At 46.2% G+C, this 288,358-nt stretch overlaps 8 protein-coding genes and 11 pseudogenes across 9 annotated transcripts; 18 read left to right on the top strand and 1 right to left on the bottom strand.

Moving 5' to 3' along the window:
• Positions 1-17,741: 17,741 nt before the first annotated feature.
• On the top strand, positions 17,742-18,152 carry LOC137376890 (chorion class high-cysteine HCA protein 12-like). The gene has a single exon (XM_068045848.1). The coding sequence runs from the start codon at positions 17,742-17,744 to the stop codon at positions 18,150-18,152; it is 411 nt and encodes a 136-aa protein (XP_067901949.1).
• Positions 18,153-60,684: 42,532 nt separating this feature from the next.
• LOC137376944 (CD82 antigen-like) lies at positions 60,685-259,860 on the bottom strand. 2 transcript variants are annotated; one of them, XM_068045912.1, is made up of 9 exons: positions 259,293-259,860; positions 218,750-218,826; positions 186,039-186,111; positions 114,273-114,397; positions 111,620-111,694; positions 109,949-110,056; positions 102,693-102,848; positions 85,696-85,779; positions 60,685-63,699 (listed from the first exon to the last, which is right to left on the bottom strand). In XM_068045912.1, the coding sequence occupies exons 2-9, from the start codon at positions 218,810-218,812 to the stop codon at positions 63,622-63,624; spliced, it is 762 nt and encodes a 253-aa protein (XP_067902013.1). In that variant the 5' UTR covers positions 218,813-218,826; positions 259,293-259,860; the 3' UTR covers positions 60,685-63,621. The 2 variants fall into 2 exon arrangements, with proteins under 2 accessions (XP_067902013.1, XP_067902014.1); XM_068045913.1 differs by lacking the exon at positions 259,293-259,860 and adding an exon at positions 229,028-229,123.
• Positions 114,967-117,297, top strand: LOC137377232 (dynein heavy chain-like; annotated as a pseudogene).
• Positions 117,727-118,833, top strand: LOC137377267 (dynein heavy chain-like; annotated as a pseudogene).
• Positions 119,935-121,326, top strand: LOC137377266 (dynein heavy chain-like; the record flags this gene model as incomplete). The annotated part of the gene is made up of 1 exon (XM_068046806.1): positions 119,935-121,326. A coding segment is annotated over one exon (1,392 nt), but the record flags the coding sequence as incomplete, so codon positions are not given.
• LOC137377265 (dynein heavy chain-like) lies at positions 121,519-122,049 on the top strand (the record flags this gene model as incomplete). The annotated part of the gene is made up of 1 exon (XM_068046805.1): positions 121,519-122,049. A coding segment is annotated over one exon (531 nt), but the record flags the coding sequence as incomplete, so codon positions are not given.
• LOC137377263 (dynein heavy chain-like) lies at positions 122,506-123,753 on the top strand (annotated as a pseudogene).
• On the top strand, positions 124,066-125,289 carry LOC137377264 (dynein heavy chain-like; annotated as a pseudogene).
• LOC137377261 (dynein heavy chain-like) lies at positions 126,391-127,545 on the top strand (the record flags this gene model as incomplete). Its single annotated transcript, XM_068046802.1, has 1 exon — positions 126,391-127,545. A coding segment is annotated over one exon (1,155 nt), but the record flags the coding sequence as incomplete, so codon positions are not given.
• On the top strand, positions 128,647-129,585 carry LOC137377262 (dynein heavy chain-like; the record flags this gene model as incomplete). The annotated part of the gene is made up of 1 exon (XM_068046803.1): positions 128,647-129,585. A coding segment is annotated over one exon (939 nt), but the record flags the coding sequence as incomplete, so codon positions are not given.
• Positions 130,303-139,761, top strand: LOC137377231 (dynein heavy chain-like; annotated as a pseudogene).
• LOC137377260 (dynein heavy chain-like) lies at positions 141,103-142,377 on the top strand (the record flags this gene model as incomplete). Its single annotated transcript, XM_068046801.1, has 1 exon — positions 141,103-142,377. A coding segment is annotated over one exon (1,275 nt), but the record flags the coding sequence as incomplete, so codon positions are not given.
• LOC137377259 (uncharacterized) lies at positions 143,719-144,681 on the top strand (annotated as a pseudogene).
• Positions 147,223-148,377, top strand: LOC137377258 (dynein heavy chain-like; annotated as a pseudogene).
• Positions 149,025-151,184, top strand: LOC137377230 (dynein heavy chain-like; annotated as a pseudogene).
• Positions 155,217-157,688, top strand: LOC137377229 (dynein heavy chain-like; the record flags this gene model as incomplete). The annotated part of the gene is made up of 2 exons (XM_068046776.1): positions 155,217-155,975; positions 156,462-157,688. Coding segments are annotated over 2 exons (1,986 nt in total), but the record flags the coding sequence as incomplete, so codon positions are not given.
• LOC137377257 (uncharacterized) lies at positions 158,841-159,896 on the top strand (annotated as a pseudogene).
• On the top strand, positions 161,054-174,002 carry LOC137377228 (dynein heavy chain-like; annotated as a pseudogene).
• LOC137377256 (dynein heavy chain-like) lies at positions 176,294-177,231 on the top strand (annotated as a pseudogene).
• Positions 259,861-288,358: the final 28,498 nt, after the last annotated feature.

Genomic DNA, 288,358 nt, shown 5'->3' with positions numbered 1-288,358 from the left:
AATCTTTCTTTCTCACTGGGATAAATCTTTGCTGAAAGTTATTAAAGATCTCCTTAAAAGCCTACCACTGCATCTCTACTGTTTTCCCAGCTAGCTCTGCCTTAATACCCTTGTACTTACCTTTATTTAGGTTTAAAACACTGGTCTTAGACCCACACTTCTCCCGTTCAAACTGAACATGAAATTCTATTATGTTGCGATCGCTATCGCCTAGAGGCTCCTTTACCATGAGGTTATTGATTAATCCTGTCTCATTGCACGTAACTAGGTCTAGAATAGCCTGCTTCCTAGTTGGCTCCAGAACGTGCTGCTCTCAGAAATTTTCCTGAATACACTCCATGAACCATTTTCCAGGCTACCTAGAAATCTGATTTGTCCAATCTACATGTAGATTAAATTCACCCATGACTATTGTGGTACCTTTCCTACACGCCCCATTTAATTTTTCTTGTATACTCTGTCCTACAGTGTAGCAACTGTTAAGGGGCCTATAAACTATTCCCACAAGTCCCCCTTACCTTTCCTATTTCTTAACTCCACCTAAACTAATTCTACATCTTGCTGTTCTGAGCTAAGTTCATCTCTCGCTACTGTACTAATGACATCCTTAATTAACAAAGCTACCCCACCACCTTTTCCTAGCTTCCTGTCTTTTCAAAATGTCGAATACCCTTCAATATTCAGGTCCCAGCCTTGGTCACTTTGCAATTATGTCTCTGTAAAGGCTATCAGGTCATACATATTTATTTCCATCTGTGATAACAATTCATTTTGTTGCGAATGCTGCACGCATTCAGATTCAGAGATTTTAACTCTGACTTTTTACCATTTCTGCAATCTTTGGCCTTATCTGCTGGTACAGTCTTACATTTGTACGCTCTGTCCCTTCCTGCCACACTCTGGTTATCATTACCCAAATCACTTCCCTGCTCTAATACCTTGTTGATTCCCTTTGATTTAGCACGCCTCCTCTTACATGACCCCTCCCCCCACTCTTTAGTTTAAAGCCCTCTCTACCGCCGTAGTTATATGACTTTCCGGAACACTTGTCCCAGCACAGTTCAGGTGAAGCCTGTCCCAATGGTACAACTCCCACTTCCCCAGTACTGGTGCCTGTGCCCTTGAATTGAAACCCATTTCTACCACACCAATCTTTGAGCCACACATTCATCTCTCTAATTTTATTTACCCGACACCAGTTTGCTCATGGCTCAGGTCTTAATCCAGAGATTATTACCTTTGAGATTCTGCTTTTTAATTTAGACCCCAGCTGCTCATACTCCTTATACAGAACCTCTTTTCTAGTCCTATCTATGTCATTAGTACCCACATAGACCACGGCAACTGGATCCTCCCCTTTTTTTTATTCGTTTATGGGGATGTGGGCATCGTTGGCCAGGCCAGCATTTATTGCCCATCCCTAATTGCCCTTGAGAAGGTGGTGGTGAGATACCTTCTTGAACCGCTGCAGTCCATGTGGAGTAGGTACACTCACAGTGCTGTTAGGAAGGGAGTTCCAGGATTTTGACCCAGCGACAGTGAAGGAACGGCGATATAGTTCCCAGTCAGGATGGTGTGTGGCTTGGAGGGGAACTTGCAGGTGGTGTTCCCATGCACCTGCTTCCCTTGTGTTTCTAGGTGGTAGAGGTTGGAGGTTTGGAAGATGCTGTCTAAGGAGCTTTGGTGCATTGCTGCAGTCTATCTTGTAGATGGTACACACTGCTGCCACTGTGCGTCGGTGGTTGAGGGAGTGAATGTTTATAGATGGGGTGCCAATCAAGCGGGCTGCTTTGTCCTGGATGGTGTCGAGCTTCTTGAGTGTTGTTGGAGCTGCACCCATCCAGGCAAGTGGAGAGTATTCCATCACACTCCTGACTAGTGCCTTGTAGATGGTGGACAGGCTTTGGGGAGTCAGAAGTGAGTTACTTGCCGCAGGATTCCTAGCCTCTGACCTGTTCTTGTAGCCATGGTATTTATATGGATACTCCAGTTCAGTTTCCGGTCAATGGTAACCCCCAAGATTTTGATAGTCAGGAATTTAGCAATCAGAATGCCATTGAATGTCAAGGGGAGATGGTTGGATTCTCTCTTGTTGGAGATGGTCATTGCCTGGCACTTGTGTGGCGCGAATGTTACTTGCCATTTATCAGCCCAAGCCTGGATATTGTCCAGGTCTTGCTGCAAGTTCCTCTCCAGCCCTAAGCAGATATCCTTAACCCTGGCACCAGGCAGGCAAAACAGCCTTCTGGACTCTCGTTCTTGGCTGCAGAGAACTGTGTCTATCCTCCTGACTACACTATTTCTTACTACCACTACATTCCTGTTTACTCCCCTGCTTGAATGGCTTCCTGTACTATAGTGCCATTGCTAGTTTGCTCATCCACCCTGCAGCCCTGCTGTCATCCATACAAGCTGAAAGAACCTCAAACCTGTTGGACAATTGCAAGGGTTGAGGCTCCTCCACTTCTGCCTTCTCGATTCCCTTACCTGCCTCACTCGCAGTCACACCCCCTCTGTCCTTGACCACTGACCAAATCAGAAACTACATACTCAAACTAACAATCAGCAAAGACTGAACACACAAACAAAACATCTTCCGCAATCAAGTCCATGTCCATTACTCCTCTGTAAGCATCAAAACTCTCTAGCTAGGCAAGTTTCAAGAAATGACAAAAATGTACAAAATAATGAATTAGAAAAAATGTATTGTGGACTATTTACATGTGTAACATTGTTGATTTGACCACCTGTGCCACTTCACGTGCTCATAATTCCTTATGTTTACGCTTCCTCCCACGACATCTTGGTGCTACCCCAACATCAACAACAGAGGTGGAGGCAGTCTGCTCATTGCACTGCCCCGTTGCTGTGGATGACCATGGTGGGGGTCTTCTGGAGGTATGGGGCCTTGACGGCTCCATCCTACTAGGGGTCTAGGGGTCTCCTGCACTGGTATAGGGGCATCTCTCTTGGCCTCGCCTGATGGAGTTAAGGGGGGGTGGCCACTCACCCTGGAAGTGTCCTGAGGAAGGTCCCAGGGCAGCTGGCATGCCCTCCTCCTGCATCTGGGTCTACGATGGCACCTGCCTGTTTCCCTGAGGGAAAGGGATACCCGGAGGGTGGTTCAGGTGCCTCGTCTTCTCTCACTTAGCCACTGCTGCACAGAGCCTATGGTTACAGCGATGGAATGCAGGTCAGAGCGCATATGGATTAAGTGCTTGACCTGGCCTTCCAAGGCAGTTGCCACTCTCTCCATGGAGAAAGTCATATGCTTACATGTGTGGGACATGGCAGTCATGGCTTGCATGGACTCCTCCATCGCCCGCACAAAGCTGTGCATCTCCGATATATGTTCCCCAAATGTTCGCTGCATGTCCAGCAGGTGTCTTGTGGCCTTGACCAGAGGGCCATCATGAACGAGGGGCTCAGCAGAGGCCTGGTGCCCAGCAGACCTCCGAATGTCAGGGGGCCTGGCTGTAACATTCTTCCTCAGCTGCTGGGACGTGTCTGTGCCATGCCCTCAAGATTGTGACCTTGATTTTACGTGCAACCCCACCCCCCATGAACCATGTGCATGTGACTATGCTGGCGGAGGCTGCAGAAGAGGCAGGTGACGGTGTACTCTCTGGGGCATTGGTATCATTGTCCCCAGAGGCGGAGTCAATAGGTTTCTGGCTTGTCATCATTCTGGTCGTGTGATTGTGGGCACCGGCAGTGGAGAACAAACAGAAGAACATTCAGCATCACCACAGCATGAGCAACATTGCAGCAACAGTAAGTTTGGCTCTTCATCCTTACCCCTGGATGATCCAGCCTCACCATCCACAATGGCTCTTCCTCCCTCCTCTCCTGCTATCTGGACTGCCTCCTTCTCTGCTGGGGTCAGGAGTCTATGATCTGAAACACCACCCCCTGTCTTGTTGTGGTCCCGCAGATTGTGGGTCTGTTTGTCCTGCACGAGAAAGTGTGGAGTTAATGACATGTCCAATACACCTAAAACCCCCTTGTCTGCATGCACCCCATCACACAAACTGGCCTGTCAGTCGCACGCTATATCCAAGCACAACCAAACTCCAGACTTCCACATTCACTGGCACCAAGGCTGATCATGCATTTACCCACCTGGCATGGATGCCCATTAACAGAAATAACATTTTGAGGACCCCACGAGATACCATTGTTAAGATTTGGCCGCATCACTTACCCTCACCAATTTGAGCAGGTCATTGACCCATTTCTTGCAGTGCACCCAGGTTCTTTGTTGAACCCCATGGTTCAAGACCTCCTTTGCCAGCTCCAGGCAACCTTGGTCAGGCGGAAGTGCCTTCTGATGCCATCGTCAGGAAAGAGGACCTCCCGACTTTCCCTGACGGCCTGGAGGAACACTAGCAGGGAGGGATCCCTGAACTGTGGGGCTAGTCTCTGCCTACTAGTTGGCATGTTGGTATTGGTGATGAAAAAACCCAGACAAATACAAAAGTGGGTGGTGACGGTGTAGGATAGGTGTAAAGATGGATGAGGGTGGGTAAAATAATATAATAATTTCAGGGGAGAAAACGTAGAGTACTCTGCATAAAGAAAAAATGGCCACGATGATGAGCCTCCATTATTCTACTTAAAGATTATTTATAGCCCTGCTGTTCATGATGCTCCACTGAATGATGGCCGGACACTCCAATGAAAAGCATCCCCACTGCATGATCATATGTATCTCCCATGCCTGTTAGCAGAACTTTGATTTTCAATTATAATCTTGTGGGAACCGGCAAAAAGGGAGGGAGAGAAAATGCCGCCCTCTTCAATTCTGCCATTGGAAAAGGTGCGTCATGGATAAAATCCCACCCAGTATCTCCCAAACAGACTGCGGAACGTCGTTAGATCCTGAGAGGTCTTTTCCAAATGTTACGACCAGTATCCATTTTTAGTGTGAAGTTTGGAGAAAAATTTAGCATTCGCAAACTTTGGGGTTTAGTTCCTCAAGAGTGGAAATCTTATGTGGGCCTCATTTCAGTGCCACACTCAGACACCTTGGGTCTAAACAAACTCATACAGAGCCATATTTTTTGATGACGCATGTGATGGAGCTACACCAATTGGTGTGGTGCTGGACTTTATGGATTATTCCATCCCTTTCCAGCTGATCCAGCTCTACTTTCAGCTTATTCTGGATATGGATGCTACACTTACATGGAGGATTGATGGAAGGATTAGTGTCTGCACGTACATGTGTGGAAGTGAGCAGAAAGGCATGGCACTATGCTTAATGGGAAGTATAGCCAAGTTAGGAATAGTAGCTTTGCTGAGCTTTGATTTTAAGTGGCAGAAACCACAATGAAATAGTTAAAAGTAAAGGCAGAGCGTGTGAGACTGTAAAGACTAGCCGACACTGGTAATTGCAAAGACATCTGTTCTTTATGGCCTGATTGTGTGACTCCCTGTGGTTTGGAACAAATGGACTCCTGTGAATCAAATGATGTCCATCCCTGTGTGAGTGATAAGGAGTGCTAGGCCCCTCTTATCTTCGTGAGCTGCCACTACTTGTAGCTGCAGACTGCACGAAACACTCAGGAATGTAAACCTAATAGAGATAGCAGGATGCGCCGCAATTACTTGTCACAAGGTAGAAACATAACTCATGATCCATGTAAGGAGTGAGACCAGAATGGTTATTGATGATTCCTATGCTCTTGCTAATTAGCTTGCTTGTCCGCTTTGTTTTATCTTGCTGGTACAAAACAATATTTTATTAGTAACAAGTATGTATGGAGAATGGAGTGTCTTGTTAACCTCAGTAACAGATGTACTGCATGTCACCAAGTGGGTGAAGTCGAATTGTACCGCACTGATTGGTTAAACAAGGAGGTGTAGCATGAATCTTAATGTATAAACAGTAGCACCTGTATCACAACCTTCACTTACTCTAGTGGACCAGACAGACTCTGGGTGGAGTCAGTGTTGTTGTATTGGAGTAAGTCAGCCGGCTAAATGCGCAAATAAAGTAATTGATTTTACCTACACATCTGACTCGGTATATTTACTGAACCAGACTGAAGGAAAAAAGAACTCAGATTTACACATGCAATACGGCTTCACTTTTGAAACTTCCAATCCAGTCGAACCTATCGGGTATAACAATGTTAGGTCAACTACAAAGGTGATAGGATTGTCCTTGTCGTCTGTTGTCTTCGCCATTGTCATGTTGATGCTATGAATGGTAACTAAGGTCAGGTCTCTGCACACTGGTAGGCCTGCAATCGCTGGACCTGTGGTGTCCACAATATAGAATATCTGGGATGACCATGCTGAGCTGTAGCAACATTCAAGTGTGATGGATCCTAAGGACAGAATCTCTGAGCTGTTGTAGGCTGTGAGCTTGGCAGTGGTTGGTTGAGCTATCATTTTCCACTTCTGTGGGTACATACTTTTCAGTATGTGAAGTGGAAGAATGTCAGCACTTGCACTTGTATCAATTTTTGAAGACAGCATAAGTTTCCCAGTCTTCTGTGGGCATAAAATATGAATAGCAGAAAAGGCTTCGGATGATACAACTGTGTCAACATGTTCTGTGATGTGGACTGTATGGGATGCTTGTTCTCTGTATGTGTTAATGCTCTGGTTATCCTCATCATCCAATTTTGCAGTCTGGCTGGTCATTTCGTGGAATTGCTGTTTGTGATATTTGGTACACTCCTTTTTCCTGGAATTCTGTACCTGTATTCCATCTGACTGTGGCTTGTTCTGGTGTCAAGCTACCTGGTCTGGCTTTGGCTTCCTGCATTGGCACTTCCAGTGCCCTTTGGGGCCAGGTGCATTGCATATATTGTGGAAAGCTGGACAATTTCTGAGTGCATGTACGAGACCATACCGCCTGCATGGCTAACCAGGATTTTTGTTTGAATTGGCTACTGTGCCAGTGGTGGATGTAATGCACAGAGCCTGTAGACTCTGTCTACCCATAAGGATTGCTTCATTCTTGTGTCTGCTTTTGAACAATGCTTCCAAGTTGTTACCTTTGAGTTGGTCCCAAAGATCCTTTTGAAATGCCTTGAGAGGGATAGAAGCTATCACAAGCTCAATAATTCTGTCAGCCAGATCTGCCTCTGAAAAATTACAATCTTGTCCCTTATCTCTGCACCTGCTCACAAACTGATCTATCGTGTCCTTGGGTTGCTGTCTGAAAGACATAAATTCGAGATGGGGTATGCAGAAATTGAGCTTAACTCTTAGCTGGTCTTCCAGTTAGACCAAATTTTTCTTAGGTCTTTGAATTTGTCCTGTGACAGTCTGATGTGTTCAGTCTATGGAGACCTTCGTTTCCGATGGCTATTTTTACTTTGATGGCTTGTCTGTTTGGTTCAGAGACAGTGGCGCAGTGGTTAGCACCGCAGCCTCACAGTTCCAGCGACCCGGGTTCAATTCTGGGTACTGCCTGTGTGCAGTTTGCAAGTTCTCCCTGTGTCTGCGTGGGTTTTCGCCGGGTACTCTGGTTTCCTCCCACCACCAAAAGACTTGCAGGTTGATAGGTGAATTGGCCATTATAAATGGCCCCTAGTATAGGTAGGGGAATATAGGATTAGTATAAATGGGTGGCTGATGGTCAGCACAGACTCGGTGGGCCGAAGAGCCTGTTTCAGTGCTGTATCTCTAAATAAATAAAATAAAACATAGTTCCATCCATTACTTGAACAAATTAAATTCAGTAAAGAAGTCTGCCATCTTCCAATTCAGGGATGGGAATTTTGTAGTCATCCAGTCAGTGTTCACAGGATTTTTATTTATATCTGAGGCAGGAACAGGGGAAGGGGTTACATACTGTGACTCCACCAGCTAACAGTACCTTGGATGGCCAGACCCTGTTGTTGGACCTAGGACTAATTGGAGCTATTGCTGCCATCCCACGCTTTTTGCTCGGCCCTGCCCACAAAGCTGCATTTTGGTGCCAACATTTTGAATGGTGATGAAGTTCTTTTTCAGCCTTCTTAAAGCTGTCAGAGGCGTGCATTCAATGGACGTTTTTTCCTCTGGCCCCGTTCCCCACGCCACCCCCCCACCGCCCTCCCCCGGGTACTCCCGATCCAGTGCCCCAATGCCCAGTGTCGCACCTCATGGGGTCAGTTCTCTAAAATCTTTCCCTGTGCAAGCTATAGCAGCAATTAGACTCAGACTAATGCTCCCCAGATTTGTGGTTGTTTTGCTGGGACCCAACACCTGCCTGTTGAAGCAAGCAAGGTTTGGTGTTGGTGTGGTGAACTGACCATGGGGCTCTGCTGAGTAATGGATACCTACACTGTTGCAGAATCACTCACATAGAGACTTACACGCTGCTGTAAGTAGTGCAGATGTACTTGTTAGGTCTTCAAACATCCACACACTGGAATTCTGTTGCATGTGGAGGTGTTCAGCGTTGTGGGTTCGGCAAAATCTTCAATTCAAATCTTCAAACACAACTAGCTGCCACCATATTGTGTCTTCTACTTTACTTTTCAGATCACTAGAGGACAATGGTGGGATCTGATGAAATGTTTTATTACCTGCTCCTCCTTCCTCCACCCCCTCCCCCCCACTCCCCCTTCCTCCACCCCCTCCCCCACTTGTGCCCCCCTCCAAGCTCACCCCCCTTGCACCCCCTCCCCCCACCCTCTCACACCCCCTTCCCAGCTCCCCCCTCGCACCATCTTCCTCTCGCACTCCCTTCCCCTGCACCTCCTCCCCTACCCCCCTGCAGCCCCCTCTCCAGCTCCCATCTCACACCCCTTCCCTCTACCCCTTCCCACCGCACCCCTCCTCCTTGCACCCCCTCCCCTCCCGCACCCCCTTCCCCCCACCTCCTCCCACCGGCATCCACCTATCCCTGAGCAGGGGCCCTAACAACCCCACTGCCTTGTGGGCGTCTCGGGAGAGACCAAGGCTAAGGAATTAAACCCTAACAGAAAATCCGGAGCGGAACCCCTAACCTTTGGCATGTTTCTGGCAGTTCCTGCAGCCATACCAATGCCAAACATTGTGTTCTGCACTCCTTTGGACCCCACCAGGAAGGCCGAGAGGGGGGTTTTGACGCTTGGGCAACTCACAACCTCCATACATCCGCCCAGGCATGCGCCATGGATAGGTCACTCCATAGTCGCCTCACAGCGACCGAAACAACATGGAAGGCAGCAGTTACGGGTTACAAGTCCAGCTCAATTGGCGTAGAGATTGGGCGCAACGGGTTGCCTTTGTCAGTGGGAAAGGTCATTGCATCTCACTGGACAGCTACCGCCCGCCTCAAACAGGGCAGCCCCCGATCAGTAAGGTTCTGTCCCGACACAGTCCACCTGCTTCAATGGGTGCTTGGAGCTCAGTGTCATTGCCCGAGAAGTGGACTGCAACACCGTACCAAACAGCATGACAAAAAAAGGAAAGAAGGTACCAGTACCAGCCCTTTGTTTTGCAAGCTGGAATGTCAGAACTATGTGTCCTGGCCTGTCGGAAGACCTTACACAAATCAACGATTCTCAGAAGACCGCCATCATTAACAACGAGCTCAGTAGGCTCAATGTGGACATTGCAGCACTTCAGGAGACACGCCTCTCTGCGAGCGGATCTCGAAGAGAGCAAGATGACACCTTCTTCTGGCAGGGTAGGGATCCTGAAGAACCAAGGCAGCATAGAGTGGGCTTCGCCATCAGAAACTCTTTGCTCAGCATGATAGAGCCACCCTCAAATGGCTCAGAATGCATACTGTCCATCCGACTGCTCACTGCCTCTGGTCCAGTACACCTACTCAGCATCTATGCTCCAACACTCTGCTCCCCACCTGAAGCTAAAGATCAGTTCTACGAGGAACTCCATAATATCATTAGTAGCATCCCCAATACCGAACATCTGTTCCTGCTGGGGGACTTTAATGCCAGGGTTGGAGTCGACCATGACTCATGGCCCTCCTGCTTTGGGCTATGGCATTGGAAGGATGAATGAGAATGGACAGAGACTGCTTGAGTTGTGTACTTAGCATAACCTCTGCATCACCAACTCATTCTTTCATACTAAACCCTGTCAACAGGTTTCTTGGAGGCACCCAAGATCATGTCGTTGGCACCAGCTGGACCTCATCATCACAAGGCGAGCCTCTTTAAACAGTGTTCAAATCACACGCAGCTTCCACAGTGCGGACTGCGACACCGACTACTCCCTGGTATGCAGCAAGATTAGACTCAAACCAAAGAAGCTACATCACTCCAAGCAGAAGGGCTGCCCGCGCATCAACACTAACAGAATTTCTTATCCACAGCTGTTACATAAGTTTCTAAATTCACTTGAAAAAGCCCTTCAAAACACTCCTACAGGGGATGCAGAGACCAAGTGGGCCCACATCAGAGACGCCATCTATGACTCAGCAATGACCACCTATGGCAAACGTGAGAAGCAGAATGCAGACAGATTTCAATCTCACTTTGAAGAGCTGGAACCTGCCATAGCCGCTAAGCGCATTGCACTGCTGAACTACAAGAAAGCCCCCAGCGAGTTAACATCCATAGCACTTAAAGCAGCCAGAAACACTGCACAAAGAACAGCCAGGCATTGCGCAAATGATGACTAGCAACACCTATGCAGTCATATTTAGCTGGCCTCTGACACTGGAAACACCAAAGGAATGTATGATGGCATTAAGAGAGCTTTTGGGCCAATCATCAAGAAGATTGCCCCTGTCAAATCTAAATCAGGGGACACAATCACTGACCAACGCAAGCAAATGGACCGCTGGGTGGAACACTACCGAGAACTGTACTCCTGGAAAAATGTTGTCACTGAGACCGCCCTCAATGCAGCCCAGTCTCTGCCAGACATGGTTGAGCTGGACGTACAGCAAACAAAATCGAAACTCAGTCATGCCATTGATTCTCTAGCCAGTGAAAAAGCCCATGGGAAGGACAGCATTACCCTTGAAATAGTCAAGAGTGCCAGGCCTGCTATACTTTCAGCACTCTACGAACTGATTTGCCTGTGCTGGGATGAGGGAGCAGTACCACAGGACATGCGCAATGCCAATATCATCACCCTCTATAAGAACAAGGGTGACTGCGGTGACAGCAACAACTACGGTGGAATCTCCCTGCTCAGCATAGTGGGGAAAGTCTTCGCACGAGTCGCTTTAAACAGGCTCCAGAAGCTGGCTGAGCGTGTCTACACTGAGGCACAGTGCGGCTTTCGAGCAGAGAGATCCACCATTGAAATGCTGTTAGAACATTACAGTGCAGTACAGGCCCTTCGGCCCTCGATGTTGCGCCGAAATTCTCCCTTCGTCAGCTGCAGGAGAAATGCCATGAACAACAGATGCCCCTTTACGTTGCTTTCATTGATCTCACCAAAGCCTTTGACCTCGTCAGCAGACGTGTCTCTTCAGACTACTAGAAAAGATCGGATGTCCACCAAAGCTACTAAGTATCATCACCTCATTCCATAACAATATGAAAGGCACAATTCAGCATAGCGGCGCCTCATCAGACCCCTTTCCTATCCTGAGTGGTGTGAAACAGGGCTGTGTTCTCGCACCTGCACTGTTTGGGAACTTCTTCTCCCTGCTGCTCTCACATGCGCTCAAGTCTTCAGAAGAAGGAATTTTCCTCCACACAAGATCAGGGGGCAGGTTGTTCAACCTTGCCCATCTAAGAGTGAAGACCAAAGTACGGAAAGTCCTCATCAGGGAACTCCTCTTTGCTGACGATGCTGCATTCACATCTCACACTGAAGAGTGTCTGCAGAGACTCATCGACAGGATTGCGGCTACCTGCAACGAATTTGGCCTAACCATCAGCCTCAAGAAAACGAACATCATCAGACAGGATGTCAGAAATGCTCCATCCATCAATATTGCCAACCACGCTCTGGAAGTGGTTCAAGAGTTCACCTACCTAGGCTCAACTATCACCTATCACCTGTCTCTCGATGCAGAAATCAACAAGATCATGGGAAAAGCTTCCACTGCTATGTCCAGACTGGCCAAGAGAGTGTGGGAAAATGGCGCACTGACACGGAACACAAAAGTCCGAGTGTATCAAGCCTGTGTCCTCAGTACCTTGCTCGATGGCAGCGAGGCCTGGACAACGTATGTCAGCCAAGAGTGACGTCTCAATTCATTCCATCTTCGCTGCCTCCGGAGAATCCTTGGCATCAGGTGGCTGGACCATAGCTCCAACACAGAAGTCCTCGAGGCGGCCAACATCCCCAGCATATACACCCTACTGAGCCAGCAGCGCTTGAGATGGCTTGGCCATGTGAGCTGCATGGAAGATGGCAGGACCCCCAAGGACACATTGTACAGCAAGCTCATCACTGGTATCAAACCCACCGGCCGTCCATGTCTCCGTTTAAAGACGTCTGCACACGCAACATGAAGTCCTGTGACATTGATCACAAGTCGTGGGAGTTAGTTGCCAGTGATCGCCAGAGCTGGCGGGCAGCCATAAAGACGGGGCTAAAGTGTGGCGAGTCGAAGAGACTTAGCAGTTGGCAGGAAAAAAGACAGAAGCGCAAGCGGAGAGCCAACTGTGTAACAGCCCCGACAAACAATTTTATCTGAAGCGCCTGTGGAAGAGTCTGTCACTCCAGAATTGGCCTTTATAGCCACTCCAGGTGCTGCTGCACAAACCACTGACCACCTCCAGGCGCTTACCTATTGTCTCTCGAGATAAAGAGGCCAAAGAAGAAGAAGAGACTTTACACAAACATACCAACCACTCAATTAAGTGGGTTCTTTTATTTGAAGAGGTGAAAATATATACAATAATAACTGGGGGTTAAATTAAAACGTTTGTTCTCTAGGACTGTTCCTATCTTCTGTGTGATCATCACATATACATCACATTCAGTCTGGCGATGTGGATCCATTGCACAGTGCGGAGTCGTCGACCTGTGTGGAGTCATCGACCTGTGTGGAGCCATCGACCTGTGTGTAGTCATTGAACAGTGTGGAGTCATTGAACAGTGTGGAGCCATTGAACTGTGTGGAGCCACTGAACTGTGTGGAGTCATTGAACTGTGTGGAGTCATTGAACAGGGTGGAGCCACTGAACTGTGTGGAGTCATTGAACTGTGTGGAGTCATTGAACAGGGTGGAGCCACTGAACAGTGTGGAGCCATTGAACAGTGTGGAGCCATTGAACTGTGTGGAGCCACTGAACTGTGTGAAGCCATTGAACTGTGTGGATTCACTGAACTGTGTGGAGCCATTGAACAGTGTGGAGTTATTGACCTCTGTGACGTCATTGAACTGTGTGGAGTCATTGAACCGTGTGGAGCCATTGAACAGTGTGGAGCCATTGAACTGTGTGGAGTCATTGAACAGGGTGGAGCCACTGAACTGTGTGGAGCCATTGAACTGTGTGGAGTCATTGAACAGGGTGGAGCCACTGAACTGTGTGGAGCCATTGAACTGTGTGGAGCCACTGAACTGTGTGGAGTCATTGAACTGTGTGGATTCACTAAACTGTGTGGAGCCATTGAACAGGGTGGAGCCACTGAACTGTGTGGAGCCATTGAACTGTGTGGAGTAATTGAACAGGGTGGAGCCACTGAACTGTGTGGAGCCATTGAACTGTGTGGAGCCACTGAACTGTGTGGAGTCATTGAACTGTGTGGATTCACTGAACTGTGTGGAGCCATTGAACAGTGTGGAGTTATTGACCTCTGTGACGTCATTGAACTGTGTGGAGTCATTGAACCGTGTGGAGCCATTGAACAGTGTGGAGCCATTGAACTGTGTGGAGTCATTGAACAGTGTGGAGTCATTGAACCGTGTGGAGCCATTGAACAGTGTGGAGCCATTGAACTGTGTGGAGTCATTGAACAGGGTGGAGCCACTGAACTGTGTGGAGCCATTGAACTGTGTGGAGCCACTGAACAGTGTGGAGTCATTGAACAGGGTGGAGCCACTGAACTGTGTGGAGCCATTGAACTGTGTGGAGCCACTGAACAGTGTGGAGCCATTGAACTGTGTGGAGTCATTGAACAGGGTGGAGCCACTGAACTGTGTGGAGCCACTGAACTGTGTGGAGCCATTGAACTGTGTGGAGCCATTGAACAGTGTGGAGCCATTGAACTGTGTGGGGTCATTGAACAGGGTGGAGCCACTGAACTGTGTGGAGTCATTGAACTGTGTGGAGTCATTGAACCGTGTGGAGCCATTGAACAGTGTGGAGCCACTGAACTGTGTGGAGTCATTGAACTGTGTGGAGTCATCGACCTGTGTGGAGCCATTGAACGGTGTGGAGCCATTGAACAGGGTGGAGCCACTGAACAGGGTGGAGCCACTGAACTGTGTGGAGTCATTGAACAGGGTGGAGCCACTGAACTGTGTGGAGCCACTGAACTGTGTGGAGCCATTGATCTGTGTGGAGCCATTGATCTGTGTGGATTCATCGACCTGAGTGGAGTCATCGACCGTGTGGAGTCATCGACCTGTGTGGATTCATCGACCTGTGTCGAGCCATTGAAATGTGTGGAGTCATTGACCTGTGTGGAGTTATCGACCTGTATGGAGCCCTTGAATTGCGTGGAGCCCTTGAACTGAGTGGAGTCCTTGAATTCTGTGGAGCCCTTGAACTGTGTGGAGTCACCGACCTGTGTGGATTCATCAACCTGTGTGGAGTCATCGACCTGTGTGGAGCTATTGATCTGTGTGGAGTCATTGAACAGGGTGGAGCCACTGAACTGTGTGGAGCCATCGACTTGTGTGGAGTCATTGAACAGGGTGGAGCCACTGAACTGTGTGGAGCCACTGAACTGTGTGGAACCATTGATCTGTGTGGAGCCATTGAACGGTGTGGAGTTATTGACCTCTGTGGAGCCACTGAGCTGTGTGGACCCATTGATCTGTGTGGAGCCATTGAACGGTGTGGAGTTATTGACCTCTGTGGAGTCATTGAACTGTGTGGAGCCACCGAACTGTGTGGAGTCATCGACCTGTTTGGAGTCATCGACCTGTGTGGAGCCTAACAGACAGTGTCCCAGAAACTGCCATCACCATCCCCGGGTACGTCCTGTCCCACCGGCAAGACAGACCCAGCAGAGGTGGTGGCACAGTGGTATGCAGTAGGGAGGGAGTTGCCCTGGGAGTCCTCAACATCGACTCCGGACCTCATGAAGTCTCATGGCATCAGGTTAAATATGGGCAAGGTAACCTCCTACTGATTACCATCTACCGCCCTCCCTCAGCTGATGACTCAGTACTCCTCCATGTTGAACACCACTTGGAGGAAGCACTGAGGGTGGCAAGGGCACAAAATGTACTCTGGGTGGGGGACTTCAATGTCCATCACCATGAGTAGCTCGGTAGCACCACTACTGACCGAGCTGGCCGAGTCCTAAAGGACAGTGCTGCTAGACTGGGTCTGCGGCAGGTGGTGGGGGAACCAACACGAGGGAAGAACATACTCGACCTCGTCCTCACCAATCTGCCTGCCGCAGATGCTTCTGTCCATGACAGTATTGGTAGGAGTGACCACCGCACAGTCCTTGTGGAGACGAAGTCCTGCCTTCACATTGAGGATACCGTCCATCGTGTTGTGTGGCACTATCACCGTGCTGAATTGGATAGATTTCGAACGGATCTTGCAATGCAAAACTGGGCATCCATGAGGCACTGTGGGCCATCAGCAGCAGCAGAATTGTACTCAACCACAATCTGTAACCTCATGGCCCGGCATATCCCCCACTCTACCATTACCATCAAGCCAGGAGACCAACCCTGGTTCAATGAAGAGTGCAGGAGGGCATGCCAGGAGCAGCACCAGGCATACCTCAAAATGAGGTGTCAACCTGGTGAAGCTACAACCCAGGACTACTTGCATGCCAAACTGCGTAAGCAGCATGCGATAGACAGAGCTAAGCGATCCCATAACCAACGGATCAGATCTAAGCTCTGCAGTCCTGCCACATCCAGCCGTGAATGGTGGTGGACAATTAAACAACTAACTGGAGGAGGTGGCTCCACCAATATCCCCATCCTCAATGATGGGGGAGCCCAGCACATCAGTGCGAAAGATAAGGCTGAAGCATTTGCAACAATCTTCAGCCAGAAGTGCCGAGTTAATGATCCATCTCGGTCTCCTCCTGAAGTCCCCAGCATCACAGATGCCAAACTTCAGCCAATTCGATTCACTCCATGTGATATCAAGAAACGACTGAAGGCACTGGATACTGCAAAAGCTATGGGCCCTGACAATATTCCGGCAATAGTACTGAAGACCTGTGCTCCAGAACTTGCCGCGCCCCTAGCCAAGCTGTTCCAGTACAGCTACAACACTGGCATCTACCCTGCAATGTGGAAAATTGCCCAGGTATGTCCTGTACACAAAAAGCAAGACAAATCCAACCCGGCCAACTACCGCCCCATTAGCCTACTCTCAGTCATCAGCAAAGTGATGGAAGGTGTCATCAACAGTGCCATCAAGCGGCACTTGCTTAGCAACAACCTGCTCAGTGATGCTCAGTTTGGGTTCCGCCAGGGCCACTCAGCTCCTGACCTCATTTCAGCCTTGGTTCAAACATGGACAAAAGAGCTGAACTCAAGAGGTGAGGTGAGAGCGACTGCCCTTGACATCAAGGCAGCATTTGACCGAGTATGGCATCAAGGAGCCCTAGCAAAACTGAGGTCAATGGGAATCAGGGGGAAAACTCTCTGCTGGTTGGAGTCATACCTAGCGCAAAGGAAGATGGTTGTGGTTGTTGGAGGTCAATCATCTGAGCTCCAGGGCATCACTGCAGGAGTACCTCAGGGTAGTGTCCTAGGCCCAACCATCTTCAGCTGCTTCATCAATGACCTTCCTTCAATCATAAGGTCAGAAGTCGGGATGTTCACTGATGATTGCACAATGTTCAGTACCATTCGCAACTCCTCAGATTCTGAAGCAGTCCTTGTAGAAATGCAGCAAGACCTGGACAATATCCAGGCTTGGGCTGACAAGTGGCAAGTAACATTCGTGCCACACAAGTGCCAGGCAATGACCATCTCCAACAAAAGAGAATCTAACCATCTCCCCTTGACATTCAACGGCATTACCATCGCTGAATCCCCCACTATCAACATCCTAGGGGCTACCATTGACCGAAAACTGAACTGGAGTAGCCATATAAATACCGTGGCTACAAGAGCAGGTCAGAGGCTAGGAATCCTGAGGCGAGTAACTCACCTCCTGACTCCCCAAAGCCTGTCCACAATCTACAAGGCACAAGTCAGGAATGTAATGGAATACTCTCCACTTGCCTGGATGGGTGCAGCTCCAAAAACACTCAAGAAGCTCGACACCATCCAGGACAAAACGGCCCGCTTGATTGGCACCCCATCTACAAACATTCATTCCCTCCACCACCGACGCACAGTGGTAGCAGTGTGTACCATCTACAAGATGCACTACAGCAATGCACCAAGGCTCCTTCGACAGCACCTTCCAAACCCGCGACCTCTACCAACTAGAAGGACAAGGGCAGCAAATACATGGGAACATCACCACCTGCAAGTTCCCCTCCAAGTCACACACCACCCTGACTTGCAACTGTATCGCCGTTCCTTCACTGTCGCTGGGTCAAAATCCTGGAACTCCCTTCCTAACAGCACTGTGGGTGTACCTACCCCACAAGGACTGCAGCGGTTCAAGAAGGCAGCTCACCACCACCTTCTCAAGGGCAATTAGGGATGGGCAATAAATGCTGGCCTGGCCAGCAACGCCCACATCCCGTGAATGAATTTTTAAAAAGCCATTGAAATGTGTGGAGCCCTTGAACTGTGTGGAGTCATCGACCTGTATGGAGCCCTTGAATTGTGTGGAGCCCTTGAACTGTGTGGAGCCCTTGAATTGTATGGAGCCCTTGAACTGTGTGGAGTCATCAACCTGTGTGGATTCATCGACCTGTGTGGAGCCATTGAAATGTGTGGAGTCATTGACCTATGTGGAGCCATTGAAATGTGTGGAGCCCTTGAACTGCGTGGAGTCATCGACCTGTATGGAGTCCTTGAATTGTGTAGAGCCCTTGAACTGTGTGGAGCCCTTGAATTGTGTGGAGCCCTTGAACTGTGTGGAGTCATTGAACTGTGTGGAGTTGTTGAACTGTGTGGAGGCATTGAACTGTGTGGAGTCATTGAACTGTGTGGAGTCACTGTGTTCTGCCGACATTAGGTGTCACTGGATGCAGGGCCATAGGATGATAACTTAAGGAGATAGTAGCAGTGTAGCAGAATTGTGGACCTTTATTGGATTGTTGGATGAGGTACCAAAAGTCATCTGAAACATGTTTGTATTAACACATCCAAAGCCTCCCTAGCGTCTATCTCATTGTGCCTTTGCTACGGTCCATGGGGTCTTCTATGATGCATTGGCTGGTCAGCAGCCTCCTCCACATCCTTGTTGTCAAGGAGGCATCGCACTCAACAATATCTTCATTCATGTTTGGCATGGACAAAGCAACAACCACACATGCTATGATCCCTTACAACCATCCCTTGCGGCAAACCAGGGAGCTCCTGTATTTCCAGAGAGCCCCATGTGATGGAAGGAGATGTCAGCAGAAAACAGTGACGCCACAGAGTCCGATGACTCCACACAGTTCAATGACTCCACATAGTTCAATGACTCCACACAGTTCAATGACTCCACACAGTTCGATGACTCCACACAGTTCAATGACTCCACACAGTTCGATGACTCCACACAGTTCGATGACTCCACACAGTTCAATGACTCCACACAGTTCAATGACTCCACATAGTTCAATGGCTCCACATCACCAGACAGGATGTGATGTATATGCGATGATCTGACAGAAGTTAGGAACAGTCCTAGAGACCAATCGTGTTAATTTAACTCCCAGTTATAATTGTATATATGCGATGCCCTCAGGAGAAGGCTAAGATGGATTATCCGCTTGGCACTTCTGGTTGAATATGACTGTATAACTTTAAGTAATTAACATCAGTCGAGAAAAAGTACTCGAGCAGCTACTGGGACTAAAAGCCAACAAAACCCCTGGACCAAATGGCCTAAACCCTAAGGTTCAAAAAGAGGTGGCTGCAGAGGTAGTGGATGCATTAATTGTGATCTTCCAAAATTCCTGAGATTCCAGCATGATCTTAGTGAATTGGAAGGAAGCAAATATAACACCACTATGCATAAAACGTGGGGGAGAGAAAATAGGGAACTACAGGCCAGTTAGCCTGATATCAGTCATCAGGAAAATGTCAGAATCTATTATTAAGGAGGTGTTAACAAGGCACTTAGAAAATCATAATATGATTAGGCAGAGTCAATATGATTTTTATGAAAGAGAGATCATGTCTGATAAATTTATTAGAGCCTTTTGAGGATGTAACTAGCAGAGTAAATAAAGGGAAACCAGTGGATATAATATATATATTTGGATTTGAAAAAGGCATTCAACAAGGTGCCACAGAGGAAGAATGTGAAGGTCCTTGAGAGGGTACAGAGGAGATTTACCAGAATGGTTCCAGGGATGAGGGAATTTAGCTGCAAGGTTAGTTTGGAGAATTTATTTTGAGATACAGCACTTCATGAAAAAGGCCCTTCGGCCCACCAAGCCTATGCCGACCAACAACCACACATTTATACTACTCCTACATTAACCCCATATTCCCTACCACATCCACACCTTTCTCCTACCACCTACCTACACTAGGGGCAATTTACAATGGCCAATTTATCTATCAACCTGCAAGTCTTTGGCTGTGGGAGGAAACCAGAGCACCTGGTGGAAACCCTCACAGTCACAGGGAGAACTTACAAACTCCGCACAGGCAGTACCTAGAACTGAACCTGGGTCGCTGGAGCTTTGAGGCTGTGGTGCTAACCACAGTGCCACTGTGACGCTGGGTTTGTTCTCCTTGAGGCAAAGGAGGTTAAGGGGAGATCTGGTTGAGGTGTACCAGATTATGGCAGGTTTTGATAAGGTAGACAAAGATAAGTATTCCCATTAGCTGATTGTACAAGGACAAGGGGACACAGATTTAAGGTTTTTGGCAAGTGATGCAGGAGGGAATGGGACTAACTGGATTGCTCTACAGAGAAATGGCATGGACTCGATAAGCCAAATGGCCTCATTCCGTGCCATAATGACTCTACAATTCTATGGTTGCAAATGCTTCAGCCTTGTCTTTTGCACTGACGTGCTGGGATCCCCCATCAATATTTGTGGAGCCGCCTCCACCAGTTACTTGTTTAATTGCCCACCATCATTCATGACTGGATGTGGCAAACTGTAGAGCTTTGATCTGATCCATTGATTGTGGATCGTTTAGCTCCATTTATAGCATGCTGCTTCCACTGTTTGGCATGCATGTAGTCTACGTTGTAGATATGCCAGGCCATGAGATTACAGATTCTGGTTGAATACAATTCTGCTGCTGCTGATGGCCCACAGTACCTCATTGATACCCAATTTTGAGCTGCGAGATCTGTTCTGAATCTATCCCAGATAGTGTAGTATAAGGATGTAAAGTGTTAATGCTGAAGCCAATGAGAGCAACCCCTCCCACTGTAACAGTGATAATGCCATAGTCACATGAGGCTAAGCTGAAGGGAAGAGAGAGCAGCACGAAGGATGTAAACTTAGGAGGCTTGATGAGAGTGTATATAGTATTATGTAAATAATAAACAGTTCTTAGTTGATCTTATCCTGAGTCTGGGACTTTCTACAGAACATCCCTTTTATGCTACTAAATACATCAACAACACACAATATTCAGCATGGTGGTAGTACCACACAACATGATGGAGGATGTCCCCAGTGTGAAGACAGTGCTTTGTCTCTACAAGATGGTCACTCCTACCAGTACCGTGATGGACAAATGCAGCTGCAACAGATAAATTGGTGAGGACGAGGTAGTCATTTCCCTCTAGTTGTTACAGTCAGTGGTGATTCTACTGAGTCACTTTTGGTGATGTACATTGAAGACCCCTACCCACAGTACATTCCGTCCCCGAACCTGCTCCATTTCCCTTCAGAGGACATTCTTAGATGGCCTCATGGCCACCTCTGGAAACATGGCCTCCTTCCTCCTGTTGCGCTCCATGACAAGGCCTCCAGAACCGCATCCATGAACCTGAGAGTCCTCTCTCTGCCCTGGTGTTCCATTGGCTTTGTTTCCAATTGCAATATTGGCAGATAGCAGCAGCTTCCTTTCAGTAAGTGCAGTTTACCTTTAAGAGGGACAGGCTGCCTTTAAGAGCTGCAGGCTAAATGAATCACATAACTAGTCGCATGCTCTTAGGCCCCTTGTTGAGCGTTCAGCTGGTCAGCAATACTGGTCGCACTTGGCTGCACACTACAATCAGGTAACTAAAGAGGTAGCATGAATGGGACTGTGTGTGGACTGATCGAATTGCAGCCCCATGCCTGAAAATGGATGGTGATGAATTTTTAGCCTGATGTGTTTTAATTTGCATTAAAAAAACATATTTATATTCCACATCGGTTTTGTCCACATTGACCAATGATTGATCAATAGAACTATTCCAAATTTTCTCTGCCATTTTATTAAAGTTAGCCCTTTTGAAATCTGGAGTTAATTATAGATTTTCAGTACCTTTAATTCTACCAGCCAATTAAAGTCTTATAATATTGTGGTTACTGTTTACCAGGTGTTCTGCTGCATAGAGGTCTGATACCACTCACTGCTGATCATTGAATCGAGTATATGATTTACCCCAGTTTACACTTTGCCATACAGGAAACAATTTCAACAAATCTTGCTGTTGCACTTTCCGCCACATCAGATGGTATTCCATCATAGGTTTGTCATCAAACAGGGCTTGCATGTTTCAGAGGCTCTGGAAACATTGTAATATTTGTACACAGCACAATCCAACAAACAGTAATGACCAGATAATACATTTTTTGTTGTGTTGTTTGAGGAATAAATGTTGCCCAGGACACCAGGTAACCCCCCCAACTCCCCCCCCCCCCACCCATCCCTGCTGCCCCACCCCACCCTTTTTTAGATATAGTAAGGTTAATCTTTATGATCCACCTGAGAGGGCAGTCAGGACCTCAGTTGAACATCTCAACTGGCAAACATCTATTAACAGTTCGGTACTCCCTCAGCAGTGCCAAAATAAATTATGTGTTCAAGTCTTTAGAACTGGGCTTGAATCCACAAGATTTTGACTTGTGGCAAGAGTGAACCACTGAGCCAATGTTGCCACCTATTCTAAGGTACTTTTTGGGGTAGCCATTCATCAGAAAGGATCAAATGAATGACAATTAATTATAACATTAAAAAACTCATTTTTTGTTGTTATGCATCGGCGCAACATCGAGGGCCGAAGGGCCTGTACTGCGCTGTAATATTCTAATTCTAAAAAAAAAATATTGTATTATTTCTTTTTGTAACATAAAGCTAACACTATTGCATTTTGTTCTGCTTAATTTTTAAAGATGTATGTGGAAGCCTATTAACCACGAATGATAGAAGTTTCGCCTCTCCAAATTACCCGGCTTTGTATCCTAATAATGCTCACTGCAAGTGGCTGATTAGGTCACCTTCAGCGCTGAAGGTATGACATATACTGAATCTCTAAATGCTAGTCAATTTCTCATGGTATTGCAATATGCTCCTTACCTTTTCATCTCCCAAAGCAAGAGCAGAGTACATCCTCATTTTTTTGAAAATTCATTCTCAGGATATAGGCTATGCTAGCAAGGCCAGCACTTACTGCCCATCTCTAGTTGCCCCTGAGGAAGTGGTGGTGAACTGTTGCAGTCCACATTGCGAAAGTACTACTATTGGGTAGGAAGTTCTAGTATTTTGACCCAGTGGTGATGAAGAAATGGCGATCTATGTCCAAGTTGAGATGGTATGTGATTTGGAGGGGAACTTAGGGGGGATGGTTTTCCCATGTATCAGGTGGCAGAGGTTCAACAATTTCAGAGCATGACTACCTTTTTCATTTTATTTTATTTAATTTATTCCATTTTTTACCATGGGCCTGTCTCAAACTTGTTTTTCAGGTTTTTACTTTTGGACAGAGCTGTTCATTATTCTGCCATTAACACTCTCTATGGATTAATGCTTTGTCTTTTCATACAACAACTAGCACTCCCTTTGCCTTTGTTCCACGATAACTTTGTCGTTAAATCTTTCCTGCCCTCTGCCCTATCACACACCTTCCCTTTTGTTCCTCTTCTACCCTCCCCCTTTTCACTTGCTCAAAGCCTATTATATTGCTAACCTTTGCCAGTTCTGATGAAAGGTCACAGACCTGAAATGTTAACTCTGTTTCTCTCTCCACAGATGCTTCCAGACCTGCTGAGTATTTCCAGCACTTTCTGTTTTATTTCAGATTTCCAGCATCCATAGTATTTTACTTTTATTTAGGTAGTGGAGGTTGCAGGATTGGGAGGTGCTGTTGAAAAAGCCTTGGCAAATTGCTGCAGTACATCCTGTAGATAGGACACACTGTAGCTACAGCACACGAGTGGTAGAGGGAGTGAATGTTTAAGGTGATGGATGGGGTACCAATCAAGCTAGTTGCTTTGTTTTGGATGGTGTTGAGCTTCTTGAGGGTTATCGCAGCTGCATCTAGTGAAGCAGAGAATATTCTATTATACTCCTAATTTGTGCTTTGTAGGCGGTGGAGAGGCTTTGGGGAGACAGGGAGTAAGCCACTTGCTGCAGAATACCCAGCCTCTGACCTGCTCTAGTAGCCATAGCAGTTATGTGGCTGGTCCAATTAAGTTTCTGTTCGATGACAACTCCTAGGATGTTGATCATAGAAAGTTTATGGCACAGAAAGAGGCCACTTGGCCCATCATCTAATCCCACCTTCCAGCATTTGGTCCATAGCCCGGCAGGTTATGGCACTTGAGGTGCATATCCAGATACCTTTTAAATGAGTTGAGTGTTTCTGCCTCTACTACCTTTTCAGGCAGTGAGTTCCAGACCCCCACCATCCTCTGGGTGAAAATGTTTTTCTCAGCTCCCCTCTAATCTTTTCTACCAATCACTTTAAATCTATGCCCCCTAGTCACTGACCACTCTGCTAAGGTTCTTCACATGCACTCTATACAGACCCTCACTATTTTGTACATTTCAATCAGATCTCCCCTCAGCCTTCTCTATTCCAAGGAGAACACCCCCAGCCTATCCAATCTTTCCTCATAGCTGCATTTTTCCAGTCCCGGCAACATACTCAAAAGTTTCCTCTGTCACCTCTCTAGTGCAATTATATCCTTAATGATGGTGGGGGATTTGACAAAGGTAATGCCATGGAATGGAGGTGATAGTCTCTCATTTTTGGAGATGGTCATTGCCTAGCACATATATATGGAACAAATGTTATTTTCCATTTATCAGTCCAAACCGGGATGTTGTCTAGGTCTTATTGCATGCAGGCATTGATTGGTCCATTATCTGAGAAATTGTGAATGGAGTTGAACTCTGTGCAATGTTCAGTGAACAGGCCCACTTCTGACCTAATGATGAAGGGAAGGTCAATGAAGAAGATAGTTGGGCCTAGGATACTGCTTGAGGAACCCCTGCAGTGAAGTCGTGGGGCTGAGATGATTGACATTGAACAATCAAAATCATCTTTGTCAGGCAAACCCCCACCTACCAAGACTGAGGCACCCATTATTTTGCCACATGAACATAAAACTTAAAATTGCAAGCCCCTGACTGGAAAGACATTTTTGTAACTAGCAGTGCTAGAACAAAAGGGACCCAGTAGGTGCTTCCCCAATATACAGAAGAAGTGGTCAAACCAGTTTTAGTCACATGACTAGCTGGCTGGAGATTTTTTGAATTTGAACTTTCAACAAAAGATTTTGTTTCGACAAAGCCGTGTGCTCATGGAGTAAAGATCACTCCTGGAACTGAAGCAAGGAGACCTCTCTCCTGCCCGCTTCCATTTCCTTCCCACAGAACGGAATCTTGTGAAAACAAGTGAAACTCAAAGAGAGAAAAGTTTCCTACGTGAACAAGGTTTTAAGAAGACTACTGGGCCCCAACGAAAAGCAAGACTACTTACAAAAGGACTACAGTGAGCTCGAAGTACCGTAACAGGATATTGCCTCAAACTGATCCACAGTATCTTTTCTTCTCTTTTCTGTCCCTATTTGCATGTGTGTATCGCGTGTGCATGCTAGTGGGCACATTGTATATCCATAGGCGTGAACCATATTAGAGTTTAAGTTTTAAGTTTTAATAAAATTTCATCTTTTTCTTTAAACCTGAGAAGCTTCTGTGAATTGGTTTCTTTATCTTATAATTGGAAAACTGTGAACAAGGATTCACAAAAAAAGCTCAAAACACAATGTGTTTAAAATTAAATTCTGTTACCATAAGACCAGGTGAAGATAGTAACAGACCCCTAGACACCTTTCACACCTGGTCGTAACATCTTCCTTTGTGCTACATATGAATCCAGCCACTGGTGAGTTTACACTCCATGCGCTTCCCTCTCAAAACTATATTTAACACCCTCAGCTCAAAAAAACCACCCTTGACCCTTCCATCCTTACAAACTATCACCCCACCTCCAACTGTCTCTTTTTCTAAGGAAGCACTTGAACTTGATTCCTTCTAAAAGTGTACCCATATTTCATGCAACACCATTCTTGAATCTCTCAATTAGATTTCACCCCTACCACAGCCCTGAATTGGCCCCAAAGACATGCATGACATTGTCTGTGCCTGTGACCATGGTGCACTATCCTTCCTCATCCTTCGTGACATCTCTGCAGTGTTTGACATGGTTCTTCACACCATCCTTCTGCAATACCTCTCCTCCATTGTCTAGCTCAGTGGGACTGCCCTAATTTGGTTTCAATCTTGCTTATTTGATCATAGCCAAAACATTTCCAGCAATAGCATCTCTTCTGCCCTTATACAGTTATAGCTGGGGTACCTTAAGGATCTATTGTTGGCCCTCTCTCCTTCTTCATTTACATGATGTCCATTAGTGACATGATCCAAAGACAGGGGTTCAGCTTTCACATATATGCTGATGATGCCCAGCTCTACCTCACCACTTCCACCCTTTGTAAACTTCAGCTCATTCAAAACTCTGCTACTCATATCCTATCCTTTTCGTTCATCAATTATCATCCCTTTGTTTCAATTCCTTTATGGCTTTGCCCCTCTCGATATTTTCCAATCTGAAAACCCATCCATGAACCTCTGTTCCTCTGACTCTGGCCTCTTTGTCATCCCTCCTCTCTTTTCTCCACCGTTGGTGACTGTGCCTTCAGTTATCCAAGCTCTACACTCTGGAATTCCTTCCCTAACTTCTCAGTTCCTCCAATTCCTTCTCCTCTTTAAGCCCCTCTTAAAATCCATCTCTTTGACTAAGATTTTGTTCACCACTTCTAATATCAATTTTTTTTCAGTTTGTCATGCAGGCCCCTACCTGCCAAGAATGCCAATATTAATTTCACCACATGGACATTAAATTTCAAATTGTTGCTGGAAAGAAGAGAAGGCCTGTTATGAGGACTGCCAGACCATGGTTGGTAAAAAAAATACATTTGCATATTAACAGATGGTGTTTGAAAGGACAAAGGGGCTATTCCTGGTCCAATTTAACCCACAATGGACCTTTTATCACCAGGTATTGTGTGTAGAGGAGACATTCCAGGATCTGCCAGGACAAGACAATCTACAAAGCCAGAAGTGGTTATGCCAGCTGGTCACATGACTAACTGGCTGTTGCAGGTTTTTTTTGAACTTGTCACACAGTTTGAACTGAGAGCCTGCAGTTTGCTCCTGGACTGAAGAAGACCTCTTGCCTGTCTGTCTGCTCCCATCTCTTTCTCACGGAACTCCAAAACCCACTGAAGACATATGAACTCCAAGAGAGAAAAGTCTCCTACAGTGAACAAGCTTACGAAGAATACTGGGCTCCAATGAAAAGCAAGGACTCTACAGCAAACTCAAAGCATAGTAACAAAAAACCTTTTTCAGAGATTGCCTCAATCGTTTCCATTTTATTTTTCTTCTGCTCTTTCTGACCCTATCTGCATGTGTGTATCGCGTATGCATGCTAGCATGGGCATATCATGTATCCCTAGGCGTTAACCGAATTAGAGTTTAAGTTTAATAAATTTCAACTTTTCTTTTTTAAACCTAAGGAAGCCTGTTTGTGCTGGTTTCTTTGCCTTGTAATTGGAAAGCAGTGAACAAGGATTCACCAAAGGGGAGCTAAAAACACGGTGTGTTTAAAATAAAACCCTGTTACAGCAAGACCAAGTGAAGGCTGAAAGGGAACCCTAGACCTCTTTCTCACCTGGTCGTAACAAGTTGGTATATATTTTTGCCTGTGAAGTTGACTGGGATATTTTTCTACACTAAAGGCAGTATATAAATGCACGTCCTTATTACTGATCTGGATGTCAAATAACATCACAATGACCTCTGACCAGCATTCCTGTGTTTCTACTGCTCACAGATCAAGGGCCGACTATGCTGAAATATGGGTGCAGAGTTATTTAACGCTGTTTTAAAAACACTTTACTGTGGATTGGAGAACATAAGGAATAGCGAATCCAGGCCCAAAGTATGCTGACATTTATCAAATCTTCCTTTGCATTAGGAGAGCATTATGAGCAAAGGTGGGGTGGCTGAGATGGGGGAGTTGAGGTGGGTGGGAGGGGTTTGGGGAGATGAAGTGGGAAGGCTGATACAAGGAAAGCTGTGTGTATGTGTACAATGCAAGTTAATATTTCTTTTTATTCTTTGCCCTTGAGATGGTTCAATATTAAAGTGAGGGTTTCCCCTTATGGCTTTTCCCATCAGTTGTAGCTCTTAAATATCCAGCAATTTGTGATAAGAAATCTTGTCTCTCTTTGGATTTGTATCATTGCCGATGATTCACATCTACTGTTCATCTGTTTGTGAGTCTTCAGACGGGAGCACAGTCCAATTCAAGCAAGGTATTGCCAGTTGCAATGGGGGCATCATTGGTCGTCATTCATGATGCAAGGGCTACTTCTGCATGCTCCTTCCTGCAATGGTGCTTTTCTGTGACAATCTGAAGATGTAGTTCTAAAATTTATTTACTTCAGTGTGTAGAGTTTGGCACCAAATGCTTCAGTTATGTGCAGACTGTTCCCAGCTGTTTAAGTCAATCTGGCATGAAATGATACCTCGCTTGCATGAATCCTTGTATCTTAGCTTTGGCTGTCCAATGGGTCTACCGGCATCACCAAGCTGTCCATACATTGCATCTTTTGGTAGGTGGCCATCATCCAGTCTAACAACGTGGTCTAGCCATCGTAGTTGACATCACTTGAGCATTGCCATGATACTTTCTGAATTAGAAAGCTACAGTACTTCTGTGTTAGGGACTCTATTCTGCCAGTAGATCCTAAGGATCTTTCTCAAGCTACGCATATGAAATGATTCAATCTGCATTCCTGCTTCAGATATGTAGTCCAAGTTTCGGTGCCATACAGCAGCCTACTTAATCCGTAGGCATGATAGATTCTTAGTTGCGTGGCAATTGTGAGATTAGGCTTTTTCCAGGCTCTTGCCTAAAGCTTTCCAAATGCTGCAGCAGTACTACCAATACAAGCTGGTATTTCCTCATCAAGCTTCATTTCACTTGAGACCATTGAGCCCAGGTAGCAGGATTTGTCTACTTTGATCAATTCAGTGTTTAGTTGTAATGCTGCTTTGGAGTGACCACCTTGAGTCATTGTCACTGTCTTTTGTAGAATGGTCATGACCTCAAACTCCTCTGCAGCAGTTGAGAAGGCACTTAGAATTGACTGCAGGCCTTCAGCTGAATGTGCTGCAAAAGCTGCATCATGAGCAAATAGAAGTTCACACATCAGAATATGTCTCACTTTGGTCTTTGCTCTCAATCTGGACAGGTTGAACAGTCTTCCATCTGATCTTGTGCATAGTAATACTCCTTTAAAATCTTATTTTATCTTATTTTATAATCTTTATATTATTTAGGATAAGAAATGAATTACATATTTGCAGACAGAGCTTTGAAATCTTCTTACATTCGATCTTCCTTCATCACTCTGCTTCATTCAAACACTGTAGGAAACTGGCCAATATTGTTCGGTTCTGGGAAAATGAGACACTGAGCTCCCCCATACCTGTGTAAAGTGTCACTCCATGCTAGTTGTTAATTCACGGGGTCTGATGCTCTTGCTCCCTATGAAGATGGAGTGCAGCAGATGGCAGATAGAACCAGAAAACCACACACCATCTGGTGCAAACACAATTGCAGATACCAGCAGCAGAGGGCATTTAGATTGTATTTGAGAAGGAACCACTGGATGGAGCTAGGATTTTCACAATGCAACATTGCAACATTCCATCAAGCTGGACTATACATCAGTTCACTCAACTGGCCTCCACAAGGAAAGAGTCCCAGTAAATAGGCAGGCACTGATAGACACTGCAATCTCAGATGCGGGCTCTCTCATTCCTCTGCAGCTAGAGATCCACACAGACAGTCATATTCATCAATAAATCAGGTAATTTGTGGGTTGGTACTCTGCCGGTCTGGCATACTGAGCTGGTCTGGTGTACTGAGCTGGTCTGGTCGGGTGTACTGAGCTGGTCTGGTCTGGTGTACTGAGCTGGTCTGGTGTACTGAGCTGGTCTGGTCTTGTGTACTGAGCTGGTCTGGTCTTGTGTACTGAGCTGGTCTGGTCTGGTGTACTGAGCTGGTCTGGTCTGGTGTACTGAGCTGGTCTGGTCTTGTGTACTGAGCTGGTCTCGTCTGGTCTACTGAGCTGATCTGGTCTTGTGTACTGAGCTGGTCTGGTCTTGCGCACTGAGCTGGTCTGGTCTGGTGTACTGAGCTGGTCTGGTGTACTGAGCTAGTCTGGTCTGGTCTACTGAGCTGATCTGGTCTTGTGTACTGAGCTGGTCTGGTCTGGTGTACTGAGCTGGTCTGGTCTGGTGTACTGAGCTGGTCTGGTGTACTGAGCTGGTCTGGTCGGGTGTACTGAGCTGGTCTGGTCTGGTGTACTGAGCTGGTCTGGTCTTGTGTACTGAGCTGGTCTGGTCTGGTCTACTGAGCTGATCTGGTCTTGTGTACTGAGCTGGTCTGGTCTGGTGTACTGAGCTGGTCTGGTCTTGTGTACTGAGCTGGTCTTGTCTGGTCTACTGAGCTGATCTGGTCTTGTGTACTGAGCTGGTCTGGTCTTGCGCACTGAGCTGGTCTGGTCTGGTGTACTGAGCTGGTCTGGTGTACTGAGCTAGTCTGGTCTGGTCTACTGAGCTGATCTGGTCTTGTGTACTGAGCTGGTCTGGTCTGGTGTACTGAGCTGGTCTGGTCTGGTGTACTGAGCTGGTCTGGTGTACTGGGCTGGTCTGGTCTGGTGTACTGAGCTGGTCTGGTCTTGTGTACTGAGCTGGTCTGGTCTGGTCTACTGAGCTGATCTGGTCTGGTGTACTGAGCTGGTCTGGTCTGGTGTACTGAGCTGGTCTGGTGTACTGAGCTGGTCTGGTCTTGTGTACTGAGTTGGTCTGGTCTGGTCTACTGAGCTGATCTGGTCTTGTGTACTGAGCTGGTCTGGTCTGGTGTACTGAGCTGGTCTGGTCTGGTGTACTGAGCTGGTCTGGTCTGGTGTACTGAGCTGGTCTGGTCTGGTCTACTGAGCTGGTCTGGTCTGGTGTACTGAGCTGGTCTGGTCTGGTGTACTGAGCTGGTCTGGTGTACTGAGCTAGTCTGGTCTGGTGTACTGAGCTGGGTATATTATGCTGGTCTGATGTATTAAGCTGGTCTGATGCACTGAGCTGTTCTGGTGTACTCTGCTGGTCTGGTGACTTGGAAGGGAACTTGAGTCTGTGATGTCACTTTTGCAAATTTTCTTAGAGTTTATTTTCTGCACTCTCTCGAAATTCAGGTGCTGCTTTGCCACCCTGCTGTTTAAATTCTTGGATCTGCTCCTACGGTTCTCCACAATCTCCAAAGACTGAATAAGTGATTATCTGCACCCATGTTATGCAACCATATGCAATCTTTGCCAATAAGAAAATATAGCCCAGTGACCTAAATTTCAGCATCAGAGAAATCTAAAGCAGTTGAGATAATGTTTGGATTAGACACTTTCCACTGAAGAGATATCTCAGTTCTACTAAAAATGTTGCCATTATTTCATATATTGTACAAATTTTTTTTTGTGATGTTACAGCCATTCTGAATTATAGTTGCCAAGAAAAAAAAAATTTGACTATTCAATCTTTTTTTTTAACAGATTGTCTTGGAATTTGATTTCTTTCATATTCGACCATTTATAGGCTGCTTTCGTGATCATCTATCAATTTATGAGGGTTCCGATACTAGTTCAACAGTTATAAGAAGGCGAAGTTGTGGCAAACTAGCTCCAGCAATTATCTCATCTCAATATAAAATACTACTTGCACTTTATACTGACAACAGAAAACAAGCAAAGGGATTCAGTGCTAAGTATCGATTTGGTAAGTATTTTGTTCCAATTATTTTTATTGTGCGTTCTAAATTATATGTAGGAACTTTAAAACGCATACATCTTTCAGTTGCTTAATTTCTCTGTACTTCTTTTACTTTCTAGTTCATTGTGCACAAATGTTGACCACGTCATGGAGAAACAAAAGTGGTAACATTAACTATGAAGCTGCTGACTCCCATTATGAGCAGTCAGATTGTATTTGGCTTATCCAAGCACATGGCAGACATAAGGTATGTATTTACAATACTGAAGAAAGCAATGCATTCTTAAAGAAAATCTCATATTCAGATTGTTCATCTCTTGTCATCTATGTCCTATAGAATTTATCATGATCTATAATTCATTACCTAAAAGGGTGGTGGGAGCAGGTTCAATAATAACTTTCAAAAAGCAATTGGATAAATACTTGAAGGGGAGAAATTTGCAGTGCTATTGGGAAAGCACAGGTGAATGGAACTAACTTAATAGCTCTTTCAAAGAGCCATCACAGGCACAATAGAGCAAATGGCCTCCTTCTGTGCTACATCATTCTATAATTTTATGATATCCCTGTCGGAGTTTCTCAGGGCAGCGTCCTATTCCTAACTATCTTTAATTGTTTCATCAATTACCTTGTCTCTGAGTCAGAAGTAGGGTTGTTCACTGATGATTGCAGTGTTCATGATGATTGCAGCACCAAGTTCCATTTTTAAGATAATGAGGCAGTCCATCCCTACATACAGCAAGACCTGGCTTGAACTGATAAGTGGCAAGTAACATTTGTGCCACACAAGTGCCAGGCAACGACCATCTCCAACAAAAGAGAATTTAACCATCTCTCCTTGACATTCTGTGGTATTACCAACACCGAGTTCTCCACCATCAACATCCTGTGTCTTCTCTTGGTGCACCTTTGCTGATGGCTGTGAAGGCCAATCCTTGAGAGGCAGGTTCTGCCACGAGTGCCACAAGTGAAGCTGCCAAGTGACGCTGAGTGTTGTTGTGTTCGATGTTGGCGCCTGTTGCCAAGCTACTGTAGCAACCTTTTGTCGTGGTAGTGCACACAAGTCCACAGGATGTGTCGCCATTTCCCTCTTTCATCAGCTAGTGACTCCCAGGTTAGGGCCTTCATGTCACACTTGCAAGCATCCTTGAAGTGGAGCTTTGGGTGCCCCACTGGCCCCGGCTACCTCACCATACAGAAGATCCTTGGATATGTGACTGTCTCCATCCTGTGGACGTGTCCGATCCACCAAAGTCGATTCCGTGGAGCTATTACACCATTTTATAGGCCATCAGACAGTGGGAAGGAGATAGAGAAACAGATGTGGAGGCAAGTTACTGAGAGGTGCATGAACTGGAAGGAGGCATTGCTAAATCTAGTCCTGGAGAATGAAGTGGGTCAAATGGAGAATGTGACAGTGGGGGAGCATCTCAGGCAAAGTGATCATAGTACTATTAGGTTTAGATTAGTTCTTCAGAAGAATGAGGAGCAATCTAGAATAAAAATGCTTAACTGGAGAAGGGCTAATTTCAGTGAATTGAGGGATCTGGCATGAGTAAATTGGACTCAAAGACTGGCAGGCAGAAATGTAATGTAGCAATGTGGTGACGTTTAAAGAGGAGATGGTCAGGTACAGTCTAGGTACATTTCTAGATACAAAGGGAGGGCAACCAAAGCTAGAGCTACTGCATGAGAAAGGAGTGAGAGAGTGTGATGAAGCAGGAAAAGGTGTAGGGCAGATGTTAGCTTGATAATACAAGGCTGAATATAAAAAGTACAGAGGAGAACAAGAATAGATTGGTGGTTTACATAAAAAGATGATAAGTTTGGAACTCTCTTCCACAAATTTATGCTCGGCCAATTGTTATTTTTAAATCTGATATTGCTAGGTATTAAGGAGTATGGGGGAATGCTGAGTATATCGAGTTAGATCACAGATCAGTTATGATCTCATTGAATGGTGAAACAGGCTGAAGGGGCTAATGGCCTACTCCTGTTCCTATATTAACAGTAAAAGGATTGTCAGATGAATAGTGGGGACAATTAGAGATCAAAATCGAAATTTATTGGTTGAGGCAGAAAGCATGGATGATGTACTAAATGAATATTTTGCATTGCTGATAAACAAGGAAGAGGACTCTCCCAAGGCTATGGGATACTGAATGGGATAAAAATAGATAAAAAGATAACACTAGAAAGGCTGGCAGTACTTAAAGTGGATAGGTCACCTGGTCCGAATGGGATGTAGCCAAAGTTACTGAGGGTTGTAAGGGTGGGACTTGCAGAGATGCTGGCCACAATCTTCCAATCCTGCTTAGATACAGGGGTGATGTCAGAGGACTGGAAGATGCAAAATGAGAAAGAAAAGAAAGACTTCCATTTATATAACACCTTTCATAACCACCAGATCTCATAAAATGCTTGAGAGCCAATGAAGTACTTTTGAAGTGTAGTCGCTGTTGTGATGTAGGAAATACAGCAGCCAATTTGTGCACAGCAAACTCCCACAAACAGCAAAGTGATAATGACCAGATAGTCTGGATTTTTATGATGTTGATTGAGGGATAAACATTGGCCAGGACAACTAACCTGCTCTTCTTCAAAACAGTACCATGGGATCTTTTACATCCATCTGAGAAAACAGACAGGGCTTCACTTTAACATCTCATCCAAAAGATGGCACCTTGAGCAGTGCAGTCCTCCCTCAACATTGCACTGAAGTGTTGCCGTTGATTTTTACACTCAAGTCATGGAATGGGATTTGAAAATGGAACCTTTTCATTTAGAGAAAATGCACCCTATTAACTGAGCCAAAGCTGACATCTGACTTTTATGCCCTTCTTCGAAAAAAGGAGAAAAGGATAAACCAGGAAATTACGGGCTCATCAGATGGAGAAGCATTTAGAAACGATAATCTAGGAGAATGGATTAATAAAGGATAGTCATCACAGATTTGTTAAGAGCAAATCATATTTGACTAACTTAATTGAGTTTTTTGCTGAGGTTACAGAGGGGGTAGATGAGGGCAATGCAGTTGGTGTTATGTATATGGACATTAAAAAGGTGTTTGATAAAGTACCACATAATACGCTCGTTAGCAAAATTGAATACAAAATTGGCAAAGGGATAGAAAACAATTGTCATGAATGGTTGTTTTTTGGTCTGGAGAGAGGTATACAGGAGTATTCCGCAGTGTTTAGTACTAGGAACTACTGCTGTTTTTGATATGCATTAATGAGTTGGACTTGGGGGTACAGGGCACAATTTCAAAGTGACACAAAACGTGAAAGTGAAGTAAACAAGGAGGAAGATAGTATTATACTTCAAAAAGACACTTCAAAAGACTGGTGGAATGGGTGGACAATGGCAGATAAAATTCAACACAGAAAAGTGTGAGGTGATGCATTTTGGTGGATGCATGAAGGGAGACAGTACAAGCTAATAGGTATAATTTTAAAGGGGGTTGCAAGAACATAGAGATCTGGGGATGTTTGTGCACCAATCTTTGAAGATGGGAGGACCGGTTAACAAAGCAGTTAATAAAGCATACAGGATCCTGGACTTTACAAATAGTGGCATCGAATACAAAAGCCGGGAAGTTATGCTAAGTGTTATGAGTGCTTCTATTTTTTAAAGTATGATTTTAAGGACTCACATTTAAATTGTGGAAAAGGATTCATCTGGAAGCCTGAAGAAATGCTGAACTTTGATATTTTTCACTGGGATCATTGAAATGATACTAAGATGTTGTTTAAAAACAACTTTTGCTGGACATCATGTGCTTTAAGCTCAATAAACAACAGAAACCTTGATGACCTGGGGAAGATGTTTACAGAGAAGCCACATATCAAGGTTTATGGAGGTCAAGAGGTTGACTTTCTGTTTTGGAGTTTGGATTGTTTTCAGTTCAGTTGGGGTGTGAACTGTTTTGAAGACAGTTGGTCTTGCCTGCCAAGGAAAAGAAACCCCCAACTCACTTTTGCCTGCACCTCTCTCAGAGACCCTGAGAGGTCCAGTGTGTCAAACCCATCTCTTTCCTCTGTCGCTGAGAAGCCCTGCGTATCGAATGTGTGGGACGAAAACCCGTAATGCTGCATTTCGAGAATTAGCAAGTATTTAGCCAAACTATTTTTTTAGTCTTTGCAATAGACCTCTGCAGGAAGAATTTCTGTTTCTTTTCAGTGTGTATGTCAAACTATGGGCTGAATTTTATAAGCACGCCTGTGGGAGGGGAGAGGAGGTGATTTTTTCTGTGAAGGAGGGGGTGAGCGGGGTCAAGTTCCTCAGATTGGTTGGGAGGGCTGATGGGAAGGGGTCAAGGACAAAGGGTCTGAACTTTGTTGGGGGGGGGGTGGGAAGGTCATTTAGTGATGGTAGGTATTCTGGGGTGGTGGGGGGTAAAGGGCTGAAATGAAGTTTAATGCAATTGGTGGAGTAGGAGAGGGCATGGGAAGACATTTCAGTTCATGTTTTAAATTATACAATAACTGGCCCTTTAAAAATTAAACGTCTCATTTGGGGCTCAAAGCCCTTTAAAATTGGTGGTAGACACTGTTTACAGCGTCATTCAGCCTGCCCCCTCCACATCATTGGGGATGGTCGGGTGGGGGACGGCGACTGCCCCGGATATGGAAATGAGCCGCCGCGTTTGGAATCATGCCGATTCCTCGATGTGTGCGGGCCACAAATTTTTGCCCACCGCCAAAGTAGGCGGTGGGCTTTTAAAATGCAGCTCAAGAAGTTGGGGTTTTTTGCCTTACAGCACAGAAGGCTAAGAGAAGATTTGATAGAGGGGTTTAAAATCTTGAAGGGTTTACATAGAGTAAATAAGGAGAAACTGTTTCCAATGGCTGAAGGGTCAATGACCAGAGGGCACAGATTTAAGGTGATTGAAGAATCAGAGGTGACAATTGGAAAATTCTTTTTATTCAATGAGTAGTTAGGATTTGGAATGTACTGCCTGATAAGGTGGTGGAAACAGATTCAACAAATTCAAAAGGGAACTGGATAAATATTTTAAGGAGAAAAATTGCAGGGATATGGGAAAAGGGCAGGGGTGTGGAATAACTGGATTGCTCTTTGAAACAGCTGGCGTAGAGTTGATGGACCAAATGGCCTCCTTCTGTGCTGTTATATTCTTGGCTCTATGATTTAATGTGTGGCTCACCTCCTGCTTCCCTAAAGCCTCTCTCACATCTCCAAGGCACACATCAGGAGAGTGATGGAATACATTTCATATGCATGGATGGGCTGCAAGACCACTCAAGGAGCTTGACACCTTCCAGTTCCCTTTATTGGCACCTCATCTACCATTGGCTTACTGTGGCTGCAGCTTGTACTGACCAAAGAATGCATGGCAGAAACTTGCTAAGGCTTCTTAGGCAGAATGTCCAAAACCTGCGACCTCCACCATCTAAAAGGACAAGGGCAGCAGGTACATGGGAACACCAGCATCCCCAAGTTACTGAACAGTCTGACTTGGATATATATTGACCACCAATCCTTCATCGTCACTGGCTCAAAATCCTAGAACACCCTGCATCACAGTATTGTGGAACCACCATCACCATACAGACTGCAGTGATTCAAGAAGACCCACTACTGCCTTCTCAAGGGCAAATTGTGATGGCCAATAAATGTTGGTCTTGACAGTGACACCCCCATCTTAAGAATTAAAAAATAAATAAAAGCATGAGCTTCAATGGAAATAAAATTCGGGAGAGGTAACACGGGCTGACGATTCACAATTATCCATTTTACACTATTGTACAAAGTCAAAATTTACCCCACAGAGAGAAGTGTCAGTAAAATGATTGTTGAATAATCATTTCAGCCAATCAATGGAAAGAATTATTAGAAAAAATTAAAGATAGTGCAGAAGCAAAGGATATGCCAATAACTAGGCTAGTCGGAGGAAAAGGTAAGAATGTGGGAAAAACAGAAAACGAGACTGGAAGATCAGATTTAAAATTAAAACAGATTTAAAATGGAAACAGAAGATCCTGGGAATATGCACCAGGTCAAAAGAAGGTTGGTGAGGCAAAACTAGGCAGGTGGCGAGGCAGAACAGAATCTGGTTTTACTGAATGTGGCTGATGCGGGTGCTAAGTGTGGTCTAACCACGATTCCATATAAGTTGAGCATAAGTTGTCTGCTTTTGAATTCTATCCTCTGGAAATGAACCGCAGTGCTTCGTTTGCACTTTTAATGTTTTTTTTTTAACCTGCATTGCTACTTTCAGTGATTTGTGATCCCTTTGCTCCTCTATCCTATTTAACCTCATATTTTTCAAGGTGTAGGGTGGGCTATGCTGGAACAGATAGAACACATAGACAGTGTGCCTAATGTCATGATGGCAAAACATCTTAAAAAGAGGTCAACCTTACATTAATTTCCCAGCAAGCAAGTTTTTGATGTTTTGGTTCCCATTGTAGAAATTTATTCCAAATTTATACAATTTGCAATCCTGAATCTCAGCATGAAGTGTCAATAAAATGCATCTAGTGCTGGCAGTGTTATAAGGATTTGCTATTTCCTATGTCCTACTTTGTTTTCGCCTAAATTTTTTAAAGTTTTACTCATATGAGGAAATTCTAGTAATAAAGATTTATAGACCATTTCACACTTCTTCTATAAAAGCGAACATCCTTTAGTTTGTAGATATCCACCCTTTGGGTCAAGACCTTAGGTAAAGTCATTATTAAACAGCGATTGGCAAAAGTGAGTAGAAAAAGAAAGACTTGCATTTATATCGTGCCTTTCACAATAACCAGACATCCCAAAGCAAAAAGTACTTTTGAAGTGTAGTCACTGTTGTAATGTAGGAAATGCAGCAGCCAATTTGCACACAACAAGCTCCCACAAACAGCAATGGGATAATGACCAGGTAATGTTTTTTGTGATGTTGATTGAGGGATAAATATTGGCCAGGACACCGGGGAGAACTCCCCTGCTGTTGTCAAAATAATGCCACAGGATCTTTTATATCCACCTGTGAGGGAAACAAGGCCTCATTTTCACACCTCATACACAAGACAGCATTTCGTCAGGACTGTATTAGAGTACCAGCCTTGACTTTTGCACTTAGGTCCTGGAGTGAGACTTGAGCCTACAATCATTTGATGGAGAGGCAAAATTGCTACCCGCTGAGCCACAGCTGACAGCACTATGTAACTTCTTGGCAAATTAGGAACTAGGAGCTAGCAGTCATTATACTGATGCAATTTCTGAAAATGTGTAAAAATATTTAAAATGTTGCGATTGTTGCTGTTCTTTAACAGATACACATGAGTATTACTACATTCAACTTGCAAGAATCTAAAGAATGTGGAAACGCTTATTTGCTTATTCGTGATGTCTCTAAAGGACCTCCAGTTGTAAAAGAAAAACTTTGTACAACAAAAAAATCATTTGTGGTAGATGGAAATGCACTTATGCTTGAGTTCTATCATCCTGGGGCGGAGAAACGTCCTGGCTTTACAGCTCAGTATAGAGCTGTTGCAACAGGTAAAAAGAATCACATAGAAGCCCATTCTTTCTAGGGCTCGGTATCTTGAGCATCAAGAAAAGGTGGAAAACACTGAAAAATAGTACTTATTATTACTTGATTTAATTGGTCTTTACTTGAATGAGCAAATACACATTTATGAAAAGCAAAATACTGTGGATGCTGGAAATCTGAAATAAAAACAGAAAATGCTGGAAATATTCAGCAGGTCAGGCAGCATCTGTGGAGAGAAAAACAAAGTTAATGTTTCAGGTCAATGACATTTTGTTAGAAGTTCTGATGAAAGGTCATGGACAGAATTATTATCTTGGTATCTGTCGAGTTCTAAGTACAGCTGACAACATCTTCTGAAAATACCATCTTTAAAGTACTTGGTAATCTTCAAAAAGAGATATGAGATTTTTTATCATCAATTTTTTAGACTGAATAGCTACTACTTTTTTCAGATATCAGCTCCATCTCCTTATTTTCAACCTATTTATTCACTCTGATCCAATGGCCTTCCCATATACCTTAATTTAAACCCTCCAGCTCAGCGAAATTTGGGCGGGCCATTAAAATAACCTGTGGGTCTCACCTGCTGATCCAGCAACTTCTGACTTTAAGCTGCTCTTCTGGGCAGACAAATGGAACACCCAGTGGCGCCTCTGCTTTAAATATGCAAATTGGTCTTCAATTAAACCATCAGGATTGACAGGTACTTTAACTGTGGGACTGAGCAGGGAAGCAGTTGTGGCTTTTCCACCAGGTCCACCTAATCGGGGTAAGTGGGGGCCAAAAGAGGCCCAAAAAAGTAAGTCTTTTTGTTTTTTGACATTCTTTGTGGAAAATCTCTTATACCTACTCCTTCTGGCCCCATAAGGATAGTTTAGGGTCACCCTGCTCCTGCGATTGACTTAGCTGAGTGTCGAGGACTGTACCTCCTCTTGTCCAATTGGAAAGTTTCAGACAGGAAACTGGTTGGGGGCATGCAGGTGAGCTCCAGGAGTTTAAAAAAAACGTTTTCAGGTCTCTTATTGCCTTGGTCAGGATGATTTGGCAGCGTTTCAGCCCTCGGCCTACCGATTCCCACTTTAAGTTAAAAACAGGGTTATATCACCCTTTCAATGAAAAATCGCAGCATGATTTTTCTTTCTACTCCAAACTTGCATATTTGTAACTTGTATCCCCTTGTATTGAACTTCACCATGGTATACAATTTGCTTGAGTCAATTTGATCAAATCCCTATAAAATCTTCAAAACATTAAATAGATCACCTTAAAAATCTCTTTTTTTTCAAATGAGAACATGCCAACTTCATTCTCTTTTACTCATAACTCAAATTCTTGGCAGCTGTAATTGTCTTTATTGCTCACTTCTGTACCTTTTCAAGACCAATGATGTATTTCCTATATTAAAGTGACCAAAACTGTACAAAGCACTTCATAGAAAGAAAAGAAATGTTTGTATTTATATAGCATCTTTCACAACCCCAGGATGTCTCAAGGTGCTTTACCAGCTAATGAAGTACTTTTGAAGTGCAGTTAATGTTGTCATATAGAAAACACAACAGCTAACTTGTGCACAGCAAGGCACCACAAATAGCAATGCCGTAATGAGCAGATAATCAGTTGAGCTATCGATATTGACCAGGAGGCCAGGGAGAACTCCCATGCTATTCTTCAAAACAGTGCCATGGGATCTTTTGTATCCACCTGAGAAGGCAAAGAGTGCCTCCTTTTAACATCTCATCTAAAAGGCAGAGCCTAACAACAGCACATCACTCTTATTACTGCATTAGAATGTTAGTCTACATTTTGTGCTCAAGTTTCTGGAGTAGGACTTGAATCCATGAGCTTGTGATTCAGAGGCTAGAGTGCTGCCACTGACCCAAGGCTGACATGGAAACTTCACATGGCGCTCAATGAAAAACCTAGACAGAAACAATACATTCCTTTTAATTTATTCTCCATCCTCCTGTAAATGTAATCCAGTGCATTATTTGCCTTTATTACTGCAATTAAGCACTGTTACATAGTTTTTTTTCCACTATTGGGCTGATTTTCCTGGTTCTAGCATTGCAGGAATGCCTGTACCTGAGGTTCAGTACACAGGAAATGTGGACAAAGGTCCATAAACTTACTATGCATTTTTAATAAAATCATAGCACTGTACTGCTAGCAGATGTTGCTGTGTATATGTAAAAATTTTCTATTATGTTTTCGATGTCACAACAACCACAACTCTTATCTGTTGCAACACCAGTCTCACATTGTGCAAGCTGCCCACATAAAAAAGGTGCTGTGAAAAATGTTCCAAAGAGCATTTTGTGCATGATTTGAAAAGTGAAGTAATTGGAAATACTGATATCTAAGTTCTCACCATATTTATTTGGTTTTGGTTTCAAATATATACTGTGATAGTGTGTTCTGGATGTTCTGACTGTTCTATGGCGGCTCCTTTTGGAATCCTCCTATATGTTCATTATCTGGATCAGGATAAGTCCTCCATAAACATGAGCTCATCCAAAACACTACTTCCTGTGTTCTAACTTCCACCAAGTCCCATTCACCCATCACCCCTGTACTCGCTGACCTTCATTGGCTCCTGGTTAAGCAATGGTTTAATTTTAAAATTTGTATCCTTTCCAAATCCCACATTGGACTCGCCCATTCTAGCTTCTTAATCTGCTCCATTCCTACAACCCTCTGGAATCTCTGCACTCCTCCAATTTTGACCTCCGAAGCATCCCTGATTTTAATCACTCCATCACTGGTGGCCGTGCCTTCAGCTGCTATGGGCCTAAGCTCTGACGCTCCCTCTCTAAAACTCTCTGCCTCTCCACTTCTCTTCCTTTTAAAACCGACATTTTTGACCAAGCCTTTAGTCATCTTTCCTAATATCTCCTTATGTGCCTCGGCATCAAATTTTGTTTGGTAAAACTCAGTGAAGTGCCTTTGGAGGTCTTACTGTATTAAAGGCATAATATAAATATATGATTCACTAATGTCCTTTAGGGAAGGAAATCTGCTGTCCATACCTGGTCTGGCCTACATATGACTCCAGGACCACAGCAATGTGGTCGACTCTTAAATGCCCTCTGAAATGGCCTAGCAAGCCACTCAGTTGTATCAAACTACTACAAAGTCAATAAGGAATGAAACCAGATGGACTACCCGGCATCGACCTAGGCACTAGAAACAACGACGCCAAAGGCAAACCCAGCTCTGTCGACCTTGCTAAGTCCTCCTTATTAACATCTGGGAGCTTGTGCCAAAGTTGGGAGAGCTGTCCCACAGACTAGTCAAGCAGCAGCCTGACATAGTCATACTCACGGAATCATACCTTACAGATAATGTTCCAGACACCGCCATCACCATCCCCGGGTATGTCCTGTCCCACCGGCGGGACAGGTGGTGGCACAGTGGTATACAGTCAGGAGGCAGTTGCCCTGGGAGTCCTCAACATCGTCTCCAGACCCCATGCAGTCTCGTGGCATCAAGTCAAACATGGGAAAGGAAACCTCCTGCTGATTATCACCTACAGCCCCCCCTCAGCTGATGAGTTAGTACTCCTCCATGTTGAACACCATTTGGAGGAAGCACTGAGGGTGACAAAGGCACAAAATGTACTCTGGGTGGGGGACTTTAATGACCATCACCAAGAGTGTCTTGGTAGCACCATTACTGACCGAGCTGACCGAGTCCTAAAGGACATAGCTGCTAGACTGGGTCTGGGCAGGTGGTGAGGCAAGAGGCAAAAACATACTTGACCTCGTCCTCACCAATCTGCCTGCTGCAGATGCATCTGTCCACGACAGTATTGGTAGGAGTGACCACCGCACAGTCCTTATGGAGACGAAGTCCCACCTTCACATTAAGGATACGCTCCGTCGTGTTGTGTGGCACTACCACCGTGCTAAATGGGGTAGCTTTCGAACAGATCTAGCAATGCAAAACTGGGCATCCATGAGGCGCTGTGGGCCATCAGCAGCAGCAGAATTGTACTCAACCACAATCTGTAACCTCATGGCCCGGCATATCCCCCACTCTACCATTACCATCAAGCCAGGAGACCAACCCTGGTTCAATGAAGAGTGCAGGAGGGCATGCCAGGAGCAGCACCAGGCATACCTCAAAATGAGGTGTCAACCTGGTGAAGCTACAACCCAGGACTACTTGCATGCCAAACTGCATAAGCAGCATGCGATAGACAGAGCTAAACGATCCCATAACCAACGGATCTGATCTAAGCTCTGCAGTACTGCCACATCCAGCCGTGAATGGTGGTGGACAATTAAACAACTAACTGGAGGAGGTGGCTCCACAAATATCCCCATCCTCAATGATGGGGGAGCCCAGCACATCAGTGCAAAAGATAAGGCTGAAGCTTTTTCAATAATCTTTCGCCAGAAGTGCCAAGTGGATGATTCATCTCAGTCTCCTCCTGAGGTCTCCAGCATCACAAATGCCAGTCTTCAGTCAATTTGATTCACTCCATGTGGTATCAGAAAAAGACTGAAGGCACTGGATACTGTAAAGGCTATGATCCCTGACAATATTCCAGCAATAGTACTGAAGACCTGTGCTCCAGAACTTGCCGCACCCTTAGCCAAGCTGTTCCAGTACTGCGACAACATTGGCATCTACCTGGCAATGTGGAAAATTGCCCAGGTATGTCCTGTACACACACAAAAAGCAGGACAAATCCAACCCAGCCAATTACCACCTCATCAGTCTACTCTCCATCAACAGTAAAGTGATGGAAGGCATCATCGACAGTGCTATCAAGCGGCACTTGCTTAGCAATAACCTACTCAGTGACGCTCAGTTTGGGTTCTGCCAGGGCCACTCAGCTCCATACTTCATTACAGCCTTGGTTGAAACATGGACAAAAGGCTACCACAAAACACTACCAGAAGGACGTGGAGGCTTTGGAGAGGGTACAGAAAAAGTTTACCAGGATGTTGCCTGATCTGGAGGGCATTAGCTATGAGGAGAAGTTGGATAAACTCGGATTGTTTTCACTGGAATGACGGAGGTGGAGGGGCGACATTTTAGAGGTTTACAAAGTTATGAGCGGCATGGACAGAGTGAGTGCCTGGAACTTGCTGCTGGGGGAGGTGGTGGAAGCAGGTATGATAGCGACGTTTAAGAGGCATCTTGACAAATACATGAATAGGATGGGAATAGAGGGATACGGTCCCCGGAAGTGCAGAAGGTTTTAGTTTAGGCAGGCATAAAGATCGGCGCAGGCTTGGAGGGCCAAATGGCCTGTTCCTGTGCTGTCCTGTTCTTTGTTCTTTTTCTTTGTTCAAGAGGTGAGGTGAGAGTGACTGCACTTAACATCAAGGCAGCATTGACCAAGTATGGCATCAAGGAGCCCTAAAAAACTGGAGTCAATGGGAATCAGGGGGAAAACTCTCTGCCAGTTGGAGTCGTACCTAGCGCAAAAGAAGATGGTTGTGGTTGTTGGAAGTCAATCATCTGAGCTCCAAGACATCACTGCAGGAGTTCGTCAGGGTAGTGTCCTAGGCCCAACCATCTTTAGCTGGTTCATCAATGACCTTCCTTTAATCATAAGGCCAGAAGTGGGAATGTTCGCTGATGATTGCACAATGTTCATTTGTGACTCCTTAGATACTGGAGCAGTCTGTGCAGAAATGCAGCAAGACCTGGACAATATCCAGGCTTGGGCTGATAAGTGGCAAGTAACATTTGCGCCACACAATTGCCAGGCAATGACTATCTCAAACAAGAGAGAATCTAACCATCTCCCCTTGACATTCAATGGCATTATGATTGCTGTTCCCCCACTATCAACATTGACCAGAAACTGAACTGGAGTAGCCAAATAAATACCGTGGCTAAAAGAGCAGTTCAGAGGCTAGGAATCCTGTGGCGAGTAACTCACCTCCTGACTCCCAAAGCCTGTCCACCATCTACAAGGCACAAATTCGGAGTGTGATGGAATACTCTCCACTTGCCTGGATGGGTGCAGCTCCAACAATACTCAAGAAGCTCGACACCATCCAGGACAAAGCAGCCCACTTGATTGGCACCCCATCCACAAACATTCGCTGACGCACAGTGGCAGCAGTGTGTACCATCTAAAAGATGCACTCTAGCAACGCAGCAAGGCTCCTTAGACAGCATCGTCCAAACCCTGAAACCTCTACCACCTAGAAGGTCAAGGGCAGCAGATGCATGGGAACACCACCACCTGTAAGTTCCCCTCCAAGTCACATACCATCCTGACTTGGAGTAATATCGCCGTTCCTTCGATGTTGCTGGGTCAAAATCCTGGAACTCCCTTCCTAACAGCACTGTGGGTGTACCTACCTCACATGGACTGCAGCGGTTCAAGAAGGCAGCTCACCACCACCTTCTCAAGGACAATTAGGGATGGGCAATAAATGCTGGCCTGGCCAGCGACACCCACATCCCATGAATGAATAAAATAAAATTCAAATTATTGTTATTGAGTCCTTGCAGGATGCCTCAGCTGCCAAACAGCACCACAGCAGAACAGCTACAACCAGGGGATACCCAACTGTGAGGGTTTACTGTCACAGAGTATTTTTTTGAACCTTAGTGTGCATCAGTGCTTGCGGAGGCTACAGTTCAGTAGAGAAGCGGTCAACCAGCTACCTTGGCTTCCAAAAGGCAACCTCCAACCTCCTTCAAGTCAGCACTTTACTCTTCGTGCCAGTGTTGATCACAGTCGCATTTAAAAAAAAACATTAGAAATTTTCAAGAGGACACAGTCTGTATCAATCAGCAGTTTAGAAATGCATTCTTTGCAGGTGCCAACCAGTTTCTAGTTTTGTTTATGGATGCCAGGGAGCATCAAGTTAATGCCTGTCTATAGTTTTGCAGGATTTCATCAGGTTTGTTGAGTCCTGGATGAGACCCATGTGGTGCTTTGAGTTCCTTCAGAAAGGATTACCGCACACCTCAATAAAAAAAAGTACATTCCGTAACCACGCAAATTGTGTGCAACCATCGGCAGAAAATTGTGCAGATAAATACCCAGGTTTCCCTGCAGCTTGTGTGACATTTTTTATTCAGACAATCTATAATCTTCTTACCGTTGGTTGAAGAAATGAAAGGATGAAAAGGCTGGCAGTTGCTGATGACAATGCTGAGATCTCATTCCAATTTAGCTGAGCAGTGGTTTAACCAGAATTATTATATAGAATACCACTGGGTTGCTGCAGCAGAGGTTCATGCTCTTGGACCAGGCTAAGGGTGTATAATCCAGGGAAAGTTTTCCTGTTTGATTTCTACAAGACACCAGATGTACTGGTTTCTGACTGCAGCTCTTCAACTGCTATGGCAGTAGTCTTGCCATGCTCCCATCTAGCGAAGAGGGCCATAATGGCTAGTGTGGAAATGGAATGATCTGCAGAAACACCACCAACATTCACTGATTGTACCCACCTTCCTCTTCTACTAACCTCTGCCACATCACTAAGGCTGTCAGCCTCCAAGGCAGGAGTGGTCACTAGCTCCATCCTGGTTTGAGTATCCTCTGTGAGTTGATCCATTGAGAAGACTACAGTACAGTCGAAGGCCTGTACTGCCAGAGTCTCAGCATCAATAACCTAAAACTACTAACTAGTGAAGGGCTTCACAACAGATGGTCGTGGAGCTGCCCCTGCTCCAAAGATGCCTGCATGTTTTCATCATCTGTGCAGCAGTATTCCACATTGCTTGCCTTTTCAGGGAAGCACTTAGGCACATCACCCAGGCGTCTAGCAGTCTGTTGTGCTTTAAAAATACTCATTGTTTGAAAGCAGGATCTTGGAGGTCTTGCAGCTGCCAGAGGAGGTGCTCTATCCATCCAATGAGTTGTCTCCTCTAATACCTCCTGCTGTAACTCACGATCATTGCTGTCCTGGACTTGATGAATTGGGAGGGAAAGGAATCAAAGAAAATCTCATTTGAGGCAAGTTCACCATCCTCTGCCATGTCTGTCAAGTTCCTTCCTGCAATTTGATAGCTCTTTCTTCACACTAGGAGATTTCCTGGATTGTATCAGGCCCTCCTCGAGTTCTGCTAGCTTGCTTTCTATTAAATTGAATCTCTTAAAGAAACATTGAGACTTTTATTACTGTCTGCCTTCAACATTAGCTGAGGCTCCTCTCTATATATTAAGATATTATTGTCAAGTTGCAAATGTTGCTGCTTATGGTTCTTTCATGAATTAGATCCATCCAGATACCTTTGTGGAATCAATAAATGGAGATTATTGACTTGGGAAGATATGGATGGGAGACTTTGTCGACTTATTACATTATCTAACTTTAGGGAGTGTATTGTGATAATGTAATGCACTAGGTTGTTACCAAGGGGCTCACATACAGCTTTATATGGTGAGATCAATAAATTTCTTTCTGTATTGTATGTATGCCCTGTGGACACTGCTGCTGTTTATGGTTTCAGCTGCCTCCTGCTCTGCTCTTTGTGACACAGGCTTGAGTGCACTTTATTTTCAAGTCAAATCAACAAGGCATTCTTCCTTTGCTCCACTTCCTACAGATGTTGTTCAATGAATTCATCAACAAAGTAGGGGACCCTTATGCTACCAGCCCTCCTGTTTGACAGTGAGTCAGGATAAAGCAATGATAAGGGCTGGATTTTCCCGGCACCTCCCCCGAGGCAAGAACTGAGGCAGGGGTGCTTGGAGTATTGCGACGTGTTGGGGGGGGGGGGGGGTGGGGGGGAGTGGGAGGTGGGGCGGAGGGCCCTTCACCTCCGTGTCACCCAGCAATCATCCTGGGGGTGAAATAGGCCGACGATGGTCTTCCTGCCAGAGGCAAAAATGCAGAGGCGAGGTTTACCCACCTTTTCAGCCCGGCGTCGGGAGCCCCACCTCCTACACAAAATCCAGCACCAATTCCTTCTCCTTGATCTGCTGGCAGAATAAACTAAACAATAGCACTCTCTGATCTCTTGCTACAAGCTCCAGGCTGCCAACATTAGTCTTGGCTCAGTTAACTTTGCTTCCTCCACAGATTCTTCAAAACACCCATGGATCTCTAGTTCTTTTAAGGAGTCAGATACCTTTAAGACCTGCAATGGTGCTCCAATTTACTCATGATTTTGCTCAATCAGAAGCCTCAGCATATATCCAATGCTCATCTGGTGTTGAAACTTCATCCAGGTCTTTGTCACTTCAAGACTAGACTATTCTAATGTTCGAGTTGGCCTCCTATTCTTCAACCATTGTAAATTTCAGCTGGTCAAAACCTTTGCTGCCAATATCCTATCCCACACCAAATCCTGCTCACTCCTGTCTTTGCCAATCTAAGTTGGCTTCTGGTTCCCCAATGCCTCAAATTTAAAATTCCCATTCTCCTCTTTAAATTTCCTTGCGAACTTGCCCCTCACTACCTCTAATGTCATCTAGCCCTACAACCTTCCATTGACCAAACTTTCTATTTCTTTGACTTCTGCAACTTAATCCGTTCCCCCCAACACCCCCACTTCACCCCAACATGGCTGTACTTTCAGCCACTTAGGCCCAACACTCTGGAATTCTCTCCCTAATCCCTCCACTTTTAAACTCGTCTTCTAAGACCCTTCTTAAAACTCACCTGCTTAACCAAGCTTCCCAACATCCCTTCTAATGGGCTGAATCAAAACTCTCAAAAATGGATGGGTTCGAGTCATTTCAGAAGTTAGAATGGAAAATATCTGGAACAGGAACTGAACCCACCCACTTCCAGTTTTAATGCAGGAGGGACAAGGGCCGGGCGACCAATCCACTTACTGAAAGTGGGTTGGTCATTTAAATGTTATAATGAGGATGCATGCCTTCACTTTAACAATCGTTCTATTGTAACCTGAGCCTTTGGAAACTTGGAAGCTTAAAGGAGCTGAGAAGGGCTGAATCCGTGAAGTAAATGCCTTTTCAGCACTGCTTATGGGCTTGGAGGAGCAGGAGTGTTCCTTCCAGGCCCCACAAGCTAGCCAGTAAACACCCTCACCCCTCTGTGATCTAGACAGCACCCTTATGATTTGAACCCACCTCCCCCCCCCACCACAATCCAAACCCTCCCCCACAATTGGTTCCCCAATCCTGTGATCGGGACCTGGCACAATCTCTTTTACTCCCGAGTATACCTACCTGCTTTCGTGAGCTTCCCGTTCAAAAGGCCTTCAGCCTGTTAATCAGGCTGCCTGTGGGTGGGAACCCTACAGAAAAGAAATCAAAACACGTCTGCACTTAAATTATTCAGGACATTCAAGAAACCCCTTATTTCTGACCTCACAACAAGGATACGGAGTTTGTGACAGAAGCCAAAGACAATGGCTTTGGTCTTCCTAATGTTTAACTTTTAAAAATTGTGGCTCATCCAAAGGGAAAGATATAGACAAAGGGGCCTAAGGATAAATCCTCTCTACCTCTCTCTCTCTCCTCCTTTAAGATGTTCCTTAAAACCTACCTGTTTGACCAAGCTCATGGTCACCTGTCCTAACAGCCACATCCACCCTCCCACTCCACACAGAACTGACCTCCAGGCTAAAATCCAGGCCAATATCACCTTCTTTGGTTTATGCCACTGAGAAACACTTTGGTATGCTTTTCTACATTAGGAGTGCTATGTAAGTGTAATTTGTTAATGTTTATTGCAAAATGTAGTGATGAAAAAAGTCTAGTTGCAAAATATGTAAAATGGGAAGACAAATTAAAACATCTGAGAAGGCAAATGGTTTTGGCGTTGACATGGAGAGGGGTTGAATACAGAGTTAGGGAGGTTGTGATCATTCTGCAGCTGTGTACTGTTTGCAGTTTTGGGTTCCTTGCTATAGGAAAGCATATAATTACCCTGGAGAAGGAGCATGCAGATTTACCAGAAGGCGGCCCAGGAATGAGGCCAATGAGTTACAAAGAAAGATTATAGCAACTCGGGGGATTTGATGGATTCTTTGAAAATTCTATACAGATTAGATAAGGTTATCTTGGATAGATTATTTTCATCTGTTGATATATTGTAAATTGAGACTTAGGACTAGATTTTCTGTTTGCCACCCAGACATTGCTGATCGCTTACCTGTTTTGAAATCTATGAAAATCAAAATTCAGCAGTTTGTACTTCATCTGCAAGGTCAGTTTTATACCTGGGTGGCAGGTTGAAACTCTACCCCTTAATTTCCAGATATGCACTTGATTGCACCAGATTAACAGAAACGTTTTCATGCAAAGCTTTATCAGAATTGGAAAAATACAAAATTGAATATGGGTGGGAGTGGGTTATTGTTCTCGGGCAGGAGTGCAAAATGGATGATATTAAATCAGCAGCCATTGGAAGAGAAAACAGAGCAGAATGTAGAACAGTCTTCTGATTTGCTGTCACATATTTTGTGCTTACTGCCAAGGCCAATTTCACCCTCAGCATTTAAAAGGGTACTTGATAATTTTTTGAAGCATATTAAAGGTTCTACGGAGAAAGTAAGAAAATAGGATGTTTTAAACAATCCTGAGAGCAGCTGAAATTCAGAGGGCTTAATGGCTTCCCCCTAAAATTTTCAATCTTAAGACAATTCAGTTTCAGTGAATCTTTCACAGTAATTCTCAAGTTTTGCTTTCCATTTTTACAGATGAAGGCTCTATTCAACGGAGCCAATACAGTACATTTATATTGGCATTGTGCATATTATTGATGTCTTCACGGACGATGTAATTTCTGCAGAAAAACCAGAGCTGCTTTTCTTTCACCATTGTAAATTTCTCTACTTCTAGAATCCAAAAGGTATTCAGCAAATTTGTTGTACAATAATCAGCTGATGTTATAAAGATACCTTGTGCAAATATGTTGAGTTTTAATTTGTTTAGTGGATTGTTATTATTTATAATTTTTGTTTATATCTGGACCTTAAAAGCAGCAGCCTGTGGCCAAAAAAATGGAATAGACTTATGAACGTCTTTAAAGAAAGAATGAAAATGCTTTCCAAAATAACAGCTAAAGTCTTTTGATATGCCAGAGAAAATCTGTTTCATTTATATCTGTGCCAGCTGTACTGTTCTACTGCATTGATGTTGCAGACAGATTTCCTGACTGTACTGCTCCATCAGGGATTCGGGCTGGAATAGATGATTGGGAATCCTGCTGGGACTTGTAAGCTTTGGCTCCAGAATGATCTATGCAATATTGGGCTTGCCGTCTCCTTAGCCCTAGTTGTTTTATAATGTCAGTTTTGATACCTTATTATATGTATTTTATTTTTTATGACTCCCAAGGAAGTGTGAGGTCAGATTACAATAAAAATCCAATAAAAAGTTTACTTGGAGATGCAGCCTGCTCTATTTCACCCACAACAGCCATATGTCCATTTATTCTTTTACAAATAGGCATTTTACAGTGTATTAATAAACATGTTATTGTAAATGTTGCTATGTCTTGCACTTGAGTGTTTTAAAAACACTTGCCAGATGTCATAAGAACACAATAATATTAAGAACAGGTCAAAAATGCCATTCTTTTTTGACTAATCTTAACACCATGGGACTACTATTTGGTTTGGGTACACACTGGGTGAACAATGGGTGGAACAACCACCTGCCCAATGGCACCAATAGGACACTGGAACCATTTTGATGAGCGGGCCTCATCCTACCTAACTGAGTTCAGCTTGGCAACAATCAGCAATAATGGGCATGACAGCAAATGAGAAGGGAGGGGGGCTCCCCCACAGAACCAAACCAGAAATATTCCTATAAAGGAGGAGAGGAAGCAATGACTACCCATCAAGAGACAGCATAGCCATCTCCCCAAAACATTGAATGGCAATTCTAAGTTTACCCTCTGTGCCCTTGTTCAGCCACGTCAACATCCTGAGGCTGACCATTGACCAGAAACTCAATTATACCAGGCTTGAAGACTGATTTCTATTGATACTTGAGCCTCTTGGATTGGGTGTGTGCTAGTTGTAACGAACCAAAAACAGACCTAGACCAAAATCGGGTAGTGGGATATGAACAGAAGCTCAGTATTACCAGGCACTAGTTGGTCAATAACTTCATTACCCATTCAGAAAGTAGGTTCTCTAATATTTAAATCCACCGAAACCAACAGAACACTTGCACGTCAAAAGAATTTTGATGAGAAACAATTGGAATAAAAGGATTACATAATCAATATATAAAAATGTTTTGTTATTTTCCTGTGATGGTTTTGAAGATTTCCCCTTCCTTGTACTGGATTTAAATAATTAACAATGATTGATTAGCAGCTGATGGTTTTACCCTCTGTGCCGGCAGTATATAATAAAAACAAAATCAAAAACCGCACCTGGTGCTGTGACATTTTGAAGTTCCCCAAAGCTGACTTTTTGGCATTTATAGTGAAAAACAGAGTTCAGTCTGCAGTCTTTTGGCAAACAGGAGCAAAGTATTTATTTTGAAAATAGAAGCCAGGACAACCGTTTGTTGGAGAGGTGGGAGCTAAATAAAGAACTTGTTTGAGAAACTGGGACCAAGCTAAGCATTTGAATGGAAAACAGGAACCAAGCCAAGAAACTGGGACCAAGCTAAATGTTTGTATGGAAAATTAGAGCCGAGCCATGGACTGTTTGAGAAAATGGGACCAACTTAAATGTGGATCCAAGCTAAGCATATGCATGAGAAACAGAAGGCAAACCAAGGGCTTGTTTGGGAAATGGAAGCCAAACAAAGTTCTTTTAGTGCCATTTATGACAGTAGATGGGAGTTCATAGACTCACAGAATCAGAGCATGGTTACAGCACAGAAGGAGCCATTTGGCTCATCGAGTCCGTGCTGGCTCTCTGCAAGAGCTAGTCCCACTTGCCTGCCCTTTCCCTATAACCCTGTCAATTTTTCTGTTCAGGTATTTATCCAATTCCGTTTTGAAAGCCATAACTGAATCTTCCTCCACCACACTCTCAGGCAGTGCAGTCCAAATCCTAACCACTCGTTGCGGAAAAAGATTTTCCTCATGTTGCCTTTGGTTCTTTTGCCAGTGAATTTAAACTGATGTCCTCTGGTTCTTGACTCCTCTGCCAATGGGAACAGTTTCTCACTATCTATTCTGTCTGGAGCCCTCATGATTTTGAACACTTCTATCAAATCTCCTCTCATCATTCCCTACTCTAAGGAGAACAGCCCCAGCTTCTCCAATCTATCCATGTAACTGAAGTCCCTCATCCCTGGAACCATTCTAGTAAATCTTTTCTGCAGCCTCTCTAAAACCTTCACATCCTTCCTGAAGTGTAAAGTACTCTAAGTGAGGTCAAACCAATGTCTTGTAAAGGATCACCTTAACTTCCTTGTTTTTGTACTCCACGGGGGGAATTTTATGTTCTCCCCACTCCCGCCCCCGGTGGGTTTAGAGGCAGGGAGAGCATAAAAACAGATGGGATGGTGGTGAGCGGGGGTGGATTGGTGGGGTGGGGTTCTCACTACCATCCCGCCTCTGCCAAAATTTAGTCCAGGCCTTCCCGCCACCAATTGAGGCCCTTAACCAGGAAATTAAACACCAATTAAGGGCCTCTTCCCAACACAGGCGCAATTCGTCGTGCAGTGGGCGGCCCTGTTGCCGCCCAGGAAGCAGGGCACGATAGACCATGTCGGCTGCTTCCTGGCTCCAGGTGGGGGGGGTGGGTAGTGAGTCCCTCATTAAAAGGCACTTACTGCCTGAACGAGGGACCTGGCATTAGGAAGGGGGGGGGCCCACTAAGGGCCACCGTCCTGTTCTTGCTGCCAAGTCCCCATGATCCCCACTCCACGAGACCCTTTTGGCCCTGACCTACCTGAGGCCAGGGTCCCTTTTTAGCCACTTTCTCAACCTGTCCTGTCACCTTCAACAATTTGTGCACACATACCCCCAGGTCTCTCTGTTCCTGCATCCCCTGTAGAATTGTATCCCTTAGTTTATATTGCCACTTGGTGTTCTTCCTAACAAAATGTATCACTCCACGCTTCTCTGCAGTAAACCTCACCTGCCACGTGCCTGTCCATTCTACCAGCCACTATCATCATCACAGTTCACAGTGCTTCTAAGTTTTGTGTCATCTGCAAATTTTGAAATTGTGCCCTGTACACCCAGTCTAAGTCATTAATATATATCAAGAAAAGCAGTGGTCCTAGTACTGACCTCTGGGGAACCCTATACCTTCCTCCAGTCTAAAAAGCAACCGTTCACCACTACTCTGTTTCCTGTCACTCAGCCAACTTTGTATTCTTGCTTCCACTGTCCCTTTATTCCATGGGCTTCAACTTTATTAACAAGTCTATTATGCGGCACTTTATCAAACACCTTTTGGAAGTCCACATACACCACATCAACTGCATTATCTTCATCAACCCTCCCTGTTACCTCATCAAAAAACTCACTCAAGTTAGTTAAACACAATTTTTCTTTAAGAAATCCACGCTGGATTTCTTTAATTAGTCCACACTTGTCCAAGTGACTGTAATTTTCTCCCGAATTATCGTTTCTAAAAGCTTTTGCACTGCCGAGGTTAAACGGATTGGCCTGTAATTGGTGAGTTTCTCCTTACACCCCTTTTTGAACAAGTGTGTAACATTTGCAATTCTCCAGCCCTCTGGTATTACCCTGAATCTAAGGGAGATTGAAAGATTATGGCCAGTACCTCCAGTCTTGTTGCCTTATCAACTTTAAGTACAACCAGCTATCTATTAGCTTCTCTTTGTCAATTTTTAGCCTATCCAGTGACTCAAGTATCTCTCTCTTTCACTATGACTTTGGCAGAATCTTCTTTCTCCCAGTTCATTTAGTACCTCAGTTATGCTCTGTGCCTCCATGAATCCATTTTTGGTCGCTAATTGGCCCCACCCCTCCTCTCAGTACCTTTTTACTGTTTAAAAGGCCTTGGAAGACTTTTGGATTCCCTGATGACTGCTTCAGTTGTTGTTGTGTACATCCACTTAACTTCAATCCATCTTGAAAAGTAATCAACTATAATTAGATAAAATCATCCCCAAGGAAGAATAAATCCATCACTAACCATTCCCACGGTCTAGTAAGGAATTGGGTCGAAAGTAGCAGTTCTCTTTGATCTTGTCTGTGTACCTGACAGTTTTGTTGAATTTGCTTCTTCCTAAGTTCTCTGTCCGTGTAGCACTCCTGTAGGAACTTGCTGCATTTCTCTTTCTCGTTCTTATGAGTCTTTGAGTAGCACGGCAACTGTGCTGTGTTGTGGGTGTTCTCTCTGCATTGTGCGAGCTCTCTGGCGGAATCCAGACCCTCTGCAGTGCTCAGATCAGGTTGGGGGGCTCTCCCTCTATCCTAGCTCCTTGATTCTTCTTGTTTAACTTCTTCAACTTTCTTTATAAGATGAAGGTCAATACAAGCTCTTCTACTTAAGAGTGAGAACTCCTGATTGCTGAGGACATACAGTGTTTCTAATATCTGCTTTCCCTTATATTGAAGTGTGCCTTGTAACTTCCCCTTTACTTTAAGTATAACTCCTCCAGGGCCATATAACTGAGTTTCTGTTGGTTGCAGAACGTGCGTGGATAGCCACGGCTCTTTATCTGACAGGACCGTTACACTTGCTCCTGTGTCGAGTTTGAAGTTAGTGATATGTCCGTTGACATCTACGTTTGCTGACCAAAATGCTGTTTCACATCATTGATTTCTCCCAGAAAATATTTTGATTAGTCCGCTGCAAGAGGTTGCGTAACTTCATTTACCTCTTTATTCTCAACTACATTTCCTTTCGAGGTTGAGGTAGTTAAGATTTTATTTCAGCACATCCTACTGAAATGCCGCATTTTTCTGCAATAAAAGCATTCTGGTCTATTGGCAGGATACTGTTCACGCCTGTGGGAAGTCTTTGCACCACATCCCTGGCAGCATTTAAAGGCATCTTTCGCTCTCTCCTGCACCCCACCCCCACCGCCTTCCTGGTGCCTCTTGTTTAGCCCTCTGGTGAAGGAACTGAACTGTGATAGGAGGTTTCCTGTACCAAGGTCTTTTCTCACCTCGTGGGATTGGTCTGTTATTCCTGCATAAATTGAAGTAGGAATCGCAAGTGTTTAAGACTTCTCCGAATTTGGCTGATGTTTCATCAATACATTGTCTTGCTATTATATCATCAGCTACATCACCAGTTAAATATAATAATGTATTCACTTGCACTGTTTCCAACTTGCTGTCTAATTTCAATGCAATTCTGTATCTGAGGAACCTTTTCCTCCATAGTACCCAGTTTCGAGTCTGGTTGGATCCCTCATGACTTTTGAAACTCTCTGGCACTCCCAAATTTTGATCCATTTTTAAATTTTTATAGACTTTTTAGAGTGTTCCCTTTAAGAAACTCTTTTTTCAGGCTGGCTTGCTTTGATGGAGTGTAGCAGTGTTACAGGTGCTTGACAGGGTTCCCTATTTGTTTTTTTTATAGACTTCTAGTAGGGATTTCCCTGTTCTTTCAGCAGTTCACTGAAATATTTACATAGCTGCCTACTGGACTTGACAGAGTTGTTCGATAGACAGTTCCAGTTGCTTTATTTAGCTAGAGTTTATTTTTTTCAAGCTTGACTGCTTTAATGATTTTTTTCTCTTCAAATTAGCTATGTTAATGGAGACTGTTCTGTGTTCAGGGGTTTCCTGCACTTTTTTTCACTATTGGACTTTTTTTTCAGTTCGCGCACTTTTCAGAGTTTCCCCGCTTTTAGCTCTCGCGTTCAGCCTGAGTGAGGGATTGAGTTTTCCCCAGTTTTTTTTCCTTCGCTCTCACCAGTAGCCTTTAGAAAATTAACTTTTTAAGTTCTTCAAAGGCTGTTTTATAACCAGGATTTCTCAATCGTCGGCACAATGACTCGCTTGCTTTTCAGCCATGCTTCCATTCTTTGAAGCTTTTCTCCACCTTCTGAGTTATGTAGTTTGTTTTTTTTCTCTTCAGTTACTTGTTTTAAATTTTCTTCTCTTCTGGCTGAAGGATGATTGTTGCTTCAAATTTTCTTTTCTGGGTATAGGACTTCGATCCCAGTGCCGTCCACCATGTTATTTATCCTGCCACCATATAGAGTCTAGACAGAGAGGTTTTTAACTGTATTGTTTGAACATTTATCTTTATTGTATAGTAACTATATACACTCCACACGTGCCTGTGTGTCTCCTTCAAAAGTCATGCTGTAACTGTTCTCGAATCTCTCCCACATGATTTCTTACCTCATCATGGTGGGTGGTAATCTTTACATTCTTTTAAGATTATCCTTTTGATACCCTTATACTACAGAGCTTAAGCACCAGCATGAATTTTTTTTGGGCTGTTTCTGTGCTGTAAATATTATCTAAAAGGTCAAAAGCCCAGGACAAGCTGCATTGTCAAACAACCGATACACTGGTCTTAGCTGTTTGCTACTATGTCCGGAATCGGCTTGAGGGCAGGAGTGGATGATCCATCTCAGCCTTCTCCTGAGGTTCCCACCTTCACAGATGCTAGTCCTCAGTCAATTCAATTCACTCCACGTGATAGCAAAAAACAGCTGAGCATATGGGATACATACAACAAAGGTTACGGGCCTTGACAACATCCCAGCTGTAATACTGAAGACTTGTGCTCCTGAACTAGCTACATCCCTAGCCAAGCTGTTTCTAGGCCCAACCTCTTCAGCTGCTTCATCAATGACCTTCCCTCCAAAATAAGGTCAGATTTGAGGATATTCACTGATGATTGTATAGTGTTCAGTTCCATTTGCAACTCCTCAGATAATGAAGCAGTCCATGCCTCCATGCAGTAAGATCAAGATAGCATTCAGGCTTGGGCTGCAAAAAGGCAAGAAACATTTACACCACACAAGTGCCAGACAATGACCATTTCAAACAAGAGCGTCTAACCATCTCCCCTGGACATTCGACGGCATCACTGTCACTGAATTCCCCCATTATCAACATCCCGAGGTTAACATTAACCAGAAACTTAACTGGACGAACCACATGAATACTGTGGCTACAAGAGCAGGTCAGAGGCTGGGAATTCTGCCACGAGTAATTCACCTCCTGACTCCCCAATGCCTGGCCACCACCTAAAAGGCATAAGGCAGAAATGTAATGGAATACTCTCCACTTGTCTGGATGAGTGCAGCTACAAAAACACTCAAGAAGCTCAACACCATCCAGGACAAATTTTGATTGCTTCTCCAGGAAATACTTCAGGTTGGCAGAACTCAAAAGCACATCATTTCCTCCCCTCCCCCACCTTAAACAATCACTCCCTCCACCACCAGCGCACAGTGGCAGCAGCGTATACCATCTAAAAGATGCACTGCAGCAATCCCACTAAGACTTCTTCAGTAGCACCTTCAAAACCCACAGCCGCTACCACCTAGAAGAACAAGGGCAGCAGGCACATGGGAACACACCACCTTCAAGTTCCTCTGCAGGTCACACACTATCCTAACTTGGAACTAGATCACTGTTCTTTCACTGTCACTGGGTTATAATCCTGGAACTTGCTCCCTAACAGCATAGTGGGTGTACCTACACTATATGGACTATAGTGGGTCAAGGAGTTGGCTCACCTTCTCAAGGGCAATTATGGGTGGGCAATAAATGCCGGCCTTACCAGTGATGCTCACATCCCATTATCAATTTTTTAAAAAAGGGGAGGAAATGATGTGCTTTTGAGTTCTACCAACCTGAAGTATTTCCTGGTGGAATTTCACTGAGCTTGTGTGGTACACAGGTTACTGAAATGGGATGAGCCAGTGTGTGAAGATATTAGTTGAACCCATTCTCCAGTTATTCATTGCCATTTCAATCTTTTCCTCAGTTTAAGATTTCAAACAACCATAGGCTGTATCTTTTTAAAACTCAGAATCAAATAGCATTTTTGGAAATGTCAGAAGTTAGAATCTGAGATTTGTCATCTATTTTAAAAGTAAGTCACTCATTAAAAACTTGTAACTGTCCTACGAATCCAACTTCTTTAGAGAGCTGGACAACAGCATAAGCAGAGCAATGCTTCCCAAATGGAAACCTTTTACAGCTCTTTTTCTGAAAAATTTTTCTGACTCTAATCCTTCTAAATAGCAATTTGATTTTCCCAGCAAGGATCAATAATTCTTCCAAGAGAGTTGGTTTTACTTTTCTTCTAAAGCAAACCCCCACCAAACCAGTGATGTCAATGTCAACCTTTCAACCTTAACCCTGGCTCCATGATTGAAAGCACTTTGGTTCTAAGACAGACATAAACATAAGACTCAAAGAGAGAATCACAGGCTGGCAATTTGAAAGTGCCAGCACTGAAGGGAACAGGACTTTAAAGGAGCCATGGTCAGCTGGAAAATCTCTTCCAAGGCAGCTTGACGATTTGTAAACACAGAGCGCATTATGACAATGGGATGAAACACGAGCTTGCCCCAGACAATTCCAAAAATACACTACAGACATTGTGACATTTCCACATTTGTGTTAGTCAGTACATTAGCAGCATTCCTTCACCCAGAGCTTCTTAGTTTATTATGAAAGGGCAATAAATAGCAGAGCCTCATTATTAAGAAGAGTTGTCAAAATAGTTGTAATTGCACAGCCTTTGGAGGCTGCATAAGTCATGACAAAGATCATCCAATGCTTAGAAAATTAAATGTATCCATGGGCTGTAAAATTGTTAACTGTCTAATGGTTTGATTTTATATGGAATTGCAAGTCAGAGCCATGGAGACCCTTATCGTTAAGTCCATCAGTCTGTGTGTCCTCTCAGGCTCTTCTACTGTCACCTAGCTTTTTAATTCACTACCTTTTCTTCCCTTGGTGGGATGAGCTGACCTGCAATTCAAAAAGCCTGCAAAAGGCACATGAACTAGGTTTCCACAAATGTGTGGAATGCAACAGCAGCAAGTGGACAGAAGGACTACAGTGTCATTACAAATATATCGCCCAACTGACTACACCTTCCCAGAAATTAAAAGACCAGAAAAGACCAGAAGGATATATGGGCATTTCATGGTGGTCACGCTGAACACATGAGCATTTCTCCAGGGTGGTCTTACAACTCTCTCTGCAGCATTTCTCATGTGACACTGGGCTCTGACAGGATGTTACAGCATCTTCATACATCAAACGTTTGACACTTTGTTTTAGCTGTAAACATGAGCTCACACATATCTACATTTATGTAAATTGATGAAAAGACTAGAGAGGTGAGCAGAACCAAAAAGTCACTCTAACTCTCTCCCTCTGCCTCTCTTAGTTCCTTCTTCACTTCCTCTCTGAACTTTTTATATTCAGTCTTGTTCTCAACCTGACATTAACCTGACATCTGCCATATGCCCCCTTTTTCCGCTTCGTTTTACTCTATCTTATCCAGGGAGCTCTGGTTTTGGTTGCCCTACCTTTCCTCTTCATGGAAATCTACCTCAACAAGACCCAAACCATTTCCTCTTTAAAGGCAGCCCATTGTTCCGTTACAGTTTTGTCTCCAATTTACCCGGGTATGGATCCATTCTCACCCCACTGAAATTGGCCCACCTCCAAGTAGGTATTTTTACTTGAGATTGCTATTGCCCTTTTCCATAGTTAACCTAAACCATATAATATAATGATCACTGCTTCCTAAATGTTTCCCACCTGAGACTTGATCCATTTGACCCACTTCACAAAATTCACTCGGTGTCACAAAATGAATCCAACCTTTCAATTCTTATCCAGCTCTTCTCACCCAATTTCACAACAATTTTATCAACAAATCTTTATAAATGTACAAGTATTTTCCCATAAAATGAAGCAGCAAAACTGAATTGTTCATTAAAAAGAAACCCAGTTCCAAGTTCATGGTATGTTTTTTGAAAAATATTTATTGAGGCTGGAAGACAGGAAAATTCCTAAAATTTGTGGTATATTTATAAGACAATTATTCAAAATACTTTTTTACAAAAGGCAGAAAATTGATGTTCCACAGAAAAACGATTCACTGAAGCCTTTGGACAGGATACAGGGAAGAGCAGGAACATCAGTAAAACACAGGCCCTTTCTGACTGGAGAGTGGAGCAGTCACACTGCGGCACTACACCACACATATTCCAAAGGCACATTCCATGATTTTAAACTTTTAATATCCCAACTTGAAATAGAGACTTAACAAAAACCTGGGATAACGATTATATGGGGATGGTGGTGTAGTGGTAATGTCACAAGACTAGTAATCCAGAGGACCTAACTAACGTCTGGGGACATGAGTTCAAGTCCCACCACACAGCTGGTGGAATATAAATTCAATTAATTAATAAATCGGGAATAATGGTGACCATAAATCTATTGGATTTTTGTAAAAACCCATCTGACTCACTAATGCCCTTTCAGGACGGACATCTGCCATCCTTACCCAGTCTGATGTGTGTGTGTGTGGCTGTGTGTGTGGCTGTGTGTGAGATCATTAACTGCTCTCTGAAAAGGCCTAGCACGCCACTCAGTTGTACCAAACCGCTACAGAAAAGTCAAATCAAGCCAGATGAACCATCCAGCTTCCACCTAGGCACCAGAAATGACAACATCACACCCTGCCCTGTCGACCCTGCAAAGTCCTCCTCACGAACATCTGGGGTCAGGTGCAAAAATTGGGAGAGGTGCCGCACAGACTAGTCAAGCAATAGCCTGACGTAGTCATACTCAACGAATGATACCTCACAGCCAGTATCCCAGAATCCTCCATCACCATCCCTGGGTATGTGCTGTCCCATTGGCAGAGGTGGTGGCATAGTGGTATACAGTCAGCAGGGAGTGGCCTGGGCATTCTCAACATTGACTCCAGACCCCATGAAGTCTCAGGACATTAGGTCAAAGATGGGCAAGGAAACCTCCTGCTGATTACCACTTACCGCCTTCCTTCAGCTAATGAATCAGTACTCCGCCATGTTGAACACCACTTGGAAGAAGCACCGAGGTAGCAAGGATGCAATGGAGCAAAGCAATCCCACAAACAAAGGATCAGATCAAAGCTTTGCAGTCCTGCCACATCCAGTCATGAATGGTGCTGGACATTTAAACAACTAACAGGGGGGGGAGGCTCCCCAAATATTCCCATCCTCAATGATGGGGGAGTCCAGCACATCACTGCAAAAGACATTACTAAAGCATTTGCAAATATCTTCAGCCAGATGTGCCGAGTGGATGATCCATATTGGCCTCCTCCTGAAGTCCCCAGTATCACAAATGCTTCAGCCAGTTCGATTCACTCCACATGTTATCAAGAAACAGCTGAAGGCACTGGATACTGCAAAGGCTGTGGGCCCTGACAACATTCTGGCAATAGTACTGAAGACTTGTGGTCCAGAACTTGCTGCGCCCCTAGCCAAGCTGTTCCAGTACAGCTACCACACTGACATCTACGCGGCAACAGCAAAATTGAAGTCAATGGGACTCAGGGAGAAAACCCTCCATTGGTTGGGGGTCATACCTAGCACAAAGGAAAATGGTTGTGGTTGTTGCAGGTCAATCATCTCAGACCCAGGAGATCACTACAGGAGTTTCTCAGGGCAGTGTCCTAGGCCCAACCATCTTCAACTACTTCATCAATGACCTTCTAACCTTAGGTTAGAAATGGGGATGTTCGCAGATGATTGCACAACGTTCAGCACCATTCATGACGCCTCAGATACAGAAGCAGTCCATGTCCATATGCAGCAAGACCTGGTCAATATTTAGGCTTGGGCTAATGAGTGGCAAGTAACATTTTCACCACACAAGTGCCAGGCAATAACCAGGCAACAAGGTAGAATCTAGCCATCTCTCCTTGACATTCAATGGCATTACCATCGCTGACTCCCTCACTATCAACATCCTGGAGGCTACCATTGACCAGAAACTGAACTGGACCAGCCACATAAATACTGTGGCTACAAGAGCAGGTCAGAGGCTGTGGATTCTACAGCAAGTAACTTACCTTCTGCCTCCCCAAAGCCTGTCCACCATCGACAAGTCAGGATTGTGATGGAATACCTCTCTACTTGCCTGGATGGGTGCAGCTCCAACAACTCTCAAGAAGCTCGACACCATGCAGGACAAAGCAGCCCACTTGATCGGTACCTCATCCACCACATTAAACATTCACTCTCTCCACCGGCGCACAGTGGCAGTAGTGTGTACCATCTACAAGATGCACTGCTGCAACTTGCCAAGCTTACTTCGACAGCACCTTCCAAACCTGCAACCTCTACCACCTAGATGGACAAGGGCAGCAGACGAATGGAAACACCATCACCTGCAAGTTCCCCTCCAAGCCACACACCATCCTGACTTGGAACTATATCATCATTCCTTCTCTGTCGCTGAGTTAAAATCCTGGAACTCCCTTTTTTAACAGCACTGTGGGTGTACCTACACCCTAATGACTGCAGCGATTCAAGAAGGCAGCTCACCACCACCTTCTGAAGGGCAATTAGGGATGGGCAATAAATGTTGGTCTAGCCAGCGACGCCCGCATCCCATGAAAGAATTTTTAAAAATGCATGGTCAAACCTCTATAACAATTCCTTCCTAAAAAGATACCATGCTAAAAGTTCTCTAAAGTAGAAAATGTAATCTTTTCAAATTGTATACTGATCAACAGTTTTAATAATAGTACCAAAGTGCTGAAGCATATAAGGCAAAGTTAACAAGCAGTAAAGCGAATACATAGTTAGAACAATCAAATTCTTTGTATTGCGATTGATCTCTCATACGACATATGCACATCAGGATGTGCCTTTGGTGTGCAGGTCAAGAGCCACCCAAATACCTCAGTCCTTAGAAACTTTACTATAGTCTTCTTGTTGCACTTTCTTGCACAAGCACATTGAGAGGACCATTCCGAGCAACTGCAAAAATAGAAAATACAATATTTTTTACCAGAATGAAAACTGACATTTATATGACAACTTCCACATCTTAAGGAGTCTCATACAATTAAATACTCTGCAATTGCAATGATCTACGTAGAAAACTTTAACTATTATAAACTAGCAACGTTCTACAAAAGCAATGAAATGAATGACAGGTCTTTGATGGCATTGGTTGAGGGATCAGTGTTGGCCAGGCCACTGGGAGAACTCCCTGCTCTTCAAGTAGTGCCATGAAATCGTGAATGGCCTTTATAACAAGCAAATGAGGTTTCGGTGTAACAATTCAACCAAAGGACAGCACCTCTGATAATTTAGTGCTCAATACAACACAGCAGTATAAGCTTAGACTAACTGTAGGTTATTGACTGTCAGAAGAGAGATTGTTGGGAAGTGCAGAAGAGAAGTTTTATCAGTTGAATCATGATCAGATTTGGAAAGTTTCCGCTGGGTAACTGAAAAAGGAATTGTATTAGATGTGGGGCAAATTTTGACACTTGCTATTTCTGTTGACATTGAGATATATGGACTGCCTTTACAAGAAGAGCAGAAGACATGGATGATATTACCACTGCAACTGCTCAAGCAACAGTAAGAGTCACAGAGTCCAAAGGATATAGGTGTACCGTCCAGATAGTTCGGGTGTGCTAGGTGTAATTTAATGGTTCCCCCTAATGTAACTTTGCCGGCTGTGGTGGGGGAAGTGTACATAAGTCTCCTGGTGTATAGGTACCCGGGTGTGATAGGTACAGTGTAGAAGGTTGTCCTGGTGTACAGGTACCCGAGTGTGATAGGTACAGTGTAGGAGGTTCTCCTGGTGTATAGGTACCCGGGTGTGATAGGTACAGTGTAGGAGGTTCTCCTGGTGTACAGGTACCCGGGTGTGTTAGGTACAGTGTCGGATGTTCTCCTGGTGTATAGGTACCCGGGTGTGATAGGTACAGTGTAGGAGGTTCTCCTGGTGTACAGGTACCCGGGTGTGTTAGGTACAGTGTCGGATGTTCTCCTGGTGTATAGGTACTCGAGTGTGATAGGTACAGTGTAGGAGGTTGTCCTGGTGTATAGGTACCCGGGTGTGATAGGTACAGTGAAGGAGGTTCTCCTGGTGTATAGGTACCCGAGTGTGATAGGTACAGTGTAGGAGGTTGTCCTGGTGTATAGGTACCCAGGTGTGATAGGTACAGTGTAGGAGGTTCTCCTGGTGTACAGGTACCCGGGTGTGATAGGTACAGTGAAGGAGGTTGTCCTGGTGTATAGGTACCCAGGTGTGATAGGTACAGTGAAGGAGGTTCTCCTGGTGTACAGGTACCCGAGTGTGATAGGTACAGTGAAGGAGGTTCTCCTGGTGTACAGGTACCCGGGTGTGATAGGTACAGTGTAGGAGGTTGTCCTGGTGTATAGGTACCCAGGTGTGATAGGTACAGTGAAGGAGGTTCTCCTGGTGTACAGGTACCCGGGTGTGATAGGTACAGTGAAGGAGGTTCTCCTGGTGTACAGGTACCCGGGTATGTTAGGTACAGTGAAGGAGGTTCTCCCGGTGTACAGGTACCCGAGTGTGATAGGTACAGTGAAGGAGGTTGTCCTGGTGTATAGGTACCCAGGTGTGATAGGTACAGTGAAGGAGGTTCTCCTGGTGTACAGGTACCCGAGTGTGATAGGTACAGTGAAGGAGGTTCTCCTGGTGTACAGGTACCCGGGTGTGATAGGTACAGTGTAGGAGGTTGTCCTGGTGTATAGGTACCCGGGTGTGATAGGTACAGTGTAGGAGGTTGTCCTGGTGTATAGGTACCCAGGTGTGATAGGTACAGTGTAGGAGGTTGTCCTGGTGTATAGGTACCCGAGTGTGATAGGTACAGTGAAGGAGGTTCTCCTGGTGTACAGGTACCCGGGTGTGATAGGTACAGTGTAGGAGGTTGTCCTGGTGTATAGGTACCCGGGTGTGATAGGTACAGTGTAGGAGGTTCTCCTGGTGTGTAGGTACCCAGGTGTGATAGGTACAGTGAAGGAGGTTCTCCTGGTGTACAGGTACCCGGGTGTGATAGGTACAGTGTAGGAGGTTCTCCTGGTGTATAGGTACCCGGGTGTGATAGGTACAGTGTAGGAGGTTCTCCTGGTGTACAGGTACCCGGGTGTGATAGGTACAGTGAAGGAGGTTGTCCTGGTGTATAGGTACCCAGGTGTGATAGGTACAGTGTAGGAGGTTCTCCTGGTGTATAGGTACCCGGGTGTGATAGGTACAGTGAAGGAGGTTGTCCTGGTGTATAGGTACCCAGGTGTGATAGGTACAGTGTAGGAGGTTCTCCTGGTGTATAGGTACCCGGGTGTGATAGGTACAGTGTAGGAGGTTCTCCTGGTGTACAGGTACCCGGGTGTGATAGGTACAGTGTAGGAGGTTCTCCTGGTGTACAGGTACCCGGGTGTGTTAGGTACAGTGTCGGATGTTCTCCTGGTGTATAGGTACCCAGGTGTGATAGGTACAGTGTAGGAGGTTCTCCTGGTGTATAGGTACCCGAGTGTGATAGGTACAGTGTAGGAGGTTGTCCTGGTGTATAGGTACCCGGGTGTGATAGGTACAGTGAAGGAGGTTCTCCTGGTGTACAGGTACCCGGGTGTGATAGGTACAGTGTAGGAGGTTGTCCTGGTGTATAGGTACCCGGGTGTGATAGGTACAGTGTAGGAGGTTGTCCTGGTGTATAGGTACCCAGGTGTGATAGGTACAGTGTAGGAGGTTCTCCTGGTGTATAGGTACCCGGGTGTGATAGGTACAGTGAAGGAGGTTGTCCTGGTGTATAGGTACCCAGGTGTGATAGGTACAGTGTAGGAGGTTCTCCTGGTGTACAGGTACCCGGGTGTGATAGGTACAGTGAAGGAGGTTCTCCTGGTGTACAGGTACCCGGGTGTGATAGGTACAGTGTAGGAGGTTCTCCTGGTGTATAGGTACCCGGGTGTGATAGGTACAGTGAAGGAGGTTCTCCTGGTGTACAGGTACCCGGGTGTGATAGGTACAGTGTAGGAGGTTGTCCTGGTGTATAGGTACCCGGGTGTGATAGGTACAGTGTAGGAGGTTGTCCTGGTGTATAGGTACCCAGGTGTGATAGGTACAGTGTAGGAGGTTCTCCTGGTGTATAGGTACCCGGGTGTGATAGGTACAGTGAAGGAGGTTGTCCTGGTGTATAGGTACCCAGGTGTGATAGGTACAGTGTAGGAGGTTCTCCTGGTGTACAGGTACCCGGGTGTGATAGGTACAGTGAAGGAGGTTCTCCTGGTGTACAGGTACCCGGGTGTGATAGGTACAGTGTAGGAGGTTCTCCTGGTGTATAGGTACCCGGGTGTGATAGGTACAGTGAAGGAGGTTCTCCTGGTGTACAGGTACCCGGGTGTGATAGGTACAGTGTAGGAGGTTGTCCTGGTGTATAGGTACCCGGGTGTGATAGGTACAGTGTAGGAGGTTGTCCTGGTGTATAGGTACCCGGGTGTGATAGGTACAGTGAAGGAGGTTCTCCTGGTGTACAGGTACCCGGGTGTGATAGGTACAGTGTAGGAGGTTGTCCTGGTGTATAGGTACCCGGGTGTGATAGGTACAGTGAAGGAGGTTCTCCTGGTGTACAGGTACCCGGGTGTGATAGGTACAGTGTAGGAGGTTGTCCTGGTGTATAGGTACCCGGGTGTGATAGGTACAGTGTAGGAGGTTGTCCTGGTGTATAGGTACCCAGGTGTGATAGGTACAGTGTAGGAGGTTCTCCTGGTGTATAGGTACCCGGGTGTGATAGGTACAGTGAAGGAGGTTCTCCTGGTGTATAGGTACCCGGGTGTGATAGGTACAGTGAAGGAGGTTGTCCTGGTGTATAGGTACCCAGGTGTGATAGGTACAGTGTAGGAGGTTCTCCTGGTGTATAGGTACCCGGGTGTGATAGGTACAGTGTAGGAGGTTCTCCTGGTGTACAGGTACCCGGGTGTGATAGGTACAGTGTAGGAGGTTCTCCTGGTGTACAGGTACCCGGGTGTGTTAGGTACAGTGTCGGATGTTCTCCTGGTGTATAGGTACCCAGGTGTGATAGGTACAGTGTAGGAGGTTCTCCTGGTGTATAGGTACCCGAGTGTGATAGGTACAGTGTAGGAGGTTGTCCTGGTGTATAGGTACCCGGGTGTGATAGGTACAGTGAAGGAGGTTCTCCTGGTGTACAGGTACCCGGGTGTGATAGGTACAGTGAAGGAGGTTCTCCTGGTGTACAGGTACCCGGGTGTGATAGGTACAGTGTAGGAGGTTGTCCTGGTGTATAGGTACCCGGGTGTGATAGGTACAGTGAAGGAGGTTCTCCTGGTGTACAGGTACCCGGGTGTGATAGGTACAGTGAAGGAGGTTCTCCTGGTGTACAGGTACCCGGGTGTGATAGGTAGAGTGTAGGAGGTTCTCCTGGTGTACAGGTACCCAGGTGTGATAGGTACAGTGTAGGAGGTTGTCCTGGTGTACAGGTACCCGAGTGTGATAGGTACAGTGTAGGAGGTTGTCCTGGTGTATAGGTACCCGAGTGTGATAGGTACAGTGAAGGAGGTTCTCCTGGTGTACAGGTACCCGGGTGTGATAGGTATAGTGAAGGAGGTTCTCCTGGTGTACAGGTACCCGGGTGTGATAGGTACAGTGAAGGAGGTTCTCCTGGTGTACAGGTACCCGGGTGTGATAGGTATAGTGAAGGAGGTTCTCCTGGTGTACAGGTACCCGGGTGTGATAGGTACAGTGAAGGAGGTTCTCCTGGTGTGCAGGTACCCGGGTGTGATAGGTACAGTGTAGGAGGTTCTCCTGGTGTACAGGTACCCGGGTGTGATAGGTACAGTGAAGGAGGTTCTCCTGGTGTACAGGTACCCGGGTGTGATAGGTACAGTGTATAAGGTTCTCCTGGTGTATAGGTACCCGGGTGTGATAGGTACAGTGTAGGAGGTTCTCCTGGTGTATAGGTACCCGGGTGTGATAGGTGCAGTGTAGGAGGTTCTCCTGGTGTATAGGTACCCGGGTGTGATAGGTACAGTGTAGGAGGTTCTCCTGGTGTACAGGTACCCGGGTGTGATAGGTACAGTGTAGGAGGTTCTCCTGGTGTACAGGTACCCGGGTGTGATAGGTACAGTGTATAAGGTTCTCCTGGTGTATAGGTACCCGGGTGTGATAGGTACAGTGTATAAGGTTCTCCTGGTGTATAGGTACCCGGGTGTGATAGGTACAGTGTATAAGGTTCTCCTGGTGTATAGGTACCCGGGTGTGATAGGTGCAGTGTAGGAGGTTCTCCTGGTGTACAGGTACCCGAGTGTGATAGGTACAGTGAAGGAGGTTCTCCTGGTGTACAGGTACCCGGGTGTGATAGGTACAGTGTAGGAGGTTGTCCTGGTGTATAGGTACCCAGGTGTGATAGGTACAGTGAAGGAGGTTCTCCTGGTGTACAGGTACCCGGGTGTGATAGGTACAGTGAAGGAGGTTCTCCTGGTGTATAGGTACCCGGGTGTGATAGGTACAGTGTAGGAGGTTCTCCTGGTGTACAGGTACCCGGGTGTGATAGGTACAGTGTATAAGGTTCTCCTGGTGTATAGGTACCCGGGTGTGATAGGTACAGTGTATAAAGTTCTCCTGGTGTATAGGTACCCGGGTGTGATAGGTGCAGTGTAGGAGGTTCTCCTGGTGTATAGGTACCCGGGTGTGATAGGTACAGTGAAGGAGGTTCTCCTGGTGTATATGTACCCAGGTGTGATAGGTACAGTGTATAAGGTTCTCCTGGTGTATAGGTACCCGGGTGTGATAGGTACAGTGTGGGAGGTTGTCCTGGTGTATAGGTACCCGGGTGTGATAGGTACAGTGTAGGAGGTTGTCCTGGTGTATAGGTACCCGAGTGTGATAGGTAGAGTGTAGGAGGTTGTCCTGGTGTATAGGTACCCGGGTGTGATAGGTACAGTGAAGGAGGTTCTCCTGGTGTACAGGTACCCGGGTGTGATAGGTACAGTGTAGGAGGTTGTCCTGGTGTATAGGTACCCGGGTGTGATAGGTACAGTGTAGGAGGTTGTCCTGGTGTATAGGTACCCGGGTGTGATAGGTACAGTGTAGGAGGTTGTCCTGGTGTATAGGTACCCGGGTGTGATAGGTACAGTGTAGGAGGTTGTCCTGGTGTATAGGTACCCGGGTGTGATAGGTACAGTGTAGGAGGTTGTCCTGGTGTATAGGTACCCGGGTGTGATAGGTACAGTGTAGGAGGTTGTCCTGGTGTATAGGTACCCGGGTGTGATAGGTACAGTGAAGGAGGTTGTCCTGGTGTATAGGTACCCGGGTGTGATAGGTACAGTGTAGGAGGTTGTCCTGGTGTATAGGTACCCGGGTGTGATAGGTACAGTGTAGGAGGTTGTCCTGGTGTATAGGTACCCGGGTGTGATAGGTACAGTGTAGGAGGTTGTCCTGGTGTATAGGTACCCGGGTGTGATAGGTACAGTGTAGGAGGTTGTCCTGGTGTATAGGTACCCAGGTGTGATAGGTAGAGTGTAGGAGGTTGTCCTGGTGTATACGTACCCAGGTGTGATAGGTACAGTGTAGGAGGTTGTCCTGGTGTATAGGTACCCGGGTGTGATAGGTACAGTGTAGGAGGTTGTCCTGGTGTATAGGTACCCAGGTGTGATAGGTAGAGTGTAGGAGGTTGTCCTGGTGTATACGTACCCAGGTGTGATAGGTACAGTGTAGGAGGTTGTCCTGGTGTATAGGTACCCGGGTGTGATAGGTACAGTGTGGGAGGTTGTCCTGGTGTATACGTACCCAGGTGTGATAGGTACAGTGTAGGAGGTTGTCCTGGTGTATAGGTACCCGGGTGTGAAAGGTACAGTGTAGGAGGTTCTCCTGGTGTGTAGGTACCCGGGTGTGAAAGGTACAGTGTAGGAGGTTGTCCTGGTGTATAGGTACCCGGGTGTGAAAGGTACAGTGTAGGAGGTTCTCCTGGTGTACAGGTACCCGGGTGTGATAGGTACAGTGCAGGAGGTTCTCCTGGTGTACAGGTACCCGGGTGTGATAGGTACAGTGCAGGAGGTTCTCCTGGTGTACAGGTACCCGGGTGTGATAGGTACAGTGCAGGAGGTTCTCCTGGTGTGTAGGTACCCGGGTGTGATAGGTACAGTGTAGGAGGTTCTCCTGGTGTACAGGTACCCGGGTGTGATAGGTACAGTGCAGGAGGTTCTCCTGGTGTACAGGTACCCGGGTGTGATAGGTACAGTGCAGGAGGTTCTCCTGGTGTACAGGTACCCGGGTGTGATAGGTACAGTGCAGGAGGTTCTCCTGGTGTGTAGGTACCCGGGTGTGATAGGTACAGTGCAGGAGGTTGTCCTGGTGTATAGGTACCCGGGTGTGAAAGGTACAGTGTAGGAGGTTCTCCTGGTGTACAGGTACCCGGGTGTGATAGGTAGAGTGCAGGAGGTTCTCCTGGTGTATAGGTACCCGGGTGTGATAGGTAGAGTGTAGGAGGTTGTCCTGGTGTATAGGTACCCGAGTGTGATAGGTACAGTGTAGGAGGTTGTCCTGGTGTATAGGTACCCGAGTGTGATAGGTACAGTGTAGGAGGTTGTCCTGGTGTATAGGTACCCGGGTGTGATAGGTACAGTGTAGGAGGTTCTCCTGCTGTATAAATCCTGTGTTATGTCTGCTTGATGAAGGGCTGGAATACAACACAGCACAGAAAAATAGACAAAAAAAATTGTCCCTTAATTTCGTCTTGTGCAATTCACTTGATGATGGGAAAATGTCAGACAGCAACCTACTGTGCCATATCTGTTCCCAATATCCCAGCACTGATAAAGTTGTCAGGACAAATTTGAGCAAGACTTTTCCCAGTCTCTCTCTGCTTGCAGTGACCAAGGCCTTTGCCAGATAAATGAAGGCATTCTTTATATGTCTCCTCAATTCATCTTGCAACAAAAACAATGTGAACCGTGCTTAAATTAAATGTGCACTTCGTGTCTGAAGGAATGTTTGCCTGCGATGGCCTTGCTCAGATAGTTCAGGAAGATTCCAGCATCATAAAGGAGCAATATTTTCCAGAGTCTCACTGGTCCCCTTCTATTTGTGCAATGTATTAATTGGTGCCAAAAAGACGTCCTGCCTATCACACAAATGTGCAATGTGATATATGAATTTCAATGCCAGTGTGATGCTAGGTATATAGACCATACATCCCAAAGACTGGCGGATCTTATCAAACAGCATGTCCCCTCCGCTGTTATCAATGGGCAAGGTACAATGTGTAACCAAACAGCCCATGCTTGCAAAGCTCAAACCACAGTGTCCAACATTAAATGTGATTCCGCGATTAGACGACATTTGCTAAATAATCCTCAGTGTGCTAAGAATTATGCTGACAACCAATTTAAGATTATCAGTCGGGCTCGTAGTGTGGCACATTTGCAGGTACTGGAAGTTATATATATTAATACACAGGGACCTGTTCTTTGCGGACAGAAAGAACACGTACAAACATTCCGCCGTTTTCAGCTAAACAGAATTAGTGACAGCCATTCGCTGGTTCATTCCTCAGGGCAATGCCTTGACCAATCAGAGTCAAGCTGCCTGGTTTAAATTTCAAACAAAGCTTGGGAGTTAACTGTCAGTCACCATAAATGGGTGCATTCTCCATGGCAATGCCTCTACCAATCGGAGTTCACTTGCCAACCAATCAGCACTCTCTTCTCATATATAAATTTGTTGCTTTCCCTTACAGTGGTATTGTTATGAAAATGTTCTGATGAGTGCAAGACAAAAAGCTTCAACAAAATGTATCTTTTTTTTCAGCAATATAAAAAGAAATTGGACAGGGTTTTTCCTGCCTGGGAAACAGAGGATATTGAAGGTTGATGCATGACTGAGCTTGTAGTTTACTATTGATATGAAGGATGAGATATTTGGGACAGGTTCATTTGAAGGGGAGGGATTCTTTAAATAGAACAATGTGGTACAAAGAACAAAGAATAGTACAGCACAGGAACAGGCCATTCGGCCTTCCAAGCCTGCGCCGATCTTGATGTCTGCCTAAACTAACACCTTCTGCACTTCCGGGGCCCATATCCCTCTATTCCCATCCTATTCATATATTTGTCAAGATGTTTCTTAAACGCCGCTATCGTATCTGCTTCCACCACCTCCCCTGGCAGCAAGTTCCAGGCACTCACCACTCTCTGTGTAAAAAACTTGCCTCGCACATTCCCTCTAAACTTTGCCCCTCGCACCTTAAACCTATGTCCCCTAGTAACTGACTCTTCCACCTTGGGAAAAAGCTTCTGACTATCCACTCTGTCCATGCCACTCATAACTTTGTAAACCTCTATCATGTCGCCCCTCCACCTCCGTCGTTCCAGTGAAAACAATCCGAGTTTTTCCAACCTCTCCTCATAGCTAAAGGTAGTAAAGGATTGGAAAAGGGTTTAAACAGGGTTAGAGCCTTTGTCTTGATATGTTTGATCTTGAACCCAGATGAATGACCATATTGTTGAATTACAGATGTTTCACTTAGTTGAGGTATCGGGGGTTGAAGAGCAGTGAAAGACACTAGAGGGGTTTAAACTTGATAAAGAGGAAGTATTAGATAGGCTGTTGGTGCTTAAAGTGGATAAAACACCAGGGCCAGATGAAATGCATCAAAGGATATTGAGGGAAGTGAGGGTGGACATCGCAGAGGCACTGTCCATAATTTTTCAGTCTTCCTTAGACTTGGGGATGGTGCCTGAGGACTGGAGAATTGCAAACATTACACCCTTGTTCAAAAAAGGATGTAAAGATAAGCCCAGCAACTACAGTTTAAGTTAAGGGGTGGGAAACTTCTAGAAAAAATAATTCGGGACAAAATCAATAGTCACATGAACAAATCCAAGTTAATTACATCCAGGGAGAAGACTCGGAGGGCGGAGTTCCGGACCGGTAAGTATAAAAAACGTACCTCGGGGATTCGCGGCCTACATACAGGGAGAAGACCCGGAGGGCGGAGTTCCGGACCGGTAAGTATAAAAAACTTACCTCGGGGATTCGCGGCCTACATCCAGGGAGAAGACCCGGAGGGCGGAGTTCTGGACCGGTACGTATAAAAAACTCACCTCGGGGATTCACGGCCTACATCCAGGGAGAAGACCCGGAGGGCGGAGTTCTGGACCGGTACGTATAAAAAACTCACCTCGGGGATTCACGGCCTACATCCAGGGAGAAGACCCGGAGGGCAGAGTTCCGGACCTGTAAGTATAAAAAACTCACCTCGGGGATTCACGGCCTACATCCAGGGAGAAGACCTGGAGGGCAGAGTTCCGGACCTGTAAGTACAAAAACGCACCTCGGGAATTCGCGGCTGACATCCAGGGAAAAGACTCGGAGGGTGGAGTTCCGGACTGGTACGTATAAAAAACTCACCTCGGGGATTCGCGGCTGACATCCAGGGAGAAGACCCGGAGAGCGGAGTTCCGGCCCGGTAAGTATAAAAAACTCACCTCGTGGATTCGCGGCCTACATCCAGGGAGAAGACCCGGAGAGCGGAGTTCCGGCCCGGTAAGTATAAAAAACTCACCTCGGGGATTCGCGGCCTACATCCAGGGAGAAGACCCGGAGAGCGGAGTTCCGGCCCGGTAAGTATAAAAAACTCACCTCGGGGATTCGCGGCCTACATCCAGGGAGAAGACCCGGAGAGCGGAGTTCCAGCCCGGTACGTATAAAAAAACGCACCTCTGGTAAAAAAAAACTAAAAAAAACTGAAAAAGTGAATTCACGGGAAAGCTGTGACCTGATTGACTGGAAGGGAATCTGTACTGAATTTGAAAATAAAACATTGATAAAAATTGAATAAAACCCTAATTAACTAATTAATTAATAAGTAGAGTAACTAAACCAGAGGGAGGAGATTACTCTATTTAGTTAGCATTTAATATTTATAGTAGAAATCTAGCACGAGGGACCATATAGTTAATTGTAACATAATTTAGTAAAGATTTAATAAGCATTTATTTATTTTAAATTAATTTATTAATTAGTGCTAGAAATGTCAGTTAGAGGGGTGAAGTGCTTCACCTGTGAGATGTGGGAGGTCCGTGACGCTTCCAGCATTCCGGACAACTACATCTGCAGGAAGTGTACCCAGTTGCAGCACCTCACAGACCGCATGGATCGGTTGGAGCAGCAACTGGATGTACTTAGGAGCATGCAGGTGGCAGAAAGCATCATAGACAGGAGTTTTAGAGAAGTGATTACACCCAAGGTGCAGGCAGATAGATGGGTGACCGCTAGAAGGGGCAGGCAGTCAGCGCAGAAATCCCCTGTGGCTATCCCCCTCTCCAACAAGTATACCGTTTTGGATACTGTTGGGGGGGATGGGGGGAAAATAACAGCAGCAGCCAGAGCAGTGGCACCACGGTTAGCACTGTTGTTCAGCAGGGAGGGACAAAGCGCAGAAGAGCAATAGTTATAGGGGACTCTATAGTCAGGTGCACAGATAGGCACTTCTGTGGACGTGAAAGAGACTCCAGGATGGTATGTTGCCTCCCTGGTGCCAGGGTCAAGGATATCGCTGAACGGACAGGGGGCATTCTGAAGGGGGAAGGTGAACAGCCAGAGGTTGTGGTACACATCGGTACCAACGTCATAGGCAGGAAGAGTGATGAGGTCCTGCATGGGGGGTTTAGGGAGTTAGGTAGAAAGTTAAAAAACAGGACCTCTAGGGTTGTAATCTCGGGATTACTCCCTGTGCCACGTGCCAGTGAGGCTAGAAATAGGAAGAGAGTGCAGCTAAACACGTGGCTGAACAGCTGGTGTAGAAGGGAGGGTTTCAGATATCTGGACCATTGGGATCTCTTCAGGGACAGATGGGACCTGTACAAGAAGGACGGGTTGCATCTAAACTGGAGGGGCACTAATATCCTGGCTGCGAGGTTTGCTAGCGTCACTCGGGAGGGTTTAAACTAGTGTGGCAGGGGGGTGGGAACCAGAGCAGTAGGACAGCAGGTGAAATAACTGAGGGGGAACTAGTAAATAAGGCCAGTAAGACTAAGACGAAGAGCAGGCAGGGAGATGTTGTGGAGCACAGCGGGACTGGTGGTCTGATGTGCATTTGTTTCAATGCGAGAAGTATAACAGGTAAGGCAGATGAACTTAGAGCTTGGATTAGTACTTGGAACTATGATGTTGTTGCTATTACAGAGACTTGGTTGAGGGAAGGACAGGATTGGCAGCTAAATGTTCCAGGATTTAGAAGCTTCAGGCGGGATATAGGGGGATGTAAAAGGAGTGGGGGAGTTGCATTACTGGTTAAGGCGAATATCACAGCTGTACTGCGGGAGGACACCTCGGAGGGGTCATGCAGCGAGGCAATATGGGTGGAGCTCAGGAATAGGAAGCGTGCAGTCACGATGTTGGGAGTTTACTACAGGCCTCCCAACAGCCAGCGGGAGGTAGAGGAGCAGATATGTAGACAGATTTTGGAAAGATGTAAAGGTAACAGGGTTGTAGTGGTGGGCGATTTTAACTTCCCCTATAGTGACTGGGATTCACTTAGTGCTAAGGGCTTGGATGGGGCAGAATTTGTAAGGAGCATCCAGGAGGGCTTCTTGAAACAATATGTAGATAGTTCAACTAGGGAAGGGGGCGTACTGGACCTGGTATTGGGGAATGATCCCGGCCAAGTGGTCAAAGTCTCAGGAGGGAGCATTTCGGGAACAGTGACCATAATTCCACAAGTTTTAAGGTACTTGTGGATAAGGATAAGAGTAGTTCTCGGGTGAAGGTGCTAAATTGGGGGAAGACTAATTATAACAATATTAGGCAGGAACTGAAGAATTTAGATTGGGGGCGGCTGTTTGAGGGTAAATCAACATCTGACATGTGGGAGTCTTTCAAATGTCAGTTGATTAGAATCCAGGACCGGCATGTTCCTGTGAGGAAGGAGGATAAGTTTGGCAAGTTTCGGGAACCTTGGATAACGCGGGATATTGTGAGCCTCGTCAAAAAGAAAAAGGAAGCATTCGTAAGGGCTAGAAGGCTGGGAACAGACAAAGAGGAATATAAAGAAAGCAGGAAGGAACTTAAGCAAGGAATCAGGAGGGCTAAAAGGGGTCATGAAAAGTCATTGGCAAACAGGGTTAAGGAAAATCCCAAGGCTTTTTATACGTATATAAAGAGCAAGAGAAGGGGTTGGCCCACTCAAGGACAAAGGAGGGAATCTATGAGTGGAACCAGAGGAAATGGGCGAGGTACTAAATGAATACTTTGCATCAGTATTCACCAAAGAGAAGGACTTGGTGGATGATGAGTCTAGGGAAGGGAGTGTAGATAGTCTGGGTCATGTCATTATCAAAAAGGAGGTGTTGGGCGTCTTGCAAAGCATTAAGGTAGATAAGTCCCCAGGTCCTGATGGGATCTACCCCAGAATACTGAGGGAGGCGAGGGAAGAAATTGCTGGGGCCTTGACAGAAATCCTTGTATCCTCATTGGCTACAGGTGAGGTCCCAGAGGACTGGAGAATAGCCAATGTTGTTCCATTGTTTAAGAAGCGTAGCAAGGATAATCCAGTAAATTATTGGCCGATGAGCCTTACATCAGTGGTAGAGAAATTATTAGAGAGGATTCTCCAGGACAGGATTTACTTCCATTTGGAAACAAATGAACTTATTAGCGAGTGGCAGCATGGTTTTGTGAAGGGGAGGTCGTGTCTCACTAATTTGATTGAGTTTTTTGAGGAAGTGACGAAGATGATTTATGAAGGAAGGGCAGTGGATGTTGTCTATATGGTCTTCAGTAAAGCCTTTGACAAGGTCCCTCATGGCAGACTGATACAAAAGGTGTAGTCACAAGGGATCAGAGGTGAGCTGGCAAGATGGATACAGAACTGGCTCTGTCATAGAAGACAGAGGGTAGCAGTGGAAGGGTGCTTTTCTGAATGGAGGGCTGTGACTAGTGGTGTTCCGCAGGGATCAGTGCTGGGACCTTTGCTGTTTGTATTATATATAAATGATTTGGAGGAAAATGTAGCTGGTCTGATTAGTAAGTTTGCGGACGACACAAAGGTTGGTGGAGCTGCGGATAGTGATGAGGATTGTCAGAGGATACAGCAGGATATAGATCGGTTGGAGACTTGGGCGGAGAAATGGCAGATGGAGTTTAATCCGGACAAATGTGAGGTAATGCATTTTGGAAGGTCTAATGCAGGTGGGAAGTATACAGTAAATAGCAGAACCCTGAGGAGTATTGACAGGCAGAGAGATCTGGGCGTACAGGTCCACAGGTCACTGAAAGTGGCAACGCAGGTGGATAAGGTAGTCAAGAAGGCATACGGCATGCTTGCCTTCATTGGTCGGGGCATAGAGTATAAAAATTGGCAAGTCATGCTGCAGCTGTACAGAACTTTAGTTCAGCCACATGAAGAATATTGCGTGTAATTCTGGTCGCCACACTACCAGAAGGATGTGGAGGCTTGGAGAGGGTACAGAAGAGGTTTACCAGGATGTTGCCTGGTCTGGAGGGTATTAGCTATGAGGAGAGGTTGGATAAACTCAGATTGTTTTCACTGGAATGACAGAGGTGGAGAGGCGACATGATAGAGGTTTACAAAGTTATGAGCGGCATGGACAGAGTGGATAGTCAGAAGCTTTTTCCCAGGGTGGATGAGTCAGTTACTAGGGGACATAGGTTTAAGGTGCGAATGCCAAAGTTTAGAGGGGATGTGCGAGGCAAGTTCTCTACACAGAGGGTGGTGAGTGCCTGGAACTTGCTGCCGGGGGAGGTGGTGGAAGCAGGTACGATAGCGACGTTTAAGAGGCATTTTGACAAATACATGAATAGGATGGGAATAGAGGGATATGGGCCCCGGAAGTGCAGAAGGTTTTAGTTTAGACAGGCATAAAGATCGGCGCAGGCTTGGAGGCCCGAATGGCCTGTTCCTGTGCTGTACTGTTCTTTGAAAGCCAGCATGGATTTCTTAAGGGGAAAATCATGTTTAAATAACTTTTTTTAGAGTCACACAGCACTGAAACAGGCCCTTCGGCCCACCAAGTCTATGCTGACCAACAACCACCCATTTACACTAATCCTACATTAATCCCATATTCCCACCACATCGCCACCATTCTCCTACACTCAGGGCAATTTACAATGACTAATTTACCTATCAACCTGCAATTCCTTGGCTGAGGGAGGAAACTGGAGCACCCGGCAGAAACCCACACGATCACAGGGAGAACTTGCAAACTCCACACAGGCAGTACCCAGAACTGAACCCGAGTCGCTAGAGCTGTGAGGCTGCGGTGCTAACCACTGCGCCACTGTGCCGCCCCAACTTGCTGGAGTTTTTTGAGGAGATAACAGAGGGTTGATGAGGGCAATGCTGTTGATGTGGTGTACATGGACTTTCAAAAGGCATTTGATACAGTGCCACACAACAGACGTGTGAGCAAACTTGTAGCTCATGGAATAAAAGGGACAATAGTAACATGGATACGAAATTGGCTGAGTGACGGGAAACAAAGAGTAGTGGTTAATGGATGGTTTTTGGGCTGGAGGAAGGTTTGTGGTGGAGTTCCCCAGGGATCAGTGTTGGAACCCTTGCTTTTCCTGATATATATTAATGACCTAGACCTTGGTGTACAGGGCACAATTTCAAAGTTTGCAGGTGATATGAAACTTGGAAGCATTGTGAACTGTGAGGAGTATAGTGTAGAGCTTCAAAAGGACATAGACAAGTTGGTGGAATAGGTAGACAGGTGGGACATGAAGTTCAATGCACAGAAATGTGAAGTGAGTCATTTTGGTAGGAAGAACATGGAGGGACAATATAGAATAAAGGGCACAATTCTAAAGGGGCTGCAGGAGCAGAGGGACCTGGGTGTATATGTGCATCAGTCATTGAAGGTGGCAGGACATGGTGAGAGAGTGGTTAATAAAGCATACAGTAACCTGGACTTTATTAATAGGGGCATAGAGTACAAGAGCAAGGAAGTTATGTTGAACTTGTATAAGACACTAGTTCGGCCTCAGCTGGAGTATTGTGCCCAATTCTGGGCACCGCACTTTCGGAAAGACGTGAGGGCATTGGAGAGAGCACAGAAAAGATTCACGACACTGGTTCCAGGGATGAGGAATTTCAGTTATAAAAATAGATTGGAGAAGTTAGGACTGTTTTGCTTGGAGAAGAGAAGTCTGAGAGATGATTTGATGGAAGTTTTCAAAATCATGAGGTGTCTGGACAGAGTAGATGGAGAGAAACTGTTCCCACTCGTGAAAGGAATCGAGAACAAGAGGGCACAGATTTGAAATAATAGGTAAGAGAGGCAAAAGTGACATGAGGAAAAACCTTTTACATGCAGTGAGTGGTTAAGGTCTGGAATGCGCTGCCTGAGAACGTGGTGGAGGCAGGTTCAACTGAAGTATTCAAAAGGGAATTAGACAATTATATGAAAAGGAAGAATGCGCAGTGTTATAGGGAGAAAGCAGAAATGGAACTGAGGGAATTACTCTTTCAGAGAGCCAGTGCAGACATGATGGGCCGAATGGCCTCCTTCTGCACTGTAACGATTCTGTGAATCTGTGATGATTACGTCACCCATAGACTGTGCTCTCCAGCTCCCTAATGTCAGTCTTGGTCTGCGCCGGGACTATTAGGGGTTCTAAAGGAAGTACAGGTAGAAGAGGTGAAGGCAGCGTACAGTATTGCAAATTATGGCAGGAAAGGACACTGCATTTGCCCAGAAAAAGGACACACAAGTTCCATTGAGCTGTTTTCTGAGCTACACAGAGCAGTAGATTGAGCATTTCTGAGGCATGGTCTGGTAGACGATTGGGCTGATTCAGCAGGATCAAGTCACTGGAAACAAGCCGTAAAGCTAACTCTCTGCCTTCAGCTAACCACGCAGAACTCTTTGCTTCCTTGGGAAAGTTACAGAGCCATTCCTGACTGGGAGACTAAGGGAGTTTACATTTGATGGTACTCTACCTGTCCAGAGGGATGATATGCAGCTAAAGTCCCTTTTTGACACATAAATGAAGCGAGTTTATGGAACTTAGGGGATCTGGCTTCAGTGATGTTGAACACTATGATGTTCAGCACTCTAACCTGTATATATAAAACACCAATCAACTTCATTTACAGGTGAGATATTGAAGAGGAGTTATGGTATGAGATGGAGAATCCCACTCAGGCTGTTTGCAGCTCCTGGTAATTAGTGGGGTTAAGGCAGATTTCCAAAGAAAACAATTCTTGCTAGAAGGGAGAATCATTTTTTCCACTTTATGGGTGAAATGGGCCCCATGATGGGTACAACGAATACTGGAAGAGCGATAGTGATAGGAGATTCGATAGTCAGGGAAACAGACAGGCATTTCTGTGGCCACAGATGTGAATCCAGGATGGCGTGCTGCCTCCCTGGTACCAGGGGTCAAGGATGTCACTGAACGGCTGCAGACCACCCTGAGGGGAAAATGTGAACAACCAGCAGTCGTGGTCCACATAGGTACCAACGACATAGGTAGGAAGAAGGATGTGTTCCTGCAGTCAGAGTTTAGTGAGCTAGGTAAGAAATTAGTAAAATAGACCTCAAAAGTAGTAACCTCTGGATTACTCCCAGTACCACGCGCAAGTGAGTATAGAAATAGCAGGATATTGCAGATGAATGCGTGGCTGGAAAGATGGTGCAGGAGGGAGGGCTTTAGATTCCTGGGACACTGAGACTAGTTCTGGAGAAGGCGAGACCCATTCAGGCAGACTGGTTGCATCTGAACAGAGCTGGGACCATTTTCCTTGCAGGACGATTTGCTAGTGCTATTGGCAGAGGTGTGGAAACCAAGAGATGATACAAGACAGGAACACCAAGTGCACAGAGAATTGGAAGAGACAGAGCACTACAGTAGGAAATATCAAAGTATTAGGTGGGATCAGAGTGAGTGTTAGTACTGGAGAAGGGAGCAGTTCTGTACCAGGAGTAAACTGAGAAGGACTAGTAGGAATGCAAAGACAGAAATGCAATGCATGTGTGTAAACACAAAGTGTGGGGATTATGGTTGTGAGCTACAAGCACAAATAGCAATATGGAAATATGATATAGTGACAATAACTGAAATGTGGCTTAAAAATGGCGAGGACTGTGTGCTTAACATACAAGGATATAAAGTGTTTAGAAAAGATAGCGAAGGAAAAAGGGAGGTTGGGTCGCAGTCCTGATCAGGGAAGACAATGCAGTGCTGGAAAGGAAGGATGTCTTTGAAGGGGCAAGGACAGAATCCATTTGGTTAGAGTTGCGGAGCAAAAAGGGTATGATTACGCGACTAGGGGTATTTTATAGGCCTCTAAATAGTGAGAGAGAGATACAAAAGCAAATCTGCAGGGAAACCACAGAGATGTGCAAGAACTAGAGAGTGGTGATACAGGGGGATTTTAATTACTCACATCGATTAGGATAATTTTAGAGTGAAGGGTAAGTAGAGGGAGGAATTTCTAAAATGTGTTCAGGAGAACTTCCTTGATCAGTATGTTCTGAGCCCAACTAGAAAAGAGGCATTGCTGTATCCGGTGCTGGGAAATGAGGTGGACCAACTGTCTGTGAGGGAGCGCTTTGGGTAAGAGTGATCATCATATTAAAAGGTTTAGACCAGTAATTCAGAAAAGCAAGGAAGAAAATAAGGTAGAATGTTTAGATTGGAAAAAGGCGAACTGCAATGTGATGAGAGGGGATCTAGCGAGGGTAGAATGGAACCAAAGACTGCCAGGAAGAGCTGTATCCAAACAATGGGTGATCTTTGAGATGCTTCAGGTACAGGCTAGGAACATTCCAGCACGGGCAAAAGGTAGGAGAACCAAAAATAGGGCTCCTTGGTTGAGAGGGAGGTACAGATTATGATGTAACAAAAAGAGATGCATGTCAGGTGAACTCATCAAGTGAAAACCAGACCATGTGCAATAAGTTGAGAAGGGAGGTGAAGAGGAAAGTAAGATTGGCAAATAAATAATATGAGAATAGAATGGTAGTTAACATAAGAAGGAACCCACAGATCTTCTACTGGCATATATATAGTAAGAGGTGGAGTGGGGCCTATTAGGGACAGAGAGGGCAATATATACTTTTAGGCACAGGGCAAGGCTAATACACTTAATAAGTACTTTGGATCAGTGTTCACTAAGGAAATAAAGGCTGACAAAGTATCAGTAGAAGCAGAGAGAATAGAGGCAATGCAGAAGGATAAAAATTGAGGAGGGAGGTACTAAAAAGGCTGGTTATGCTTAGGGTAGACTAGTCACCTGGTCCAGATGGCTTTCATCCCAGATTGCTAAAAGAAGTGGGGATGGCGATAGTGGAAGGCTTGCCATAATCTTTCAATCTTCCCTGGATACAGGGGAGGTGCCAGAGGACTGGAGAGTGGCAAATGTCAGACCCTTATTCAAGAAAGGGTATAAGGACAGTCCTAGCAACGACAGTGGTGGGTAAGGTTTCAAAAACAATCAGGGAAAATATCAATGGATACTTAGGGAGGTTTGAGTTAATTAAGGATAGCCAGCATGGATTTGTAAAAGGCAGATTTTTTGATGAAGTAACAGAGAAGGTTGATGGAGGAAATGCGGTGGATGTTGTTTATGTAGATTTTAAGAAAGCATTTAATAAGGTACCATATAAAAGGCTGATTAACAAAATTGAGGCTCATGGAATAGGAGGATCAGTGTCCAATTGGATAAAATAAATGGCTTAAGGGCAGAAAACAGCAAATTGTAGTAAATGGTTGTTTTTCAGACTGAAGGATGGTAGACAGTGGTGTTCCCCAAGGGTCAGTGCTCAGACCACTGCTTTTTTTTTTTGCTACATATAAATCAGAGTAGAAACTCAAAATTTGCTGTTGACACCAAACTTGGAGGCAAACAGTGAGGATTATACGAACCAACTTCAACAGGACATAGATAGCTAGCAGAATGGACAGAGAGAATTGGCAGATGGAATTTGCTACTGTCAAGTGTGAGGTGCTGAATTTTGGCAGAAGGAATAGGGAGGGGCAATATATACTTAATAGCACAGTTCTAAAGAATGTGCAGGAACAGAGGGACCTATGGGTGCATCTGCATAGATCTTTGAAGGTGGCAGAACATATTGAGAGTGGTTAGTAAAGCATATGGGATTTTGGGTTTCATTAATAGACACATTGGATACAAAAGCAGGGAAGTTATGCTGAACCTTTATAAAGCTCTGGTTAGGCCCCAACTGGAGTACTGCATTCATTTCTGGTCACAACACTTCAGGAAAGATGTCCGGGTCCTTCAGAGGATGCAGAGGAGATTTACTTGAATGGTTCCAGGGATGGAGGATTATAGTTACCAAGTTAGGTGGGAAAAGCTGGGTTTGTTCTTAGAACAAAGAAGATTAAGGGGGGATTTAATAGAAGTGTACAAGATTGATAGGCTTAGATAAGCTTGACAAGGAAAAGCTGTTCCCATTAACAAATGGTACAAGGACTAGGAGACACAGATTGAAAGTTTTGGGCAAAAGATGCAGGGGAAATATGAGGAAGAACCTTTTTACGCAGCAGGTGGTAATGAACTAGAACTCACTCCCCACAAGGGTGGTGGAAGTGAAGACGATCAATGACTTCAAGAGGATGGTGGATGGCCACCAGAGAAAAATAGACTTGCAGGGCCATGGGGATGGAGCAGAGGAGCGGGACTGACTGCGTAGCACCGTGGAGAGCCAGCATGGACTCAATAGGCTGAATGGCCTCCTTCTGTACTGTTATGACTCTATAAGATTGTGTGACAAAAACGAAATGAGGTGTAATATTAACTGAAACTTGTGATAGGAGGGCAGGCCGTATCTGGGACATGTTGACTTGAAGGATCCTGCCTAACAAGGCTAGAACTGGGGGGGGGGGCAGGCCTGAGGGAGGATGGTATTAGCTCCTTGTCATAAATAAGTATCATGGCAGCAGAGCAGCAGGGGAAAAAAAACACAGCAAGAAACAACTGCCTGGAAGAACAACATCAAAGAATAAAAGTAGTCAATTGAGGTACATCTGTAATAAGATTGGTGTGCGAGGTGGTAGTCAGAACTGCAATCTGAGTCTGGCTGGAGATAGTGACCACACACTCAGCACGATGGAAACAGACCACGTAGGCAGGCAGAATAGCAGGAAATGTAGCAGCTTTTACTTAATCCAAGCTGGAAAATCTGCCCCTTCCCACTGTTCACCCAGGAACTGCTGCAGATGGATGAAGGATTAGTACTCATTTCCAATGCCAAGTAAATACTGAGAAAGGAAGTTGAGCCTGTTTATCAGTACGAGCAAAGTGGCTCAACGTCATGTGATGGGTTTGTTGCAAAGGTAATCACACAGCCTGTTGCCCAGCAGTTACTTGCAGCTGATGCAAGAAGCGTAAACATTTCAGGCAGGGTTTTGTTCCCCTGTGCTGATGCCAGTGTGACAGGGCGTGACTTCCAGTTGCCCAACCCCAGGAATGCTGACCCCAGGGGCAATCTGGTTTCCATAGTGATTGTAAACACAGGTCACTGGGAGCCTGCACCTCTCTCTCCCCTCCTTCCCTCTCCACCTTTCACCCCTTCACACACTCCCTGTTATTCAGCACATAAACATGAAAACATTCACTACAAGCTGAGACATCTTCAACTCATAGAATTTTTAAAATATTGGTCTCACTTGATATCATCAGCAAATCAAGGAAGTTCCTTCTGAGTTGGAAGTGTATGTTTGACTGGCAGCTACAAGTTGTTCAAAGTGACTGAGTAATGAAGAGCATGTGCTTGTAAACTCTGAAGATTTTTAGCTTCTTCCCAACTGAGTTTAAAAATGACAACTGAGAGGCTGAGACTCATTCGGACCATCAGGAATTCATCAACTGCTGAATGGGATCTTGTGCCTCCCTGAAAAGTGTAAGGGGACCTATTCAGCTACTGGAATGAGGGATGGAAGAGAGGTGCAAATAGGAAGAAAATATGCATTGATGAATATTTGCCTACCTCGATCACAGCAACTCCAATACACACACCAAAGATAATGCCGATGTTGCTATAAAGCCACTCTTCAACAGTTGAACTGCAGCCCTTCATTGAAGAGAAATGAGAAGAATTAGCACATTAGGAGAACAAAACTTCCACCCTTGTACTTGCACCGCACTGGAAAGATTTCGGCAAAATTCACTTCCTCAAAGATCACAAATCTCCGAGAAAATTAAGGCAGGACAGGGTCATCAGACAAAAGAATCAGGCACATGTCTTGCACAGTGATGCACAAAACATCCTCCCTATAAACAGACTGATCACACACAGAGGTACAGCTACGGCTGAGGGACTTGGGGTTGTTTTCGTTAGAGAGAAGGAGGAGGAGAGGTGACTTAATAGAGACATATAAGATAATCAGAGGGTTAGATAGGGTGGATAGTGAGAGTCTTTTTCCTCGGATGAGGATGGCAAACACGAGGGGACATAGCTTTAAGTTGAGGGGTGAAAGATATAGGACAGATGTCAGAGGTAGTTTCTTTACGCAGAGAGTAGTAGGGGCGTGGAACGCCCTGCCTGCAACAGTAGTAGACTCGCCAACTTTAAGGGCATTTAAGTGGTCATTGGATAGACATATGGATGTAAATGGAATAGTGTAGGTCAGATGATCGGCGCAACATCGAGGGCCGAAGGGCCTGTACTGCGCTGTAATATTCTAATTCTAATTCTAATATACCCAAAAAATACATATACTCAAACCCCATACACACAAAATCTGACCACACAGACACATACCCAAACCACACAGACACATAACCTGACCACACACATACCCAAACTACAAAGACACATAACCCAATCGCACAGACACATAATCCGACCACACAGACACATAACCTGACCACACACATACCCAAACCACACAGACACATAACCTGACCACACACATACCCAAACCAGACACATAACCCAATTACACAGACACAAATCCCGACCACGCAGACACATACCCAAGCCACACAGACACTCCTCGTCTTGAGGTCACCAGCATCACAGATGCCAGTCTTCAGCCAATCCAATTCACTCCACATGATATCAAACAACAGCTGAAGTCACTGGATACTGCAAAGACTATGGGCCTTGACAACATTCCAGCAATAGTACTGAAGACTTGTGCTTCAGAACTAGCTGCACCCCGAGTCAAGCTGTTCCAGTACAGTTACAACACAGGCATCTACCCAGCAAGGTGGAAAATTGCTCAGGAATGTCATGTGAACAAAAAGCAGGACAAATCCAACCCGGCCAATTACTAGCCAATCAATCTACTCTGAATCTCAATCAAGTGACGGAAGGTGTCGTCAACAGTACCATCATGAACAGTCATCAAGTTGCATTTGCTTAGCAATAACCTGCTCAGTGATGCTCAGTTTGGGTTCCGCCAGGGCCACTCAGCTCCTGACCTCATTACAGCCTTGGGTCAAACATGGACAAAAGAGCTGAACTCAAGAGGTGAGGTGAGAGTGACTGCCCTTGACATCGAGGCAGCATTTGACCAAGTATGGCATCAAGGAGTCCCAGCAAACCTGGAGTCAATGGGAATCAGGGGGAAAACTGTCTGCTGGTTGGTCAATCATCTGAGCTTCAGGACATCACTGCAGGAGTTCCTCAGGGTAGTGTCCTAGGCCCAACCATCTTCAGCTGCTTCATCAATGACCTTCCCTCCATCATAAGGTCAGAAGTGGGGATGTTCGTTGATGATTGCACAATGTACAGCACCATTTGCAACTGCTCAGATACTGAAGCAGTCTGTGTAGAAATACAGCAAGACCTAGACAATATCCAGACTTGGGCTGATAAGTGGCAAGCAACATTCGCACCACACAAGTGCCAGGCAATGACCATCTCCAACAAGAGAGAATCTAACGAACTCCCCTTGACGTTCAATGGCATTACCATCGCTGAATCCTCACGATCAACATCTTGGGGGTTACCGTTGACCAGAAACTAAACTGGAGTAGCCACATAAATACCACAGCTGCAACCACAGATCAGAGGAATCCTGTGGTGAGTAACTCACCTCCTGACTCCCCAAAGCCTGTCCATCATCTACAAGGCACAAGTCAGGAGTGTGATGCAATATTCTCCACTTGCCTGGATGGGTGCAGCTCCAACAACACTCAAGAAGCTCGACACCATCCAGGACAAAGCAGCCCACTTGACTGGCACCCCATCTACAAACATTCACTCCCTCCACCAATGATGCACAGTGACAGCAGTGTGCACCATCTTCGAGCTGCACGATAGCAACGCACCAACGTTCCTTAGACAGCACCTTCCAAACCCACGACCTCTACTACCGAGAAGGCCAAGGGCAGCAGATACATGGGAACATCACCACCTGCAAGTTCCCTCCAAGTCACACACCATCCTGACTTGGAACTATATCACCGTTCCTTCACTGTCGCTGGGTCAAAATCCTGGAACTCCCTTCCTAACAGTACTGTAGGTGTACCTACCTCACATGGACTGCAGCGGTTCAAGAAGGAAGCTCCTTCTCAAGGGCAATTAGGGATGGGCAATAAATACTGGCCAAGCCAGTGACGCCAACATCCCTTGAACAAATAAAAAAAACATGCCCAGACCACATAGACAGAAACCCAAACAACACAGATACAATCCCCGATCACACAGACACAAACCCCGACTACACAGACACAAACCCCGACCACACAGACACAAACCCCGACCACACAGACACAAACCCCGACCACACAGACACAAACCCCGATCACACAGATACAAACCCCGATCACACAGATACAAACCCCGATCACACAGACACAAACCCCGATCACACAGACACAAACCCCGACTACACAGACACAAACCCCGACCACACAGACACAAACCCCGACCACACAGACACAAACCCCGATCACACAGATACAAACCCCGATCACACAGATACAAACCCCGACCACACAGACACAATCCCCGATCACACAGATACAAACCCCGACCACACAGATACAAACCCCGATCACACAGATACAAACCCCGATCACACAGACACAAACCCCGATCACACAGATACAAACCCCGACCACACAGACACAAACCCCGACCACACAGACACAAACCCCGATCACACAGATACAAACCCCGATCACACAGATACAAACCCCGATCACACAGACACAAACCCCGATCACACAGATACAAACCCCGACCACACAGACACAAACCCCGATCACACAGATACAAACCCCGACCACACAGACACAAACCCCGATCACACAGATACAAACCCCGACCACACAGACACAAACCCCAATCACACAGACACAAACCCCGACCACACAGACACAAACCCCAATCACACAGACACAAACCCCGACCACACAGACACAAACCCCAATCACACAGACACAAACCCCGACCACACCAACACAAACCCCGATCACACAGACACAAACCCCGATCACACAGATACAAACCCCGATCACACAGATACAAACCCCAATCACACAGACACAAACCCCGATCACACAGACACAAACCCCGACTACAAAGATACAAACCCCGACCACACAGACACAAACCCCGACCACACAGACACAAACCCCGATCACACAGACACAAACCCCGATCACACAGATACTAACCCCGACCACACAGACACAAACCCCGACTACACAGATACAAACCCCGATCACACAGACACAAACCCCGATCACACAGACACAAACCCCGATCACACAGACACAAACCCCGACTACACAGACACAAACCCCGATCACACAGACACAAGCACCGACCACACCAACACAAACCCCGACTACACAGACACAAACCCCGATCACACAGACACAAGCACCAACCACACCAACACAAACCCCGACTACACAGACACAAACCCCGACCACACAGACACAAACCCCGATCACACAGACACAAACCCCGATCACACAGACACAAACCCCGACAACACAGACACAAACCCCGATCACACAGACACAAGCACCGACCACACCAACACAAACCCCGACTACACAGATACAAACCCCGATCACACAGATACAAACCCCGATCACGCCAACACAAACCCCGACGACACAGATACAAACCCCGACTACACAGACACAAACCCCGACTACACAGACACAAACCCCGATCACACAGACACAAACCCCGACTACACAGACACAAACCCCGATCACACAGACACAAACCCCGACCACACAGACACAAACCCCGATCACACAGACACAAACCCCGATCACACAGACACAAACCCCGACTACACAGACACAAACCCCGATCACACAGACACAAACCCCGACTACACAGACACAAACCCCGATCACACAGACACAAGCACCGACCACACCAACACAAACCCCGACTACACAGACACAAACCCCGATCACACAGACACAAGCACCGACCACACCAACACAAACCCCGACTACACAGACACAAACCCCAACCACACAGACACAAACCCCGATCACACAGACACAAACCCCGATCACACAGACACAAACCCCGACAACACAGACACAAACCCCGATCACACAGACACAAGCACCGACCACACCAACACAAACCCCGACTACACAGACACAAACCCCGATCACACAGACACAAGCACCGACCACACCAACACAAACCCCGACTACACAGATACAAACCCCGACCACACAGACACAAACCCCGATCACACAGACACAAACCCCGATCACACAGACACAAACCCCGACCACACAGACACAAACCCCGATCACACAGACACAAACCCCGACCACACAGACACAAACCCCGATCACACAGACACAAACCCCGACGACACAGATACAAACCCCGACTACACAGATACAAACCCCGATCACACAGACACAAACCCCGACTACACAGACACAAACCCCGACCACACAGACACAAACCCCGATCACACAGATACAAACCCCGATCACACAGACACAAACCCCGACCACACAGACACAAACCCCGATCACACAGATACAAACCCCGATCACACAGACACAAACCCCGACCACACAGACACAAACCCCGATCACACAGATACAAACCCTGACGACACAGATACAAACCCCGATCACACAGACACAAACCCCGACGACACAGATACAAACCCCGACGACACAGACACAAACCCCGACCACACAGACACAAACCCCGACTACACAGATACAAACCCCGATCACACAGACACAAACCCCGATCACACAGATACAAACCCCGATCACACAGACACAAACCCCGATCACACAGATACAAACCCTGATCACACAGACACAAATCCCAATCACACAGATACAAACCCCGATCACACAGACACAAACCCCGATCACACAGATACAAACCCCGATCACACAGATACAAACCCCGATCACACAGACACAAACCCCAATCACACAGATACAAACCCCGACCACACAGACACAAACCCCGACTACACAGACACAAACCCCGATCACACAGATACAAACCCCGATCACACAGACACAAACCCCAATCACACAGATACAAACCCCGACCACACAGACACAAACCCCGACTACACAGACACAAACCCCGACTACACAGACACAAACCCCGATCACACAGACACAAACCCCGACCACTCAGACACAAACCCCGACCACTCAGACACAAACCCCGACCACACAGACACAAACCCCGACCACACAGACACAAACCCCGATCACACAGACACAAACCCCGACAACACAGACACAAATCCCGACCACGCAGATACAAACCCCGATCACACAGACACAAACCCCGATCACACAGACACAAACCCCGACCACACAGACACAAACCCCGACTACACAAACACAAACCCCGATCACACAGATACAAACCCCGACTGCACAAACACAAACCCCGACCACACAGACACAAACCCCGACTGCACAAACACAAACCCCGATCACACAGACACAAACCCCGATCACACAGACACAAACCCCGACTACACAGATACAAACCCCGACTGCACAAACACAAACCCCGACTACACAGATACAAACCCCGATCACACAGACACAAACCCCGATCACACAGATACAAACCCCGATCACACAGACACAAACCCCGATCACACAGATACAAACCCCGATCACACAGACACAAACCCCGATCACACAGATACAAACCCCGATCACACAGACACAAACCCCGACCACACAGACACAAACCCCGACTGCACAAACACAAACCCCGATCACACAGACACAAATCCCGATCACACAGACACAATCCCCGATCACACAGAAACAAACCCCGATCACACAGACACAAACCCCGACCACACAGACACAAACCCCGACTGCACAAACACAAACCCCGATCACACAGACACAAACCCCGATCACACAGACACAAACCCCGATCACACAGATACAAACCCCGATCACACAGACACAAACCCCGACCACACAGACACAAACCCCGACTGCACAAACACAAACCCCGATCACACAGATACAAACCCCGATCACACAGACACAAACCCCGATCACACAGATACAAACCCCGATCACACAGACACAAACCCCGACCACACAGACACAAACCCCGACTGCACAAACACAAACCCCGATCACACAGACACAAACCCCGATCACACAGACACAAACCCCGACCACACAGACACAAACCCCGACCACACAAACACAAACCCCGATCACACAGACACAAACCCCGATCACACAGACACAAACCCCGACCACACAGACACAAACCCCGACTGCACAAACACAAACCCCGATCACACAGACACAAACCCCGACCACACAGACACAAACCCCGACTGCACTAACACAAACCCCGATCACACAGACACAAACCCCGATCACACAGACACAAACCCCGACTACACAGACACAAACCCCGACTACACAGACACAATCCCCGACTACACAGAACCCGACTACACAGACACAAACCCCGACTACACAGACACAAACCCCGATCACACAGACACAAACCCCGACCACACAGAACCCGACTACACAGACACAAACCACGATCACACAGATACAAACCCTGACCACACAGATACAAACCCCGATCACACAGATACAAACCCTGACCACACAAACACAAACCCCGACCACACAGACACAAACCCCGATCACACAGACACAAACCCCGATCACACAGACACAAACCCCGACTACACAGACACAATCCCCGACGACACAGAACCCGACTACACAGACACAAACCCCGACTACACAGACACAAACCCCGACCACTCAGACACAAACCCCGACCACACAGATACAAACCCCGATCACACAGATACAAACCCCGACTAAACAGACACAAACCCCGACCACTCAGACACAAACCCCGACCACACAGATACAAACCCCGATCACACAGATACAAACCCCGACTAAACAGACACAAACCCCGACCACACAGATACAAACCCTGACCACACAGATACAAACCCCGACCACACAGACACAAACCCCGACCACACAGACACAAACCCCGACTGCACAAACACAAACCCCGATCACACAGACACAAACCCCGATCACACAGACACAAACCCCGACTACACAGATACAAACCCCGACTGCACAAACACAAACCCCGACTACACAGATACAAACCCTGATCACACAGACACAAACCCCGATCACACAGATACAAACCCCGATCACACAGACACAAACCCCGATCACACAGATACAAACCCCGATCACACAGACACAAACCCCGATCACACAGATACAAACCCCGATCACACAGACACAAACCCCGACCACACAGACACAAACCCCGACTGCACAAACACAAACCCCGATCACACAGACACAAACCCCGATCACACAGACACAAACCCCGATCACACAGAAACAAACCCCGATCACACAGACACAAACCCCGACCACACAGACACAAACCCCGACTGCACAAACACAAACCCCGATCACACAGACACAAACCCCGATCACACAGACACAAACCCCGATCACACAGATACAAACCCCGATCACACAGACACAAACCCCGACCACACAGACACAAACCCCGACTGCACAAACACAAACCCCGATCACACAGATACAAACCCCGATCACACAGACACAAACCCCGATCACACAGATACAAACCCCGATCACACAGACACAAACCCCGACCACACAGACACAAACCCCGACTGCACAAACACAAACCCCGATCACACAGACACAAACCCCGATCACACAGACACAAACCCCGACCACACAGACACAAACCCCGACTGCACAAACACAAACCCCGATCACACAGACACAAACCCCGATCACACAGACACAAACCCCGACCACACAGACACAAACCCCGACTGCACAAACACAAACCCCGATCACACAGACACAAACCCCGACCACACAGACACAAACCCCGACTGCACAAACACAAACCCCGATCACACAGACACAAACCCCGATCACACAGACACAAACCCCGACTACACAGACACAAACCCCGACTACACAGACACAATCCCCGACTACACAGAACCCGACTACACAGACACAAACCCCGACTACACAGACACAAACCCCGATCACACAGACACAAACCCCGACCACACAGAACCCGACTACACAGACACAAACCACGATCACACAGATACAAACCCTGACCACACAGATACAAACCCCGATCACACAGATACAAACCCTGACCACACAGACACAAACCCCGACTACACAGATACAAACCCCGATCACACAGATACAAACCCTGACCACACAAACACAAACCCCGACTACACAGACACAATCCCCGACTACACAGAACCCGACTACACAGACACAAACCCCGACTACACAGACACAAACCCCGACCACTCAGACACAAACCCCGACCACACAGATACAAACCCCGATCACACAGATACAAACCCCGACTAAACAGACACAAACCCCGACCACTCAGACACAAACCCCGACCACACAGATACAAACCCCGATCACACAGATACAAACCCCGACTAAACAGACACAAACCCCGACCACACAGATACAAACCCTGACCACACAGATACAAACCCCGATCACACAGACACAAACCCCGATCACACAGACACAAACCCCGACCACACAGACACAAACCCCGATCACACAGACACAAACCCCGATCACACAGATACAAACCCTGACCACACAGACACAAACCCCGATCACACAGACACAAACCCCGATCACACAGACACAAACCCTGACCACACAGACACAAACCCCGATCACACAGACACAAACCCCGACCGCACAGATACAAACCCCGACCGCACAGATACAAACCCCAACTGCACAAACACAAACCCCGATCACACAGACACAAACCCCGACCACACAGATACAAACCCCGACTACACAGACACAAACCCCGACTACACAGATACAAACCCCGACTACACAGACACAAACCCCGATCACACAGACACAAACCCCGACTACACAGATACAAACCCCGACGGCACAAACACAAACCCCGATCACACAGACACAAACCCCGATCACACAGACACAAACCCCGACTACACAGACACAAAGCCCGATCACACAGACACAAACCCCGATCACACAGACACAAACCCCGACTACACAGACACAAACCCCGATCACACAGACACAAACCCCGACTACACAGATACAAACCCCGATCACACAGACACAAACCCCGACTACACAGACACAAACCCCGATCACACAGACACAAACCCCGATCACACAGACACAAACCCCGACTACACAGATACAAACCCCGATCACACAGACACAAACCCCGACTACACAGACACAAACCCCGACTACACAGACACAAACCCCGACTACACAGACACAAACCCCGATCACACAGACACAAACCCCGACTACACAGACACAAACCCCGATCACACAGACACAAACCCCGACTACACAGACACAAACCCCGATCACACAGTCACAAACCCCGACTACACAGATACAAACCCCGATCACACAGACACAAACCCCGACTACACAGACACAAACCCCGATCACACAGACACAAACCCCGACTACACAGACACAAACCCCGATCACACAGACACAAACCCCGACTACACAGACACAAACCCCGATCACACAGACACAAACCCCGATCACACAGACACAAACCCCGACTACACAGACACAAACCCCGATCACACAGACACAAACCCCGACTACACAGACACAAACCCCGATCACACAGACACAAACCCCGACTACACAGACACAAACCCCGATCACACAGACACAAACCCCGATCACACAGACACAAACCCCGATCACACAGATACAAACCCCGATCACACAGACACAAACCCCGACTACACAGATACAAACCCCGATCACACAGACACAAACCCCGATCACACAGATACAAACCCTGACCACACAGACACAAACCCCGATCACACAGACACAAACCCCGATCACACAGACACAAACCCCGACTACACAGATACAAACCCCGATCACACAGACACAAACCCCGACTACACAGATACAAACCCCGATCACACAGACACAAACCCCGACTACACAGACACAAACCCCGATCACACAGACACAAACCCCGATCACACAGACACAAACCCCGACTACACAGATACAAACCCCGATCACACAGACACAAACCCCGACTACACAGACACAAACCCCGACTACACAGACACAAACCCCGACTACACAGACACAAACCCCGATCACACAGACACAAACCCCGACTACACAGACACAAACCCCGATCACACAGACACAAACCCCGACTACACAGACACAAACCCCGATCACACAGTCACAAACCCCGACTACACAGATACAAACCCCGATCACACAGACACAAACCCCGACTACACAGACACAAACCCCGATCACACAGACACAAACCCCGACTACACAGACACAAACCCCGATCACACAGACACAAACCCCGACTACACAGACACAAACCCCGATCACACAGACACAAACCCCGATCACACAGACACAAACCCCGACTACACAGACACAAACCCCGATCACACAGACACAAACCCCGACTACACAGACACAAACCCCGATCACACAGACACAAACCCCGACTACACAGACACAAACCCCGATCACACAGACACAAACCCCGATCACACAGACACAAACCCCGATCACACAGATACAAACCCCGATCACACAGACACAAACCCCGACTACACAGATACAAACCCCGATCACACAGACACAAACCCCGATCACACAGATACAAACCCTGACCACACAGACACAAACCCCGATCACACAGACACAAACCCCGATCACACAGACACAAACCCTGACCACACAGACACAAACCCCGATCACACAGACACAAACCCCGACCGCACAGATACAAACCCCGACCGCACAGATACAAACCCCAACTGCACAAACACAAACCCCGATCACACAGACACAAACCCCGACCACACAGATACAAACCCCGACTACACAGACACAAACCCCGACTACACAGATACAAACCCCGACTACACAGACACAAACCCCGATCACACAGACACAAACCCCGACTACACAGATACAAACCCCGACGGCACAAACACAAACCCCGATCACACAGACACAAACCCCGATCACACAGACACAAACCCCGACTACACAGACACAAAGCCCGATCACACAGACACAAACCCCGATCACACAGACACAAACCCCGACTACACAGACACAAACCCCGATCACACAGACACAAACCCCGACTACACAGATACAAACCCCGATCACACAGACACAAACCCCGACTACACAGACACAAACCCCGATCACACAGACACAAACCCCGATCACACAGACACAAACCCCGACTACACAGATACAAACCCCGATCACACAGACACAAACCCCGACTACACAGACACAAACCCCGACTACACAGACACAAACCCCGACTACACAGACACAAACCCCGATCACACAGACACAAACCCCGACTACACAGACACAAACCCCGATCACACAGACACAAACCCCGACTACACAGACACAAACCCCGATCACACAGTCACAAACCCCGACTACACAGATACAAACCCCGATCACACAGACACAAACCCCGACTACACAGACACAAACCCCGATCACACAGACACAAACCCCGACTACACAGACACAAACCCCGATCACACAGACACAAACCCCGACTACACAGACACAAACCCCGATCACACAGACACAAACCCCGATCACACAGACACAAACCCCGACTACACAGACACAAACCCCGATCACACAGACACAAACCCCGACTACACAGACACAAACCCCGATCACACAGACACAAACCCCGACTACACAGACACAAACCCCGATCACACAGACACAAACCCCGATCACACAGACACAAACCCCGATCACACAGATACAAACCCCGATCACACAGACACAAACCCCGACTACACAGATACAAACCCCGACTGCACAAACACAAACCCCGATCACACAGACACAAACCCCGATCACACAGACACAAACCCCGATCACACAGTCACAAACGCCGATCACACAGACACAAACCCCGACTACACAGTCACAAACCCCGATCACACAGACACAAACCCCGATCACACAGACACAAACCCCGACTACACAGACACAAACCCCGATCACACAGACACAAACCCCGATCACACAGACACAAACCCCGACTACACAGACACAAACCCCGATCACACAGACACAAACCCCGATCACACAGACACAAACCCCGATCACACAGTCACAAACCCCGATCACACAGACACAAACCCCGACTACACAGACACAAACCCCGATCACACAGACACAAACCCCGATCACACAGACACAAACCCCGACTACACAGACACAAACCCCGACTACACAGACACAAACCCCGATCACACAGACACAAACCCCGATCACACAGACACAAACCCCGATCACACAGACACAAACCCCGACTACACAGACACAAACCCCGATCACACAGACACAAACCCCGACTACACAGACACAAACCCCGATCACACAGACACAAACCCCGACTACACAGACACAAACCCCGATCACACAGATACAAACCCCGACTACACAGACACAAATCCCGACTACACAGACACAAATCCCGACCACACAGACACAAACCCCGATCACACAGACACAAACCCCGATCACACAGACACAAACCCCGACTACACAGACACAAATCCCGACTACACAGACCCCGACTACACAGACACAAACCCCGATCACACAGACACAAACCCCGACTACACAGACACAAATCCCGACTACACAGACCCCGACTACACAGACAAAAACACCGATCACACAGACACAAACCCCGATCACACAGACACAAACCCCGACCACACAGACACAAACCCCGATCACACAGACACAAATCCCGACTACACAGACCCCGACTACACAGACAAAAACACCGATCACACAGACACAAACCCCGATCACACAGACACAAACCCCGACCACACAGACACAAACCCCGATCACACAGACACAAACCCCGACCACACAGACACAAACCCCGATCACACAGACACAAACCCCGACTACACAGACCCCGACTACACAGACACAAACCCCGACCACACAGACAAAAACACCGATCACACAGACACAAACCCCGACTACACAAACCCCGACCACACAGACACAAACCCCGACTACACAGACCCCGACCACACAGACACAAACCCCGACCACACAGACACAAACCCCGACTACACAGACCCCGATCACACAGACACTGACCCCGATCACACAGACACAAACCCCGACCACACAGACACAGACCACGACCGCACAGATACATGAGCCCGATCACACAGACACAAACCTCGGTCTCACAGATTCTCCACAGATGAATCAGGTCAGTTAGTTATAATTCTACCTTCATTTTTTTTCAAAAATACGTTTAGGTTTTTGTAGATTTTTATTCAGGTTCATCTGATCTTTTAATGAAGTATATTTAAATATTTTAAAAGTTGATTTTTTTCCTTCCTTTCCCAGCCTAGACTGCGATACCAATGGACTCTCTCTTAGGCCTTCCTCATTGTCCTGCTCTGAGGATGAGCCGCAGGACTGGTGTCGAGCTGCCAGCCTGAGCTGATATTGTGGGCACCTCTAGCCTCGCCCCGCTGGTAGCCAGGCCTTCCTGTCTGTTGGGCTAACAGCTAACTTCATTGTGACCCTTTTGCAATGCTCTAAAAAGCTGTGTCTCCCACATAACACGGTCACTGAGTTATGACAGTGGCCAGGCAAGTGACCCACCTCATAAAGGACTTGACTAGAGTCTGAGCACACTGCCAAACAACACTATCATCACAGTCTCCTTTTAATTACAAACTCAACTCATTCTTTCACTCACGTGTAGTTCTCCTCACTGCGTTCCGTCAACCATTCTCGAACTTCATCACACAGGCACTTTCCCCACTTGTACAAACATACAGTCCATCCAGCCTGCCCCATACCTGCAGCACGCTGACCAGGCACCTCCCAACCTCCTGGGAGCAGTGATGCAATCTCACGGGAGGGGCAAAAAACAGAAAAACCCAGGGCCAAAACAGGGAGAAGAAATCTGGAAATTGCCTCCCAGGTGATTGAAACCAGTGAAGGAGGTGACATGCATCATTCGTACATTAACTGTTAATTCACTTACCTTTCTAAGATGTTATCACTTGCCCCAGCTAGGAATTGGTGCAGCTCCTTCTTTAAGGTTTACAGAGATTCTGCACATATCCCTTCAGTGGTAAAAGCATCTCACTGAAAACAAACCTGACTGCCTTTTTATTGTTTGAGACCATCATGCCTCCTTCCCTGGGTGCCTCCCCTGGTGCCCTTTCCATTTTCGATCCTAACCTAACCTAACAGGAGGAATTTCCGACCCAGCTGCCTGATGGTTTGCAGCAGAAGCCTTAGGTTATTGGCCATTTCCCTTTAAGAAGGTAGAGATTGTGAAGGCACTCTGCAATTCTGAGACTCCTGTCATAAAAATTCCTTGATGGGAGTCAGAGCAGATGTTGTCATTGAGTTCTTTAGTCTTACATTGCTTCCATGTGTGCTTGCTGTGAGTAAAGGAACATTACGGGAGAGGGAGAGTTCTGGATTAACTCAGGCATCTTGTTGGTAAGGTGGAGATGATGTTTGATGCAGTGAGGACTGTGAATTTGGAACTGAGAATGATGTTGAATACACTGTATTGTTACAGGAGCCCTGATACCAAGATTCCAGGGATCCAGTCAGCAAAAATAACAATGAATTGTTATTACTCATCTTATGTGCAGGCAATCTACCTGTATGGTTCAGCTGTTGGAGAAGGGGGAGGAATCCATTACTGGCATCTGCAACACATCGCATAGAGTTTTGAATGGCCTACAGATGCCTCTGGAGATGGAGCGTGCGAGAAATTGCTGTGGCATAGATATCAAACTTTCTCTGCACACAGAGTCCATGAATCTGCTTCCTTAAGACTCAACCCAAGGCTTTCACTGTCAGACTTGGGGATGGCACCACTTGTGACTACAAGCAGCAGGCTGCTGGAAGCAGGTCTCTCTGCAATGAGAGTTACCTCAGGGTTTCAGAGCTCCCGGGGAACTATCCCAGTTACTCAACACTCAAATCACTTGTCACTCAGGAGTACTTTGTAGGAGTATCAAATTAGGAAGTAGAGTAAGTACATTAATTGGCACAAAGGGTAAGTCACAGTGTTAGGGCAAATAGGAAATGGATTTTGTTGGCTCATCCTGATGAATGTTGTTCAACATAAAGATTCTGTGTCTGCTTTCAATGTTTGGGAGTTGGATAGTGACAGGGGAAATGTAGACTTCTCTATGATGAAGGAGCTTGGTAGAAGTCTTGGAAAGGGAGGGACTTTATGAGGGCGGGGGCGGGGGGAGGTATTGGGCTACAAATAATAATGATATTTAAAAAAACAGTAAAAGCTGCAGCTTGTTGTCTGTTATTGTATAATTTCATTGCAGTTCATGTAAGGTGGTTTTGTGGAGATCTGGGGATTGTTGTGAATCCCCACAAATGAGTTGGATGCAGCTGCTAGTTCAGATTTGATTATCAGTAGAGGTTGCTCAAAGGAGGCTGAGGAGGTTGAAAGGTGGAGGAGGTTCGAGATGGCTGAAGTGGGTCAAGAGTGTTTGATGGGTGAGTTTCGGGGAAGTTTGAGTTTGGTGGTAGGATAAAGATAATTGTATACAGCCATTGTCCGTATGTTGGAAAATGGGACACAGAAATTGGTAATGAAACCTTGGGGGCGTGTACAATGAGTGGCTAAATCTCAACTCCAGTTGATGGCTGGGCATTAGGTTGAAAATTGATTCTATGATGTAATTTTCACCTCATCTACAAGGTACAGCTCCAAAACCAGACATGTGCTTCCTGAGAATGGGAGATTGGAGCAGGACTGATTGTTTAATGCAACACATCCCTGGCCAATCGCTGAACACTGTTCAAAAGGGCGGCACTGAGGCGCAGTGGTTAGCACTGCAGCCTCACAGCTCCAGCGACCTGCATTCAGTTCTGGGTACTGCCTGTGCGGAGTTTGCAAGTTTTCCTTGTGTCTGCGTGGGTTTCCACCAGGTGCTCCGGTTTCCTCCCACATCCAAAGACTTGCAGCTTGATAGGTAAATTGGCCATTGTAAATTGCCCCTAGTGTCGGTAGGTGGTAGGAGAATGGTGGGGATGTGGTAGAGAATAAGGGGTTAATGTCGGATTAATATGAATTGGTGGTTGTTGGTCGGCACAGACTCGGTGGGCCGAAGGGCCTGTTTCAGTTCTGTATCTCTAAATAAAAAAAATAATAAAATTACTGGAATATGTGTAATGTGCAAGACACTTGTGAAACCCACCTGTTGTACTGTTCAGAAAGAACCATTTCAGGACTGAAACGTGACATTACTGCAGCAGACAGGGTGGATCAGAAAGTAAAAGCCTCAGTACACTCACCTTCCCATACACAGGCTGACCTCCTTCACAGAAACCTGTAACCAGCATCGTCACATTCTTGTTGTAACAGGAGCAGGGGAACAATGGCACCGAGCTGTTCCGTATAATAAGGTTCTCAGTCCAGTTTGAAGGACCAACCCAACCACAACACTTGAGCTAAAAGGATTAAAAAAACTTCTGTCACAAACTGTGATAACCCGGTCAAATCTAATAAATCTGCAAACAATCAACGATTATCAATGCACAGGATGGGGGAAGGGTTAGAGTAACAACATGGGAAGGGATTAGAGTAACAACTTGGGAAGGGGTTAGAGTAACACATGGGGAGGAGTCAGAGTGACAACACGGGCAGGGGTTAGAGTAACAACATGGGGAGGAGGCAGTGTAACAACATGGGGAGGGCTTAGAGTAACAACATGGGGAGGGGTTAGAGTAACAACATGGGGAGGGGTTAGAGTAACAACTTGGGAAGGGGTTAGAGTAACACATGGGGAGGAGTCAGAGTGACAACACGGGCAGGGGTTAGAGTAACAACATGGGGAGGAGGCAGTGTAACAACATGGGGAGGGCTTAGAGTAACAACATGGGGAGGGGTTAGAGTAATAACATGGTGAGGGGATACATGAACAATATGCGAAGAGGTTAGAGTAACAACATGGGGAGGGGTTAGAGGAACAACATGCGGAGAGGTTAGAGTAACAACATGGGGAAGGGTTAGAGGAACAACATGCAGAGACATTAGAGTAACAACATGGGAGGGGTTGGAGTAACAACATGGGGAGATTCTAGTGTAACAACATGGGGAGATTTTAGTGTAACAACATGGGGAGGAGTTAGAGTAACATCTTGGGGAGGGGTTAGAGTAACACCATGGGGAGGAGTTGGAGTAACAACATGGGGAGGAGGCAGAGTAACAACATGGGGGGTTAGACTAACAAATGGGGAGGGGTTAGAGTAACAACATGGGGAGGGGTTAGACTAACAACATGGGGAGGGGTTAGAATAACAACACGGGCAGGGGTTAGAGTAACAAGAGGGGGAGGGGTTAGAGTAACAACATGGGAGGGGTTAGAGAAACAACATGGGGAGAGGTTAGAGTAACAACATGGGAGGGGTTAGAGTAACAACATGGGGAGAGGTTAGAGTAACAACATGGGGAGGGGTTAGAGTAACAACATGGGAGAGGTTAGAGTAACAACATGGGGAGGGGTTAGAGTAACAACATAGGGGAGGGGTTAGAGTAACAACATGGGGAGGGCTTAGAGTAACAACATGGAGAGAAGGCAGCGTAACAACATGGGAGGGGGCAGAGTAACAACATGGGGAGGGCTTAGAGTAACAACATGGGGAGGGGTTAGAGTAACATCATGGGAGAGTTTAGAGTAACAACATGGGGAGGGGTTAGAGAAACAACATGGGGAGAGGTTAGAGTAACAACATGGGAGGGGTTAGAGTAACAACATGGGGAGAGGTTAGAGTAACAACATGGGGAGGGGTTAGAGTAACAACATGGGGAGGGCTTAGAGTAACATCATGGGAGAGTTTAGAGTAACAACATGGGGAGGGGTTAGAGAAACAACATGGGGAGAGGTTAGAGTAACAACATGGGAGGGGTTAGAGTAACAACATGGGGAGAGGTTAGAGTAACAACATGGGGAGAGGTTAGAGTAACAACATGGGGAGGGGTTAGAGTAACAACATGGGAGAGGTTAGAGTAACAACATGGGGAGGGGTTAGAGTAACAACATGGGAGATGTTAGAGTAACAACATGGGCAGGGGTTAGAGTAACAACATAGGGGAGGGGTTAGAGTAACAACATGGGGAGGGCTTAGAGTAACAACATGGAGAGAAGGCAGCGTAACAACATGGGAGGGGGTTCGAGTAACAACATGGGGAGGGCTTAGAGTAACAACATGGGGAGGGGTTAGAGTAACAACATGGGAGAGGTTAGAGTAACAACATGGGGAGGGGTTAGAGTAACAACATGGGAGAGGTTAGAGTAACAACATGGGCAGGAGTTAGTGTAATAACATGTGGAGCGGTTAGAGTAACAACATGGGGAAAGAATTAGATTAACAACTTGGGGAGAGGTTAGAGTAAAAACATGGGGAGGGGTTAGATAACAACATGGGGCGCGGTTAGAGTAACAACATGGGGAAGGGTTAGAGAACAACATGGGGATGGGTTAGTGTAACACCATGGGGAAGGGTTAGAGTAACAACATGGGGAGGGGTGAGAATAAAAACATGGGGAGGGGCTAGAGTCAAAACAGGCGAAGGAGTTAGAGTAACAACATGAGGAGAGGTTAGAGTAACAACAATCGGGAGGGGTTAGAGTAACAACATGGGGAAAGAGTTTGAGTAACAACATGTGGAGAGGTTAGAGTAACAACATGGGGAGAGGTTAGAGTGACAACATGGAGAGGGGTTAGAGTAACAACATGGGAGAGGTTAGAGTAACAACATGGGGAGGGGTTAGAGTAACAACATGGGAGAGGTTAGAGTAACAACATGGGCAGGGATTAGAGTAACAACATAGGGGAGGGGTTTGAGTAACAACATGGGGAGGGTTAGAGTAACAACAACGGGGAGGGGTTAGAGTAAAAACATGGGACAGGTTAGATTAACAACATGGGGAGAGGTTAGAGTAACAACATGGAGAGGGGTTAGAGTAACAACATGGGGAGAGGTTAGAGTAACAACATAGGGAGGGATTCAAGTAACAACAATGGGTAGGGGTTAGAGTCACGACAAGGGGAGGGGTTAGATTAACAACATGGGGAGAGGTGAGAGTAAAAACATGGGGAGTTGCTAGAGTAAAAACAGGCGAAGGAGTTAGAGTAACAACATGAGGAGGGGTTAGATTATCAACATGAGGAGGGGTTAGATTATCAACATGGGGAGGGGTTAGATTAACAACATGGGGAAAGAGTTTGAGTAACAACATGTGGAGAGGTTAGAGTAACAACATGGGGAGAGGTTAGAGTAACAACAATGGGGAGGGGTTTGAGTAACAACATGGGACGGGTTAGAGTAACACCAACGGGGAGGGGTTAGAGTAAAAACATGGGACGGGTTAGATTAACAACATGGGGAGGGGTGAGAATAAAAACATGGGGAGGGGCTAGAGTCAAAACAGGCGAAGGAATTAGAGTAACAACATGAGGAGAGGTTAGAGTAACAACAATCGGGAGGGGTTCGAGTAACAACATGGGGAAAGAGTTTGAGTAACAACATGTGGAGAGGTTAGAGTAACAACATGGGGAGAGGTTAGAGTAACAACATGGAGAGGGGTTAGAGTAACAACATGGGAGAGGTTAGAGTAACAACATGGGGAGGGGTTAGAGTAACAACATGGGAGAGGTTAGAGTAACAACATGGGCAGGGGTTAGAGTAACAACAATGGGGAGGGGTTTGAGTAACAACATGGGGAGGGTTAGAGTAACAACATGGGGAGGGGTTAGAGTAAAAACATGGGATGGGTTAGATTAACAACAAGGGGAGAGGTTAGAGTAACAACATGGAGAGGGGTTAGAGTAACAACATGGGAAGGAAATAGTGTAAAAACACTGGTGAGGAGTTTGAGTAACCAATATGGAAGAGAAGTTAGAGCGACAACAGGGGAGGACAAGTGGAGTAACATCATGAGTGAGGAGTTAGAGTAACAACATGGGGAGAAATTAAAGTAACAACATGGGGAGGGGTTACAGTAACAACATGGGGAGTGCTGAGAGTAACAACACGAGTAGGGGCCAGAGTAACAACACTGGGAGGAGTTAGACTAACAAAATGGGGAGTGGTTAGAGAAACAATGCAGGGAAGGGTTAAAGTAACAACATGGGGAGAGGTTAGAATAACAGCACAGGAGGGACTAGAGTTACAAAATGGGGAAGGTTAGATTAAAACACGGGGAAAGAGCTCGAGTAAAAACACTGGTGAGTATTTAGAGTAATAACCGGGAGCATGAGGTAGAGTGACAACATAGCAGAGATGTTCGAGTAATAACAGAGGAGGAGTTAGAGTAAGATCACTGATATTGCGTTAGAGTAACAACACGGGGCAGGAGCTATAGCAACAACATCGGGAGGGGTCAGAGGAGCAACAAGGTGAAGGGTTAGAGTAACAACACGGGGTGGGGTTAGACTAAAAACAGGGGAAAGATTTAGAGTAACAACAGGTGAAGGGGTGAGAGTAACAACAAGGAGAGCGTTTATAGTAACAACATGGGGAAAGGTTTGAGTAACAACATGGGTTGGGCTTAGAGTAACAACATGGGCAGGGGTTAGAGTAACAACAAGGAGAGCGTTTATAGTAACAACATGGGGAGAGGTTAGAGTAACAACATGGGGAGGGTTTAGAGTAACAACATGGGGAGGGGTTAGAGTAACAACATGGGGAGGGGTCAGAGTGACAACACGGGAAGGAAATAGTGTAAAAACAATGGTGAGAGGTTCGAGAAACCAATATGGAAGAGAAGTTAGAGCGACAACAGGGGAGGACAAGTGGAGTTATATCATGAGTGAGGAGTTAGAGTTACAACATGGGGAGTGGTTGAAGTAACAACATGGGGAAGGGTTAGAGTAACAACATGGGGGCGGACTGGAGTAACAACATGGGGAGGCATTACAGTAACAACATGGGGAGGGGTTAGAGTAACAACAATGGGGAGAGGTTAAAGTAACAACATGGGGAGGGGTTAGATAACAACATGGGGGGGGGTTTGAGTAACAACATGGGGAGAGGTTAGAGTAACAAAATGTGAAGGAGGCATCGTAACAACATGCGGAGGAGTTTGAGTAACAACATGGGGAAAGAGTTAGAGTACCAACATGGGGAGAGGTTAGAGTAACAAAATGGGGAGAGGTTAGGGTAACAACAATGGGGAGGGGTTAGAGTAACAACATGGGGAGGGATTAGAGTAACAACAACTGGGAGGGGTTAGAGTAACAACATGGGGAGGAGGCAGAGTAACAACTTGGGGAAAGTTTAGAATAACAACATGGGGAGAGGTTAGAGTAACAAAATGGGGAGAGGTTTCGGTAACAACAATGGGGAGGGGTTAGAGTAACAACATGGGGAGGAGGCAAAGTAACAACATGGGGAGGGGTTAGAATAACAACATGGGGAAAGAGTTAGAGAAACAACATGGGGAGAGGTTAGAGTAACAACATGGGGAAAGAGTTAGAGTAACAAAATGGGGAGAGGTTAGAGTAGCAACATGGGGAGAGGTTAGAGTAACAACAATCGGGGGGGGGGTTAGAGTAACAACATGGGGAGAGGTTAGACTAACTACATGGGATGGGTTTAGTGTAGCAACACGGGGAGCGGTGAGAGTAACAACAAGGGGAGCAGTTAGAGTAAGAACATGGGGAGGGGTTAGGCTAACAACATGGGGAGGGCTTAGGGTAACAACATGGCGAGGGGTCAGAGTGACAACACGGGAAGGAAATAGTGTAAAAACACTGGTGAGGAGTTTGAGTAACCAATATGGAAGAGAAGTTAGAGCGACAACAGGGGAGGACAAGTGGAGTAACATCATGAGTGAGGAGTTAGAGTAACAACATGGGGAGAAGTTAAAGTAACAACATGGGGAGGGGTTAGAGTAACAACATGCGGAGTGCTGAGAGTAACAACACGAGTAGGGGCCAGAGTAACAACACAGGGAGGAGTTAGACTAACAAAATGGGGAGTGGTTAGAGAAACAATGCAGGAAAGGGTTAAAGTAACAACATGGGGAGAGGTTAGAATAACAACACAGGAGGGACTAGAGTTATAAAATGGGGAAGGTAACATTAAAACACGGGGAAAGAGTTTGAGTAAAAACACTGGTGAGTAGTTAGAGTAATAATTGGGAGCATGAGGTAGAGTAACAACACAGCAGAGATGTTAGAGGAACAACAGAGGAGGAGTTACAGTAACATCACTGGTGTGGAGTTACAGTAACAACACGGGGCAGGAGCTATAGCAACAACATCGGGAGGGGTCAGAGGAGCAATAAGGTGAAGGGTTAGAGAAACAACACGGGGCGGGGTTAGATTAACAACATGGGGAGGGGTTAGAGTAACAACATGGGATGGGGTTAGAGTAACAATACATGGAAGGAGTTAGAGTAATAACAAGGTGAGGTCTTAGAATATCAGCATGGGAAGTGCTTAGAGTAACAATATGGTGAGGGCTTAAAGTAACAACATTGGGTGGGGTTTAAGTAACCACAAGGCAGGGCTCAGAGTAACAAAATGGGCAGGGGTTAGAGTAATAGCATGTGGAAGGGGTTAGAGTAACAACACAGGGAGGGGTTAGAGTAACAATATTCAGATGGGTTAGAGTAACAACATGGGGAGGGTGTTAGAGTAACAAGGAGAGGGGTTAGAGTAACAGTACTCAGAGTGGGTTAGAGTAACAACACAGGGAGGGGGTTATAGAAACAACATGTGGAGGGGTTAGATAACAACATGGGGAGGAGTTCGACCAGGGTTGTCCAACCTTTTCACGTAGGGGGAGATTGGGGGGGCACATTACAACTTGTCACCCCTTTCTCTCTGTATGTTCCCCTCTCTCTCTGTTACCCCCTCTCTCTCGCTGTTCCCCCCTCTCTCCCTGTTCCCCCTCTTTTTCTCTCTGTTCCTCTCTCTGTCTGTCTCTCTGTTCCTCTCTCTCTCTGTTCCCCTCCCTATCTTCCCCCCCTCTCTTTCTCTGTTCCATTCTCTCTCCCCCTGTCCTCTCTCTGACAGTTGCAGGGAGTGAGAGTGCTCAGCATAGGACCTTTGTGGTTGGTCAGTCCTTGTAAAAAAAAATCACCCTGAGTTTCCCAGCTGATAGGTGCTGACATTGGGAATAGCAGTTTCCAAACTTCAGAGAGATTTTTCGCCAGCCTTTCAAAGGTCAGAAAACCCCGAATCTGTCCGAAGTTGGGAAACTCCTATTCCCAATGTCAGCACCTGTCAGCTGAGAAACTGACTTGCAATATTTTTGAAAAAGCCGGTCTGAAAGGAGAAGACGAGAGAAAATTTCTCATCTCTGAAATATATCAGCGGGCCAAGGGGAAACCTCTGGTGGGCCGGATCCAGGTCCGCGGGCCGTATGTTGGACAACCCTGAGTTAGAGTAACAGCACGGGGAAGGATTAGAGGAACAACACGGGGGTGGTTGCCACTTAGCTTAATGCCCCAGAGCTGTTTGTGACACTCAGTATATTTCCCAATGTACCCTGCAGCCCGCCTTTCCATTTCCACGTCCTCCTCTCCATTCCTTACTCACTTTCTTCTGGATATAATCCCAGGTCGTCCCAAAGCTTTTCTCTGTGTTTTCCTCTGGGTTGTAGTTGACAATCGTTTGATGAATGATCTCAGCTATCTCTGCTTTCAGCTGCAAAGAAAACCAATTATTTCAGTGGATAAACTGGAATTGAAAGCGTCCCGAGCCAGGTCAGGTGGATTTAACAGGAAGAATGAATTTGCACCAAACTGAGTGATGTTTTGAAGGGGCACTTTGGATCTGCAGGTGGAAAGCAGCCTGACAAAATTACCAACTCAATTCTTGGATTCTTGGGCTATGAGCGAATGTAGGGCGAGAAAGTCCACACTTGGGGATTGAGGTTTCTGAGCTGTGCCTTTGGACTGCCTGTTGCAGGCATACATTGACTGCTGGGAAACATCCACTCTGCCTATCTGTATGATCTTTTATAGTCGCCAGCAAAGTTTGTGCAGTGAACCCACCCAGTGGGGCAACTGGAATTTGTGGTCAACAGGTTCAAGTTAAAGGGTTAAAGGGATGCGCTCATTTACAGGACTGAAGGATATACTGATCAGGTGAGATGACGTAGAGAGGGAGGAGTCTCGTGTACAACGTAAACACCAGCACAAACCAATTGGGCCAAACGGCTTCTTTGTGTGCTGTGACATGCTGGAAATGCTCAGCAGGTCAGACAGTATCTGTGTGGAGAAGAAACGTTAACATTGCAGGTCAATGACTATTCATCAGAACCCAGACATCAGCCATAACAATGACACCCCCCTACAGGAGGGACCATCAATTTCCCCAGGAGGAAAATTCCTCAGACCAGGGCCCTGTGCCCCATTGTCACTACTGTTTTTGGTAATGGTTGTGGGGATGGGGTCATGGAATGGCCATTTGGAGCAGGGAAATACTCGTCGGGCAATGAGACAGAAATAGGCCTCAATCCCCCCACAGGCCTGACTCCCCGCACAGGCCTCACTCCCCCCACAGGCCATACACCCACACAGGCATTGGTCTCCACACAGGCCTCAACCCCCCCCCACCACCCCTACCAGCGGAATCACTGTACAGAACGGTGTGACAGTGACACTGGATCAAGAATCATGTACAGGACAGTGACACAGTGACACAGTGACACTGGATTGAGGATCCTGCACAGGACAGTGCGACAGTGACACTGGATCGAGGATCCTGTACAGAGGATTTGATAGGCTGGTGTGTGTGTCAGATACTGTCACCTGATGAGATGCTGATACATGTGATGAATTTGTTTGCTTATCCCTCTCAAACACTGAATCAGCTTTGCTGCTTAATGGACGGTCAATCCATTTCATCCTATGTATGACCAAGTGAGGTGCAACTTTAACCTGTGCCTGGCCCTATACAGTGGATATGTTGAATTGTTGATCTTCATACGAATCGCTGCCACTGTGCTTCAGCTGAATACATCCTCTCCACCATGTGTGCTAATGGCAATCAAGCCAATGCTTAAACTAAACAGAGCAGAAGACAATTGAGTGGCTGAGGAGTCGTCACGAAGCACTGTCACTGGTTCGCACCTTGCTGTCCAATTTATCACCCTTCCAGTTTTAGCTCCTCTCCCACTCTCGCCAATGTCACCCAGGATTATTCAAATAGGGGAATGGACAGCACAGAGCTGAGTGATGACAGTTGAATGGTTGAATGACTCACCAAATCTCTCTGGAAGTAAATCAGAACACCGGCAGTAATCTGTGCAATCAGGATTAGCAGCAAACAGGTGAAATACTGAAAAAAAAATGTACCCATTAGGATCAAGTTTGCCAGCAGACTGGTGTAATAGTGAAATTGATGTTCCTGCTGGTGGAGTGGAGAGTGGAGTGTGTAATGGAGAGTGGGGTATGTAATGGAGAGTGGGGTATGTAATGGAGAGTAGGGTGTGTATTGTAGGGTGGGTGTGTAATGGAGGGTGGGTGTGTAATGCAGAGTGGGTGTGTAATGAAGAGTGGGAGTGTAATGGAGAGTGAGGTGTGTAATGGAGAGCGGGGTGTGTAATGGAGAATGGGGTGTGTAACGAAGGGTGGGTGTGTAATGGAGAGTGGGTGTGTAAAGGAGATTGGGTGTGTAATGGAGAGTGGGGTGTGTAATGGAGATTGGGTGTGTAATGGAGAGTGGGGTGTGTAATGAAGGGTGGGTGTGTAATGGAGAGTGGGTGTGTAGTTGACACTGGGTGTGTAATGGAGAGTAGGGTGTGTATTGTAGGGTGGGTGTGTATTGGAAGGTGGGTGTGTAATGAAGGGTGGGTGTGTAATGCAGAGTGGGTGTGTAATGGAGAGTGGGTGTGTAATGGAGAATGAGGTGTGTAATGGAGAGTGAGGCATGTAATGGAGAGTGAGGTGTGTAATGGAGAGCGGGGTGTGTAATGGAGAATGGGGTGTGTAACGAAGGGTGGGTGTGTAATGGACAGTGGGTGTGGAAAGGAGATTGGGTGTGTAATGGAGAGTGGGGTGTGTAATGGAGATTGGGTGTGTAATGGAGAGTGGGGTGTGTAATGAAGGGTGGGTGTGTAATGGAGAGTGGGTGTGTAGTTGACACTGGGTGTGTAATGGAGAGTGGGGTGTGTAATGAAGGGTGAGTGTGTAATGGAGAGTGGGGTGTGTAACGGAGACTGGGTGTGTAATGGAGAGTGGGGTGTGTAATGAAGGGTGGGTGTGTAATGGAGAGTGGGTGTGTAGTTGAGACTGGGTGTGTAATGGAGACTGGGTGTGTAATGGAGAGTGGGGTGTGTAATGAAGGGTGGGTGTGTAATGGAGTGTGGGTGTGTAATGGAGACTGGGTGTGTAATGGAGAGTGGGGTGTGTAATGAAGGGTGGGTGTGTAATGGAGAGTGGGGTGTGTGCATGTGTATGTGTCCTTTTGTATTCTTGCTCATTTATAGCTCAATTCCCCCACACTGCACTCATGAGTTATCGTAAAGTTTCGCTGAGCATTAACCACTTAAATTCCACTCTTTTATGTATGAACCTCAGAAGGTTTCCTCTGATTTCACCACCTTTCAGCACTGAAGAGTGGGAGGGGGTGATTTTGTATGGGAGTTCTCCGGCTGATGCCCTGCACCATTGTCAGACCAGCCATGTAAACCCCATCCCTGCCCGATATTGCTGACGACACTTGGATACTTTCTGCTGGTCAGAGCACGGGGATGGGCTTGTGGTGGGGGGTTGGTGGCGGTTGTCAGGGGGAGGGGCTTCCTTCTGCCAACAGGGTTTCTGCCCAGGCTACAGTGCTGGAGAAGGAGAGTATATCGGAACATTCACCCCATGATGTGCTTCCAGTAACTCAGCATTGTGTTTGCTTTGTTAAAACATGATTGCTCATAACTTAAGAAGCAATCAAGCTTTATGCAACCATTCCAATTACATTGCTGACCCTTTCCTGCCAGCAAAGAGGTTGGATTTATCCCAGACTTGCTGAATACCTTTGGTGTAAAGTCTCTGTTCCTGTCTGAATGTATTGGTGTTGGTCCTTTAACACCAGAGTATTTAAACTATTGCATCACCCAGCCCTCCATGAGAGGCAAAAGACTGTCAGACCATGGCCGGAATTTTACAGCCCCCCACAGCAGCAGGCTGGTGGTGGGCCGGGGGTTCCACTTAAGGGCCTCTTCCCGCCGCCACTGGTATTTTACTAGCGGTTGGCGGGCGGCTGAGGTTCCCCCAGGAGGCCACCCAATAAAACCTGGCGGCCTCCGAGAGCTGGGGTAGGGGGGTGCCCGCCTGATTGGGCACCCTGTGCCACATGGAGGGCTCCCCCCGCCCCCCACAGCCTAACCGTCCCACTGCACAACACTCCCGCCACCCAGCCCACTCCCAGCAACCCGCCTTGCCTCACCTTGCCTCAATGGGGCCCGGTGGATTGTCCCCAGGCACTTACCATGTTACCAGGCTGTTGCAGCACTTGTTGCTGAAGCTGGGTGCAGTACCAGCAGTGTCTACCACTCTTGCTGGTGCTGCTGGGACTCAGAGCTACTGGCCCGCTGATTGGCAGGCAGCTCTTAGAGGCTGGACTTTCTGTCAGAGGTGTGAAGGTCCTGCCAAAGGCCAATAAAGGGCCTGGGTGTATAAAACCCTGGCCTGGTTGCCAGGCCCAGTGGAGGCGGGCCTGCCCCCGAGAATTTGGCCGATGGGCTGGACTTCCCAAGCCGATGTACAATTCCACCCTCTTGTCAGAACACACTTGCACAGTGCTCTCATACTGCAAGTTAATGAATGATAGAATAAATCAACTTTTTTGGGGTTATGACATGGAGAACACCCTGTGCTATCATTTGATAGATGCATATTGTACATTTTCATTCCTGACTCACCAAACATAAGAGGCATTTGATCTCATTAACTGCTCCAAGACAGCCAAGGAATCCCATCAGCATCGTTACAGAACCAACACCGAGCAGCATGTATGATCCAATTTTCAATGAAGAAGAGGAGGATTCTGGAGTGGGAAAGCCAATAGAGATTCATTACTTGCATACGCAAATCAATAATCACTGAACTGCATTTACTCCAGCTGTGGCCATCGCAGGACTTGAAAGCTGGTGCATAAACACAATACTCAAACTTTCCATTCCTTACAATTTTCATTCATTCAAACCAGAAAGCTCATGACAGCAATCATTCCTGTTGAATTACATTTCCCGAAACGTCCCATTCAGTTAAATGAAATGCAGAAATATTCCAAAAGGACAGCAATACGACAATCAAACAGGACGTCAATACTCCATTTCAACAGGACTACAATACTCGATTCCAACAGGACTACAATACTCCATTCCAAAGGGACTACAATACTCCATTCCAACAGGACTACAATAGTCCATTCCAACAGGACGACAATACTCGATTTCTACAGGAATACAATACTCCATTCCAACAGGACTACAATACTCCATTTCTACAGGAATACAATACTCCATTCCAACAGGACTACAATACTCCATTTCTACAGGACTACAATACTCCATTCCAACAGGAATACAATACTCCATTCCAACAGGACTACAATACTCCATTTCTACAGGAATACAATACTCCATTCCAACAGGACTACAATACTCCATTTCTACAGGACGACAATACTCCATTCCAACAGGAATACAATACTCCATTCCAACAGGACTACAATACTCCATTTCTACAGGAATACAATACTCCATTCCAACAGGACTACAATACTCCATTTCTACAGGAATACAATACTCCATTCCAACAGGACTACAATACTCCATTTCAACAGGACTACAATACTCCATTCCAACAGGACTACAATACTCCATTCCAACAGGAATACAATACTCCATTCCAACAGGACTACAATACTCCATTTCTACAGGACTACAATACACCATTCCAACAGGAATACAATACTCCATTCCAACAGGACTACAATACTCCATTTCTACAGGACTACAATACTCCATTCCAAAAGGACTACAATAGTCCATTCCAACAGGAATACAATACTCCATTCCAAAAGGACTACAATACTCCATTTCAACAGGACGACAATACTCGATTCCAACAGGACTACAATACTCCATTCCAACAGGACTACAATACTCCATTCCAACAGGACTACAATACTCCATTCCAACAGGACTACAATACTCCATTCCAACAGGACTACAATACTCCATTCCAACAGGACTACAATACTCCATTCCAACAGGACAACAATAGTCCATTCCAACAGGACAACAATACTCCATTCCAACAGGACTACAATACTCCATTCCAACAGGACTACAATACTCCATTCCAACAGGACTACAATACTCCATTCCAACAGGACAACAATAGTCCATTCCAACAGGACGACAATACTCCATTCCAACAGGACTACAATACTCCATTCCAACAGGACTACAATACTCCATTCCAACAGGACTACAATACTCCATTCCAACAGGACAACAATAGTCCATTCCAACAGGACGACAATACTCCATTCCAACAGGACTACAATACTCCATTCCAACAGGACTACAATACTCCATTCCAAAGGGACTACAATACTCCATTCCAAAAGGACTACAATAGTCCATTCCAACAGGACGACAATACTCGATTCCAACAGGACTACAATACTCCATTCCAACAGGACTACAATACTCCATTCCAACAGGAATACAATACTCCATTCCAACAGGACTACAATACTCCATTCCAAAAGGACTACAATAGTCCATTCCAACAGGAATACAATACTCCATTCCAACAGGACTACAATACTCCATTCCAACAGGACTACAATACTCCATTCCAAAAGGACTACAATAGTCCATTCCAACAGGACGACAATACTCGATTCCAACAGGACTACAATACTCCATTCCAACAGGACTACAATACTCCATTCCAACAGGACTACAATACTCCATTCCAAAGGGACTACAATACTCCATTCCAAAGGGACTACAATACTCCATTCCAACAGGACTACAATATTCCATTCCAAAGGGACTACAATACTTCATTGCAACAGGACGACAATAGTCCATTCCAACGGGACTACGGGACTCCATTCCAACGGGACTACAGTCCTCCATTCCAACAGGACTACAATACTCCATTCCAAAGGGACTACAATACTCCATTTCTACAGGACTACAATACTCCATTCCAACAGGAATACAATATTCCATTCCAACAGGACTACAAAACTGCATTCCAACAGGACTACAATACTCCATTCCAACAGGACTACAATACTCCATTTCTACAGGACTAAAATACTCCATTCCAAAGGGACTACAATACTCCATTCCAACAGGACTACAATACTCCATTCCAACAGGACGACAATACTCCATTTCTACAGGACTACAATACTCCATTCCAAAGGGACTACAATACTCCATTTCTACAGGACTACAATACTCCATTCCAAAGGGATGACAATACTCCATTTCTACAGGACTACAATACTCCATTCCAAAAGGACTACAATACTCCATTTCTACAGGACTACAATACTCCATTCCAAAAGGACTACAATACTCCATTTCTACAGGACTACAATACTCCATTCCAACAGGACTACAATACTCCATTCCAACAGGACTACAATACTCCATTCCAAAAGGACTACAATACTCCATTTCTACAGGACTACAATACTCCATTCCAAAGGGACGACAATACTCCATTTCTACAGGACTACAATACTCCATTCCAACAGGACTACAATACTCCATTCCAACAGGACTACAATACTCCATTCCAAAGGGACTACAATACTCCATTTCTACAGGACTACAATACTCCATTCCAAATGGACCACAATACTCCATTCCAAGGGGACTACAATACTCCATTTCTACAGGACTACAATACTCCATTCCAACAGGACTACAATACTCCATTCCAACAGGACTACAATACTCCATTCCAACAGGACCACAATACTCCATTCCAACAGGACTACAATACTCCATTCCAACAGGACTACAATACTCCATTCCAACAGGACAACAATAGTCCAGTCCAACAGGACGACAATACTCCATTCCAACAGGACTATAATACTCCATTCCAACAGGACTACAATACTCCATTCCAAAAGGACTACAATAGTCCATTCCAACAGGACGACAATACTCGATTCCAACAGGACGACAATACTCCATTCCAACAGGACTACAATACTCCATTCCAACAGGACTACAATACTCCATTCCAACAGGAATACAATACTCCATTCCAACAGGACTACAATACTCCATTCCAAAAGGACTACAATAGTCCATTCCAACAGGAATACAATACTCCATTCCAACAGGACTACAATACTCCATTTCTACAGGACTACAATACTCCATTCCAACAGGAATACAATACTCCATTCCAACAGGACTACAATACTCCATTCCAAAAGGACTACAATAGTCCATTCCAACAGGACGACAATACTCGATTCCAACAGGACTACAATACTCCATTCCAACAGGACTACAATACTCCATTCCAACAGGACTACAATACTCCATTCCAAAGGGACTACAATACTCCATTCCAAAGGGACTACAATACTCCATTCCAACAGGAGTACAATACTCCATTCCAAAGGGACTACAATACTCCATTTCTACAGGACTACAATACTCCATTCCAAAAGGACTACAATACTTCATTGCAACAGGACTACAATAGTCCATTCCAACGGGACTACGGGACTCCATTCCAACGGGACTACAGTCCTCCATTCCAACAGGACTACAATACTCCATTCCAAAGGGACTACAATACTCCATTTCTACAGGACTACAATACTCCATTCCAACAGGAATACAATATTCCATTCCAACAGGACTACAAAACTGCATTCCAACAGGACTACAATACTCCATTCCAACAGGACTACAATACTCCATTTCTACAGGACTAAAATACTCCATTCCAAAGGGACTACAATACTCCATTCCAACAGGACTACAATACTCCATTCCAAAAGGACTACAATACTCCATTCCAAGAGGACTACAATACTCCATTCCAACAGGACGACAATACTCCATTCCAAAGGGACTACAATACTCCATTTCTACAGGACCACAATACTCCATTCCAAAGGGACGACAATACTCCATTTCTACAGGACTACAATACTCCATTCCAACAGGACTACAATACTCCATTCCAAAAGGACTACAATTCTCCATTTCCACAGGACTACAATACTCCATTCCAACAGGACTACAATACTCCATTCCAACAGGACGACAATACTCCATTCCAAAGGGACTACAATACTCCATTTCGACAGGACTACAATACTCCATTCCAAATGGACCACAATACTCCATTCCAAGGGGACAACAATACTCCATTTCTACAGGACTACAATACTCCATTCCAACAGGACTACAATACTCCATTCCAACAGGACTACAATACTCCATTCCAAAGGGACTACAATACTCCATTCCAACAGGACTACAATACTCCATTCCAAAAGGACTACAATACTCCATTCCAACAGGACTACAATACTCCATTTCTACAGGACTACAATACTCCATTCCAACAGGACTACAATACTCCATTCCAACAGGACTACAATACTCCATTCCAAAGGGACTACAATACTCCATTCCAACAGGACTACAATACTCCATTCCAAAAGGACTACAATACTCCATTCCAACAGGACTACAATACTCCATTTCTACAGGACTACAATACTCCATTCCAAATGGACTACAATACTCCATTCCAAAAGGACTACAATACTCCATTTCTACAGGACTACAATACTCCATTCCAAAAGGACTACAATACTCCATTCCAACAGGACGACAATACTCCATTCCAAAAGGACTACAATACTCCATTCCAACAGGACTACAATACTCCATTCCAACAGGACCACAATACTCCATTCCAACAGGACTACAATACTCCATTCCAACAGGACCACAATACTCCATTCCAACAGGACCACAATACTTCATTCCAAAAGGACTACAATACTCCATTCAAACAGGACTACAATACTCCATTCCAACAGGACCACAATACTTCATTCCAAAAGGACTACAATACTCCATTCAAACAGGACTGCAATACTCCATTCCAACAGGACTACAATACTCCATTCCAACAGGACTACAATACTCCATTCCAAAGGGAGTACAATACTCCATTTCTACAGGACTACAATACTCCATTCCAACAGGAATACAATATTCCATTCCAACAGGACGACAAAACTGCATTCCAACAGGACTACAATACTCCATTCCAACAGGACTACAATACTCCATTTCTACAGGACGACAATACTCCATTCCAACAGGACTACAAGACTCCATTCCAACAGGACTACAATACTCCATTCCAACAGGACTACAATACTCCATTCCAAATGGACTACAATACTCCATTCCAACAGGACTACAATACTCCATTCCAACAGGACTACAATACTCCATTCCAAATGGACCACAATAATCCATTCCAAAAGGACTACAATACTCCATTTCTACAGGACTACAATACTCCATTCCAAATGGACTACAATACTCCATTCCAACAGGACTACAATACTCCATTCCAACAGGACCACAATACTCCATTCCAACAGGACCACAATACTCCATTCCAAAAGGACTACAATACTCCATTCCAAAAGGACTACAATACTCCATTTCTACAGGACTACAATACTCCATTCCAAAAGGACTACAATACTCCATTTCTACAGGACTACAATACTCCATTCCAACAGGAATACAATATTCCATTCCAACAGGACTACAAAACTGCATTTCAACAGGACTACAATACTCCATTCCAACAGGACTACAATACTCCATTTCTACAGGACTACAATACTCCATTCCAACAGGAATACAATACTCCATTTCTACAGGACTACAATACTCCATTCCAAATGGAATATCATACTCCATTCCAACAGGACTACAGTACTCCATTCCAACAGGACTACAATACTCCATTCCAACAGGACTACAATACTCCATTCCAACAGGACCACAATACTCCATTCCAAAAGGACTACAATACTCCATTCCAAAAGGACTACAATACTCCATTTCTACAGGACTACAATACTCCATTCCAACAGGACTACAATACTCCATTCCAACAGGACCACAATACTCCATTCCAAAAGGACTACAATACTCCATTCCAAAAGGACTACAATACTCCATTCCAAATGGACTACAATACTCCATTCCAACAGGACGACAATACTCAATTCAAACAGGACTGCAATACTCCATTCCAAAAGGACTACAATACTCCATTCCAAATGGACTACAATACTCCATTCCAACAGGACGACAATACTCAATTCAAACAGGACTACAATACTCCATTCCAACAGGACTACAATACTCCATTCCAACAGGACCACAATACTCCATTCCAAAAGGACTACAATACTCCATTCCAAAAGGACTACAATACTCCATTTCGACAGGACTACAATACTCCATTCCAACAGGACCACAATACTCCATTTCTGCAGGACTACAATACTCCATTCCAAATGGACTACAATACTCCATTCCAACAGGACTACAATACTCCATTCCAAAAGGACTACAATACTCCATTTCTACAGGACTACAATACTCCATTCCAAATGGACTACAATACTCCATTCCAACAGGACTACAATACTTCATTGCAACAGGACTACAATACTCCATTCCAACAGGACCACAATACTCCATTCCAAATGGACTACAATACTCCATTCCAACAGGACTACAATACTCCATTTCTACAGGACGACAATACTCCATTCCAACAGGACTACAAGACTCCATTCCAACAGGACTACAATACTCCATTCCAACAGGACTACAATACTCCATTCCAAATGGACTACAATACTCCATTCCAACAGGACTACAATACTCCATTCCAACAGGACTACAATACTCCATTCCAAATGGACCACAATAATCCATTCCAAATGGACTACAATACTCCATTCCAAATGGACCACAATAATCCATTCCAAAAGGACTACAATACTCCATTTCTACAGGACTACAATACTCCATTCCAAAAGGACTACAATACTCCATTTCTACAGGACTACAATACTCCATTCCAACAGGAATACAATATTCCATTCCAACAGGACTACAAAACTGCATTCCAACAGGACTACAATACTCCATTCCAACAGGACTACAATACTCCATTTCTACAGGACTACAATACTCCATTCCAACAGGAATACAATACTCCATTTCTACAGGACTACAATACTCCATTCCAAATGGAATATCATACTCCATTCCAACAGGACTACAATACTCCATTCCAACAGGACTACAATACTCCATTCCAACAGGACCACAATACTCCATTCCAACAGGACTACAATACTCCATTCCAACAGGACTACAATACTCCATTCCAACAGGACTACAATACTCCATTCCAAAAGGACTACAATACTCCATTTCAACAGGACGACAATACTCGATTCCAACAGGACTACAATACTCCATTCCAACAGGACTACAATACTCCATTCCAACAGGACTACAATACTCCATTCCAACAGGACTACAATACTCCATTCCAACAGGACTACAATACTCCATTCCAACAGGACTACAATACTCCATTCCAACAGGACAACAATAGTCCATTCCAACAGGACAACAATACTCCATTCCAACAGGACTACAATACTCCATTCCAACAGGACTACAATACTCCATTCCAACAGGACTACAATACTCCATTCCAACAGGACAACAATAGTCCATTCCAACAGGACGACAATACTCCATTCCAACAGGACTACAATACTCCATTCCAACAGGACTACAATACTCCATTCCAACAGGACTACAATACTCCATTCCAACAGGACAACAATAGTCCATTCCAACAGGACGACAATACTCCATTCCAACAGGACTACAATACTCCATTCCAACAGGACTACAATACTCCATTCCAAAGGGACTACAATACTCCATTCCAAAAGGACTACAATAGTCCATTCCAACAGGACGACAATACTCGATTCCAACAGGACTACAATACTCCATTCCAACAGGACTACAATACTCCATTCCAACAGGAATACAATACTCCATTCCAACAGGACTACAATACTCCATTCCAAAAGGACTACAATAGTCCATTCCAACAGGAATACAATACTCCATTCCAACAGGACTACAATACTCCATTCCAACAGGACTACAATACTCCATTCCAAAAGGACTACAATAGTCCATTCCAACAGGACGACAATACTCGATTCCAACAGGACTACAATACTCCATTCCAACAGGACTACAATACTCCATTCCAACAGGACTACAATACTCCATTCCAAAGGGACTACAATACTCCATTCCAAAGGGACTACAATACTCCATTCCAACAGGACTACAATATTCCATTCCAAAGGGACTACAATACTTCATTGCAACAGGACGACAATAGTCCATTCCAACGGGACTACGGGACTCCATTCCAACGGGACTACAGTCCTCCATTCCAACAGGACTACAATACTCCATTCCAAAGGGACTACAATACTCCATTTCTACAGGACTACAATACTCCATTCCAACAGGAATACAATATTCCATTCCAACAGGACTACAAAACTGCATTCCAACAGGACTACAATACTCCATTCCAACAGGACTACAATACTCCATTTCTACAGGACTAAAATACTCCATTCCAAAGGGACTACAATACTCCATTCCAACAGGACTACAATACTCCATTCCAACAGGACGACAATACTCCATTTCTACAGGACTACAATACTCCATTCCAAAGGGACTACAATACTCCATTTCTACAGGACTACAATACTCCATTCCAAAGGGATGACAATACTCCATTTCTACAGGACTACAATACTCCATTCCAAAAGGACTACAATACTCCATTTCTACAGGACTACAATACTCCATTCCAAAAGGACTACAATACTCCATTTCTACAGGACTACAATACTCCATTCCAACAGGACTACAATACTCCATTCCAACAGGACTACAATACTCCATTCCAAAAGGACTACAATACTCCATTTCTACAGGACTACAATACTCCATTCCAAAGGGACGACAATACTCCATTTCTACAGGACTACAATACTCCATTCCAACAGGACTACAATACTCCATTCCAACAGGACTACAATACTCCATTCCAAAGGGACTACAATACTCCATTTCTACAGGACTACAATACTCCATTCCAAATGGACCACAATACTCCATTCCAAGGGGACTACAATACTCCATTTCTACAGGACTACAATACTCCATTCCAACAGGACTACAATACTCCATTCCAACAGGACTACAATACTCCATTCCAACAGGACCACAATACTCCATTCCAACAGGACTACAATACTCCATTCCAACAGGACTACAATACTCCATTCCAACAGGACAACAATAGTCCAGTCCAACAGGACGACAATACTCCATTCCAACAGGACTATAATACTCCATTCCAACAGGACTACAATACTCCATTCCAAAAGGACTACAATAGTCCATTCCAACAGGACGACAATACTCGATTCCAACAGGACGACAATACTCCATTCCAACAGGACTACAATACTCCATTCCAACAGGACTACAATACTCCATTCCAACAGGAATACAATACTCCATTCCAACAGGACTACAATACTCCATTCCAAAAGGACTACAATAGTCCATTCCAACAGGAATACAATACTCCATTCCAACAGGACTACAATACTCCATTTCTACAGGACTACAATACTCCATTCCAACAGGAATACAATACTCCATTCCAACAGGACTACAATACTCCATTCCAAAAGGACTACAATAGTCCATTCCAACAGGACGACAATACTCGATTCCAACAGGACTACAATACTCCATTCCAACAGGACTACAATACTCCATTCCAACAGGACTACAATACTCCATTCCAAAGGGACTACAATACTCCATTCCAAAGGGACTACAATACTCCATTCCAACAGGAGTACAATACTCCATTCCAAAGGGACTACAATACTCCATTTCTACAGGACTACAATACTCCATTCCAAAAGGACTACAATACTTCATTGCAACAGGACTACAATAGTCCATTCCAACGGGACTACGGGACTCCATTCCAACGGGACTACAGTCCTCCATTCCAACAGGACTACAATACTCCATTCCAAAGGGACTACAATACTCCATTTCTACAGGACTACAATACTCCATTCCAACAGGAATACAATATTCCATTCCAACAGGACTACAAAACTGCATTCCAACAGGACTACAATACTCCATTCCAACAGGACTACAATACTCCATTTCTACAGGACTAAAATACTCCATTCCAAAGGGACTACAATACTCCATTCCAACAGGACTACAATACTCCATTCCAAAAGGACTACAATACTCCATTCCAAGAGGACTACAATACTCCATTCCAACAGGACGACAATACTCCATTCCAAAGGGACTACAATACTCCATTTCTACAGGACCACAATACTCCATTCCAAAGGGACGACAATACTCCATTTCTACAGGACTACAATACTCCATTCCAACAGGACTACAATACTCCATTCCAAAAGGACTACAATTCTCCATTTCCACAGGACTACAATACTCCATTCCAACAGGACTACAATACTCCATTCCAACAGGACGACAATACTCCATTCCAAAGGGACTACAATACTCCATTTCGACAGGACTACAATACTCCATTCCAAATGGACCACAATACTCCATTCCAAGGGGACAACAATACTCCATTTCTACAGGACTACAATACTCCATTCCAACAGGACTACAATACTCCATTCCAACAGGACTACAATACTCCATTCCAAAGGGACTACAATACTCCATTCCAACAGGACTACAATACTCCATTCCAAAAGGACTACAATACTCCATTCCAACAGGACTACAATACTCCATTTCTACAGGACTACAATACTCCATTCCAACAGGACTACAATACTCCATTCCAACAGGACTACAATACTCCATTCCAAAGGGACTACAATACTCCATTCCAACAGGACTACAATACTCCATTCCAAAAGGACTACAATACTCCATTCCAACAGGACTACAATACTCCATTTCTACAGGACTACAATACTCCATTCCAAATGGACTACAATACTCCATTCCAAAAGGACTACAATACTCCATTTCTACAGGACTACAATACTCCATTCCAAAAGGACTACAATACTCCATTCCAACAGGACGACAATACTCCATTCCAAAAGGACTACAATACTCCATTCCAACAGGACTACAATACTCCATTCCAACAGGACCACAATACTCCATTCCAACAGGACTACAATACTCCATTCCAACAGGACCACAATACTCCATTCCAACAGGACCACAATACTTCATTCCAAAAGGACTACAATACTCCATTCAAACAGGACTACAATACTCCATTCCAACAGGACCACAATACTTCATTCCAAAAGGACTACAATACTCCATTCAAACAGGACTGCAATACTCCATTCCAACAGGACTACAATACTCCATTCCAACAGGACTACAATACTCCATTCCAAAGGGAGTACAATACTCCATTTCTACAGGACTACAATACTCCATTCCAACAGGAATACAATATTCCATTCCAACAGGACGACAAAACTGCATTCCAACAGGACTACAATACTCCATTCCAACAGGACTACAATACTCCATTTCTACAGGACGACAATACTCCATTCCAACAGGACTACAAGACTCCATTCCAACAGGACTACAATACTCCATTCCAACAGGACTACAATACTCCATTCCAAATGGACTACAATACTCCATTCCAACAGGACTACAATACTCCATTCCAACAGGACTACAATACTCCATTCCAAATGGACCACAATAATCCATTCCAAAAGGACTACAATACTCCATTTCTACAGGACTACAATACTCCATTCCAAATGGACTACAATACTCCATTCCAACAGGACTACAATACTCCATTCCAACAGGACCACAATACTCCATTCCAACAGGACCACAATACTCCATTCCAAAAGGACTACAATACTCCATTCCAAAAGGACTACAATACTCCATTTCTACAGGACTACAATACTCCATTCCAAAAGGACTACAATACTCCATTTCTACAGGACTACAATACTCCATTCCAACAGGAATACAATATTCCATTCCAACAGGACTACAAAACTGCATTTCAACAGGACTACAATACTCCATTCCAACAGGACTACAATACTCCATTTCTACAGGACTACAATACTCCATTCCAACAGGAATACAATACTCCATTTCTACAGGACTACAATACTCCATTCCAAATGGAATATCATACTCCATTCCAACAGGACTACAGTACTCCATTCCAACAGGACTACAATACTCCATTCCAACAGGACTACAATACTCCATTCCAACAGGACCACAATACTCCATTCCAAAAGGACTACAATACTCCATTCCAAAAGGACTACAATACTCCATTTCTACAGGACTACAATACTCCATTCCAACAGGACTACAATACTCCATTCCAACAGGACCACAATACTCCATTCCAAAAGGACTACAATACTCCATTCCAAAAGGACTACAATACTCCATTCCAAATGGACTACAATACTCCATTCCAACAGGACGACAATACTCAATTCAAACAGGACTGCAATACTCCATTCCAAAAGGACTACAATACTCCATTCCAAATGGACTACAATACTCCATTCCAACAGGACGACAATACTCAATTCAAACAGGACTACAATACTCCATTCCAACAGGACTACAATACTCCATTCCAACAGGACCACAATACTCCATTCCAAAAGGACTACAATACTCCATTCCAAAAGGACTACAATACTCCATTTCGACAGGACTACAATACTCCATTCCAACAGGACCACAATACTCCATTTCTGCAGGACTACAATACTCCATTCCAAATGGACTACAATACTCCATTCCAACAGGACTACAATACTCCATTCCAAAAGGACTACAATACTCCATTTCTACAGGACTACAATACTCCATTCCAAATGGACTACAATACTCCATTCCAACAGGACTACAATACTTCATTGCAACAGGACTACAATACTCCATTCCAACAGGACCACAATACTCCATTCCAAATGGACTACAATACTCCATTCCAACAGGACTACAATACTCCATTTCTACAGGACGACAATACTCCATTCCAACAGGACTACAAGACTCCATTCCAACAGGACTACAATACTCCATTCCAACAGGACTACAATACTCCATTCCAAATGGACTACAATACTCCATTCCAACAGGACTACAATACTCCATTCCAACAGGACTACAATACTCCATTCCAAATGGACCACAATAATCCATTCCAAATGGACTACAATACTCCATTCCAAATGGACCACAATAATCCATTCCAAAAGGACTACAATACTCCATTTCTACAGGACTACAATACTCCATTCCAAAAGGACTACAATACTCCATTTCTACAGGACTACAATACTCCATTCCAACAGGAATACAATATTCCATTCCAACAGGACTACAAAACTGCATTCCAACAGGACTACAATACTCCATTCCAACAGGACTACAATACTCCATTTCTACAGGACTACAATACTCCATTCCAACAGGAATACAATACTCCATTTCTACAGGACTACAATACTCCATTCCAAATGGAATATCATACTCCATTCCAACAGGACTACAATACTCCATTCCAACAGGACTACAATACTCCATTCCAACAGGACCACAATACTCCATTCCAACAGGACTACAATACTCCATTCCAACAGGACTACAATACTCCATTCCAACAGGACTACAATACTCCATTCCAACAGGACAACAATAGTCCATTCCAACAGGACGACAATACTCCATTCCAACAGGACTACAATAGTCCATTCCAACAGGACTACAATACTCCATTCCAACAGGAATACAATACTCCATTCCAACAGGACAACAATAGTCCATTCCAACAGGACGACAATACTCCATTCCAACAGGACTATAATACTCCATTCCAACAGGACTACAATACTCCATTCCAAAAGGACTATAATAGTCCATTCCAACAGGACGACAATACTCGATTCCAACAGGACGACAATACTCCATTCCAAAAGGACTACAATACTCCATTCCAACAGGAATACAATACTCCATTCCAACAGGACTACAATACTCCATTCCAAAAGGACTACAATACTCCATTCCAACAGGACTACAATACTCCATTTCTACAGGACTACAATACTCCATTTCTACAGCACTACAATACTCCATTCCAACAGGAATACAATACTCCATTTCTACAGGACTACAATACTCCATTCCAAATGGAATATCATACTCCATTCCAACAGGACTACAGTACTCCATTCCAACAGGACTACAATACTCCATTCCAACAGGACTACAATACTCCATTCCAAAAGGACTACAATTCTCCATTTCCACAGGACTACAATACTCCATTCCAACAGGACTACAATACTCCATTCCAACAGGACGACAATACTCCATTCCAAAGGGACTACAATACTCCATTTCGACAGGACTACAATACTCCATTCCAAATGGACCACAATACTCCATTCCAAGGGGACAACAATACTCCATTTCTACAGGACTACAATACTCCATTCCAACAGGACTACAATACTCCATTCCAACAGGACTACAATACTCCATTCCAAAGGGACTACAATACTCCATTCCAACAGGACTACAATACTCCATTCCAAAAGGACTACAATACTCCATTCCAACAGGACTACAATACTCCATTTCTACAGGACTACAATACTCCATTCCAACAGGACTACAATACTCCATTCCAACAGGACTACAATACTCCATTCCAAAGGGACTACAATACTCCATTCCAACAGGACTACAATACTCCATTCCAAAAGGACTACAATACTCCATTCCAACAGGACTACAATACTCCATTTCTACAGGACTACAATACTCCATTCCAAATGGACTACAATACTCCATTCCAAAAGGACTACAATACTCCATTTCTACAGGACTACAATACTCCATTCCAAAAGGACTACAATACTCCATTCCAACAGGACGACAATACTCCATTCCAAAAGGACTACAATACTCCATTCCAACAGGACTACAATACTCCATTCCAACAGGACCACAATACTCCATTCCAACAGGACTACAATACTCCATTCCAACAGGACCACAATACTCCATTCCAACAGGACCACAATACTTCATTCCAAAAGGACTACAATACTCCATTCAAACAGGACTACAATACTCCATTCCAACAGGACCACAATACTTCATTCCAAAAGGACTACAATACTCCATTCAAACAGGACTGCAATACTCCATTCCAACAGGACTACAATACTCCATTCCAACAGGACTACAATACTCCATTCCAAAGGGAGTACAATACTCCATTTCTACAGGACTACAATACTCCATTCCAACAGGAATACAATATTCCATTCCAACAGGACGACAAAACTGCATTCCAACAGGACTACAATACTCCATTCCAACAGGACTACAATACTCCATTTCTACAGGACGACAATACTCCATTCCAACAGGACTACAAGACTCCATTCCAACAGGACTACAATACTCCATTCCAACAGGACTACAATACTCCATTCCAAATGGACTACAATACTCCATTCCAACAGGACTACAATACTCCATTCCAACAGGACTACAATACTCCATTCCAAATGGACCACAATAATCCATTCCAAAAGGACTACAATACTCCATTTCTACAGGACTACAATACTCCATTCCAAATGGACTACAATACTCCATTCCAACAGGACTACAATACTCCATTCCAACAGGACCACAATACTCCATTCCAACAGGACCACAATACTCCATTCCAAAAGGACTACAATACTCCATTCCAAAAGGACTACAATACTCCATTTCTACAGGACTACAATACTCCATTCCAAAAGGACTACAATACTCCATTTCTACAGGACTACAATACTCCATTCCAACAGGAATACAATATTCCATTCCAACAGGACTACAAAACTGCATTTCAACAGGACTACAATACTCCATTCCAACAGGACTACAATACTCCATTTCTACAGGACTACAATACTCCATTCCAACAGGAATACAATACTCCATTTCTACAGGACTACAATACTCCATTCCAAATGGAATATCATACTCCATTCCAACAGGACTACAGTACTCCATTCCAACAGGACTACAATACTCCATTCCAACAGGACTACAATACTCCATTCCAACAGGACCACAATACTCCATTCCAAAAGGACTACAATACTCCATTCCAAAAGGACTACAATACTCCATTTCTACAGGACTACAATACTCCATTCCAACAGGACTACAATACTCCATTCCAACAGGACCACAATACTCCATTCCAAAAGGACTACAATACTCCATTCCAAAAGGACTACAATACTCCATTCCAAATGGACTACAATACTCCATTCCAACAGGACGACAATACTCAATTCAAACAGGACTGCAATACTCCATTCCAAAAGGACTACAATACTCCATTCCAAATGGACTACAATACTCCATTCCAACAGGACGACAATACTCAATTCAAACAGGACTACAATACTCCATTCCAACAGGACTACAATACTCCATTCCAACAGGACCACAATACTCCATTCCAAAAGGACTACAATACTCCATTCCAAAAGGACTACAATACTCCATTTCGACAGGACTACAATACTCCATTCCAACAGGACCACAATACTCCATTTCTGCAGGACTACAATACTCCATTCCAAATGGACTACAATACTCCATTCCAACAGGACTACAATACTCCATTCCAAAAGGACTACAATACTCCATTTCTACAGGACTACAATACTCCATTCCAAATGGACTACAATACTCCATTCCAACAGGACTACAATACTTCATTGCAACAGGACTACAATACTCCATTCCAACAGGACCACAATACTCCATTCCAAATGGACTACAATACTCCATTCCAACAGGACTACAATACTCCATTTCTACAGGACGACAATACTCCATTCCAACAGGACTACAAGACTCCATTCCAACAGGACTACAATACTCCATTCCAACAGGACTACAATACTCCATTCCAAATGGACTACAATACTCCATTCCAACAGGACTACAATACTCCATTCCAACAGGACTACAATACTCCATTCCAAATGGACCACAATAATCCATTCCAAATGGACTACAATACTCCATTCCAAATGGACCACAATAATCCATTCCAAAAGGACTACAATACTCCATTTCTACAGGACTACAATACTCCATTCCAAAAGGACTACAATACTCCATTTCTACAGGACTACAATACTCCATTCCAACAGGAATACAATATTCCATTCCAACAGGACTACAAAACTGCATTCCAACAGGACTACAATACTCCATTCCAACAGGACTACAATACTCCATTTCTACAGGACTACAATACTCCATTCCAACAGGAATACAATACTCCATTTCTACAGGACTACAATACTCCATTCCAAATGGAATATCATACTCCATTCCAACAGGACTACAATACTCCATTCCAACAGGACTACAATACTCCATTCCAACAGGACCACAATACTCCATTCCAACAGGACTACAATACTCCATTCCAACAGGACTACAATACTCCATTCCAACAGGACTACAATACTCCATTCCAACAGGACAACAATAGTCCATTCCAACAGGACGACAATACTCCATTCCAACAGGACTACAATAGTCCATTCCAACAGGACTACAATACTCCATTCCAACAGGAATACAATACTCCATTCCAACAGGACAACAATAGTCCATTCCAACAGGACGACAATACTCCATTCCAACAGGACTATAATACTCCATTCCAACAGGACTACAATACTCCATTCCAAAAGGACTATAATAGTCCATTCCAACAGGACGACAATACTCGATTCCAACAGGACGACAATACTCCATTCCAAAAGGACTACAATACTCCATTCCAACAGGAATACAATACTCCATTCCAACAGGACTACAATACTCCATTCCAAAAGGACTACAATACTCCATTCCAACAGGACTACAATACTCCATTTCTACAGGACTACAATACTCCATTTCTACAGCACTACAATACTCCATTCCAACAGGAATACAATACTCCATTTCTACAGGACTACAATACTCCATTCCAAATGGAATATCATACTCCATTCCAACAGGACTACAGTACTCCATTCCAACAGGACTACAATACTCCATTCCAACAGGACTACAATACTCCATTCCAACAGGACCACAATACTCCATTCCAAAAGGACTACAATACTCCATTCCAAAAGGACTACAATACTCCATTTCTACAGGACTACAATACTCCATTCCAACAGGACTACAATACTCCATTCCAACAGGACCACAATACTCCATTCCAAAAGGACTACAATACTCCATTCCAAAAGGACTACAATACTCCATTCCAAATGGACTACAATACTCCATTCCAACAGGACGACAATACTCCATTCCAACAGGACTACAATACTCCATTCCAACAGGACCACAATACTCCAATCCAAAAGGACTACAATACTCCATTCCAAAAGGACTACAATACTCCATTTCGACAGGACTACAATACTCCATTCCAACAGGACCACAATACTCCATTTCTGCAGGACTACAATACTCCATTCCAAATGGACTACAATACTCCATTCCAACAGGACTACAATACTCCATTCCAAAAGGACTACAATACTCCATTTCTACAGGACTACAATACTCCATTCCAAATGGACTACAATACTCCATTCCAACAGGACTACAATACTTCATTGCAACAGGACTACAATACTCCATTCCAACAGGACCACAATACTCCATTCCAAATGGACTACAATACTCCATTCCAACAGGACTACAATACTCCATTTCTACAGGACGACAATACTCCATTCCAACAGGACTACAAGACTCCATTCCAACAGGACTACAATACTCCATTCCAACAGGACTACAATACTCCATTCCAAATGGACTACAATACTTCATTCCAACAGGACTACAATACTCCATTCCAACAGGACTACAATACTCCATTCCAAATGGACCACAATAATCCATTCCAAATGGACTACAATACTCCATTCCAAATGGACCACAATAATCCATTCCAAAAGGACTACAATACTCCATTTCTACAGGACTACAATACTCCATTCCAAAAGGACTACAATACTCCATTTCTACAGGACTACAATACTCCATTCCAACAGGAATACAATATTCCATTCCAACAGGACTACAAAACTGCATTCCAACAGGACTACAATACTCCATTCCAACAGGACTACAATACTCCATTTCTACAGGACTACAATACTCCATTCCAACAGGAATACAATACTCCATTTCTACAGGACTACAATACTCCATTCCAAATGGAATATCATACTCCATTCCAACAGGACTACAATACTCCATTCCAACAGGACTACAATACTCCATTCCAACAGGACCACAATACTCCATTCCAACAGGACTACAATACTCCATTCCAACAGGACTACAATACTCCATTCCAACAGGACTACAATACTCCATTCCAACAGGACAACAATAGTCCATTCCAACAGGACGACAATACTCCATTCCAACAGGACTACAATAGTCCATTCCAACAGGACTACAATACTCCATTCCAACAGGAATACAATACTCCATTCGAACAGGACAACAATAGTCCATTCCAACAGGACGACAATACTCCATTCCAACAGGACTATAATACTCCATTCCAACAGGACTACAATACTCCATTCCAAAAGGACTACAATAGTCCATTCCAACAGGACGACAATACTCGATTCCAACAGGACGACAATACTCCATTCCAAAAGGACTACAATACTCCATTCCAACAGGAATACAATACTCCATTCCAACAGGACTACAATACTCCATTCCAAAAGGACTACAATACTCCATTCCAACAGGACTACAATACTCCATTTCTACAGGACTACAATACTCCATTCCAAATGGACTACAATACTCCATTCCAAAAGGACTACAATACTCCATTTCTACAGGGCTACAATACTCCATTCCAAAAGGACTACAATACTCCATTCCAACAGGACGACAATACTCCATTCCAAAAGGACTACAATACTCCATTCCAACAGGACTACCATACTCCATTCCAACAGGACCACAATACTCCATTCCAACAGGACTACAATACTCCATTCCAACAGGACCACAATACTCCATTCCAACAGGACCACAATACTTCATTCCAAAAGGACTACAATACTCCATTCAAACAGGACTACAATACTCCATTCCAACAGGACCACAATACTTCATTCCAAAAGGACTACAATACTCCATTCAAACAGGACTGCAATACTCCATTCCAACAGGACTACAATACTCCATTCCAACAGGACTACAATACTCCATTCCAAAGGGAGTACAATACTCCATTTCTACAGGACTACAATACTCCATTCCAACAGGAATACAATATTCCATTCCAACAGGACGACAAAACTGCATTCCAACAGGACTACAATACTCCATTCCAACAGGACTACAATACTCCATTTCTACAGGACGACAATACTCCATTCCAACAGGACTACAAGACTCCATTCCAACAGGACTACAATACTCCATTCCAACAGGACTACAATACTCCATTCCAAATGGACTACAATACTCCATTCCAACAGGACTACAATACTCCATTCCAACAGGACTACAATACTCCATTCCAAATGGACCACAATAATCCATTCCAAAAGGACTACAATACTCCATTTCTACAGGACTACAATACTCCATTCCAAATGGACTACAATACTCCATTCCAACAGGACTACAATACTCCATTCCAACAGGACCACAATACTCCATTCCAACAGGACCACAATACTCCATTCCAAAAGGACTACAATACTCCATTCCAAAAGGACTACAATACTCCATTTCTACAGGACTACAATACTCCATTCCAAAAGGACTACAATACTCCATTTCTACAGGACTACAATACTCCATTCCAACAGGAATACAATATTCCATTCCAACAGGACTACAAAACTGCATTCCAACAGGACTACAATACTCCATTCCAACAGGACTACAATACTCCATTTCTACAGGACTACAATACTCCATTCCAACAGGAATACAATACTCCATTTCTACAGGACTACAATACTCCATTCCAAATGGAATATCATACTCCATTCCAACAGGACTACAATACTCCATTCCAACAGGACTACAATACTCCATTCCAACAGGACCACAATACTCCATTCCAACAGGACTACAATACTCCATTCCAACAGGACTACAATACTCCATTCCAACAGGACTACAATACTCCATTCCAAAAGGACTACAATAGTCCATTCCAACAGGACGACAATACTCCATTCCAACAGGACTACAATAGTCCATTCCAACAGGACTACAATACTCCATTCCAACAGGAATACAATACTCCATTCCAACAGGACAACAATAGTCCATTCCAACAGGACGACAATACTCCATTCCAACAGGACCACAATACTCCACTCCAAAAGGACTACAATACTCCATTCCAAAAGGACTACAATACTCCATTCCAAATGGACTACAATACTCCATTCCAACAGGACGACAATACTCCATTCCAACAGGACTACAATACTCCATTCCAACAGGACCACAATACTCCATTCCAAAAGGACTACAATACTCCATTCCAAAAGGACTGCAATACTCCATTTCGACAGGACTACAATACTCCATTCCAACAGGACCACAATACTCCATTTCTGCAGGACTACAATACTCCATTCCAAATGGACTACAATACTCCATTCCAACAGGACTACAATACTTCATTGCAACAGGACTACAATACTCCATTCCAACAGGACCACAATACTCCATTCCAAATGGACTACAATACTCCATTCCAACAGGACGACAATACTCCATTTCTACAGGACGACAATACTCCATTCCAACAGGACTACAAGACTCCATTCCAACAGGACAACAATACTCCATTCCAACAGGACTACAATACTCCATTCCAAATGGACTACAATACTCCATTCCAACAGGACTACAATACTCCATTCCAACAGGACTACAATACTCCATTCCAAATGGACCACAATAATCCATTCCAAATGGACTACAATACTCCATTCCAAATGGACCACAATAATCCATTCCAAAAGGACTACAATACTCCATTTCTACAGGACTACAATACTCAATTCCAAAAGGACTACAATACTCCATTTCTACAGGACTACAATACTCCATTCCAACAGGAATACAATATTCCATTCCAACAGGACTACAAAACTGCATTCCAACAGGACTACAATACTCCATTCCAACAGGACTACAATACTCCATTTCTACAGGACTACAATACTCCATTCCAACAGGAATACAATACTCCATTTCTACAGGACTACAATACTCCATTCCAAATGGAATATCATACTCCATTCCAACAGGACTACAATACTCCATTCCAACAGGACTACAATACTCCATTCCAACAGGACCACAATACTCCATTCCAACAGGACTACAATACTCCATTCCAACAGGACTACAATACTCCATTCCAACAGGACTACAATACTCCATTCCAACAGGACAACAATAGTCCATTCCAACAGGACGACAATACTCCATTCCAACAGGACTACAATAGTCCATTCCAACAGGACTACAATACTCCATTCCAACAGGAATACAATACTCCATTCCAACAGGACAACAATAGTCCATTCCAACAGGACGACAATACTCCATTCCAACAGGACTATAATACTCCATTCCAACAGGACTACAATACTCCATTCCAAAAGGACTACAATAGTCCATTCCAACAGGACGACAATACTCGATTCCAACAGGACGACAATACTCCATTCCAAAATGACTACAATACTCCATTCCAACAGGAATACAATACTCCATTCCAACAGGACTACAATACTCCATTCCAAAGGGACGACAATACTCCATTTCTACAGGACTACAATACTCCATTCCAACAGGACTACAATACTCCATTCCAAAAGGACTACAATACTCCATTTCCACAGGACTACAATACTCCATTCCAACAGGACTACAATACTCCATTGCAACAGGACGACAATACTCCATTCCAAAGGGACTACAATACTCCATTTCGACAGGACTACAATACTCCATTCCAAATGGACCACAATACTCCATTCCAAGGGGACAACAATACTCCATTTCTACAGGACTACAATACTCCATTCCAACAGGACTACAATACTCCATTCCAACAGGACTACAATACTCCATTCCAAAAGGACTACAATACTCCATTTCTACAGGACTACAATACTCCATTCCAAAAGGACTACAATACTCCATTCCAACAGGACTACAATACTCCATTCCAACAGGACCACAATACTCCATTCCAACAGGACCACAATACTTCATTCCAAAAGGACCACAATACTCCATTCAAACAGGACTGCAATACTCCATTCCAACAGGACTACAATACTCCTTTCCAACAGGACCACAATACTCCATTCCAAAGGGACTACAATACTCCATTTCTACAGGACTACAATACTCCATTCCAACAGGACTACAATACTCCATTCCAACAGGACTACAATACTCCATTCCAAAGGGAGTACAATACTCCATTTCTACAGGACTACAATACTCCATTCCAACAGGAATACAATATTCCATTCCAACAGGACTACAAAACTGCATTCCAACAGGACTACAATACCCCATTCCAACAGGACTACAATACTCCATTTCTACAGGACGACAATACTCCATTCCAACAGGACTACAAGACTCCATTCCAACAGGACTACAATACTCCATTCCAACAGGACTACAATACTCCATTCCAAATGGACTACAATACTCCATTCCAACAGGACTACAATACTCCATTCCAACAGGACTACAATACTCCATTCCAAATGGACCACAATAATCCATTCCAAAAGGACTACAATACTCCATTTCTACAGGACTACAATACTCCATTCCAAATGGACTACAATGCTCCATTCCAACAGGACTACAATACTCCATTCCAACAGGACCACAATACTCCATTCCAAAAGGACTACAATACTCCATTCCAAAAGGACTACAATACTCCATTCCAAATGGACTACAATACTCCATTCCAACAGGACGACAATACTCCATTCCAACAGGACTACAATACTCCATTCCAACAGGACCACAATACTCCATTCCAAAAGGACTACAATACTCCATTCCAAAAGGACTGCAATACTCCATTTCGACAGGACTACAATACTCCATTCCAACAGGACCACAATACTCCATTTCTGCAGGACTACAATACTCCATTCCAAATGGACTACAATACTCCATTCCAACAGGACTACAATACTTCATTGCAACAGGACTACAATACTCCATTCCAACAGGACCACAATACTCCATTCCAAATGGACTACAATACTCCATTCCAACAGGACGACAATACTCCATTTCTACAGGACGACAATACTCCATTCCAACAGGACTACAAGACTCCATTCCAACAGGACAACAATACTCCATTCCAACAGGACTACAATACTCCATTCCAAATGGACTACAATACTCCATTCCAACAGGACTACAATACTCCATTCCAACAGGACTACAATACTCCATTCCAAATGGACCACAATAATCCATTCCAAATGGACTACAATACTCCATTCCAAATGGACCACAATAATCCATTCCAAAAGGACTACAATACTCCATTTCTACAGGACTACAATACTCAATTCCAAAAGGACTACAATACTCCATTTCTACAGGACTACAATACTCCATTCCAACAGGAATACAATATTCCATTCCAACAGGACTACAAAACTGCATTCCAACAGGACTACAATACTCCATTCCAACAGGACTACAATACTCCATTTCTACAGGACTACAATACTCCATTCCAACAGGAATACAATACTCCATTTCTACAGGACTACAATACTCCATTCCAAATGGAATATCATACTCCATTCCAACAGGACTACAATACTCCATTCCAACAGGACTACAATACTCCATTCCAACAGGACCACAATACTCCATTCCAACAGGACTACAATACTCCATTCCAACAGGACTACAATACTCCATTCCAACAGGACTACAATACTCCATTCCAAAAGGACTACAATAGTCCATTCCAACAGGACGACAATACTCCATTCCAACAGGACTACAATAGTCCATTCCAACAGGACTACAATACTCCATTCCAACAGGAATACAATACTCCATTCCAACAGGACAACAATAGTCCATTCCAACAGGACGACAATACTCCATTCCAACAGGACTATAATACTCCATTCCAACAGGACTACAATACTCCATTCCAAAAGGACTACAATAGTCCATTCCAACAGGACGACAATACTCGATTCCAACAGGACGACAATACTCCATTCCAAAAGGACTACAATACTCCATTCCAACAGGAATACAATACTCCATTCCAACAGGACTACAATACTCCATTCCAAAGGGACGACAATACTCCATTTCTACAGGACTACAATACTCCATTGCAACAGGACGACAATACTCCATTCCAAAGGGACTACAATACTCCATTTCGACAGGACTACAATACTCCATTCCAAATGGACCACAATACTCCATTCCAAGGGGACAACAATACTCCATTTCTACAGGACTACAATACTCCATTCCAACAGGACTACAATACTCCATTCCAACAGGACTACAATACTCCATTCCAAAAGGACTACAATACTCCATTTCTACAGGACTACAATACTCCATTCCAAAAGGACTACAATACTCCATTCCAACAGGACTACAATACTCCATTCCAACAGGACCACAATACTCCATTCCAACAGGACCACAATACTTCATTCCAAAAGGACCACAATACTCCATTCAAACAGGACTGCAATACTCCATTCCAACAGGACTACAATACTCCATTCCAACAGGACCACAATACTCCATTCCAAAGGGACTACAATACTCCATTTCTACAGGACTACAATACTCCATTCCAACAGGACTACAATACTCCATTCCAACAGGACTACAATACTCCATTCCAAAGGGAGTACAATACTCCATTTCTGCAGGACTACAATACTCCATTCCAACAGGAATACAATATTCCATTCCAACAGGACTACAAAACTGCATTCCAACAGGACTACAATACCCCATTCCAACAGGACTACAATACTCCATTTCTACAGGACGACAATACTCCATTCCAACAGGACTACAAGACTCCATTCCAACAGGACTACAATACTCCATTCCAACAGGACTACAATACTCCATTCCAAATGGACTACAATACTCCATTCCAACAGGACTACAATACTCCATTCCAACAGGACTACAATACTCCATTCCAAATGGACCACAATAATCCATTCCAAAAGGACTGCAATACTCCATTTCTACAGGACTACAATACTCCATTCCAAATGGACTACAATGCTCCATTCCAACAGGACTACAATACTCCATTCCAACAGGACCACAATACTCCATTCCAAAAGGACTACAATACTCCATTCCAAAAGGACTACAATACTCCATGTCTACAGGACTACAATACTCCATTCCAAAAGGACTACAATACTCCATTTCTACAGGACTACAATACTCCATTCCAACAGGAATACAATATTCCATTCCAACAGGACTACAAAACTGCATTCCAACAGGACTACAATACTCCATTCCAACAGGACTACAATACTCCATTTCTACAGGACTACAATACTCCATTCCAACAGGAATACAATACTCCATTTCTACAGGACTACAATACTCCATTCCAAATGGAATATCATACTCCATTCCAACAGGACTACAGTACTCCATTCCAACAGGACTACAATACTCCATTCCAACAGGACTACAATACTCCATTCCAACAGGACCACAATACTCCATTCCAAAAGGACTACAATACTCCATTCCAAAAGGACTACAATACTCCATTCCAAATGGACTACAATACTCCATTCCAACAGGACGACAATACTCCATTCCAACAGGACTACAATACTCCATTCCAACAGGACCACAATACTCCATTCCAAAAGGACTACAATACTCCATTCCAAAAGGACTACAATACTCCATTTCGACAGGACTACAATACTCCATTCCAACAGGACCACAATACTCCATTTCTGCAGGACTACAATACTCCATTCCAAATGGACTACAATACTCCATTCCAACAGGACTACAATACTCCATTCCAAAAGGACTACAATACTCCATTTCTACAGGACTACAATACTCCATTCCAACAGGACTACAATACTCCATTCCAACAGGACCACAATACTCCATTCCAAAAGGACTACAATACTCCATTCCAAAAGGACTACAATACTCCATTCCAACAGGACGACAATACTCCATTCCAACAGGACTACAATACTCCATTCCAACAGGACCACAATACTCCATTCCAAAAGGACTACAATACTCCATTCCAAAAGGACTACAATACTCCATTTCGACAGGACTACAATACTCCATTCCAACAGGACCACAATACTCCATTTCTGCAGGACTACAATACTCCATTCCAAATGGACTACAATACTCCATTCCAACAGGACTACAATACTCCATTCCAAAAGGACTACAATACTCCATTCCAAAAGGACTACAATACTCCATTTCTACAGGACTACAATACTCCATTCCAAATGGACTACAATACTCCATTCCAACAGGACTACAATACTTCATTGCAACAGGACTACAATACTCCATTCCAACAGGACCACAATACTCCATTCCAAATGGACTACAATACTCCATTCCAACAGGACTACAATACTCCATTCCAACAGGACTACAATACTCCATTTCTACAGGACGACAATACTCCATTCCAACAGGACTACAAGACTCCATTCCAACAGGACTACAATACTCCATTCCAACAGGACTACAATACTCCATTCCAAATGGACTACAATACTCCATTCCAACAGGACTACAATACTCCATTCCAACAGGACTACAATACTCCATTCCAAATGGACCACAATAATCCATTCCAAAAGGACTACAATACTCCATTTCTACAGGACTACAATACTCCATTCCAAATGGACTACAATACTCCATTCCAAATGGACCACAATAATCCATTCCAAAAGGACTACAATACTCCATTCCAACAGGACTACAATACTCCATTCCAACAGGACCACAATACTCCATTCCAAAAGGACTACAATACTCCATTTCTACAGGACTACAATACTCCATTCCAAAAGGACTACAATACTCCATTTCTACAGGACTACAATACTCCATTCCAACAGGAATACAATATTCCATTCCAACAGGACTACAAAACTGCATTCCAACAGGACTACAATACTCCATTCCAACAGGACTACAATACTCCATTTCTACAGGACTACAATACTCCATTCCAACAGGAATACAATACTCCATTTCTACAGGACTACAATACTCCATTCCAAATGGAATATCATACTCCATTCCAACAGGACTACAATACTCCATTCCAACAGGACTACAATACTCCATTCCAACAGGACTACAATACTCCATTCCAACAGGACCACAATACTCCATTGCAACAGGACTACAATACTCCATTCCAACAGGACTACAATACTCCATTCCAACAGGACTACAATACTCCATTCCAACAGGACAACAATAGTCCATTCCAACAGGACGACAATACTCCATTCCAACAGGACTACAATAGTCCATTCCAACAGGACTACAATACTCCATTCCAACAGGAATACAATACTCCATTCCAACAGGACAACAATAGTCCATTCCAACAGGACGACAATACTCCATTCCAACAGGACTATAATACTTCATTCCAACAGGTCTACAATACTCCATTCCAAAAGGACTACAATAGTCCATTCCAACAGGACGACAATACTCGATTCCAACAGGACGACAATACTCCATTCCAACAGGAATACAATACTCCATTCCAACAGGACTACAATACTCCATTCCAAAAGGACTACAATAGTCCATTCCAACAGGAATACAATACTCCATTCCAACAGGACTACAATACTCCATTCCAACAGGAATACAATACTCCATTCCAACAGGACTACAATACTCCATTCCAAAAGGACTACAATAGTCCATTCCAACAGGACGACAATACTCGATTCCAACAGGACTACAATACTCCATTCCAACAGGACCACAATACTCCATTCCAAAGGGACTACAATACTCCATTTCTACAGGACTACAATACTCCATTCCAACAGGACTACAATACTCCATTCCAACAGGACTACAATACTCCATTCCAAAGGGAGTACAATACTCCATTTCTACAGGACTACTATACTCCATTCCAACAGGAATACAATATTCCATTCCAACAGGACTACAAAACTGCATTCCAACAGGACTACAATACCCCATTCCAACAGGACTACAATACTCCATTTCTACAGGACGACAATACTCCATTCCAACAGGACTACAAGACTCCATTCCAACAGGACTACAATACTCCATTCCAACAGGACTACAATACTCCATTCCAAATGGACTACAATACTCCATTCCAACAGGACTACAATACTCCATTCCAACAGGACTACAATACTCCATTCCAAATGGACCACAATAATCCATTCCAAAAGGACTACAATACTCCATTTCTACAGGACTACAATACTCCATTCCAAATGGACTACAATGCTCCATTCCAACAGGACTACAATACTCCATTCCAACAGGACCACAATACTCCATTCCAAAAGGACTACAATACTCCATTCCAAAAGGACTACAATACTCCATGTCTACAGGACTACAATACTCCATTCCAAAAGGACTACAATACTCCATTTCTACAGGACTACAATACTCCATTCCAACAGGAATACAATATTCCATTCCAACAGGACTACAAAACTGCATTCCAACAGGACTACAATACTCCATTCCAACAGGACTACAATACTCCATTTCTACAGGACTACAATACTCCATTCCAACAGGAATACAATACTCCATTTCTACAGGACTACAATACTCCATTCCAAATGGAATATCATACTCCATTCCAACAGGACTACAGTACTCCATTCCAACAGGACTACAATACTCCATTCCAACAGGACTACAATACTCCATTCCAACAGGACCACAATACTCCATTCCAAAAGGACTACAATACTTCATTCCAAAAGGACTACAATACTCCATTCCAAATGGACTACAATACTCCATTCCAACAGGACGACAATACTCCATTCCAACAGGACTACAATACTCCATTCCAACAGGACCACAATACTCCATTCCAAAAGGACTACAATACTCCATTCCAAAAGGACTACAATACTCCATTTCGACAGGACTACAATACTCCATTCCAACAGGACCACAATACTCCATTTCTGCAGGACTACAATACTCCATTCCAAATGGACTACAATACTCCATTCCAACAGGACTACAATACTCCATTCCAAAAGGACTACAATACTCCATTTCTACAGGACTACAATACTCCATTCCAACAGGACTACAATACTCCATTCCAACAGGACCACAATACTCCATTCCAAAAGGACTACAATACTCCATTCCAAAAGGACTACAATACTCCATTCCAACAGGACGACAATACTCCATTCCAACAGGACTACAATACTCCATTCCAACAGGACCACAATACTCCATTCCAAAAGGACTACAATACTCCATTCCAAAAGGACTACAATACTCCATTTCGACAGGACTACAATACTCCATTCCAACAGGACCACAATACTCCATTTCTGCAGGACTACAATACTCCATTCCAAATGGACTACAATACTCCATTCCAACAGGACTACAATACTCCATTCCAAAAGGACTACAATACTCCATTTCTACAGGACTACAATACTCCATTCCAAATGGACTACAATACTCCATTCCAACAGGACTACAATACTTCATTGCAACAGGACTACAATACTCCATTCCAACAGGACCACAATACTCCATTCCAAATGGACTACAATACTCCATTCCAACAGGACTACAATACTCCATTCCAACAGGACTACAATACTCCATTTCTACAGGACGACAATACTCCATTCCAACAGGACTACAAGACTCCATTCCAACAGGACTACAATACTCCATTCCAACAGGACTACAATACTCCATTCCAAATGGACTACAATACTCCATTCCAACAGGACTACAATACTCCATTCCAACAGGACTACAATACTCCATTCCAAATGGACCACAATAATCCATTCCAAAAGGACTACAATACTCCATTTCTACAGGACTACAATACTCCATTCCAAATGGACTACAATACTCCATTCCAAATGGACCACAATAATCCATTCCAAAAGGACTACAATACTCCATTCCAACAGGACTACAATACTCCATTCCAACAGGACCACAATACTCCATTCCAAAAGGACTACAATACTCCATTTCTACAGGACTACAATACTCCATTCCAAAAGGACTACAATACTCCATTTCTACAGGACTACAATACTCCATTCCAACAGGAATACAATATTCCATTCCAACAGGACTACAAAACTGCATTCCAACAGGACTACAATACTCCATTCCAACAGGACTACAATACTCCATTTCTACAGGACTACAATACTCCATTCCAACAGGAATACAATACTCCATTTCTACAGGACTACAATACTCCATTCCAAATGGAATATCATACTCCATTCCAACAGGACTACAATACTCCATTCCAACAGGACTACAATACTCCATTCCAACAGGACTACAATACTCCATTCCAACAGGACCACAATACTCCATTGCAACAGGACTACAATACTCCATTCCAACAGGACTACAATACTCCATTCCAACAGGACTACAATACTCCATTCCAACAGGACAACAATAGTCCATTCCAACAGGACGACAATACTCCATTCCAACAGGACTACAATAGTCCATTCCAACAGGACTACAATACTCCATTCCAACAGGAATACAATACTCCATTCCAACAGGACAACAATAGTCCATTCCAACAGGACGACAATACTCCATTCCAACAGGACTATAATACTTCATTCCAACAGGTCTACAATACTCCATTCCAAAAGGACTACAATAGTCCATTCCAACAGGACGACAATACTCGATTCCAACAGGACGACAATACTCCATTCCAACAGGAATACAATACTCCATTCCAACAGGACTACAATACTCCATTCCAAAAGGACTACAATAGTCCATTCCAACAGGAATACAATACTCCATTCCAACAGGACTACAATACTCCATTCCAACAGGAATACAATACTCCATTCCAACAGGACTACAATACTCCATTCCAAAAGGACTACAATAGTCCATTCCAACAGGACGACAATACTCGATTCCAACAGGACTACAATACTCCATTCCAACAGGACTACAATACTCCATTCCAAAAGGACTACAATAGTCCATTCCAACAGGACGACAATACTCGATTCCAACAGGACTACAATACTCCATTCCAAAAGGACTACAATACTCCATTCCAAAGGGACTACAATACTCCATTCCAACAGGAATACAATACTCCATTCCAACAGGACTACAATACTCCATTCCAACAGGACTACAATACTCCATTCCAAAAGGACTACAATAGTCCATTCCAACAGGACGACAATACTCGATTCCAACAGGACTACAATACTCAATTTCTACAGGACTACAATACTCCATTCCAAAAGGACTACAATACTTCATTGCAACAGGACTACAATAGTCCATTCCAACGGGACTACGGGACTCCATTCCAACGGGACTACAGTCCTCCATTCCAACAGGACTACAATACTCCATTCCAAAGGGACTACAATACTCCATTTCTACAGGACTACAATACTCCATTCCAACAGGAATACAATATTCCATTCCAACAGGACTACAAAACTGCATTCCAACAGGACTACAATACTCCATTCCAACAGGACTACAATACTCCATTTCTACAGGACTAAAATACTCCATTCCAAAGGGACTACAATACTCCATTCCAACAGGACTACAATACTCCATTCCAAAAGGACTACAAAACTCCATTCCAACAGGACTACAATACTCCATTCCAACAGGACTACAATACTCCATTCCAACAGGACTACAATACTCCATTCCAAAAGGACTACAATACTCCATTCCAACAGGACTACAATACTCCATTCCAAAAGGACTACAATACTCCATTCCAAAAGGACTACAATACTCCATTTCTACAGGACTACAATACTCCATTCCAACAGGACTACAATACTCCATTTCTACAGGACTACAATATTCCATTCCAAAGGGACTACAATACTCCATTCCAACAGGACTACAATACTCCATTCCAAAAGGACTACAATACTCCATTCCAACAGGACTACAATACTCCATTCCAAAAGGACTACAATACTCCATTTCTACAGGACTACAATACTCCATTCCAAAGGGACTACAATACTCCATTTCTACAGGACTACAATACTCCATTCCAACAGGACTACAATACTCCATTCCAAAGGGACGACAATACTCCATTTCTACAGGACTACAATACTCTATTCCAACAGGACTACAATACTCCATTCCAAAAGGACTACAATACTCCATTTCCACAGGACTACAATACTCCATTCCAACAGGACTACAATACTCCATTCCAACAGGACGACAATACTCCATTCCAAAGGGACTACAATACTCCATTTCGACAGGACTACAATACTCCATTCCAAATGGACCACAATACTCCATTCCAAGGGAACAACAATACTCCATTTCTACAGGACTACAATACTCCATTCCAACAGGACTACAATACTCCATTCCAACAGGACTACAATACTCCATTCCAAAAGGACTACAATACTCCATTCCAACAGGACTACAATACTCATTCCAAAAGGACTACAATACTCCATTTCTACAGGACCACAATACTCCATTCCAACAGGACTACAATACTCCATTCCAAATGGACTACAATACTCCATTCCAACAGGACTACAATACTCCATTCCAACAGGACCACAATACTCCATTCCAAAAGGACTACAATACTCCATTCCAAAAGGACTACAATACTCCATTCCAAACGGACTACAATACTCCATTCCAACAGGACGACAATACTCAATTCAAACAGGACTGCAATTCTCCATTCCAAAAGGACTACAATACTCCATTCCAAATGGACTACAATACTCCATTCCAACAGGACGACAATACTCAATTCAAACAGGACTACAATACTCCATTCCAACAGGACTACAATACTCCATTCCAACAGGACCACAATACTCCATTCCAAAAGGACTACAATACTCCATTCCAAAAGGACTACAATACTCCATTTCGACAGGACTACAATACTCCATTCCAACAGGACCACAATACTCCATTTCTGCAGGACTACAATACTCCATTCCAAATGGACTACAATACTCCATTCCAACAGGACTACAATACTCCATTCCAAAAGGACTACAATACTCCATTTCTACAGGACTACAATACTCCATTCCAAATGGACTACAATACTCCATTCCAACAGGACTACAATACTTCATTGCAACAGGACTACAATACTCCATTCCAACAGGACCACAATACTCCATTCCAAATGGACTACAATACTCCATTCCAACAGGACTACAATACTCCATTTCTACAGGACGACAATACTCCATTCCAACAGGACTACAAGACTCCATTCCAACAGGACTACAATACTCCATTCCAACAGGACTACAATACTCCATTCCAAATGGACTACAATACTCCATTCCAACAGGACTACAATACTCCATTCCAACAGGACTACAATACTCCATTCCAAATGGACCACAATAATCCATTCCAAATGGACTACAATACTCCATTCCAAATGGACCACAATAATCCATTCCAAAAGGACTGCAATACTCCATTTCTACAGGACTACAATACTCCATTCCAAAAGGACTACAATACTCCATTTCTACAGGACTACAATACTCCATTCCAACAGGAATACAATATTCCATTCCAACAGGACTACAAAACTGCATTCCAACAGGACTACAATACTCCATTCCAACAGGACTACAATACTCCATTTCTACAGGACTACAATACTCCATTCCAACAGGAATACAATACTCCATTTCTACAGGACTACAATACTCCATTCCAAATGGAATATCATACTCCATTCCAACAGGACTACAATACTCCATTCCAACAGGACTACAATACTCCATTCCAACAGGACCACAATACTCCATTCCAACAGGACTACAATACTCCATTCCAACAGGACTACAATACTCCATTCCAACAGGACTACAATACTCCATTCCAACAGGACAACAATAGTCCATTCCAACAGGACGACAATACTCCATTCCAACAGGACTACAATAGTCCATTCCAACAGGACTACAATACTCCATTCCAACAGGAATACAATACTCCATTCCAACAGGACAACAATAGTCCATTCCAACAGGACGACAATACTCCATTCCAACAGGACTATAATACTCCATTCCAACAGGACTACAATACTCCATTCCAAAAGGACTACAATAGTCCATTCCAACAGGACGACAATACTCGATTCCAACAGGACGACAATACTCCATTCCAAAAGGACTACAATACTCCATTCCAACAGGAATACAATACTCCATTCCAACAGGACTACAATACTCCATTCCAAAAGGACTACAATACTCCATTCCAACAGGACTACAATACTCCATTTCTACAGGACTACAATACTCCATTTCTACAGCACTACAATACTCCATTCCAACAGGAATACAATACTCCATTTCTACAGGACTACAATACTCCATTCCAAATGGAATATCATACTCCATTCCAACAGGACTACAGTACTCCATTCCAACAGGACTACAATACTCCATTCCAACAGGACTACAATACTCCATTCCAACAGGACCACAATACTCCATTCCAAAAGGACTACAATACTCCATTCCAAAAGGACTACAATACTCCATTTCTACAGGACTACAATACTCCATTCCAACAGGACTACAATACTCCATTCCAACAGGACCACAATACTCCATTCCAAAAGGACTACAATACTCCATTCCAAAAGGACTACAATACTCCATTCCAAATGGACTACAATACTCCATTCCAACAGGACGACAATACTCCATTCCAACAGGACTACAATACTCCATTCCAACAGGACCACAATACTCCATTCCAAAAGGACTACAATACTCCATTCCAAAAGGACTACAATACTCCATTTCGACAGGACTACAATACTCCATTCCAACAGGACCACAATACTCCATTTCTGCAGGACTACAATACTCCATTCCAAATGGACTACAATACTCCATTCCAACAGGACTACAATACTCCATTCCAAAAGGACTACAATACTCCATTTCTACAGGACTACAATACTCCATTCCAAATGGACTACAATACTCCATTCCAACAGGACTACAATACTTCATTGCAACAGGACTACAATACTCCATTCCAACAGGACCACAATACTCCATTCCAAATGGACTACAATACTCCATTCCAACAGGACTACAATACTCCATTTCTACAGGACGACAATACTCCATTCCAACAGGACTACAAGACTCCATTCCAACAGGACTACAATACTCCATTCCAACAGGACTACAATACTCCATTCCAAATGGACTACAATACTCCATTCCAACAGGACTACAATACTCCATTCCAACAGGACTACAATACTCCATTCCAAATGGACCACAATAATCCATTCCAAATGGACTACAATACTCCATTCCAAATGGACCACAATAATCCATTCCAAAAGGACTACAATACTCCATTTCTACAGGACTACAATACTCCATTCCAAAAGGACTACAATACTCCATTTCTACAGGACTACAATACTCCATTCCAACAGGAATACAATATTCCATTCCAACAGGACTACAAAACTGCATTCCAACAGGACTACAATACTCCATTCCAACAGGACTACAATACTCCATTTCTACAGGACTACAATACTCCATTCCAACAGGAATACAATACTCCATTTCTACAGGACTACAATACTCCATTCCAAATGGAATATCATACTCCATTCCAACAGGACTACAATACTCCATTCCAACAGGACTACAATACTCCATTCCAACAGGACCACAATACTCCATTCCAACAGGACTACAATACTCCATTCCAACAGGACTACAATACTCCATTCCAACAGGACTACAATACTCCATTCCAACAGGACAACAATAGTCCATTCCAACAGGACGACAATACTCCATTCCAACAGGACTACAATAGTCCATTCCAACAGGACTACAATACTCCATTCCAACAGGAATACAATACTCCATTCCAACAGGACAACAATAGTCCATTCCAACAGGACGACAATACTCCATTCCAACAGGACTATAATACTCCATTCCAACAGGACTACAATACTCCATTCCAAAAGGACTACAATAGTCCATTCCAACAGGACGACAATACTCGATTCCAACAGGACGACAATACTCCATTCCAAAAGGACTACAATACTCCATTCCAACAGGAATACAATACTCCATTCCAACAGGACTACAATACTCCATTCCAAAAGGACTACAATACTCCATTCCAACAGGACTACAATACTCCATTTCTACAGGACTACAATACTCCATTCCAAATGGACTACAATACTCCATTCCAAAAGGACTACAATACTCCATTTCTACAGGACTACAATACTCCATTCCAAAAGGACTACAATACTCCATTCCAACAGGACGACAATACTCCATTCCAAAAGGACTACAATACTCCATTCCAACAGGACTACAATACTCCATTCCAACAGGACCACAATACTCCATTCCAACAGGACTACAATACTCCATTCCAACAGGACCACAATACTCCATTCCAACAGGACCACAATACTTCATTCCAAAAGGACTACAATACTCCATTCAAACAGGACTACAATACTCCATTCCAACAGGACCACAATACTTCATTCCAAAAGGACTACAATACTCCATTCAAACAGGACTGCAATACTCCATTCCAACAGGACTACAATACTCCATTCCAACAGGACTACAATACTCCATTCCAAAGTGAGTACAATACTCCATTTCTACAGGACTACAATACTCCATTCCAACAGGAATACAATATTCCATTCCAACAGGACGACAAAACTGCATTCCAACAGGACTACAATACTCCATTCCAACAGGACTACAATACTCCATTTCTACAGGACGACAATACTCCATTCCAACAGGACTACAAGACTCCATTCCAACAGGACTACAATACTCCATTCCAACAGGACTACAATACTCCATTCCAAATGGACTACAATACTCCATTCCAACAGGACTACAATACTCCATTCCAACAGGACTACAATACTCCATTCCAAATGGACCACAATAATCCATTCCAAAAGGACTACAATACTCCATTTCTACAGGACTACAATACTCCATTCCAAATGGACTACAATACTCCATTCCAACAGGACTACAATACTCCATTCCAACAGGACCACAATACTCCATTCCAACAGGACCACAATACTCCATTCCAAAAGGACTACAATACTCCATTCCAAAAGGACTACAATACTCCATTTCTACAGGACTACAATACTCCATTCCAAAAGGACTACAATACTCCATTTCTACAGGACTACAATACTCCATTCCAACAGGAATACAATATTCCATTCCAACAGGACTACAAAACTGCATTCCAACAGGACTACAATACTCCATTCCAACAGGACTACAATACTCCATTTCTACAGGACTACAATACTCCATTCCAACAGGAATACAATACTCCATTTCTACAGGACTACAATACTCCATTCCAAATGGAATATCATACTCCATTCCAACAGGACTACAGTACTCCATTCCAACAGGACTACAATACTCCATTCCAACAGGACTACAATACTCCATTCCAACAGGACCACAATACTCCATTCCAAAAGGACTACAATACTCCATTCCAAAAGGACTACAATACTCCATTCCAAAAGGACAACAATAGTCCATTCCAACAGGACTACAATACTCCATTCCAACAGGACCACAATACTCCATTCCAAAAGGACTACAATACTCCATTCCAAAAGGACTACAATACTCCATTCCAAATGGACTACAATACTCCATTCCAACAGGACGACAATACTCCATTCCAACAGGACTACAATACTCCATTCCAACAGGACCACAATACTCCATTCCAAAAGGACTACAATACTCCATTCCAAAAGGACTGCAATACTCCATTTCGACAGGACTACAATACTCCATTCCAACAGGACCACAATACTCCATTTCTGCAGGACTACAATACTCCATTCCAAATGGACTACAATACTCCATTCCAACAGGACTACAATACTTCATTGCAACAGGACTACAATACTCCATTCCAACAGGACCACAATACTCCATTCCAAATGGACTACAATACTCCATTCCAACAGGACGACAATACTCCATTTCTACAGGACGACAATACTCCATTCCAACAGGACTACAAGACACCATTCCAACAGGACAACAATACTCCATTCCAACAGGACTACAATACTCCATTCCAAATGGACTACAATACTCCATTCCAACAGGACTACAATACTCCATTCCAACAGGACTACAATACTCCATTCCAAATGGACCACAATAATCCATTCCAAATGGACTACAATACTCCATTCCAAATGGACCACAATAATCCATTCCAAAAGGACTACAATACTCCATTTCTACAGGACTACAATACTCAATTCCAAAAGGACTACAATACTCCATTTCTACAGGACTACAATACTCCATTCCAAAAGGAATACAATATTCCATTCCAACAGGACTACAAAACTGCATTCCAACAGGACTACAATACTCCATTCCAACAGGACTACAATACTCCATTTCTACAGGACTACAATACTCCATTCCAACAGGAATACAATACTCCATTTCTACAGGACTACAATACTCCATTCCAAATGGAATATCATACTCCATTCCAACAGGACTACAATACTCCATTCCAACAGGACTACAATACTCCATTCCAACAGGACCACAATACTCCATTCCAACAGGACTACAATACTCCATTCCAACAGGACTACAATACTCCATTCCAACAGGACTACAATACTCCATTCCAACAGGACAACAATAGTCCATTCCAACAGGACGACAATACTCCATTCCAACAGGACTACAATAGTCCATTCCAACAGGACTACAATACTCCATTCCAACAGGAATACAATACTCCATTCCAACAGGACAACAATAGTCCATTCCAACAGGACGACAATACTCCATTCCAACAGGACTATAATACTCCATTCCAACAGGACTACAATACTCCATTCCAAAAGGACTACAATAGTCCAATCCAACAGGACGACAATACTCGATTCCAACAGGACGACAATACTCCATTCCAAAAGGACTACAATACTCCATTCCAACAGGAATACAATACTCCATTCCAACAGGACTACAATACTCCATTCCAAAGGGACGACAATACTCCATTTCTACAGGACTACAATACTCCATTCCAACAGGACTACAATACTCCATTCCAAAAGGACTACAATACTCCATTTCCACAGGACTACAATACTCCATTCCAACAGGACTACAATACTCCATTGCAAAAGGACGACAATACTCCATTCCAAAGGGACTACAATACTCCATTTCGACAGGACTACAATACTCCATTCCAAATGGACCACAATACTCCATTCCAAGGGGACAACAATACTCCATTTCTACAGGACTACAATACTCCATTCCAACAGGACTACAATACTCCATTCCAACAGGACTACAATACTCCATTCCAAAAGGACTACAATACTCCATTTCTACAGGACTACAATACTCCATTCCAAAAGGACTACAATACTCCATTCCAACAGGACTACAATACTCCATTCCAACAGGACCACAATACTCCATTCCAACAGGACCACAATACTTCATTCCAAAAGGACCACAATACTCCATTCAAACAGGACTGCAATACTCCATTCCAACAGGACTACAATACTCCATTCCAACAGGACCACAATACTCCATTCCAAAGGGACTACAATACTCCATTTCTACAGGACTACAATACTCCATTCCAACAGGACTACAATACTCCATTCCAACAGGACTACAATACTCCATTCCAAAGGGAGTAAAAAACTCCATTTCAACAGGACTACAATACTCCATTCCAACAGGAATACAATATTCCATTCCAACAGGACTACAAAACTGCATTCCAACAGGACTACAATACCCCATTCCAACAGGACTACAATACTCCATTTCTACAGGACGACAATACTCCATTCCAACAGGACTACAAGACTCCATTCCAACAGGACTACAATACTCCATTCCAACAGGACTACAATACTCCATTCCAAATGGACTACAATACTCCATTCCAACAGGACTACAATACTCCATTCCAACAGGACTACAATACTCCATTCCAAATGGACCACAATAATCCATTCCAAAAGGACTACAATACTCCATTTCTACAGGACTACAATACTCCATTCCAAATGGACTACAATGCTCCATTCCAACAGGACTACAATACTCCATTCCAACAGGACCACAATACTCCATTCCAAAAGGACTACAATACTCCATTCCAAAAGGACTACAATACTCCATGTCTACAGGACTACAATACTCCATTCCAAAAGGACTACAATACTCCATTTCTACAGGACTACAATACTCCATTCCAACAGGAATACAATATTCCATTCCAACAGGACTACAAAACTGCATTCCAACAGGACTACAATACTCCATTCCAACAGGACTACAATACTCCATTTCTACAGGACTACAATACTCCATTCCAACAGGAATACAATACTCCATTTCTACAGGACTACAATACTCCATTCCAAATGGAATATCATACTCCATTCCAACAGGACTACAGTACTCCATTCCAACAGGACTACAATACTCCATTCCAACAGGACTACAATACTCCATTCCAACAGGACCACAATACTCCATTCCAAAAGGACTACAATACTCCATTCCAAAAGGACTACAATACTCCATTCCAAATGGACTACAATACTCCATTCCAACAGGACGACAATACTCCATTCCAACAGGAGTACAATACTCCATTCCAACAGGACCACAATACTCCATTCCAAAAGGACTACAATACTCCATTCCAAAAGGACTACAATACTCCATTTCGACAGGACTACAATACTCCATTCCAACAGGACCACAATACTCCATTTCTGCAGGACTACAATACTCCATTCCAAATGGACTACAATACTCCATTCCAACAGGACTACAATACTCCATTCCAAAAGGACTACAATACTCCATTTCTACAGGACTACAATACTCCATTCCAACAGGACTACAATACTCCATTCCAACAGGACCACAATACTCCATTCCAAAAGGACTACAATACTCCATTCCAAAAGGACTACAATACTCCATTCCAACAGGACGACAATACTCCATTCCAACAGGACTACAATACTCCATTCCAACAGGACCACAATACTCCATTCCAAAAGGACTACAATACTCCATTCCAAAAGGACTACAATACTCCATTTCGACAGGACTACAATACTCCATTCCAACAGGACCACAATACTCCATTTCTGCAGGACTACAATACTCCATTCCAAATGGACTACAATACTCCATTCCAACAGGACTACAATACTCCATTCCAAAAGGACTACAATACTCCATTTCTACAGGACTACAATACTCCATTCCAAATGGACTACAATACTCCATTCCAACAGGACTACAATACTTCATTGCAACAGGACTACAATACTCCATTCCAACAGGACCACAATACTCCATTCCAAATGGACTACAATACTCCATTCCAACAGGACTACAATACTCCATTCCAACAGGACTACAATACTCCATTTCTACAGGACGACAATACTCCATTCCAACAGGACTACAAGACTCCATTCCAACAGGACTACAATACTCCATTCCAACAGGACTACAATACTCCATTCCAAATGGACTACAATACTCCATTCCAACAGGACTACAATACTCCATTCCAACAGGACTACAATACTCCATTCCAAATGGACCACAATAATCCATTCCAAAAGGACTACAATACTCCATTTCTACAGGACTACAATACTCCATTCCAAATGGACTACAATACTCCATTCCAAATGGACCACAATAATCCATTCCAAAAGGACTACAATACTCCATTCCAACAGGACTACAATACTCCATTCCAACAGGACCACAATACTCCATTCCAAAAGGACTACAATACTCCATTTCTACAGGACTACAATACTCCATTCCAAAAGGACTACAATACTCCATTTCTACAGGACTACAATACTCCATTCCAACAGGAATACAATATTCCATTCCAACAGGACTACAAAACTGCATTCCAACAGGACTACAATACTCCATTCCAACAGGACTACAATACTCCATTTCTACAGGACTACAATACTCCATTCCAACAGGAATACAATACTCCATTTCTACAGGACTACAATACTCCATTCCAAATGGAATATCATACTCCATTCCAACAGGACTACAATACTCCATTCCAACAGGACTACAATACTCCATTCCAACAGGACTACAATACTCCATTCCAACAGGACCACAATACTCCATTGCAACAGGACTACAATACTCCATTCCAACAGGACTACAATACTCCATTCCAACAGGACTACAATACTCCATTCCAACAGGACAACAATAGTCCATTCCAACAGGACGACAATACTCCATTCCAACAGGACTACAATAGTCCATTCCAACAGGACTACAATACTCCATTCCAACAGGAATACAATACTCCATTCCAACAGGACAACAATAGTCCATTCCAACAGGACGACAATACTCCATTCCAACAGGACTATAATACTTCATTCCAACAGGTCTACAATACTCCATTCCAAAAGGACTACAATAGTCCATTCCAACAGGACGACAATACTCGATTCCAACAGGACGACAATACTCCATTCCAACAGGAATACAATACTCCATTCCAACAGGACTACAATACTCCATTCCAAAAGGACTACAATAGTCCATTCCAACAGGAATACAATACTCCATTCCAACAGGACTACAATACTCCATTCCAACAGGAATACAATACTCCATTCCAACAGGACTACAATACTCCATTCCAAAAGGACTACAATAGTCCATTCCAACAGGACGACAATACTCGATTCCAACAGGACTACAATACTCCATTCCAACAGGACTACAATACTCCATTCCAAAAGGACTACAATAGTCCATTCCAACAGGACGACAATACTCGATTCCAACAGGACTACAATACTCCATTCCAAAAGGACTACAATACTCCATTCCAAAGGGACTACAATACTCCATTCCAACAGGAATACAATACTCCATTCCAACAGGACTACAATACTCCATTCCAACAGGACTACAATACTCCATTCCAAAAGGACAACAATAGTCCATTCCAACAGGACGACAATACTCGATTCCAACAGGACTACAATACTCAATTTCTACAGGACTACAATACTCCATTCCAAAAGGACTACAATACTTCATTGCAACAGGACTACAATAGTCCATTCCAACGGGACTACGGGACTCCATTCCAACGGGACTACAGTCCTCCATTCCAACAGGACTACAATACTCCATTCCAAAGGGACTACAATACTCCATTTCTACAGGACTACAATACTCCATTCCAACAGGAATACAATATTCCATTCCAACAGGACTACAAAACTGCATTCCAACAGGACTACAATACTCCATTCCAACAGGACTACAATACTCCATTTCTACAGGACTAAAATACTCCATTCCAAAGGGACTACAATACTCCATTCCAACAGGACTACAATACTCCATTCCAAAAGGACTACAAAACTCCATTCCAACAGGACTACAATACTCCATTCCAACAGGACTACAATACTCCATTCCAACAGGACTACAATACTCCATTCCAAAAGGACTACAATACTCCATTCCAACAGGACTACAATACTCCATTCCAAAAGGACTACAATACTCCATTCCAAAAGGACTACAATACTCCATTTCTACAGGACTACAATACTCCATTCCAACAGGACTACAATACTCCATTTCTACAGGACTACAATATTCCATTCCAAAGGGACTACAATACTCCATTCCAACAGGACTACAATACTCCATTCCAAAAGGACTACAATACTCCATTCCAACAGGACTACAATACTCCATTCCAAAAGGACTACAATACTCCATTTCTACAGGACTACAATACTCCATTCCAAAGGGACTACAATACTCCATTTCTACAGGACTACAATACTCCATTCCAACAGGACTACAATACTCCATTCCAAAGGGACGACAATACTCCATTTCTACAGGACTACAATACTCTATTCCAACAGGACTACAATACTCCATTCCAAAAGGACTACAATACTCCATTTCCACAGGACTACAATACTCCATTCCAACAGGACTACAATACTCCATTCCAACAGGACGACAATACTCCATTCCAAAGGGACTACAATACTCCATTTCGACAGGACTACAATACTCCATTCCAAATGGACCACAATACTCCATTCCAAGGGAACAACAATACTCCATTTCTACAGGACTACAATACTCCATTCCAACAGGACTACAATACTCCATTCCAACAGGACTACAATACTCCATTCCAAAAGGACTACAATACTCCATTCCAACAGGACTACAATACTCATTCCAAAAGGACTACAATACTCCATTTCTACAGGACCACAATACTCCATTCCAACAGGACTACAATACTCCATTCCAAATGGACTACAATACTCCATTCCAAAAGGACTACAATACTCCATTTCTACAGGACTACAATACTCCATTCCAAAAGGACGACAATACTCCATTCCAACAGGACTACAATACTCCATTCCAAAAGGACTACAATACTCCATTTCTACAGGACTACAATATTCCATTCCAAATGGACTACAATACTCCATTCCAACAGGACCAAAATACTCCATTCCAACAGGACCACAATACTCCATTCCAACAGGACTACAATACTCCATTCCAACAGGACCACAATACTCCATTCCAACAGGACCACAATACTTCATTCCAAAAGGACTACAATACTCCATTCAAACAGGACTGCAATACTCCATTCCAACAGGATTACAATACTCCATTCCAACAGGACCACAATACTCCATTCCAAAGGGACTACAATACTCCATTTCTACAGGACTACAATACTCCATTCCAACAGGACTACAATACTCCATTCCAACAGGACTACAATACTCCATTCCAAAGGGAGTACAATACTCCATTTCTACAGGACTACAATACTCCATTCCAACAGGAATACAATATTCCATTCCAACAGGACTACAAAACTGCATTCCAACAGGACTACAATACTCCATTCCAACAGGACTACAATACTCCATTCCAACAGGACTACAATACTCCATTCCAACAGGACTACAATACTCCATTCCAACAGGACTACAATACTCCATTCCAAAAGGACTACAATACTCCATTCCAACAGGACTACAATACTCCATTCCAAAAGGACTACAATACTCCATTCCAAAAGGACTACAATACTCCATTTCTACAGGACTACAATACTCCATTCCAACAGGACTACAATACTCCATTTCTACAGGACTACAATATTCCATTCCAAAGGGACTACAATACTCCATTCCAACAGGACTACAATACTCCATTCCAAAAGGACTACAATACTCCATTCCAACAGGACTACAATAATCCATTCCAAAAGGACTACAATACTCCATTTCTACAGGACTACAATACTCCATTCCAAAGGGACTACAATACTCCATTTCTACAGGACTACAATACTCCATTCCAACAGGACTACAATACTCCATTCCAAAGGGACGACAATACTCCATTTCTACAGGACTACAATACTCTATTCCAACAGGACTACAATACTCCATTCCAAAAGGACTACAATACTCCATTTCCACAGGACTACAATACTCCATTCCAACAGGACTACAATACTCCATTCCAACAGGACGACAATACTCCATTCCAAAGGGACTACAATACTCCATTTCGAAAGGACTACAATACTCCATTCCAAATGGACCACAATACTCCATTCCAAGGGAACAACAATACTCCATTTCTACAGGACTACAATACTCCATTCCAACAGGACTACAATACTCCATTCCAACAGGACTACAATACTCCATTCCAAAAGGACTACAATACTCCATTCCAACAGGACTACAATACTCATTCCAAAAGGACTACAATACTCCATTTCTACAGGACCACAATACTCCATTCCAACAGGACTACAATACTCCATTCCAAATGGACTACAATACTCCATTCCAAAAGGACTACAATACTCCATTTCTGCAGGACTACAATACTCCATTCCAAAAGGACGACAATACTCCATTCCAACAGGACTACAATACTCCATTCCAAAAGGACTACAATACTCCATTTCTACAGGACTACAATATTCCATTCCAAATGGACTACAATACTCCATTCCAACAGGACCAAAATACTCCATTCCAACAGGACCACAATACTCCATTCCAACAGGACTACAATACTCCATTCCAACAGGACCACAATACTCCATTCCAACAGGACCACAATACTTCATTCCAAAAGGACTACAATACTCCATTCAAACAGGACTGCAATACTCCATTCCAACAGGATTACAATACTCCATTCCAACAGGACCACAATACTCCATTCCAAAGGGACTACAATACTCCATTTCTACAGGACTACAATACTCCATTCCAACAGGACTACAATACTCCATTCCAACAGGACTACAATACTCCATTCCAAAGGGAGTACAATACTCCATTTCTACAGGACTACAATACTCCATTCCAACAGGAATACAATATTCCATTCCAACAGGACTACAAAACTGCATTCCAACAGGACTACAATACTCCATTCCAACAGGACTACAATACTCCATTTCTACAGGACGACAATACTACATTCCAACAGGACTACAAGACTCCATTCCAACAGGACTACAATACTCCATTCCAACAGGACTACAATACTCCATTCCAAATGGACTACAATACTCCATTCCAACAGGACTACAATACTCCATTCCAACAGGACTACAATACTCCATTCCAAATGGACCACAATAATCCATTCCAAAAGGACTACAATACTCCATTCCAACAGGACCACAATACTCCATTCCAAAAGGACTACAATACTCCATTCCAAAAGGACTACAATACTCCATTTCTACAGGACTACAATACTCCATTCCAAAAGGACTACAATACTCCATTTCTACAGGACTACAATACTCCATTCCAACAGGAATACAATATTCCATTCCAACAGGACTACAAAACTGCATTCCAACAGGACTACAATACTCCATTCCAACAGGACTACAATACTCCATTTCTACAGGACTACAATACTCCATTCCAACAGGAATACAATACTCCATTTCTACAGGACTACAATACTCCATTCCAAATGGAATATCATACTCCATTCCAACAGGACTACAGTACTCCATTCCAACAGGACTACAATACTCCATTCCAACAGGACTACAATACTCCATTCCAACAGGACCACAATACTCCATTCCAAAAGGACTACAATACTCCATTCCAAAAGGACTACAATACTCCATTTCTACAGGACTACAATACTCCATTCCAACAGGACCACAATACTCCATTCCAAAAGGACTACAATACTCCATTCCAAAAGGACTACAATACTCCATTCCAAATGGACTACAATACTCCATTCCAACAGGACGACAATACTCCATTCCAACAGGACTACAATACTCCATTCCAACAGGACCACAATACTCCATTCCAAAAGGACTACAATACTCCATTCCAAAAGGACTACAATACTCCATTTCGACAGGACTACAATACTCCATTCCAACAGGACCACAATACTCCATTTCTGCAGGACTACAATACTCCATTCCAAATGGACTACAATACTCCATTCCAAATGGACTACAATACTCCATTCCAACAGGACTACAATACTCCATTCCAAAAGGACTACAATACTCCATTTCTACAGGACTACAATACTCCATTCCAAATGGACTACAATACTCCATTCCAACAGGACTACAATACTTCATTGCAACAGGACTACAATACTCCATTCCAACAGGACCACAATACTCCATTCCAAATGGACTACAATACTCCATTCCAACAGGACTACAATACTCCATTCCAACAGGACTACAATACTCCATTTCTACCGGACGACAATACTCCATTCCAACAGGACTACAAGACTCCATTCCAACAGGACTACAATACTCCATTCCAACAGGACTACAATACTCCATTCCAAATGGACTACAATACTCCATTCCAACAGGACTACAATACTCCATTCCAACAGGACTACAATACTCCATTCCAAATGGACCACAATAATCCATTCCAAAAGGACTACAATACTCCATTTCTACAGGACTACAATACTCCATTCCAAATGGACGACAATACTCCATTCCAACAGGACTACAATACTCCATTCCAACAGGACTACAATACTCCATTCCAAATGGACCACAATAATCCATTCCAAAAGGACTACAATACTCCATTCCAACAGGACCACAATACTCCATTCCAAAAGGACTACAATACTCCATTCCAAAAGGACTACAATACTCCATTTCTACAGGACTACAATACTCCATTCCAAAAGGACTACAATACTCCATTTCTACAGGACTACAATACTCCATTCCAACAGGAATACAATATTCCATTCCAACAGGACTACAAAACTGCATTCCAACAGGACTACAATACTCCATTCCAACAGGACTACAATACTCCATTTCTACAGGACTACAATACTCCATTCCAACAGGAATACAATACTCCATTTCTACAGGACTACAATACTCCATTCCAAATGGAATATCATACTCCATTCCAACAGGACTACAGTACTCCATTCCAACAGGACTACAATACTCCATTCCAACAGGACTACAATACTCCATTCCAACAGGACCACAATACTCCATTCCAAAAGGACTACAATACTCCATTCCAAAAGGACTACAATACTCCATTTCTACAGGACTACAATACTCCATTCCAACAGGACCACAATACTCCATTCCAAAAGGACTACAATACTCCATTCCAAAAGGACTACAATACTCCATTCCAAATGGACTACAATACTCCATTCCAACAGGACGACAATACTCCATTCCAACAGGACTACAATACTCCATTCCAACAGGACCACAATACTCCATTCCAAAAGGACTACAATACTCCATTCCAAAAGGACTACAATACTCCATTTCGACAGGACTACAATACTCCATTCCAACAGGACCACAATACTCCATTTCTGCAGGACTACAATACTCCATTCCAAATGGACTACAATACTCCATTCCAAATGGACTACAATACTCCATTCCAACAGGACTACAATACTCCATTCCAAAAGGACTACAATACTCCATTTCTACAGGACTACAATACTCCATTCCAAATGGACTACAATACTCCATTCCAACAGGACTACAATACTTCATTGCAACAGGACTACAATACTCCATTCCAACAGGACCACAATACTCCATTCCAAATGGACTACAATACTCCATTCCAACAGGACTACAATACTCCATTCCAACAGGACTACAATACTCCATTTCTACCGGACGACAATACTCCATTCCAACAGGACTACAAGACTCCATTCCAACAGGACTACAATACTCCATTCCAACAGGACTACAATACTCCATTCCAAATGGACTACAATACTCCATTCCAACAGGACTACAATACTCCATTCCAACAGGACTACAATACTCCATTCCAAATGGACCACAATAATCCATTCCAAAAGGACTACAATACTCCATTTCTACAGGACTACAATACTCCATTCCAAATGGACGACAATACTCCATTCCAACAGGACTACAATACTCCATTCCAACAGGACTACAATACTCCATTCCAAATGGACCACAATAATCCATTCCAAAAGGACTACAATACTCCATTCCAACAGGACTACAATACTCCATTCCAACAGGACCACAATACTCCATTCCAAAAGGACTACAATACTCCATTCCAAAAGGACTACAATACTCCATTTCTACAGGACTACAATACTCCATTCCAAAAGGACTACAATACTCCATTTCTACAGGACTACAATACTCCATTCCAACAGGAATACAATATTCCATTCCAACAGGACTACAAAACTGCATTCCAACAGGACTACAATACTCCATTCCAACAGGACTACAATACTCCATTTCTACAGGACTACAATACTCCATTCCAACAGGAATACAATACTCCATTTCTACAGGACTACAATACTCCATTCCAAATGGAATATCATACTCCATTCCAACAGGACTACAGTACTCCATTCCAACAGGACTACAATACTCCATTCCAACAGGACTACAATACTCCATTCCAACAGGACCACAATACTCCATTCCAAAAGGACTACAATACTCCATTCCAAAAGGACTACAATACTCCATTTCTACAGGACTACAATACTCCATTCCAACAGGACTACAATACTCCATTCCAACAGGACCACAATACTCCATTCCAAAAGGACTACAATACTCCATTCCAAAAGGACTACAATACTCCATTTCTACAGGACTACAATACTCCATTCCAACAGGACTACAATACTCCATTCCAACAGGACGACAATACTCCATTCCAACAGGACTACAATACTCCATTCCAACAGGACCACAATACTCCATTCCAAAAGGACTACAATACTCCATTCCAAAAGGACTACAATACTCCATTTCGACAGGACTACAATACTCCATTCCAACAGGACCACAATACTCCTTTTCTGCAGGACTACAATACTCCATTCCAAATGGACTACAATACTCCATTCCAACAGGACTACAATACTCCATTCCAAAAGGACTACAATACTCCATTTCTACAGGACTACAATACTCCATTCCAAATGGACTACAATACTCCATTCCAACAGGACTACAATACTTCATTGCAACAGGACTACAATACTCCATTCCAACAGGACCACAATACTCCATTCCAAATGGACTACAATACTCCATTCCAACAGAACTGCAATACTCCATTCCAAAAGGACTACAATACACCATTTCTACAGGACTACAATACTCCATTCCAAAAGGACTACAATACACCATTTCTGCAGGACTACAATACTCCATTCCAAATGGACTACAATACTCCATTCCAGCAGGACTACAATACTCCATTCCAACAGGACTACAATGCTCCATTCCAACAGGACCACAATACTCCATTCCAACAGGACTACAATACTCCATTCCAACAGGACCACAATACTCCATTCCAACAGGACCACAATACTACATTCCAAAAGGACTACAATACTCCATTCAAACAGGACTGCAATACTCCATTCCAACAGGACTACAATACTCCATTCCAACAGGACTACAATACTCCATTCCAAAGGGACTACAATACTCCATTCCAACAGGACTACAATACTCCATTCCAAAAGGACTACAATACTCCATTCCAACAGGACTACAATACTCCATTCCAAAAGGACTACAATACTCCATTTCTGCAGGACCACAATACTCCATTCCAACAGGACTACAATACTCCATTTCTACAGGACTACAATACTCCATTCCAACAGGACTACAATACTCCATTCCAAAAGGACTACAATACTCCATTTCTACAGGACTACAATACTCCATTCCAAAAGGACTACAATACTCCATTCCAACAGGACTACAATACTCCATTCCAACAGGACCACAATACTCCATTCCAACAGGACTACAATACTCCATTCCAACAGGACCACAATACTCCATTCCAACAGGACCACAATACTTCATTCCAAAAGGACTACAATACTCCATTCAAACAGGACTGCAATACTCCATTCCAACAGGACTACAATACTCCATTCCAACAGGACCACAATACTCCATTCCAAAGGGACTACAATACTCCATTTCTACAGGACTACAATACTCCATTCCAACAGGACTACAATACTCCATTCCAACAGGACTACAATACTCCATTCCAAAGGGAGTACAATACTCCATTTCTACAGGACTACAATACTCCATTCCAACAGGAATACAATATTCCATTCCAACAGGACTACAAAACTGCATTCCAAAAGGACTACAATACTCCATTTCTACAGGACGACAATACTCCATTCCAACAGGACTACAATACTCCATTTCAACAGGACTACAATACTCCATTTCTACAGGACGACAATACTCCATTCCAACAGGACTACAAGACTCCATTCCAACAGGACTACAATACTCCATTCCAACAGGACTACAATACTCCATTCCAAATGGACTACAATACTCCATTCCAACAGGACTACAATACTCCATTCCAACAGGACCACAATACTCCATTCCAAAAGGACTACAATACTCCATTCCAAAAGGACTACAATACTCCATTTCTACAGGACTACAATACTCCATTCCAAAAGGACTACAATACTCCATTTCTACAGGACTACAATACTCCATTCCAACAGGAATACAATATTCCATTCCAACAGGACTACAAAACTGCATTCCAACAGGACTACAATACTCCATTCCAACAGGACTACAATACTCCATTTCTACAGGACTACAATACTCCATTCCAACAGGAATACAATACTCCATTTCTACAGGACTACAATACTCCATTCCAAATGGAATATCATACTCCATTCCAACAGGACTACAGTACTCCATTCCAACAGGACTACAATACTCCATTCCAACAGGACTACAATACTCCATTCCAACAGGACCACAATACTCCATTCCAAAAGGACTACAATACTCCATTCCAAAAGGACTACAATACTCCATTTCTACAGGACTACAATACTCCATTCCAACAGGACTACAATACTCCATTCCAACAGGACCACAATACTCCATTCCAAAAGGACTACAATACTCCATTCCAAAAGGACTACAATACTCCATTCCAAATGGACTACAATACTCCATTCCAACAGGACTACAATACTCCATTCCAACAGGACCACAATACTCCATTCCAAAAGGACTACAATACTCCATTTCGACAGGACTACAATACTCCATTCCAACAGGACCACAATACTCCATTTCTGCAGGACTACAATACTCCATTCCAAATGGACTACAATACTCCATTCCAACAGGACTACAATACTCCATTCCAAAAGGACTACAATACTCCATTTCTACAGGACTACAATACTCCATTCCAAATGGACTACAATACTCCATTCCAACAGGACTACAATACTTCATTGCAACAGGACTACAATACTCCATTCCAACAGGACCACAATACTCCATTCCAAATGGACTACAATACTCCATTCGAACAGAACTGCAATACTCCATTCCAAAAGGACTACAATACGCCATTTCTACAGGACGGAAAGTCCTCATCAGAGAACTCCTCTTTGCTGACGATGCTGCTTTAACATCTCACACTGAAGAATGCCTGCAGAGTCTCATCGACAGGTTTGCGTCTGCCTGCAATGAATTTTGGCCTAACCATCAGCCTCAAGAAAACGAACATCATTGGGCAGGATGTCAGAAATGCTCCATCCATCAATATTGGCGACCACGCTCTGGAAGTGGTTCAAGAGTTCACCTACCTAGGCTCAACTATCACCAGTAACCTGTCTCTAGATGCAGAAATCAACAAGCGCATGGGTAAGGCTTCCACTGCTATGTTCAGACTGGCCAAGAGAGTGTGGGAAAATGGCGCACTGACACGGAACACAAAAGTCCGAGTGTATCAGGCCTGTGTCCTCAGTACCTTGCTCTACGGCAGCGAGGCCTGGACAACGTATGCCAGCCAAGAGCGACGTCTCAATTCATTCCATCTTCGCTGCCTTCGGAGAATACTTGGCATCAGGTGGCAGGACCGTATCTCCAACACAGAAGTACTCGAGGTGGCCAACACCCCCAGCTTATACACACTACTGAGTCAGCGGCGCTTGAGATGGCTTGGCCATGTGAGCCGCATGGAAGATGGCAGGATCCCCAAAGACACATTGTACAGCGAGCTCGCCACTGGTATCAGACCCACCGGCCGTCCATGTCTCCGTTATAAAGACGTCTGCAAACGCGACATGAAATCGTGTGACATTGATCACAAGTCGTGGGAGTCAGTTGCCAGCATTCGCCAGAGCTGGCGGGCAGCCATAAAGACAGGGCTAAATTGTGGCGAGTCGAAGAGACTTAGTAGTTGGCAGGAAAAAAGACAGAGGCGCAAGGGGAGAGCCAACTGTGCAACAGCCCCAACAAACAAATTTCTCTGCAGCATCTGTGGAAGAGCCTGTCACTCCAGAATTGGCCTTTATAGCCACTCCAGGCGCTGCTTCACAAACCACTGACCACCTCCAGGCGCGTATCCATTGTCTCTCGAGATAAGGAGGCCCAAAAGAAAGAACAGGACTACAATATTCCATTCCAAATGGACTACAATACTCCATTCCAAATGGACTACAATACTCCATTCCAACAGGACTACAATACTCCATTGCAACAGGACCACAATACTCCATTCCAACAGGACTACAATACTCCATTCCAACAGGACCACAATACTACATTCCAAAAGGACTACAATACTCCATTCAAACAGGACTGCAATACTCCATTCCAACAGGACTACAAGACTCCATTCCAACAGGACCACAATACTCCATTGCAACAGGACTACAATACTCCATTTCTACAGGACTACAATACTCCATTCCAACAGGACTACAAGACTCCATTCCAACAGGACTACAATACTCCATTCCAAAAGGACTACAATACTCCATTCCAAATGGACTACAATACTCCATTCCAACAGGACTACAAGACTCCATTCCAACAGGACAACAATATTCCATTCCAAAAGGACTACAATACTCCATTCCAAATGGACTACAATACTCCATTCCAACAGGACTACAATACTCCATTCCAACAGGACTACAATACTCCGTTGCAACAGGACTACAATTCTCCATTCCAAATGGACTACAATAATCCATTCCAACAGGACTACAATACTCCGTTGCAACAGGACTACAATATTCCATTCCAAATGGACTACAATAATCCATTCCAACAGGACTACAATACTCCGTTGCAACAGGACTACAATATTCCATTCCAAATGGACTACAATACTCCATTCCAACAGGACTACAATATTCCATTCCAAAAGGACTACAATACTCCATTCCAAATGGACTACAATACTCCATTCCAACAGGACTACAATACTCCGTTGCAACAGGACTACAATACTCCATTCCAAAAGGACTACAATACTCCATTCCAACAGGACTACAATATTCCATTCCAAAAGGACTACAATACTCCATTCCTTTTGGACTACAATACTCCGTTGCAACAGGACTACAATACTCCATTCCAAATGGACTACAATACTCCATTCCAACAGGACTACAATACTCCGTTGTAACAGGACTACAATACTCCATTCCAACAGGACTACAATACTCCGTTGCAACAGGACTACAATATTCCATTCCAAAAGGACTACAATACTCCATTCCAAATGGACTACAATACTCCATTCCAACAGGACCACAATACTCCATTCCAACAGGACTACAATACTCCATTCCAACAGGACTACAATACTCCATTCCAAAAGGACTACAATACTCCATTCCAAATGGACTACAATACTCCATTCCAAAAGGACTACAATACTCCATTCCAAAAGGACTACAATGCTCCATTTCTACAGGACTACAATACTCCATTCCAAATGGACTACAATACTCCATTCCAACAGGACTACAATACTCCATTCCAAAAGGACTACAATGCTCCATTTCTACAGGACTACAATACTCCATTCCAAATGGACTACAATACTCCATTCCAACAGGGCCACAATACTCCATTTCTGCAGGACTACAATACTCCATTCCAAATGGACTACAATACTCCATTCCAACAGGACTACAATACTCCATTCCAACAGGACTACAATACTCCATTCCAACAGGACCACAATACTCCATTCCAAATGGTCTACAATACTCCATTCCAACAGGACTACAATACTCCATTCCAACAGGACTACAATACTCCATTCCAAAAGGACTACAATACTCCATTTCTACAGGACTACAATACTCCATTCCAACAGGACTACAATACTCCATTCCAAATGGACTACAATACTCCATTCCAACAGGACTACAATACTCCGTTGCAACAGGACTACAATACTCCATTCCAAATGGACTACAATAATCCATTCCAACAGGACTACAATACTCCGTTGCAACAGGACTACAATATTCCATTCCAAATGGACTACAATACTCCATTCCAACAGGACTACAATATTCCATTCCAAAAGGACTACAATACTCCATTCCAAATGGACTACAATACTCCATTCCAGCAGGACTACAATACTCCGTTGCAACAGGACTACAATACTCCATTCCAAATGGACTACAATACTCCATTCCAACAGGACTACAATATTCCATTCCAAAAGGACTACAATACTCCATTCCAAATGGACTACAATAATCCGTTGCAACAGGACTACAATACTCCATTCCAAATGGACTACAATACTCCATTCCAATAGGACTACAATACTCCGTTGCAACAGGACTACAATACTCCATTCCAACAGTACTGCGTCCTCCATTCCTACAGGACTACAATACTCAATTCCAACAGGACTACAATACTCCCTTCCAACAGGACTACAATACTCCCTTCCAACTGGACTACAATACTCCATTCCAACAGGACTACAATACTCCATTCCAACAGTACTGCGTCCTCCATTCCTACAGGACTACAATACTCCATTCCAACAGTACTACAATACTCCCTTCCAACAGGACTACAATACTCCATTCCAACAGTACTGCGTCCTCCATTCCAACAGGACTACAATACTCCATTGCAACAGGACCACAATACTCCATTCCAACAGGACTACAATACTCCATTCCAACAGGACCACAATACTACATTCCAAAAGGACTACAATACTCCATTCAAACAGGACTGCAATACTCCATTCCAACAGGACTACAAGACTCCATTCCAACAGGACCACAATACTCCATTGCAACAGGACTACAATACTCCATTTCTACAGGACTACAATACTCCATTCCAACAGGACTACAAGACTCCATTCCAACAGGACTACAATACTCCATTCCAAAAGGACTACAATACTCCATTCCAAATGGACTACAATACTCCATTCCAACAGGACTACAAGACTCCATTCCAACAGGACAACAATATTCCATTCCAAAAGGACTACAATACTCCATTCCAAATGGACTACAATACTCCATTCCAACAGGACTACAATACTCCATTCCAACAGGACTACAATACTCCGTTGCAACAGGACTACAATTCTCCATTCCAAATGGACTACAATAATCCATTCCAACAGGACTACAATACTCCGTTGCAACAGGACTACAATATTCCATTCCAAATGGACTACAATAATCCATTCCAACAGGACTACAATACTCCGTTGCAACAGGACTACAATATTCCATTCCAAATGGACTACAATACTCCATTCCAACAGGACTACAATATTCCATTCCAAAAGGACTACAATACTCCATTCCAAATGGACTACAATACTCCATTCCAACAGGACTACAATACTCCGTTGCAACAGGACTACAATACTCCATTCCAAAAGGACTACAATACTCCATTCCAACAGGACTACAATATTCCATTCCAAAAGGACTACAATACTCCATTCCTTTTGGACTACAATACTCCGTTGCAACAGGACTACAATACTCCATTCCAAATGGACTACAATACTCCATTCCAACAGGACTACAATACTCCGTTGTAACAGGACTACAATACTCCATTCCAACAGGACTACAATACTCCGTTGCAACAGGACTACAATATTCCATTCCAAAAGGACTACAATACTCCATTCCAAATGGACTACAATACTCCATTCCAACAGGACCACAATACTCCATTCCAACAGGACTACAATACTCCATTCCAACAGGACTACAATACTCCATTCCAAAAGGACTACAATACTCCATTCCAAATGGACTACAATACTCCATTCCAAAAGGACTACAATACTCCATTCCAAAAGGACTACAATGCTCCATTTCTACAGGACTACAATACTCCATTCCAAATGGACTACAATACTCCATTCCAACAGGACTACAATACTCCATTCCAAAAGGACTACAATGCTCCATTTCTACAGGACTACAATACTCCATTCCAAATGGACTACAATACTCCATTCCAACAGGGCCACAATACTCCATTTCTGCAGGACTACAATACTCCATTCCAAATGGACTACAATACTCCATTCCAACAGGACTACAATACTCCATTCCAACAGGACTACAATACTCCATTCCAACAGGACCACAATACTCCATTCCAAATGGTCTACAATACTCCATTCCAACAGGACTACAATACTCCATTCCAACAGGACTACAATACTCCATTCCAAAAGGACTACAATACTCCATTTCTACAGGACTACAATACTCCATTCCAACAGGACTACAATACTCCATTCCAAATGGACTACAATACTCCATTCCAACAGGACTACAATACTCCGTTGCAACAGGACTACAATACTCCATTCCAAATGGACTACAATAATCCATTCCAACAGGACTACAATACTCCGTTGCAACAGGACTACAATATTCCATTCCAAATGGACTACAATACTCCATTCCAACAGGACTACAATATTCCATTCCAAAAGGACTACAATACTCCATTCCAAATGGACTACAATACTCCATTCCAGCAGGACTACAATACTCCGTTGCAACAGGACTACAATACTCCATTCCAAATGGACTACAATACTCCATTCCAACAGGACTACAATATTCCATTCCAAAAGGACTACAATACTCCATTCCAAATGGACTACAATAATCCGTTGCAACAGGACTACAATACTCCATTCCAAATGGACTACAATACTCCATTCCAATAGGACTACAATACTCCGTTGCAACAGGACTACAATACTCCATTCCAACAGTACTGCGTCCTCCATTCCTACAGGACTACAATACTCAATTCCAACAGGACTACAATACTCCCTTCCAACAGGACTACAATACTCCCTTCCAACTGGACTACAATACTCCATTCCAACAGGACTACAATACTCCATTCCAACAGTACTGCGTCCTCCATTCCTACAGGACTACAATACTCCATTCCAACAGGACTACAATACTCCCTTCCAACAGGACTACAATACTCCATTCCAACAGTACTGCGTCCTCCATTCCTACAGGACTACAATACTCCATTCCAACAGGACTACAATACTCCATTCTAACAGGACTACAAGACTCCCGTCCAACAAAACTACAATACTCCATTCCAACAGTACTGCATCCTCCATTCCTACAGGACTACAATACTCCATTCCAACAGTACTGCATCCTCCATTCCTACAGGACTACAATACTCCATTCCAACAGGACTACAATACTCCATTCCAACAGTACTGCACCCTCCATTCCTACAGGACTACAATACTCCATTCCAACAGGACTACAATACTCCCTTCCAACAGGACTACAATACTCCATTCCAACAGTACTGCATCCTCCATTCCTACAGGACTACAATACTCCATTCCTACAGGACTACAATACTCCATTCCAACAGGACTACAATACTCCCTTCCAACAGGACTACAATACTCCATTCCAACAGTATTGCATCCTCCATTCCTACTGGACTACAATACTCCATTCCTGCAGGACTACAATACTCCATTGCAACAGGACTACAATACTCCATTCCTACAGGACTACAATACTCCATTGCAACAGGACTACAATACTCCCTTCCAACAGGACTACAATACTCCATTCCAACAGGACTACAATACTCCATTCCAACAGGACTACAATACTCCATTCCAACAGGACTACAAGACTCCCTTCCAACAGGACTACAATACTCCATTCCAACAGGACTACAAGACTCCCTTCCAACAGGACTACAATACTCCATTCTAACAGGACTACAAGACTCCCTTCCAACAGGACTACAATACTCCATTCCAACAGTACTGCATCCTCCATTCCTACAGGACTACAATACTCCCTTCCAACAGGACTACAATACTCCATTCCAACAGTACTGCATCCTCCATTCCAACAGGACTACAATACTCCATTCCAACAGGACTGCAATACTCCCTTCCAACATGACTACAATACTCCATTCCAACAGGACTACAATACTCCATTCCAACAGGACTACAATACTCCATTCCAACAGGTCTACAATACTCCATTCCAACAGGAATACAATACTCCATTCCAACAGGACTGCAATAGTCCCTTCCAACATGACTACAATACTCCATTCCAACAGGACTACAATACTCCCTTCCAACAGGACTACAATACTCCATTCCAACAGGACTACAATACTCCCTTCCAACAGGACTACAATACTCCATTCCAACAGGACTACAATACTCCCTTCCAACTGGACTGCAATACTCCATTCCGACATGACTACAATACTCCATTCCAACAGGACTACAATACTCCCTTCCAACAGGACTACAATACTCCATTCCAACAGGACTACAATACTCCCTTCCAACAGGACTACAATACTCCATTCCAACAGGACTACAATACTCCATTCCAACAGGACTACAATACTCCATTCCAACAGGACTACAAGACTCCCTTCCAACAGGACTACAATACTCCATTCCAACAGGACTACAATACTCCATTCCAACAGGACTACAATACTCCATTCCAACAGTACTGCATCCTCCATTCCTACAGGACTACAATACTCCATTCCAACAGGACTACAATACTCCATTCCAACAGGACTACAATACTCCCTTCCAACTGGACTACAATACTCCATTCCAACAGGACTACAATACTCCATTCCAACAGGACTACAATACTCCCTTCCAACAGGACTACAATACTCCCTTCCAACAGGACTACAATACTCCATTCCAACAGGACTACAATACTCCATTCCAACAGGACTACAATACTCCCTTCCAACAGGACTACAATACTCCCTTCCAACAGGACTACAATACTCCCTTCCAACAGGACTACAATACTCCATTCCTACAGGACTACAATACTCCATTCCAACAGGACTACAATACTCCCTTCCAACAGGACTACAATACTGCCTTCCAACAGGACTACAATACTCCATTCCAACAGGACTACAATACTCCATTCCAACAGTACTGCGTCCTCCATTCCTACAGGACTACAATACTCCATTCCAACAGGACTACAATACTCCATTCTAACAGGACTACAAGACTCCCTTCCAACAGGACTACAATACTCCATTCCAACAGTACTGCATCCTCCATTCCTACAGGACTACAATACTCCATTCCTACAGGACTACAATACTCCATTCCAACAGGACTACAATACTCCATTCCAACAGGACTACAATACTCCCTTCCAACAGGACTACAATACTCCATTCCAACAGTACTGCATCCTCCATTCCTACAGGACTACAATACTCCATTCCAACAGGACTACAATACTCCATTCCAACAGGACTACAATACTCCATTGCAACAGGACTACAATACTCCATTCCTACAGGACTACAATACTCCATTGCAACAGGACTACAATACTCCCTTCCAACAGGACTACAATACTCCATTCCAACAGGACTACAATACTCCATTGCAACAGGACTACAATACTCCATTCCAACAGGACTACAATATTCCATTGCAACAGGACTACAATACTCCATTCCAACAGGACTACAATACTCCCTTCCAACAGGACTACAATACTCCATTCCAACAGGACTACAATACTCCCTTCCAACAGGACTACAATACTCCATTCCAACAGGACTACAATACTCCATTCTAACAGGACTACAAGACTCCCTTCCAACAGGACTCCAATACTCCATTCCAACAGTACTGCATCCTCCATTCCTACAGGACTACAATACTCCATTCCAACAGGACTACAATACTCCATTCCAACAGGACTACAATACTCCCTTCCAACAGGACTCCAATACTCCATTCCAACAGTACTGCATCCTCCATTCCTACAGGACTACAATACTCCCTTCCAACTGGACTACAATACTCCATTCCAACAGGACTACAATACTCCCTTCCAACAGGACTACAATACTCCATTCCAACAGGACTACAATACTCCCTTCCAACAGGACTACAATACTCCATTCCAACAGGACTACAATACTCCCTTCCAACTGGACTGCAATACTCCATTCCGACATGACTACAATACTCCATTCCAACAGGACTACAATACTCCCTTCCAACAGGACTACAATACTCCATTCCAACAGGACTACAATACTCCCTTCCAACAGGACTACAATACTCCATTCCAACAGGACTACAATACTCCATTCCAACAGGACTACAATACTCCATTCCAACAGGACTACAAGACTCCCTTCCAACAGGACTACAATACTCCATTCCAACAGGACTACAATACTCCATTCCAACAGGACTACAATACTCCATTCCAACAGTACTGCATCCTCCATTCCTACAGGACTACAATACTCCATTCCAACAGGACTACAATACTCCATTCCAACAGGACTACAATACTCCCTTCCAACTGGACTACAATACTCCATTCCAACAGGACTACAATACTCCATTCCAACAGTACTGCATCCTCCATTCCTACAGGACTACAATACTCCCTTCCAACTGGACTACAATACTCCATTCCAACAGGACTACAATACTCCATTCCAACAGGACTACAATACTCCCTTCCAACAGGACTACAATACTCCCTTCCAACAGGACTACAATACTCCATTCCAACAGGACTACAATACTCCATTCCAACAGGACTACAATACTCCCTTCCAACAGGACTACAATACTCCCTTCCAACAGGACTACAATACTCCCTTCCAACAGGACTACAATACTCCATTCCTACAGGACTACAATACTCCATTCCAACAGGACTACAATACTCCCTTCCAACAGGACTACAATACTGCCTTCCAACAGGACTACAATACTCCATTCCAACAGGACTACAATACTCCATTCCAACAGTACTGCGTCCTCCATTCCTACAGGACTACAATACTCCATTCCAACAGGACTACAATACTCCATTCTAACAGGACTACAAGACTCCCTTCCAACAGGACTACAATACTCCATTCCAACAGTACTGCATCCTCCATTCCTACAGGACTACAATACTCCATTCCTACAGGACTACAATACTCCATTCCAACAGGACTACAATACTCCATTCCAACAGGACTACAATACTCCCTTCCAACAGGACTACAATACTCCATTCCAACAGTACTGCATCCTCCATTCCTACAGGACTACAATACTCCATTCCAACAGGACTACAATACTCCATTCCAACAGGACTACAATACTCCATTGCAACAGGACTACAATACTCCATTCCTACAGGACTACAATACTCCATTGCAACAGGACTACAATACTCCCTTCCAACAGGACTACAATACTCCATTCCAACAGGACTACAATACTCCATTGCAACAGGACTACAATACTCCATTCCAACAGGACTACAATACTCCGTTGCAACAGGACTACAATACTCCATTCCAACAGGACTACAATACTCCCTTCCAACAGGACTACAATACTCCATTCCAACAGGACTACAATACTCCCTTCCAACAGGACTACAATACTCCATTCCAACAGGACTACAATACTCCATTCTAACAGGACTACAAGACTCCCTTCCAACAGGACTCCAATACTCCATTCCAACAGTACTGCATCCTCCATTCCTACAGGACTACAATACTCCATTCCAACAGGACTACAATACTCCATTCCAACAGGACTACAATACTCCCTTCCAACAGGACTACAATACTCCATTCCAACAGTACTGCATCCTCCATTCCTACAGGACTACAATACTCCCTTCCAACTGGACTACAATACTCCATTCCAACAGGACTACAATACTCCATTCCAACAGGACTACAATACTCCATTCCAACAGTACTGCGTCCTCCATTCCTACAGGAGTACAATACTCCATTCCAACAGGACTACAATACTCCCTTCCAACAGGACTACAATACTCCCTTCCAACTGGACTACAATACTCCATTCCAACAGGACTACAATACTCCATTCCAACAGTACTGCGTCCTCCATTCCTACAGGACTACAATACTCCATTCCAACAGGACTACAATACTCCCTTCCAACAGGACTACAATACTCCATTCCAACAGTACTGCGTCCTCCATTCCTACAGGACTACAATACTCCATTCCAACAGGACTACAATACTCCATTCTAACAGGACTACAAGACTCCCTTCCAACAGGACTACAATACTCCATTCCAACAGTACTGCATCCTCCATTCCTACAGGACTACAATACTCCATTCCAACAGTACTGCATCCTCCATTCCTACAGGACTACAATACTCCATTCCAACAGGACTACAATACTCCATTCCAACAGTACTGCATCCTCCATTCCTACAGGACTACAATACTCCATTCCAACAGGACTACAATACTCCCTTCCAACAGGACTACAATACTCCATTCCAACAGTACTGCATCCTCCATTCCTACAGGACTACAATACTCCATTCCAACAGGACTACAATACTCCATTCCAACAGGACTACAATACTCCCTTCCAACAGGACTACAATACTCCATTCCAACAGTATTGCATCCTCCATTCCTACTGGACTACAATACTCCATTCCTGCAGGACTACAATACTCCATTGCAACAGGACTACAATACTCCATTCCTACAGGACTACAATACTCCATTGCAACAGGACTACAATACTCCCTTCCAACAGGACTACAATACTCCATTCCAACAGGACTACAATACTCCATTCCAACAGGACTACAATACTCCATTCCAACAGGACTACAAGACTCCCTTCCAACAGGACTACAATACTCCATTCCAACAGGACTACAAGACTCCCTTCCAACAGGACTACAATACTCCATTCTAACAGGACTACAAGACTCCCTTCCAACAGGACTACAATACTCCATTCCAACAGTACTGCATCCTCCATTCCTACAGGACTACAATACTCCATTCCAACAGGACTACAATACTCCATTCCAACAGTACTGCATCCTCCATTCCAACAGGACTACAATACTCCATTCCAACAGGACTACAATACTCCATTCCAACAGGACTACAATATTCCATTCCAACAGGACTACAATACTCCATTCCAAAAGGACTACAATATTCCATTCCAACAGGACTACAATACTCCATTCCAACAGTACTGCATCCTCCATTCCTACAGGACTACAATACTCCATTCCAACAGGACTACAATACTCCCTTCCAACAGGACTACAATACTCCATTCCAACAGTACTGCATCCTCCATTCCTACAGGACTACAATACTCCATTCCTACAGGACTACAATACTCCATTCCAACAGGACTACAATACTCCATTCCAACAGGACTACAATACTCCCTTCCAACAGGACTACAATACTCCATTCCAACAGTATTGCATCCTCCATTCCTACTGGACTACAATACTCCATTCCTGCAGGACTACAATACTCCATTGCAACAGGACTACAATACTCCATTCCTACAGGACTACAATACTCCATTGCAACAGGACTACAATACTCCCTTCCAACAGGACTACAATACTCCATTCCAACAGGACTACAATACTCCATTCCAACAGGACTACAATACTCCATTCCAACAGGACTACAAGACTCCCTTCCAACAGGACTACAATACTCCATTCCAACAGGACTACAAGACTCCCTTCCAACAGGACTACAATACTCCATTCTAACAGGACTACAAGACTCCCTTCCAACAGGACTACAATACTCCATTCCAACAGTACTGCATCCTCCATTCCTACAGGACTACAATAATCCATTCCAACAGGACTACAATACTCCATTCCAACAGTATTGCATCCTCCATTCCTACTGGACTACAATACTCCATTCCTGCAGGACTACAATACTCCATTGCAACAGGACTACAATACTCCATTCTAACAGGACTACAAGACTCCCTTCCAACAGGACTACAATACTCCATTCCAACAGTACTGCATCCTCCATTCCAACAGGACTACAATACTCCATTCCAACAGGACTACAATACTCCATTCCAACAGGACTACAATACTCCATTCCAACAGGACTACAATATTCCATTCCAACAGGACTACAATACTCCATTCCAACAGGACTACAATACTCCATTCCAAGAGGACTCCACTGCTTCATTTTAACAAGACTACAATGCTGCATTCCAAAAAGGTTCCAGTTCACCAACTCACTCTAAATGCAACACAACACTCCAACCATAACTACTAGTTGCCCTCCTAGTCACACACCATCCTGACTTGGATTTATTTCACTGTCACCCGGTCAAAAACCTGGAACTCCCTTCCTAACAGCATTGTGGATGTACTTACCCCACATGGACTGCAGTGTTTCCAAAAGGCAGCTCACCAGGGGGATTCGGGATGGACAATAAATGCTGGCATGGCCAGCGATGCCCACATCCCTCGAACGAATTTTTAAAAAGTCACACACCTCACACCAACCTGACAACACATCACTTCCACAACACCACACCACTTTTTTTTTATTCGACCCCTCAAGCCTGCTCCACCATTCAATAAGTTCATGGCTGAACTGATTTCCCCACATTTCTACCTACCCACGATATCCTTCCACCCCCTTGCTTATCAAGAATATATCTACCTCTGTCTTAAAATTATTCAAAGACTCTGCTTCCACTGCCTTTTGAGAAAGAGTATTCCAAAGACTCACGACCCTCTGAGAGATTAAATTTCTCTTGATCTCTGTCTTAAATGGGTGACCCATTATTTTTAAACAGTGACCCCTAGTTCCAGATTCTCCCACAAGGGGAAACATCCTTTCCCCATCCACCCTGTCAGGACCCCTCAGGGTCTTATATATTTCAATCAAGTCGCCTCTTACTCTTCTAAATTCCAGTGGATACAAGCCTAGCCTGTCCAATCTTTCCCCGTAAGACAGCCCGCCCATTCCAGGCATTAGTCTAGTAAACCTTCTCTGTTCTGCCTCTAATGCATTTACATCCTTCCTTAAATAAGGAGACCAGCACCGTACACTGTACTCCAGATGTGATCTCACCAATGCCCTGTATAGCTGAAGCATAACCTCCCTACTTTTGTATTTTGCTTCTGTCTTCACTGTAGAGGATACAAAAAACATTCCAGTAATAGCTGTAAATCAGGAGGTGGAAGGAAGAGAGGAACTTGGTGAAACTGCAATCACCAGGGAAGTGGTACTGAGCAAACTGATGGAGATGCGGGCTGACAAGTCCCTGGGTCATAATGGGCTTCATCCTAGGATCTTAAAAGAGGTGGCTAATGAGGTAGTAGATGTGTTGGTGTTAATTTTTCAAAATTTGCTAGATTCTAGAAAGGTTCCATCAGACTGGAAAGTAACAAATATAACAACTCTAATCAAGAGGGGGGAGGCAGAAAACAGGTAACTATAGACCAGTTAGCTTATCGTGTGTCGTGGGGAAGGTGTTAGAATTGATCATTAAGGAGGCTATAGCTGGGCACTTAGAAAAACTCAAGGTAATAAGAAATAGACAGCATGTTTTTTGTGAAAGGGAAATCATGTTCAACCAATTTATTGGAGTTCTTTGAAGGAGTAACATGCACTGTGGATAAAGGGAAGCCTGCCGGCGTACTGTACTTGGATTTCCAGAAGGTATTTGACAAGGTGTCACATAAAAGGCTATTGTGCAGAGTAGGACCTCATGGTGTAGTGGGTAACATATTAGCATGGACAGAAGATTGGCTGGCTGGCAGAAAGCAGAGAGTATGAATAAATAGGTCCCTTTCTGACTGGCAGGATATGACGAGTGGAGTCCCGCAGGGGTCTGTGCTGGGGCTTCAAGTTTGTACAATTTATATCAATGACTTAGATGAGGGGAGCGATGGCATGGTAGCAAAATTTGCAGATGACACAAAGATATGTAGGAAAGTATGTTGTGAAGATGACATAAGGAGGTTGCAGACTCATATAGATAGGTTAAGTGAGTGGGCAAAAATCTGGCAGATGGAGTATAATGTGGGGAAATGTGAAGTTGTTCGCTTTGGTATGAAGAACAAAAAAGCAGAGTATTACTTAAATGGAGAATGACTGCAGAATTCCGAGGTGCAGAGGAATCTCGATGTTCTAGTGTATGAGTCAGTTTAGTATGCAGGTACAGCAGGTAATAAAGAAGGCTAATGGAATGCTATCCTTTATGACGAGAGGAATTGAAAATAAAAGTAAGGATGTTACACTTCAGTTATACAGGGCATTAGTGAGACCACATCTCGAATACTGTGTGCAGTTTTGGTTTCCTTACTTAAGGAAGATGTAAATGCTTTGGAGGCAGTTCCGAGGAGGTTTACTGGATTGGTACCTGGAATGAGCAGGTTCTCTTATGAGGAAAGGTTGGGCAGATTGGGTTTGTTTACACTGGAGTTTAGAAGAGTGAGGAGACTTGATTGAAGTTTATAAGAGCCTGAATGGTCTTGATAAGGTGGATGTGGAAAGGATGTTTCCTCTTGTGAGTGAGTCCAGAACTAGGGGGCACTGTTTTAAAATTAGGGGTCACCCTTTTAGGACAGAGACGTGGAGAAATGTTTTCTCTCAGTGGGTTGTGTAACTTTGTAACTCTCTGCCTCAGAAGGTGGTGGAGGCGGGGTCATTGAATATTTTTCAGGCAGAGGTAGATAGATTCTTGTTAGGCAAGGGAATCAAAGGTTATCGGGGGTAGATGGGAGTGTGGAATTCGAGACACAAACAGATCAGCCATGATCTTATTGAATGGTGGAGCAGGCTTGAGGGGCCGAATGGCCTACTCCTGTTCCTGATTCGTATGGTTGTATGACTGTAGACCACTGTGCTGCCATCTCTGGTGGGTCTGTCCTGCCGGTGGGAAAGGATATACCCAGGGCTGGTGATTGCGGTGTCTGGGACATTATAAGGTATAATTCTGTGAGTATGACTATGTCAGGCTGTTGCTTGACTAGTCTGTGGGACAGCTCTCCCAACTTTGGCACAAGCCCCCAGATGTTAGTAAGGAGGACTTTGCTGGGTCGACAGGGCTGGGTGTGCTGTTGTCGTTTCCAGTGCCGGGTGGTCTGTCCGGTTTCATTCCTTTTCTTAGACTTTGTAGCGGTTAGATACAACTGAGTGGCTCGCTAGGCCATGTCACAGGGCATTTAAGAGTCAACCACATTGCTGTGGGTCTGGAATCACATGTAGGCCAGATCAGGTAAGGACAGCAGATTTCCTTCCCTAAAGGGCATTAGTGAACCAGATAGGTTTTTCAACAATTCAACAATGGTTTCATGGCCATCATTAGACTAGCTTTTAAATCCAGATTTATTAATTGAATTCAAATTTCACCATCTCCTGTGGTGGGTTTTGAACCCATGTCCCCAGAGCATTAGCCTGGGCTCTGAATGACTAGTCCAGTGACATTACCACTACACCACTGCCTTCCCCAACCAGACCGCACAACATCACTACAAACACAACACACATCACCAGTAGGGACATTGCGTCCAACCTAGTCCACTGTCAGTGCACAGACAGACGCAGTCTCAGAGACCTCCTGCTCATGGGTCAGTGGCTGCAGATCGGAAAGCTGGCTCAGAACATGTTGATATTTGCAGGAAAGTTGAGCGCAGGATTCAAATTGTGGTTCACTACTAACTGAAAAACATATCTATCCCACCCTTCAAAATGGAAAAGGGGTTGGGACTCCACAGCTGTTATTGGTTCCCTTACAGCATGCACACTACCTCCACAGTAGGAGTGAGCAGCTATTTCTGCACATACTCACGCAGGACAGCAATAAAACTGGTGTCATCAAGGAGAATCCATAAACCGAAGCCGAGGATAACAGCACCCAGAATCTGTAAAATCAATCCACAAAGCAGTTAGGGCCATGAGAAGCACAAGCAAAATATTGTTTAAAGATGGCAGCAATAAGGAAAAGAGGGCCTCAGTAAAAGAGAGGGAGAGTGAGGGGCCGCCTGTATTTCCATAGAGGGGAGAGGGAGTGAGGGGCCGCCTGCATATCCATTTGGGAGAGGGGGAGTGAGGGGCTGACTGTATATCCATAGAGGAGAGGGGGAATGAGGGGCCGCCTGTATATCCATAGAGGCGAGGTGGAGTGAGGGGCTGACTGTATATCCATAGAGGAGAGAGGGAGTGAGGGGCCGCCTGTATATCCATTTGGGAGAGGGGGAGTGAGGGGCTGACTGTATATCCATAGAGGAGAGAGGGAGTGAGGGGCCGCCTGTATATCCATTTGGGAGATGGGGAGTGAGGGGCTGACTGTATATCCATAGAGGAGAGGGGGAATGAGGGGCCGCCTGTATATCCATAGAGGCGAGGGGGAGTGAGGGGCCATCTGTATCTCCATAGAGGAGAGGGGGAGTGAGGGGCCGCCTGTATCTCCATAGAGGAGAGGGAGAGTGAGGAGCCGCCTGTATCTCCACAGAGGAGAGTGAGAGTGAGGGGCTGCCTGTATCTTCACAGAGGAGAGGGAGAGTGAGGGGCCGCCTGTATATCCATAGAGGAGAGTGAGAGTGAGGGGCTGACTGTATCTTCACAGAGGAGAGGGAGAGTGAGGAGCTGCCTGTATCTCCATAGAGGAGAGTGAGAGTGAGGGGCTGACTGTATCTCCAGAGGGGAGAGGGGGAGTGAGGGGCTGCCTGTATATCCATAGAGGAAAAGGAGAGTGAGGGGCTGCCTCTATCTCCATAGAGGAGAGGGAGAGTGAGGGGCTGCCTGTATCTCCATTGGTGGGATAGGGAGTGAGGAGCCGCCTGCATCTCGATAGAGCAAAGGGGGAGTGAGGGGCCGCCTGTATCTCCAGAGAGGAGAGGGAGAGTGAGGAGCCGCCTGCACCTCCATTGAGCAGAGGCAGAGTGAGGGGCAGCCTGTATCTCCATAGAGGAGAGAGGGAGTGAGGGGCAGCCTGTATCTCCATAGAGGAGAGAGGGAGTGAGGGCCGCCTGTATCTCCATAGAGGGGAGAGGGAGTGAGGGGCTGCCTGTATCTCCATAGAAGAGAGGGAGTGAGGGGCTGCCTGTATCTCCATAGAGGGGAGAGGGAGTGAGGGGCTGCCTGTATCTTCATAGAGGGGAGAGGGAGTGAGGGGCTGCCTGTATCTCCATAGAAGAGAGGGGGAGTGAGGGGCTGCCTGTATCTCCATAGCTGGGAGTGGGACTGAGGGGCTGCCTGTATCTCCATAGAAGAGAGGGAGTGAGGGGCTGCCTGTATCTCCATAGAGGGGAGAGGGAGTGAGGGGCTGCCTGTATCTCCATAGAAGAGAGGGAGTGAGGGACTGCCTGTATCTCCATAGAGGGGAGAGGGAGTGAGGGGCTGCCTGTATCTCCATAGAAGAGAGGGAGTGAGGGGCTGCCTGTATCTCCATTGATGGGATAGGGAGTGAGGAGCCGCCTGCATCTCTATAGAGCAAAGGGGGAGTGAGGGGCCGCCTGTATCTCCAGAGAGGAGAGGGAGAGTGAGGAGCCGCCTGCACCTCCATTGAGCAGAGGCAGAGTGAGGGGCAGCCTGTATCTCCATAGAGGAGAGAGGGAGTGAGGGCCGCCTGTATCTCCATAGAGGGGAGAGGGAGTGAGGGGCTGCCTGTATCTCCATAGAGGGGAGAGGGAGTGAGGGGTAGCCTGTATCTCCATAGAAGAGAGGGAGTGAGGGGCTGCCTGTATCTCCATAGAGGGGAGAGGGAGTGAGGGGCTGCCTGAATCTTCATAGCTGGGAGAGGGAGTGAGGGGCTGCCTGTATCTCCATAGAGGAGAGGCGGAGTGAGGGGCTGCCTGTATCTCCATAGCTGGGAGTGGGACTGAGGGGCTGCCTGTATCTTCATAGAGGGGAGAGGGAGTGAGGGGCTGCCAGTATCTTCATAGAGGAGAGGGGGTGTGAGGGGCTGCCTGTATCTCCATAGCTGGGAGTGGGACTGAGGGGCTGCCTGTATCTTCATAGAGGGGAGAGGGAGTGAGGGGCTGCCAGTATCTTCATAGAGGGGAGAGGGACTGAGGGGCTGCCTGTATCTTCATAGAGGGGAGAGGGAGTGAGGGGCTGTCTGTATCTTCACAGAGGAGAGAGGGAGTGAGGGGCTGTCTGTATCTCCATAGAGGGGAGAGGGACTGAGGGGCTGCCTGTATCTTCATAGAGGGGAGAGGGAGTGAGGGGCTGTCTGTATCTTCACAGAGGAGAGAGGGAGTGAGGGGCTGTCTGTATATCCATAGAGGAGAGGGGGAGTGAGGGGCTGTCTGTATCTTCATAGAGGGGAGAGGGAGTGAGGGGCTGCCTGTATCTTCACAGAGGAGAGAGGGAGTGAGGGGCTGTCTGTATATCCATAGAGGAGAGGGGGAGTGAGGGGCTGTCTGTATCTTCATAGAGGGGAGAGGGAGTGAGGGGCTGCCTGTATCTTCACAGAGGAGAGAGGGAGTGAGGGGCTGTCTGTATCTTCATAGAGGGGAGAGGGAGTGGGGGGCTGCCTGTATCTTCACAGAGGAGAGAGGGAGTGAGGGGCTGACTGTATATCCATAGAGGAGAGAGGGAGTGAGGGGCCGCCTGTATATCCATTTGGGAGAGGGGGAGTGAGGGGCTGACTGTATATCCATAGAGGAGAGAGGGAGTGAGGGGCCGCCTGTATATCCATTTGGGAGATGGGGAGTGAGGGGCTGACTGTATATCCATTTGGGAGAGGGGGAGTGAGGGGCTGACTGTATATCCATAGAGGAGAGGGGGAATGAGGGGCCGCCTGTATATCCATTTGGGAGAGGGGGAGTGAGGGGCTGACTGTATATCCATAGAGGAGAGGGGGAATGAGGGGCCGCCTGTATATCCATAGAGGCGAGGGGGAGTGAGGGGCCATCTGTATCTCCATAGAGGAGAGGGGGAGTGAGGGGCCGCCTGTATCTCCATAGAGGAGAGGGAGAGTGAGGAGCCGCCTGTATCTCCACAGAGGAGAGTGAGAGTGAGGGGCTGCCTGTATCTTCACAGAGGAGAGGGAGAGTGAGGGGCCGCCTGTATATCCATAGAGGAGAGTGAGAGTGAGGGGCTGACTGTATCTTCACAGAGGAGAGGGAGAGTGAGGAGCTGCCTGTATCTCCATAGAGGAGAGTGAGAGTGAGGGGCTGACTGTATCTCCAGAGGGGAGAGGGGGAGTGAGGGGCTGCCTGTATATCCATAGAGGAAAAGGAGAGTGAGGGGCTGCCTCTATCTCCATAGAGGAGAGGGAGAGTGAGGGGCTGCCTGTATCTCCATTGGTGGGATAGGGAGTGAGGAGCCGCCTGCATCTCGATAGAGCAAAGGGGGAGTGAGGGGCCGCCTGTATCTCCAGAGAGGAGAGGGAGAGTGAGGAGCCGCCTGCACCTCCATTGAGCAGAGGCAGAGTGAGGGGCAGCCTGTATCTCCATAGAGGAGAGAGGGAGTGAGGGGCAGCCTGTATCTCCATAGAGGAGAGAGGGAGTGAGGGCCGCCTGTATCTCCATAGAGGGGAGAGGGAGTGAGGGGCTGCCTGTATCTCCATAGAAGAGAGGGAGTGAGGGGCTGCCTGTATCTCCATAGAGGGGAGAGGGAGTGAGGGGCTGCCTGTATCTTCATAGAGGGGAGAGGGAGTGAGGGGCTGCCTGTATCTCCATAGAAGAGAGGGGGAGTGAGGGGCTGCCTGTATCTCCATAGCTGGGAGTGGGACTGAGGGGCTGCCTGTATCTCCATAGAAGAGAGGGAGTGAGGGGCTGCCTGTATCTCCATAGAGGGGAGAGGGAGTGAGGGGCTGCCTGTATCTCCATAGAAGAGAGGGAGTGAGGGACTGCCTGTATCTCCATAGAGGGGAGAGGGAGTGAGGGGCTGCCTGTATCTCCATAGAAGAGAGGGAGTGAGGGGCTGCCTGTATCTCCATTGATGGGATAGGGAGTGAGGAGCCGCCTGCATCTCTATAGAGCAAAGGGGAAGTGAGGGGCCGCCTGTATCTCCAGAGAGGAGAGGGAGAGTGAGGAGCCGCCTGCACCTCCATTGAGCAGAGGCAGAGTGAGGGGCAGCCTGTATCTCCATAGAGGAGAGAGGGAGTGAGGGCCGCCTGTATCTCCATAGAGGGGAGAGGGAGTGAGGGGCTGCCTGTATCTCCATAGAGGGGAGAGGGAGTGAGGGGCTGCCTGTATCTCCATAGAAGAGAGGGAGTGAGGGGCTGCCTGTATCTCCATAGAGGGGAGAGGGAGTGAGGGGCTGCCTGAATCTTCATAGCTGGGAGAGGGAGTGAGGGGCTGCCTGTATCTCCATAGAGGAGAGGCGGGGTGCCTGTATCTCCATAGCTGGGAGTGGGACTGAGGGGCTGCCTGTATCTTCATAGAGGGGAGAGGGAGTGAGGGGCTGCCAGTATCTTCATAGAGGAGAGGGGGTGTGAGGGGCTGCCTGTATCTCCATAGCTGGGAGTGGGACTGAGGGGCTGCCTGTATCTTCATAGAGGGGAGAGGGAGTGAGGGGCTGCCAGTATCTTCATAGAGGGGAGAGGGACTGAGGGGCTGCCTGTATCTTCATAGAGGGGAGAGGGAGTGAGGGGCTGTCTGTATCTTCACAGAGGAGAGAGGGAGTGAGGGGCTGTCTGTATCTCCATAGAGGGGAGAGGGACTGAGGGGCTGCCTGTATCTTCATAGAGGGAAGAGGGAGTGAGGGGCTGTCTGTATCTTCACAGAAGAGAGAGGGAGTGAGGGGCTGTCTGTATATCCATAGAGGAGAGGGGGAGTGAGGGGCTGTCTGTATCTTCATAGAGGGGAGAGGGAGTGAGGGGCTGCCTGTATCTTCACAGAGGAGAGAGGGAGTGAGGGGCTGTCTGTATATCCATAGAGGAGAGGGGGAGTGAGGGGCTGTCTGTATCTTCATAGAGGGGAGAGGGAGTGAGGGGCTGCCTGTATCTTCACAGAGGAGAGAGGGAGTGAGGGGCTGTCTGTATCTTCATAGAGGGGAGAGGGAGTGGGGGGCTGCCTGTATCTTCACAGAGGAGAGAGGGAGTGAGGGGCTGTCTGTATATCCATAGAGGAGAGAGGGAGTGAGGGGCTGTCTGTATATCCATAGAGGAGAGGCGGAGTGAGGGGCTGCCTGTATCTCCATAGCTGGGAGTGGGACTGAGGGGCTGCCTGTATCTCCATAGAAGAGAGGGAGTGAGGGGCTGCCTGTATCTCCATAGAGGGGAGAGGGAGTGAGGGGCTGCCTGTATCTCCATAGAAGAGAGGGAGTGAGGGACTGCCTGTATCTCCACAGAGGGGAGAGGGAGTGAGGGGCTGCCTGTATCTCCATAGAAGAGAGGGAGTGAGGGGCTGCCTGTATCTCCATAGAGGGGAGAGGGAGTGAGGGGCTGCCTGTATCTCCATAGAGGAGAGGGGGAGTGAGGGGCTGCCTGTCTCTCCATAGAAGAGAGGGGGAGTGAGGGGCTGCCTGTATCTCCATAGAGGAGAGGGGGAGTGAGGGGCTGCCTGTATCTCCATAGAAGAGAGGGGGAGTGAGGGGCTGCCTGTATCTCCATAGAGGAGAGGGGGAGTGAGGGGCTGCCTGTATCTCCATTGATGGGATAGGGAGTGAGGAGCCGCCTGCATCTCTATAGAGCAAAGGGGGAGTGAGGGGCCGCCTGTATCTCCAGAGAGGAGAGGGAGAGTGAGGAGCCGCCTGCACCTCCATTGAGCAGAGGCAGAGTGAGGGGCAGCCTGTATCTCCATAGAAGAGAGAGGGAGTGAGGGCCGCCTGCATCTCCATAGAGGGGAGAGGGAGTGAGGGGCTGCCTGTATCTCCATAGAGGGGAGAGGGAGTGAGGGGCTGCCTGTATCTCCATAGAAGAGAGGGAGTGAGGGGCTGCCTGTATCTCCATAGAGGGGAGAGGGAGTGAGGGGCTGCCTGTATCTCCATAGAAGAGAGGGGGAGTGAGGGGCTGCCTGTATCTCCATAGAGGAGAGGGGGAGTGAGGGGCTGCCTGTATCTCCATAGAAGAGAGGGGGAGTGAGGGGCTGCCTGTATCTCCATAGAGGAGAGGGGGAGTGAGGGGCTGCCTGTATCTCCATAGAGGAGAGGGGGAGTGAGGGGCTGCCTGTATCTCCATAGCTGGGAGAGGGAGTGAGGGGCTGCCTGTATCTTCATAGCTGGGAGAGGGAGTGAGGGGCTGCCTGTATCTCCATAGAGGAGAGGCGGAGTGAGGCGCTGCCTGTATCTCCATAGCTGGGAGTGGGACTGAGGGGCTGCCTGTATCTTCATAGAGGGGAGAGGGAGTGAGGGGCTGCCAGTATCTTCATAGAGGAGAGGGGGAGTGAGGGGCTGCCTGTATCTCCATAGCTGGGAGTGGGACTGAGGGGCTGCCTGTATCTTCATAGAGGGGAGAGGGAGTGAGGGGCTGCCAGTATCTTCATAGAGGGGAGAGGGAGTGAGGGGCTGTCTGTATCTTCACAGAGGAGAGAAGGAGTGAGGGGCTGTCTGTATATCCATAGAGGAGAGGGGGAGTGAGGGGCTGTCTGTATCTTCATAGAGGGGAGAGGGAGTGAGGGGCTGCCTGTATCTTCACAGAGGAGAGAGGGAGTGAGGGGCTGTCTGTATATCCATAGAGGAGAGGGGGAGTGGGGGGCTGCCTGTATCTTCACAGAGGAGAGAGGGAGTGAGGGGCTGTCTGTATATCCATAGAGGAGAGAGGGAGTGAGGGGCTGTCTGTATATCCATAGAGGAGAGGCGGAGTGAGGGGCTGCCTGTATCTCCATAGCTGGGAGTGGGACTGAGGGGCTGCCTGTATCTTCATAGAGGGGAGAGGGAGTGAGGGGCTGCCAGTATCTTCATAGAGGAGAGGGGGAGTGAGGGGCTGCCTGTATCTCCATAGCTGGGAGTGGGACTGAGGGGCTGCCTGTATCTTCATAGAGGGGAGAGGGAGTGAGGGGCTGCCAGTATCTTCATAGAGGGGAGAGGGACTGAGGGGCTGCCTGTATCTTCATAGAGGGGAGAGGGAGTGAGGGGCTGTCTGTATCTCCATAGAGGGGAGAGGGACTGAGGGGCTGCCTGTATCTTCATAGAGGGGAGAGGGAGTGAGGGGCTGTCTGTATCTTCACAGAGGAGAGAGAGAGTGAGGGGCTGTCTGTATATCCATAGAGGAGAGGGGGAGTGAGGGGCTGTCTGTATCTTCATAGAGGGGAGAGGGAGTGAGGGGCTGCCTGTATCTTCACAGAGGAGAGAGGGAGTGAGGGGCTGTCTGTATATCCATAGAGGAGAGGGGGAGTGGGGGGCTGCCTGTATCTTCACAGAGGAGAGAGGGAGTGAGGGGCTGTCTGTATATCCATAGAGGAGAGAGGGAGTGAGGGGTTGTCTGTATATCCATAGAGGAGAGGCGGAGTGAGGGGCTGCCTGTATCTCCATAGCTGGGAGTGGGACTGAGGGGCTGCCTGCATCTTCATAGAGGGGAGAGGGAGTGAGGGGCTGCCAGTATCTTCATAGAGGAGAGGGGGAGTGAGGGGCTGTCTGTATCTCCATAGCTGGGAGTGGGACTGAGGGGCTGCCTGTATCTTCATAGAGGGGAGAGGGAGTGAGGGGCTGCCAGTATCTTCATAGAGGGGAGAGGGACTGAGGGGCTGCCTGTATCTTCATAGAGGGGAGAGGGAGTGAGGGGCTGTCTGTATCTTCACAGAGGAGAGAGGGAGTGAGGGGCTGTCTGTATCTCCATAGAGGGGAGAGGGACTGAGGGGCTGCCTGTATCTTCATAGAGGGGAGAGGGAGTGAGGGGCTGCCTGTATCTTCACAGAGGAGAGAGGGAGTGAGGGGCTGTCTGTATATCCATAGAGGAGAGGGGGAGTGAGGGGCTGTCTGTATCTTCATAGAGGGGAGAGGGAGTGAGGGGCTGCCTGTATCTTCACAGAGGAGAGAGGGAGTGAGGGGCTGTCTGTATATCCATAGAGGAGAGGGGGAGTGAGGGGCTGTCTGTATCTTCATAGAGGGGAGAGGGAGTGAGGGGCTACCTGTATCTTCACAGAGGAGAGAGGGAGTGAGGGGCTGTCTGTATCTTCATAGAGGAGAGAGGGAGTGAGGGGCTGTCTGTATCTTCATAGAGGAGAGAGGGAGTGAGGGGCTGTCTGTATATCCATAGAGGAGAGAGGGAGTGAGGGGCTGTCTGTATATCCATAGAGGAGAGGGGGAGTGAGGGGCTGCCTGTACTTCCAGAGAGGGGAGCAGGCGTGAGGGGCTGCCTCTATCTCCATAGCTGAGAGAGGGAATGAGGTGCTGCCTGTATCTCCATCATGGAGAGGTGGAGTGAGGGACTGCCTGTATCTCCATACAGCAGAGTGGGAGTGAGGGGCTTTCTCTACCTCCATAGAGGAGAGAGGGAATGAGGGGCTGTCTGTATCTCCATAGAGAGGAGAGGGATTGAGAGGCCGTCAGTATCTCCATAGGGGAAGTGCGGGACTGCCTGTATCTCCGTTCAGAGATGGAGGAAGTGAGGGACCCAGTGTACACAGAGATCAACAGATTCACTGCCTGCAATGAGAGGTGAAATTGAACATTCCTTCCTTGCAACACAAAACCCGAGGATCTGTAATTTGACACCAATATTCTTAATTTTTCAATTACCATCAGACCATTTGCTCTCTGTGTTCAATCCACACACACCCGACTATCTGGAAATAGCTCCTCGTCTCTGCTCTGTCCAGCTAAATCCCCCAGTTCTATGCACTTTGATCTACTCTTCACCTCACCCCCTGTCCCTATGTTGCAACTTCAGTGATCTCACAAGAGAAAGGATTTGTCTTTGCTGCCGAAACCACACTATAATATGAAGCTTGTGGATCATCAGTAATGAATGGGGTACATGACTGACAGTTTCCATAGGTTGTTTCTGCTCCAGATGCTTATTTTCAACTAATTTGATTTGCTCCTATTCTTACCTCCTCTTTTTGTATACAATCTTCCCCTATTCAGAAAAAATCACTAAACCTGCTCACAGGAGCTCTAGAAGCAAACTGGGTAGAGCACTGATCCAACACTTCACGTCCTTTACTGAGGGAAGCCCCAATATTGACACTATGGGAAATAAAATTCACCCTCGCTCCCTGGGGGAACATGAACACTGACACTCGCTCCCTGGGGGAACATGAACACTGACACTCGCTCCCTGGGGGAACATGGACATCGACACTTGATCCCTGGGGGAAGATGAACATTGTCACTCGCTCAATGGGGAAAACATAAACATTGTCACTTGCTCCCTGGGTGAAGATGAACATTGTCACTCACTCCCTGGGGAAAACATGAACATTGTCAATTGCAACCTGGGGAAAACATGAACATTGTCACTCGCTCCTTGAGGGAAGATGAACATTGACATACGCTCCCTGGGGAAACATGAACATTGACACTCGCTCCCTGGGGGAAGATGAATATTGACACTCACTCCCTGGGGAAAACATGAACATTGTCACTCGCTCCCTGGGAGAACATGAACATCGATACTCGCTCAATAGGGAAAATATGAACATTGTTACTCGCTCCCTGGGGGATCATGAACATTGACACTCACTCCCTGGGAGAACATGAACATTGACACTCGCTCCCCGAGGGAAGATGAACATTGGTGCACGCGCAATGGGGAACACATGAATATTGTCACTTGCTCAATGGGGAAACCTGAACGTTGTCACTTGCTCCCTGGGGGAATGTCAACATTGTCACTCGCTCCCTGGGGGAATGTGAACATGGTCACTCATTCAATGGGGGGAACCGGAACATTGTCACTTGCTCCCTGGGGGAAGATGAGCATTGACACTCACTCCCTGGGCAAACATGAACATTGACACTCGCTCCCTGGGGGAAGATGAACATTGTCACTCGCACCCTGGGGGAAGATGAACATTGTCACTCGCTCCCTCGGGGAACATGAACATTGACACTCGCTCCCTGGGAAAGATATGAATATTTACACTCGCTTACTGGGGAAAACATGAACATTGAAACTCGCTCCCTGGGGGAACATGAACATTGTCACTTGCTTCCTGGGGGAACATGAACATTGACACTTGCTCCCTGGGGGAAGGTGAACATTGACACTCGCTCACAAAAACAAGAAATGCTGGAATCACTCAGCAGGTCTGGCAGCATCTGTGGAAAGAGAAGCAGAGTTAACGTTTCGGGTCAGTGACCCTTCTTCGGAACTGACAAATATTTGAAAAGTCACAGATTATAAGCAAGTGAGGTGGGGGTGGGGCAAAAGATAACAAAGGAGAAGGTGCAGATTGGACCAGGCCACATAGCTGACCAAAAGGTCACGGAGCAAAGGCAAACAATATGTTAATGGTGTGTTGAAAGACTAAGCATTAGTACAGATTAGGTGTAAATACACTGAATATTGAACAGCAGCAAATGCAAACCTGAAAAAAAACCTGAAAAAAACAGTGGGTAAGCAAACTGAACAAACTAAGATGAAATGAAATAAATGCAAAAAAAAGATTGTAAAAAATGTAAAAAAGAATGTTAAAAAAAAGGAAGAAAAAATAACTAAAAATGAAAGTAAAATGGGGGGCTGTCACGCTCTGAAATTATTGAACTCAATGTTCAGTCCGGCAGGCTGAAGTGTGCCTAATCGGTAGATGATTGCACTTGCTGCTGTTCAATATTCAGTGTATTTACACCTAATCTGTACTAATGCTTTGTCTTTCAACACACCATTAACATATTGTTTGCCTCTCATCTACCGATTAGGCACACTTCAGCCTGCCGGACTGAACATTGAGTTCAATAATTTCAGAGCATGACAGCCCCCCATTTTACTTTCATTTTTAGTTATTTTTTCTTCCTTTTTTTTACATTCTTTTTTACAATCTTTTTTTTGCATTTATTTCATTTCATCTTAGTTTGTTCAGTTTGCTTACCCACTGTTTTATTCAGGGTTTTTTTCAGGTTTGCACTTGCTGCTGTTCAATATTCAGTGTATTTACACCTAATCTGTACTAATGCTTTGTCTTTCAACACACCATTAACATATTGTTTGCCTTTGCTCCGTGACCGTTTGGTCAGCTATGTGGCCTGGTCCAATCTGCACCTTCTCCTTTGTTATCTCTTGCCCCACCCCCACCTCACTTGCTTATAATCTGTGACTTTTCAAATATTTGTCAGTTCCGAAGAAGGGTCACTGACCCGAAACGTTAACTCTGCTTCTCTTTCCACAGATGCTTCCAGACCTGCTGAGTGATTCCAGCATTTCTTGTTTTTGTTTCAGATTTCCAGCATCCACAGTATTTTGCTTTTATTGACACTCGCTCCCTGGGGGAAACATGAACATTGACACTCGCTCCCTGGGGGAAGGTGAACATTGACACTCGCTCCCTGAGGGAACATGAACATTGACACTCACTCCCTGGGGGAAGGTGAACATTGACACTCGCTCCCTGAGGGAACATGAACATTGACACTCGCTCCCTGGGGGAAGGTTAACATTGACACTCGCTCCCTGAGGGAACATGAACATTGACACTCGCTCTCTGAGGGAAGGTGAACATTGACACTCGCTCCCAGGGGGAAGGTGAACTTTGACACTCGCTCCCTGAGAGAACATGAACATTGACACTCGCTCCCTGAGGGAACATGAACATTGACACTCGCTCCCTGGGGAAAGGTGAACATTGACACCCGCTCCCTGGGGGAAGGTGAACATTGACACTCGCTCCCTGGGGGAAGGTGAACATTCAATCTCGCTCCCTGAGGGAAGGTGAACATTGACACTCGCTCCCTGAGGGAACATGAACATTGACACTCGCTCCCTGAGGGAACATGAACATTGACACTCGCTCCCTCGGGAGGCCATTCTGCTCCCAGCCTTCCCAATATAATGAATGTCAGGCAGCTTTGGAACCAATCTGGAACCAAGGTCCTCACGGAAAGGTTAGATAGGGCTGTGGGAATGACTTTATTTGTTTTAGCTTGAAATCGTGGCAAAACCAATTATCCAAAGATGAAAATAATTCAAAATGAGAGCTGAAGTCAGAGTGCAAAGGAGGCCTATATAGTCCAAGCTCTGATAATGTATAAGAATTAATAATCTTCATAATATAAATACAACAGTAGTTGTGAAGGATGGGAAAAAGTGAAATCAGTTAAAAAGTGAGAAAATTACCAGCCGCTCATATAGGTAGAGTGGGAATTGTAACCAAACCAGGGTTTTCTACACATTACATGTAGCAGAAGGAATAAAAGAAGCAAAGTGGAAGCTCTGCTGGATGGATACAACGGAGTAGCCTTTGCAGAGACCTGGATACAAGCTGTCAGGAATGTGAGCTTAATGTTCGAGGATGTAAGGTCTTCAGAAAGGGCAGGGAAATAGAGAAGGAGGAGAAGTAGTAAATTTGCTAAAAGACAATATTGCAGTAATTGAAAGGTAGGATATCAGTAAGTGAGCAGGCAGTGGAAACACTCAGTAGAATTAAGTAACAGCAAAGGATGCAAGACATCTGGTAGGATTTAACTATAGACTTCTATGGTGTATTGTTTGTTTATTGGTCATTTGATATGTAGTGTATTGTTCATCTACGGCCACCACACACGCTTGATGTAGAACGCGCAGTGCGCTGCTAAAGAGTTGATAATAAAGGTTCAGTTTTCCAGTGGCAATCCTGAAGGTGGTGCCTTGTGTTTCTTCCAGAGATTTACAGTAACAGATCTACAATGTGAGATCTTACAATGGCGACAAAGATGGAATTTGCATTGACTTTATAGCCAGGAATAATTCTATGCGCTTTCAGTTGTGATGCAGATTGTCAAATAAGGACAGCGTTGGGGTTTGTGCACAGCAGCCCTTGTATCTTTGGGCAGCCATTTTGTCACATACACCAATGCAAGGGTAGTTTGGTCTGCTTAAGCCTTAGAGAAGAATTTATTGCAGGATTGTAGCGCCCCCTCCCCCTCCCCCCACGAAATGTACATTTGCTTTTTCCACCTGCTGTTATGACTCTTGACGACATCTATGTGATTACGTCTGGGGAACACTATCCTGGATCCTTGATCATGTACTGTCGCTAGCAAGGGCTACGCCTAATCTCTCACATGTTGACGTGCACTCCGAGCCCTCATCAATGTTCCCTCATTGGCAGAAGCGGCTGCGACAATTCGAGGGCACAATGATGAGTTTTGGAATCACCGATAACAGAATAAAGGCCTTACTTCTCCACACTGGAGGTGAAGAATTGGGGAAATAGTTTTGAAATGCTTATGCCTGCACGAGATGACTATGATTCAGGAAAAAGTGCACTAACAACTGATGTTACGCCCAAAAAGAATGCAATTATTTTCCAACGAACCAAGCAAGAAGCAAATAAGATCAAGAAACCCAAGAGCAAGAACAAGATCATAATTTGCAGTAGCCAAACCAAGCAATATCACAAGAAATACATTTGACACTGACAATAGATGATATTGTAGAGAAAGTGAACCGCGGTGAAAGATGGCAGTGGTGCAGCAACCACAGCAACAGGAGGAAGAGACAGAAGAAGTGGCGCAACCGGGCGGCCACGCCAGCGCAGGATCCTCTGGCCTGGGTGCACTGACAGCGGGGAACAGTCAGCAGGAGCAGGAAGAGGCTGTCGGAGGAGCGAGGAGGACAGGTGAGCGGGGAGGCTGAGGGACCGGGCCCGGACCCAGCACCCTATAGGCGGTGCCTTTCCCTCCCGGAGAATGCTTTTGCTATGGAAATGCCTTGAAGGGAGCCCCCTTTCTGAAACTGGGGACTCTACATTGGGTTATTTCTCCTCTTTAAACTCACATAACCTCTCCTTTAGAATAAAAAGGGAGAATTATAATGTTGCAAAGAACAGTAGCAAGTCTGAGGATTGGGTATGTTTTAGAAACCTAAAAGCAGGAAAAAATAGAATGAGAGCAAACTAGCCAGAAATATAAAAAGATTGTAAAAGCTTTTACAATTATATAAAAAGGAGGAGAGTAGCTAAAGTCCCTTAGCAGCAGAGACAGGAGAAATTATCATGGGGAATGAGGAAATATCAGGCACTGAACAAATATTTTGTGTCTGTTTTTACAGTAGAAGACCACAAGTTGCATATCTGAAATAAGGGGTAACCTTGGGGCTAAAAAGAATAAGGAAATTAAGGTAGTTAATATCAGCAGAGAAAAAGCATTGGAGAAACTTATGGGACTAAAATCTGTCAAATCCCTGGGACCTGATGGCCTACATCCTAGGCTTCTAAAAGAGACAGCTGCAGAAATAGTGAATGCACTAACTATAATTTTCCAAAATTCTTCAGATTTAGAAACAGTCTCATTGGATTGGAAATTGACAAATATTACACTGCTTTTCAGGAAAGGAGGGAGAGAGAAAATGGAACATCTGTCATTTGGAAAATGCTGGAATCTATTAAGGAAGTCTCAACAATGCATTTAGAAAAGCACAGTATGATTAGAACAAGTCAAGGTTGTTTTACGAATGGGAAATCCTGTTTGAGAAATGTTTGTTTTTTGAGAATGTAGGTAAAGGGGAACCAAAAATCAAAATTTGCCAATGACACCAAACTTGGAGGTGTAGGAAACTGTGTGAATAATATGAACTGCTTGTAACAGGACTTAGATAGGCTGGCAGAATGGGCAGAGAGGTGGCAGATGGAATTTAATACTGATAAGTGTGAGGTGATGCATTTTGGCAGAAGGAATAGGGAGAGACAACATATACTTAATGGCACAGTTCTAAAGAGTGTGCAGGAACAGAGGGACCTGGGGATACATGTGCATTGATCTTAGAAGGTGGAAGGACATATTGAGAGAGTGGTTAGAAAAGCATTTGGGATCTTGGGCTTCATAAATAGATGCAGAACCTTTATAAAGCTCTGGTTAGGCCCCAACTGGAGTATTGCATCCAGTTCTGGCCCCACACTTTAGGAAGGCTGTGAGGGTCATTGAGAGGGTGAAGAGGAGATTTACCAGAATGGTTCCAGGGACGAGGGATTTTAGCGACAAGGTTAAGTTGTAGAAGCGGAGGTTTGTTCTCCTTGGAGCAAAGGCGATTGAGAGAAGATTTAATAGAAGTCTACAAGATTATAACAGGCTTAAATAAATTAAACAAGGAAAATCTATTTCCATTAACAAAAAGTACAAGGACTCGGGGACACTCTGGCCAAAAGACAGAGGGGAAATATGAGGAAGAACTTTTTTACACAGCGGGTGGTAATGACCTGGAACTGACTGCCCAGAAGGGAGGTGTAAGTGGAGACGATCAATGACTTCAAAAGGAAATTGGATATCCACCTGATGGAAATAAACTTGCAGGCCTAAGGGGATCGAGCAGGGGAGTGAGACTGACTGGATAGATTCAGGGAGAGCCAGCAAAGACCTGATGGGCCGAATGGCCTCCTTCTGTACTGTATATATGACTCTATGGTGCCAAATGTTTTGCTAAACTTGACCTCAATGCAGGCTACCATCAAATTGAGCTTGCAGAAGAATCGAGATATCTTACTGTATTCTCTACTCACACTGAACTTTTTTGACACAAGAGGCTGAACTTTGGAATCAACTCAGCAGCTGAGGTATTTCAGCAAATGATTCAATCTGCACTTCAAGGACTTAGATACGCTGAACATCAGTGACGACATTCTCATATAGTCACACTGAAAGTGAATTCAAGACATGACTACATGCATGCCTATGTTTTAGAGAATACAACCTCACCCTGAATAAAGACAAGTGCTTGTTCAATGAAAGCAGAATTAAATTCTTCAGTCGTGTATCCAGCAGTAAAGGAGTATCATCTGATCCATGGAAAATCAAAGTCATTGCAAACACCACAGATCCTACGAATGTGCAGGAAGTCTGGAGTCTGCTAGGACTTGTTACATACTGTAGTTGTTTCATTCCTGTCCCCGCTCCATTATCTGTCCCTCTACATTATCTGACTAAAGAGACCGCCAAGTGGGAGTGGACTAAATCACACAAACAAGCTGTACACCAACTCAGTTCTTGTGCAGTAAGACTAAGCAGGTCACCCATCAATCATCGTGATGACAGGCAGATCATTAACCCACACAGAATAACAATATTGACAAGTGGAGAGAGAAACACTCTCAACCACCTGCAGCATCCTACACTTTCATCTCTACTTGTACAGAAGTGAGATTGAAGTGATAACCGACCATAGGCCACTAGTGAGTCTGTTCAACAATCTGCATAGCAAACTACCTACTCAAATAGAACATTGGATACACAAACTACAAGAGCACAAGTTTCGTGTTGAGTCTTAACCAGGCAGGCTCCACCCAGTGAATTACCTTTCGCACCATCCTTTTCCGACAATCAGTCCTTTGAGTCGTGAAGAACAGACTGCCAAACATCTTAACTATGTGAGTGTGAATGTGGTGCCAAAGTGGCAAGAGAACAAGATGAAGCACTTCAGCCGTGTATAACAGCAATGGAATCACAGAACTAGAAAGACGTGATTGAGAGAGCATCTACAAACAAAGTGGCTCACAAGCTACAAGGTTTTCACAATGTTTGAAATGAGCTCACAGTTGCAACTACTTCTGATCTTGTGTTACGTGACAACTGCATCGTCAATCCACAGTCAAACAGCGAATGTGTCGTAGAAATAACACAATGAGGGTCACCAGGGAATTGTCAAAAGCAAGCAACTTCTTTGGGAGAAGATATGGTTCCCAGGAATTGACCGCATGGTAAAGCACAAAATCAATCAGTGCTTGCCATGTCAAGCAGCCATAATCTCAAATCTTCATGAGCCACTCAACATGTCTGAGCATAGAGTGAGGTTAGTGTAGACTTCACAGACCTGGCCCACTGACTAGCGCTTGCTGTTGTCACTGACGACACAGATTCCCAGTCATAAGAAATAGTTAAGTCTACCTCAGTGAAAGCAGTCGTTCCAAAGCTTGACCAGATTATCACTTTGTTTGGAGTCCCTCAAAAGATGAGAAATGATAATGGACCCCCGTTCAACAGTGAGTTCAGTAAATCGCAAACTGCCTGGGCTTCACTCACCGAAAAATCACACCCTGTTGGCCAAGAGCTAATGGAGAAGTTGACAGATTGATATGAACCTTGAAAAAAGTGACCTGTACAGTTACTGCTGAGAACAAATCGTGGAAGGAGGACTGGTATTGTTTTCTTCACAATTACAGAGCAAATCCTCAGTTGACCACTGGAAGCCTCCAGCTTCACTCATCTTCACACATCCGATACACACACATCTTCCTGAGCTACCCTGCAAAGCTAATGATCAACACATATGCGAGTGTGATCGAGGACAGAAAGATCACATGAAAGCAAACGCAGAGTGAAACATGAAATTTAGAACGACACCCCTAAAGCCAGGCGACAAAATGCTTGTCAAATTTGATTATGTTGGAATGCAAATAATCCCCTATGACATCCAGCCATTTGTTGTAATCGACACTGATCACTGCTAAGCATGGTTCACAAATCATTACACGAAACGCGTCATTCTTTAAAGTCTTGCAAACACCATGCACAAGCATTGTGTCCCATCAATACTTCAGACGAAACACGAGTTGATTGAGACCTGATGTCACACGTTGATGTCCTGCTCAAGTGGAAACATCAGTCATACTTCAGTGATTATGTTACAGACTGAAATAATGTCCAAACAGAACAAGCAAGCATTGACATTCTCATTTATCAAGAAGGGTAGGGATGTAGTGTATTGTTGATTTATTGTTCATTTGATATGTAGTGTTTTGTTCATTTGAGGCCACTGTACAGGCTTGGTGTAGCATGCTCAGTGTGCCACTAGAGGGAGCCGATAATCAAGGTTCAGTGGACAGCAACATTTCAGGAGATGGTGCTGTGTGTTCGAGAGATTTACAATAGCAGATATACAATGTGAGATCTTACAACCTTCTAACAGCAGCAATACAGTAGTGGGCTGATTAAAGAAGCATCCAGCAAAGACACTGTAATTATAATGGGGGCTTTTAATTTCCACATCAACTGGGAAATGCTAAACTCACGGCCGTTCAGAGTAATGCTGCTGCTTATAATGATTCCTGCTTGCACCCAATGCTAAGCACGCTCTTCATTGGCTGCACGCAGCAACAGAGCTTCCAAAACCATAACCTGTTAGCACTGCTTAATGCCAGCCTGAACTGCATCAAACAAGCCTGCACTTCTTAAAGGGGGGGGGGGGGGGTGCATTGTGACTGGAGCAGGTGCTGGGAGTCATACAGGAAGTGACTCTGACCTGGGAAACAGTGAAGAATTGCACAACATGAGTGACAACGGCTACAAGGATTTCAGACGATGTTCTGGAGGCCTTGGTGGAGGAAGTGGAAAGGAGAAGAGAAATCCTATATCTGTCTGAGACCCTCCAGACACATGTTCAAAAGATAGTGGAAGCAGATAGCTGTAGAGATCAATGTCAGGAGTTAACTCCAGCCAACATGGATGCGGTGTCACAGGAAGTTTAATGATCTTACACGAGTGGTCAACGTCAATGACTGCATCTTCAAATCCTAACAACTACACCACTAGCCTCAGCCACTGCTCAGTTCACCCCCTCCCCCCCCACTCGCCTCAGCCACTACTCAGTTCACCCCCTCCCCCACCCACTAGCTTCAGCCACTGCTCAGTTCACCCCCTCCCCCACCCACGAGTCTCAGCCACTGCTCAGTTCACCCCCTCCCCCCCCACTCGTCTGAGCTACTGCTCAGTTCACCCCTCCCCCACTCACTAGCTTCAGCCACTGCTCAGTTCACCCCCTCCCCCCCCACTCGCCTCAGCCACTGCTCAGTTCACCCCCTCCCCCCCCACGAGCCTCAGCCACTGCTCAGTTCACCCCCTCCCCCCCCACTCGCCTCAGCCACTACTCAGTTCACCCCCTCCCCCACCCACTAGCTTCAGCCACTGCTCAGTTCACCCCCTCCCCCCCACGAGTCTCAGCCACTGCTCAGTTCACCCCCTCCCCCCCCACGAGTCTCAGCCACTGCTCAGTTCACCCCCTCCCCCCCCCACTCGTCTGAGCTACTGCTCAGTTCACCCCTCCCCCACTCACTAGCTTCAGCCACTGCTCAGTTCACCCCCTCCCCCCCCACGAGTCTCAGCCACTGCTCAGTTCACCCCCTCCCCCCCCCACTCGCCTCAGCCACTACTCAGTTCACCCCCTCCCCCACCCACTAGCTTCAGCCACTGCTCAGTTCACCCCCTCCCCCCCCACGAGCCTCAGCCACTGCTCAGTTCACCCCCTCCCCCCCCACGCGCCTCAGCCACTACTCAGTTCACCCCCTCCCCCACCCACTAGCTTCAGCCACTGCTCAGTTCACCCCCTCCCCCCCCACGAGCCTCAGCCACTGCTCAGTTCACCCCCTCCCCCCCCACGAGTCTCAGCCACTGCTCAGTTCACCCCCTCCCCCCCCACGAGTCTCAGCCACTGCTCAGTTCACCCCTCCCCCCCCACGAGCCTCAGCCACTGCTCAGTTCACCCCCTCCCCCCCCACGAGTCTCAGCCACTGCTCAATTCACCCCCTCCCCCCCCACGAGTCTCAGCCACTACTCAGTTCACCCCCTCCCCCACCCACTAGCTTCAGCCACTGCTCAGTTCACCCCCTCCCCCCCCACGAGCCTCAGCCACTGCTCAGTTCACCCCCTCCCCCCCCACGAGTCTCAGCCACTGCTCAGTTCACCCCTCCCCCCCCACGAGCCTCAGCCACTGCTCAGTTCACCCCCTCCCCCACCCACGAGTCTCAGCCACTGCTCAGTTCACCCCCTCCCTCCCCACGAGTCTCAGCCACTGCTCAGTTCACCCCCTCCCCCCCCACGAGTCTCAGCCACTGCTCAGTTCACCCAACCCCCATCCCCATCATTCATCCAACAGCAATCTAAATTAATCAGGACTCATAACTGATATTCATATGCTGCACCACACCCTCACACACTGAACACTGATGCAAGCCTCACACCCACATCTCACAGGTTGCACATGCTGCCAGCTATTCAACCATGACAGCCACATCACCCAAAGAGGTTGCATCATACTCACTGACACACTTTCCTTTCTCTTACAGGACCAGATAGTGCACAACCGGAAGCTGCAGGCACTCACCAGAGGGGGACAGGCAAGCTTGTATGTCCTAAACCCCAGGGAGGAGATATTACAGGGCATAATTGGAACATCCATTGCTGAGGCTATGGTGGGGTTGAAACCATTGAAGACCACTGTATCTTCATACTTAACCCACCTTCTCACATCCCACTTCCCACTCAACATATAACCTCTTATGATTTGCAAGCTGCAGAGGGTGTAAGTATATACCTCCTACTTTCCTTCCTCTCCTCACCACAACCCTACCCTTGTGTCTTTCTCTTTTGAGGTATCCAAGAACAGCAACTTGGCCAGCGGAGGAACACCAAGAAGACAATAATGAAGAACACATAGCTCCATCACTTGAGCTCACACTTGCAGCCACCAACTCAGATACTGACACTGCACATATCTTAGAGGATAGCATAAAAGTGGGATCTGCATGTGGCAAGACATTGGGCACAAGTGGGTTGCAGCAAGTCCAGGGAGCAAGGATAGCACAGGTGCCAGCTCAATGGAGGGTGAGGTTATATATGAGTTCTGCTGCAGAAGTTTCAGATGAGCATTTTGATAGCCTATACAAGAACATTGATGGGTATGAACAATGAAATGCTTAGTGCTTTAGGAAACCTTTCAGAAAGGCTACATTAAGGAGCATGAAGATGTCCAGTACCAACTGAGCAACATAGAAACATAAGAACAGGAGTAAAAACAGCAAGTGCTGGAAATACTCAGCAGCCTCTGTGGAGAGAGAAGCAGAGGTAACGTTTCAGGTCTGTGACCTTTCATCAGAACATGATTCGGCCATTCAGCCCCTCAAAACTGTTCCACCATTCAACGAAATCATGACTGATCTGCGACCAAACTCCATATACCCACCTTTGTCCCATATCCCTTAATATCTTTCATTAACAAAAACTATCACTCTCAGATTTCAAATTCACAATTAATCAATTGCCATTTGTGGAAGCGAGATCCAAACTTTTACCCTTCTTTGTGTGTAGAAGTGTTTCTTAATTTCACTCCTGAAAGGGCTGGCTCTATTTTTTTTGAGTGTGCCCTCTAATCCTTTACTCCCCAACCAGCAGAAACAGTTTCTCTCTAGCTACCTTATCTATTCCCCTTAATAACTTGAAAACTTTGATCAAACCACCCCTTTAACTTTCTAATTCCAGGGAATACAACCCTAGTTTATATAATCTCTCCTCATAATGTAACCCTTGGAGTCCAGATATCATTCCAGTAAATCTACACTGCATTGTCCCCAAGGCCAGTATGTCCCTCCTAAGGTGTGGTGCCCAGACCTGTTCACAGTGCTCCAGATGTGGTCTAACCAGGGCTTTGTATAGCTGAAGTATGACTTCTACCCACTTTGTATTCTAGTCCTCTGGATATAAAGGATAGAATTCCATTAGCCTTTTTGATTATTTTCTGTACCTGTTTATGACATTTTAATGATCAATGTACTTACATACCCTAGTCTCTTTGGACCTCCACTGTTTCTAGTTTTTCACCATTTAGAAATTTATCCTTTTTAGGTCTAAAGTGGATGACCTCACATTTGCCTGCATTGAAATCCATTTGCCACAGTTTAGCTCATTCACTTAATCCATCAGTATCTCTGTAATTTTATATTACCATCAACACTGCTTACAATGCTGCCTATCTTTGTGTCATTGACAAATTTTGATATCTGGCTTCCTTTTCCATTATCTAAATCGTTAATAAATAAAGTGAATAGTTGAGGCCCCAACACGAATTGTTGCAGGACACCAGGAGTAAAGTTCTGCCGATTACAGAACCTATCCATTATCCCAACTCTGTCTCCTGTTGTTCAGCCAATTTCCTAACCAGGTCAATAATTTGTCTCCAATTTCATGAGTTTCCATTTTATCTGACAGTCTCTGAGGGGGGACTTAATCAAGTGCCTTCTGGAAGTCCATATAAATAACATCCACAGACATTCCCCTGTCCACTACATCAGTCATCTCTTCCAAAAATTAAGTCAGATTCATCAGACATGACCTACACTTTACAAATCCATGCTGGCTCCCTCTGATCAGATCATTTTCAAGGTGTTCAGTCATTCTATCCTTAATTATAGAGGAGTAATTTCTGACTATTAGATGTTAGACCATTGGTCTATAATTCCTTGGTTTCCCTCTCTCACCTTAAAAAGCAGAGCGACATGCACAATTTTCCAATCTAAAGGAACAGTTTCCAAATCGAGAGAATTTCGGAAGATTAGAATGAGGGAATCTGCAATGTTCCCACCTCCTTCCTTTAAAATTCTGGGATGGAAACCATCTGTTCCTGGGAATCTCACTCTTCTCTTTAGTGCCATTAATTTCTTCATTACTGTTATTTTGCTTACATTAATTTTGTTGAGTCCCTGTCCATGATTCAATATAAGTTTCCCTGAGATGTCTGTCATGCTGACCTCTTCCTCTACTGTAAATACTGACATTAATCATTCAGCATGTCTGCCATTTCCTGATTTTCAGTGACAATATCACTGTTTTAATGAATCCACATTGCTCCTGAACACCCCCTTTTTCCTAATGTAAGTGTAAAAGTTTTTTTAATGTTGATTTTGATATCCGGTGAAGTTTCTTTTCCTGCTCCCTGTTGTAGCTGTTACTGCTTTACCACCCTTTTCTGCTCTTTGTATCTTTTCCCATCTGCCAGGATCTGTGTTTTTTTTTTGCATTTTGCTCTGCTTTTTCTTTTAGTTTTATGTTGTCTCTCATCTCTTTAGTCATTTGTCAGGTTTTTTTGGCTGGTAGAGCTCTTGTCTCTTGTTGGTATAAACTGGTTCTGTATCATGTTTAAATTCTCCCACTGATCTTCTGGTTTTTTTGGTAAATTGGAATGAAAGATTGGCAGGCAAAATTGTAGTGCTGATTCAGTGGAGTTGGGGGCGGGGCAAATGACAGCATTTTAAAAAGGCAGACAGCAGTACAGTGGAGCAGATGCTCAGGGGATTACAGCGGAGGAGGAGTTGTCAGTGTAACTGCCGAGGTGACCAGCTGATTGGAAAGTGAAGGAGTCAAGGAAGAGTGACAGTGCCCAGGGACAGGAAAGGGGCCAACGTTTGTAGACACAATCCAGAGAGATGGAGGGGAGAAGGTTCACCACAGCCCCCTGATTCTCAGAGGAATCTCTGCAGGTGCCCCTCCAGGCGGTGGATGCAAGACAGTGATTGTCTCATGCCCTTAAGTGTGCTAATAAAGGTTTATTCACACAAATGTGTGCAAACTGCAGTAAGGGACATGTGCTGCAATCTGTGGTGCTGATCAAACTGATCAATCTGATTTTCCCTGCAGGTGAAACACATCAGCAGCCAGGCGGGATCTCGGGGGCTGAACAGTCCCCCTCTGAGGATGAGGAGATCACCTCAGACGGTGCACCGTCACATCATCGCACCTCACCAAGTGCCAGCTCAGAGACTTCCACCACGGTTGGGATTACTGTCTCCATGGGAACGTACGGGTGTTAGCACAGCACAGTCACCGGACCAGCCACCAGAGGCGGAACCGGCCGAGGGGGAGTGTAGGAGGCCAGGCCAGGCCAGTGCAGAGCCGCAAGCTGATGATGCGCCTCTGAGAACATCCATTCGGCGGGTGATGTTGCAGGTTCAACATGCAGTGCATGAACATCTGGCGGAGTTACCAGAGATGCTACGAAGCATAGCACATACTCTGGAAACTTCCATCCAGGGCATGTCTGCTGCAAACTCACAGGCATTTGTCCATCTGGCATCCTCCGTTGACAGATTGGTGGCTGCCGTGGATGGGGCCAATACTCGAAGCTATCCGTGATCTCAGGGGGAGTGTAGCCTCCCTGGACCAGGCCATCAGGGCGCAATCTCAGACGTGCACGCAGCAGGTCAAGGCTGCTCATCCCTCTGAGGTCATCTTTGAGGACCAGTCGAGCCTCAGGAGGGCACAGGGGCAGCAGCTGATCGCACGTGGGAGCTCCTCTGAGGGCACTGCTGATGCATCATGCAGCCTCTTGCTCCCTCCGCTAGTGACATGTCAACCACAAACTCCCAGGGTGTTAGAGGGTGCATCTGATATTTCTCATGAGCATCCTGATATGCTGCAGCCTGCACGACCGCCAGCAGGCAGAGGACGTCCACCAAAGTCACCAAGAGCAGGGCGGCAGCCCGATCAGACACCTGTCTCTGGTGAGTCTGGTGGCGAAGGATCGTCCACACGCAAGAGCATCCGCAAACGTTTTAAGAAATCACAGTAACATCACTCCTGGTTCACTGGGTTTACTTCCGATTATTTATTTCAATTGCACATGACATCACTGTCAATAAATTTGTGGTTTGAACATGTAACTTTGCAGATGTCATCCATGAGGTAGCATCAGACATTGTTGTGTCGATGAAGTGGTTATATATGAGATGTCACACACTCGGGTTGGGTTCATTGTGACATGATGATGTTTTTAATCTGATCATTTCTTCCCTTGGTTGTGTGTGTCTTTCCCCTCTCGCAATCCCACAATGGTTCATTGCATGTCACAATGTGAGCAATCCTCTCAGGAGAAACGCCTGCCTATTAGGGCATCCCGGGCCTCTCTGTCTCTTGATTTCAGAGGACGTTCTGCTTCCTCTCCCCTGCCATTATGTGGGTCTTGCCCATCATCCTCATCAGAAACTCCATCTTGATCTGATGACGCCTCACGATTACCGTGAACCTCCTCAATGGCGTCTCCCCTTTCCATCACCAGGTTATGCAAAGCACAGCAAACAACAATAATCCTGGATGCCCGTGCTGGTGCGTACTGCAGTGATCCTCCTGAGCGGTCCAGACACCTAAATCTCATCTTAAGCAGGCCAATCGTTTGTTCGATTGTCCATCTGGTGGCCACATGGCTCTCATTGAAGCGTATGCAGCATGACCCCTGGGGATTCTCACGGGTGTCATCAGCCATGTCTTCAAAGGATAACCCCTGTCACCAAGTATCCAACCTTCCAGTCTGTCCGGGGGACTGAAAAGAGCAGGCACCTGAGAGTTTCTGAGAATCTATGCATTGTGACAACTCCCTGGGTACCGTGCACAAACCAGCATGATTCTCCTGCGATGATCACATACAAGCTGAACGTTCAATGAATGGAAGCCTTTTCGGCTAATGAATGTCCCTGAATGACCTGCTGGTGATCTAATTGCCACATGTGTACAGTCTATAACACCCTGAACCATTGGGAACCCAGCTATTGCGCTGAATCCTCTTGATCTTTCAGCCTGGCTGGTGTTGTCCGTTTTGAAACTAATGAAATTGTTAGCACGTCTGAACAATGCATCAGTCACGACCTTTATGCAGTGGTGCGCAGCTGCTTGGGAGACTCCGCACAGGTCTGCCGTCAAAGCTTGGAAAGAGCCACACGCATAAATGTTAAGGGCGACGGTCACCTTTGTAGCGACCGGCATTGGATGGCCACCGAGGCAGTTTGAGGCTACATCCACTGTGACCATCTCGCAAAGAAATGTCACAGACTCACGTGACAGACGCAGTCTTCTTCTGTACTGGTGTTCCGACAGGTGCAAGTAGCTCGACGCGGTCGGTATACCCTGCCTGTTGGGTAGGCACGTCTCCTGACATGTGGTTGCTCTCGCCCGACTCTGCCACCTGTTCTCCCTCCCACATAATGAGGAGACACTTGACTAGCGGATTGCACATGCCCATGCCCAGCTGTCCTGCCCCTGATTGGGGCATGGTTCTCCTCCTCTGAAGATCTGCCTCCAGAATGCACAATCCCCATCGTTGGACTGGTTACCAGATTCAAGACAAAATCTCTTAAGTTCCAGCTGTCAGGACAGGCACACACAACCCCCTTCCTTCCACTCACTGATTCAGGAGAGATACGTCATGAGTCAGACTCAGTTGGAGCCCTGTAGACAAGCTACAAATGTCTACAGTTTATATAACACACAAAAACTCTCACAGACGAGCAACACCAAAAGCTTTACCTACAACAACCACACTGATTGCCTGCTTTCCGCCCTTTTAAAGCTGCCAGGTCCCGACACGATCACTGACCCGATTTACGGCCGTAAAATCAAATGGCTATGTAAGTTTCCAGGCAATTGGCTTCTTAATTGCTTTAAGTCCCTTGACATTACTTGCGGGCGTACGAGCGTCGACTCGATTGCGCCCAACTTCCTGGATCATGAAATGGCGTCTGTGCGTGATGATACCGGGGACCTGACTTGACGTCATCAGACACCATTTTACCAGCCGGCCGCCTCCGAATGGAGCCGATTAAGGTAGGTAAAATTCCAGCCACTGGATCAGCTAAAAATTGAGAAAGAGGCGGTATTAGAAAGGCTGGCTGTATTTAAAGTTGATAAGTCACCAGGAACGGGTCAGATACATCCAAGGATGCTGACAGAAGCAAGGGCAGAAAAAATTGCAGAGGCACTGGCCACAATTTTCCAATCCTCCTTAGGTACAAAGGTGATGCCAGAGGCCTGCAGAATTGCAAATGTTACATCCTTGTCCAAAAAATGGTGTAAGGATAAACCCAGGAAATACCAGTCAGTCAGTTTAACCTCGGTGAAGGGAAAGCTTTTAGAAACGATAATCCAGCACAAAATTAACAATCACCTGGACAAGTGTGAATTAATTAAGGAAAGTCAGTATGGATTTGTTAAAGGCAAATCAGGTTGAACCAACTTGATTGAGTTTTTTGATGAGGTAACAGAGATGGTTGATCAGGGTAATGCGGTTGATGCAATGTATATAGACTCTGAAAAGGTGTTTAATAAAGTGCCACATAATAGGCTTGTCAGCAAAGGTGAAGCCCAAGGAGTAAAAAGTACAATGGCAACATGGATATGAAGTTGGCTGAGTGACAGCAAACAGAGAATAGTGGTAAACGGTTGTCTTTTGGACTGCAGGAAAGTACACAGTGGGGTTCTCCAGGGGCCAGTACTAGGACCACTGCTTTTCTTGATCTATATTAATGACTTCTGCCCTTGGAGGTGAGGATGGAGGCAGGGGGAAAGCAAAATGGCAGGGGGCACTGTTCCTGACGTTGCCTGGGGCCTCCTGCTATTTTATCCAGGGTGAGGAAAGGTGAAGACAGCCTTCCCACCCCACGCCAATTGAGGCCACTTAAGGGCCTCTTCCCACCTTCACTCCAATTTTGAGGGAGGTGGCGGGGCCTGCCGCTGCCACCACTGGGAGAAGCCACCAGGTAAAGCCTGGCAGCCTCCTGTCGGGGTCGGGGCAGGGGGGTCCCCGTAGCGATCGCCACCCCCCTGACTAACACCACCAACCACCCCTTGCCTGAGCCTGCCTGAAAGGCCCCAGAGACCCTGATCCCACTTACCTGTCCCGGGGTCTCCTTGTTCCATGCTGCAGGGCCTCCTGCAGTACCGCCAGTGGCCACTGCTTACACTGGCGCTGCTGGTACAGCAGACCTGCCGGCTTTCTGATTGGCTGGCAGATCTGGAGGCGGGAGCTCGTTCCTCAAAGGATTGGCATCCCTGACGACGGGCCGTTAATTGGATACCCTCATGGAATGGCTTCGGGGGTCCAACAGAAGGTTGAGGCAGGGTCTCCCCATGACTTGTGTCCCGCCGCCAGATGTAGCCCTTAGACTTGGGTGCACAGAGCACAGTTTCAAAATTTGCAGATGGCACAAAACTTGGAAGTATTGTGAACTGTGAGGAGGATAGTGATAAACTTCAAAAGGACATAGACAGGCTGGTGGAATGGGCAGACAAGTGGCAGATGAAATTTAATCAAGAGAAGTGTGAAGTGATACATCTTGGTAGGAAGAATGAGGAAAGACAACATAAAATAAAGGGAACAATCCTAAAGGGAGTGCAGGACTAAGAGACCAAATTGTTGAAGGTAGCAGAGCAGGTTGAGAAAGCAGTTAATAAAGCATAAGGGATCCTGGGTTTTACAAATAGGGGCTCTAGCCATAGCCATTGTCCCAAAGGACCATAGGCATCTCTCCCTATTAGAAAGAGACATTTGGTGAGGGTCACCATTCCTCAATCAAGGCAAGGAGGCGGGCCTCCATGAACGACCACAGCCGGTATGGGGATTGAACCTGCGCTGTTGGCTTCTTTCTGTGTTTCATGCTATAAATAGGGGAATATAGTACAAAAGCAAGGAAGTTATGGTGAACCTTTTTAACAGACTGGTTCAGCCTCAACTGGAATATTGTGTCCCGTTCTGGGCACCACACTTTAAGAAAGATACGAAGGGATTAAAGAGGGTGCAAAAAAGATTCACAAGAATGGTTCCAGGGATGAGAGACTTCAGTTACATGGATAGACTGGAGAAGCTGGGGCTGTTCTCCTTGGAGAAGATTAAGAGGAGATTTGATAGAGGTGTTCAAAATAATGAGGGGTCTGGACAGTGTTGATAGGGAAAAACTGCTCCCATTGGTAGAGGAGTTGACAACCAGAGGACACTGATTTAAGGTGTTACGAAAGTTGTGGTTAAAAATATTTTTTTGAGAATTCATAGTCAAACTGAAGAAATGTTGGACCAGTTTTTTTTCCCAGAGGGTCATCAAGAGGACACTGAAAGAACTTGTTTGACAACAACATTTACTGGTTGTCACATGACTCACATTAAAAATAGAACAGAAACCCTGGTAATGGGGGAAGATGTATACAGAGAAGTGCCAAGTCAGAAGGTGGACTTTCTGTTTCTGGCTTCACTTTTGAATTGTTTGGAGTTAGGAATGAACTGTTTAAAAGGTGTTGAAGTTTTAAAAAAAATAAACTGAAGGACAGAACCCTAGCTCAGCCCAGTCTGTTCCATCTCTTTAAAAAAGCTGCAGTAAAAGGAAGAGAATTCCCAAGGAAGGAGAGAAAACCACAACCTAGCTCAGCTTTCCAGCACCTCTCTAAAAGACCCTGAGAAGTCCACTGTGTCATCTCATCTCATCTCCTGTCTTTGAAGAAAAGCCCTGCTAAATTAATTCTCAAGTCAAAATCTTGGAACTCCCTTCCTAACAACTGAGCCCTCCCCTATTTACTATTTAAAGCCTGTGATCACCATGATTTATCCTCTCCGTCAGGATCCTGGTCCCAGCCTGGTTCAGGTGGAGCCTGTCCCGATGGTAAAGTTCCTTCCTGTCTCAATACTGGTGCTAGCGTCACATGAAATGGAACCCCTCTTTTCCCACACCAACCCTTTAGTCACGTAGTCACCTCTTTAATCTGCTTATCCCTACAGCAGGTAATAATCCAGAGATTATAATCCTAGATATCCTGTCCTTTAATTTAGCTCCTAGTTCCTGGTACTCTCCAAACAGAACCTCTTGCCTACTCGTCCCGATGTTGTTGGTCCCATTGTGGATCACACTGACTGGATTCTCCCCCTCCGTCTCCAATATTCTTTCAAGCAGGTTTGAGGTATCCCTTCCCCTGGTACCAGGTAGGCAGCAAACCATACAGGACTCTCGATACTGCTTACTAATGATTCTAACTGTCCTCCAATTATTGAATCCCCTACAACTACCACATTAGGCTTCCTCTCCTCCTCTCTTTGGACAGCCTCCTGCTCCAAGGTGCCACATTCTGACAGTGCTTACAACAGTCTTTATCCTTACCCTCACAGATAGCAAGTACATTGTGCCTGCTCAGTAGGATCAGTTTCTGTCATTCCTCATTCTCTATCTCACCTAGGCTCCCCTTGCTCTGTAATCTATGGGTCACACCAACTCCATTCTCATCCCGTACCTCTACACGAGGTGTGTCTGAGGTCTGGAACAAACTGTTCAGGAACTACTCCCTCTCCCTTATGTATCTGAGTGTCTCCGAACCATACTCCAGCTCTACAAATGAGCTGGGAAGATTCAAGACTGAGATATCGACTGCAGATGGGTTTACTCAGGACAGAATCGCTGTCCACAACACCCACATAGTGCAGACCAGACATACAACCTGCTCTGCTATGTCTTAATCTAAATTATTTATATTAATTATATCTAGTTTTTCATTTGTTGTTTTTTTTTCTGCGCATTAACTTGCATTAAGCAATAAAACACCAGACAAAAATGTTAAGATAACTACTGCCTAAAGCTAAAGGTCTGCCCGACCGAGCCTGAATGCCGGACACGGAAGTGCGACTCGACCTGACCCGAACCTGACACATGTCGTCGGGTCCCGTCAGAGTCGGGTCGGGTAGCAGGTCTGTACATCAGTACATGGGTAAAGGCCTGCTACCCGACCGGACCCCAACAGGACCCGACGACATGTGTCGGGTCCGGCATTCGGGCTCGGTCGGGTTTCCTTTGCAGAACTTTACCTCACATATAAGACTATCCAACAGGGCATTGCAGAGCTTTACCTCAAGCATACATAAACCACTACAAGTAATGGAGGCAAAAGGAGTATCTTCTTCCTTCTCTGAACTGAATACCCACTCTCACCAAATTGCCAACTTTTACACTCTCTTTATGATGCACTCTCTTTACAATCACTCTGTGTGACTACTCTCTTGGCACAGGACTTTGTGCAGAGCTTGGAGCCCATCCTTTCCAGCATGGAAGTAGTGGCAAATTCTGTTCCCACACTTGTCAACCCAACCATGATGCAGCATCCGATACCTGAATTTACAGCTTCCATTGTAGTCGAACAGCAGCCACCCAACGCCTGAGTGCTGCTGTGGAAACTCAGGGACTGCTGTCATGCAAACTCAGATTGCTGTCAGGCAAGGTCAGACTGCTGGCAACATGGCTGTGGATACCAGAGCTCAAAGGGGCATTCAGGCTCTCTCAGCAGTCCAGCAACCTGCTATCCATCAGATTACTCAGATTGCTGAGGTGCCGTCCCAGGGAAACTGCAGTAGCTCCGTGGAGCACAAGCCTGCTGGCCTCTCTCAGGATGACAGTATTTGTCCTCCCACTACTGCCACTCCATCAGGGCCCCTGCTGTTGCCTGTCAGCCAGCCAGCCCAGACTGCAGTGAAGAAGAATGGTCAGCGTATGAGGTAAGACACAGTATAAAACTAATAAAAATGGCTTCCATAAATGCCAAGAAATGTGGTAATCTAGTGGACTGGGAACAACATAAAAAGCAACAAAGGGAGATAAAGAAAATATTAAGGATGACAAAAAGGAAATAGAAAAACACTTGTAATTAATATAAAGGGTAAGAGTAAAAGTTTTTATAAATAAATTAAGAGCAAAAGAGTGACTGAGGGAAATATGGGCCCAATAAGGGCAGCCGTAGGTAGTTAGGAAATAGGAGCAGGAGTAGGCCATTTGGTCCTTCGAGCCTACTCCACCATTCAACTAGATCATCGCTGATCTTCTACCTTAACACCATTTTCCTGCACTTTCCCCATATCCCTTGATATCTTTAATATCTAGAAATCTATCGATCGCTGTCTTGAACATACTCAATGACTGAGCCTCCACAGCCCTCTGGGGTAGAGAATTCCAAAGATTCACCACCCTCTGAGTGAAGAAATTCCTCCTCACCTCAGTCCTAAATGGCCTGCCCTTTATTCTGAGACTGTGTCCCCTGGTTCTAGACTCCCCAGCCAGGGGAAACATCCTTCTAATGAAATATTGGGTTATATGGCATGATATATAGAATATTAAAGTTGCAATGTAATACTGAGTCTATATAATTCCTTAGTTCAGATGAAAGGTCACAGACCTGAAACATTAACTTCGTTTCTCTCTCAACAGATGCTGCCAGACCTGCTGTGTAGTTCCAGCACTTTCTGGTTTTATCTTAGCAAGACCACAGTTGAAGTATTGTATGGGGTTTTGGGATCCACACGGACACAGTGCAGATTCACTAAGTTGCTGCTTGGCATGAGGAAATACAAATATGAAGGAAGATTTGTAAAATGAGGGCTGATTTTGTTAGTTCAGAGGATTTTAAGGGTGATTTGATATAGACATTTAAATTAGGAAGGGATGGGACAGAGTCAAGTAAAGAGGCCAACCCCATTCTGGAGGGTAAAGACACTCTTTGTGTCAACATTTAACAATAAGTTAGATAGGTGGATGAAGTAAAGGGGAATAGATACTTGAACCAGGGGATGAGGATACTGGCGTGGAGGATAAACACTGACAGTCTAATTAGGCCGAGCTGCCTGTTTCTATGTTGTAATTTCCTTGTAATTCTCTGTAAATTGTCTCTCATTACAAACAGAGTGGTTTGTGTATCAGCTGGACACTGGGAATACTGCAACCCCCCATCTTTATGTCTGCCATAGTGATCATGGAGACCGATCACCTTCCGCTCTCCCTGTCACCAGGCCAATGTACCGAACAGCTCTGAAACTGGAGCCCACCATGGTTCTGAGTTTCCTCAGGGAGGAGAATATTTGACTAATCAATGCCTTGGATCTCAGACTGCAGAGAACTTGGAAAACTCACGTTTCTGTTAATTCAGTGAATGCTAATGTGGTCTTGAATCACTAGTTGTTCAGGTAGATGCCCATGAAACAAACACTATACTTACAAAGAAGAGGAGATTGAAGAGGAACAGGAAGTACTTGGTGACTTTAATGCAGCCTTTCCCCATTTTTTCCCAGTGACCTGTGTGAACAGAAAAAAAAATTATTTCAGACCAATCTCTACACTTCCAAATGTTCCAAATGTGATTTAAATTATCTGATGGCAGAGGGAGTGTGGAAAGCTGCGCCAGATCTTCAGAGTGAAAAAAGCAACTGGGCACAGCACAGGCTCCTAAACCACCACTGGACAACACAGTACTTTCTTTACCCACAGGACAGGAGTCAGCCTTTACTCCCAGGACTGGGACCAAACTTCATCTCCAGGACCAGGGGTGGCCTTTACCCCCAAGATTAGGGCAAACTTTTACCCCCAGGACCGGGGGCCGCCCTTTACCCCCAGGACTGGGGGGAGGGGGGCAGCCTTTACTCTCAGGACTGGAGCCACCCTTACTCTTAGGAGAGGGGCCGACGTTCACTTTCATGACTGAGGCTGCTCTTTTGCCGCAGGATTGAGGCAGACCTTTACCCCAGTACTGGGGCCGGACTTTACCCCCAGGACTGGGGCTGGACTTTACCCCCAGGGACCAGGGTCCTGCCTTTAATCTCAGGACTGCGGCGGCCTTGACCCTCAGACTAGGTGGCGGCCTTTTACCCCTAGGCGAGGGGCCGGACTTTACTCTCAAGAGTAAAATTTGACACTTAACCACCCCAAAGGCTGACCAAAGGCTTTAAGGAGTGCCTTAAAGGGGGAGAGAGATGCAGAGAGGGAATTTTGGAGCTCAGTTCCTAGGCAGCTGAAAGCATTGACACCAATGGCAGACCGATTAAAATCGGGGATGCCCAAAGACCCGAGCTGGCAGATGGTGGGGCTGGAGGAGATTACAGCGGCCATGGAAGAATTGGAAAACAAGGACGAGAATTTGAAATCAAAGCATTGCCAGACTGGGAGCCAATGTAAGTCAGTGTGCATATGGGTGATGGGTGAATAGGACTTGGTGCAAGTTAGTACATGAGCAACAGTTTTGGATCAGTTCCAGGTTTACAGAGGGCAGAAGAGGGAGGTCAGCTAGGAGAGAATTGGAAAGTCTAGAGGTAACAAAGGCATGATTGAGGGTTTCAGCAGTAGCAAAGCTGAGGCAGGGGCAGGGCCAAGGTGGAATGGAAAGGATACGTGGCTTTGGTTTTCCCAATATTTAATGGAGGAAATTTCTGCTCGTCCAGTACTGGGCGTTGGACAAGCAGTCTGCGCATTAGAGACAGTGGAGGAGTGGAGAGAGGTGGTGGTGAGGTAGAGCTGAGTGTTGTCAGTGTACATGTGAAAAGTAACACTGCTTTTGGATGATGTTGCTGAGGGGCAGCATGTAGATGAGAAATAGGAGGAGGCCAAGGATAGTTCCTTGAGGAGCACCAGAGGTAACAGTGTGGGAGCAGGAAGAGAAGCCATTGCAAGTGATTCTGTGGCTACAATTAGACAGATAAGAATGGAACCAGGTGAGTGAAATCCCAGCCAGCTGGACAGTGCAGAGGTTGCTGGAGGAGGATGGTGTGGTCAACTGTGTCAAAGGCTACAGACAGGTCAAGAAGGTCGAAGAGGGAAAGTTGACCTTTATCACAGTCACATAGGATGTCATTTGTTACTTTGATAAGAACCGTTCCGGTACAGTGGCAGGATCAGAAACCTGATTGGAGGGATTCGGACATGGAGTTCCGGGAAAGATGGGCTCGGATTTGAGAGGCAACATGTTCAAGAACTTTGGAGAGGAAAGGGAGGATGGAGATGGGACGGTAGTTTGCAAGGTCACTGGGGTCAAGGGTTGGCTTTTGAGGAGGGTGTTGGTAGGGGGAACAGTACCTGAGGAGGGAGAACCATTAAGAATATCAGCTAACATGGGGACCAGGAGGGGAGGTTAGGTGGTCAGTAGTTTTGTGGGAATAGGGTGGAGGGAGCAGGAGGTGGGTCTCCTGGACAAGATGAGCTTGGAGAGGGAATGAGGGGAGATAGGAGAGGACCTAGAGAAAGATTGAGTTCAGGGGAGCGTTAGGGGAAGTTTACCCCAGTGGACTAGTGGAAGGGGGGAAAGCAGCAGAGGCAGCTGATTGGATGATCTCGATCTTAGTGACAAAGAAGCCAATGAGCACCTCGCACTTATTTTATTTTATTTATTTTGAGATACAGCACTGAAACAGGCCCTTCGCCCCACCGAGTCTGTGCCGACCAACAACCACCCAATTTATACTAACCCTGCAGTAATCCCATTTTCCCTACCACCTACCTACACTAGGGGCAATTTATAATGGCCAATTTACCTATCAACCTGCAAGTCTTTGGCTGTGGGAGAAAACCGGAGCACCCGGAGGAAACCCACGCGGTCACAGGGAGAACTTGCAAACTCCACACAGGCAGTACCCAGAATTGAACCCGGGTCGCTGGAGCTGTGAGGCTGCAGTGCTAACCACATTGTTGTTGGAGGTGAGGGTGAAGGGGACAGGAGAGAGGAGTTTAAGAAGATGTTTTGCAGTGGAGAACAGAAGCCGGGAGTTACCTTTGCATTCCAGGATGATCCTGGAATTGTGAACAGTTTTAGCAGACGAGAGCAGGACCTGATAGTGCTTCATGTAGTCCAGCCAGTTCTGGCAGTGAATGCCTAAACCAGCTGTCTGTCATTCCATTGATGTCTGTGTCCCTTGGACTGAAGGAAGTGGGGATGAGGGCAGTACCAGGTGGAATGGCCAGGCTGAGAGAGTGTAATGATTTTACTAGCGACAAGCGCATTGAAGCTGGAGGTGGGAGTGTGACTGAGATCATTAGCTGCAGAAATATGATGAACAGAGGGCCAAAGACTAGATAGTTGGGAATTTGAAAGTACTGTTGTAAGTGACTTGGGGCAGATACAGAAGGAAGTAGAATTTGGAAGGGGAAGGGGGTGTGGGTGGAGAGGGATAGGAAATGATCAGATATGACATTATCTATGATTGGCACAATAGTAGAGATGATATGTGAAATGGCAAGATCAAGGAGGTGGCTGTGGCTATGGGTTGGGGAGTTAATGGAGGGAGAGATTAAGGGAGGATAAGAGGGAAGTGAACTCAGAGCAGAGGGAATATGATGAGCTGAGATGGAGGTTGAAATCACCTAGGATGAGAAGCCACTTAATGCAGAGGCTGAGGGCAGAAAACAGTGAATATAGCTCATTGAGAAACTTAGGCTTGTACTCAGTAGAGAACATGAATGATAAAGGAGAGGTGAGAGGGTTGGAACAAGATGAGATGTTCAAAGGAGGAGAAGATATCAGAGGAGTAGGGGCACAGACCAAGGTGTGATTTGGTGATAAGTGCCACACTGCTATCACGACAGTGTGGGTGGAGCAAGTGTTGCAAGATATACCAGGCAGCGAGGATTCATTAAAGGGGAAAAGGTATCACTTGTGAACCAAACTTCCGTCAAGGCTGTGATGTTGATGCAATCATCCACCAAAGGTCTCAGTCACAAGTGAATGGATATTCTGGAGGAAAATGCAGGGATATGTGGTGAGAGCTGATCCACTGGCAGAGTCCACAGGATCAGTATTGGGAGGGTGAGTGGGATGGGAAGCAGACTGTCAAGATTAGCCCCCAGTGGGACCGTGAGGTGGGAAGGTTGGTGAGACAGTAGGAGGGGGCAGTTGGGGTAGGCCCTTCGGAGGATGCCAAGAGATGCACAAAGGGAAGCTGTGGGCTTAGCCAAGAGGGTGCTAAGCCTGCGACTGTAACAGGAAAGTAGGAAGGTTAAGTCGTCAAGCATTGGGTTTTGGATTTGGGAGGGTAGAGTACCTGAGACAGGAGAAATGAAAGAAGGCATGGCAACCAGAGAGAAGAAAAATAGGTATAACAGAAGTTCTGGGCCTGGGTACACATTCGAATGTATACTGGGAAACTTAAATTACATAGGAATGGTTACATTGGAATGGTTACACTGGAAGATTACATTGGTTTGTCCTGGTAATTAATGGAGAATATAGAGGAGACAACATCAGGGAGTTCAGAATTAAAGCCACAGGTCCTGTGGTGGGATAAGGCTGTTGTGGTTAGGGTGGAGTCAGCTTGGAGCATTGATGTCTAGATTCAGAGACAGATGTGGAGGGTGAGTGAGTCCAGGAGCTATTGGAAGGGTAGAATATCGGAGGATGCACTGCTGGGAGTTATTTCCATGGAAATGAAGAGTCAGGAGGTGTGGAGAATTGATCGTGAGGCAGTGATGAAGTTGGAGGTCACTGTAAGATCTCGAGGTGGCGGATCTCCCTGCAGAATGTCCGTTCAGTTGTGAACAAGGCCTTTTCCATCTGTGAGTTTACTGCAGGTGATTGCATCTACATCACAGCCCACAATGGTGAATTTCTGGCCAGAACCCACAGAGCAGCAGAATAAAACTGAAAAATCAGTAGGGCCAGTAGGCCAGTCATTAGCAAAGCAGGTAACAGCAGCAACAGGGGAATAGGCTGTAAGTGAGCCAAAGCTACCTGAAATCTTAAGCAACACAATAGCAGATCAGAGACATAGCAGCAGAGTCTGACACTGTAGCCCAATGGAGAAGTGTTACCTTGATGCCACAGAAAGTTAAAAGCCAAATTTTAGAAAAGTTCCACTGCTCACAGGTGAAAACAAAGCAGGAGCATGGTCAGTGGATGGTCAGTGGATGGTCAGTGGGCCCAGGTCACTTCAAACATGTAGTTTGAACTTATAGTTAGGGATAAAATGCACCTCCACTCTCAGAGCAAAGCAAACTTTAACAGTGGAAGAAAGGAGATTGGGGGGAAATTTCAAATGATAGCAACAGATGCCTAAGGATAGAATTGCAGAGCAAAGGAGTCCCTCGGGAGCTGCTAGCCCAGGAACCATCTCAAACCATCTTGATAGCGTATAGATGATAGACGCTTCTCGGCCTTCCCAGACAAATTAGCTTGCTGCATTGTTTACCAGGCTGAAAGGTATGAGGTTAATTAGTGTTCAACTTGCCTGCATGCATTTGCACAGTGTTACAGGGCCCCACCATTTTGCAGCTTCCCTTCTTATACAAACAATAGCCCTTGATTAATCCAAGTTGCAAGCACCTTCATTTAATGCACACAACACAGCAAGGGTGCACAATATGTCTTCTAGCTCTTCAACTCCCAACCTCTCTCGACCCTGTAGCTGACACCGCGGTCCTGTTACCGTATGTGTATGTCAGACAACATCGGTCAGACAGCAGACATCACACTTTATTACAGATTCAATCTTAAAATGTCAGCAGCTTCCAGCCTACGTTTCTAACTAGCAGCCAATCTCCAAAGTTCCCTGACCAAACAATGAAACAGTGGGTGATTGGAGCCTGTGTTTACTTCACAGACCATCTAAATTCAACAATACATTAGGTGATGTAAAAGCCCTGTCTTGTGGCAGATAACCTGCCGGATTTTCAATCTAGGAATATGAATTAAAGTTGGGCGGTTGCCACAATGGGAGGAGTCTACGATTGGTGGGTTGTAAAGCAGGCAGATTGAGAACAGGGAGTGTCTATAATGAGTAGATAACGTGCCCTGCCAGGTTACCGCTGGAGGAGGGGCAGCAGGGGGGCAAGATAATTATCTACTCCAAGGTATTGCTTCGTCGCCCATATCATATCAATTCCTTCAATCTCAATACCTGTCCCCATAGTAACCAGGCTCCCCTTGCGGCTATGCTGTGCATCTCTCCCTTCAGACATTTACCAAGCCAGGAGGAAGGTTCACCCTCTCAAGGGCACAGCAGGCCCCTGTGGATATTACTTCACTATTACTGTGTTTACTGGAATGAAACCGAGCAACTGAACCACCATCAAAATGCTAATGACTATTGGAAAAGGATTTTAAACCAACAGAGCCTGAAACATAAACAGTATATCAAATTCACACAGAAAGTTAAACAAATAGCATCACATGGTACTGGATATTCCTGAGGCCTGGAACAGCTCAAAGTAACATGTCACCTTTCCACAAACCCAAAGGCAAAATTCTGTGAGACCAGTGATGGGGGCAGTGCGGGGGGTGGTGGTGGGGGGGGGGGGGGGTGAGACCAGTTCAGGGGGTTAGACCAGTGATGGGGGCAGTGCGGGGGGTGGTGGGGTGAGACCAGTGCAGGGGGTTAGACCAGTGATGGGGGCATTGCAGGGGGTGAGACCAGTGCAGGGGGCGAGACCAGTGATGGGGGTATTGCAGGGGGTGAGACCAGTGATGGGGGCATTGCAGGGGGCGAGACCAGTGATGGGGGCATTGCAGGGGGCGAGACCAGTGATGGGGGCACTGCAGGGGGCGAGACCAGTGATGGGGGCATTGCAGGGGGCGAGACCAGTGATGGGGGCACTGCAGGGGGCGAGACCAGTGATGGGGGCATTGCAGGGGGCGAGACCAGTGATGGGGGCACTGCAGGGGGCGAGACCAGTGCAGGGGGTTAGACCAGTGATGGGGGCATTGCAGGGGGCGAGACCAGTGATGGGGGTATTGCAGGGGATGAGACCAGTGCAGGGGGTTAGACCAGTGATGGGGGCATTGCAGGGGGTGAGACCAGTGATGGGGGCATTGCAGGGGGCGAGACCAGTGATGGGGGCATTGCAGGGGGCGAGACCAGTGATGGGGGCACTGCAGGGGGCGAGACCAGTGATGGGGGCATTGCAGGGGGCGAGACCAGTGATGGGGGCACTGCAGGGGGCGAGACCAGTGATGGGGGCATTGCAGGGGGCGAGACCAGTGATGGGGGCACTGCAGGGGGCGAGACCAGTGCAGGGGGTTAGACCAGTGATGGGGGCATTGCAGGGGGCGAGACCAGTGATGGGGGTATTGCAGGGGATGAGACCAGTGCAGGGGGTTAGACCAGTGATGGGGGCATTGCAGGGGGTGAGACCAGTGATGGGGGCATTGCAGGGGGTGAGACCAGTGATGGGGGCATTGCAGGGGGTGAGACCAGTGATGGGGGCATTGCAGGGGGCGAGACCAGTGATGGGGGCATTGCAGGGGGCGAGACCAGTGATGGGGGCACTGCAGGGGGTGAGACCAGTGCAGGGGGTTAGACCAGTGATGGGGGCATTGCAGGGGGCGAGACCAGTGATGGGGGTATTGCAGGGGATGAGACCAGTGCAGGGGGTTAGACCAGTGATGGGGGCATTGCAGGGGGTGAGACCAGTGATGGGGGCATTGCAGGGGGCGAGACCAGTGCAGGGGGTTAGACCAGTGATGGGGGTATTGCAGGGGGTGAGACCAGTGATGGGGGCATTGCAGGGGGTGAGACCAGTGATGGGGGTATTGCAGGGGGTGAGACCAGTGATGGGGGCATTGCAGGGGGTGAGACCAGTGATGGGGGCATTGCAGGGGGTGAGACCAGTGATGGGGGTATTGCAGGGGGTGAGACCAGTGATGGGGGTATTGCAGGGGGTGAGACCAGTGATGGGGGCATTGCAGGGGGTGAGACCAGTGATGGGGGCATTGCAGGGGGTGAGACCAATGATGGGGGCATTGCAGGGGGTGAGACCAATGATGGGGGTATTGCAGGGGGTGAGACCAGTGATGGGGGTATTGCAGGGGGTGAGACCAGTGATGGGGGTATTGCAGGGGGTGAGACCAGTGATGGGGGCATTGCAGGGGGTGAGACCAATGATGGGGGCATTGCAGGGGGTGAGACCAGTGATGGGGGCATTGCAGGGGGTGAGACCAGTGATGGGGGCATTGCAGGGGGTGAGACCAATGATGGGGGCATTGCAGGGGGTGAGACCAGTGATGGGGGCATTGCAGGGGGTGAGACCAGTGATGGGGGCATTGCAGGGGGTGAGACCAGTGATGGGGGCATTGCAGGGGGCGAGACCAGTGCAGGGGGTTAGACCAGTGATGAGGGCATTGCAGGGGGCGAGACCAGTGCAGCGGCTGAGACCAGTGATGGGGGCATTGCAGGGGGTGAGACCAGTGATGGGGGCATTGCAGGGGGTGAGACCAGTGATGGGGGCAGTGAGGGAGGCGAGACCAGTGCAGAGGGTGAGACCAGTGATGAGGGCATTGCAGGTGGTGAGACCAGTGATGGGGGCAGTGAGGGAGGCGAGACCAGTGCAGGGGGTTATACCAGTGATGGGGGCATTGCAGGGGGTGAGACCAGTGATGGGGGCAATGAGGGAGGCGAGACCAGTGCTGGGGACAGTGAGGAGGGTGTGGATATGAAAACAAGAGCTCTCTCACTGCAGGAAGCAGTGCAGTGTGGTGTGTCTGAGCTTTTGTCTGTGTATTTGTGTTGGGAGGGAGTTGGGTGTGTATGTGGGGGTGTGTCTGTGTGTGTGTGTTAAAGTGTCTCTGTGTTTATGTGTGGGGGGTGGTGTTTGTATATGTGTCTGTGTGTGTCTGTGTGAGTGTGTTGTCATGCAGGCCCCCACCTGCCAAGAATGAGGCATATTAATTTTGTCATATGAACATTGATTTTAAACTTGCTTGGAAGAAGACCTGTTACAAGGGCGGCCAGACACTTAGCTGAAAAACATTTGCATACTAACAGACAGAGCTTGTGGAGACAAAAGGACCATTCCCTGACACATTCAACCCACAATGGATTTTGACCCAGACATTGAAGGTGTAAGGAAGAGCATTCCAGAGACTGCTAAGGTGATACAATCCACAAATGCCAGGACTGGTTAAACCAGCTGGTCACATGACTAACTAGCTGGTCCAGGGTTTTTTGAACTAAGAAAGACTGTTTGCTCCCTGAGTGAGAAGACCTCTCCTGTACGCTCCCATCTCTTTCTCACAAGCCTCTGGACCCACTGAGGACACATGAACTTCAAGAGAGAAAAGTCTCCAACATCGAACAAGGTTTAAGAAGAATACTGGGCCCCAACGAAAAGCAAGACCTACCAACAATCAAGGACTCTACAGCGAGCTTGAAGAACAGTAACCAAAACCATCTTCAGATATTGCCTCAAACTTTTCCACTTTATTTCTTCTGCTTGTTTCTGTCTCTATCTGCATGTTTGTATCGCGTATGCAGGCTAGCATGGGCGCATCGCGTATCCGTAGGCATTAACCGAATTAGAGTTTGTTTACTAAAGTTCTACCTTTTTACTTTAAACCTAAGAAAACCTGTTTGGCTAGTTTCTTTGCCTTATAATTGGAAGTTAATGAACAAGGATTCACTAAGGGGGAGCTAAAAAAAAATGGTGTGTTGAGAAATTAATTCCTGTTACGGTAAGACTAGGTGAAGGCTGAAAGGGAACCCTAGGCCCCTTTCTCACCAGGTCGTAACAGTGTCTTTGTGTGTCTGTTAGTGTGCTTGTGTGTGTGTCTGTGTGTGTGTGAGTGTGTGTGAAGGTGCATCTGTATGTTTGTATGTGTTTGTGTGTCAGAGTATGTGAGTGTGTTTGTGTATGTGAGGGGTGGGGGGTGTTATCAAGCAAGATGATGATCGGGCTCAATGGGAATGCCTTCCATAGCTGAGTTGCAGTGTTCACTGACTCCATTCACATTAGAATGTCAATTTAGGACGAGGTGTTGGTGGTGTGCCAGGGCCAAAGGAAACAGGTGCCAGCCGAGTCAGTGCTGTCACGAGTTGGGCTGGGATGGGGTGGTTGAAAATGGAGCATGAATGAAATTAAGTGAAGCAAGTTCCTACCAGGTACAGCACAGACAGACAGCACAGCACACATTCTGGCACCAGCAGCTGGCCTTCATAATCCAGCACACAATGTGTCTCAGTTTATTTCAGGCTGAACAAATGAGTTGAATGGCTATGGTACAAAGGTCACCCATTTTAAATCAGGGAGCTGGAGCCAAGCATTAAATATCTACCCGAGCAGTAAATAGATTTCCCTGAATTCAGCACCGAGCTCAGACCTTTCTCTCTGTCTGTTTGTTGAGAGCGACAGAAGCCATTCACTTTCAATTTATAAGAATTCTATATTTTAACTTCCCCTACAGTATTAGAGTTGTCAAGACATATGCATATGAATAGTTTTCTGTAAAATGTGAAGTGAAGGGGGATTACTCATTACCTTGTGCATGTGTATAAATATGCAGTATCCATCTGCTAACAGTGCCTCATTGTATAAGCTTCCTCCACTTGCTCTTTGAATTAATGCTAATCAAATGTATATAACCATCTTCCCACATTCCACTCCCCCCTCATCCCTCTTCTGATTTATGAGCCACAGATGGTCTAAACATTCACCTTTTGCGTCACCCCCTCCCCATGCCGTCTCCCCTCACCACAACCCTACCCCTGTGCCGTTCTCCTTTCAGATATCCAAGAACTGCCAACTGTACCTGATCAAGCACAGGTCTGGGAACCCAAAGTCCAAGAGGCACAAGAGATTAATGAAGAAGAAACACTGTCACTCGATCTGACACTTGCAGTCACCAGCTGGGATGGGTGGCACTGTGTGAACTTTAGACGTTACTATAGAGGCAGGATGTGCACATGGTGATTCACCCGACACGAGTGGTCAGCAGCTAGGGCTGGGGAAAAGAATAGCACATGTGCCAGCTCACCGGAGCACAAAGTCACAATAGGTTCTGCTGTAGAGGACTCAGATGATGGGTATGTACACAGAAATGCTTGCTGCATTGGCAGGCCTGATAGAAAGCCTATGGTCGCTGCCAAGGAACATGGCGGAGTGCGGCTCCAACTTGGCACAGGGCCATGTGCAGAGCTTGGAGCACATCCTTTCCAGCATGGAAATGGTAGCCAACTCCACGTGAACTCTTGCGAACCCGACCACGATGCAGCATCTGATTGCGGCAGTCTCAGCTTCAATCGCAGCAGAAGCAGGAACCAAACAAGGTCTCAGTGCTGAAGTGGAAACTCAAAATGAGAACATGAAATCTCAGCTTGTTACCATTCAGACTCAGACTGCTCCTTCCAGACTGAGACTGCTGTCATTCAGACTCAGACTGCTCCATTCAGACTCAGACTGCTCCATTCAGACTCAGACTGCAGTCATTCAGACTCAGACTGCTCCATTCAGACTCAGACTGCTCCATTCAGACTCAGACTGCAGTCATTCAGACTCAGACTGCTCCATTCAGACTCAGACTGCTCCATTCAGACTCAGACTGCAGTCATTCAGACTCAGACTGCTCCATTCAGACTCAGACTGCAGTCATTCAGACTCAGACTGCTCCATTCAGACTCAGACTGCTCTATTCAGACTCAGACTGCAGTCATTCAGACTCAGACTGCTCCATTCAGACTCAGACTGCAGTCATTCAGACTCAGACTGCTCCATTCACACTCAGACTGCTCCATTCAGACTCAGACTGCTGTCATTCAGACTCAGACTGCTCCATTCAGACTCAGACTGCTCCATTCAGACTCAGACTGCTGCCATTCAGACTCAGTCTGCTGTCATTCAGACTCAGACTGCTCCATTCAGACTCAGACTGCTCCATTCAGATTCAGACTGCTCCATTCAGACTCAGACTGCTGTCATTCAGACTCAGACTGCTCCATTCAGACTCAGACTGCTGTCATTCAGACTCAGACTGCTCCATTCAGACTCAGACTGCTCCATTCAGACTCAGACTGCTGTCATTCAGACTCAGACTGCTCCATTCACACTCAGACTGCTCTATTCACACTCAGACTGCTCCATTCAGACTCAGACTGCTCCATTCAGACTCAGACTGCTGTCATTCAGACTCAGACTGCTCCATTCAGACTCAGACTGCTCCATTCAGACTCAGACTGCTGTCATTCAGACTCAGACTGCTCCATTCAGACTCAGACTGCTGTCATTCAGACTCAGACTGCTCCATTCAGACTCAGACTGCAGTCATTCAGACTCAGACTGCTCCATTCAGACTCAGACTGCAGTCATTCAGACTCAGACTGCTCCATTCACACTCAGACTGCTCCATTCAGACTCAGACTGCAGTCATTCAGACTCAGACTGCTCCATTCAGACTCAGACTGCTGTCATTCAGACTCAGACTGCTCCATTCAGACTCAGACTGCAGTCATTCAGACTCAGACTGCTCCATTCAGACTCAGACTGCAGTCATTCAGACTCAGACTGCTCCATTCACACTCAGACTGCTCCATTCAGACTCAGACTGCAGTCATTCAGACTCAGACTGCTCCATTCAGACTCAGACTGCTCCATTCAGACTCAGACTGCTGTCATTCAGACTCAGACTGCTCCATTCAGACTCAGACTGCTCCATTCAGATTCAGACTGCTCCATTCAGACTCAGACTGCTGTCATTCAGACTCAGACTGCTCCATTCAGACTCAGACTGCTCCATTCAGACTCAGACTGCTCCATTCAGACTCAGACTGCTGTCATTCAGACTCAGACTGCTCCATTCACATTCAGACTGCTCCATTCACACTCAGACTGCTCCATTCAGACTCAGACTGCTCCAATCAGACTCAGACTGCTCCATTCAGACTCAGACTGCTCCAATCAGACTCAGACTGCTCCATTCAGACTCAGACTGCTGTCATTCAGACTCAGACTGCTCCATTCAGACTCAGACTGCTGTGATTCAGACTCAGACTGCTCCATTCAGACTCAGACTGCTCCATTCAGACTCAGACTGCTGTCATTCAGACTCAGACTGCTGTGATTCAGACTCAGACTGCTCCATTCAGACTCAGACTGCTCCATTCAGACTCAGACTGCTGTCATTCAGATTCAGACTGCTGTCATTCAGACTCAGACTGCTCCATCCAGACTCAGACTGCTCCATTCAGACTCAGACTGCTCCATTCAGACTCAGACTGCTCCATTCAGACTCAGACTGCTGTCATTCAGACTCAGACTGCTCCATTCAGACTCAGACTGCTCCATTCAGACTCAGACTGCTGTCATTCAGACTCAGACTGCTCCATTCAGACTCAGACTGCTGTCATTCAGACTCAGACTGCTCCATTCAGACTCAGACTGCTCCATTCAGACTCAGACTGCTCCATTCAGACTCAGACTGCTGTCATTCAGACTCAGACTGCTCCATTCAGACTCAGACTGCTCCATTCAGACTCAGACTGCTGTCATTCAGACTCAGACTGCTGTCATTCAGACTCAGACTGCTCCATTCAGACTCAGACTGCTGTCATTCAGACTCAGACTGCTGTCATTCATACTCAGACTGCTCCATTCAGACTCAGACTGCTGTCATCCAGATTCAGACTGCTCCATTCAGACTCAGACTGCTCCATTCAGACTCAGACTGCTGTCATTCAGACTCAGACTGCTCCATTCAGACTCAGATTGCTGTCATTCAGACTCAGACTGCTCCATTCAGACTCAGACTGCTGTCATCCAGATTCAGACTGCTGTCATTCAGACTCAGACTGCTGTCATTCAGACTCAGACTGCTCCATTCAGACTCAGACTGCTCCATCCAGACTCAGACCGCTCCATTCAGACTCAGACTGCTCTATTCAGACTCAGACTGCTGTCATTCAGACTCAGACTACTCCATTCAGACTCAGACTGCTCCATTCAGACTCAGACTGCTCCATTCAGACTCAGACTGGTGTCATTCAGACTCAGACAGCGCCATTCAGACTCAGACTGCGCCATTCAGACTCAGACTGCTCCATTCAGACTCAGACTGCTCCATTCAGACTCAGACTGCTCCATTCAGACTCAGACTGCTGTCATTCAGACTCAGACTGTTGTCATTCAGACTCAGACTGTTGTCATTCAGACTCAGACTGCTCCATTCAGACTCAGACTGCTCCATTCAGACTCAGACTGCTGTCATTCAGACTCAGACTGCTGTCATTAAGACTCAGACTGCTCCATTCAGACTCAGACTGCTGTCATTCAGACTCAGACTGCTGTCATTCAGACTCAGACTGCTCCATTCAGACTCAGACTGCTGTCATTCAGACTCAGACTGCTGTCATTCAGACTCAGACTGCTCCATTCAGACTCAGACTGCTGTCATTCAGACTCAGACTGCTCCATTCAGACTCAGATTGCTGTCATTCAGACTCAGACTGCTCCAATCAGACTCAGACTGCTCCATTCAGACTCAGACTGCTGTCATTCAGACTCAGACTGCTCCATTCAGACTCAGACTGCGCCATTCAGACTCAGACTGCTGTCATTCAGACTCAGACTGCTCCATTCAGACTCAGACTGCTCCATTCAGACTCAGACTGCTGTCATTCAGACTCAGACTGCTGTCATTCAGACTCAGACTGCTCCATTCAGACTCAGACTGCTGTCATTCAGACTCAGACTGCTGTCATTCAGACTCAGACTGCTGTCATTCAGACTCAGACTGCTCCATTCAGACTCAGACTGCTGTCATTCAGACTCAGACTGCTGTCATTCAGACTCAGACTGCTCCATTCAGACTCAGACTGCTGTCATTCAGACTCAGACTGCTCCATTCAGACTCAGACTGCTGTCATTCAGACTCAGACTGCTCCATTCAGACTCAGACTGCTCCATTCAGACTCAGACTGCTGTCATTCAGACTCAGACTGCTGTCATTCAGACTCAGACTGCTGTCATTCAGACTCAGACTGCTCCATTCAGACTCAGACTGCTGTCATTCAGACTCAGACTGCTCCATTCAGACTCAGACTGCTCCATTCAGACTCAGACTGCTCCATTCAGACTCAGACTGGTGTCATTCAGACTCAGACTGCGCCATTCAGACTCAGACAGCTGCCATTGATGGTCAGATGGTCAGTACCAGAGGGAAGGTCAAGTGTGGGACTGTTCTGGAATGCGGAATTGGGGTTGCGTTCAGTGGAATTACAGTCGGATCACGGACAGTCCAACCAGAAAGGAAATGCCTCCTCCCTCCTTATCCACCTCCTGAGCTGCTCGCTGTATCACTGGTAGCAAGGGCAGTGCCCTCACTATGGTCAGGTTATGGAAGATATAGCAGACCATCACGAATCAGGGCACAAGCTCCAATGAGTACTGCAGGGCTCCTCCAGAGGGGTTAAGGCAGTGGAACTGTTGTTTCAGCATCCCAATGGTCTGCCCTAGGATGTTTCTCTTGGCAACATGGCTCTCATGGTATACACGCTGGGCACCTGTCGTCGGGTTGCAGAGCAGAGTCACAAGCCTTGTGTTAAGCGGATATCTCCTGTTGCACAGCAGCCACCCTCTGGTTTGATCACAACAGGAGACTCCCAGGAGGACGGCGGAAACGCTTTAGAGACATCCTCAAAGCATCCCTGAAGAGATCAAACAACCCCATCAACTCATGGGAGTCCCTGGCTCATGACCATCCTTGAGGGAGAAAGCTCATTCAGGAAGGCATTGTACACCTCGAGGGACTTCATCAGGATCGGAGGTAAAAGCAAAGTCGAGGCATCAGAGGGACTGCACAAACCTCCTAATTACTCATCTACTGGACTATTAAAGCACCACCTGCCCTTCATGTGGCAGTGGATTTATCAGCCATCTCCGAACCCATTGAACTAGAGTGGAAGCAGGTCATCCTCAATCCTGAGGGACTGCCGAAGAAGAAGATCCTCTAGTTTGCCATCCTAGCTGAGGGAACAGCAGTTTGGTGCAGAATGAAAGGATCAAAGAATAGTGGTAAAAAAAATAAAATGAAAGTTTTTTAATCTGAATGCACAAAGAAGCTATAATAAGACAGGGCGGCACAGTGGCGCAGTGGTTAGCACCGCAGCCTCATACCTCCAGCGACCCGGGTTCAATTCTGGGTACTGCCTGTGTGGAGTTTGCAAGTTCTCCCTGTGACCGTGTGAGTTTTTGCCCGGTACTCCGGTTTCCTCCCACAGCCAAAGATTTGTAGGTTGATAGGTAAATTGGCCATTATAAATTCCCCCTAGTATAGGTAGGTGGTAGGGGAATTGTGGGGATGTGGTAGGAATATGGGATTAATGTAGGATTAGTATAAATGGGTGGTTGATGGTCGGCACAGACTCGGTGGGCCGAAGGGCCTGTTTCAGTGCTGTATCTCCAAATAAAAATAGATGAACCAGAGGCACAAACAGAGATAAATGTGTCTGATATAATCAGCATAACATGGTTACAAGGTGACCAAAGTTGGGAAATAAATATTCTAGGATACACAACATTTCAAATAGACAGTAAGAATGGAAAAGGAGGAAGGAGTGGCCGTGATAATAAAGGATGACATATAGACATTAATGAGAAAGGATCATGCCTCAGAAGATCAGGAATCAGAATCAGTATGAGTGGAGATTAGGAATAACAGGGGTCAGAGAATGCTGGTGAGAGCAGTTTATAGGCCCCTAACAGTAGTTAGACAGAGTATTCAGAAAGAAATGTATCAAAGGCAATGTAATAATTGTGTGGGACTTTAATCTTCATATAGACTGGATAGAGCATATAGCATACTTCATACAGCAAATCAAATTGGCAAAGGTAATCCAGAAGATAAGTTTGTAGAATGCTTTCAAGAGAGTTTACTAGAATACACGTTGGAACCAACTAGGGATAAAATCATAAAACGTTTACAGCACAGAAAGAGGCCACTTGGCCCATCGTGTCTCTGCCAGCCGAAAAATGTTCCACCCATCCTAATGCCACCTTCCAGCAATTGGTCCGTAGCCCTGCAGATTATGGCACTCGAGGTGCATATCCAGACTTCTTTTGAATGAGTTGAGGGTTTCTGCCTCAACTACCCTTACAGGCAGTGAGTTCCAGACCCCCACCATCCTCTGGGTGAAAAAGCTTTTCCTCATCTCCACTCTAATCTTTCTACCAATCACTTTAAATCTCTGCCCCCTAGTCACTGACCTCTCTGCTAAGGTAAATAGGCCCTTCACCTCCACTCTATACAGACCCCTCAAAATGTTGTACATTTCAATCGGATCTCCCCCTCAGCCTTCTCTGTTCCAAGAAGAACAACCCCAGCTTTTTCCAATCTTTCCTCATAGCTGCATGTTTCCAGTCCTGGCAACATCCTCGTAAATCTCCTCTGCAACCTCTCTAGTGCAATTACATCCTTTCTGTAATGAGGTGTCCAGAACTGCACACAGTACTCAAGTTGTGGCCTAACTAATGAGTTATATAGTTCCAGGATAACCTCCCTGCTCTTATATTCTATACCTCAGCTAATAAAGGAAAGGATTCTATATGCCTTCTTAACCACCTTATCAACCTGTCCTGCTACCTTCAGGGATCTGTGGACATTCACTCCAAGATCCCTCACTTCCACTAGACCTCTCAGTATTTTCCCATTAATCATGTATTCCTTTGCCTTGTTTGACTTCCCCAAATGCATCACCTCACACTTCTTTGGGTTGAATTCCATTTGCCACTTTTCTGCCCATCTGACCAGACCATCAATATCTTCCTGAAGCCTACAACTATCCTCCTCGCTACCTACCACAAGGTCAATCTTTGTGTCGTCTGCAAACCTCTTGATCATGCCCCCTACATTTACGTCCAAATTATTAATATATATACCACAAAAAGCAGAGGACCCAGTACTGAGCCCTGCGGAACGCCACTGGAAACAGCCCTCCAGTCGCAAAAACACCCATCAACAATTACCCTTTGTTTTTTGCCACTGAGCCAATTTTGTATCCACCTTGCTCCATTTCCCTGGATCCCATGGGCTATTATCTTTTTAATCAGTCTACCATGTGAGACCTTGTCAAAGGCCTTGCTAAAATCCATGTAGATCACATCAACTGCACTACCCTCATTGTTACTTCTTCAAAAAATTCGATCAAGTTGGTCAGACAAGATCTTCCCTTAACAAATCCATGCTGCCTATCCTTGATTAATCTGTGCCTTTCTAAGTGGCAGTTTATCCTGTCTCTCAGAATAGATTCCAATAATTTGCCCACTACTGAGGTTAGACTGACTGGCCTGTAATTATTCGGTCTATCCCTCACTCCCTTTTGAAACAGAGGTACAACGTTAAATGGTAAGAGATTAGAAAGTGTAGATGCACAAAGGGACCTGGGTGTCCTTGTTAATAATTCACTGAAAACTAACATGCAGGTGCAGCAAGCAATTAGGAAGGCCAATGGCATGTTAGCCTTTATCGCAAGAGGATTTGAGTACAGGAGTAGTGAAGCCTTGCTTCAATTGTATAGAACTTTGGTTAGACTGCACTTGGAGTACTGGGTGCAGTTTTGGTCCCCTTACCATAGGAAGGATATTATTGCCATAGAGGGATCAACGTTCACCAGACTTGTTTCCGGGATGGTGGGACTATCCTATGAAGAGAGATTGGGGAAACTGAGCGTGTATTCTCTAGAGTTTCAAAGAATGAGAGGTGATCTCATTGAAAACCACAAAATACTTAAAGGGATAGACAGGGTAGATGCATCTAAATCGTTTCCCCTGGTTGGGGAGTCTGGAACCAGGGGACACAATTTCAAAATAAGGGGGAAGCCCTTAGGACAGAGATGAGGAGAAATTTCTTTACTCAGAGGGTTGTGAATCTTTGGAATTCTCTGGAAGCTCAGTCACTGAGTCTGTTTAAAGCAGAGATTGATAGATTTCTAAATACAAATGACATAAGAGGATATAAGGATAGTGTGGGAAAAAGGCATTGAAGTGGATGATCAGCCATGATTATATTGAATGGCGGGGCAGGCTCAATGGGCTGAATGGCCTACTCCTGCTCCTATGTTCCTATGTTAGCAGTCCTCCAAACCTTCAGCACCACACCTGTATCCAGTGAGGAATGGATAATGATGGTCAGACCTTCCGCTATTTCCTCTCTTGCTTCTTTTAGCAGCCTGGGGTACATTTCACCGGCCCTGGTAATTTATCAACTTTCAAGAATGCCAATCCCATTAATACATCCTCTCTTCCTACATTGATCACATCCAATACTTCACATATAAAGCTATTTTAAATCTAGTATTGTGTAATGAGGCAGGGTTAATTAGTAATCTCATAGTAAAAGATCCTCTGGGGAAATAGTGATCATTATACAATTGAATTCCATAATTAAGATTGACCGCAATATACTTGAGTCCAAAACAAGAATCTTCAACTTAAACAAAGCCAAATACATACGTATTAGGTGAGAGCTGGCTAAGGTTGATTGGGTAAATAGACTAAAAGGTATGGCGGTAAATAAAGAGTGGGAAATATTTATAGAAATATTTACAGAAATGACTCAAAATTTTCAACAAAATACATTCCACTAAAAAATAAAAACTCAGTGAGATAGATCCATCCATGGCTTACTGGGAAGTTAAGGATAGTATTAGGTTAAAAGAAGAGGCTAATAATGTTGCAAAGATGGTAGTAAACTGGAGGATTGGGAGAGTTTTAGAAACCAGCGAAGGATGACCAAAATGTTAATAAAAAGGGAAAAAATTGAATCTGAGAGTTAACTCTCCAGGAATATAAAAACAGAACACAGAGCTTTTACAAGTATATAAAAAGGAAGAAAGTAGCTGAAGTAAATGTTGGTCCCACAGAAGCAGAGACAGGAGAAATTATCATGGGGAATGAGGAAATGGCAAAGACCTTGAAAAAATATTTTGTGCCCCTCTTCACAGTAGGAGACACAACTTACAAACCAGAAGCAGAGGGTAACCAAGGGGCTAATAAGAGTGTAGTAATTAATACCAGCAGAGAAAATGTATCAGGGAAACTTAAGGGACTAAAATATGTCAAGATATGCCTAAAAAAGGTAGCTGCAGGGATAGTGGATGCACTGGTTATGATTTTCCAAAATTCCCTAGATTCTCGAACAGTCCAAGCAAATTAGAAGTTTGCAAACTTAATGCGACTATTCAAGAAAGGAGGGGGAGAGAAAACAGTGAACTATAGGCCAGTTAGCCTGACATCAGTTGTCAGGAAAATGCTGGAATCTATTATTGAGGAAGTCTTAACATAGTATAATCAGACAAAGTCAACATGCATTTATGAAAGGGAAATAGTGTTTGACAATATATTAAGAGTTTTTTGAGGATGTAACTAGTAGGGCAGATAAAGGGAAGCTACTAGATGTAGTATACTTGAATTCCCAAAAGGCATTCAGTAAGGTGCTACCCAGAAGGTTAATTTACAAGATAAGGGCTCATGGAGTTGGGGGTAATATCTGAGCATGGATAGAGGATTGGTTAACGGACAGGAAGCAGAGAATAGGGATAAAAGGGGAATTTTCAAGTTGACAGGCTGTAGGTAGTGGTGTGCCACAAGGATGAGTGCTGGGGCCTCAGCGATTTACAGTCTATATTAATGACTTAGAAAAATAGAGACCGAGAGTAATGTATCTAAGGTTGCTGATGATACAAAGTTAGGTGGGAATGTAAGCTGTGAGGAGGACACAAAGAGGCTGCAAAGAAATATAGACAGGCTAAGTGAGTGGGCAACAAGGTGGCAAATGGGGTATAATGTGGGAAGAGTGAGGTTATTCACTTTGGTAGTAAGAATAGAAAAGCAAAATATTTTGTAAAAGGTGTGAAACTTTTAAATGTTGATGTTAAGAGGGAAGAGGGTGCACTCGTACAATGAGCACAGTGAGTTAGCATGCAGGTACAGCAAGCAATTAGGAAGGCAAATGGTCGGTTAGCCTTTATTGCAAGGGGATTGGAGTACAGGAATAGGAAGTCTTGTTACAATTGTATAAGGCTTTGGTGAGAATGTACCCAGAGTACTGTGCGTAGTTTTTGTAGTATAATGTGATATAGGTTTTTGCCGGGTAGATTATGTAAATAGATTGTAAGCCTCAATACAAGATGTGATGACACAGATTGTACAGAACCTCATGAGAGGAGTATTATAGTGGAAGCCATAGATGCTAGACATTTGTAAATAAACTGCAGTTACCTTAACCCACAGACTAATATCTGCATTCGGTACAAAGAGTACAGTAACCCAGGCAGCGGAAGAGCGATTGTAGAAGAAACAAAAACATTGAAAAACAGAAGAAGGTGGAAAAGTCATTGCCCTTGCCAAAGAACTTTGAGTGGGTAGTAGGCCCAAACCAAGCCGAGGTGCAGCCGAAATGGGTCCAGAGGTTTGACAGGTACCGTTCTGCGTCAGGTTTAGCACAGAGACCAGACAAGGTACAGCTCAGTACATTGTTGTCTGCCATGGGGAATGTGCAGACGACATTCTTATAACACAAGGAATCGATGAGAAGCAGACTATGCTGAAGTTATAAAATCTTTAGAACAGTATTTCAAGATCAGGAAAAACATTATCGTTGAACAGGCAAAGTTTAATAAGCGTACCCAGAGAAAAGGGAAAAGCACTGATCTGTTTATTAATGACCTATAGAAGATCACAGGAGATTGCGCATATGGAAGCTTGCGTCAGGAGTTGATTCAAGATAGAATCATAGCCGGAATTACAGACAATTTGCTGTCATATAGCTATAGTCAAGGGAAGACTTAAGTTTACAAAAAGCCATTCAGTTGAGCAGACAGGCGAAGGATAGAAAATTCAACCGACCCGTAGTTCGAGGCGACAGGGAGAGTCCGATCTTGAAGGCATTAGACTCAGAAGAGTTTGTGGGAATGAAAACAAAAGGAATGGCGCCAAAAAGCCAGAAAAGTGGAAAGGCATTTAGAGGCAGCAGCACTGAATTGCAGTAGGTGTGGTCGAGAGGGGCACCGACAGGAAAATTGCCCAGCCATGGGGGGCAGAATCTTTATGTTGTAAAAAGGAACATTTCCGGTCCATATATCGCAGCAAGAAGGAGATACTGCAGATCAGCAAAGGGACAAGTCATTTAAACAAGAGAATAAACGAGGTATAAGATCAGCAAACAACTGAAACTCCTTTCTTAGGAGAAATACAAGGAGCCAATGAAAATTGTTGGACAGCAGATATCATGGTAGGAGAAAATCAAACTAGTTTTAAATTAAACACGGGAGCAGTGGTTTCTGTCAATTGGATAAGGAACCATGGCTAAAGGGAAGATAAAGAACAACAAACAAGAAGCTATAAGGGCCTGGAGGCACAGAGATGAAAGTTACAGAAGAACTAAGAACGACTTTAAGATATGAGGATAAAGAGATTCCCGAAATGCTGTATATTAATAAGAATTAGAGTATTCATTACTCAGCAGGAAGGTTTGCAGCTGTTATGTAGGGTAGAAGAAATTAAGAGACAAGAGACACAGTGGCGCAGTGGTTAGTACCACAGCCTCACAGCTCCAGCGACCCGGGTTCAATTCTGGGTACTGCCTGTGTGGAGTTTGCAAGTTCTCCCTGTGTGTGTGTGGGTTTTCTCCGGGTGCTCCGGTTTCCTCCAACATGCCAAAGATTTGCAGGTTGATAGGTAAATTGGCCATTATTAATTGCCCCTAGTATAGGTAGGTGGTAGGGAAATATAGGGACAGGTGGAGATGTGGTAGGAATATGGAATTAGTGTAGGATTAGTATAAATGGGTGGTTGATGGTCGGCACAGACTCGGTGGGCTGAAGGGCCTGTTTCAGTGCTGTATCTCTAAAAAAAAAGAAGCAGCCAAGAGTTTTTGGGTTGAATTCCCAAAGCTAACGAGAGGATTGGGAAACTTTTTTTTATTCATTCACGGGATGTGGGTGACGCTGGCCAGGCCAGCATTTGTTACCCATCCCTAATTGCCCTTGAGAAGGTGGTGGTGAGTTTCCTTCTTGAACTGCTGCAGTCCACTTGAGATAGGTACACCCACAGTGCTGTTAGGAAGGGAGTTACAGGATTTTGACCCAGTGACAGTGAAGGAACGTCGATATAGTTCCAAGTCAGGATGGTGTGTGACTTGAAGGGGAACTTGCAGGTGGTGGTGTTCCCATGCATCTGCTGCTCTTGTACTTCTAGTCGGTAGAGGTCGCCGGTTTGGAAGGTGCTGTCTAAGGAGCCTTGGTGCATTGCTGCAGTGCATCTTGTAGATGGTAGACACTGCTGCCACTGTGCATCGGTGGTGGAGGGAGTGAATGTTTGTAGATGGGGTGCCAATCAATCTGGCTGCTTTGTCTTGGATGGTGTTGAGCTTCTTTAGTGTTGTTGGAGCTGCACCCATCCAGGCAAATGGAGAGTATTCCAGCACACTCCTGACTTGTGCCTTGTAGATGGTGAACAGGCTTTGGGGAGTCAGGAGATGAGTTCCTTGCCAGAGGATTCCTAGCCTCTGACCTGCTCTTGTAGGCATGGTATTTATATGGCTACTCCAGTTTCTGGTCAATGGTAGCCCCTAGGATGTTGATAGTGGGGGATTCAGCGACTGAAATGCCATTGAATGTCAAGGGAAGATGGTTAGATTCTCTCTTGTTGGAGATGGTCATTGCCTGGCACTTGTGTGGCGCGAAGGTTACTTGCCACTTATCAGCCCAAGCCTGGATATTGTCCAGGTCTTGCTGAAAACAGAATAACACATCACTGAGAAAAGAAACAGCGCCAGTGTATTTATTCACCAACTCCTCGAAAAGGTTAAAAAAAAATAGAAGCAATGTAGAACCAAAGAGTGATATCAGCAATAATTAAACCTACTAGATGGTGCTCTGGTATGGTTCCAGTAAAGAAACAAAATGGATCTATAAGAATTTGTGTAGACCTCACTGAACTTCATAAAGCAGTGGAGAGAGATCCACCCAACAACATCAGTGGATGAAAGTTTGACAAAACTGGGAAAAAGCTCCATATTTACAAAATTAGGTGCAAATGGTGGATTTTGGCTGAAGTGTCTAAATTGTTGACAATATTTATAACATCATTTGGAAGATTCTGTCACAACAGGTTGCCATTCGGTATTACATCAGCACCTGAGATCTTTTAGAAAATGATAACAAGGATCCTGAAAGGCTTAAGAGGGGATAATCTGTCACATGGATGGCATCCTAATTCATGGAGCAAACCAGAAAGAACACAACACAAGGTAAGAGCAGTATTACAAAGATTAGAATAAGCAGCTCTCATATTGAATGAAAAGTTTGTATTTTCGCAACCAACAGTGAGGTTCCTTGGTCACATAATTGATGGGTCGGGTATCAAGTCAGATACACAAAAGACGAAGGCAACAAGAGATTTCCCAGAACCAAAGAACATAACGGAACTACAAAGATTCATGTGAATGGTGAAGCAGGTAGAGAAATTCTTACCAAATATACCTACTATAAACAAGCTTTTGTGACAGCAGCTAAAGAGCAGTAATATCTGGTGTTGGGGAGAAATCCACAGAAAGTCCTTTGAGAAAATCCAAGAGATGTTAACTTCATCAGAGGCATTAACACACTATGATCCAGAGCTTACGACCATAATTGCAGCAGATGCATCAGCAACAGGATTAGGTGCAGTCTTGATTAAAGTCCAGAAGGATGGAAGACACCGACCTGTATATTTTGCTTCTCATTCATGTCACACATACTGGAGGTGCAATGATACAACAATCATGGACTAACTCTGAAGAGTTATAAAAAAAAACTTTGTCTTAAAAAAAAGAACCTTTACTTTAAAAAGTGAACAATAGTCCAAAATGGCCACCGAAGAAAAAGAGGATTGGCCTTTTGTGTATTCAAACTGTCTGACAAAGACAAAGGACAAATCTTCAAAGCTAAATAGTTAATGCAACCCTTCCTACGCCTATCCTAAAACATTTCAGTAATTGAATGTCTTCTTCTGAAACAAAGGAGGTGGGAAGTAGCCACAAACTGGGCTATTGTGCAATCACTATAGGGAAGAAAGCAGAATGTCGCCTAACAAGAGGTGAGAGATAATAGCTTTGCCTTTAAAAAAAGACTGCCAGAGTGATAGAGTGAGAGAGACTCACTCAGGAGAGAAACAACATCTAACAGCTCCCATTCCAACATGTCAGAAAGCACATGCCCTGTAGAAAAATTCCAACATCTACATTACACAGCAGTGAGAGTTGGAAGTAACCCATCGTCTTCAACAGAATCTTCAATCAAGAGAGAAATTTACAATTGTCTCAGGCCTGCATCCATCTAGAACCTGATTCTCAAGAGAATTCAACAGGGTTATCAAACCTCCACTGAAAGGCACCTTCCTTTTTCCCTTCTCTCAGTTTCTTCATACATGTGTGTGTGTGTGTGTGTATATATACATGTGTGTGTGTGTGTGCGTGTGCACACAAGCAAATGCATGAGTATGCATGGTTGCGACAATTTGGGGATCAGGTGTATTGATCAATAAATGATTGATAATCTGTTTTTAAAAACCTAAAAGAAAACTTGTCAATATCAGTTTATTTGAAAAATAAAATACCAAGTGGCTAAACTCTAATACAAATACACTTGCTGTGGTCAGGTGGGGAGTTGAACAGTGAGAACCACCCAAATCGCACCACGTGGTCGTAACATTCGTTAACTGAAAGTGAAGAGATGTGCAGTTATGAGAAGGAAGCATTGGCAGCAACGTGGGCGGAGAAAGACAGATTTTTGGTCTCTCAGGGAATCGAGGGATATGAGATCAGGTGGGAAAATGGAATTGAGGCCGATTGGCTGCATCCTGCACTGTAACAATTCTGTGATTCTGTGTTCAGTCCCTGAGTTCAGTTCCTGCTCTGTGTTCAGTCCCCGAGTTCAATTCTTGCTCTGTGTTCAGTCCCTGTAGTCAGTTCCTGCTCTGTGTTCAGTCCCCGAGCTGAGTTCCTGCTCTGTGTTCAGTCCCTGTATTCAGTTCCTGCTCTGTGTTCAGTCCCTGAGTTCAGTTCCTGCTCTGTATTCAGTCCCCGAGCATAGTTCCTGCTCTGTGTTCAGTCCCCGAGCTTAGCTCCTGCTCTGTGTTCAGTCCCTGTAGTCAGTTCCTGCTCTGTATTCAGTCCCCGAGTTCAATTCTTGCTCTGTGTTCAGTCCCTGTAGTCAGTTCCTGCTCTGTATTCAGTCCCCGAGCTTAGTTCCTGCTCTGTGTTCAGTCCCTGTATTCAGTTCCTGCTCTGTGTTCAGTCCCTGAGTTCAGTTCCTGCTCTGTGTTCAGACCCCGAGTTCAGTCCCTGCTCTGTGTTCAGTCCCTGTGTTCAGTTCCTGCTCTGTGTTCAGTCCCCGTGTTCAGTTCCTGATCTGTGTTCAGTCCCTGTGTTCAGTTCCTGCTCTGTGTTCAGTCCCCGTGTTCAGTTCCTGATCTGTGTTCAGTCCCTGTGTTCAGTTCCTGCTCTGTATTCAGTCCCCGAGTTCAGTTCCTGATCTGTGTTCAGTCCCTGTGTTCAGTTCCTGCTCTGTGTTCAGTCCCTGAGTTCAGTTCCTGCTCTGCTTTCAGTCCCCGAGTTCAGTTCCTGATCTGTATTCAGTCCCCGAGTTCAGTTCCTGCTCTGTGTTCAGCCCCTGTGTTCAGTTCCTGTTCTGTATTCAGTCCCCGAGTTCAGTTCTTGATCTGTGTTCAGTCCCTGTGTTAAGTTCCTGCTCTGTATTCAGTCCCCTAGTTTAGTTCCTGCTCTGTATTCAGTCCCCGAGTTCAGTTCCTGCTCTGTATTCAGTCCCCGAGTTCAGTTCCTGCTGTGTTCAGTGCCTGTGTTCAGTTCCTCCTCTGTGTTCAGTTCCTCCTCTGTGTTCAGTTCCTGCTATGTGTTCAGTCCCCGAGTTCAGTTCCTGCTCTGTGTTCATGTCCCTGTGTTCAGTTCCTGTTCTGTATTCAGTCCCCGAGTTCAGTTCTCGATCTGTGTTCAGTCCCTGTGTTAAGTTCCTGCTCTGTATTCAGTCCCCAAGTTTGGTTCCTGCTCTGTATTCAGTCCCCGAGTTCAGTTCCTGATCTGTATTCAGTCCCCGAGTTCAGTTCCTGCTGTGTTCAGTCCCTGTGTTCAGTTCCTCCTCTGTGTTCAGTTCCTGCTCTGTGCTCAGTCCCTGTGTTCAGTTCCTCCTCTGTGTTCAGTTCCTGCTATGTGTTCAGTTCCTGTTCTGTGTTCAGTCCCCGAGTTCAGTTCCTGCTCTGTGTTCAGTCCCTGAGTTCAGTTCCTGCTCTGTATTCAGTCCCCGAGTTCAGTTCCTGATCTGTGTTCAGTCCGTGTTCAGTTCCTGCTCTGTATTCTGTCCCCGAGTTCAGTTCCTGATCTGTGTTCAGTCCCTGTGTTCAGTTCCTGCTCTATGTTCAGTCCCTGAGTTCAGTTCCTGCTCTGTATTCAGTCCCCGAGTTCAGTTCCTGATCTGTATTCAGTCCCCGAGTTCAGTTCCTGCTCTGTGTTCAGTTCCTACTCTGTGTTCAGTCCCTGTGTTCAGTTCCTCCTCTGTGTTCAGTTCCTGCTATGTGTTTAGTTCCTGTTCTGTGTTCAGTCCCTGTGCTCAGTTCCTGTTCTGTATTCAGTCCCCGAGTTCAGTTCCTGTTCTGTATTCAGTCCCCGAGTTCAGTTCTTGATCTGTGTTCAGTCCCTGTGTTCAGTTCCTGCTCTGTATTCAGTCTCCGAGTTCAGTTCCTGATCTGTGTTCAGTCCCTGTGTTCAGCCCCTGCTCTGTGTTCAGTCCCCGAGTTTAGTTCCTGCTCTGTATTCAGTCCCCGAGTTCAATTCCTGATCTGTATTCAGTCCCCGAGTTCAGTTCCTGCTCTGTGTTCAGTCCCTGTGTTCAGTTCCTGCTCTGTGTTCAGTTCCTGCTATGTGTTCAGTTCCTGTTCTGTGTTCAGTCCCCAAGTTCAGTTCCTGTTCTGTGTTCAGTCCCCGAGTTCAGTTCCTGCTCTGTGTTCAGTCCCCGAGTTCAATTCCTGATCTGTATTCAGTCCCCGAGTTCAGTTCCTGCTCTGTGTTCAGTCCCCGAGTTCAGTTCCTGCTCTGTATTCAGTCCCCGAGTTCAGTTCCTGATCTGTATTCAGTCCCCGAGTTAAGTTCCTGATCTGTGTACAGTCCCTGTGTTCAGTTCCTGCTCTGTATTCAGTCCCCGCTCTGTATTCAGTCCCCGAGTTCAATTCTTGCTCTGTGTTCAGTCCCTGTAGTCAGTTCCTGCTCTGTATTCAGTCCCCGAGCTTAGTTCCTGCTCTGTGTTCAGTCCCTGTATTCAGTTCCTGCTCTGTGTTCAGTCCCTGAGTTCAGTTCCTGCTCTGTGTTCAGACCCCGAGTTCAGTTCCTGCTCTGTGTTCAGTCCCTGTGTTCAGTTCCTGCTCTGTGTTCAGTCCCCGTGTTCAGTTCCTGATCTGTGTTCAGTCCCCGAGTTCAGTTCCTGCTCTGTGTTCAGTCCCCGAGCTTAGTTCCTGCTCTGTGTTCAGTCCCTGTGTTCAGTTCCTGCTCTGTATTCAGTCCCCGAGTTCAGTTCCTGATCTGTATTCAGTCCCCGGGTTCAGTTCCTGCTGTGTTCAGTGCCTGTGTTCAGTTCCTCCTCTGTGTTCAGTTCCTCCTCTGTGTTCAGTTCCTGTTCTGTGTTCAGTCCCCGAGTTTAGTTCTTGTTCTGTGTTCAGTCCCCGAGTTCAGTTCCTGCTCTGTGTTCAGCCCCTGTGTTCAGTTCCTGTTCTGTATTCAGTCCCCGAGTTCAGTTCTTGATCTGTGTTCAGTCCCTGTGTTAAGTTCCTGCTCTGTATTCAGTCCCCGAGTTTAGTTCCTGCTCTGTATTCAGTCCCCGAGTTCAGTTCCTGCTCTGTATTCAGTCCCCGAGTTCAGTTCCTGCTGTGTTCAGTCCCTGTGTTCAGTTCCTCCTCTGTGTTCAGTTCCTGCTATGTGTTCAGTTCCTGTTCTGTGTTCAGTCCCCGAGTTTAGGTCCTGTTCTGTGTTCAGTCCCCGAGTTCAGTTCCTGCTCTGTGTTCAGTCCCTGTGTTCAGTTCCTGCTCTGTATTCAGTCCCCAAGTTTGGTTCCTGCTCTGTATTCAGTCCCCGAGTTCAGTTCCTGATCTGTATTCAGTCCTCGAGTTCAGTTATCGATCTGTGTTCAGTCCCTGCGTTCAGTTCCTCCTCTGTGTTCAGTTCCTGCTCTGTGCTCAGTCCCTGTGTTCAGTTCCTCCTCTGTGTTCAGTTCCTGCTATGTGTTCAGTTCCTGTTCTGTGTTCAGTCCCCGAGTTCAGTTCCTGCTCTGTATTCAGTCCCCGAGTTCAGTTCCTGATCTGTGTTCTGTCCGTGTTCAGTTCCTACTCTGTATTCAGTCCCTCGAGTTCAGTTCCTGATCTGTGTTCAGTCCCTGTGTTCAGTTCCTGCTCTATGTTCAGTCCCTGAGTTCAGTTCCTGCTCTGTATTCAGTCCCCGAGTTCAGTTCCTGATCTGTATTCAGTCCCCGAGTTCAGTTCCTGCTCTGTGTTCAGTTCCTGCTCTGTGTTCAGTCCCTGTGTTCAGTTCCTCCTCTGTGTTCAGTTCCTGTTCTGTATTCAGTCCCCGAGTTCAGTTCTTGATCTGTGTTCAGTCCCTGTGTTCAGTTCCTGCTCTGTATTCAGTCTCCGAGTTCAGTTCCTGATCTGTGTTCAGTCCCTGTGTTCAGCCCCTGCTCTGTGTTCAGTCCCCGAGTTTAGTTCCTGCTCTGTATTCAGTCCCCGAGTTCAATTCCTGATCTGTATTCAGTCCCCGAGTTCAGTTCCTGCTCTGTGTTCAGTTCCTGCTATGTGTTCAGTTCCTGTTCTATGTTCAGTCCCCAAGTTCAGTTCCTGTTCTGTGTTCAGTCCCTGTGTTCAGTCCCCGAGTTCAGTTCCTGTTCTGTGTTCAGTCCCCGAGTTCAGTTCCTGCTCTGTATTCAGTCCCCGAGTTCAGTTCCTGATCTGTATTCAGTCCCCGAGTTAGGTTCCTGATCTGTGTTCAGTCCCTGAGTTCAGTTCCTGATCTGTGTTCAGATCCTGCTCTGTATTCAGTCCCCGAGTTCAGTTCATGATCTGTATTCAGTCCCCGAGTTCAGTTCCTGATCTGTGTTCACTTCCTGCTCTGTATTCAGTCCCCGAGTTCACTTCCTGCTCTGTGTTCAGTACTTGTGTTCAGTTCCTGCTCTGTGTTCAATCCCCAAGTTCAGTTCCTGCTCTGTGTTCAGTTCCTGCTATGTGTTCAGTCCCCGAGTTCAGTTCCTGATCTGTGTTCAGTTCCTGCTCTGTATTCAGTCCCCGAGTTCAGTTCCTGCTCTGTGTTCAGTCCCTGCTCTGTGTTCAGTCCCTGTGTTCAGTTCCTGCTCTGTATTCAGTCCCCGAGTTCAGTTCGTGCTCTGTGTTCAGTCCCCGAGTTCAGTTCCTGCTCTGTGTTCAGTTCCTGCTCTGTGTTCAGTCCCTGTGTTCAGTTCCTGCTCTGTGTTCAGTCCCCGAGTTCAGTTCCTGGATGGTGTCGAGCTTCTTGAGTGTTGTTGGAGCTGCACCTAACCAGGCAAGTGGAGAGTTTTCCATCACACTCCTGACTTGTGCCTTGTAGATGGTGGATGGGCACTGGGGAGTCAGGAGGTGAGTTACTCACCACAGAGCTCGCAGCCTCGGACCTGCTCTTGTAGCCACGTTATTTAAGTGGCTACTCCAGTTCAATTTCAGGTAAATGGTAAATACCAGGATGTTGATATTGGGGGATTCAGTGATGGTAATGCCATTGAATGTCAAGGGGAGAAGGTTAGATTCTCTCTTGTTGAAGATAGTCATTGCCTGGCACTTGTGTGGCGCAAATGTTACTTGCCACTTATCAGCCCAAGCCTGGATATTGTCCAGGTCTTGCTGTATTTCTACACGGACTGCTTCAGTATCTGAGGAGTTGCAAATGGTGCTGAACATTGTGCAATCATCAGAGAACATCCCCACTTCTGACCTTATGATTGAAGGAAGGTCATTGACGAAGCAGCTGAAGATGGTTGGGCCTAGGACACTACCCTGAGGAACTCCTGCAGTGATGTCCTGGAGCTCAGATGATTGACCTCCAACAACCACAACCATCTTCCTTTGCACTAGGTATGACTCCAACCAGCAGAGAGTGTTCCCCCTGATTCCCATTGACTCCAGTTTTGCTCGGGCTCCTCGATGCCATACTCGTTCAAATGTTGCATTGATGTCAAGGGCAGTCACTCTCACCTCACCTCTTGAGTTCAGCTCTTTTGTCCATGTTTGACCCAAGGCTGTAATGAGGTCAGGAGCTGAGTGGCCCTGACGGAACCCAAACTGAGCATCACTGAGCAGGTTGTTGCTGAGCAAGTGCCGCTTGATAGCACTGTTGACGATACCTTCTATCACTTTACTGATAATCGAGAGTAGACTAATGGGGTGGTAATAGGCTGGATTGAATTTGTCCTGCTTTTTGTGGATAGGATATATTTGGGCAATATTCCACACTGCCAGGTTGATGCCACTGTTGTAGCTGTACTGGAACAGCTTGGCTAGGCGTGTGATTAATTCTGGAGCACAAGTCTTCAGTACTATTACAGGAATGTTGTCAGAGTCCATAGCCTTTGCAGTATCCAGTGCCTTCAGTCATTTCTTGATATCACGCGGAGTGAATCGAATTGGCTGAAGTCTGGCATCTGTGATCCTGGGGACTTCAGGAGGAGGCAGAGATGGATCATTAACTCGGCACTTCTGGCTGAAGATTGCTGCAAATGCTTCAGCCTTATCTTTTTTGCTGATGTGCTGAGCTCTCCCATCATTGAGGACGGGGATATTTGTGGAGCCACCTCCTCCAGTTAGTTGTTTAATTGTCCACCAACATTCATGACAGAACGTGGCAGGACTGCAGAGCTTAGATCTGATCCATTGGTTGTGGGATTTTTTAGCTCTGTCTATCACATGTTGCTTAGGGTGTTTGGCATGCAACTCATCCTGGGTTGTAGCTTCACCAGGTTGGCATCTCATTTTGAGGTATGCCTGGTGCTGCTCATGGCATGCCCTCCTGCACTCTTCATTGAACCAGGGTTGATCCCCTGGCTTGATGGTAATGGTAGAATGGGGGATATGCCGGGCCATGAGGTTAGAGATTGTGGTTGAGTACAATACTGCTGCTGCTACTGATGGCCCACAGTGCCATCATGGATGCCCAGTTTTGAGTTGCAAGATATGATCGAAATCTATCCCATTTAGCACGGTGGTAGTGCCCCACAACACGATGGAGGGTATCCTCAATGTGAAGACAGGACTTCGACTCCACAAGGACTGTGTGGTGGTCACTCCTACCAATAGTGTCATGGACAGATGCAAGTGCAGCAGGCAGATTGGTGAGGATGAGGTCAAGTATGTCTTTCCCTCTTGTGGTTCCCTCACCACCTGCCACAGACCCAGTCTAGTCGCTATGTCTTTTAGGGCTTGGTCAGCTCGGTCAGTAGTGGTGCTACCGAGCCACTCTTGGTGATGGCCATTGATGTCCCCCACCCAGAATACATTCTGCACCCTTGCAGTGCTGCCTCTAAGTGGTGTTCAACATGGAGGAGTACTGATTCATTCGCTGAGGGAGGACGGTAGATAGTAATCAGCAGGAGGTTTCCTTGCCCATGTTTGACCTGATTGCATGAGAATTCAGAGGGTCTGGAGGACTCCCAGGGCAACTCCCTCCTGACTGTATACCATTGTGCTGCCACCTCTGCTGGGTCTGTCTTGGCAATGGAACAGGACATACCCGGGGATGGTGATGGCGGTGTCTGCAACATTGTCTGTAAGGTATAGTATGACTATGTCAGGCTGCACAGATGGAAGGACGTGGGTAGGGCCAGCCTGTACCAACAGCTGCTCAAGTGGTGCAATGTGCAGCTGGGCCAACTCAGGCCCCTGCTCACTGAGATCGAAGGTCAACTCAGTCCTAGGTGGTTGCCACAGACACAAAGAAGCCAGTCGCCTCACACCAACTTGTATTTATATAGAATCTTTGACATCCCATCGGACAATAAGAAAACAATGGGCACCAAGGCAAAGAAGGAGATCTGAGGACAGGTGACCAAAAGGTTGGTCAAAGAAGTGGGTTATAAGGGGTGGGGTGAAGGGAGGTGCATAGTTTAGACAGGGAATTCCACAGTGTGATGCTTACTCAGCTGAAGACATGACTGTTGATGGTGGGATGGAGGAAGGGCGTGGGCTTGAATTCAGAGAAATAGAGATTGAGGTGGTAATAGGGTAGAGGAGATATGGAGGGGCAAGGCCATGGAGGGATTAAAACACTGGATAACATGTAAAAGAAAAACACTGTTAGGTTCCACAATGCATCTCTGGTGCAATGCAAGGGAAGCAACGTACTGGCAAACACTAGCAACACAGGACAATCGCACTTAGGGCAATAACATTATCTAGGACTTCATCTGTACTGTATCTAACTGGGGCTTGTTATGTGTTGCATATTCAACTACAGGAATGGTATGTTTGTCAGTTTAGTAAGAAATGAAACCAATGTAGGTGAAGGTTTATTTGATAAAGGCATGTGACTATGGTGGGACGATATGGTATGTGAGTTTGTTCAATGAGAGTCTGGCAATTAGTTTTCACAGTTGATCCACAGATAACATTGACCCTGGGATAATGTTGTCCAGGTTTTTATGAAAACAAAGCATGGAGTTGCATCCCTAAAGCCATCTACATGGCTGCTGGAAAAAGGAACATTCATTTCCCTTGACTCTCTAAAAAGGTTAAATCCATCCAAAGGTTGGGGATCTGGGATGGTATTCCAACACCTCCCTCACATTGCTGGGTAGAATAATATAGAAAGTGCCTTTTCTATTCAGTAATCCTTCCACATTAGGTAGCTGACAACCACTTTTTCCTTTGCAACATTTGTCGCTATTTTACTGATACTTAGTCAGTGCTCCTTTAAACTTTTCTCTGTTGTTTGACCCAAATTATAAATGCCCCAATCCCCTCATCCTTCCAGTTCTCTACATTCTCCCAACACTTCTATGTGAAAATGAGCGACTCTAACTAATTCCATTTCAGGAGCCTTGAATGTGTAACTCCGCACTCCCATCAGTTTTCTTATCCTCATACAGTCGGCAGGTTGGTCAAAACCCAACCTCAGTGTCACCTAATCACTACTTGCAGATCTAGTTCACTTCTCCTGTAGGATGACCCTTAAACCTGTATGATTCAGTAAGCTTATCCTCAAAAGAAGGTCTTACCCCTCTATCAGATACAACACACCTGGATGACAGGATGAGTTGAGATGAATGAGGAGCAAGAGCAGATGGATTGATGGACAGCTTTGGGGAACCAGGCCTACCTTGCTGCCATGCTTGCTAGCTTTTTTGTCAACAAACCTGTCATGGAGATACTCCGCTTTCTTCAGTCTGCCCTGAATTTGCCCAACCGGGTTTCTGTTCTTCATTGGAAGATTTGGGATTAGATATCTGACATTTGGGAAAACACACAGCTTGGGACGCTCCCGCTACATCACCAAAACTTCGCTACAGTGAAAGGAGAGGAGACAAAATTCCTGGTGATGATGGTCAAGATCTTGCCCTGCTGAGCAGGGATGTGATGGGAGGCTCTGCCTTGCAATAGGAGGGACAGGGGGTAGGTCCAAAACACAAACACAAGTGGTGGTGTGCACAAGGGCAGAATCTTTCACTGATCTCTCAGCTCTTGGTGCTGCTTCCTATTAACTGAACACTTTCCATGAATGGTCAACAGCAGGAAAACTCAGGGGGAAGTGGGGAAAACTCTCCGTTGGTTGGAGTCATACCTAGCTCAAAGGAAGATAGTTATGGTTATTGGAAGTCAATAATCTCAGTCCCAGGACATCACTGCAGTAGTCCCTCAGGGTAGTGTCCTAGGCCCAACCATTTTCAGCTGCTTCATCAATGACCATACTTCCATCATAAGGTTAGAAGTGGGGATGTTCGCTGATGATTGCACAATGTTCTGCGCCATTCGCGACTCCTCAGATACCGAAGCAGCCCATGTCCAAATGCAGCAAGACCTGGACAATATCCAGGCTTGGGCTGATAAGTGGCAAGTAACATTCATTCCACACAAGTGCCAGGCAATGACCAACTCAAACAAGAGAGAATCTAACCATCTCCCCTTGATATTCAATGGCATTACCATCGATGAATCCCCCACTATCAACATCCTGGGTGTTACCATTGACCAGAAACGGAACTGGAGTAGCCATATAAATACTATGGCTATAAGAGCAGGTCACAGGCTGGGAATTCTGAGTAACTCACCTCCTGTCTCCCAAAGCTTGTCCATATCTGCAAGGCACAAGTCAGGAGTGTGATGGAATACTCTCCACTTGCCTGGATGGGTGCAGGTCCAACAACACTAAAGAAGCTCGAAACCCTTCAGGACAAAGCAGTCCACTTGATCGGCACACCATCCACCACCTTCAACATTCACTCCCTCCACCACCAACAAACTGCGGCAGCAATGTGTACCATATACAAAATGCACTGCAGCAACTCACCAAAGCTCCTTAGACAGCACCTTCCAAACCTGCAACCTCTGCCACCTAGAAGGACAAGGGCAGCAGATGCATGGGAACATCATCACCTGCAAGTTGCGCTCCGAGCCACACACCATCCTGACTTGGGACTATATCGCCATTCCTTCACTGTCGCTGGGTCAAAATCCTGGAACTGCCTTCCTAACAGCACTGTGGGTGTACCTACACCCCAAGGACTGCAGCGGTTCAAGAAGGCAGCTCACCACCACCTTCTCATGGGCAATTAGGAATGGGCAATAAATGCTGGCCGAGCCAGCGATGCCCACATTCCACGAAAACATAAAAAAAGGAACTGCATCTGTGTCCACCTTTTTATCCGGTCTTTGTTGTTTATGTACCACTCTACAAATTTGTGACATTAAGATTTCTACCATTTTTGACAGGTTTTTTTAATAGAGATTTTGGTGCTGCTCCTCTGAATATTGTGATTCTAAAACTGTCTCTGCAATGAACAGTACAGCTCCTTTATATTCAACTCAGATTCTCAACTGAGTGTACCAGAAGAGCAGCCATGAGACCAGGTCAAACAATTCACAACATGGCAGAGCATATGCACTCACAGGTAAGAGTTAGTTCTCACAAAAGAATCAGCCCTATCAAACCAAAAGCTGACTATTGCTCATAAAATTGGTGAGGACGAGGCCAAGTATGTTTTTCCCTCCTGTTGGTTCCCCCACCACCTGCCGCAGACCCACTCTAGCAGCTATGTCCTTTAGAACTCGGCCAGCTCGGTCAGTAGTAGTGGTGCTACCGAGCCACTCTTGGTGATGGACATTGAAGTCCCCCACCCAGAGTACATTTTGTGCCCTTGCCACCCTCAGTGCTTCCTCCAAGTGCTGTTCAACATGGAGGAGTACTGAATCATCAGCTGAGGGAGGGCAATAGGTGGTAATCAGTAGGAGGTTACCTTGCCCATGTTTGACCTGATGCCATGAGATTTCATGGGGTCCGGAGTCGATGTTGAGGACTCCCAGGGCAACTCCCTCCCTACTGTAGACCACTGTCCCACCACCTCTGGTGGGTCTGTCCTGCCGGTGGGACAGGACATACCCGGGGATGGTGATGGCAGTGTCTGGGACATGGTCTGTAAGGTATGATTCCGTGAGTCTGACTATGTCAGGCTGTTGCTTGACTAGTCTGTGGGACAGCTCTCCTAATTTTGGCACAAGCCCCCAGATGTTAGTAAGGAGGACTTTGCAGGGTTGACAGGGCTGGGTTTGTCGTTGTCGTTTCCGGTGCCTGGGTCGATGCCGGGTGGTCCGTCCGGTTTCATTCCTTTTTATAGACTTTGCAGCTGTTAGGTACAACTGAGTGGCTTGATAGGCCATTTCAGAGGGCATGTAAGAGTTAACCACATTGCTGTGGGTCTGGAGTCACATGTAGGCCAGACCAGGTAAGGACAGCAGATTTCCTTCCCTAAAGGACATTAGTGAACCAGATGGGTTTTTACAACAATCGACAATGGTTTCATGGTCATCATTAAACTAGCTTTTAATTCCAGATTTATTAATTAAATTCAAATTCCACCGATACTGATCACTGATAAGACTGTGTGATGTGTGTCAAGGTGACACTGATAGACTGTGTGAGGTGTATCAGGGTGACACTGATAGACTGTGTGATGTGTGTTGGGGTGACACTGATACACTGTGTGAGGTGTGTTGGGGTGACACTGATAGACTGTTTGAGATATGTCGGGGTGACACTGATACACTGTGTGAGGTGTGTTGGGGTGACACTGATAGACTGTGTGAGATATGTCGGGGTGACACTGATACACTGTGTGAGGTGTGTTGGAGTGACACTGATACACTGTGTGAGGTGTGTTGGGGTGACACTGATGGACTGTGTGATGTATGTCGGGGTGACACAGATAGACTGTGTGAGGTGTGTTGGGGTGACACTGATAGACAGTGTGATGTGTGTTGGGGTGACACTGATAGACTGTGTGAGGTGTATCAGGGTGACACTGATAGACTGTGTGATGTGTGTCAAGGTGACACTGATAGATTGTGTGATGTGTGTTGGGGTGACACTGATAGACTGTGTGAGGTGTGTTGGGGTGACACTGATAGACTGTGTGAGGTGTGTTGGGGTGACACTGATACACTGTGTGAGGTGTGTTGGGGTGACACTGATAGACTGTGTGAGATATGTCGGGGTGACACTGATACACTGTGTGAGGTGTGTTGGGGTGACACTGATAGACTGTGTGAGATATGTCGGGGTGACACTGATACACTGTGTGAGGTGTGTTGGAGTGACACTGATACACTGTGTGAGGTGTGTTGGGGTGACACTGATGGACTGTGTGATGTATGTCGGGGTGACACAGATAGACTGTGTGAGGTGTGTTGGGGTGACACTGATAGACAGTGTGATGTGTGTTGGGGTGACACTGAGAGACTGTATGATGTATGTCAGGGTGACACTGATAGACTGTGTGATGTGTGTTGGGGTGACACTGATAGACTGTGTGATGTATGTCAGGGTGACACTGATAGACTGTGTGATGTGTGTTGGGGTGACACTGATAGACTGTGTGAGATATGTTGGGGTGACACTGATAGACTGTGTGATGTGTGTTGGGGTGACACTGATAGACTGTGTGAGGTGTGTTGGGGTGACACTGATAGACTGTGTGATGTATGTCAGGGTGACACTGATAGACTGTGTGATGTGTGTTGGTTTGACACTGATAGACTGTGTGATGTGTGTTGGGGTGACACTGATAGACTGTGTGATGTGTGTTGGGGTGACACTGATAGACTGTGTGAGGTGTGTCGGGGTGACACTGATAGACTGTGTGATGTATGTCAGGGTGACACTGATAGACTGTGTGATGTGTGTTGGGGTGACACTGATAGACTGTGTGAGGTGTGTTGGGGTGACACTGATAGACTGTGTGATGTATGTCAGGGTGACACTGATAGACTGTGTGATGTGTGTTGGTTTGACACTGATAGACTGTGTGATGTGTGTTGGGGTGACACTGATAGACTGTGTGATGTGTGTTGGGGTGACACTGATAGACTGTGTGAGGTGTGTCGGGGTGACACTGATAGACTGTGTGATGTATGTCAGGGTGACACTGATAGACTGTGTGATGTATGTCAGGGTGACACTGATAGACTGTGTGAGGTGTGTTGAGGTGACACTGATAGACTGTGTGATGTATGTCAGGGTGACACTGATAGACTGTGTGATGTGTGTTGGGGTGACACTGATAGACTGTGTGAGATATGTTGAGGTGACACTGATAGACTGTGTGATGTGTGTTGGGGTGACACTGATAGACTGTGTGAGGTGTGTTGGGGTGACACTGATAGACTGTGTGATGTATGTCAGGGTGACACTGATAGACTGTGTGAGGTGTGTTGAGGTGACACTGATAGACTGTGTGATGTATGTCAGGGTGACACTGATAGACTGTGTGATGTGTGTTGGGGTGACACTGATAGACTGTGTGATGTATGTCAGGGTGACACTGATAGACTGTGTGATGTGTGTTGGGGTGACACTGATAGACTGTGTGATGTATGTCAGGGTGACACTGATAGACTGTGTGATGTATGTCAGGGTGACACTGATAGACTGTGTGAGGTGTGTTGAGGTGACACTGATAGACTGTGTGATGTATGTCAGGGTGACACTGATAGACTGTGTGAGGTGTGTTGAGGTGACACTGTTAAGATATTGAAGAATGATGTCTTCGTTATTTCCCAGTGATCCCAGTATTATTGCATGACCCTGTGATTTTCCCTTCGGGTCTCATGATCCTAGCATATCCCAGGTTGGTGCCAGAATATCCCAGTAGAATTCCTGCAACCCCCATGAAGACCAGTTCTGATCACGTGACTCCATGGCTGGAATTTTACTTTACAGAAAAGTTGGTGGCGATCCCGCCTCCGCCTGGCCTGGGGATGTTTATGGCATCGATGGCGGCCCTTCTTCGAGCACAGGGTGCCTGATCATGAGGGTACCCCGCCCCCCCCCCCGCCCCCCTCAGGCTGTCAGAAAGCTGCCTGCTTTTGTCAGGTGACTTTTCTCAGGCCTGGGCCGCCTGACTGGCCAAGGGTAATATCCCCATGGTGGGGGGCAGAGGCCCATAAGTGGCCGTTCACTGGCCACTTAAGGGCCCTGATTGGCTTGGGGTGGGTGGGCTGGATTTTGCCACCGCCCTGTGTAAAATGGCAGTGGAGGCGGGACTGGGTCAGGAAGGGCCCCCTGACCCACTTCATTTTACACTCCCCCCGCCACCAACCCGCTCTTTGGGGTGGGGGGGGGGGTGTAAAATTCCAGCCCATGTTTTCCCAAACTGATCCCAGTGATACGAGCGTATCCCAATCTAATCCCGTCATTTTCTGATTTTCACATATCCCAATCTGTTCCCAGCATCATATCAGCACCAAGCTCATTCTCCCCTCCACACCACTTTGTGTATTCCGAAGGGGCCATAGTCCTGTGACACCCTGGTCCTGTCGTCAATCACCCCCAACACCTCCTCCCTTTCCTACTGAACCTTTCCATGCAACACTTGCTCTTTTACCTCCACCTTTCTCACCTTCCAAGGCCCCAAACACTCCTTCCAAGTGAAACAGTGATTTAACCTGCTGAGTATTTTGAGCGCTTTTTTTTATTGCTAAAATATCACTGTCTGATCCTTAGACTCTTGACTAACCCAGCCTGCTTCCACTGACCCGAAATTATTTTGTTTGATCCCATGACCTTACGATATCCTGGTCTGATCCCAGTGATCCTAGCCTATCCCTATCACATTCTATTGTATTAGGATATTCCCAATTTACTCCAATGCCCATAGATAACCTGTTCTTATCCAAGGACTATAATTAACTCACATTCCAGGACCCTTGGATATCCTGATCTGATGTGAAGATTTTGGTTTATCTTGATCTATCCCAAAACCACAGGATATCAGGTTCTGATCCCCACAATCCGAGGATATCCCAGTCTCACTCCGTGAATCTATCAGATTCCAGTCAGCTCCCATTTATCCAAGGATATTTCCACGACTTTAGGATAATGCAGTATTTTCCCATAACCTTAGAATATCCCGGTCTCACCCAGTTAACCCCACTACACCTTGGACTCACCACATCCTGGATGTCCTGGTCTGATCCCACAACTATAGAATATCCCAGTCTCAGCCCAGTAAATCCCTGTGATTTCCCAGTTTGATCCTGAGATATCCTGGTCTGATCCCAGTGATCCTGGGATATCCCGGTCTCGTGCTGGTCTAAGCTCTATCCCTTTAACTCGCCGAGCTGTCCCAGTCCGACACGCATGAGGATCGGAGAGAGACCGAAACTAAACAGCACTGACTCAGAGCCTGGTGCTGCCGAGCCCAGCCGAGCCGAGCCGAGCCCAGCTGCGGACACTGCCAGGAAAGCGGTGAAAGTCCGAAAGCACTTACCGGGGGCACAGCGAGAGCCGGGCCAGGCTGGGCTGAGCTGCTCCACACCAGGAAGTATAGAGCTGAGCAGATTGTGTACAGCGCTGGAGAGCAGGCAGAAATCACACTTCCCCCAGAGAGAGAGAGAGAGAGGGCAGATCCAACCAACAGGGGGAGGAACAGAGAGAGAGAGGAGGAACAGAGAGAGAGGAGGAGGAGGAACAGAGAGAGAGAGAGAGAGGGCAGATCCAACCAACAGGGGGAGGAACAGAGAGAGAGAGAGAGAGAAGGAACAGAGAGAGAGAGAGAGGAGGAACAGAGAGAGAGGAGGAGGAGGAACAGAGAGAGAGGAGGAGGAGGAACAGAGAGAGAGAGAGGAGGAACAGAGAGAGAGGAGGAGGAGGAACAGAGAGAGAGAGAGAGGAGGAACAGAGAGAGAGGAGGAGGAGGAACAGAGAGACAGAGAGAGGAGGAACAGAGAGAGAGGAGGAGGAGGAACAGAGAGAGAGAGAGAGGAGGGACAGAGAGAGAGAGAGAGGAGGAACAGAGAGAGAGAGGAGGAACAGAGAGAGAGGAGGAGGAGGAACAGAGAGAGAGAGAGGAGGAACAGAGAGAGAGAGAGGAGGAACAGAGAGGGGCGGAGGAACAGACAGAGAGGGGAGGAGGAACAGAGAGAGAGAGAGAGAGAGAGGAACAGAGAGAGAGAGAGAGGGCAGATCCAACCAACAGGGGGAGGAACAGAGGGAGAGAGGAGGAACAGAGAGAGAGGAGGAGGAGGAACAGAGAGAGAGGAGGAGGAGGAACAGAGAGAGAAAGAGAGAGGAGGAACAGAGAGAGCGAGAGAGGAGGAACAGAGAGAGAGAGGAGGAACAGAGAGGGGCGGAGGAACAGAGAGAGAGAGAGAGGAACAGAGCGAGAGGGGAGGAGGAACAGAGAGAGAGAGAGAGGAACAGAGCGAGAGGGGAGGAGGAACAGAGAGAGAGGAACAGAGAGAGAGAGAGGGTAGATCCAACCAACAGGAGGAGGAACAGAGAGAGAGAGAGGAACAGAGAGAGAGAGAGGAACAGAGAGAGTGGGGAGGAGGAACAGAGAGAGAGAGGAGGAACAGAGAGGGGCGGAGGAACAGAGAGAGAGAGGAGGAGGAACAGAGAGAGAGAGAGAGGAACAGAGCGAGAGGGGAGGAGGAACAGAGAGAGAGAGAAGAACAGAGAGAGAGAGAGAGAGGGCAGATCCAACCAACAGGAGGAGGAACAGAGAGAGAGAGAGGAACAGAGAGGGGAGGAGGAACAGAGAGAGAGAGAGAGGAACAGAGAGAGTGGGGAGGAGGAACAGAGAGAGAGAGGGGAGGAGGAACAGAGCGAGAGAGAGAGAGGAACACAGAGAGAGGGGAGGAGGAACAGAGAGAGAGAGAGAGAGGGCAGATCCAACCAACAGGAGGAGGAACACAGAGTGAGGAACAGAGAGGGGAGGAGGAACAGAGAGAGAGAGAGAGAGAGAGGAGGAGGAGGAACAGAGAAAGAGGGGAGGGGGAACAGAGAGAGAGAGAGGAGGAACAGAGAGGGGAAGAGGAACAGAGAGAGAGGAGGAGGGGGGACAGAAAGAGAGGGGAGGAGGAACAGAGAGAGAGAGAGAGCAACAGAGAGAGAGAGGGCAGGTCCAACCAACAGGGGGAGGAACAGAGAGAGAGGGGGGAACAGAGAGGGGAGGAGGAACAGCGAGAGAGAGGAGGAGAACAGAGAGAGAGAGGAGGAGGAACAGAGAGAGAGAGAGGAACAGAGAGAGAGAGGAGGAGGAACAGAGATAGAGAGAGAGGAACAGAGAGAGAGAGAGAGATCGCAGATCCAACCAACAGGGGGAGGAACAGAGAGAGAGAGAGTAACAGAGAGGGGAGGGGGAACAGAGAGAGAGAGAGAGAGGAGGAACAGAGAGGGGAGGAGGAACAGAGAGAGAGGGGAGGAGGAACAGAGAGAGAGAGAGAGAGAGGAACAGAGAGAGAGGGGAGGAGGAACAGAGAGAGAGGGAAGAACAGAGAGAGAGGGGAGGAGGAACACAGAGAGAGAGAGGAACAGAGAGAGAGGGGAGGAGGAACAGAGAGAGAGAGAGGAACAGAGAGAGAGAGGGGAGGAGGAACAGAGAGAGAGAGAGGAACAGAGCGGGGAGGAAGAACAGAGAGAGAGAGAGGAACAGAGAGAGAGGGGAGGAGGAACAGAGAGAGAGGGAGGAACAGAGAGAGAGGGGAGATGGAACAGAAAGAGAGGGGAAGAGGAACAGAGAGAGAGGGGAGGAGGAACAGAGAAAGAGGAACAGAGAGAGAGCGGAGGAGGAACAGAGAGAGAGAGGGAAGAACAGAGAGAGAGTGGAGGAGGAAGAGAGAGAGAGGGTAGGAGGAACAGAGAGAGTGAGAGAGGAACAGAGAGAGAGAGAGAGGAACAGAGAGAGAGAGAGGAACAGAGAGAGAGAGGGGAGGAGGAACAGAGAAAGAGGGGAGGAGGAACAGAGAGCAATAGAGGAACAGGGAGAAAGAGGAGGAGGAACAGAGAGAGCGAGGAGGAGGAACAGAGAGAGAGGAACAGAGAGAGAGGGGAGGAGGAACAGAGAGAGAGAGGAACAGAGAGAGAGGGGAGGAACAGAGAGAGAGGGGAGGAGGAACGGCGAGAGAGAGGAACAGAGAGAGAGAGGAACAGAGTGAGAGAGATCGATGAAGAGAGAGAGAAAGAGGAACAGAGAGAGAGGGGAGGAGGCACAGAGAGAGAGAGACGAACAGAGATAGAGAGGAGGAGGAACAGAGAGAGAGAGGAACAGAGAGAGAGGGGAGGAGGAATAGAGAGAGAGAGGAGGAAGAGAGAGAGAGAGAGGAACAGAGAGAGAGGGGAGGTGGAACAGAGAGAGAGGTTCGGAGGATAAGAGAGAGAGGGGAGGAGGAACAGAGAGAGAGAGGGAGGAACAGAGAGAGAGGGGAGGAGGAACAGAGAGAGAGGGGAGGAGGAACAGAGAGAGAGAGAGGAACAGAGAGAGAGGGGAGGAGGAACAGAGAGAGAGAGAGGAACAGAGAAAGAGGGGAGGAGGAACAGAGAGAGAGGGAGGAACAGAGAGAGAGGGGAGAAGGAACAGAGAGAGAGGGGAGGAGGAACAAAGAGAAAGAGAGGAACAGAGAGAGAGGTTAGGAGGAACAGAGAGAGAGGGTGGAACAGAGGGAGGGGGAGGAGGAACAGACAGAGAGAGAGGAACAGAGAGAGAGGGGAGGAGGAACAGAGAGAGAGGGGAGGAGGAACAGAGAGAGTGAGAGAAGAACAGAGAGAGAGGTTAGGAGGAACAGAGAGAGAGAGAGGAACAGAGAGAGAGGGGAGGAGGAATAGAGAGAGAGAGAGAGGAACAGAGAGAGAGGGGAGGAGGAACAGAGAGAGAGAGAGGAACAGAGAGAGAGGAACAGAGAGAGGGGAGGAGGAACAGAGAGAGAGAGAGAGAGGAACAGAGAGAGAGAGGGGAGGAGGAACAGAGAGAGAGGAACAGAGAGAGAGGAACAGAGAGACGGGAGGAGGAACAGCGAGAGAGGGGAGGAGGAACAGAGACAGAGAGAGGAACAGAGACAGAGAGAGGAACAGAGAGAGAGGAACAGAGAGAGAGAGGAACAGAGAGAGAGGGGAGGCGGACCAGAGAGAGAGAGAGAGAGGAACAGAGAGAGAGAGAGAGAGGAACAGAGAGAGAGGGGAGGAGGAACAGAGAGAGAGGGGAGGAGGAACAGAGAAAGAGGGGTGGAGGAACAGAGAGAGAGAGAGGAACAGAGAGAGAGGAACAGAGAGAGGGGAGGAGGAACAGCGAGAGAGAGAGAGAGGAACAGAGAGAGAGAGGAACGGAGAGAGAGGGGAGGAGGAACAGAGAGAGAGAGAGGAACAGAGAGAGAGGAACAGAGAGACGGGAGGAGAAACAGCGAGAGAGGGGAGGAGGAACAGAGAGAGAGAGAGAGGAACAGAGACAGAGAGAGGAACAGAGAGAGAGGAACAGAGAGAGAGAGAGGAACAGAGAGAGAGGGGAGGCGGACCAGAGAGAGAGAGAGAGAGGAACAGAGAGAGAGAGAGAGAGGAACAGAGAGAGAGAGAGGAACAGAGAGAGAGGGGAGGAGGGACAGAGAAAGAGGGGTGGAGGAACAGAGAGAGCGGAAGGAACAGAGAGAGAGGGGAGGTGGAACAGAGAGTGAGGGGAGGAGGAACAGAGAGAGAGAGAGAGAGGAACAGAGAGAGAGGGGAGGAGGAACAGAGAGAGAAGGAAGAACAGAGGGAGAGGGGAGGTGGAAGAGAGAGAGAGGGGAGGAGGAACAGAGAGAGAGGTGAGGAGGAACAGAGAGCGAGGGGAGGAGGAACACAGAGAGAGAGAGGAACAGAGAGAGAGGGGAGGAGGAACAGAGAGAGAGGGGAGGAGGAACAGAGAGAGAGGTGAGGAGGAACAGAGAGAGAGAGAGAGAGAGAGGAACAGAGAGAGAGAGGGGAGGAGGAACAGAGAAAGAGGGGAGGAGGAACTGAGAGAGATAGAGGAACAGGGAGAAAGAGGAGGAGGAACAGAGAGAGAGAGAGGAACAGAGAGAGAGAGGGAGGAGGAACAGAGAGAGAGAGGAGGAGGAACAGAGAGAGGAACAGAGAGAGAGGGGAGGAGGAACAGAGAGAGAGAGGAACAGAGAGAGAGGGCTGGAACAGAGAGAGAGGGGAGGAGGAACGGAGAGAGAGGGGAGGAGGAACCGAGAGAGAGAGGAACAGAGAGAGAGAGAGGAACAGAGTGAGAGAGATCGATGAAGAGAGAGAGAGAGAGGAACACAGAGAGAGGGGAGGAGGAACAGAGAGAGAGAGAGGAACAGAGAGAGAGAGGAGGAGGAACAGAGAGAGAGAGTAACAGAGAGAGAGGGGAGGAGGAACAGAGAGAGAGAGGAGGAACAGAGAGAGAGGGGAGGAGGATAAGAGAGAGAGGGGAGGAGGAACAGAGAGAGAGGGGAGGAGGAACAGAGAGAGAGGGGAGGAGGAACAGAGAGAGCGGGAGGAACAGAGAGAGAGGGGAGGTGGAACAAAGAGAGAGGGGAGGAGGAACAGAGAGAGAGAGAGAGAGAGAGGAACAGAGAGAGAGGGGAGGAGGAACAGAGAGGGGAGGAGGAACAGAGAGAGAGGGGAGGAGGAACAGAGAGAGAGGGGAGGAGGAACAGAGAGAGCGGGAGGAACAGAGAGAGAGGGGAGGTGGAACAAAGAGAGAGGGGAGGAGGAACAGAGAGAGAGAGAGAGAGAGAGGAACAGAGAGAGAGGGGAGGAGGAACAGAGAGGGGAGGAGGAACAGAGAGAGGGGAGGAACAGAGAGAGAGAGAGGAACAGAGCGGGGAGGAAGAACAGAGAGAGAGAGAGGAACAGAGAGAGAGGGGAGGAGGAACAGAGAGAGAGGGAGGAACAGAGAGAGAGGGGAGGTGGAACAGAAAGAGAGGGGAAGAGGAACAGAGAGAGAGGGGAGGAGGAACAGAGAAAGAGGAACAGAGAGAGAGGGGAGGAGGAACAGAGAGAGAGGGAAGAACAGAGAGAGTGTGGAGGAGGAAGAGAGAGAGAGGGTAGGAGGAACAGAGAGAGTGAGAGAGGAACAGAGAGAGAGAGCGAGAGGAACAGAGAGAGAGAGAGGAACAGAGAGAGAGAGGGGAGGAGGAACAGAGAAAGATTGGAGGAGGAACAGAGAGCAATAGAGGAACAGGGAAAAGAGGAGGAGTACAAGAGAGAGAGGGGGAGGATGAACAGAGAGAGAGAGGAGGAGGAACAGAGAGAGAGGAACAGAGAGAGAGGGGAGGCGGAACAGAGAGAGAGAGGAACAGAGAGAGAGGGGAGGAACAGAGAGAGAGGGGAGGAGGAACGGCGAGAGAGGAACAGAGAGAGAGAGGAACAGAGTGAGAGAGATCGATGAAGAGAGAGAGAGGAACAGAGAGAGAGGGGAGGAGGCACAGAGAGAGAGAGAGACGAACAGAGATAGAGAGGAGGAGGAACAGAGAGAGAGAGGAACAGAGAGAGAGGGGAGGAGGAATAGAGAGAGAGAGGAGGAAGAGAGAGAGAGAGAGGAACAGAGAGAGAGGGGAGGTGGAACAGAGAGAGAGGGGCGGAGCATAAGAGAGAGAGGGGAGGAGGAACAGAGAGAGAGAGGGAGGAACAGAGAGAGAGGGGAGGAGGAACAGAGAGAGAGGGGAGGAGGAACAGAGAGAGAGGGGAGGAGGAACAGAGAGAGAGGGGAGGAGGAACAGAGAGAGGGGAGGAACAGAGAGAGAGAGAGGAACAGAGCGGGGAGGAAGAACAGAGAGAGAGAGAGGAACAGAGAGAGAGGGGAGGAGGAACAGAGAGAGAGGGAGGAACAGAGAGAGAGGGGAGGTGGAACAGAAAGAGAGGGGAAGAGGAACAGAGAGAGAGGGGAGGAGGAACAGAGAAAGAGGAACAGAGAGAGAGGGGAGGAGGAACAGAGAGAGAGGGAAGAACAGAGAGAGTGTGGAGGAGGAAGAGAGAGAGAGGGTAGGAGGAACAGAGAGAGTGAGAGAGGAACAGAGAGAGAGAGCGAGAGGAACAGAGAGAGAGAGAGGAACAGAGAGAGAGAGGGGAGGAGGAACAGAGAAAGATTGGAGGAGGAACAGAGAGCAATAGAGGAACAGGGAAAAGAGGAGGAGTACAAGAGAGAGAGGGGGAGGATGAACAGAGAGAGAGAGGAGGAGGAACAGAGAGAGAGGAACAGAGAGAGAGGGGAGGCGGAACAGAGAGAGAGAGGAACAGAGAGAGAGGGGAGGAACAGAGAGAGAGGGGAGGAGGAACGGCGAGAGAGGAACAGAGAGAGAGAGGAACAGAGTGAGAGAGATCGATGAAGAGAGAGAGAGGAACAGAGAGAGAGGGGAGGAGGCACAGAGAGAGAGAGACGAACAGAGATAGAGAGGAGGAGGAACAGAGAGAGAGAGGAACAGAGAGAGAGGGGAGGAGGAATAGAGAGAGAGAGCAGGAAGAGAGAGAGAGAGAGGAACAGAGAGAGAGGGGAGGTGGAACAGAGAGAGAGGGGCGGAGCATAAGAGAGAGAGGGGAGGAGGAACAGAGAGAGAGAGGGAGGAACAGAGAGAGAGGGGAGGAGGAACAGAGAGAGAGGGGAGGAGGAACAGAGAGAGAGAGAGGAACAGAGAGAGAGGGGAGGAGGAACAGAGAGGGAGAGAGGAACAGAGAAAGAGGGGAGGAGGAGCAGAGAGAGAGGGAGGAACAGAGAGAGAGGGGAGAAGGAACAGAGAGGGAGGGGAGGAGGAACAGAGAGAGAGAGAGGAACAGAGAGAGAGGTTAGGAGGAACAGAGAGAGAGGGTGGAACAGAGGGAGGGGGAGGAGGAACAGAGAGAGAGAGAGCAACTGAGAGGGGAGGAGGAACAGAGAGAGAGAGAGGAACAGAGAGAGAGGGGAGGAGGAACAGAGAGAGAGGGGAGGAGGAACAGAGAGAGTGAGAGAGGAACAGAGAGAGAGGTTAGGAGGAACAGAGAGAGAGAGAGAAACAGAGAGAGAGGGGAGGAGGAATAGAGAGAGAGAGAGAGGAACAGAGAGAGAGGGGAGGAGGAACAGAGAGAGAGAGAGGAACAGAGAGAGATGAACAGAGAGACGGGAGGAGGAACAGCGAGAGAGAGAGAGAGGAACAGAGAGAGAGAGGAACGGAGAGAGAGGGGAGGAGGAACAGAGAGAGAGAGAGGAACAGAGAGAGAGGAACAGAGAGACGGGAGGAGGAACAGAGAGAGAGGGGAGGAGGAACAGAGACAGAGAGAGGAACAGAGACAGAGAGAGGAACAGAGAGAGAGGAACAGAGAGAGAGAGAGGAACAGAGAGAGAGGGGAGGCGGACCAGACAGACAGAGAGAGAGGAATAGAGAGAGAGAGGAACAGAGAGAGAGAGAGGAACAGAGAGAGAGGGGAGGAGGAACAGAGAAAGAGGGGTGGAGGAACAGAGAGAGCGGAAGGAACAGAGAGAGAGGGGAGGTGGAACAGAGAGGGGAGGAGGAACAGAGAGAGAGAGAGAGAGGAACAGAGAGAGAGGGGAGGAGGAACAGAGAGAGAAGGAAGAACAGAGGGAGAGGGGAGGTGGAAGAGAGAGAGAGGGGAGGAGGAACAGAGAGAGAGGTGAGGAGGAACAGAGAGCGAGGGGAGGAGGAACACAGAGAGAGAGAGGAACAGAGAGAGAGGGGAGGAGGAACAGAGAGAGAGGGGAGGAGGGACAGAGAGAGAGGTGAGGAGGAACAGAGAGAGAGAGAGAGGAACAGAGAGAGAGAGGGGAACAGAGAGAGAGGGGAGGAGGAACAGAGAAAGAGGGGAGGAGGAACAGAGAGAGATAGCGGAACAGGGAGAAAGAGGAGGAGGAACAGAGAGAGAGAGAGGAACAGAGAGAGAGGGGGAGGAGGAACAGAGAGAGAGAGGAGGAGGAACAGAGAGAGAGAGAGGAACAGAGAGAGAGGGGAGGAGGAACAGAGAGAGAGGGGAGGAGGAACAGAGAGAGAGAGAGGAACAGAGAGAGAGGGGAGGAGGAACAGAGAGAGAGAGAGGAACAGAGAAAGAGGGGAGGAGGAACAGAGAGAGAGAGAGGAACAGAGAGAGAGGGGAGGAGGAACAGAGAGAGAGAGAGGAACAGAGAAAGAGGGGAGGAGGAACAGAGAGAGAGAGGAACAGAGAGAGAGGGGAGGAGGAACAGAGAGAGAGGGGAGGAGGAACGGAGAGAGTGAGAGATGAACAGAGAGAGAGGGGAGGAGGAACAGAGAGAGAGAGAGGAACAGAGAGAGAGAGAGGAACAGAGAGAGAGGAACGGAGAGAGAGGGGAGGAGGAACACAGAGAGAGAGAGGAACAGAGAGAGAGGAACAGAGAGAGGGGAGGAGGAACAGAGAGAGAGGGGAGGAGGAACAGAGAGAGAGGAACAGAGACAGAGAGAGGAACAGAGAGAGAGGAACAGAGAGAGCGAGAGGAACAGAGAGAGAGGGGAGGCGGACCAGAGAGAGAGAGAGAAAGGAACAGAGAGAGAGAGAGAGAGAGGAACAGAGAGAGAGAGAGGAACAGAGAGAGAGGGGAGGAGGAACAGAGAAAGAGGGGTGGAGGAACAGAGAGAGATAGAGGAACAGAGAGAAAGAGGAGGAGGAACAGAGAGAGACAGAGGAACAGAGAGAGAGGGGAGGAGGAACAGAGAGAGAGAGGAGGAGGAACAGAGAGCGAGAGAGGAACAGAGAGAGAGGGGAGGAGGAACAGAGAGAGAGAGGAACAGAGAGAGAGAGAGGAACAGAGTGAGAGAGTAACAGAGAGAGAGAGGAGGAGGAACAGAGAGAGAGAGAGGAACAGAGAGAGAGGGGAGGAGGAACAGAGAGAGAGAGGAGGAACAGAGAGAGAGAGAGGAACAGAGAGAGAGGGGAGGAGGAACAGAGAGAGAGAGAGGAACAGAGAGAGAGGGGAGGGGGAACAGAGAGAGAGGGAGGAACAGAGAGGGGAGAAGGAACAGAGAGAGAGGGGAGGAGGAACAGAGAGAGAGAGAGAGAGAGGAACAGAGAGAAAGGGGAGCAGGAACAGAGAGAGAGGGAGGTACAGAGGGAATGGGGAGGAGGAACAGAGAGCGAGGGGAGGAGGAACAGAGAGAGAGAGAGAGGAACAGAGAGAGAGGGGAGGAGGAACAGAGAGAGAGGGGAGGAGGAACAGAGAGAGTGAGAGAGGAACAGAGAGAGAGGTTAGGAGGAACAGAGAGAGAGAGAGGAACAGAGAGAGAGGGGAGGAGGAACAGAGAGAGAGGGGAGGGGGAACAGAGAGAGAGGGGAGGGGGAACAGAGAGAGAGAGAGGAACAGAGAGTGAGAGAGGAACAGAGAGAGAGGAACAGAGAGAGGGGAGGGGGAACAGAGAGAGAGAGGAACAGAGAGAGAGGGGAGGCGGATCAGAGAGAGAGAGGAACTGAGAGAGAGGGGAGGAGGAACAGAGAGAGTGAGGAACAGAGAGTGAGAGAGGAACAGAGAGAGAGGAACAGAGAGAGGGGAGGAGGAACAGAGAGAGTGGGGAGGAGGAACAGAGAGAGAGAGAGAGGGGAACAGAGAGAGAGGGGAGGAGGAACAGAGAGAGAGAGAGGAACAGAGAGAGAGCGAGGAACAGAGAGAGAGGAACAGAGAGAGGTGAGGAGGAACAGAGAGAGAGAGAGGAATAGAGAGAGAGGGGAGGCGGACCAGAAAGAGAGAGAGAGAGAGGAACAGAGAGAGAGGAGAGGAGGAACAGAGAGAGAGAGAGAGAGAGGAACAGAGAGTAGAGGAGAGGAGGAAGAGAGAGAGAGAGGAACAGAGAGGGGAGGAGGAACAGAGAGAGAGGGAGTGGAACAGAGAGAGGGGAGGAGGAACAGAGAGAGAGAGAGGAACAGAGAGAGAGGGGAGGAGGAACAGAGAGAGAGAGAGGAACAGAGAGAGAGGGGAGTAGGAACAGAGAGAGAGAGAGGAGAGGAGGAACAGAGAGAGAGGGGAGGAGGAACAGAGAGAGAGAGAGAGAGGAACAGAGAGAGGGGAGGAGGAACAGAGAGAGAGAGAGGAACGGAGAGAGAGGGGAGGAGGAACAGAGAGAGAGAGAGGAACAGAGAGAGAGAGAGGAACAGAGAGAGGGGGAGGAGGAACAGAGGGGGAGGAGGAACAGAGAGAGAAGGTTGGAGGAACAGAGAGAGAGAGAGGAACAGAGAGAGAGAGAGGAACAGAGAGAGGGGAGGAGGAACAGAGAGAGAGAGGAACAGAGAGAGAGAGTGGAACAGAGAGAGGGGAGGAGGAACAGAGAGAGAGAGAGGAACATAGAGAGAGGAGAGGAGGAACAGAGAGAGAGAGGAGGAGGAACTGAGAGTGAGAGAGGGGAGGAGGAACATAGAGAGCGAGAGGAACAGAGAGAGAGGAACAGTGAGAGAGGGGAGGAGGAACAGAGAGAGAGAGAGGAACAGAGAGAGAGGGGACGAGGAACAGAGAGAGAGAGAGAGGGGAACACAGAGAGAGGGGAGGAGGAACAGAGAGAGAGAGGAGGAGGAACAGAAAGAAATGCAGAATGAGGATGGAGAGACAGAGTGAGGGTGTTCAAAGTGAGCAGAGAGAGTGGACGGCATAGTGGCGCAGTGGTTAGCACCGCAGCCTCACAGCTCCAGGGACCCGGGTTCGATTCCGGGTACTGCCTGTGTGGAGTTTGCAAGTTCTCCCTGTGTCTGCGTGGGTTTCCTCCGGGTGCTCCGGTTTCCTCCCACAAGCCAAAAGACTTGCAGGTTGATAGGTAAATTGGCCATTATAAATTGTCACTAGTATAGGTAGGTGGTAGGGAAATATAGGAACAGGTGGGGATGTTTGGTAGGAATATGGGATTAGTGTAGGATTAGTATAAATGGGTGGTTGATGTTCGGCACAGACTCGGTGGGCCGAAGGGCCTGTTTCAGTGCTGTATCTCTAATCTAATCTAATCTAATTAGACAGAGAAAGGAGAGAGAAACTGAGATGGATGGTGAGAGACACAGAAGGCAGAGGGAGTATAACGAAAAATGAGGGAGAGAAAACGACAGGCGGGGTGGGCGAGGAGAAGCTGAGAGAGGAGACAACACCAGATCGAAACAAGAGACTGAGAGGGAAACTGAGGAAACGACAGAGGGAGAGGGAAACAGAGAAATGTAGTGAAGGGAGGAACAGAGATGGTGAGAAATGTTATTGACAGCCAATACCACCAGATCCAACAGAGGAAAATACCGTGCAAGAGGAAAGGAAACACAGAATTGTTGCAGCACAGAAGGAGGCCATTCGGCCCTTCGTGTTTGCACCGGCTCTCTGAAAGAGCATTTCACTTAGTGCCATTCCCACCTTCTCCCCAGAACATTATTCCTTTTCAGGTAATTATCGAATTCCCTTTTGAAAGCCTCAATTGAACCTGCTTCCACCACACTCAGGCAGTGCAATCCACATACTAACACTTGTTGCGTGAAAAATTTTCCCTCATGTCGCCATTGCTTAATGGGAGCAGAGGAAATCGGAGCCATTCAGCCCCTGGAGCCTGCTCTGCCATTCAAATAGATCATGGCTGATCTCCTACCTCAACAGTAGATAATAAAAGATAACAGAGACAAAAGGACAGGGAGAGTGAACAGACAAGCACAGAGGGAGATCGTATGCAATCAGAGACGGAGATAGACAAATATAGAGAAAAACAATATAGATAATTGACAAGGAGATACTGAGAGGAAGAGACACAAGGAGAGACAGTCAGAAAAACCGGAGAGAGAGAAACAGACAAGATCGCCGACACCAGCTGGTGAAAGTGGCGGGGGGTGGGGGGGAGGGGGGGCGGAGGAGGCAGTTTGTGTGGAGAGAGGAGGCACCGTGCGTACAACCCAGACTCTGGGTGGAGAGAGGAGGCAGTTTGTGTACACCCCAGACTCTGAATGGAGAGAGGAGGCAGTGTGTGTACACCCCAGACTCTGAATGGAGAGAGGAGGCATGGTGTGTACACCCCAGACTCCAGGTGGAGAGAGGAGGCAGTGTGTGTACACCCCAGACTCTGAATGGAGAGAGGAGGCAGTGTGTGTACACCCCAGACTCTGAATGGAGAGAGGAGGCATGGTGTGTACACCCCAGACTCCAGGTGGAGAGAGGAGGCAGTGTGTGTACACCCCAGACTCTGAATGGAGAGAGGAGGCAGTGTGTGTACACCCCAGACTCTGGGAGAAGAGAGGAGGCAGTGTGTGTACACCCCAGACTCTGTGTGGAGAGAGGAGGCAGTTTGTGTACACCCCAGAATCTAGGTGGAGAGCGGAGGCAGTGTGTGTACACCCCTGACTCTGGGTGGAGAGCGGAGGCAGTGTGTGTACACCCCAGACTCTAGGAGGAGAGAGGAGGCAGTGTGTGTACACCCCAGATTCTGGGTGGAGAGAGGAGGCAGTTTGTGTACACCCCAGATTCTGGGAGGAGAGAGGAGGCAGTGTGTGTACACCCCAGACTCTGTGTGGAGAGAGGAGGCAGTTTGTGTACACCCCAGAATCTAGGTGGAGAGCGGAGGCAGTGTGTGTACACCCCTGACTCTGGGTGGAGAGCGGAGGCAGTGTGTGTACACCCCAGACTCTAGGAGGAGAGAGGAGGCAGTGTGTGTACACCCCAGATTCTGGGTGGAGAGAGGAGGCAGTTTGTGTACACCCCAGATTCTGGGAGGAGAGAGAAGGCAGTGTGTGTACACCCCAGACTCTGGGAGGAGAGAGGAGGCAGTGTGTGTACACCCCAGACTCTGGGAGGAGAGAGGAGGCAGTGTGTGTACACCCCAGACTCTGGGAGGAGAGAGGAGGCAGTGTGTGTACACCCCAGACTCTGGGAGGAGAGAGGAGGCAGTGTGTGTACAACCCAGACTCTGAATGAAGAGAGGAGGCAGTTTGTGTACACCACAGACTCTGAATGGAGAGAGGAGGCAGTGTGTGTACACCCCAGACTCTGGGTGGAGAGAGGAGGCAGTGTGTGCACATGCCAGACTCTGGGTGGAGAGAGCAGGTAGTGTGTGTACACCCCAGACTCTGAATGGAGAGAGGAGGCAGTGTGTGTACACCCCAGACTCTGGGTGGAGAGAGGAGGCAGTGTGTGTACACCCCAGACTCTGGGTGGAGAGAGGAGGCAGTGTGTGTACACCGCAGACTCTGGGTGGAGAGAGGAGGCAGTGTGTGTACACCCCAGACTCTGGGTGGAGAGAGGAGGCAGTGTGTGTACATGCCAGGCTCTGGGTGGAGAGAGGAGGCAGTGTGTGTACACCCCAGAATCTAGGTGGAGAGAGGAGGCAGTGTGTGTACACCGCAGTCTCTGGGTGGAGAGAGGAGGCAGTGTGTGTACACCCCAGACTCTGGGTGGAGAGAGGAGGCAGTGTTTGTACACCCCAGACTCTGGTTGGAGAGAGGAGGCAGTGTGTGTACACCGCAGACTCTGGGTGGAGAGAGGAGGCAGTGTGTGTACATGCCAGACTAAGGGTGGTGAGAGGAGGCAGTGTGTGTACACGCCAGACTCTGGGTGGAGAGAGGAGGCAGTGTGTGTACACCCCAGACTCTGGGTGGAGAGAGGAGGCAGTGTGTGTACACCGCAGACTCTGGATGGAGAGAGGAGGCAGTGTGTTTACATGCCAGACTCTGGGTGGAGAGAGGAGGCAGTGTGTGTACACCCCAGACTCTGGGTGGAGAGAGGAGGCAGTGTGTGTACACCCCAGACTCTGGGTGGAGAGAGGAGGCAGTGTGTGTACACCGCAGACTCTGGGTGGAGAGAGGAGGCAGTGTGTGTACACCCCAGACTCTGGGTGGAGAGAGGAGGCAGTGTGTGTACATGCCAGACTCTGGGTGGAGAGAGGAGGCAGTGTGTGTACACCCCAGAATCTAGGTGGAGAGAGGAGGCAGTGTGTGTACACCGCAGTCTCTGGGTGGAGAGAGGAGGCAGTGTGTGTACACCCCAGACTCTGGGTGGAGAGAGGAGGCAGTGTTTGTACACCCCAGACTCTGGTTGGAGAGAGGAGGCAGTGTGTGTACACCGCATACTCTGGGTGGAGAGAGGAGGCAGTGTGTGTACATGCCAGACTAAGGGTGGCGAGAGGAGGCAGTGTGTGTACACGCCAGACTCTGGGTGGAGAGAGGAGGCAGTGTGTGTACACCGCAGACTCTGGGTGGAGAGAGGAGGCAGTGTGTGTACACCGCAGACTCTGGATGGAGAGAGGAGGCAGTGTGTTTACATGCCAGACTCTGGGTGGAGAGAGGAGGCAGTGTGTGTACACCCCAGACTCTGGGTGGAGAGAGGAGGCAGTGTGTGTACACGCCAGACTCTGGGTGGAGAGAGCAGGCAGTGTGTGTACACCCCAGACTCTGGGTGGAGAGAGGAGGCAGTGTGTGTACACCCCAGATTCTGAATGGAGAGAGGAGGCAGTGTGTGTACACCCCAGACTCTGAATGGAGAGAGGAGGCAGCAGTGTGTGTGCAGCCCAGACTCCAGGTGGAGAGAGGAGGCAGTGTGTGTACACCCCAGTCTCTGGGAGGAGAGAGGAGGCAGTGTGTGTACACCCCAGACTCTGGGAGGAGAGAGGAGGCAGTGTGTGTACACCCCAGACTCTGGGTGGAGAGAGGAGGCAGTTTGTGTACACCCCACACTCTGGGTGGAGAGAGGAGGCAGTGTGTGTACACCCCAGACTCTGGGAGGAGAGAGAAGGCAGTGTGTGTAAACCCCAGACCCTGGGTGGAGAGAGGAGGCAGTGTGTGTACATGCCAGACTCTGGGTGGCGAGAGGAGGCAGTGTGTGTACATGCCGGACTCTGGGTGGAGAGAGGAGGCAGTGTGTGTACACCCCAGACTCTGGGTGGAGAGAGGAGGCAGTGTGTGTACACCCCAGACTCTGGGTGGAGAGAGGAGGCAGTGTGTGTACACCGCAGACTCTGGGTGGAGAGAGGAGGCACTGTGTGTACACCCCAGACTCTGGGTGGAGAGAGGAGGCAGTGTGTGTACACGCCAGACTCTGGGTGGAGAGAGCAGGCAGTGTGTGTACACCCCAGACTCGGTGGAGAGAGGAGGCAGTGTGTGTACACCCCCGACTCTGGGTGGAGAGAGGAGGCAGTGTGTGTACACCCCAGACTCTGAATGGAGAGAGGAGGCAGCAGTGTGTGTACAGCCCAGACTCTGGGTGGAGAGAGGTGGCAGTGTGTGTACACCCCAGACTCTGGGTGGAGAGAGGAGGCAGTGTGTGTACACGCCAGACTCTGGGTGGAGAGAGCAGGCAGTGTGTGTACATCCCAGACTCGGTGGAGAGAGGTGGCAGTGTGTGTACACCCCAGACTCTGGGTGGAGAGAGGAGGCAGTGTGTGTACACGCCAGACTCTGGGTGGAGAGAGCAGGCAGTGTGTGTACATCCCAGACTCGGTGGAGAGAGGAGGCAGTGTGTGTACACCCCCGACTCTGGGTGGAGAGAGGAGGCAGTGTGTGTACACGCCAGACTCTGAATGGAGAGAGGAGGCAGCAGTGTGTGTACAGCCCAGACTCTGGGTGGAGAGAGGTGGCAGTGTGTGTACACCCCAGACTCTGGGTGGAGAGAGGAGGCAGCAGTGTGTGTACAGCCCAGACTCTGGGTGGAGAGAGGTGGCAGTGTGTGTACACCCCAGACTCTGGGTGGAGAGAGGAGGCAGTGTGTGTACACGCCAGACTCTGGGTGGAGAGAGCAGGCAGTGTGTGTACATCCCAGACTCGGTGGAGAGAGGTGGCAGTGTGTGTACACCCCAGACTCTGGGTGGAGAGAGGAGGCAGTGTGTGTGCACGCCAGACTCTGGGTGGAGAGAGCAGGCAGTGTGTGTACATCCCAGACTCGGTGGAGAGAGGAGGCAGTGTGTGTACACCCCAGACTCTGAATGCAGAGAGGAGGCAGCAGTGTGTGTACAGCCCAGACTCTGGGTGGAGAGAGGTGGCAGTGTGTGTACACCCCAGACTCTGGGTGGAGAGAGGAGGCAGTGTGTGTACACGCCAGACTCTGGGTGGAGAGAGCAGGCAGTGTGTGTACATCCCAGACTCGGTGGAGAGAGGTGGCAGTGTGTGTACACCCCAGACTCTGGGTGGAGAGAGGAGGCAGTGTGTGTACATCCCAGACTCGGTGGAGAGAGGAGGCAGTGTGTGTACACCCCAGACTCTGGGTGGAGAGAGGAGGCAGTGTGTGTACACCCCAGACTCTGGGTGGAGAGAGGTGGCAGTGTGTGTGCACGCCAGACTCTGGGTGGAGAGAGCAGGCAGTGTGTGTACATCCCAGACTCGGTGGAGAGAGGAGGCAGTGTGTGTACACCCCAGACTCTGGGTGGAGAGAGGAGGCAGTGTGTGTACACGCCAGACTCTGGGTGGAGAGAGCAGGCAGTGTGTGTACATCCCAGACTCGGTGGAGAGAGGAGGCAGTGTGTGTACACCCCAGACTCTGGGTGGAGAGAGGAGGCAGTGTGTGTACACGCCAGACTCTGGGTGGAGAGAGCAGGCAGTGTGTGTACACCCCAGACTCTGGGTGGAGAGAGCAGGCAGTGTGTGTACACCCCAGACTTTGAATGGCATTTGGCATCCTTTCATAAACAGGCAGGTGCAGTTCAGGCCACAATCAGATCAGCGATGATCTTATTGAATGGCAGATTAGGTTCAACTGGTGAATGGCCTACTCCTGCTCTTATTTCTTATGTTCTATGACTCTGAGTGGTGAACGCAGGCAGTGTGTGTAGATTCCAGCTTATAAATCGGGACTGGCAGCAGATTATGAAAGGCTCCCAAATGCCGTTAAACAAGATTTTGTGATGCTGGCAAAATAACATGGGCTAAATGTATACAACGCCACAATGGAGGTCTATAGGCAGCTCTGCTCCCTTTAATAATGAAGAGTTGGAGAGCTTACTGCAAAATGGGCCTGAAAGGAGGCGTCCCTCCTTTAGAAGTCCAAGTGTGAAGAGGTGGAGCCAGTTCATAGACTCTGTCAATCTGCTTACCCTGCTCTCCTGTTCCTGCCTGCAACTGAGGAAATATGTGTAGGTCCCAGGACGGAGGTGAAATGAGTGTGCTTCTCACTTTTGTCCACATTTGTTTGTGGAGCCCATCGACCTCCCAAACACTCTACGCAGCTCCATTTTGAGCTTTGTGCCCTACCGTTACAGTTTGCACGTACTCACTGTGCTCAACCTGGACAGTGCGTTTTACTTGCAGGTGGAGAAGGTGACTGTGGGATTACAAATAGAAAACAAAGTGCTAGGAGCAGGAGTAGGCCAGCTGCAAAGTACTTCTACCAGCCAGAGACTTCGGAACCACAACTACACCCAAAAGACTTACCAGACCCCACAGACGGTATATTATTTTTACTTGTTCTGGACTCTAATCTAAACCAAACTATTCCTCATTACTCTGTAATCTATTTGTGTGTGTGTGTGATTCTCTTATGTGTGTGAGTAAGAGTATAACGTAGTTTTGTTATTTTATTTCGATTGGGTTTTTGGTTAAGTGCAATAAAATCACCTCTTTCTTGTTTAAATTCAAGAAAACCTGTCCGATTGTTTCTTTTATGATCACAAAGGTAAAAAATAAAACACTCACTGAAGCAAATGCACTGTTTAAAAAGGAATAAAACCTGTTGTGGTCAAACACGAGGAAGAACAAGAGGAGAGCCTTGGGACCCCTCCTCACCTGATCCTAACAAGGTAAAGAAGTTTCTTCTGAATTCCCTATTGGATTTTGTGGTGACTATCTTATATAATGGCCTCTAGTTATGCTCTTCCCCAGAAGTAGAAACATTCTCTCTGTAGCCACTCTATCAAATCCTTTCATTACCTTAAAGACTTCTCTTAGGTCACCCCCTCAGGCAAAAGAGACCCAGCCAGTTTATCATTTCCTGATAAGTATACCCACACATTTCTGGTATCATCTGCAGTGCCTCTATATCCATTTTGTAATATGGTGACCAGAACTGCACACAGTACTCTAAGTGTGGTCTAACAAAGGTTTGATACAGGTTGAGCATAACTTCCCGACTTTTCAATTCTACCTCTCTAGAAATAAAATCTAGTGCATTTTTTTATGCCTTGCTAACTTATGCAACTCATCGTGATTGGTGTATTTATACTCTGAGATCCTTTTGTTCCTCTATCCCACCTACACTCGCACCTTCCAAGTCATAAGTGGCATTCCTATTCTTCCTATCAAAATGTACTAACACATTTATCTGCATTTGCCAAATATTTGCCCATTCTGCAAGTTTCTAAATGTCATCCTGTAATTCGTTGCAGTCTTGCTCAGTATTGACTATCCCCCCAATTTGGTGTCATCCACCAATTTAGAAATTGTGGGCTAGATTTAATTTGCCCCTTAGAGATGGACTAGAATGGCCAATTATTAGCCACTAAGGGTCTCTTCCCACCACCGTTGGAATTAAGCAAATGGTGAAGGGGGTGGGGGCCTCCCCCATGGGAAATTTGTGGTCCCCAGTTAACCCCACCCCTTATCTACTCCCAGAGCCTGTTGAACTGGCCCTGGTGACCCCATCTCACTTACCTCCGGTCTGGGTCTCCAGCGCCGGGCCTGGTTCCAGGCCTCCTGTAGTACCAGCAGTGGCCACCATACCCAGTGGTACTGCCAATACGACTGAGCTGCTAGCCCTCCAATTGGCTGGCTGCTCATGGAGGCGGGTTCCCTGTCTTTAAAAGGGCCCAGAACAGGGTGCTTAAGCATCTGAACAATGTTGAATTGTGCCGGAGGGAGTGGGTGGGTGGGGGTGGGTGGATGGGGTGTGCTCCAAAAGTTCAAGGCGGGGCTACCCTCGCCTTTTCAGCCTGGTGCTGGGAATCCCGCTGATGTGACTAAATTCAGCCCTGTGTTTTTGATTCCAAAGTCTAAATGGTTGATCTAAGTTGTGAACAGCAGTGGTCCCAGCACTGATTCTTGTGGAACACCACTTCCCACCTTCTGTCACTCTGAATAACTACCCTTTACTCCACTCTCTGTTTTCTGTCTTGAAGCCAGCTAACAATCCATTCTGCCACTTGGCCCCTGACGCCGCATTCTCTGACCATATTCATTAGTCTATTATGGGACACGTTATCGGAGGCCTTGTCATGCTCATGGGAAGTGATGGAAATACAAAGATAAACTGGAGAGAGTTATTAAAAAAGAAATTTAAAAGACTGCTATTCTTGCCTTCAACAAGATGGAGGACAAAGTCACATGACATCCATCTTCTCCTGCACTGAAATACAGATTCGTATCTGCTAGAACTAAAACCCATTAATCCCATTGGCTCTGAAATTGTAAACAGCTCATTACACATGTATGTGAGCTATCCACAAAAATGAACTAAACAAAGGCAACCGCAGACGCCCCGTCTCCAACTACAATCACTACCATAAAGTGTGAAAATACATCATCTTATCAAAATAGACTGCCAACAGAAGCTATTATATAGCCCTCCAGAAACTGAAACCTAAAGTCACATGGGTGAGACTGACACTTAATGAGTTTTACCTTTAAAGGTAACCTTTTATGGAGAACAAAGGAGGACATCAGGACATCAGCCAGAGATCTTCAGCCACTGAGAGAACATCAAAAGCCATCTTTAATTCCAGCACAAGACTGAGAGAGAGAGAGAAAGATCAATTCCAGCTAAGACAGTTGAACCCTGCTGAGGCAACCAACTGCAGCAGAGAAATAAGAGAGTGACTTTTTAAATAACTCCTCCACCTATGAAAATTGAACTAAGAAATACCAGCACCACCTTCAAACTGACTGCAAAAAGACTTCAGCATCCCAGCAAGTGCAAGGCAACCAGCAAATAGGCCTGCAACTTTAAAACTTACCTTTTAAGGAGGATCCCACAGGTTTTTCCTGAAAAAGCAGACTTTTGCATCTTGAACTCTTAACATCTTTGACCCTTTACTTATTTATGTTTTCTCGTGTGCTGGTGGTGTTGCAATCATTTCAGGTGATTATTTTTCAATAAATATTTAAGACCGCAATTGTTGACAACGCGATCAGTAGGTGGCGCTGTTTTGGCACATGCACAGATACAGCATGTGCCACGAAAACGTCATAGCTTGCGACTGTAGCAGCTGCCAGGACCAAAGATGGCGCTATTCAAAAAATCACAGAGATGAAACCTAACAAACACGTGGCAGAATACAATGGCCGGAGTGAGAGAGTGGAGCGGGCCGGGGAGATCAGCGCGGGGGCCGGGAAAGGCAGCGCGGGGGCCGGGAAAGGCAGCACGGGGGCCGTGGAGAGCAGCGCGGGGGCCGGGAAAGGCAGCGCGGGGGCCGGGGAGAGCAGCGTGGGGAGACCAGCGGTGCCGGGGAGGGGGGGGGGGGGAGAAAGAGGGAGAGGGAGAGGGAGGGGGGGGAGAAAGAGGGAGAGGGAGAGGGAGGGGGGGGAGAAAGAGGGAGAGGGAGAGGGAGGGGGGGAGAAAGAGGGAGAGGGAGGGGGGGGAGAAAGAGGGAGAGGGAGAGGGGGGGGAGAAAGAGGGAGAGGGAGAGGGAGGGGGGGGAGAAAGAGGGAGAGGGAGGGGGGGAGAAAGAGGGAGAGGGAGGGGGGGAGGGAGAGGGAGGGGGGGGAGAAAGAGGGAGGGGGGGTGAAAGAGGGAGAGGGAGGGGTAAGGAAGGGGGGAGGGGGAGAGCTGGGGGGAGAGGGAGGAAGGGGAGAGAGTGGGGGGGGGGAGCAGCGGAACGGAAGAGGAGTGCAGCAAAAGACTTACTGGCCAGTCCCTGGACCCGGTGACACCAAGGTCTTCGCACGCTCGCTCCCCGCGGCTCTCTACGGCCTCTCGCTTCCGGCCCTCTCCATTCAGCCGTTCCCTCCAGCTGCGGATGCCCAATCCAGTTGCTTTCTCCCCTACCCAGTTGCTTTCTCTACTTCTCCTCAGTACTTCAGGCATTGCAACTGTTTGGTCCCTGCATTTTGCATGCTCCCTCTCCCCACCCCTCCCCGTACTCCCCACCCTTCCCCCTCTTCACCCACCCCTCCTTCTACCCCCCCACCATAGTTGAATATCTGAAGTGCAGTTGCAAAGTCGGGGAAATAGCATGCAAAACAAAACCTCAACAATTCTGGGTTTAATTATTGAAAAGTTTTATTAAGTTCATTAAGTATCTGAGGAACTGCTGTGCATGGATACGAGTGTTGTGTCCAGCATTCCCGTTAGACAGACAGGCCGAGTCTCTGCTATGCACAGCTGAAGAGATTGTTCCTGGAGAGCCTTGTGGTGAATGAACGCTTGGCTCTCTATTCCACTACTGTATTGTCCATGTGAAGAAGGCAAAGTCACAAGAGTCTGAGCTCAGTCTATTCTTGGTGAATGTTCCCCAAGCGCATCCCAATGTTCATTCCCAATTCATCCATAAATGCAATGTTCCTTTTCACATCGTGATGAGCTCCGCAGCATGATCCAGTTGCCTTCGTTGCTTGAATGCTGACCGTAAGTCTCGAGGATTGTTTTCTCGACGGCATGATTTACATAAAAAGAAGAAAAGCAAATCAGAGTCAGAGCTTGCCTCCCTCCATCCACTGAAATTACTGTTGCGCACACCTTTTTAAGTTCTGCAGTGAAGGCACCAATTGATAACGTCGCCAATGAAGCACTTATTACCCACCTCAGATGCAGGAATCAGCACATCCTTGCGTCCTCTCCTGCACTGCCTCCTTTGCTTGAATGCCGTCCTTAAGTGTCAAGGATTGTTTTCTCAAGGGCACGTTTTACATGAAAGAAAATAAGGAAAGAACATCAGTGTCAGAGCTTCCCTCCCTCCAATGAAATTACTGTTGAGAATGCTTTGTGTTCTGCGGTAAAGGCATGTACTGATAACACCGCCAATGAATCACTTAGTACCCACCTCAGCTGTAGGAGGCAGGATGATGTTACTGCCCCTATCTCGTGATGGTTCAATGCTGCTCTCAGGGAAAACATGAATGATGTGAGGGTGCTGGAAAAGAAGCACATTTCTTTTGGGCTATGAACATAAAGCTGTCCATTTAGCCCAGCAGTTCCCTGCTAGTGGTTATGTTACTCGTGCGTCTTTCCATCCATTCCCATTTAATCCTGCCTACTACAATCACCAGTTGTGTTCACAGCAAGAGCATTCACATTTCTGCTACCACTGGACACGGCATGCTTGTTTCTTTTAGTGCTCAGTCTCTTCTTGCTGAATGTTCCCCAAGTGCTTGACCCCTTTGGACGCCCTCTCTGCTTGACAGGCCGCAACTGGCAATTGCGGAGTCTCACAAGGCTCTGCATGGTTGTTTCAACGTCGGATGGGATAACAGGTGGCTGTGTGTCCATGAGCACTGTCCTGATGGGTGTAGGAGCAGGTAACTGTGTGCCCATGTGCACTGCCCTGATGGGTGTAGGAGCAGGTAACTGTGTGTCCATGTGCACTGCCCTGATGGATGTAGGAGCAGGTAACTGTGTGTCCATGTGCACTGCCCTGATGGGTGTAGGAGCAGGTGACTGTGTAACTGAGCAGCAAGGAGAGGGTACCGCAGGTAGGGGAAGTGGAGATTTGAACAGGTAGGCATATGTATGGTCCATCAGATCATTAGGCCAGGGGGTGAGACGTTCAGGATCCAGGGTTTGTGACACGTGACTGATGTCCAGCGCGCGGCCACCTCCATCCGAAGGTGCTTCCGGGCAATTGTTGGGTATAGTAAATGGCTCCATCTCATCAGCCAGTCCTTGCTGCCAGCGGAGAGTCTGTTGCCGCAGCCAGTCCAGTCTCCTCATGAATGCTGCCATTCCACTCTGCAGAACGGCCTGTTGCAGCTGGTACAATTGATCTGAAAGCAAGCGGTATTTTTCATTGTGGCTGAGGGGCCTTGGCTGTTCCTCTGTAATCACAATGGCAGCAGCCATGCCTGTCGTCGTTGGTGTCTAAGATGCACGCCAGCGACAATTGGGGGCGAGCCTGTCCAAAGGCAGACCCAGATGCCTCTGCACAACAACAGCACGTTTGCAGGGCAACAAAGTCTGAATGGAGAAGATGCAGCTGCAGGTAGCCTGGCCATCATGTATCTGCAGTGTGTACTGTTTGGCGCCAGAAATCACAGTCACTGTGCCTTCATCCTGCTACCTGCGGTGGCCCAGACAATGGAAATGTTTTCAGAGCAACTCACAACAGGGACTGGAGAACATGCGGTGGCCCAGACAATGGAAATGTTTTCAGAGCAACTCACAACAGGGACTGGAGAACATGCGGTGGCCCAGACAATGGAAATGTTTTCAGAGCAACTTACAAAGGCAGAGCAACTTACCTTGGAACAATCTCCTGTGTCAAATAAAAATGAAGCAAGTCTCCAAAACGAATAAATAATTCAGATAAGATGCCCGACGAAACCTCCGCTCCTTCCACTTTCAAAAAGTCACGCCGAAGCTTTGACGCATGCGCAGAGGCCAAACTGGCACGTCGGCGAGGAAGACGAAATAACGCGATGACGTCATCTGCGCATGCGCACAACATTACCGGCAGGTCGGACCGCAGCGCATGCGCAGAGATGAGGAGACTGTGTGCGCATGCGCGTACCGTGTCGTCTGCGCATGCGCAAAGCGGTCCTGGTAAGCCGGACCGCAGCGCATGCGCAGGGGGCATGAGACCGTCTGCGCATGTGCGCACCGCGGCGCATCCTGATGACGTTGTCCGATGAAGTAGCGTTGTCATGAATTACTTTGAATATTTAATCTTCTGTTTCAAACCTACGAGAAAGCCTGCCACTGTCTGTGTATTTGGCAAACAAAGCAAAGGGTCTAAAACACTAGTTTAATAAAAACACTACCTGCGGTCAGTTGGGAGGTGACCAGTGGAAACCAGCCACCCCATTTCCCAGCTGCCCATAACAGCCTTTTTAAAATCCAGATAAATTACATCTTCTCCATTACCAAGTCTCCTCTCTCTGTTACCTCTTCAAAAAATTCAATATGATTGGCCAAGCAAGATTTTCCTTTTTAAAATCCATATGGACTATTCATTATTATATTTTTATTTTCTAGATGTTCTTCTATTCTCTCGTTTAGTAGGATTTTCATTATTTTTCCTACCACCAATTCTTTCTTTCTTTTGGGCCTCCTTATCTCGAGAGACAATGGATACGCGCCTGGAGGTGGTCAGTGGTTTGTGAAGCAGCGCCTGGAGTGGCTATAAAGGCCAATTCTGGAGTGACAGGCTCTTCCACAGGTGCTGCAGAGAAATTTGTTTGTTGGGGCTGTTGCACAGTTGGCTCTCCCCTTGCGCCTCTGTCTTTTTTCCTGCCAACTACTAAGTCTCTTCGACGCGCCACAATTTAGCCCTGTCTTTATGGCTGCCCGCCAGCTCTGGCGAATGCTGGCAACTGACTCCCACGACTTGTGATCAATGTCACACGATTTCATGTCGCGTTTGCAGACGTCTTTATAACGGAGACATGGACGGCCGGTGGGTCTGATACCAGTGGCGAGCTCGCTGTACAATGTGTCTTTGGGGATCCTGCCATCTTCCATGCGGCTCACATGGCCAAGCCATCTCAAGCGCCGCTGACTCAGTAGTGTGTATAAGCTGGGGGTGTTGGCCGCTTCAAGGACTTCTGTGTTGGAGATATAGTCCTGCCACCTGATGCCAAGTATTCTCCGAAGGCAGCGAAGATGGAATGAATTGAGACGTCGCTCTTGGCTGGCATACGTTGTCCAGGCCTCGCTGCCGTAGAGCAAGGTACTGAGGACACAGGCCTGATACACTCGGACTTTTGTGTTCCGTGTCAGTGCGCCATTTTCCCACACTCTCTTGGCCAGTCTGGACATAGCAGTGGAAGCCTTACCCATGCGCTTGTTGATTTCTGCATCTAGAGACAGGTTACTGGTGATAGTTGAGCCTAGGTAGGTGAACTCTTGAACCACTTCCAGAGCGTGGTCGCCAATATTGATGGATGGAGCATTTCTGACATCCTGCCCCATGATGTTCGTTTTCTTGAGGCTGATGGTTAGGCCAAATTCATTGCAGGCAGACGCAAACCTGTCGATGAGACTCTGCAGGCATTCTTCAGTGTGAGATGTTAAAGCAGCATCGTCAGCAAAGAGGAGTTCTCTGATGAGGACTTTCCGTACTTTGGACTTCGCTCTTAGACGGGCAAGGTTGAACAACCTGCCCCCTGATCTTGTGTGGAGGAAAATTCCTTCTTCAGAGGATTTGAACGCATGTGAAAGCAGCAGGGAGAAGAAAATCCCAAAAAGTGTGGGTGCGAGAACACAGCCCTGTTTCACACCACTCAGGATAGGAAAGGGCTCTGATGAGGAGCCACCATGTTGAATTGTGCCTTTCATATTGTCATGGAATGAGGTGATGATACTTAGTAGCTTTGGTGGACATCCGATCTTTTCTAGTAGTCTGAAGAGACCACGTCTGCTGACGAGGTCAAAGGCTTTGGTGAGATCAATGAAAGCAATGTAGAGGGGCATCTGTTGTTCACGGCATTTCTCCTGTATCTGACGAAGGGAGAACAGCATGTCAATAGTCGATCTCTCTGCACGAAAGCCACACTGTGCCTCAGGGTAGACGCGCTCGGCCAGCTTCTGGAGCCTGTTCAGAGCGACTCGAGCAAAGACTTTCCCCACTATGCTGAGCAGGGAGATTCCACGGTAGTTGTTGCAGTCACCGCGGTCACCTTTGTTTTTATAGAGGGTGATGATGTTGGCATCGCGCATGTCCTGGGGTACTGCTCCCTCGTCCCAGCACAGGCATAGCAGTTCATGTAGTGCTGAGAGTATAGCAGGCTTGGCACTCTTGATTATTTCAGGGGTAATGCTGTCCTTCCCAGGGGCTTTTCCGCTGGCTAGGGAATCAATGGCATCACTGAGTTCCGATTTGGTTGGCTGTATGTCCAGCTCATCCATGACTGGTAGAGGCTGGGCTGCATTGAGGGCAGTCTCAGTGACAGCATTCTCCCTGGAGTACAGTTCTAGGTAGTGCTCAACCCAGCGGTCCATCTGTTTGCGTTGGTCAGTGATTATGTCCCCCGATTTAGATTTGAGGGGGGTGATCTTCTTGATGGTTGGCCCAAGAGCTCTCTTCATGCCATCATACATTCCTCTGATATTTCCTGTGTCAGAGGCCAGCTGAATATGACTGCATAGGTGTTGCCAGTAGTCGTTTGCGCAACGCCTAGCTGTTCTTTGTGCAGTACCTCTGGCTGCTTTAAGTGCTGCGGATGTTAAATCGCTGGGGGCTTTCTTGTAGTTCAAAAGTGCAATGCGCTTAGCGGCTATGACAGGTTCCAGCTCTTCATTATGAGATTGAAACCAGTCTGCATTTCTCTTCGCACTTTTGCCGTAGGTGGTCAAAGCTGACTCATAGATGGCGTCTCTGATGTGGGCCCACTTGGTCTCAGCATCCCCTGTGGGAGTGTTTTGAAGGGCTGTTACAAGTGAATTTAGAAATTTTTGTAACAGCTGTGGGTGAGAAATTCTGCTCGTGTTGATGCGCGGGTGGCCCTTCTGCTTGGAATGATGCAACTTCTTTGGTCTGAGTCTAACCTTGCTGCACACCAGGGAGTGGTCGGTGTCGCAGTCCGCACTGTGGAAGCTGCGTGTGATTTGAACACTGTTTAAGGCGGCTCGCCTTGTGACAATGAGGTCTAGCTGGTGCCAACGACGTGATCTTGGGTGCCTCCATGAAACCTGGTGACAGGGTTTAGTGTGAAAGAACGAGTTGGTGATGCAGAGGTTATGATAGGTACACAACTCAAGCAGTCTCTGCCCGTTCTCATTCATCCTTCCAACGCCATAGCGCCCAAGGCAGGAGGGCCATGAGTCATGGTCGGCCCCAACCCTGGCATTAAAGTCCCCCAGCAGGAATAGGTGTTCGGTGTTGGGGATGCTGCTAATGATGTTATGGAGTTGTTCATAGAACTGGTCTTTAGCTTCAGGTGCGGAGCAGAGTGTTGGAGCATAGATGCTGAGTAGGTGTACTGGACCAGAGGTGGTGAGCAGTCGGATGGACAGTATGCGTTCCGAGCCATTTGAGGGAGGCTCTATCATGCTGAGCAAGGAGTTTCTGATGGCGAAGCCCACTCCATGCTGTCTTGGTTCTTCAGGATCCCTGCCCTGCCAGAAGAAGGTGTAGTCTTGCTCTGCTAGAGAGCCACTCGCGGGGAGGCGAGTCTCCTGAAGTGCTGCAATGTCCACATTGAATCTACTGAGCTCGTTGTTAATGATGGCGGTCTTCCGAGAATCGTTGATTTGTGTAAGGTCTTCCGACAGGCCAGGACACATAGTTCTGACGTTCCAGCTTGCAAAGCGAAGGGCTGGTACCTTCTTTCCTTTTTTCATGTTGTTTGGTGCGGTGTATCAGTCCACCTTTCGGGCAATGACCCTGAGCTCCAAGCACCCATTGAAGCAGGCAGACTGTGGCGGGACAGAACCTTATTGACCGGGGGCTGCCCGGTTTGAGGCGGGCGGTAGCTGTCCAGTGAGGTGCAATGACCTCTCCCACCGACAAAGGCAACCCGTGGCGCCCAGTTTCTACGCCAATTTATCTGGACTTATAACCCGTAACTGCTGCCTTCCGTGTTGTTTCAGTCGCTGTGAGGCAACTATGGAGTGACCTCTCCATGGCGCATGCCTGGGCAAATTTATGGAGGTTGAGAGTTGCCCAGTCGTCAAAACCCCCCTCTCGGTCTTTCTGGTGGGGTCCAAAGGAGTGCAGGACACGACGTTTGGCACCAGTATGGCTGCAGGAACTGCCGGAAACATGCCAAAGGTGACACATGACCGCCTACGGGGTTCCGCTCCGGATTTTCTGTTAGGGTTTACTCCCTTAGCCTTGGTCCCTCCCGAGACGCCCACAAGGCAGTGGGGTTGTTGGGGCCCCTACACAGGTGTAGGATGGTGCCGGTGGGAGGAGGGGATGCAAGGGGGAGGGGTAGAGGGAGGGGGTGGGGGGGGGGTGCAGGGGAAGGGGGTGCGGGGTGAAGATGGTGCGAGGGGGGTGCGGGCTGGGATGGGGTTGTGAGGGGGTGAGCTGAGAGGGTGGAGCAGGGAAGGGGACGGGGGTGGGGGGGGGGTGGAAGGGGGGTAAAGGGGGGGGGGGAGGGGGGGGTGGAATCTGGTGCAGGTAATAAGCCATTTCCTCAGTGCCCACCATCGACGTCCGGAAAGCTCATCCACGTCCTTCGGGAGGTGAAGCATCATTTGGCAGACTTAGAGGTGATTACATTTGCTAAGGGTTTTTTTTTTTTGCAGTGGTTTAAATAAAGGCATGCAGCATTGCCGACAGTGCGCTGCAGATGCTCTCCGAGCCATCTCCCGCGGGCGCTTTGAAGTTGCGGCCGGGGGGGCCGTTCGTGGATGTTTTGGGTGTTCGGGGCACCTTTTCACAGGACTTCCCTCGGGTCCCGCAGCTCCTTCTTCACCTCAATGGACTTACCGCATGCCGTGGCCTTGTCCTACCACCAATGGTCTATAATTCCCTGGGCATGTTCTGTCCTCTTCTTAAATATAGGAATTACTAGGAAATCTGCCCGTCCTCTGGTATTTTACCTTTTCCTAATGAATTATTAAATATGTGTAGTATATCTCTTCCGTAGATTCTTTTAAAATACGTGGAT

The sequence above is a fragment of the Heterodontus francisci genome, chromosome 14 (genome assembly GCF_036365525.1).
Source record: "Heterodontus francisci isolate sHetFra1 chromosome 14, sHetFra1.hap1, whole genome shotgun sequence".
Classification (NCBI taxonomy): Eukaryota; Metazoa; Chordata; class Chondrichthyes; order Heterodontiformes; family Heterodontidae; genus Heterodontus; species Heterodontus francisci.
This window is presented reverse-complemented; position numbering and strand designations above follow the sequence as displayed.

What these genes read in the sequence shown, in the direction of transcription:
- LOC137376890 (XM_068045848.1), top strand. Translation starts at nt 17,742, where the DNA reads ATGTGTGGAGCCCTTGAACTGTGTGGAGTCATCGACCTGTATGGAGCC.
- LOC137376944 (XM_068045912.1), bottom strand. Translation starts at nt 218,812, where the DNA reads ATGGGGAAAGGCTGCATTAAAGTCACCAAGTACTTCCTGTTCCTCTTC. An exon ending in TCTTCAATCTCCTCTTCTTT is followed by an intron (nt 186,112 to 218,749) that starts GTAAGTATAGTG and finishes TTGATTTTACAG; the next exon opens with ATTCTGGGTGCTGTTATCCT. An exon ending in GGGATTATATCCAGAAGAAA is followed by an intron (nt 102,849 to 109,948) that starts GTGAGTAAGGAA and finishes TAATCCTTTTAG; the next exon opens with CTCAAGTGTTGTGGTTGGGT.